Genomic DNA, 288,358 nt, shown 5'->3' with positions numbered 1-288,358 from the left:
AAAATGCCCCCTTAGACGTTGGAGCCTTCCCGGCTCTTAAACAAAATGCGCCCCCTTGGAGCGGTCCGCTCTGCTACCGCCTCTCCCCACCCGGACTCCCTTTAACTCTTACCGGCTGGGGGAGAGGTGGCGAAGGCAGGACTCCGGTCTGCGGGGCTTTCACTCGCTGCACTCGGGGAGGCGGGGTAGGCTCCCGTGCTCTCCCGTCTTCTCTTCTCGGTCCCGGCGCGGACTCTCCTCTCGCGGGGCTTCCCTTTTTGGAAGTCCCGCCCACGGAGTCCCCACCTTCCGGGTCGCGCTAGGCAGCGGCCCGGGGGAATCCAATGCGCGGCTCGGGCCGCGGCGGTGATTTTAACTTCACAAGAGGGGTGGGCTCCCTCGCAATAAGCAATATACGGCGGGGTAGGCACCCGCCATAGGGAAATAATTAAATAAGCGGGGTAGGCACCCGCAAGCGCACCCCAATGCCGGGTGGGCACCGGCCTCCAGAATAAAGCGCTCCTAGCGCTACGGCCAAAGTGAAAGCGCTCTAGAAGCGCTGGGGGCACCAAATAAAGCGCTCCTAGCGCTAAGGCAAATAAGAAGCGCTTCCTAGCGCTTTGGGGACACAAATAAAGCGCTCCCAGCGCTTTAGGATAAAAAGAACCACAAAGTCCAGCAAAGTTCTTCCCTGCATGCAGCAGGGCAGGGGTGGGGGGCAAGGCTGGACCCAGAGCCAGCTCACTGGGCCTCCAGGCAGGGAGGTAGTCCAAGTGGCGGTCCTCTGGTCCAGCAGCAGCATCAGCCCCCCTCAGGTAAGATCCTGGCAGAGAACAGTTTCTGTGGGGACACAGCCCCATTTTTATACACTAAAACCCTTTGTTCTTGGTTCAGGGTGAGGGGGAAAACCAGTCGCAGCTGGTTGGGGAGCACCCTTGATGTGCTCAGCCCCTCACTCTATTCACTGGCAGGGCTAGGGCCGTCAGTCGCACCACAGGGGGCGGAGCCAGCATTGTGTAGGGAAAACCCTGCCCTATTCAGGACCCAGGTGTACTCCTCCCACCCATCTAGCTGCTGATCTCCCCATTCACCACTGGGTGACTCATCCTGACTCTGGGGAATCCCTAGCCCGTCACATGACCTCAACCAGCCAATCACGCGACAAGGCACACATTTTACACTGCACACCGAAGTGCCCACTTCTAGAAGTGGCACTTCCACACTAGGTACATGCACGCCGCACACATCATCGCGCAGCATTCAATCACACGAGTCCGCACATACCAAACTCGGGCCTGCACACCCCACGCATCAGGAACTACTAGGGACACATACATTCCCCATGCATTCCTATGGGAGGGCAGGCCTATCTCACCACATGCACTCAGAGTGCGCACGCACTTTACCCTGGGACACAGGGAAAGTGCGCAGAAACGAAAAATCACCACACCAAGTCACCAATAAAAAGCAAAAAAGTTCAGGGGTGAACCTGCCAGAAGGGCCAAGTCCAACAGTGCCCATCGCGCCTTGCTGCTGCGCGCACGCCACATGCTCCCCACAGCCCCCAGAGCTGAGGTATAAGCATACTCCGCGCTCCTGTAGGGGCACTGAACTTGGACCAGAGCACGTCGCGGAACAAGCCGCTGACCCATAGACGGCGTGTCCGGCGCTTATGTTCCTTAAAACAAACCAACATTCATTACCAGTCTAAGAAAAAGATTGTGATGCGGAAGCAAATACCACTCGTCAATGTTACTGCTTATGTAAAGCTGTAGTGGGGCTAATGGAGCTGCTTTGTAACTTAAAAGCTATACATTTCTGCCCATACTTAGACAAGTCGTGCAACTTCACAGTAACGTTCTGCATGTGCTGCTGCTGAGATTTGTTTGGGTCAATCTGTCTGATAAAAGGCCGTCCATCGCTGGGCAAGGAAAGGTAACTTGACCCTTAACCCAAACTTTCTCTCGCTGTCTCGTCCCCAGTTGCCTATAATTGTACCTTACAGTAGGGAACAGTTTTTCGCCCGATTATGCAGCTCAAAGCCCAGATCAGATTGGCGAGCCCCGGACTCACTGCCTAAAATCCACGTCTGCCTACACGAAGGGGTGCGACGCAGTGCCGCTAGGATAGAGTGTTCGCAAAGCCATGCGGACCATTACAACCCATTGCCTGCATCCCACCTGCCCCCCCCCCCCCCCAGGAAAGTAACCACGGCATCCCACGCACCAGCTTACCCTCGGCAGGCTGCCCACAAACCCGTCATGCCAGACCCGGCCACGGGCCCTCAACTTGCATCTCCCTTGCCCCCTCGCAAGGCGGGAGAACAGGCGGCACTCCGATCGTCCCGGCCCCCACGTCCGCACGCAAACGGGCAGGAACCCAGGCAGCTTTAACTCTCGGACCACCGTCGACAACAAGGAGGCTGGACGGACCAGTAGAGGCCCCTCGTGGCCCCTCACTCACTCACCCTCTACTTCGACGCCCGCAGTGACGACGACCAGAAGAGCCAAGGACAGACGGCGTGTCCAGCGCAAGCACTGCCTCCCGTACCAGAGACACGTCGCGGAACAAGGCGCTGACCCGTAGACGGCGAGTCCGGCGCAAAGAGGACGCCAAGATGGCCGGGGGAGGCATAAATACCTCCCCCTCCTCTTTGTGCCGGAAGTGACGTATCTGGCCAGGGGACTCCTCCTATAGTCCCCCCGTATTAGTGGGGGTGGGGGAGTGCCAAATGCGTCTAAGGGTGGGCGCCCGCTTAGGGTGGCCCCCTGCGGGGGCCGCTGGCAGCCGCATTTCAGCCGCCGCCGCCATCCTATGTAAAGCATTCCACCCACCACATTCCTATGTACAGCATTTCAGCCTCCTCGCAGTGACATCTTAAAGGGTTTGGGGGCCCAGGCCAAACGTATTTTGGGGGCCTCTGTTCGATCAGCTTTGAATTTATGATCCAGTTTCAGCTGTTTCATGCCCTCTTTGACCAGGTCACTGAGAGTGCACAGTGAACGGGCACACTGGTACACATTGTAAATGTGCTTACGTCTAATATTCAGGCAAAGTGACGTGCGTTTTCACTATTATAACACAGCAGCAGCTCACTAATATAACTGCAAATAATCTCTGACACCCTCCCATTTTTCATATGTGAGGTCCTGTTTTGATTTAAAAGATTTTTTTGTATGGATGTTGCATGAAACATGAACACACTTTCTCTGCAAAATGTCTGTAATAAACTCTCGCACGTCACCCACATTCAAAATACATTAAAGGAAAATGGTATTTAGAAGACTCTATTTGAAAATGATTAAAGGCCGTCAGGGCGAGACTCAGCAGAACAGAGCTGCCTCTACCAGGGACCCCCTGAAAGGCTGGAGGCTTGGGCCAAAGTCCCTGTGCCCATACGGCCTCCTGGCTTGAAGTGGAGACGGCGTTTTATGTGCACACATTGCTATGTTAGCATATGCACTTTAGAAGTTAAACGCCATCTTACCACTTTGCTGCTTTTTGCACACAACACTACAGGTAGCTGTTATTACAAGTAAAACTGCTTGCTTGCTTTTTCCTCACATGAGAACGGTTATTTGTTCACATCCCTAGACGTGCACCGCGACCTTAGTCTGAACACTGTGTGCAGAAGCTGTCAAGGTCAAATAACAATGTATGCTGTTGAATTCAGGTTGATCGGCCCACGCTCTAGAGACAACAAGCACACAGCTGCAAATATCTGAAACTCGGGTGCCTTTAATATTGCATTTGTATGCATGATTCAGGCACTTGGAGAAAACCTTTCCATACACAGAGAGCAGAGCTGATCCTGTGATGTGATTCACCTAAGCTGATTTTTGAGGTATGGGGTTCCCCATTCAAACCTAGAGACCTTCTATTAGTTTATAAAACTAGCTTACTAGCGACGGGAGGTTGGTTCACAGGGTATTATAGGACCTGTTTTCCACTATCATTTTTAATAAGATTTCTCCCTTCATTTTCTATGGAATTGTAACAATGCTGATGGTTTTATTTCTAATCATTTGGCTGCTTATGTTAGCCAAAGTGCTGCACCTTAGAGCACGTAGTTAAAAATAAACATTTTAAACTTTTCCGTGTCTCTGATTACTCTTGTTGTGGATTGATATGAGAATAATAACGTAAAGGTGTTTCTGATTCCCATCATTCCTGAGAGTACTCTAAGTCGCTTGTTCTTAGTTGTCTAATCATTGGTAGCTTCAAAATGATATGGCGAACGAATGAGACACTGATGCTAGTCGGTTAGGGGTTCTGGGTACTGAGGTGAGTTTATTGGTACACCACAATTCACTGAGGTCCTGGTTTCCTGCGGAGCAAACAAATCAGCAGCAGCACACCGCAGTCAAGGCGAGAATTAATTGAAGCCCGCCGAAGACGCTAGAAAAAATAGAATGAAAAAATGCCGGTATCACACCAAATATAGTTTGGAACGAGGTCACAAGGCCAAAGCCCACAACTTTGAAAAAATGCACCAAGCCAGTTGTTGACGAGGCATTAAATATAGTGTGAATCAGAGCACCGAAATGAAGTGGGAAAACCGTATTTAAAAGCGCATGCACCTCGGTGCGGATGTTTGCTACGTGAAGGACAAATGTTTTCGCGTCAGTGCGACTTCTTTTTGAGACAATAGAGTCCTTATTCTGCTCATCTTGTTGAACTCTGCTTTCAGGGTTGGTATGGAAGGCCAGATGGATACATCCAGTCTCCCATGCGGGGGTAGGAAAAGCACATTCTTACAGCAGACTACTCGTTGTGAGACAGTTACAATGTAGGGAATCCCTACTAGCGTCCTGCAGCATGCCTCATTATAATGCAAATAGCTACCGTTAGTTAATAACGTGAAAGTGGGTGTAATTTCTGGCACAGGATTTCCCTTCAAAATGCAAGCTAAATTTGGTGCGTGAACGTGGAATGCGCCATGCAATTGGATGTTCCTACAAACTACAGAGTGATCAGGTGTGGAAGTGCAATCCTCTCCTTTTAAGTATACCTCTTTACCCTCTCTCATGCACCTGTATGTAAATGGGAGTGACCAAACCTCCTGTAGGAAAGCGGTTTTGTTTATCAGTCAGATTGAACGGCAAGAATAAAGATGTAGTATTCATGTAGTCCCAGGGAACTTTACCAGCCTTCGATGTTTGTTAAGTCCATGCAAACTGCATTATTGAGCGCAATTGATTTTGACCATGGTGTAAAACAGACATGTCATCTTGTACAATATCCACAACAGATGAAACAATATTATCTAATGTGTAAATTCTGGAAGAAAGGATGTTAATGCCATTATCAATGACGGCAAGCACTTTTTTCAAATTTGCTTGATCAATCGCTCTTAATCGTGAAGCAGCTTCAATTTGAGATAATTTCCAAACTTCGTTGTAAACAGCATACATCAATCGTTTGGACCTGCCACCCACAGGGCCCTTAACAAAATCATTCAAATCTACCTTGTCATTTAATTTGGACACATGATGTTAAACTGATGTTAAGGTGGAATGTGTAAGCCAGTTTTGACATAATTTACCTACAGAATAGGTAGTGATGGAATGGGAATATTGAAATCTGGGGTCTACTCTAACCTGTGTATTGCCAGGGAGCAGACCCAGAAAATTATGTTGACAGGAATCTGAACTTTTCTGCCATAACAACCATCCTTCGGGATCCAGGGTGGAAATATTAAAGGATGTATTAGTAATTAGGGACTGCAATTCATCAAGGGACAGATCGGTGTGACTATCCCATGTAGGATAAGCGCCCAGATCAGGAATAGAAGGGGAATTCATCTTTTTAGAAGTAGCCAATCCAAAGCAGGTTGTCTGAAAAATGGTAGAATTCAAAAATAACATATGGTTCGGGATAAGGCACGCATGATGTAAAGCCTCTGTGCCTTGCACCTGCCAGGTTTTAGAACCCCAAACAGATTTAAGATCAATGGTATCTTTCCACAGCTCATAGCCCCCTACAGCTAATTCATCCATAAAGGACTTTGAATACAGCAATTTAGTGTGGGTCAGTCTAACTTTGGAAGTTGACTCAGCAGCCATTTTAAAATAAAAGGCTTCAGGTTAAGAAACACTGAAATTAGAAAAATAAGTGAATTTTTTCACTAGAGTTTTGGAGCTGGCTTCAATTGGTGCTGGACAATGTTCCCATTGTGTATACTTAACGACATTTCTAAATGTATTCGCCTTATGCAGGAAATGATTGCCATAGTGTTGGTAACAAAACAGTTCTCCATAATTTGCTGTGTCTAAATACAAATCCTCAGCATCAAAAGCAGCATAATATTTCAAATCTAAAAAAAGAGCCTTGACTACTTGGACATCCCAATCATCAGAGCGTATGTTTTGATTCACAACATCCCCCATAGAAACACGAAGTACATTGGGGACGTTAATCACCTCTGTGGGGCCATGAATTTGAAATTTTACAGCATCCTATACAATCCCATCTGACACAGGCCAGGCAGTAATGTTAACAAAAGTCTGGTCTCTCTTCATGATGTGTGATGAGGAGTGGGGGGCCAAAGTTCCATCAATTAGTCTAATTGCAGATCTTTCACATAGAACGAAAAAATACAACCACAAAGCCAATCGACATAAACAAAAAAATAGATATGAGCACCAGCTAAATGTAAGTCCAAGGGGGAATTAAAAAATGTCTTTTAAACCAAACAGCAAAAATAGAAATTTTCGATGGGGCATTCGATGTTGTAGCGTTAGTGTCAAATGAAAAAAGTGACTGGTCAAACGCACTTGATTGCAAACTACCAGAATCTGAAGAGCAGCATCAGTTGTGGAGGACAAGTGTTCCTTTGCAAGACTGTCTCGAGTCTCTTGTAGATTCTGTGATACAGCAGAATGATCATCTATGTCAAAGGGTGCCTGAGAACGGTACAATGCCGGAGCAAGCACCTGTGCCCACACTTCTGCAAAGTTCTGAGCTTGCTCCTTCGGCACAGTGTGTGCGAAAGATGGGAGGATTACCTCCTCCCCTCTGGGAGCGGCCAAAACAAAAGCTGGAGGCCAGTTCGCCTTTGCTAGCAAAATGTCATATGTAGAGGTCAGATTTTCCCAAAAAATCCCTTTTATGGTACGTTGTATGTCACCTTCAATTAAAAGGACTATGTCATACAGTCTGTCAGGGGGGGCCACTCTAGTGTCAGCAGTTTCTACAGTAAAAAAGTTGTCAGTTGCTGTCGCCTTCAGATATGGATGCAGTGCTTGCCGCACTATTGTAACCTCCGCTGCGCTGTCTAGCAGCATTAGTGCCCATGTCCGGTTCCGAAGCTGTGTTCTCACTATCTGTGGCATACCTCGCTGTTAGTGCAGCAACCTTCTTTTTCTGAAACGGGGGTCGTTGACGTGCAAATTTGTACTGCTTGCCTTTACCATAAGCCGGGCAGGGCTGCTCACGTCCTTGTGGGGCACCCCGACCTCTGCCACGTTCTCCTCCACCGGATTGTGAGACCGATGTATCCTGTGAAGAACGAGGAGAAAGATTTCAGGTTCCTGAACAACAATCATGAGACCTAATTTTAGTGTGATCGCGCAATTCATTTGTGCGTTCAGTAGCCACTTGTACCGGTGATGCTGGACGAGACCCCTGTTTCTGTTGCTGCTTCCCCAGTTTCGTAGTTTTCCAATTCTGTTTAGGAAAAGCTGGCCAGTCATCTTTAGTAGACTTAACCGTCTGAGTTTGCGGTTGCGCAGCTGTTTTAGCAAAAGGCTTAACCCCCAATCTGTTGCAGCCAATCGTCTTATATGCCTCCACAATAATCCGTGGTAACTGTCGGGGTTTATCTACGTCGGCGACGAGACGCAGTTCATTCAACACCTGAAAGTTAACCGCATCTCCCTTGACGTTAGCAAGGATGAGATCAGCAACTACATCGAACATGCCGACAAGCCTCATTCCCAGCTCGACCGCCGCCTCCGGACCGTGCTCATCCTGAACACGCTTGATCACGGAGGGCAGCACAGTCATAGACGGTGTGCCGAAGCACTTCGAGTAGACTGCTGCAAACACTTTACCCCAGTTCTCACAATCCGTTACCTCTGGGACCAAGTCTTTCTGCAAACTAATGGTAAGGATCCTGTGTTTTTCCACAGGAGTAGAATTCGGAAATACTGCTTCCAGCTGTTCAAATTTCTCAGCAAGCCAATAAGGCATATCGTCCTTATTCTGGGGGCGCTTGCCCATTACCGAATTAACCATGACGGGACTAATAGTAATCCTGGCCGGTCCAGCTGGAAGCGTCGCAACCCCAGGTGCCCCCACCTGGACATTGCGAGAGACATATTGCACTAAAGCCCTATGCACCGTAATCAAGGTGGTGTGGAGTTGATGTAAGTCATCCAGGGGGGCTTGCAAATATCATGGATGTGGTGTGAACCCGGCCAAAATTGGCCAAGTGGCCCCCGGAATAGACAAGGGACCTAACCGAACCGGTGTAACAGTGCGGGGGAGGGCGCCATTGAACCAAATACGATGCTGCCAAGCAGAAATAGGAATCTCCTGCGTCCTATACGGCGTGTAATTAGCTGGAACTGCCGTAGGAGTGTATGCGTGAAACGTTTTACCATCGGCATTCACCTCCGGAAAAGTAACCCAATAGTAAAACAGCTCATAGGGGAACGATGCATCGGCACTCACTACAAAGATAATAGACATTCCATCGCCTGGCACCCAGAACTGCGTCAAATGACGTCGGAGAGGTGCGAGACAATGCGCTGCAATAGCGACTTCATCCATTAGGACGCAGAGAAGAAAAAACTATCTATATTACCTCGTAGCACAAAAAGGGTAGTAATTGAAAAAGAAAACATTTTTAATTGTCAAGCTTGAACGAACCTATAAATCAACTATATAGGCAGGTTTAAACCGTCACTCCCATCAACCGGAAACAAGAGTAAGGGTGTTGTGGATAAATATAAGCACTACTCACAATCTGGTGGACGAGAACGTGGCAAAGGTTGGGGTGCCCCACAAGGACGTGAGCAGCCCCGCCCGGCTGATGGTAAAGGCAAGCAGGACGAATTTGCACGTCAACGACCCCCGTTTCAGAAAAAGAAGGTTGCTGCACTAACAGCGAGGTATGCCACAGATAGTGAGAACACAGCTTTGCAACCTTACATGAGCACTAATGCTGCTAAACAGTGCAGCGGAGGTTACAATTGTGCGGCAAGCACTGCGTCCATATCTGAAGGCGACAGCAACTGACAAATTTATTACTGTAGAAACTGCTGACACTAGAGTGGCTCCCCCTGACAGACTATATGGCATAGTCCTTTTAATTGAAGGTGACATACAATGTACCATTAAAAGGGATTTTTTGGGAAAATCTGACCTCTACATATGACATTTTGCTAGCAGAGGCGAACTGGCCTCCAGCTTTTGTTTTGGCCGCTCCCAGAGGGGAGGAGGTAATCCTCCCATCTTTCGTGCACACTGTGCCGAAGGAGCAAGCTCAGAACTTTGCAGAAGAGTGGGCACAGGTGCTTGCTCCGGCGTTGTACCGTACACAGGTTGGGTGGGATAAATTATCACCAAACCATGAGATTCCGTTATGGTCTATGCCACAGCCACAACCCCAATATCCCATGCACCGAGAAGCTATATCTCACGTCGCAGAAATCCTTGAACAATTGGAATATCAAGGTGTAATTGAAACATGTGTGTCACCCATGAATAATCCTCTTTTCACTGTAACCAAACCTGATGGGTCGTACCGCCTAGTTTTGGAATACCGGCATTTGAACTCTCATTGTTGGACTTGCGCGGTACAAAATACCCACAGTTCTGCCCTGGTTGATAGTCTCGTGAGAAAAAGGTTTAAAACCACACTTGACATCTCCAATGGCTTTTATAGCCATAACCTGTCCTCTATTTGTAGTCAAGGGACAGCCTTTATTTCTGGCGGCAAACAGAAACAGTTTAAAAGATTAGCCATGGGCTTCAAAAACAGTCCAGGTGTCTTTGCCGCACGAGTATCTCTCTGTTGGAGAGCATTGACCCTGATAGTGTACTCGTATGTTGACGATACTTATCTCACAGACGACTAATTATGGCTCATCTGTGTCGTGTTGACCGCATCATTGTTATGTTTGCGGACTTCGGTTACAAATTTAACTTTGCAAAATCACACGTTGCAGAGTATACAGTGTTGTTTTTGGGATATGAACTTAGCAACGAAGGTCTAAGTTTAGCACCTCACTTCCTGGAGAAATGTGCATACTTGTGTGCTCCAACAACTCGGAAAAAACTACAATCTTTGCTGGGTCTTTTGAACTTCAGGCGTACTTACATTCCCGATTATGCCCAGCGTATCAAGCCGCTACATGCCTTGGTACAACCAACTTTTTCCAAATTGAGCTGGCTGCCAGAACATTCAGCTATCCTGCAATCTTTGCAGGCTGATCTTCTTGCTTCTAAATACTTATTGACACGTGATAACCACACTAACCTCGTAGTAAGAATTGTGCCTGGCACAGTGGGTTTCACGTTCTTGACGTTTAATGAGGGGGACACAGTACCTATTGCTTACAAATCACACTTGTACACTTCGGCTGAATTGCGCTTTTTGACAGTCGAAAAAGTTTTGACTGCAGTGCAGGTGGCGATTCTGAAAGAGAGAGCGCTGTTGCAAAGGAAACGCATGTTGGTTGTCACACCGTATCCTGCCCTTGAGGCAGTGACGAAAGCCAGTGTACCAAATTCTAAAGCTTTGCATCCGCATTGGATTCAATGGGCCACTTTTTTGACGTCTCCGGATGTCACTTACATCTTTGATGCCTCATTGCAGACTCAGGAGTATTTGCAGTATGAATTTGTTCATCCAGCTCCTCTGTCTTTGCGCCCGCTTGAGGATTACCATTGTATCATCTATACTGACAGTTCGGCGCAACCAGCCACGGAATCTAAGCATGCTTATTCAGCGGCCTGCGCAATAGTGGCTGGTACTTTCGTGAATGGTGAATTCAAGTCGGATGTAATGCACACGCAGACATTGGGTGATTGTACCGCCCAGTTGGCAGAGCTTCGTGCTCTGGTGCTTGCACTGGAGTTTGCTGATCCTCGAGTGACTACTCTTATAGTGAGTAACTCTTTTTACTGTGTTCAGTCTTACAATGACAATTTATTCTTTTGGTCTCAGAATGAGTATCGTGATTCCAAAGGCAACACAATCCAACATAAAATGCTTTTGGGTTTGAGTCGCAGAACTTAAACAACGTCTTACCCTCATGAATGCAATTCATACTCTAGGTCACCAGCGGGTGGGTGTCCACGCTGTTGACAACAGTTTAGCTGACAAAGCAGCAAAAACAGCAGAGGCAACATATCTAGTAGCAGCAGTTACAAGATCCAAAAGTAGGATTGATGATGACATTGTGGCAGCAATTGCTGCAACAGAGAAGGGTATAATTACCCTTGTGGTTTCCCTTCGAAATACTCTTATCATTTAACTCCTGATAAATTTCCCTATATAAGAATTAACAACGTGGATTCCCAACATGGACTGCAGACTTTACTTGATAACGGCAGCTCATGAAGGTATGGCTTCTGCCCCTGCCGGCGTTTCAGCGACTGTTCCTATCTTACAACAACGTTCTTGGTGGCGCAGATTGTATAAACAGACTCGGGCGTATGGCCTTAATTGTGACATTTGCCAGCAGATTAAACCTTCGACTGCTGCACGTCACCTCAAATACAGTTGTACATATCTAATAAACCACCTGGGTGTGTTTATTTAGATCACTGTTGTCCTTTTTCCTCAGATACTGCGTATAAGTACATCTTCGTTGCAGTGGATTCGTGCACACGTTTTCTATGGGTCTGGCCACAACGGAGGGCTGATGCTCGAACTTTCATTAGGGATTTGCATGTCTTTGTGGGAATTTTTGCGTGTGGTACACTCCATTCAGACCAGGCTCCAGCGTTCGCCTCTAAGGCGTACAAGGATGCCATGAGATCTTTGGGGTTACAAGTCAAATTTTCGTCTCCATACCGGCCTGAGGGCAATAGTGTTGTGGAGCGAATTAACCGTGACTTAAAGCAATCCTTGACAGCTAGGGTTTTAGGTACTGGCAGGAACTGGTTGGTCCATTTGTATAGCATTCAACATGCACTTAATAATCTCACTAGAAGGTCTCTGGTTGGGCGGACCCCATACAAAATGCTCTTTGGCATAAAGATGTTTGTCCCGGACCTTGATGGTCTAGACATGGCGGCATCGGCCGCACCCTTTGATGTAGATCAGTGTTTCCCAAACTGGGGTCCGTGGACCCCCAGGGGTCCGTGAGACATTCCCAGGGGGTCCGCAGGCAGCAGTTTTAAAAGCACTGCAAAGCTCCTTGTAGAATTAGCAGTTTTTGAGCAACAATAAAAGTGTCAAGATAACACCAGTGATTAATGTACCTGCTGGAGAGAGATGTGTTTTGTCCAGTGGCAGGTTTGACTTATCTAATTTAGCACAGAGGGTTAATATGCCTGCTGCAAGGAACGTGTACCATGCATTTTAAAAAACAGTATTTTATGTGCATAGGTCAGTGGGATACTGCTTTTGTCACAGATTATTTTGTTACTCTGCAGCTCATAAGAGACAATCATAATCTAGCATAGTGACCTATAAACTGTCATCAAGGAACTGCTTACACACTGCATGGGACAAGTTAGTAACTTATGTTTTCCCCAGTCTTTCATTATGCTGATGCTGTGAAAGGGGTTTATTTGGGTGGAAATACATTTTTGTTAGCCAATGCTAACCACTGTGTTATGTTCTGAATCCTGAGTTTGTGCTTTTACAGACCAAGCACTCATTAAAAATGCCTACCAGTACGAAAGACATGTGAATCCTACACCTTATAGTCCCCTTTGCCTTATGTAACATTTTCTCTACACTGATTTGCACGTATGATTCATTGTCTCTCTATGTGTGTGATGTAAAGTGCTCTGACATCCTACAATGGTATGAGAGATGCTATAAAACAAATGAAATACATGTGACAGATGTGCTATGGAGAAATGAGAGGCACTGTTGAAGGGTGATAATAAGGGAATCATTGAAGAACCCCAACAAAGATTGTCGCATCCTGGTGCATAGTAAGGTCATCATTTACTATTCTTTATAAGCTAATACAATTCAATATATAATGATAAATGTGTTGTAGACTGCACCATTGTATCCTCATTTTTCTCGAAGGGGGAGCATCCCAAAGCCCCTTTGTAGTGGCCAGGCTCACTTACTTCACTTGGTGTGCACTGTATGGGGACTGGTCTTAAAACATTTGCCAGGGCTGCTTTGGGTTTCCACCCTGGCCCTGGCAGGAGCAGGAGCCTTGTACTGCGAAATAAAATAACCATTTAAAAGTTAATCACGGACATGCAGCACCAACCTTCCCATTAAAATTTTCAGTTTTTTGCAAACTCTTTCAATATAAAATACTAAAATCCTTAGTAATTTGAGCATTTCTATTGTGTGCACATGTGTGGTTTTTTTTAATTACTCTTTTAATGTTTGAAATTTAAATCATACAAATTGGTGGGGGTCCCCGGCTTCTAGTGGTGAGTCAATGGGGGTCCTCAGGAGTCACAAGTTTGGGAACCACTGATGTAGATGATCATTCTGCTGTATTACAGAATCTACAAGAGACTCGAGACAGTCTTGCAAAGGAACACTTGCCCTCCACAACTGATGCTGCACTTCAGATTCCGATGGCTACCTCGAGTTGGTGCCCTGGTCCGTGAGAAGGTGGAGATTAAGAAGGAGATCGGCCCCTCTTACCGTGCTCCAGTTCCAGTGCTTGGCGTGCAGGGTACAAGAACAGTTATTTTACTTCCACTTCCTGGTCTGAAAAAGTGCTTGCTGTCATTGATAATAGCAGTAACACCCTTTATTCCAGAATTTACACATTGGATAATATTGTTTCATCTGTTGTGGATATTGTACAAGATGACATGTCTCTTTTATAGCATGGTCAAAATCAATTGTGCTCAATAATGTAGTTTGCATGGACTTTACAAACATTGAAGCCAGGGAAAGTTCCCTGGGACTACATGGATACTACATCTTTATTCTTGCCGTTCAATCTGACTGATAAACAACAGTTCATGTCCATGAAGGATGCAACATATTTACTTTTGCATATTGAAAAGTTGAAACCTTTACCTTTCTCTGTGGCCGAATCAACTTAGCTGTGTGGCTTATTCATGCATTAATCACTCTACATTTTCCATTGTTTAAGTTCAGTTCATGTATGAAAACATTATGCCTTAGGCAGATATGAACCATTGGGTACCGCTTTCCTACATGAGGTTTGGTCACTCCCATTACATACAGGTGCATGAGAGAGGGTAAAGAGGTATACTTAAAAGGAGAGGATTGCACTTCCACACCTGTAGTTTGTAGGAACATCCAATTGCATGGCACATTCACGTTCCGAATTTAGCTTGCATTTTGAAAGGAAATCCTGTGCCAGCAATTACACCCACTTTCACGTTATTAGCTAACGATAACTATTTGCTTTTAAATATGAGGCATGCTGCGGGATGCTAGTAGGAATTCTGTACATTGTAACTGTCTCACAACGAGTAGTCTGCTGTAAGAATGTGCTTTTCCCGCCCCCACATGGGAGACTGGATGTATCCATCTGGCCTTCCATACCAACCTTGAAAGCAGAGTTCAACAAGATAAGCAGAATAAGGGCTCTATTGTCTTAAAAAGAAGTCGCACTGACTTCCTCCCGCGAAACATTTGTCCTTCACGTAGAAAACACCGAGGTGCATGCGCTTTTAAATACTGATCTCCCACTTCATTTCGGTGCTCCGATTCACACTATATTCAATGCTTCGTCAACAACTGGCTTGGTGCATTTTTTCAAAGTACGGGGCTCGTTCCAAACAATATTTGGTGTGATACCGGCACTTTTTCATTCTATTTTTTCTAGCGTCTTTGGCGGGCTTCCGTTAATTCTCGCCTTGACTGCTGGTGTGCTGCTGTTGATTTGTTTGCTCCGCAATGGCTGCATGATCTGTGCCACACGACAGCCAGCCCCGGCTGCTTCAACTGCGTAACCGGATGCTTGAATACTATGCAACCCTACCAGTGGCCACTTTGAGCGTAGCCTATGGATTGTCCTTCCCGTTCTCATACTTTACTTGCGTGCAACCTGTTTTCCATTGCCTAGATTGTCCATTCGAATGGGCTCTAGATTTGTGCCTGTCGAACACGGTGTCTCCTGCCCTGGATTATGATTGACTAATGAGTCCCTTAGTGGCTCATGAGTTGGACTGTTCTGGTATCGGGATTATGGCCTGTGGAGCGGCGCACGGAATCCTAGGGAATTGGGATATTATATATGCTGCAGCCCATGACTTCCTGACGCGAAGTTATCTTGAAGGACACGCAAGTTGTCCTCGGATGGTGCTAGAAGCTCCGGTTGTTGAAGAACATGTATGTTCGTTTACTTTACTTGACTGGATGGCTGACTCATTTACTGAACATTACAATGACTTCCTCTTGGAGGCAGTTGCAACATATTGTGCCGACACGTTGATGGATTAAATTGGCAGTTGTCCATCTTCCGCACGTCCTAATCCAAATGTTTTAATTTTTCTTTTTACTCGACAATGGGCTGTAGACCGCCCCTGAGAGATGTTTTATATTTTTTACTTTTTCCCAACAAATTTTTCGAACTTTCACTACCAATTATATGGATTGGCAATATATGGACTTGGTTCTGTCTCACTCAAACTTCAACTCTGCGTTCCTACATTGCTTCCCTATTCTGTTCGTGGTCCGATCAAGAGAGGGTGTAGTGGAGACAGGGTTTTATGTGCACACATTGCTATGTTAGCATAAGCGCTTTAGAAGTTAAACGCCATCTTGCCACTGTGCTGCTTTTTGCACCCGACACTACAGGCAGCTGTTATTACAAGTAAAACTGCTTGCTTGCTTTTTTAGATCTCGCCTGACCCAGCGCATGCGCTGGTCTGGGGAGACTTTTTGAGAGGGCTCCAAAAAGTGCTACTAGGCCAGCCTAGAGCTCCAGTGCATGTGTGCGGGCGCGCGCCGTGCTTGACCGCAATTACTTTCACTTTCGTGACCGCTTTGATGTTTGATCACGATCGCGATCACTTTCAAGGCCGCACGGCCGCTTGGCATAGCCAATAGGGCTCGCTTTTGGGACCTTATAAGTATTTAGTTATGTAACTGTTGCATGGCTAAACACTTATAAGGTCCCAAAGGCGAGACCTATTTGCTATGCCAATGCTTGTCTTCACATGAGAACGGTCTGTTGTTCACATCCCTAGACGTGCCCCACGACCTTAGTCTGAACACTGTGTGCAGAAGCCGTCCAGGTCAAATAACAATGTATGCTGTTGAATTCAGGTTGATCGGCCCACGCTAGACACAACAAGCACACAGCTGCAAATATCTGAAACTCGGGTGCCTTTAATATTGCATTTGCATGCATGATTCAGGTATTCGGAGAAAACCTTTCAAGACACAGAGAGAAGAGCTTATCCTGTGATGTGATTCACCTAAGCTGATTTTTGAGATATGGGGTTCCCCATTCAAACCTAGAGACCTTCTATTAGTTTATAAAACTAGCTTACTAGCGAAGGAAGGGTGATTCACAGGGTATTATAGGACCTGTTTTCCACTATCATTTTTAATATGATTTCTCCCTTCATTTTCTATGGAATTATAACAATGCTGATGGTTTTGTTTCTAATCATTTGTCTGCTTATGTTAGCCAAAGTACTGCACCTTAGAGCACGTAATTAAAAATAAACATTTTGAACTTTTCCGTGTCTCTGATTACTCTTGTTGTGGACTGATATGAGAATAATAACGAAAAGGTGTTTCTGATTCCCACCATTCCTGAGAGTACTCTAAGTCGCTTGTTCTTAGTTGTCTAATCATTGGTAGCTTCAAAATGATATGGAGAACGAATGAGACACTGATGCTAGTCGGTTAGGGGTTCTTGTTACTGAGGTGAGTTTTTTGGTACACCACAATTCACTGAGGTCCTGGTTTCCTGCGCATAGTTCTGTGCATGAGCAGAATCCCCACAACAGGCTGCCCCTCCCTCCCTCAGCCTGACACAGCGCATGCCCCATGAATACTGTCACATCCCCACACCCCAGCACAGGGCTCTGCTCGCCTCTCAGCAGCTCTGATCCCCAACAGCTGCTGCTGTTGCAAACATTCGGTGATTAGAAGTTACTCTATTTAGCGTGTTGTATCCTTCGTCTGTGGCGTTTTGGTTACAGGTTCAACCATTAGGTTTGCAAGAACAGTAGTGAGCTAAATTTCCCAGGGAGAGGTCTTCACACCAGGGAAGTGTTACTTCTCTCCAGCAACCCTGCCTCGTTACTCATTAGGAACCTGCAGGTTGTCAGCGGCTTCTCTGAGCACAGGCGCACTGGGTGGAGTTATCGAGGGTGCGACAGGTGCAGTGGCACCGGGGCCAAGGGAGGGAGACGGGCCCTCGGCACCTCAGCGTTGGTTGATTTTTACTACGTTGAAACAAATTCAGAACCTCATTTTTTAGGTCTTGTCTAGACAATGTCTTTTTGGTTCTATATAAAATGAAAATTCTCATAACACTTTGAAGAACCAGGCTGAATTATGCCTGGCGGCGCAGGGTACGTCTGAAATCTTCTGAGTTCGCCTTCTAAATGTACAGAGACACGGAACACTCTGTTGGCATAGGAACTTCAATTTATTAGCTGCAGCTAGGTACAGTTGTCCGAGAAGTACATCAGTGGTAGGTTCTCAGGAGACTGCCACTTCAATCCGTGGCTCACAGTCTTTTATAGCGCTTGAATCCCCTAAAGCAACAACCCCCTCAATGTGCAATAAAAACAAACAAATCATCCACTAGCAAACATTCTTTGTACAAGATACAGGATAATAGGCAATAGAAATTCCTTCCCTAGGGTCGTGTTCTCTACCTGACCCTATAGGCAAGGTGGCATGAGCATTCCTAAGTTAAATTAATTTACAACAGGACGTGTTTGCGTGTTGCAGGTGGTGATTCGTAAAACAATTGGAGAGGCAGAGAAGGATCACCAAGGGTCAATAGATGGTTATCACGGGAATTAATTGCTTCGTGCCGGGTCTCAGAATGTACTTTGCTCAGAGAGACAGGAAAAAGGTCGTTTAACATGTTACAGTACAGAGTATGAAAGAAACGCTACGAAGGTCGTCGGTGCCTGAGTGAGGGAAACATCACAATGGTGTCAATACGCAAGATGGATCCGTAATCAAATTTCCTCAGACCCTCCTTTTGCCATTACTCAGGCAAAAACACAGAGGCGGTTGTCAATCAGAATCGACTTCAATAGCCATGAAATCTACAAGCTGCTGTTGCAGCATTATCTTAGTGTTCTCTGCTTTCTGGGATACAGGATTTGGAACACACAGGGTGGCGCAGAGCCCGCATATGGCGGGACCACATTGTAGGCAAAGGCAACATGAGAAGAGAATAGCCAAAGTCGCTCCGACAAAGGTAAGAATCTTCCATCCCCATGTAGACAGTAGTCCCCCAAACCATCCCATCAGAGACCAATTCCCTTCATCCTGGTGAACGGACTCAGTGATCTTATGTAGTTTAGAGGTGGCTTGGTATACTGTAGGGGCGTTGTCTGGAATATAAATGCAACAGCTAGATCCGATCAATTTGCATACGCCCCCACGGTCAGCAAGAATAATATCTAATACCATCCTGTTCTGAAGCGTGACAAGGCGGTCAGCAACGAGTTCTGCAGTGAGATTACTCAAAGCTCCAGCTGTTTCATTGACAGTGGCTTCTACAACTCAAATTAGTTGTCTTATGTCTCTACTGTTGGCTATTGGACCCCAGAATGGAAGAAGTCCTTTCAAGACATCCCGACTTCTTGTCCTGACGTATCCTGGTCAGACGCCATCCCTCTTTTCTGTAAATGATGCTTGGCATCTGCTATATATGTAGGGGGCAACAACCAAGCGATATAACAAGTGCCTCTCCAATTACCAGGTAGAGAAGTGTAAGCCTTATTTCCACACACGAAGTATGTATTACGTGAGGGAACCATGCGAGGCCAATCTGTCCCATTCAAGGTCACAATATGTTGGCATTTGCTTGTACCTTTATATTCTAACCCTCCTTTCCTAATACAGAATGGTGCTTGTCCAGGAACCACTAGAAAAGTTTGTCCTTTCCGAGAGGTTTTATTAGAGGGCAGGAAATACAAATCCGTAGATCTGGTTTGGCGATCAGCATATTCTGACTTCTCACTATTCGTCCCATATATCCTTTTTCTGTCCCGCCAACATAAATGGTATAGATGTACTCCCAAGCTCCTTACTTCTCGGGTATCACCATCTCCAGAAAATACCCAACTGGCACTCAATTCCCACCATGCATTACACGAACCATTAAATGAAAAAGGAAGGGTAATGTATGGTATTCCAGTATTCACTGAACTTGGCAGAAGACCACAAACCCAACAGTTCGTCGCATTAGTAGCCAATTGATGTTGGTGTAGCATAGAAACAAATGTGTTGTTACGGAATTCACTCCTTCTCGACTCAACATGAGGGGGTAGAGCGACATGTGTATGCATTTCAACGGTAACTTTGGGAATAGGCTGCGTAAAAATTACATGTAGTCCCCATCCTATGCAAGACAATATAATGCACATTAAAATCAATATTATTAAAGCCACTACAAAACGATTATGCAATAATTTACAATGCTTCGTGCTCATTGTTTGTATTTTGTCCATTCCCTTTTAAACAGTCATTTCCATCTCTAAATGTTGCCCGTGACGGGAGGTTGCTTCACTCAGCTGTGATTGTCTGTAGTTCTTTTTATTTTCCTACAAGTCCCACAGGCCTAGAGCCACACCTTGGGTTACAATTCTGAGACTACGATCACGGCCCTGCAACATGTGGAAATCGGGATAAAGACAAAGTCAATGAGGCACTATTGAGGTATTTTGTTCAGTCTGGGCCTCAAATCGTACCTCTGGGAACCAGGTACAGTTTGTTCTTGAAAAAGGAGATGTGGTTCAGTAGTGTCCAATTTCAATGCCGGTGGTATAGCTGCTTGGAGGATCTCGTCGTCGTCTTTCTCTGATCTGGCAAAGTCTAGGTGTGCATCGCTAAACAGTCCAAATCTTGGTATTCTTTCGCTTTCAGAATCGCTAATTGGGTTACGAACCCACTGATCATAAGGCAAAGGTAGGGGCACTTTCTTGCAATGTACTCCATGTACCCAGTTCTTTTTGCCGACCACCTTCACTGCAGTGCGCGTCGTTAGAAGTACTTGACGAGGTTCTCTCCAGCAAGGTTCCAAGTTCTTCCACCTCTGGAAGTTTTTAATGCAGACCCAATCTCCGGGCCGTATGGTATGACCAGGATCCGTTGACGCCTGAGGCAAAGTATCTTGTACCTGTTGGTGAAGGACACGTAACTTAGTGGTGAGATCATGCAAATAGTCAATTAACAATGGAAGCTCTATCTCGGAGTATTTCTTTGGCCTTGGGACTCCCCAAACATTTGCAGGGCGTCCAAACACAACCTCATAAGGATTAAGCCCCATACGGGAATGGGTGGCTGTTCTAGTGGATAAAAGAGCCAAGGGCAGAGCATCAGGCCAAGCAAGACCCGTGCTGGCTTGTATCTTCGCGAGTTTAAGCTTAAGAGTGCCATTATAGCATTCTACTAAACCCCCTGACTGAGGATGGTTTGCTGCGTGGAACTTCTACCTGATGCCAAGGCCTGCACATACTTTCTGCATGATCTGACCCACAAATTCACTTCCGTTGTCACTCCAAATAATTCTGGGTAACCCAAATCTCGGCAGAAACTCCTTCAAAAGGACTTTTGCCGTGGATAGAGCAGTATTATCTTTCAGGGGATAGGCCTCTATCCATCGGGAGAAGGCACATACCACAACAAGAACATACTTCAGATTGTTACATCGTTCCATGTGAATGTAATCTATTTGCAAAACCTCAAAAGGGTACGTTGGGGGAGCAAAGTGGCCTGCTGGTGTTGGTGTTCCCTTCCCCGGGTTATGCATCAAGCATATAATACAATGCTTAACCAGATTGTCTGCGCATTTAGGGATCCCCACATTCTGCCATACCGGAGCCAGAAGTTTGCATATACCTTTAGCGCTAATGTGGGCTGGACCATGTGCCATGGTAACTACTGGGAGTACATAAGCATCTGGTAACAACCAGCGTTGATGTTCCGACAAGTCTGTCCAGCACCCTGTCACATCCAACCTTCCTATACTCTCTTTCCACGTACTCAATTCTTTCTCTGTGGCTTCTGCCTGGATCATTTTCACACTGTCCACAGTATTCTCACACATCCCACCTTGTGCAACCCATCTAGCAGAGCCCACAACATAAATGCGGCTTGTAGTGTCTTTAGCTGTCTCTTTTGCTATCTGGTCTGCGAAAGCATTTCCTTGACCTACATCATCAGTAATATTCTTATGTGCACTACACTTCACAATTGCTATCTGAGTGGGCAAGGTAAGCGATTCAAGAAGGTCATTTACCAATTGGCTATGCTGTATCTTAGTGCCATGGGATCTGAGAAACCCTCTTTCCTTCCACAGGCGGCCAAAACTATGAGCCACTCCAAACGCATACTGACTATCAGTATACACATTCACCCTTTTTCCTTCAGCCAACACACAAGCTCTAGTCAGTGCTATCAATTCAGCTGCCTGGGCTGAATTATGTGTAATACGCGCTGTTTCCACAACAGTGTACAAGGTAGTGACTGCATAGGCTGAGGTCGTTTCACCTTTGGGAAGCTTAAAACAAGAACCGTCCACCCATAGGATCCCATCCGGGTCCGGGAGTGGAGTATCCTTTAAATCAACTCTGCCTCTTGTCTCTTCCTCCGTGCGGAGGAAGCAATTATGCTGCTCCGGAGTACCATTTTCTACTGAAATTGGCAGCAATGTTCAGGGCATTACATCGCTTAATGTGTATGTGGCTAGCCAAGAGCGTCAATTCGTACCCCGACAGGCAGGCACTCGTGAGGTGTTGAGTCTTCGTTCTATTTAGGAGGGTGTCTACTGCATACGGCACCATGACAATGAGGGTATTATCTAATACCAATCCAGCAGTCTGGCGAATGGAAACTGCCGCTGCTGCTGTAGCCCTCAAACAGCTAGGTAACGCCTTGGCCACTGAATCTAACGTGGCCGAAAAATAGGCACAGGGACGTTGCTTGTCCCCAAATCGTTGCGTTAAAACTGATAATGCGCAACCTTCTTTCTCATGAACATAGAGTGTGAAAGGCTTACTGTAATCAGGAGTTCCTAACACAGGAGCAGAGCACAAGGCAGTACGTAAATCAGTGAAACTTTTCTGACATTCCGCAGTCCATGGGAGAGGGTGCGGTGTATCTTTAAGAGTAAGTGCCAACAAGGGTTTCGCCAGGAGGAAAAAATTGGGGATCCATTGTCTACAATAAGAGGTAATACCTAAAAAGGCACGCACCTCTTTTTGCGTACATGGAATAGGCATCTGGGCAATTGCTTGGATACGTTCTGGGGTCAATCGCCGTCCCTCCTTTGACAAGAGATGACCTAGATAGGTAACCTCTTGGCAGCAATATTGCAATTTAGATGGTGAAACCTTGTGGTGGTGGTCAGATAAGTGGCGTAACAGTGAAATGGTAGCCTTTTTACAAGTGTCCTCAGAATCTGCTGCAACCAACAGGTCATCCACATATTCAATGAGAGTGGCCCCTGGTGGTAAAGACATAGTATCGAGCTGTGATTTTAATGCTTGACTATAAATGGAGGGGCTCTCGCAATAACCTTGAGGAGCCCGCTTGAACCGGAAGCTTCGGCCTGCTAAGGAGAAGCCAAAAATATCCCTACTTTCCTCAACAATGGGAATGCTGAAGAAAGCATTTTTGAGGTCAATGACAGAAAACCAGGAAGCTGAGGCTGGTATCATTGTCAATAGGGCATTAATATCCGGGACAACAGGGAATTGAGGTACTACAATCTATAGATAGACAGGTGGCTGAGAGGGGTCGGTTCGTTTAAAAACAGGCAGAACAGGGCTATTGCATACATTTCCCCTAGTCTCTTCAACCACAACATTTTGTACCAAATCATGAACTATAGTCAAAGGAGCTTTTTCGCCGTCACTGGAAATTTTATACTGTGGAATGCGAGGAAATTTAATATTAGGCTTGAGTGTTACAATGTAGGGCGGGATCCGCAGGAGGCCCACATCATTGGGGCCGGTGGCCCAGAGGGTGGCGGGAAGAGATTGTAATTCAGGGGGGAGCTGGTCTTTAGACAAGTACATCGGTGAGGTCAATTTCTTACCTAAGGTAAGACGTACACCAGAAGGGGACAGTGTAATGTCGCATACAATCTCTTCAATACATCCAAGCCCAACAAATTTTCACCACACCCAGTTGTTAAAAGGAGCGGGGCCTCCAATTTGTAAGGACCTATTGAAATGGGCAAAGGGCGTGAAACTGGGTTTTGAACTCGGGCGCCAGAAAAACCTACAGAAACATTCGTACAGCCAGACAAAGGTGCCCCAGGGAGTTTAGAGTGAATCATAGAGCTCTTCGTCGCACCAGTGTCTAATAGGAATGGCTCTGTGACACCTAGTGCTACCACATCAACATAAGGCCCGCTTTGGTCCACTGGAACTGATACTACTCCCTTACTTCGTCCATGGCTGTCCTAGCTAGATTGGCAATTCTGGCTCTCATCCTCGGTATAATAATCATCATTGTAATAGTTGGTAGACTGAACATTTTGCTGATCAAAATAATTCGTGGAGTTTCCAGGGGGCATGGAACGTTAGTTATTAGGCGGCGTACCCCGTCCTCTACCTCTGGGTGCTGACTGATAACCACCCCGGCCTCGTGACCCGGGAATGCCGCCCGTACGCTGTACCAAAACCGGGCAATTGTACTATAAATGGCCTTCTTCTTTACATCAGGCGCATTGATTCTGGCCCAGTGGGGGTCGGGGAACAAAAGGCCCAGGCCTCTGCAACTGTCTCTGAAATTGTGGAGGCGGCTGATATTCACGTTGGGCAGGGCGAGGAGGATAAGCTTGTTGCAGAAGAACTTTTGTTTTCAGCTCTTTAGTCTTTTTATCAAGTTTCTCTCTTTCCTCTTTATCCCTATTTTCATAGTACTGAGCAGTAGCCAATATCTGGGCCGAAGAGGAGACCGCCCACGCACTTTCAGAATTCTTCAATTTATTAGATATATCCGGAACCAAATTTGACACAAATTTATCTACAAACAGTCGTTGGCCACCTTCCGTGCTCATATCCTGACCACTATGATGATAAACGTCTCCTCAAAACGAGTGAAGAAATCAGAGACGTTTTCATCCGCTTTCTGCTTACAAGCTGCTAACTTATCCCAATTAACTCGCAGAGTGGGCATCATAGTTTTCAGTAAGGCAATGATCCTCGCTGGGAGTTCTGTAATTAAAGCCTCAGGTTTGGCACCACCCACTTGGAGTCTGTCCGCGGCAAGTATGGCAGCCCAATCACCCCCCAATTCCCCGGGATGGTCCTCCTTTCGAATCCTAGCCCTTAATGGTTGTGGGACCACATTACCCATTAACATGTCTATATCGGCCAAATTCATAATACATGCATCGACAGTTTGGGACAACTCTTTGTAGTACCCAGCAGGATTTTTACGGGGATCCGGTAAGGACTGTTTAAGGGCCAATACCTCAGATCGTTTCCAAGGGACGTGCACCCACACACGTTGAAAGTGAGCAGGTATAAGAGGATTCCACCCTGAGCTGCAACCTCCTCTCTCCACACTGGGGGAACCTCTCTCATAGGATAGTGTTTTAATTTTCGTCTAACAGAGGAATCGCGTTTTGGCAAAGACCGGCAAGCAAACATCATTCTAAATGTGACAAGCGTCCCTACCGCATCCTCAACCTCTGCGCCCACAATCAGCCCTTTATCAAACTCGGCCTGAGCATCTAGCAGGCCCTGAGGGGCTGGTCCCAATCCCATATCCTCCCACTCTTGACCTAAAATGTTACACATAGTATCAAAAACATATCTCTGCGTTGGTGCCTCCCATTGCTGAAAGGTGACCATAATGTCTTGCACACTATACTGGGGGCCATTCGTGATCCACCTTCGGGCAAGGAGATCTAACACTTCCCGTTCATCTGGACCTGGGAGCTGACTACGAGTTTGTCTACGAGGAGGAACAGGGGTCATTTGAAGTGTCCCAAAGAGAGGGGACAAGAGGCCAGAAACGGTATCAACTATTCGCCTCCGGAGCGAGGGAGAATTCGTCATTAGGACAGGAGACAGAATATTAGGCGGGGCAGAAGAGGGAGTAATGGGTACAAAGGGAGACGAAGGTAGGGGAGAGCTCGGTAATACCGGAAGAGGCTGTGATGGGGGTGCAGGAACCGATTGAGGAGCGACGGGTGGAACGACAGGTGGAACAGGTGGGGCAGGTGCTAATAATAAAGGTGCATTCGCTCCCGGGGCAGGCGGTAGTGCAAAAGGTACATTAGCCCCCTGCGCATAGGGCGGAGGTAATCTCAACAGATGGGACATTAAAGGATCCTAATCAGGGTCCACATTTTTCTCTGTAGGGGAAATTGGCAACACTGGATAACATTTATCTACCGCCATACGATGTTGCCTATCTGAAACCTCAATCGCATGATCGGTCTCATTATTTTTTGAACTGTTGGGCAGCTTGTATAATAGACATATACCTCCTATCTCTTTTAGCTTGTTTTATTTCTTTCTGTTTGGCCTCCTTACGCCATAAGCGAAAAGAGTCAAACATAGCCGGCCGGGCTTTTCGTTTAAACAAGGTGTCCTCCAAATTATCTAAGATATTGAGCTCAAAACTGCCATTCTGCGGCCACCGTAAAACACCATCTTTCCTAGTATAGCGAACCCACGCCTCATTAAAGGCTATGGGGCCAATACCATGTTTAGAATATACTTCATAAGTGGGAGTCCCGGCCGGAGGAATTGGACAAGAGTCCTCCAGTCGGGAATCCCTATCGCAACAACAACAAAACCATCTTCCAAACTTACTGAAACCAGGCATCGCTATCACACTAGTTTCTTTACAAACTTCAAGGGGTTAATTAGTCCCTTTATAGCACAAAAACTGCACTCACCCCTCGGTTTCGGCTTTTGCAAAAGTCGAACAAAGACAAAACAAAGACAAAGGAGTGGCCACTATACTTAACTTAACCAGATGTTTTCTTACGCCAACAGAGGTCCGTCTAATGTCTCGCAATACCAATCACCAAGGGAGCCAAAGCGTGGCGGCAGTCAGGGCAGCAGATCTTCACAGCCGTTGGAAAGGAGAAGCCACACTGTAAAAACCTTCGGTCCACTTACGACATGCAGGGGTCGATCACGTGGTGCGCGTCCTCCGGAATTTCCTTGCGGGGCTCCTCATGATCCTCGGGCTGGACCCACGACCTCTGAAGCTGCCTCACAGAGGGCACCATTTGAAGAACCAGGCTGAATTATGCCTGGCGGCGCAGGGTACGCCTGAAATCTTCTGAGTTCGCCTTCTAAATGTACAGAGACACGGAACACTCTGTTGGCATAGGAACTTCAATTTATTAGCTGCAGCTAGGTACAGTTGTCCTAGAAGTACATCAGTGGTAGGTTCTCAGGAGACTGCCACTTCAATCCGTGGCTCACAGTCTTTTATAGCGCTTGAATCCCCTAAAGCAACAACCCCCTCAATGTGCAATAAAAACAAACAAATCATCCACTAGCAAACATTCTTTGTACAAGATACAGGATAATAGGTAATAGAAATTCCTTCCCTAGGGTCGTGTTCTCTACCTGACCCTATAGGCCAGGTGGCATGAGCATTCCTAAGTTAAATTAATTTACAACAGGACGTGTTTGCGTGTTGCAGGTGGTGATTCGTAAAATAATTGGAGAGGCAGAGAAGGATCACCAAGGGTCAATAGATGGTTATCACGGGAATTAGTTGCTTCGAAACGGGTCTCAGAATGTACTTTGCTCAGAGAGACAGGAAAAAGGTCGTTTAACATGTTACAGTACAGAGTATGGAAGAAACGCTACGAAGGTCGTCGGTGCCTGAGTGAGGGCAACATCACAATGGTGTCAATACGCAAGATGGAGCCGTAATCAAATTTCCTCAACTTTTCCATTATAACTTTTCAACATGCTGAACAGCACTCACCCTACGCTACAACATAGCTTAAAGAAATTGGCAAAGCCAATACTATGGCTAAACACTTACAAGGTCACAAAAGCGAGACCTATTGGCTATGCCAATGCTTGTTTATCTTTGGGGACAAATGTTTAATGACCGACCCTCAAGCGCCTTAACGGAGGACCCGCCCCTGATAATGAATTGTATTATACGTATAAGTGACACCATCAATAGAAAATTAGTACTCTAAATTACAAGAACTAGCTTGAAAGTTTTTTAAAATCATGAGCAGGGGTTGGGAAGCACGCAAATGCAGTGGCGGCTGGTGCATAGGGGCGAATGGGGCGTTGCCCCACCAGCCTCTGGACAAGGATCGGGGAGGAAGGCCCCATGTGTCTATCACAACAATAGACAATAGTCACAAACTAATACAAATTAAATTGTCTGATTGACTTTTTTTTTTTTCCATGGCACGGACGACGACGAGGTCACAGCAGGTCAGACCTGCTGGCTGCTGCTTGCATGTGCGGGTCGGGGCGAGGAATATTGCTCGCCCTGGAAGCACATGTGGAAAGAGTGATGTCAACATGAAGGGAGTGGCCAAAGAAAGCGGAAAATGCCTGGTTTCAAATGGGCGCCTGTGCTGCGCCCCAGGCGTCTTCAGCATAGCGCCACTAAAATCAATGGCAAGGAGCAGGGCAGTGGGTGGCCTCACCGGAGCACGCCCCTTTCCTTCGCGCCAGTCCCAGGCCTCCTGATTGGACAATGGATGGGAGGCGGGAGCTTGTGCATTGCTCAGGACGGACACCGGCACCGGCGGCCACAGTCACAGCCCCGCACTGCACCACACTCTCCCTCCAGCCTCTCACACGCCACAGACTCGGATCATTCGGATGTGTTTCTTGAGCAGAGATCGATCGATCGATGTCAGTTGGTAAGTGGAATCGGATGATCTTGCAAAATAAACAGTGCAGTGGGTGGCGCTCAGGAACATTCACGAACGTGCGGATGCAGGTTGTGTTGAAAAATTATTAATCGACAGTTGTCACACTTGGCAAAAAGCGCGCTCGTTCCAGGCTTCCCTCCCTGGATTGGCTTCACATAAAGGGATTGACAGAGACTCTCCTCCAAAATCAATGGCTGTCTGGCTACTCCATGACTACCATAAAGACAATCAGAGCGTTCTTAAATCTCACTGCGTGTGCTCATTAATTAAAGTCCATTACCGGTACTGTAAATTACCCTTGCGGCCGCAATCTGAAAACTGTGGCTGCACCTTCTTGCCGATTATTTGAAATTGTCATCGGGTGGGATTTGCCCCTGCCATTGACCCTGGCACTCCCGTTGCATGCTTATAGTAGCACCCCTGTTGAATTTGAACTCAGCAACACCCATATTAAAACACGCACTAAAATAGCACCCTGCTACGCACACGGTGTAGCTTTCAACGAGTAACTAGAATAGATATCCCTGTTGTGTCCTTGCAAAGTATCCGAGCTGCACCTTCATGCAACAGTGAACACTGCTGTTCAACTACAGGCAAACCACAGCAATTGAAATGTAGTCATCTTTCATGCCCAATTTAAACGATTTGCTGCATGCAGTAAATCAATTTGCAATTAGGACAATTACAAGGCCAATCAGAATTTTACTGAAAGTCAGTGTTTGAGCTGTAATCGAATGCAATGTCAGATATATGTTGATGCATTGCGATCATTTATAGCGGTTGGCACGTAATCCATTTTAAATTAAGAACGCATGCGCACAAGGATGTAGGCTGCTTAGAAACAAATGACATGCATATTTAAGGGGGAGGGATTCAACGATTCTTTTTACGGGTTTGTCTGAAGGAACATATTTGCGTTAGTTCAGACCCTGTTGTCAATGACAGAGTGTATATTAGTTTGTAAAGCTCGCCATGGCTCACGCTGATGAATAACACATTTGTTCATATCCAACTCAATGGTACTCTCTTTATTGAACTCAACAGGATGAAAGGTCAGGATTTGAACCGTGAAACCGCCTAATTACAGGCCTTGCGAAAAGGGCGGCTCTTTAGTTTCACATTCATAAGGTCTTGGTGTAGCCATCGAAAGCTGTGTGTTTTTATGAGGTTTGCATGTGATGTGTTTTGCAGGTAAAGCGCTGTGATGCTGCTGTTGCTCATACATGGCGCAATTAATATACAGCTGAACAAATCAAAAGGAATGGTTGAGTGGTAGGTCATTCGTTCAATGTGTGGAATAGTTTTACCAAATGAGTTCACTTAGCACCCCAAACTTTGTATACATTCATTATTAAAATTATTTATTTACGCACTGATTTCTATTCGTATTATGGAAATCTCGCTCTGGTTGTCTCAGAGGTGATTTTTATTGTTATAGGGCTAACTTCTCCACATTGATAGAGTAGTTCAAGAGGTTATCGTGCTATATTTCACGAGGTCTGGCTTCGCACAAGTCCATGCCTTATGTCTGCTGTACACGCACTGGCCCGAACTCGGCAAACTAGGTTTATAGCACACCTGTTGTGATTGTATACTCCAAAATACGCTTTTGTACACAAATATGTAATTAGGTCATAATATGCAGATGATCGCATTCAGAAAGAGGGGGGCAGTGTGAGGCTCTTTCACACACTGGGTTGTATTAGGCTTCTGTGGGGCCGTCAGAAACATATTTGGTGGAGTCCCACATTTTATCCTTTATCCTTAACTTGTACTTTCCCCAACCATACTCTCTCTCGCTGTCCACGATAAGACATACCAGTATTCATTGTCAGCAAATTGAAGGGACACCTTAGGCTCCAGCCCAAATAGTTTCTGAATTCCAAGCAACATGTTTGTTTTACCGTTTTACTCCCTTTTTTCTAGCAAAAAGACCGTTTAGGCCATTTATTGCAATGTGGTGCCCCCCTGTGTCCTACAATGAATTTAATGCGGAGCATTTCTGGCAGGCCTTTGTCACTGAGCACTTGAAATGTTGTTCTTATGGGGGCAGTAAAACCACGGAAGACAGGATGCCTGGTCTTACGGTGTCATTGTGCAGGTCAGGCGCAGTACTTTGTTCTCAAATTTGCTTGAAAATTTGTCCACTCTTTTGTCAAATTTTTGACGGGAGGTTGTTCGAGCTCGCTTGCCACAGTGCAGTACGAAAATTATTATCCGCCTCGCCACTTTCAAATGTCACCAGCCGCCACTGCGCAAATGCAAAACCCTTAAACTGGTACTACCCCGCTTCTTGACAGTGCTAGCCGGTAGTAGCAGATGTGTGTCTCTATCTTAGATACTTCAATTCTCTGCCTGGCCGCTAGAGGTCACAGCTGTACTAGTTAATGTAATCTTTACAAAGCAGTGTGATATTACTACAGCATTGACCTGTTAGTTCACCTGGAATTTAGGTACAGTGAGGTGCTAACAGCCTTCCCGCAGTCGAAGTGTTTAATAGAATTTCTTCTTTGTCACCATGAAGATTGAAATGACTCCATTAATTGAGCCCTATGTTGGCGTGCCTCTTATCTGTGAAACATGAATCAGGGGCCCAGATAAGCAGCGTGGATCAAACTAAAAAACGACTTGCCTTTGTTTTTCTGTGCATCATATTCCAGAGAGGGCTTCACATTACAATGGCGCAGAAAAAGGGTGCTCCTGCACGCAGACATAATCTAGAGGAAGTTCAGGAGGAGAGTGATCGATAAAAGGAATATTAAATGGAAAACTCGTTTCAGTTTGTCTCACCGCTGCTGTTCTCACCACGCTACAGGAGTAGCACAACTAATCCACCCTGTGCCTGAGGAGCCGCTGGGACGCCGGCACTAACTGCATAGCAGCAGAGGAGGGTGAGGCGCAGGCCCCGGGACTGCGAGGACCAGCATTCCACAGCTCCAGCTGGTCCTCTTCCCGCGTGAGCCGCGCCCCCTCACAGCGCCACGCCCCTACAATCTACAACCCTTTAAAGAGCGCGCTCTGGACCGCGTAACGCGGGACGCAGCCCGGGGCGAAGACCGGGCAAAGACCGGGCAAAGACCGGGCAAAGACCGGGCAAAGAGCGGGCCATTTAAGGCCGTTCAAGGACGGCTGAGGACGGCCCTGGCCCTGAACCCCTGCCTTTTCGCCCTTAAACATCACTAAACGTCTAAGGTAGGCGGAACTGTGTCCTGTATTTTCGTATAACAACATCAACGGCCGCCCTCCAGCTATTACACCATTCTCTATTGACTCTGTGTTCAGATGTCGGCCATGCGCAATAGAACTAGAAGCTGTGCGAAAAAAGCTACGGTGGTAGCACAGGTGACAGGACCTATAGATCTCTTCATTTCCCGTGTAAATGAGACTATTGATCAAAGCATTGTTTTACTGGAAAAAAGAGTCTCCACGGATCTTGCAAATGCTAAGCGCTCATCCTTGGGTTCTCTTGCTAATGCCAAATCACCCGCTTTGCAGTCTTCGAATATTTGCTCCCTACCCTTAACCATGCCCACTAATAGTGCTCCGATTGTACCAAATACTGTTGATTTATCGGTTGCCCTATAAGACTCGGACCCGTCTTTTGTGGATCTGGAGGTAACACCAGATCTAGAGGCCTGTCAGTCTTCTGGCAAAGCGGCTCCACGTCTGAGCGGGTCTAATGATGTGGTAACAGCTCCTGTACCTATAGCTTCTCGGGGAAGGGTTACCAATCTCCCAAAGGCTATATCTAAGAGTAAAAACAAAGCTAAAGTTACAGTTAGGAATCATAATTTGATTTCCCCCAACCCACAAATGACATCAGGTATTCCTTGTTGGGTGCAAAACATGGTAACAGATTTAAAACTGGACCTTGAAGCCACAATAGCTGCACAAATCAAGCCTCTAATTTCCAAACTGGATAGGCTTACGTCTTTAATACATTCAAAATGGCCACATAAAACGAATGGGCAAGGGCCTGATCAGCCACAAGGGATTACAGAAGCAGCCCCTAAATGTTCATCATGTATCCAGCCCCCTAAAGATGTATTAAATAACGTTCAAGTAACCGTAGCCCCCGGGAACCCAGTTATACCTCATTTGTTGCAAACTGGGAGTAATTCTGTTCAATCCACATCTATACCCACTCCGAAGGTGGTGGGTTCTATTTTGACTCCCCAACACTCTGTTGTTGGTAATAATACCACCACTATTCAAGTAAAAGATGTTGTAGGGAAATCTAATACCCCTTTAGCACCTCTTTCTACGAACAAACCTGAAGGTCTTAAGCCAAAGCAGGCACGTTTTAGGTCAATTAATTTACCACCAGAGGTTTCCCCTTTTGTGGTCGTGTTGACAGCAGTCCCCCCGTTGAAGGAGGGAGTAAAAGAAACTCACGTTGAGCTAAGAAATAAATGTGCTCAATGGTTCCACTTACATAAACCTCTGCCCAACAGTATGAACGGTGAAATTCTTACTGTACGTAGAGGGGACTGGGTGGGTAGAAGTAAGAAAACAATAGTAGGGGATGTAATTACAGTTAATTTTAGAGATACAGGGGTAGTTAGTTATATATGTAATGTACCCAATAGTGGTCCTGCGACTCAAATTAACCCACTCCCCTTGTCTTATTTCTTACCGATGCCTTCAAGACCAAACCCTCCTTGTTCCACTTTTCAAAGTAATAGAGGATCTGTGTATTCCCCGCAACATGCTACTAAACCCTGGCAGCAACCACCACACCCTTCTTCTTTTTTTCCACATTATGTTAATTTTCACCAGCAGCCATTACATGCTCCATCTTTTCCCCTGCACCATGTTAATCCTCATTGGTCACATCCTCCCCATTTTACTCCGCCCTTATTTCAGTCTGCCCATCAGTGGCAGCAACCCTTTCAGCCACTACAACCAGTTAAACCCCAGTGGCAACAAACATGGCAGGACTTGCCCCCTTCCCAAGACTCCCTGTACTCACAACTTGCTCATCCTAACAGATATGCTGTGTTGGACGAGGTAGATTGACTGAGCTCTACTGAAGCTTTGGATTTAAACATCTCTTTGTCCTATTTAGATATGGCGAGTGCTCCTCCTGTTACACCTTTAGCCGCACTCCCCGAACCCCCAATGGTGTCATCGTTAATACCCCTCTCGCGTTTAGAAAACAGGGATAGCTTTGATGCATGTACAGCTACTGTTACTCCCAGATTAAGCCCAGATTTCATCTCTCGGGAAGATGGTCCTACTTTATTACGAGCAACTCAGCCAGAGTCATCTGTAGTTGGTGATTCTGGCAAACCAGCAGGACTCTCTCTTGTTTCCTGGAACATTGCTGGCCTTGCCAGCAAATTAGGTACACCCTTCTGGACCAGTTTTTTGGGGGAGGGATTGGACCTAATTTTGTTACAGGAAACTTGGTGTCTGGACCCCATTAACATCGAGGGGTACGCATCCTACTGTCTCAGAGCCACCAAATCTAGCTCGGGTAGGGCTAAGGGGGGCCTTTTGTTGCTTTTATCTACCAAGCTGTGCGATTGTATGGTTAAATACAGCACGACAGTTGGGACCCATAGCCAAGTTATAAGGGTGGAGTGTAGGAAGAATATTGATTTAGTTGTGATAAATTTTTACAACAATCTTTTTGATGCTACTAGAGGGGATATCCTACCGCCTCTAGAAAGGGAAATAACTAAAGCCCTTGGTATTTCGAAAAGAAAGGCCGAGGTTGTCTGGGCAGGGGATTTTAACCTGCAGCCCTGCCATTTGTCCAACGGGAACATCTGCGGTTTTGGTGCAGCAATGAGTAGTCATTGGGGGGGTTTGGGTGTGAGGGAGGATTCTCCTCACTTCCAACATTGCAGTTATGGTTCCACATTAAATAATATGCTAGTCACACTAGACATGACCCTGTTAAACTGTAACACAAACAACCAGGCAATAATATGCCCTACATTTACAGGCAGAGATGCAGGATCATTTATAGATCATATTCTGTTGTCTAGCAGTGGAGACTTTACCGATCTGTATGTAAATGAAGAAAGTCTCAGCGACCATAACAGCCTTCGTGTTACCCTTCTGGGGCATGGTACTTCGACGGTTTCAGGTGGGAAATGTTCTACCGACTTAGTACCTATTAGACCGAAGGGTCTAAGGATTAAATGGACTGGACTAAATTCTAAGGTTAAGCAGAAGGAGGTTCTTACTAGATGTAAGAACCAAATTAGTTTCTGTTTGGATGATGACTGTGACTTAGGCTGCCTATTAGCTCACTTTGTCTCCATGAATAGTATTATTGATGGTATTTTTACTAAGGCCTCGCTATCCAATAGCGGTCCGAAGCAGGGGTGGTTTGATAAGACCTGTATAGTCGCCCTCCGTGATTTAAAGAATGCTTTGGGCACTAATCCACGCGTTAAGACGGATATACAATTTTTTAGGGCAAGATATAAAATAGCAATCAATACTAGGAAAAGGGTATTACAGATCGAGGCGTGGGATAAGTTGAAGGAAGCAGCCGAGACCAAAAACTGCAAACTGTATTGGGAAACAATTAACAGCCCGTTTCTCAATAAAGAAGATGTTCCAGAATTAACATCTTATGTGGCATGTAGCGATTGGGTGAGTCACTTTTCCAAAATTTTCAATCCAGAAGGGTTATCTCTTGAGTCAATGTTATCTGAGTCTATCTCATGGCTACCCCTCCCGTTGGGAATTACATTAGAAGAAAGCCATGAAGCAATTTCTTTAAGCAAAGGAGGTAAGGCCCCTGGCCCCGATGGGGTCCCGCTGGATTTATACAAAGATGAACCAGCTTTATGGGCTCCCATCCTGGCGAGGATTTTTAATTGTGCGGCAGAAACTAATTTCCCGTCTACTTGGGGTCAATCGGTCATTATCCCTCTACATAAGAAAGGTGATAAATCAGAGGCTTCTAACTACCGTCCAATTTCATTATTGGACGCCTCTGTGAAGGTGATGAGTAGGATTTTGCTCAGGAGGCTGGAAGATTGGGCAGCTGATTTTAACATTTTAACTAGAGTCCAATATGGCTTTCGGAAAGGCCTGGGCACATTGGATCAATGTGTAAATTTGGACCTTTTAATTAACAAATATACTGTGGCTAAAAATGGCAACCTTTTTTTATGTTTTGCTGATTTGAGCAGTGCTTTTGATTTGGTTAACCACACTATTCTTTGGGAGGTTTTGCTAGATGCAGGGGCTCCGAGGGAAATAGTCCATTTTTTAGCTAGACTTTACGAAAAACTTTCTTGTAAGGTCCGCTATGGCACCCTTGGCGAATGTACCCCGTTTTTCAAAGTGTCTCGGGGCATACGCCAGGGATGCGTTTTGGCCCCGTTGTTATTTTCCCTCTTTATTAATGACGTCGACCGTTCCTTGGTTGACATCCCAGCAGATGCCCCCTTGATTGGTGGTAAACCTGTTCCGCTGTTACTTTACGCGGACGACGCTGTTCTCATATCCCGAACACAGATGGGCCTTCAGCGCCTAATCGATAATTTTATGCAGTTTATTCAAGTTAGGCGGCTCTGCGTGAACAAAACTAAGACGTATGTTATGTCATGCGGTCGGGCAGCTAAGCAGGTAAAGCATACCTTTTTTCTGGATAAGGAAAAGTTGACTCCTGTCAAGTCCTTTTGTTATCTAGGAATTACATTTAACAATAGCGGGTCTTGGACCTCGGAATTTGATTCTATCAGACTAAAAATGCTGCGGTCTACTGGCAGTATTTTTCGTTTTGCCTCTAAACTCGGCTCACGAAGCATTTTAGACATGATGAACATATACAATGTTTGTTGTGTCTCCTCTGCACTGTATGGGGCAGGTGTATGGGGCCATAGTGTGGGTACATCCCTGCAGAAGGAGGAAAATAAGTTTTTAAGGAGGTTGTTATGTGTTCCCCCTTCTGCCTCCATTCTGCTGATCCATGAAGAAGTTGGGATCGAGTTTATTTCTGATTTAGCAGCAGTCCGGCCACTTTTATTGTGGCGTTCTATTTGGGCTAAACCAGAGACTCGATTTACTCAGGATATCATTCTTGATTGTATAGGCTTGGACCACTCCTCACGCATACAGTGGTTGAGATACATCCACCGCTGGTATCTCCTTCTTTTTAATATTGATGTATTCCGCGAGCCAGAAGAGGTTGTTTCTATTTCAAAAAAAGAAATTAAGACAACGTTTTTAAACTTCCGAAAGGCAGAGCGAGATAAAATTTCTGGCAATCTTATTACCGTGAAATTTTATAAAGATTTAAATTTAACTTCGGGGTTCCAATCCTATCTTGTGTATGTGACCCGTCCTTCCCATCAGTATGTTTTAACACGTGTCAGATTGGGTATTGTTCACCATCTGGTTGCATTTCCAAACACAAGAACCAGTTCAGATATACCCTGTCCGTGTGACAGTATTTCCCGGCAGAATAGTTGCCACTTTTTACTTCTCTGTAAATTTTATCATTCTCTCAGGTTAAAATACCTTAAGCCAATTTTTATCAAATATAATATTCGTACTACAGAAACAGCACTGATACTTTTATCCTCATTAGAGAACGAGGAGATCTGTTTTTTCCTGGCTACTTTTATTCTGAAGTGTACAGTTGTCAGGAAAAGTATTGTACTATAATATTTTTATACTTACCTGTCTGTACCTATGTTATACAGCTGCCAGGTATTGTATTACGCTGCTACTACTGTTTACATTTTTGTCTGTATATATACGTCTTCAAGTTTTATACCATTTTTGTAACTAAGGTATTATTCTTATTTTGTTGATGTCCACAGTATATTATGATTATTTATAAATTTTGATGTACAGCTGCCAGGAAAGGCCCATTGAGTAATTCCTACTGATCTCCTGTCTGTTCATTCATGTACGTTTTGCTTTTATAATAGTACGTTGACCCAAACTGGCAAGATTACTCCTTAATTGTTGCACTTCAGCCTTTTGCACAACGTCTTATCATCGTTTCCTATAAGTGGTCATATGGTGATTTTAAACATTTTAACTATGTATTTTTGCTTGTATGATTTGTATGTACAAATCGAATAAAAGCTTTAAATTGAATTAAATTGAAATGGAAAACTTGTTTCTTTTGATTAATTATTTTTTAAAGACCGCAGGAGTCAATTGAAATTAAGAAGAATGGACGAGCTCTGGACAGACCACTTCTTGGTTTCAAGCCTTTCAATCCTTTGGAAGTAACATAAGAACCATTTTATAACTTTTGTTTCGGTGACATTTATGCTGGGGCCTTGGAGAAGTGAAAGGAGGATGCATGTTGCATGTGCCCTGACTCACAATTTAGCAAAACAAAAATCTACAGCTTCAGTTTACGCATTTTCAAAAATAAGGCCCATTACGCCTCTTAATGTGCACTTCACAGAAGACTTAATCCATTGTGGTGAATTATTACCCCTTAAGAGCCTCCTCTTCTCAGGCAAAGATGCTGCAACTGCATATTTACCATCGATGTATTTTGTGATATGGAGCGCAAATCCTAATGGCAAAAGGTACAGTACCGCTCGTCATATAAACTATCATTGTCCGCATATGATTTGAATGATATTCGCTTGTAAATTGTGTTTTTCTTAGATACTTTGTAATCCTGTAATTTAGACATTCTTTTCAGGTCCCTTTTTACAGGACCCACTGTAATCCGAGGAGGTGGTAATACACAGGGAAATGCATGCCACATTATAGACCTATTATGCATCAGTGGTCCCTACTTTTTACATAAATGGTATTCGAGGAACTGCATAAACTTGTTTCCGAGACCTGTTAAAGTACACACTCTCCTGTTAAAGAGTTTTGCTAACTTACTAGATTTCTTTTGTAAAGCTAGGATTCCTCCAACATTCTGTACAGTTTTAAAGCTGACACCACTGGTCAGCACCCCAATTTTCAAAATTGCTCCAACATCATTGTTAGATTATGGCCGGTTGTCCTAATTGGGGTAGTTATAACCACGCAGAAATGGAGTGCACTACAGAGCACTGATGGAGAAAGGTTGCACCTGCCAATGTATAATTAATAACAATTAACCAGAAAGACATGGGAAAGTTAACACTAAAATGTAGCAAGGAACCGATGTCACAGCAGCATGCACCCCTCCTCAATGTAACAGCATGTCCGTTTACCCTGCTCCACGTTAAGCATGGTAAAATATTAGGTATGTATGAGGGAAAACATGCTTGATGAAACCCCATGCGGTCTCTTGCAATAGAAAGTTTAATCTTCTGCAGATATACGGAGCATTCTCTGCCATACTCTGTAGGGCTACATTACTAAAGCATGGGGGAGGGGGGTTATCTGTGAAATAGCCTGTTCACTCGCCAGTGTGATGACCCCCTGGAGGGTGCATGTGCTTGGTAATCCAGTGCTCACATAGCATCATTACCATTGTGCGATCACTGCGTACAGTAAGGCCTTTTATATCCCTCGTGGCACCTTATGATCCTGGTCGGATTGAAAAGTGGTTTTCACTAACCAAAACGTTTCATTGTATGCATCCCATACCAGAAGAAACACAAACCGTGATGGGAGGAATGCTTGTGATAAGTCTAACCACTGGCAATAGCTTGGGGTAGCATTCCAACCCATCGTTCTTTTGCCCACCATGCCACCTGAGTTTGGATCCAGCCATATGCAAATCAGTCTTGATCCTGCTTCAGTAGGAACAGTCCAGCCCCATCAGCCAGGCCAGGTCCTCTCTGAACCGGAACACAAGCAACCCAAGACTAGTTATTCCCTTATTAGAGCTCTTCAGTTGGGTTTAGCTGTATCCCAGGGGCACCATGTGCATGGGACCCCATCTGGGCATACCAGTCCAGACCCACTTCGGGTATCGCACTGAAGTATATGAAAAAAGTGATGAATGGAATGCTTCAATTAATCTCAGTCATTAGTAATTACTCATGGCAGCATCCTAGTCCATTGTTATATTGCACAAAATGCCACCTGAGTTTGGATCCAGCCATATGCAAATCAGTCTTGATCCTGCTCCAATAGGAACAGTCCAGCCCAAACTGCTGTGTCCTCCCTGAACCAGAATACAAGCAACTCAGGCCCGGTTGCCCCCGATTGGGGCTCATCAGTCCGGTGTAGATTGGTACCAGTATGGAAGATTGAATGGCTGTGTGCAATTGGTAGTTTTTCACATGAAACCTTCAGCATGCCTGTGACCCGAGCAACTCGGCGTAACATCTGCTCATGAGATTATGACTTAAAAACTCTGTTGCTCTTTGGCTTATATTATGGAAGAGATTCATTGATGCGTCACCTGAAGGCCTAGAGCTTTGGCTCTAGTGCCACTTAATCCAATTTATGGATGTGCTAGCCTTTCCTGAAGCACTTTGGGCCACTCATCGGGTTGCTCTATGTATAATCAGTGATAGTGTGCAACTTGTCTGCCACCTGCTGCAGCTTCAAATAAGACCTGGTGGTTCCAACACCTGACTCCACTCTGACTCTTTTTATTGGTTAGTTCTATTGACACTCCGTTTGCCGGAGGGCTTTCTTCCAATTCATCTAAAAACAAGCAGTTATTAGATTAGTATATTTGTGTTGTTTATTGGTGTTGTTTTGAGTTAGTTGGTATATAGTACATGAACTTATGCAGGTCAATTGTCGTTGTTTAATATTGTTTATTAGACCTTTTGTCATAGCATATAAACATTTACAGTGAATAGTTTAAACAATTGTAGAGATAGGGCATGAGTTTGCTATATATCAACCACAGGCAGAGCGCGTGCATATGGGAAAGGGAACAGAATACGGTACTGTTGTGTGTCGAGACAAGAAAAGTGAAGAAAAGAAAAGTAAATACCATGTGGCACAAAATAAACACGAAGGACTTAGTAAAGAAAAAAGGGAGTGAGGAACCAGGTGCAGGCAAAGGTAGAGCGCGTGTATATGTTTAGGCGGCAGGATAGAGTGTAGGGCAGAGGGAGAAGCAGAAAGGCAGGGCAAAGCAAGAACATGAGTATAGGTAGGAGAACAGAGTGCAGGGCAAAGTAAAAGGCAAGGCGAGGCAATAATATAAGGGTAGGTGGCAAGACAGAGTGCAAGGCAGAGGGACAAGCACTGAGTTAAAAACATGAGGATAGGTAGCAGGACAGAGTGTGGATCAGAGGGACAGGCACATGGAGGCAAAACATGAGGATAGGTGGCAGGAGAGAGTGCAGGGCAGAGGGACTCGGCATGGCAACAGAATTAAATGAGGATAGGTGGCAGGAGAGAGTGCAAGGCAGAGGGAGAGGCGCAGCAAGATAATAGCATGAGGATAAGTGGCAGGAGAGCGTGCAGGTGAAAGGGAACAGAATACGGTACTGTTGTGTGTCGAGACAAGAAAAGCGAAGAAAAGTAAATACTATATGGCAAACATTTACAACACAAAGGACTTAATAACGCAAAAAAGGGAGTGAGCAACCAGTTGCAGGCAAAGGTAGAGCGCGTGCATATGTTTTAGTGGCAGGATAGAGTGTAGGGCAGAGGGAGAAGCAGAAAGGCAGGGCAAAGCAAGAACATGAGTATAGGTAGGAGAACAGAGTGCAGGGCAAAGTAAAAGGCAAGGCGAGGCAATAATATAAGGGTAGGTGGCAAGACAGAGTGCAAGGCAGAGGGACAAGCACTGAGTTAAAAACATGAGGATAGGTAGCAGGACAGAGTGTGGATCAGAGGGACAGGCACATGGAGGCAAAACATGAGGATAGGTGGCAGGAGAGAGTGCAGGGCAGAGGGACTCGGCATGGCAACAGAATTAAATGAGGATAGGTGGCAGGAGAGAGTGCAAGGCAGAGGGAGAGGCGCAGCAAGATAATAGCATGAGGATAAGTGGCAGGAGAGCGTGCAGGTGAAAGGGAACAGAATACGGTACTGTTGTGTGTCGAGACAAGAAAAGCGAAGAAAAGTAAATACTATATGGCAAACATTTACAACACGAAGGACTTAATAACGCAAAAAAGGGAGTGAGCAACCAGTTGCAGGCAAAGGTAGAGCGCGTGCATATGTTTTAGTGGCAGGATAGAGTGCAGGGCAGAGAGAGAAGCAGAAAGGCACGGCAAAGCAAGAACACGAGGATAGGTAGGAGAACAGGGCAAAGTAAAAGGCAGGGCGAGGCAATAATATAAGGGTAGGTGGCAAGACAGAGTGCAAGGCAGAGGGACAAGCACTGAGTTAAAACATGAGGATAGGTAGCAGGACAGAGTGTGGGGCAGAGGGACAGGCACGTGGAGGCAAAACATGAGGATAGGTAGGTGGCAGTACAAAGTGCGGGATAGAATGAAAGGCACGGGGAGGCAAGAACATGAGGATAGGTGCCGGGATAGAATGAAAGGCAGAGTGAAGGGCACGGTGAGGCCAGAATATAAGGATAGGTGGCAGGAGAGAGTGCAGGGCAAAGGGACAGGTAGGGCGAGTGAAAAAACATGAGGAATAGGTGGCAGGACAGAGAGCAGGGCAGAGGGTAAGCACGGCAAGTTGTTAACATGAAGATAAGTGCTAGAACATAGTGCAGGGCAGAGGGCCAGGCACGGGGAGGCAAAAATATGAAAATAACTGTTAAGACTGAGTGCGGGGCAGATTAAAGGCACGGCGGGGCAAGAACATGATATCCATGTGACTTTTGCAGGCTTTGACATTTTTCCAGTATGGAATTGTATATCCACTACAATCCTTCAGTGGGAAATGCAAGTGCAGATGTACAATTCCTTATTTTATTTTTCTCTGTGAAGGAAAATCTGTGGAGAAACGTCTTTCCCTGGACCTCCAACAAGTTTGGGGGGGCTCCTTCCCTTTCTTACCCTGGTAGGGGATTTACTATAGACATTTGCAGCTGAAAACATTTGACAATTTCAAGGGTGAGAGAAGATCCCTTAAGAGTTTGCGAATCCCCACAGACCGTTATGTTTGTGTTTCACAAACTCACAAAACAAATCACGTCTTGTTGGAACCACTTCCCAACTCGTGCGTGGGATTTACACATGCCTTATTGTACACAGTCGTGGTGTAGGATTCCAAAGGTGTAAAAGGATTTACACCATCTAGATATTCTATTTGATGTAAATCCAGCCATTATCAACAGCCAACAAACGTTTATGCTGAAAGTACTTTTGTGAATTGGGCATTGTTATTTAATCTTTAATGATATGTCATGTTCTCCTTTTTTACAAGCTTTTGGGCTTTCAGTTCCCTCAACGTGGATGACCATACTGAACCAAAATGATTTACATACAAACATAAATGTACATTTTGCTTTTAAAAGTTCAGTACTACATTCATTTGTTAATTTTCCTGAAAGAGGCCATAAAGAAAATATATTTCCAGAAGAAAAAAGAATGGATAGACAAATTGAAAAAAACATACACAAGAGGACAAGCTAAAATGCAGAAAACCATGAATGAAATATTACAAAAAAGAGGGCGAGTTGACATAAAAACAGTTGTGTTTCAAATCACGATTGTTTTAAAGCAGGATGCACCTCTTGTCACCCTGAGCGATTTCTGAACCTTGATACTTTAATTCAAATCCTGCCCTGGGGTTGGAGACCTGACCTGAAAGGATGGATGTTAGATCTGGGGGTCTCTAGTTGGCAGGGTAGGTACCACTGTCCAAGTAGGGACCCTTGCTTCTAGTCAGGGAAAGGGGGATACACTGTTGAGATAACCCCTGCACACCCTCTAGGTAGCTTGGCCTGAGCAGTCTAGGCTATCAAAGGCAATGTGTAAAGTATTTGTACCAACACTCACAGTAACACAGTGAAAACACCACAGATTTACTCCACACCAGTTTTAGAAAAATAATGTATCTTTACTAAAAACTTCACAAGACCAAATACTACAGACAAACCAACAGATAATTCAAAAGGTTACTTTAAAGATAGTTCAAGAGCTTGCAGAAAGTACTCCAGGATGTAAAAGTCAGTGTCTTGCACAATGCGACTCTCAATGCACAAAATGCGACACTTTCGTGCCCAACAGTACCTGTAGTTGCGATAAGGTTCCCAAAAGCTATAACAAGGAAGCCTGCAAAGGCGATGCGATACTCCTGAGATCCTGGGGAGGCTTTGCAGCAGCCCTGCTTCACGCAGCAGAGGTGGATGCGCCGGCTCCGATCTGTAAGGGGAGAATGCGATGACTTTGGCCTTCGTTGCGTAGGTTTCTTAGGGGGAAGCTTCACGCACAGGTTCGATGCGACACTCTTCGATGTGGTGCGATGCGTGGCGCAGCATTGCCTTCCGGTGCCGCAACTCTCGATGCACCACGGAATGGGACTCTGCGTCGACGCACCCGATGACTGGAGACTTTCACGCACCGGCAGTGGTGCGGCTCGCAAGCTGGTTCTGCGACGACCCTCGCAATGTCAGGAATCTTCACGCTTCGGGACGATGCTCGACGCACTCGGCGATGCGGGGGCCCTGCGTGTTGCGATGGTGCCGCAATGAAATTTTCCACGCACTCTCGTTCTTGCGACACGCAATCGGATGATGCGTTGGGTACCAGTTGCTCTTTTTCGCGCTTCTGCTTCCCAGCTCCCAAAACACAGCAAAACGACCTCCTGAGGCCCCAAGACTGGGCAAGCACTCCAAGGCAGGTCAGAACTCCTTCAGCAGAGTTCCAGGGGAGCTGGTGGTGAAGTCCTTTTGTTCCTGGGACTTCTTAACAGGGAGCCAGCTCTTCTCAGGCCCTTGGAGATCAGAATCAAAAGAAGGGGACACAGCAAAGTCCTTCCACTCTCCTTGGCAGCAAAGCAAAACAGCAAGCAGGCAGTCTTCTCCTCTTCAGTCCTTTTCAGCTTTCTCCTTGGCAGAGGTTTCTCCTTAGTTCCAAAGTGATCTAAAGTTTAGGTGTCTGGGGTCCTCTTCTTATACCCCTCCAAGTCTTTGTCTCTCTTTTTTCCAGTGGGGGGATTCCCCCTGCTCAAACCGGTTCCTGGGTGTGCTCTCCTCTGGAGCACCTGGTTCCTTTCAGAGTGAGGGGCAGGGTCGTTAGACGCTCAGCAGAAGGTGGAGCCTTCTTTGTGCCAGCAGAGGCAGAGTCCTCAGCCTGGCCAGCAGGGGGTGGAGCCAGCTTTGTGCTGGCAGGGGCAGCCCTATTCAAACCCAGGGACTACTCCTCCCACCCATCTAAAGCAGATCTCCCTATTCACCCTGCTGCCACCTGGCCCATCACATGACACCAGTCGGCCAACCAGCACACAGGCACACAGGAAGGTTAAACAGGAGAATAGCTACTTTCTAAAACGTGCTATTCTCACACGGTGAATTTAAAAACCATCTTGCTACAAAGATGTATAATTAAATTCTGAACACAGAGATACCAAACTTGGATTTTCTATCTTGCACTTATGGGAAGATGGGCATGTAAACAGCCTTCCCCATTCTATCCTATGGGCAAGATAGCCTCTCAGCAGTGAAAAACGAAAATGGCTGTAATTCACTACCAGGGCATGTTACACACCTCAGTACATGCCCTACCTTTCAGATACACTGCACCCAGCCCAGGGGGGTACCTAGGGCCACCATAGGGATGCCTGACATGTATAGAAAGGGAAGGATAAGGCCTGGTCAGTGGGTGCACTGGCCAGGTCGACATGGCAGTCCTGGACTGCACATAGGCACTGCAAGCAGGCCTAAGACATCATTTTAGCGCTACTCCTGTGGGTGGCACAATCAGTGCTGCAGCCCACTAGTATCATTTGAATCACCAGCCCTGGCACACTCAGTGCACTTTACTAGGGGCTAAAAGGTGAAACAAATATACCAATCATGGATAACCAATGAATATAACAATTTACCAAGGGAGCACTTGCACTTTGACACTGATCAGCAGTGGCAAAGTGCCCAAAGCATCTAAACCAGCAAAAACGAAATCCAGCCTAGCATCAAAAAACACAGGAGGTAGAGGCAAAAAGTCAGGGGTAACCACGCCAAAGATGCCAGGTCTAACAATGGAAAATTGCCAAAACCTCAAATTAGAAGCCTGACTCCTTGGCTAACCTCAAACCGCAGTGCTCACCTTCAGAGTCCTGAGAAGAATTAAAGGATTTTGCAAAACAGTAGGCGCGAGCGCAGAGGAATGTGATTCTGTGTAGCTGTCACTGACGAGACTCATTACTAAACGCAAAGAAGCATCTGTCATGTGTGACATCAAGAGCACAGGCAGTTTGCTTTGGGTTTAAGCTTGACATGTGGGGAAGCAATTTTGACTTCCATCAACTGAACCCAGCCTCGCTTGTAAATTCCGCACAGATGGAAAATGTGCCCTGAGATCTGTGAACAAAAAAAAGGCTGCCCACCTGGAAAATGTCTGGCGAGAGTATTTTTGCACAGAGTTGTTAGGCGCACATTTTAAACAGAACGAAGGGGTTTTTGCCCTACGGATCAAAGGACCAATTACATAGCGTGGAAAATCCTGCTCCGGCGGTGAAAATGGAACATCTGCTTGCAAGAGATAATAAATCAAGCGCGCGGTGGGAGCGTGTGAGCGTGCGGTGGGAGCGTGTGAGGCAGAGAGGAGATGCCATGCGCGTGCACATCGCCTGTCCGTGCACGCACATGGTTTGTCTCCCTTTGCGCACCAAACCGACAACAATAGAGTCTTGCCAAGGCGAAGCAGCGCTTGCGCTGCGTTCGCTAGGCAAGACCTAAAAAAGGGGGTGAGCTTTTTGGACTCACAAGTACGACTAGAGGTGGGTGAGCCAAGGGTTGCCTCTGGCTCTGAGAGCCCATGCTCAAACATTAGAATGTAAATCACGGAACAGCCACAAAGGAAAATATGGTAGCCTTTTCAAATTTCACTGTTTATTTATTTAACAAGCAGAAGTGTTTCACCTTAGTACATTCGATTGTCTCTGTGCTGAGAGGCATGTATTATAAGGGAATGTTTTCAAACATGCTCTGAGAAAGTTTTGCCCACCCCCTGATGAGTGCAATCAGTGAACTAAAAGGCGTCAGTTTTTAAGAACACCCTATGTAGACTAGATTCTTATTATAGATGGAGCAATGTTACAGGCTATTAAATCAAACAAGAGGTTTTTGTACAGCACACGTTCTATACTTGTGCATTTGAAGGTGTTCTCATATGTGATACTGAACAAAAAGGAGGCTTGCTGAAATAAAGTATTTATCTAGGTTCACACATTTGGGTCAAGCAGGGATTGGTGCCAGATTTTTCTGTTTCACACTTTGCAATTTAGCCACCAGATGAGTATCTCTTTCTGACCTCAAAGGTTAGTGCTTTGGCCTTAATGCTTGGAGCATGAGATTAGATTATGGGTAATAGAGCTGTAAAAAACTTCCCAAATAAAATGTGGATTCTTCCTTTGCCAAAGGACATAAGAAAGCTACTCACCATCCTTGGACTACATTGCACATTTTAGGGTCGAGCGGGAGTGAGCAATTTGCTATCACATGCGATACACTATTGTTTACAAATAGGGCTTGGAGCCTGCCCCTTGCTTACCATTTGTTGGCTTCAGTGTCCCTCTTCTTTGCAGCCTCCTTGATTGGTCAGTGCAGGTCAAATTTCACTTCTGTTCCTTTCCTTCTGGGGAGCAGGGACCAAGCACACATTGATTCAAATTAATTGGTGCCTGTCCGCTGCTCCCAACGTGATTGAGGTACTATTTCTTCCCCACCTCCGACTCATCCTACTTGCTGCTCCCTTCTTGTCCTTGCTGCTTTCTTCTCGTTTACCTTATCATTGCTTCCTCCTTGTCATTGCTTGAATTCGCCCTTCACTTGTCATAGTTGCTTGATTTCCGGTCCCTCTGTGTTGGAGTTTTTTAATTGGATACTCTTACTCAGTGGCAAAACTCTCCCCCCAACCTCTGTTGCTTGACTCACCATTCCCCCTGAAAACAAGCATTATGATGTGCGTCTCCCGTCATAGTGTTCTTTGAAAAATTAAATTACATTTTGCTTGTCCAGTCATTGCTTGTTTATGGTTTTGCTCTCTGATTAGCTTAGGCTGTCATGGGAGCAACGCTTATATAAGAGAAAGTATTGTGTTCTGTAACAAATGGTAAATACTGCATCTCTCCATGCAGAGCATAAGGTGTTTATTAGGCCTGGGCGGTAAATTCCGTTCCGCTCGTGGAATTTGCGGAATTTGGGTAATTTTGCGTTCCGCAGAGAAGGCGGAATTTCCCAAAATTCTGCGTTCCACTGTTCATTGATTTTTTTGCATGTTCGCGTTCTCAAAATGCATCGCGAACAAGCAATTGCGCGTTTGCAAAATTTCTGTGTGCTCGCAGAGATTTTTTACTGTTTCACGGAGCTTTGCGTAGCACGACTACGCAATTTCCGCCCACCTCTAGTGTTTGACGTTTTCATTAGGATGAAGTGCATTACAAAAAAGATGAAAACTCCTTTAAAAATCAGGTGCGGACAGTGCAGGTAAGAGCGGTGGGGCCAGTGTCATTTTAAGACACCAGACACCTTCAACAGAGCATGCATGTTGTCTGCTTTCAATCCAATCTGTAACGTGCGGGCAGGGAGGGGGCTTATCAGATTTCAGCTTGGCCCATGACAAAGGCCGAAGTTAAGGGGCCACCAGGCCTCCTTCTGTTCCAGCATCTTGGCTAGAAGCTATCTGAAGCTTCACACCAAAATGTAAACACAACGGAGGGGAAGTAAAGGCACACAGCTTGCTAATAATTCAAAAAGTACATAAGGGAGGCATGCTTTTGACTTTATTCAATCCCTGTATATACGAGATATGCTTGCACTATAAGAATGTGAGATGTGCTGAATTGTGCCAATATTTACACAAATAACAATTTAAATGCCACTATTTTGTTTTATTTCTTTTATAGTACTACTCCTCCAGATGTAGAGTGTCTGAGAGCTTTACCTCACATGTACACATTGTTTATTGACAATAAATCATGTCTGTTTGTAAAACAATGTACAGGATGTGTTACATCAGACCGTGAGGGTTATGTGGTGTAAGAATAATGTCCTTCACAGCTCGCTGTGCTGTATTAAAAGGATTACAATTTATGGACCGCGAGTAACAATAGAATATCTATGTTTAAAGCAGTAACCCACTCACCTAGCAAATTAAATAAAAATCTGTCATCTGCATATTACATGATGTGCTTTGTAGGAGACATATTAACCCTCTATGCTACTTTGATTCAAAACTCAGACTAGATAAAACAGATCTCTCCAGCAAATGTGTTAACCTCCAGTGTTATCTCTATTATTTTTATTCCCTGAGATTTTATGGGCACACAGAGATCTCTACAGTAGGTGCCTTTACCCCATAAGCCATTTTAAATGCAGACTTTGCAAGCAATTAAGCAGAAAAGATTTAATGCCGCGATTGTCCTTGTTGCGAATTTGTTTGAGCCAGAGTTTAAAAAAATTAAATGTATAAGTTGAGTCCAGATTTTGCGTCGGATGCATTACTCTTGCGGCACAACCCTGACGCAAAATCTCATTTGTTAAATCTCCTAAAGCGCTCAAATGTACTCATGATAGACCTGCTAAACAAATATATGAGGTCTTAAGATATGATCACTGTGGAAAGGTACGCGCAACAACCTTGGTTGAAGGAAAGTAATTGACAATAATCAATATTTCGTGTGCTCCTAGGGTAACGTCTTCCATTCAAAACGTCGTGTAATTAAATCCGGTGTCAGCACATCCTGTGTGCCGGAGCAGTTTGGATCGATTGTTCCCTGGCGAAGGGTAATACCCAAAATGCATTGGATATACATAATGATTCAGTCATTATAAAGTTCTGCAATTACAATGGAGTATGTGAAGAATAAAAAAGAGTTACAAGGATCTCAATATAGAATGAATTGAACCTTTTTGCATTCAATATTGTTGATCCATAACCAGAGGAGCCTGTTTTCAGGCCTCAAGTAGTGCCCAGGGGGACACATTCCTTCACAGGATGTGCTGACACCGGTCTTAAGATATGATGCCACTTCTTTTGATGTCACTTCCAATAAGGTCATGGGTTGTGATGCCACTTCCTGTGAAGCCATGTACAGTGTCACATGGCTTAATGTCACAGACTGATGTCACTTGCATACTTCCTAATTTGGTTAGTCCCCCCCACTTTTATGTTTTAGGACTTGTGCCCTGGCAATACCTTTTTTTGTTTCTGCACAGGGCAATTTACAGTATGCTGAGTCGGGGATTCGAACCTGGCTCTCCATTGTGCATGGTCAGCAGCTGTAGCAACTAGGCCACATTGTCTCCCATAAAAGCGTGGCTTGTTTTGGGCTCGAGGTTCCAAGAGGAACTCAAGCCGAGCCACAATCAATCCGGCTTATGGCCGACCTTTCAGAGGTTTGCTCACCTGTAAACAAAAGTCAGTTTATAGAAGGCTGTTTCCCAATCCCACGCTGCATTGTCGCTTTGGTTGGACCCGTTTGCAAGAGGAGAATGATGCTAACTCGCTATAGTAAAACACAGAAAAATTAAGTTTGATGCTGCAAAGCCTTCAGCCGAAGCCGTATAACCCACAGAGCCATGATTTGAACACCCACAGTCCCCCATAAGCTGCAGAGACATGACAGTGTCTCACCTGGAGAAATGTACTGCCCCCTCTGATCTTCGCAAGATCACAGGATTGGCTCAGGCATGGTTGTGCCCCTTCTTCCAGACTGTGGCCATCTTTCTTCCTTTAACATGGCTGCTTCCTACAGATCCTGACGCATCTCGAAACGCAGATAGCATATGACAAGATAGATAAGTCATACCTGCCTATGCTTTGAAGTTGTTCTGTAACCACACCATTTGAGTGTTTTTTTAAAATTTCCTGGCAAGTACGGATCACTCAAAATTGTTAGGTCCAGCTGTAAAATGTCCCCTATCGACAATAGTCATGACCTGAACTTGTAATAGAATTTGCCTAGTTGCACCGTTAGTAGCCTGGTTCTCAATCACAGTGTAGTGTTCCTTCTTAGAATGTATCCCTGTTGCTTTGTCACTTTGTCTAGAATGTGGAATTGACCTCTGGAAAGAATGTAAGCAACTTGTCAGTTGACAGTTGCAGGTCTTGAATGCTGGATGGGGTTATTTATCCTCTAACTACTTGTACCAATAAAGTTATACTATACTTTACGCTATGCTGCTATGATTCATCTCTTACACACAGCTTAATACCCAAATACATTTAAATGCAACACTGTATGGCTTACATTTTTTCCGTGTTCCCCGAGATTGTGGAATACTGTGTGATGTTCTTGGCATTGGAATCATCATAATATATCAGGCGTTTTTACTGCTGTGCTTCAGGCGGTTCAGATTTGCTCAGTGATGTCCTCCCCGAGGTTTCTTTTCCTGACTCGCCTCGGGGTACTCATGTGCCCAGCCGCCATACTCAGGATAGAAGGGCACCACCAACAATCTGTACAGTGCCTGGGCTTCGAGGGGACAAACATGGGTACCCTAGCTGCAGCTCAGCCTTTTAAATCCCCTATCCCATTTTAAGGACCACTTTCTGTTGTTTGCCAACCACACTAGTAAGTCTCTCTGGGAAGCAAAAGATGCTGGGAAACCCACCATTGGTGGGCGAAAGTAGCCTAGGCCATGCCAAATGGGTTGGCCCTCTTCCCTGCATGGCGGATCAACTAATCCTGTCCCTCCACTACCGGCGGGATGATTGACCCATTACACACACTTAGATTTCTTTCAGAGAAGGCTCAGCATTTTGCCCACTTTGCCTTACGCTTGTAACACGGAATTCCTGCAAAACTCCGCCAACCACCGTGTGGCGGAGTTTCTTCTCGCACATGATTGCCAATGTTAAGTTGGCGTGAGCGAGAATTTGCACTAGAATGCCACCCGACAAGACTTTCTCAATGTAGAGGTCGCGGCAGGTTGCGACCGTTCGTGTTTAGAAAGCTGCTGCTCAAGTAGAAAATCTACTCAAGCGGCAGAAAGAAGCAGCATCCCCTGGCGTGTCGTGTGGTGGCATTTGTGCTGATTTTTACAGTTTGGAACAAGCTCCTGGTGCTAAATATCAGCACGAGCAGCAGGATGTGCCAAATTGCTCCCGCTCGCGGAACTCCATGGAGTCTCACTGTTTTTATAAAACTACTCTGAGCTAAACTCAGTGAGTTCCACCCACCTCTACTTTTTAGGTTGAAGACCACGAGACAGCAGAGCTGTGTGGTTGCGAAAGGCTTCTTGTGGACATTCTAAAAGCATTTCCTGGGAATGCAATCTGTCCATTGCTTCTCATTGACTTTGTATTTTGTAACTCAATAGTTGTTTTGTTCTGTTTGCTAGCTTTATCTGTTTTAGGCTGTCCTGTATTCCTTTGTCCCTCCAGTGGAGCATAGCCTGTTTACCCGTCTCCTTGCAACCTTCCACGTGTGCTCGCTTTCTGTAAACAGGTCTTTAAATTTTGTTCCTATCTTGTCACATTTGCTTCGCATTCAAAAACAGAGGTCAAATGTCAATCTCTGTTTTCTGAGGAAGCTTGGTGTTGACTTTTCTTTCTGTGACTTCAAAGTGAGAGGATTTATGTGACTATCTTGCTGATTTCTGAGGGTGAGAAGGCAAGGCTTTTTTTCTACCACACAGCAACATTTAAATGCCTGCATGCAAATATTTCAGAATATATCAGAATGAGGAAAGCACAAATGAAGCAGATTTTTTGTGAAGTGTGCTGGAAACAAATATTTTAATACGATCAAAACAAATCAGTACATTAGGTTAATGCAGTTTCCACACATTTTAATTTCTGTGTGGTATAGTTTTATCAGTAAAACTGTATGCAGCTGTGCAAATGGATTGGTAATTTCAATTGAAAATGTGTTGTCTGTAATGGATGTGTGCTACCACACTATGCATACTCCGCTCTACAACACTCCACAACACTTCACTCCACTTGTACCACTCTGCTCCCTACGCCACTCCACTCTGCTCCACTCCACTCCACTCTGCGCAACTCCCCTCTAAGTCACTCCACTCTGACACCCCACACCATAACAACCCACTCCATTGCACTCTAAGACTCTCTACAGCACTTAACTCTAGGCTGCTGCACTCCATTCTGTGCCACTCTACTACATCCTACACTACGACCCTCCACGACACTGCACTCATCTTTACACCACTGCACTCTACTCCACTCTATGCCACTCCACTCTACTCCACCCTAAGCCATTCCACGCCACTCAATGACACTCTAGAGGCACTCTACTCCACCAAATGACACTCAACTCTATGCCACTCCACGCCACTCTTCTCCACTCTAAGACACTTCTCTATGACATTCTTCTCCACTGTACGACACTCTTCTCTGGGGCACTCTGCTTTATGGCACTTTACTCCGATCTACAGCACTTTTCTCTGCTTTGCAGCAGTTTTATCCACTCTACAGCACTCTGCTGCTCTACGACACTTCTCCTCCAATATGACACTTCTCCATTCTGACACAACGCTTGTCCCTTCTACGACACTTCCACTTCTAATATACAACACTCCTCGCCACTTCACTCTACAACACTGTACTCCACTCTACAAAACTTCTCCATTCTACAACACTCTACTTCACTCTATACCACCCCACAACACTCTATACCCCTCCACAATACTCTATGCGCCTCCACTCTACTCTACACCACTCTACACCACTCTACGCCATTCTACAACACTCTACGCCACTCCACTCCACTCCACTCTACTCCACTCTACTCCACGCCACTCTATGCTGTCACACTCTATGCAACTCCCTCTATGCCACTCCATTTTACCCTACTACACTCTTCTCCACTCTACACCACTCCACTGTATGCAACTCTACCACACTCCCCTCTATGCCACTCTACAACACTCCCCTGTACGCCACATCCCTCTATGCTGCTCCACCTAACGCCACTAACTTTTAGCCATGGTAAACATCAGCTACACTGGTGTACAACATGGCTAAAACATTGGCAATGCTAATTGGTATTAGGCAAGACCAATTGGCTCTGTCAGTGGTTGTATTTTTTTGGCTTCACAGTGAAAGTGACCTACCTCTTCTTCCCTTTCAGCCTCTGGCAATTCAAGGTTGGCATTAACGATTCAGGAGTAGATATTGTTTCGTAACAAAAGCATGGGAACTGTTTCTACAAAATTGAAAAAGCCTGGGAATGTGAGGCTTCATTCACGCCTGAGCTGCGCCGCACTCTCTCTAACCTGATATATGTATGATTCATCTGAAGTGCCCAGGCCATTCTCTTGACTCTCCTGTTATCTGCAAGCTACCTCCGCCCCTGAACACTACATAACTCTGACCTAGCATTACTACTATTTGGTAGGTCAGTTAAAATAAAAACCTCACAGGTGTTGCTATTATCCAACCAAGTGATATTTAATTTATGGAACTGGGATGAATGAAAAGCTTAGTTCACCCTGATGCAATTCGATCCTGAAATCTAGAGCTTGCAAATCAGTCTCATTATTGATCACTTAACTCATTGGTCTGTGGTGTATGCCACACAACACTGATGTCACCACGTCAATGTAGCACCTAAGTAGTCTACACAGGTAAGTAACAGGATTGAATTAAGGGTGATGTTCAATAGAAAGATACATCTTGAAAACTTTAAGTAGGAAGAATGTAATGTGGGGGGAGGGGGTATTATTTTCAAAGTTCAGTGTAGACTTAAGTTTAGTAAGGGGCAATAAAAAAAATAATAAATACATTAAAAAAAGGCAAATCTATTCATTTTAATTTTTTTTTTAAAGTGTATTCGGAGAGGGGTGCCCCTCCCTGAGATTTATTATTTCTATTTTTGAGTTGTAGCAAAATTGAAATTAAGGATTAGAGCTATAAGGTAAAAATATTTCATTGACTAAAATTAAATACAAATATATTAACGGATAGGCTTAGTATTAGGTCTAGAACGATAAAAAAAATTATAGTAACCTAAATGAAATAAATAATGAGTTCAGGTTAGTGATATTGTTTGATTTGAGGTCAAGGATGATAACATTAGTCAATGATTGTGGTTCGCATTTGTGTTAGGTAAGGGAAAAAATCATTAAAATAAGTAAATCACAGATAAGTATTAGGTTAGGAATACAAACATGGCAAGGATATTTAAGCAAATGTAACTCTTCAAGATATTTGGGTAAGTTTTGAAGTCTAGTTAAGGCTAAAAATTAAATAATAATTGAGTACAGGAAAAATGTGTTCTCATTGTAGAACTGATGCTCTGACGTTTTTATTTTTAGATGAGCTAAATGCATCTGGTTGGTCATGTGAAGTTGCACATTCAGTGAAAGCATCACATGGGGTCACCCACAATGCAATATACTCTGAATTAGCACTTTGGGGATCAGGACTACCCTTCCAACTGCACAATAAAATATTTACAATGTGCTCAACTAAACAACTTTTAATGATTGTGTGATTTGAGCTTAGGGTAAGGCACTGAATGAGAAGGCATTCTAATGGAGGGGATGCGGGGGGGATTTACAGGAGTATTTGAAAATGCAACACGCATGACCAGGAGGAGCCTATCAAAATATGACCCCCCTGTGGGAGCACCAGGTGCAAGGAAATAAATAGGGAATTTAATGGGTCCACAGTATGATCGGGACATGCTTTATAAGATTATGGTGCTTGCGTCTTATCTTTTGTGGTAATTACACCCCCTCGAGCATCTGGTTTTGGTTTTTGGCACTAACCTGTACAGGGGTGGGTCCACATTCTCTTTCGGGTGTGCTATGCATATTCCAGGAGAAATAAAACCTCATCCTGTATACTGGGTGACTACATTGGATTATCCGGGTACAGTAAGTCCTACATGTAAGAGTCACACTGGTCCAATACAACATGTACCTGGTAGTCTGGGTGGCCTTCTCTGATAGGTGTATTTACATACATCTACCATTCCTGCTTCTGGAAACAGGTAGCCTAATTTATGGATAGATCAATGATTTGGGGAACAGTGGGTAAACTCACTAATGTGGGGAAACATGTAGTTGTGGTTCACATTCACTCAACTGAGGTAGAGCTCCTGACTTCTGTTTTTGCCTTGGGCAGGGGCACATCTGCGCTCAATGGGAGGTGTGGGAGGGCCTATGACCAAGAAGAATCATACATTTACTCTTGGTGGTAGCGCAATAAAGGTTAAGGTCTCAACATGTATGGGTGAGCAAAGATCAGGTCAGTTGTGCCTTAACCCCTTCAGCTCACCCTTAGTGGCAGACTATGCGTACACCAAGGCCTCAGAAGGCAGTACTACACACCCCTCCCCATGTTCACCTGCTCATCTAATGCTTTGGAAAGTTCCAGACCTTACACACCAATCACTCTGCTGCTGGAACACACCATTCCCAATGCTGCAGCCAGTGTCACTCACACTGGATTCGAATCCAGTCACGATGACCAGGTAAATGTTCCTGACAATTCTTTTTCTCTGTTTGTGGCAGCTGAATTTTGGTGTGCGCACTTAATCATGATGGAGTGAGATATCCTGAGGAGGGCAGCGTAGAGACCAGTAGTTAGTTTGCGCCAGTGTTTGCCACCCACACCAATTTCTGGAAACCTCCACTTATGACAGTCTACAACACTGTGGCGCCGTCTATTATTGAGCAGACCAAATCAACAAAGCATTCAATATGCTTTAAAAAATATTAAGACCAGCGGGTCTGGCCCTTTCTTGTAGATTGAGGTGACTCGGGATAATGCAAAATATGACACTAGTATTGTGGGATGGTTAATGTTGAGTCTTCCACGCATAGTGGCCTCTAGAGAAATATATAAATTAAGCACCGATAGAGACTTCCCCATCTTGGAAGAGCTTGGGGGTCCTCCTTTATATTTGTATGCAGCTTAAGCCACCACATGTTTAGCTAATAGCACTATATGTTCATCCATTTTGTATGGTTAACATCACTGTGCTAGTCCTTCCCTTTTAAGGTATCGCCTGAGACAGCTCACATGTGCTGTCGCCTGCAGACATCTTTTGTTAACAAAATAACAAACATTGACAACTCCAGTAGGTCTGGTGTTGGTCGCCAATCTTTTGGCAATTCTGTTTGTTTTGTCATGGCTTTTGAAACCTTTATTGTTTGGGAACCTGCCAAGTACTCAACAGTCCCAAAAAATTGGGTAAAGGGGAAAATGTTGTATTGGTCAAAAAAACAAAAGAATTTAACACACATTGCTATAATACTCCTTGGTGCTGAAGGGAACAACTTTACGTGTGAATGTGCTCCTTGTGAAAGGGCAGCAAGCCATAACTCATAGTGAAGTCAGCTAATGGCTGAAATTGGTTTGGACATTGCCTCTTAATGCATGCAGGAGTGGGTGATAGAAAACTGTGAATGACACAACCACAGACTAATGAATGAAGTCTGTGAGAAAACTCCTACGAGTAACTGTTATACACAAAATTTTAATAAAATCAAAACGATGTGTATCTTAGCCAAAACAGTCTTTAAAAAAGCCAATAATTCTGGCATTGGCTGCCAGCTTTTTGCCTGAAAGGAAGAAAGAGGAAGGCAAGAAAGAAAGAAAAAATGTGAAGAAGGAAAGAAAAAGAGAAACAAGAAATTAGGAGGAAAGCAAGAAAGAATGGATGGCAAGAAATAAAAAGGAAAGAAAAAAGAGCACAGAAAGAAGTGAGGAAAGAAGGACGAAAGATGAAAGAAAGATAGAAGGAACAAAAGAAAAGAAATGAAAGAGAAGCACAGGAAGATAGAAGGAAAGATAGAAGGAATGACCAACAGGGCAGCAAAGATTGAATGTCCCCTGAAAATAAGGAAAGTGGTGCTTTAACCAACATCCATAAGGACGAGCTGCCCAAGTGTTTCTGGCACTGACTTTGAAACCTCTGGGGTCAGGGGTTGCAAACGCAATGCCAGGGGTCGCAATGGGAAAGGCAGAGGTCGCAGCTGCAACTCCAAGCGACCCCTAAATGACATCCATGCCACCAAGTCTAGTGGGAGTAGAAACCCTTGCAAGGTTTTGGCTCCCCCTGTAGTCTTTGCCCCTATTCTGAACAATTGCATTCCAAGCTGCAACCCCACCCTTACAATTGCCCTGCGCATAATTGTAGGGAATTGATATTTGCTCAGAAATGTTCCATCTTCATGTATGGATGGACATGGGCCACCTGGCGGCCTCATGCCCAGCAATTCACTCAGCTCCATCTTTGTATTCCAGGAGGAAGCACATGCTCTTCTCCTCCTGATCCGTCTTGGACCTCCTTAGCCTGATTACCATATGTAACACCCAGTCCTTGCAGGTAGTGTCTCCCGTACCTGACTTAAACACAGATACTACCTCACTAATTGTCATAGAGCTGAAGAATGCATGTCCGAAGAGGGGTCTGTAGCTGTCTTGAGCTTTGCAAAATAGTCCACCGCCGTCAAATTACCCTGTGCCCATGGCTTGTGCTTACCGCTGTTAAATTCCCGCTGTTCTCCACTGCCAGCAATGCCTGGGCTGCTACCTCTGCATGTCACAGAACCAGAAACCTGCTTGAATGTCACCAAGTATTTACAGTATTTTTAGGCTATCTTTGGAGTTAACATGTTGGCGATTAACCATCGAAAGACTGGTCTATCAGCTCCCACCACTCTGGTGGAAACCACATTATCTGCCAATGGGCCTCCAGGGCCAGCTCTCTGAACGTCTGGATCTGGAGGCGAGACAGAGCATCCGCCACTAAGTTTACACATTCTGACACGTGTCTTGCCTCGATTTCCATGTTTGCCTTGAGCTGCCTCGTGACCAGCTGATGGCGCAGTGTCAACATGTGCAGGCAATCTGCCAAGCCAGTGTTGATGAGTTGCACTACTGCATGGTTGTCAGACCACATTGTGATGTTCTTTTCTACTGCCCCCCCCCCCCGGCATAGGTCATGGGCAACAACAATAGGTAATAGCTGCAGCATTGTGATTCTTGGTGACCCTCCATGCTTTCCAGCTGTCTGGGTATGCCACTGCACACCATGCATTTCCCAGTATTGTTTCAAAACCTACACTAACTGCTGCATCCATAAACATCTGCGTCTGCTTGGACGAAACCCATGGCACACTCCAGATTAATGTGCCTTTGAAAACCTGTCCCGTATCGCTTGGTCGTGTTGCACCCCTGCTGTGTTACCTTGGTTATTAGCTTAGCCAAGCATTTGGAAAATGCTCTGCCAGATGGGATGAATCTACTTGCACAGTTGAGCTTACCCAACAACTCTTGCACCTCCTGCAGTGTAATCTTTGCCTTGCTTACTGCCCTATGAATTGAGTCACACACGTTGCTTAGTTGGTCCCCGGGGAGTCTTCTTATCCCTAGCTCTGTGTCCAATTCAATCCCCAAAAATGTCATCCTGGTTGTTGGTCCTATGGTTGTGTCCTCAATCAATGGTACCCTCAAGTATACTGCCAGCTCCAAGAATGCACTCAGCAAGGACCCGCATTGCTTGGTGCCAGGGGCCCCTACAAAGAAGTAATCCATATAGTGCAGGGTTGTTCCTAAGGGAACTCACCAATCTGGTGAAAGAAATAGTGCAATCAGAGTACACAAATTTTAGATATGTGACAGACAAGAGCCAATTCCAAGCTCCAGAAGAGTAAATCAAAGGCAACAGGGGAGACTGTGTCAATGGATACACTAAGAAATTATTGGAAAAGCACACTGACTTCAAAAGTCCAAATAGCTGAGAAGACTGGAAACTTACATTACAGCGAGGGGGAGACTGAGGATAGATCATAAGCGAGATCAGAAGTCAGGAACCGAACTAGGAGCGAGAGGGAGTTAGCGGGAGCCTGTGAGACCTCAGTGATTCCTTTGAAAGACATTTGGCCCTCCCTAGTGAAAGGGGAGAAGAAGCCAATAGCTCAAGCAGAGGGCAAGCCAGAAAGTAACTCTGAAGAGATGGGCTATGATGCTGATAAATACAAACACAAATTTATGAAACGGGAATATGTGAATCCCCCTGTCGATATGGATAACTCTCCAGGGAAACAGGAGCAGAATATAAGCACCGCGCAGTATACATTCTTAGCGATTGCACAGCAAAGTACACAGGAAATGGGGGATGAAGAAATGGAAAGCCCCAGCAAACAGATAGAGTATGACTCTTTACAACGAATGCATTGTTCACGCATTCCATTACAATGAGGTTGTTACAATGACCCCATTGTTTCAACAAGAACAATTACATCGCAAGTCGTTTCAACGACTTGCTGTAGGAGGCACCCTGAACTTAGGAATAGTATTATTTACTATTCCTACTCCAGTTTTGCAACAGCAGGGAAGGTGTTGGATTGTCAATCCAAAACCAGTGGGCCTCCTACAGCAAGTCATTGAAATGACTTGCGATGTAATGGTACACGTGGTAACAACACGGTCGTTGTAACAACCGCGCTGTGGAGACAGCGTTGTAAACGCTGTTTCCCAAACAGATACTGACTCAGCTACTAGTTGATATGGCCAACAATACCACTCAAAACTTATCAGGCCTTAATCAACAGATTAATCCACAATTTAAATTATTACTGAACGATCCCAAGGTTCCAGATTATTTATCATCCAATCACTCACTTTCGCCATATGAACCTGATGATAAACATACCACTCAATTAATAATAAATATCGTACCATTGGATAAAACACTTACAGCACTTAGTTTAGGTTCTGGCTTCTCAACAATATTGGACAAATCAAGCACAAATGCACTGGAAAATAAAATAGGTGCCCAACGACAAAAGTCTCCTATAGATATGATAGGAAGATCAACTTATTGGAAGGCCTGAAAAACAGCAACAACTCCCGTACTGATTACCAATCATGTTAGAACCAATGATCATAACTTCATCGAAAAAATACAACTGGAAAAGCCGACCTTAACCCGGGAGACGCATACCAGGATTTAGTGGCAATAGGAAATACAACTGAGCATAATACGGGCAGGTGGGATCTCCAAGGTCAACTATAACGCAGAGTTTGTGGGAAAGCACACTGATCATTGAGACTAGAGTGGACCCCCTGTCAGTGACTTTAAACTCTATGGTAGCTCTATTAACGATAACAGTTGACGCACTGAATATGTAATCACAAAAAATGGACACACAAATTGATATTTTGTTGACGATTGCCTTGCACCTACATGACGTGATTTCCCTCTGATATCCACCAACAATAACGCACTCACTGAGCATTCAGGGGAGCTTAAACATTGCTTTGATGAGAGATCGTTGACAAACTGGGGGCACTCCCCAGTGTCCTCAGCTTCATGATCAACGCATGGCAGAAAATTGAAAGGGATATTATGGAGCACGCTATCCAGTGAAAGAGCGCGGTAGCGATTAATTCTCTTCAATTCTCAAGTAATGCTAGCATCTTTAGAGCACTGTCAAAAAAAGATGAACAGAGCATTCTAAATACTCACAAGCAAGAAGAAAGTAAATTTACACTAAGACCTTCAATGACAGACCAGTACACAGGATGTCAAATTTACTTTGAGCTTGTAGGACTCCAAGAATTACTCGAGCTTTACTAAGCTAAGAAGACTCCAACAACTCAAATGATAGCCATCACTAAGACAATGAAAATGCTCCTAGTCCGCTGCCTTCAGGCCTGATTCTAGTAAGGCCTAATCAGTTGAGAGAATCGAGACTCTGTCCTAGACCTGGACCATCCCAAAGTCTAAGGAGAAGGCACTAATGGACTACACCCTGAATTTAAATGCAACTGATGTTAAAGGACTGTATACAACTAGGATGTAAATAAAAACCATGAAAAAGCTAAAAAAGCTATTAAGAACAAACGGATGTAAAATAATTAGTCTAACTCACTTCTTTAATTCAATATCAAAGGATAACAGTACTTGCACAAGTGCCAAAGTGCAGAACCTATCGTCAGTCGAAGGTCTGAGGGTCGAAATGTCTGAAAGAGGTACAGGAATCAGCTCAAACATTAATTACTGACCAGCTTGAGGAGGGGAAATACGAGTTTTCAATTTGATGGCGAAAGTGGGAGGCACCACACAGAGGATTGGTAAACAGGGCAGAAAAAAAGCACTATATCTAACAGTTCTCCCAAATGTGACTTAAAATAGGGACATACGGCAATAATCGGAAATGAATCAAGAAACACGACGTGAGCTTCTCACAGCAGGAAAATCATCCAATGGCAACACTCAAAAAGAAGCATTATTGTACATTTCTTTAAAAAGCAATCACAGAAATGGTGGTCTGCTGATCTCAGCAGGCCACCATCCCTGTGATGTTTGTCATTCCTAATGAGTCCCAAATTACAACCTCCCTCAGTAATATTTTTTTTTAAAAAACATCTTTTATCCAATTTATTGATAAACTTGCTGATACAGATCTTATTGTGTACATTTACATGGCAGCGTGTTAAAAGATACATAGTACAGATGTGGGTCAACTTCCCACCACTCATACATCGGTAAGTTCAGTTTCCGTCCCTAGGATGCCCCTGTGGTCTCGTGCTGACTGGTGTGGATTAGTCACTTAGATCTGGGTCGGAATCTTCCGGTGCGGGGGGGGAGCAAATATTGCCTCGAAAAGCGTTCCATCTGCCCCACACCTGTGTCCACTTTCGGGGGCAACCTCTGTGGATGAATTCTGCCCTCTCTGCCACCATTGCCTTATCTAAATCATACAAGATGATGGACGGAATGTTGCACATTGGCAAAACATTCACCCCCAGTCACAGATCTGGGTTTAATCCATCGTTATTTTGCTCACCATGCCACCCCAGTTCAGACATGGCCATATGCAGATCAGTCTTGACCCTGTGCCTCATGGGAACAGTCCAGCCCGAACTGCCAAGCCACGTCTTCCCTGGACCGGAATCAGGCATCCTAGGACCGGTTTCGGGGTTTCACCCCTCTTCAGCCAGGATAGCTTGACTCCAGTGGCGTAGTGAGCACAGGACCCACGTCTGGGCATACCCTTCCCACATAGGGCGAACAGCAAAACACACAAGATGATGGACAGAATGTTGCACATTGGCAAAACATTCACCCCCAGTCACAGATCTTGGTTTAATCCATTGTTATTTTGCTCACCACGCCACCCCAGTTCAGACATGGCCATATGCAAATCAGTCTTGACCCTGTGCCTCATGGGAACAGTCCAGCCCGAACTGCCAAGCCACGTCTTCCCTGGACCAGAATCAAGCATCCTAGGACCGGTTTCGGGGTTTCACCCATCTTCATTAATTAACGTTCCAGGATAACAGGGTAAGGGGGGATGTGGCTTGTGCATATCCCCGGAGTGCAAGCGTGTGGGGTCAGAAACTACTTCCTCCGGGACATCCAGGCAATTGTTAGACATTTAAACGGTGTGAGTGGGATGCGGAGCTTTGAGTGCGCTAGCCCTGAAATGCACAGCATCAGCATTAAATGGAAAAACAGCAACAAAGGAAAAAGTTCAAGTCTGGACACTAACGGATATCCATGACTAATTGTCAATAAACTTAACCAAACAAAACATTTAATCAAAAAACATCCTTCTTTCCCCTCCCCCTCCCTGCCTCCCTGCCCGGCGGACCCACAACTACCCGCCTCCCCAAAAGAGCAGAGTGTTTGTGTCCCAGAACTAGTACTTGCATGGGGGTGAGAGATTGTCCGTGACCTAGGATGCCCCCTCTTGATCGTGTCACCAGCAACGGCTAGCGTCAAGCGTGGAGTTGAAGAGGGCGCCACCATACATACAGCTCGTTGAGTGCCGGAACTCGAGAGGCAAGACAGCCATCGAGTATCACAGTTCTGGCTTAAAGAGAAAAGAGTCTGTAGAGAGGCGCAGTGTCTGTGGTGGTCCTGAATACAGGTTTATGTCCCCTTACTCCCCTTTGTCGCTGTGATTCGTTGAGCCGGTGGCGCTGTTGGGATCTTGGTTCGTCGGATCATGATGCTGGGCGCCATCCGTCCAGCCAGTCCCTAGCTTCCTCAGGCGTGAGGAAAAACCAGGTTTTTCCCACGCTTCGACTCTGAGCTTCGCTGGGAAGAGTATTGAGTACTTGAGTTCCCTGGCTCGCAGTTCCTTCTTTATGTCTAGGAAACAGCGCCGTGGTTTAGTGACAGCTGCGGTGTAATCCGGGTAGAGCGTGATGGTGGAGTTCTCTATACGAATTGGTGGAGCTATCCTGGCTGCCTGTAGAATTACATCGCGATCACGAAAATTGAAGATGCGTACCAGAATCGGTCTGGGGGGAGCACCGGGTCGCGGCCTTTCTCCCGGCCCTCGGTGAGCACGTTCCACAGAGAAGATACTAGACAATCCTTGCGGTTGGAGCTGGTTCTGTACAAGGTCTTCCACATAGAGATCCAAAGCAGGTCCGCCTGACGTCTCTGGCACGCCAATAAGTCATAAGTTATTTCAGCGCGAGCGACATTCTTGGTCGTCCAGTTTGGCTAAGATAAGTTTATTGTCGGCTTTCAAGTTGTGTACCTGACGCTGCAGTGTAGCCGTGTCCGTGGAGAGGGTCGTTGTGGTGGATTCCACCTCCGTGAGTCTGTGTGACAGTTTTGAAAAATCTGCCCGAATCAGGAAAAATGTCAGTTGAGATTGTGCCAATTGATGATTGTACCTGCTGAAGGGGGCCATTATATCCACCAGCGTGACAGCGTCAGGTTCTTTGGAGGCTGGGGTGTCTGCCTGAGTTGAGAGAGTTTTGCGACTTGTCTGTCTGGTCTTTGACATACGCAAACTTCTCCAGCTTGCCAGCAGGAGCGCCTCTGGGTCCACAGCCTCCCATCGCGGTCTGAGTGGCTGGAATTTTCCCAGGCGTACAGAGGGAGGACAGTAATCACCGCCGCCTGCCGCGCAACACAGAACTGCGCTCGGCCTGTTGGGTTTCCTGCCCTGTACTCCGAAGCCTCGTCCGGGCAGTGTGGCATGAGTCTGCCCTGAAACCTGATATAAGGCAGCGTGTAGCACAGGAAGGAGTTACGCCGTGAATATCGTAGTTCTGAGCAATGCCGATCCTGCGTTCATGTATGCGGCCTGTACCTATGCAGTTCACCCTAGTGGTGCAGCCCTCGTCGTATCTCCACACTGCTGTCAGGCTGAAAGGGAGGGCTTCCCTCCAAAACTCTGAAAATCTTGGCGCCGAAAAAGGTGACTGCCCGCGCACAGCTGGTGGTTAGCACTGTTGGTAGACGTGTAGGCGTTAGCTACTCTTGGTCCGCGTAGGGTCTTGGTTTGGGCTGTCCGCCCTTCGTCTCATCCATGTGTGTTTCTGTGGCCGGTGCTGTTGGGGGCAGGCCCAATCTCTAAACACAGGGCTCACTACCTTTCGGACTGGAAGCGCTGTATTCCGGGAGGAAACACGGGGGGCTTCTGATGATGTGGGCCGTTGCCGCCGCGGTGTGCTGCTGAGCCCTGTTACGCTGAGTGCCGGGGTCTGTTCCGGGACCAGGAGCGTGGTCGCAGGTGGGGGGTCCACTCGCAGCCCATGTTTCCAATCAGCCCACGTGCTAAGGTCACCAGTGTTCACAGTCGGTCTTCAGGTCTTGGGGCCCCACAGGGATGTAGTCCGCGGCCTCCGGGCCCGCGCACCACACAAGCCGACCCTGCAGTGTCGCACGTGGCCTCTCTCAGCGCCAACAGAGCCCCCCCAGGGCACCTCTTCGATGTCGCTCGACTCACCCGGATCAGCAGCAACGTGAGTCGTACGTTTTTTTTTTTCCCCCTCGGACCTGTCGCTGGAAAAGTCCTTTCGTCTGTACCCAGACGCCAACGACGCGATGTCGTGCCCAACACCACAGGTCCCCCTGGTACCGCTGGTCGCCGGCTCACTCGAGGTCCCGGCTTCAACGCCGTCAGCAGGCCTCAGCCGATCACCGCTCGTCGTTCGGTGCCGGAGCGTGCTCTGGGGCTCTGGATCGTCGCTATGGGATCTGCGGAGTTCCGGGGAGTAGCGACATGTCAGCTGCGCCGTGCAGCTGTCGGATTAATATGCGGATTAGTAAGAAAGGGGCCCCCTGATCACGGAGCTCTACAAGGCTGCAGTCATCTTGCTTGGCAGCTAGCCATGCCCCCTACCTCATTAATATTAATGAGGTAGGTCGATTTGAGACCCACTAGGAATCGCTAAATTGGAAGTAAAGCTTTCATACATTTAGAATAGCGATTACCAAATAGTGATTCAGAAAAAAATGCTATTTGGAAATAGCTATCCTAGAGGTATGTACATTTGGCTCTAAGTTTATCCAAGATGGGTGAGCAGGAGCATTCAGAGGGTGCTGCTCAAATTTGGTCTTCAGATTGGAAGCTCTCAAAAGGCAGTACTTTCAAGTTGGGATCCAATTCAACTATTGCAGTTTCCTTTGTTTGGGGAAGATAGACTTGCATTCACATTTTGTGTAGTTGTTCTGATAAAGCTGCTACAATGATTTCTATTGACCAATGCATAACCCGCCAATATGTGATTTGGTCACTAGATGTTAATGAGCTTAATTTCTGCTCTGTTATTGGGTTGTGTTCATCTACAGAGTGCACCTCAGGATGTCGATTTGGATTATGGACTAAATCTTCCCAAACTGCTAATAGTTCCGAGTCATCTACCTCTAGTGACTCTTGGGAGTTTTACCAAGCCTTTGATTGGAAGTGTTATAACGGTGTGAAATAGATTGATAGTGAGGATATTGAGTATGTGTACCTAGAGTCCTATTTCCCCGGTCTGAGGTACATAAACTCGTGGCAGACGGGCACTCGAACTTGGCTAACCTACGGATAGACCAGAAGTGATTGTCCAGGTCCATACTTCTATTGAATCAAGTTGGTTGTTGATATCCTTCTTGCTTCTGTTTGTACCGGAGATTGAGGCAGCGTGCAATTTATTCCACCGTGGTACTTGATTCAGGCCAGAATTCAGTAAATGCATTCTACAATAGATTGCGAAATTAGTGATCTATGTTTAACGTTAACGAATGTAATGTTCCCCACTTTATATTTTGTACAGACGGACCAAGGAGATTTGAAGAAGTTCCCCTGCTTTACCACCTTCTCTTGACTGCTTAGTTGTTAAAATTCCCTGTTACCTTAGTTGAAATCATCACGATTTTAATTCTAGCTGATTTGAAGTCCAATCCCATTTTTTTGCTATGAGTATTTTTAATTTATGCATTTGATTAAAAAGGTAGAATTTTGGAGATTAAGGGGCATATTTACAAATATTTCACACAATGGAAAACAGCAAGGCAACTTGCTGTGTTGCGTGACCTGTGCCATATCTCCTAAGATATGGCGCACTTCGGCTTCCTCTTCGCGCTGGTGCACTATGTACCATCTTGCACCAACTTAGGCACCCTTGCGGCCTGCTTCAAGAGAGCCTGCATTACAGGCAAAATTGCTTTTGTGCAGGAAGCGACACCTGCCTGCACAAAAATAATTCGAAGAGCCAATTTCCACTGTCTATGTATGATGGAGCTCACCCTGGTGTGCTCCACTCCTGAATTTTTCTGGATTCTTTCACCGGGCCTTGTTGTTATAGTTACTCTTTGTCCCTGCCATTCTTTGTCCATAATCAGAAATCCAAGGGCAGAAATCCAATTCCAGCTGAAATCCCACATGGCTAGATCTGGGGCACATCAGTGGTCCACTTATCTGTACTGCCAGCAGACGCAAAGTGCACCCATGACACCACTAGGTAAGCACCAATTTAAACAAGCATTGGCGTTGCCTATAGGTCATGCCTATGGGGCTTTATAGGTGTTCAGCAATGCAGCACATTATCCTGGGTGCTGGGCCACCAGGGATTGAAAAGCTATACAATTGCTACACACTGGGTCATGCAGTCTGATTTAGGAATACATGATTAGATCAAGAAAGAATTAAAGACACATTCCAGCGCAACCCTCAACTGAAACTTAAGTAAGTGTTGAAAAACAGTTTGTACTGGGGTTTGCAGTTCCTTAATTATACATAGTCACATGACACGGCTGTCGGCATATGCAATGGATCAATGCAATTCAAAAAGCGTGATAAATTTGTTTGAAGCAGCAAACGGATTCTCTTGCAAATGTCACCCACTGTGAAGGGAAAATCAGGCTATCGTAACTATTATACAGTGCAAAAATCTCAACCTGCAGCATAAAAGTATGCGATAGAGATTAATGAGGCAAAAGTTCACATGTACGTTACTTTTGTTACCTAAGAAAAACCAAACAAGCATTTGAAATGCAATAGGTCTAGCATTTGCGAGAGTTAGAGCTATTGGTGTTGTAAATGACAACACCAATAGCCAAATGTGCCTGTAAAAGAGAGGGACACCTTTTGGTCTACAGACATAACACAGCGAGGAAACAACAAATGTACACAGCATAAACATTACAGTAGACATTACATAATAAGATCATGTTTCTGTTGTAACAACCCACAATGTGGTGTGTCAGTGAAAACATTTTTTTTCCAAGTGTAAGCAGTTCTTTTGCCATATTTTATAGTATATATTTGCTTAGTGTAGTATCCACGGTTGCTGGCTATCGCACTTATTGTGTCTCATCATTCCAACCCGTAACTGTTTGAATGAAAGAATCTGCAAGTGAGTAAAAATGTGGAGCACCGGCAAAGCGCTTCAGCATCACATCAAGATCAGAAAGCGCTACATAAATTTTACTTTAATACAACTTACCAGTGGTAAGCAAGGTGACGGTTGTGAAAGGAGCTATGCGCCTGACTTGTTCACAATCTAACAGGCACCGTGTCCAACAAGCCATGTTATTTCGCAACAAAGGGGTATGCAGTGTTTGAGTGTGAATGAGCAGGGCTGCAAATACTTACAGATGGGCTGAGGAGAATGCCGCTGCCCGCGTCCCACGCAGTGGGACATCAGCAGGGCAGCATTCTAGTGGCCGCCCGTCGGAGCCTTCCCCCCTTGCTGCCTCGCGCACGAGGCCTACGCCCACTTGGGAAAAACCCCTATCGCGTGGAGCTGGGGGCGGGCTGGGGGGGCGGGGGGCGCGGCTTACTCCCTACTTAGTGGGCTCTCTCGCCCAGTTCCTCCTCTGTCTCCTGCGCGCCGCACCCAGCCTGGACACGCGTTCGAGCCTCACCAACCTGGACACGCTTTCTCGTCGGTATTCGGATCGGCTTCCCCCCTCGGCGTCGTCGGGCCTTCCGGGAGATCTTCTACGCCGGTGAGTCTTGCTAACCCTCCCCCACCCCGGCCCTGTCCCTGGGCATGACCAGGTTGACGGGGCCCTGTGGCCCGGATGGCCATGGGTGTGGGGGGCGCAAGCAGTGGCCCGTGTCCCTGCGGGCAATACGGGGATGGGTTGGGTGTCGCGGCGCGAGTGCGGGGCGGCAGAGCGAGTGAGGGTCAGTCTGGGACCGGCTGGGTGCAGGATATTTCGAGTGGTAGCGGCTGGGCCCTGACACGTGGCCCCGGTGGCAGTACATTATCCCTTTAGCATGCGCGGGGCAATATGGCGGGAAAGCATGAGTGGATCGTGACGAGCTTTCGAACCCTCCCGGGACGCGGGCTGGCCAAGCTGGATGTACGGGCTGGCATGAACGGTTGTGGAATCACGGCTTAGAGAGACCCGACCGGCCCTAGATTAGCGCGGGGTGTGAGCGGCAGGGGCCGTACGCTGCAATTTGCCAAGCTCAACACCCGCAGGGGCTGGAGCTCTTTGGTAGAGCGCTGGTCTCAGGCCCCGGGATCGTCCCCTGGCACCCCTGCCCTTACATAGTGCGTCTGTTCCGAGTGGGGGACCGGGGAGTGGGAGTAGGCATCGTTGAGCAGAGCTGAGCGCCCGGGTGCGCGTGTTGTGCGGGGTACTTTGAGACCTCCTCCCCAATTCAAGAATTGTGCGTAACGGGAATAAACATTGTGAAGCTGATCGAATGTGGGGAGCGGGCGGGGCTCTGGCGAAGTCGAAGCGTAGCAGGGCCCCGGTTTTATGCACGGAGCAAGTAGCGCGTTCAGCCACCAGCAGCACCGCATGACGGCAGTAAATTATTTCGCACAATCGGGTGGCCCCGGGTTCGTCTCTCGTATCCCCGGGCGTATGCTTAAGCTTCCGGCCTGCAGGTTGAGATGTGGGCCGGTACGCTGACGCGTGTGGTGTTGAACCCAGTCGGCTACTGGGGGCCCTTAGCGGGACGGGGTACAGGGTTCGCAGGGTGCGTGTGCGTAGCACGAGAAAATATTTTACCCGTTTGGTAGGAGTGGGAAGGGTAAGTAAACTGCCCAGATTTAAACACCCCACCCGCGGAGCTGGGGAAGCGGGACTTTAGGACAGCAGCCACCAAAGGGCAGGCCTTCAGCAGGCGCGGGAACCCGTGCAGGGTGGCTGGAGCGGCCTAACGGTCAGGGCGCTAGATCGCGGACATGGGGGGAACTGGTTTTGAGTTTCGGTAACGACGCCAAACCCCATGTGGTTATGGGCAAATCACTTAATCCCCCCGCACCCAACGAAAATACAGGAAGGTGTGTTCTCACGCAATGTAACTGGTGCTATGTATTCGTTCTGATACCCGATTGGATTCGGGGCTAGTCCACGCTATTTTAACCCTGCTATAAAGTGAATATTGTTTTGGATAGAGCCCGGATGCTGTGGCGGGCCGCCGGCGCCCTGGGACACGGCAGGTGCGCGACATAAGTTCTCGCCACCGAGCACGCTTCGCTCCCTAGAATCCTGTACGGCAGGGCGGGCATAGCCTGAGCAGGTAGGACACATTGCGAGGGGGGGGGGGGGCTGCGGGGACGGGTCTCGGTAATACGATCTGGCCTGCCCCCCCCACCCCACCTCGGCCGCCCGGTCCCGCGGCCTCGGCCTCCCCGCACGGCAGCGCCCAGACTGATGGGGGGGGCGGGATGCGCGCGAGGTAATGGATTGCTTCATCGCGCTGGCGTGGATGTGGTGCACGGGGGTTTCGCTCCCCTCTGAGTGCAGCATGGGGGCCCGTCACTGCAGTGGGGGATTCGGCTATGCCAGATTGGTCTAAAGAAGGTCCCAGTAACATGCACAGAACATGCAGCACTGATGCACAAGTGAAATGTCTCATGTAAGTTGCAGTGTACGTTCCCAGCGCCTACAGCTGTGACGGGAAGAGCATAGCTTCCGGTATACAAGTCTTTCCGGATGTTTGCAGCGTAAAACAAAGGTGCACCGCACGTCATTAGAAATGTTTTAGACATGTAGAAAGGTCTACTCAAACATTTGGTAAGTTACCCCTATATGTGACTTATGGCCCTGATGGCAGAATGCCTAGTGGCTTGAAAGTGCCATTATCACTGTGCAGGCCTCTGTGGTTCTTCCCTATTCTATAGGTTGTGCTAGGAAACTCTTCACAGATCATCTAAACACTATTTTAAATATTTATAAACATTGATAAAATTACACAAATCTGAAAGCTTGAGAAGCGCTCAAGACTTCGGCTGGGAATTTCCCTCCAGCCAGTACAAACTCAGCAGGCACGCTTCCTAGATTTGTCTCACTCTGGGATTGTTTTGTAATGAAGACATTGTTGCAATGGGCCCCTGCAGAGAAGGAATCCAGATTTGTGGAGCCCAACGGCCGCAGGGCAAGCCGGCGCATTGGGTGCTTGCGAAGGGGGCTGAGATTTAACTACGTCACCTTTTTTCCGCGTTGGAGGCCTATCCTAGTAGCTGCTATGATGCTGTGTGTACGCCAGATGCTTGCCATTGTACTAATCTCCGTTCCTTTGTTCAAATTACAGATCGGTGAGGGAGCGCCCGCGAGTATAGGGCTAGGACCGGAGGCGAAGGCGCTAAGGGACGCACATAGCTGTACTGTCGGAGCATCGCCATGGAGAACATCGGGACACCGGGTCCACTGTTCTCACAAGAAACGTCGGTCGAGGAGACGCAGTCGAGCGCATCACAGGAAGGGGTTTGGGCGGACTTTATGGCGTTCGCCCGAGAGAAGGGCACGGCGTGGGCCCAAGGTTTTCTGGAGGGCCGCAGGGTGGAGGATTCGGGCGTTGTCGTCACTCCCCCCCCCTCCGAGGGCGCCCCAAGCCTATCCGGGTCTGAGCCCTGGAGGTCCACCCTGGTGCGCAAGCCCACATCAAAAGACATGCCGGAGGCCCAGCCGGCCAGGAAACGGCAGGCGACCGCACCACGCTCCGGCCTCCCGGTGGTCGCAACAACACCGCTACACGATTCTGCCACAGGACTAACTGACTTGGCCCAGATGGGTAAAGCCATGGACCAGATGCTTGGCACCATGTCTGTTTTTCAGAGCCGCCTCGATGCGCTGGCCGCACCGCCAGCTCCGGCCCTCCCACCGGCTCAGGCGCCCGTCCTACAAGTTTGGGCTGGGCAGAACACAAACACTGAACGACGCAATGGTGAGCAGGGGGGAGCGTTGGGGTTGTCAACACCAGGGGAGGCCGCCCCTTCCACAAGCCTGGCGGCAGGCACCCCCCCGGTCTGCGCGGCGGCACCCCCCCCGCCCGCACAGGCGGTGACCATACCACCCACCCCCGCTGCCACGGAGCCTGCGCCCGTTGCATCAACAGTTGTGGCGGCGTCCGGCGGGGAGGGTGTAACCCAGGTCCTGAAGCCCCTCGTTACCCAAGCACCGCTGGCATCGGGCCGTTGCTCCCTGGCGTGGTTGGTGCCGCAGGCTGCAAAAGAAGGGATCTGGAGGAGGGAATATATAGACATCCTGACATTACTTATGCATGGGTCAGCTGGGGTGGACACGAGGAAGATGGGCCGCAAGGAGGAGGAGAGGGTCAGGTACCAGCGGTGGCCGGACAAGACCATCGAAAACTGGACATCTGCATTCAATATATTGGCAGCGGTTATAGTGCAGAAATTCCCCGATCAGAGTGAGGCCCTAATGCAGTACGCCAGCACCATACAAGAGGAGGCGAGGCTCTCGGTGGGGTTAGGGTGGTTCTACTATGACCAGGATTTCAGGAAAAGAATGGCCATATGCCCAGACCTGGGGTGGGACCAGAAAGAAATTCAGCTTTGGGTAGAACACATGTGCCGCCCCACCAGGGAGAAGAAGGACCAGGGATATAAAGGGCAGGGTGAGGCAGCGGACAAAAGGAAAGACTACTTCCCCAAGCGCTCCTTTAGGCAGCCTTTTCGGGGTGGCAGGGGGCGGGGCCAGCGGCAGGGCAAGAGATTCAATTCTGGGACGTGCCGCCTTTACAATGGGGGCAATTGCACCTGGGGCAGGTCATGTAAGTTCACACACAACTGCAGCAAGTGCGGCGCGCAGCACCCCGCTTCTTCCTGCTCATCCAGCCAGAGTGCCCCGCAGCCCACAGCAGCGATCAGGACTGACGCCCGTATCTGAGATCACACCCGGGCCCCCTCCCCCCCTGTCAGCACCCCTCCCTCCCACACCAGTCATGCACACCGCTTTCCAATGTCCACCACAGAGCACCATGGCCCCTGTCAAAGGTCCTTCACCCATCATCCTGGGGAATATCCTTCCACTCATTGGGAGGTATCCACTGCTCAGGGACAGACCGCTCCTGGCGGGGGGGTTTATCGATGGGTTCAGGATTCCCTACAATGGGCCGATGGAGTCTAGAGATGCTAGGAACCTTAAATCAGCTAGGGATTTGCCCGGAGTGGTGGACCAAAAGGTGGGGAAAGAGTTGTTAGCGGGTAGGATAGCGGGTCCTTTTAGCGGCCCACCCCTGGACAACTTTTTAGTGTCTCCCCTGGGGGTGGTGCCGAAAAAACAGCCGGGCACCTACCGTTTGATCCACCACTTGTCCTACCCTGAAGGTAATTCGGTGAACCACTGGCTGGACGAGGGTCTTTGTTCTGTAGTGTACTGCTCCCTGGACATGGCCATTGACAAGGTCAGGAGAGTGGGGCAGGGGGCGTGGCTTGCGAAGGCGGACATTGAATCCGCATTCCGCCTGCTGCCGGTTCATCCAGCTAGTCAACATCTGCTAGGCTTCAAGTGGGCAGGGCAGTTCTTTTATGATCGCTGCATGCCGATGGGCTGTGCCGTGTCCTGCGCCTACTTCGAAGCCTTCAGTTCGTTCCTTCAGTGGGCCTTGGGGGAACTACACGGGATCACGCAGGTGACCCACTATCTGGATGACTTCCTATTTTTTGGTGCGAGTGGGTCGGATGAGTGTGCAGTGGGTCTGAGTCGGTTTGAAGAGCTGGCAGAGTTCCTGGGTGTTCCCCTTGCCCCAGGTAAGACCGAGGGCCCTGCGCAGGTACTGACCTTCCTCGGAGTGGAGCTGGACACGGTAAAGGGCGAATCGAGGCTCCCCGCCGAGAAGGTACTGGGCTTGTTACAGGACATCCAGGCGCTGCTGGGCAAGGACAAAGCGACCCTCGGGGCTGTCCAGAGCTTGATTGGCAAGTTGAATTTTGCAGCGAGAGTGATTCCAGCCGGCAGAGTGTTTTCAAGGAGACTGGCAGGGGCCACGGCAAAGGTGACCCTGAAGCACCACTTTGTAAGATTGACCGCAGGTTTGAAGGCTGATCTCGCCATGTGGGCGGAATTTCTTAGGGACTTTAACGGGACGGTGATCTGGAGGGCCCCTTGGATAGCCAGTCAGGAGCTCTGCTTGTTTTCGGATGCGTCTGGAAGGGAAGGCTTTGGTGTGATTCTGGGGGATGAATGGTGCGCGATGCGATGGCCCAATGCTTGGCGGAAGAAGAAGGTGACGCAGAATGTGGCAGTGTTGGAGCTTTTCCCAATTGTGGTAGCACTGCACCTCTGGCGGGCGGCTCTGAGCAATAGGAAGGTTGTCTTCTGGTCGGACAACATGGCGGTTGTCCACGCCATCAACGGCCTGACTGCCTCCTGCCCGCTGGTCCTGAGCCTACTGAGGGAATTAGTCAGGGAGGGCCTGCGCAGCAATGTCGAGTGTAGGGCACGGCACATCGCGGGGGTGCGGAATGTGGCAGCTGATGCTCTTTCTCGCTTTCAGTGGCTCCGGTTCCGGGAGGCCTGGCCGCGGGCGAGGGCAGAGATGACACCATTCCCGGCCCACCTCTGGCGCTTGCTTCAGTGGGAGAAAGACTGAGGAAGATGGGGGAGAGGTCCCTGGCGCCGGCGACACGGCGGAAATACGACTCGCAGCTAGCGACTTTCAGAGCTGTGAGAGAGGCGCTAGGTGCCTCAGCCTTAGGGGCGGAAGATCAAGTGGAGGCCTTTGTGGTATGGGCCAAGGAGACCGGCAGATCGCACTCTTGGGTCAGCGGTCACTTGGCAGCGGTGCGCCACGATGCTAAGCTTGATGGGAGGGGCGACCCCGCGGGATCACCCAAGATCAGGGCAGCCCTGAAGGGCTGGGCCAGGGAGGAGGTCAGACAACCGGACACTAGGGCACCCATTGAATACAGAGACCTCCAACTCCTCTTAGATGTGTTGCCCCTGGTGACTTTCTCACCGTTTGAGGCCAGCTTGTTTTCCACAGCCTTCTGCTTGGCATTCTTTGGCGCCTTCAGGGTCAGCGAGCTGGTGGCCAAATCTAAGGAAGACCGGTCTGATTGCGCACTGGGGATTGCGGATGTGACCCTCAACACAGCACTGGAGCTACGTATCCGCAGATCCAAAACAGACCAGTTGGGGAAGGGGAAGACAGTGGTGTTACAGACCCTAGGGGATAACAGGTACTGCCCGGTTCACTGGGTCAGGGAATACCTTGCTTTACGTCCAGAATCCCCTGGTCCCTTTCTGATTCACGCGGACGGGTCCCCCCTCACTAAATTTCAGTTTGAGCGTCTACTAGGAGCTTCACTGGCAAGAGCCGGTCTAGCGGGGTGCGGGCGCAGGTTTTCCTCGCACTCCTTTAGGATTGGTGCTGCTACTTCCGCGGCCAAGGCCGGATTGGGCCCTGAGGGAGTAAAAGGGGTAGGCCGCTGGGAATCGGACTGTTTCAAGAAGTATGTCCGTCCGTAATGCTGTGGCACAACCCGGAGCGTTGTTCCCGCTCCAAGTTTTGTTTTGTCCATTGTCATGAACGCATCGTTTTGTGTGTGCAATAAAGATACGCTTACCTAAAAGCCGTTTCATCGCTTTATTGGCAGGTTCCCGGGTATGGTTGGTAGGCCATTCCTACATCTCGAGGATGGAACGCTGGGCAGCCCACAGGAACTGGTCGCAGAACTTTGCCACTACACAGCTTGTGTGGTTGGGTTCCCCGGGCATGAAATGGAGTGAAGCCCGCGGCATGATTGAGCAGCGCTTGGCAGTTGCAGGGGTCCAGCCCACTGTTATCATCTTGCACTTGGGGGGTAATGACCTGGTTGCCAGGGGGAGGAGGGCTCTACTACTGTCTATGCAATCTGACTTACAGGCCATCAGCCAAGCCGTGGGGTCATGCGAGGTTTGGTGGTCTGAAATCGTCCCCCGCAGGGCTTGGAGAGGGGCTAGGTCCCCGGCGGCGGTAGAGCGGTCCCGTAGGAGGCTTAATAGGTCCATGCAGAAATTCTTGGAGCGCAGGGGCATGGGCTTCATCAGACATGCTTTGATCCAAGAGAAGGTTCAAGGGTATTATGAGGCAGACGGGGTGCACCTGTCCAGGGTAGGCATGGACATGTTCCTGCTGGATGTGCAAGAGGCATTGGCTGGCAAGGGACATCAGTAGCACTTGTTAGGAGAGGGGGGCTCTGGCAGCGTCGGTAGCCTCCCCAGAGCTGTGGCGGAGTTACAGGGCGATCTGGATGCAGACTGGTACAGTAAGGGTACCTCTGCGACAGGCGGTACAGTAAGGGTACCCCTGTCCGGCACAGTAAGGGTGCCCGAGCCAAGGTCCAGGAGCCGAAGGGGGTTCTGGGAAGACCGCGACGGCGCCCCGTTAGTCCTTCGGGCGGTTGGGGGGCCTGACCAACCGGGGGTGGCCACAACACGCTCCGCCCCTGTCGGAAGGGGCGGGAGTAGGAGGCAGATCACGTGACCCAGTGGATGATCTGCAGATATTTATGTGCCACACTGCCGGGCATCGACCCACCGTGTGTGCTGGCTCACCAGGCGGGCGGGCAGCAAGGGGCTGCCTGCCCTGGATCGCCCGTAAGATAACCCAATTTTATTATCATACTGTGTTGTATGAAATAAACCTGCAGCAGTTCTTCCCCCACAAATAAAGTGTCAGTGTAATCTTTGGGTGATGTCTGTGTATGCGTGTTGACTGAAGCGGATGACGGTGTGGTCACTATGCCGCTGCCCGCGTCCCACGCAGTGGGACATCAGCAGGGCAGCATTCTAGTGGCCGCCCGTCGGAGCCTTCCCCCCTTGCTGCCTCGCGCACGAGGCCTACGCCCACTTGGGAAAAACCCCTATCGCGTGGAGCTGGGGGCGGGCTGGGGGGGCGGGGGGCGCGGCTTACTCCCTACTTAGTGGGCTCTCTCGCCCAGTTCCTCCTCTGTCTCCTGCGCGCCGCACCCAGCCTGGACACGCGTTCTCCCACCCTTTCCTCTTACCCCGCGTGTCAGGCTCAGCGCGTTATTGGAATGTTTAATTTTTCTTTTTTGCGTTGCAGGCGGAGTTACAGGGCGATCTGGATGCAGACTGGTACAGTAAGGGTACCTCTGCGACAGGCGGTACAGTAAGGGTACCCCTGTCCGGCACAGTAAGGGTGCCCGAGCCAAGGTCCAGGAGCCGAAGGGGGTTCTGGGAAGACCGCGACGGCGCCCCGTTAGTCCTTCGGGCGGTTGGGGGGCCTGACCAACCGGGGGTGGCCACAACACGCTCCGCCCCTGTCGGAAGGGGCGGGAGTAGGAGGCAGATCACGTGACCCAGTGGATGATCTGCAGATATTTATGTGCCACACTGCCGGGCATCGACCCACCGTGTGTGCTGGCTCACCAGGCGGGCGGGCAGCAAGGGGCTGCCTGCCCTGGATCGCCCGTAAGATAACCCAATTTTATTATCATACTGTGTTGTATGAAATAAACCTGCAGCAGTTCTTCACCCACAAATAAAGTGTCAGTGTAATCTTTGGGTGATGTCTGTGTATGCGTGTTGACTGAAGCGGATGACGGTGTGGTCACTAGGCGTAGTGGGGCTTATTTGGCAGCGTTAGTGAGGCAGAAACAAAAAGTGAGCTTCAGTGGCTAAATAAAGTCTGCCAACAAGCTAGTCTTGCCAATAATGGAAAGTTGGGACTCAGCAACACTATTACTGGTTAAAGGGACTGCAAGGAGGGGCGCACAATAAAAACAAAGTACGACAGTGGACGGAAGGCCACAAGTTGAAAAACATGTAATCTGCCCCTTAGTAGCACATAAACTGTTATATACCAACCACTTAGGTATTATGGAGTAGAGAAGAGGGCAATTATTAGACATTTACCAAAAAAGAATCGTTTAAGGGATGGTGCTGGCTCTTAACAGAGACCGTTAGCATTCCGCAACTTTGCAACGCATAGGATTTCATTACAGCTCTGAATTATTGTCAGTGTTTGAAAACATTTGTGCTTAATCCCTGTTTTATGATGTTTTTTTCTGTTTTCTCTTCTTTGTTTTCCATCTTTAGAAGGCTGATGATACTTTGAAGCTGCCATGTGACACATTGACACTCCACATAAGCCCCCATCACCCACGTTGGCATGTTGAAATAACTTCCAGAGAGCTGCAAATGACCGTCTCTTAATATCATCCAAACATTCCTCCTCAAACAAGAAGACATCAGAATGTTTTATTGACTTTTTGTGGCTGCTTAGGGAGGCTGTGAAATATTCCGCTGAGTGAATAGCGCCTACCAAATGTTGATCTCTGTAAGGACATAGTTTAATTGTTCACATGTCTTCTGATTCACTTTAGTTAATGTTGCACAAACAGACATGGAGACGTTCAGCAGACTATTACAACATTGTTAAACTACATGCTTGGGCGCTGAGCACTTAAATCTTTGTAAATCCTGTGAAAAGCAGAATTGTTTTTACTGGGAAGAGCTTCGGTTTCTAAACCGTGGGAGTTAGAAATAGGGCAGGTTATTTGCAGGACAGCTAGGGGTATGACAGCGGACAGAAGGCAACGAGATAAAAAATAAAAAAAAAAATTGAAATGAAAAGCAGCGGTCGGATAGTGTAAATTGAAACAAACTGCACCTGGTTAAATGATAAACTGTGAGGGGCGGAGGTTGAAAGCACCCTGAGCAATAACAACTGCACTCGCCCAATGTGGGGAAACCGAGGACACATCAGCCCAAGTGCCAGGTTGTTGTTGCCGCCCGTAGGGTGCAGGAATAAATAAAATGAAAGAAAAGGGAAACAAAGGGGCACCGGAGAAACGGACCAGATATGAAATAGAAAGCTCAACACTCACTTGCATGTGACGGCTGTTCCATAGGAGTCTGGATCTCGTAGTGAGAGGCGGAGGCCTCTTCACCCGGCTCACTGATGATGCACACCAACAGAGGCGTGGGCAGTGGTAAAGATAGAATACGTACACTCTGTCTTTTGTGTATTTGTTCTTTTTATTGTTCTGCTGTGTTTAATCGGGGAGCTGGAAATTAAAGGAACACCTCATCTATCCCAGCAGGCAGCTCACAAAGTTAAACAAGCATTTACAATGCAATAGGTCTCGCATTCACGCGAGTTTAAGCTATTGGCATTGTAAATGACAATGCCTATTATTTTTGTTTTGTTTTTTAAAACATAAATAAAAGGCATTGTCATTTACAATGCCAATAGCTTAAACCCATGTAAATGCGAGACCTATTGCATTGCAAATGCTTGTTTGAGTTTCAAACTGAGCACGGAAACGCTTCAAGGACTTTTTATTGAGGATTAAGGATATATGATGGGTCATAGCAGCCACTCCTTCCCAACCCAGTCCTGATACTTCTGAAGACCAGGTAAGGCAGGCTTACTAAAGTTCACATGGGGTTTGAGAAAGGTTCCCAAAGAGGCCGTGTGCACGCCTTACCTGTACATCACACACCTGAACAGGTGGCCAAGAGGTGAGCTCAGACTCAATTGTCACTCAATATAGCAGCACTATTAAGAGGTTTTGGTATACTCCTTTTAAAAGTCAGTACCAAAGAGAAGTTCTTGCCTTGATAAGTATAAAAAGCATTGGGAGTGTAATGCAATTTACAGCACAACCGCCCTTCTGGGAAATGCAAGCATGTACTAATAATATTACAACAGCTCCAGTGAGAAGTGCTGATTCTCTCATGCAGTACAGCTGATCTCCTGACAAGTGCTGACACCGTCTCAATGCATGCACTGCAGACTTTCCAAGAAGTGCACTCTTTATCGGTGCACTTTAGTTAGAACAACACACATTCCCTGGCCTTCGAACTGTCTGTCCCTTTCACTTGTTAATTCCGAGAATTCGCGTGCATCTGTCCCATAGCATGGCTGTGATGCATCTCTCGGCTTGGCTGTATAATAACATGCGGTGATTGGCTGCAATGCAGCCCGCCCAGGCGAGCCCTACCCTCCCATTGGCTCAGGCGTCTTGCACAGGGGTTTCCATTCACGAGGTCTGGGGGGCAAGAGAAACAAACAGACCAATCCTGGCCGGCTCAGCTCTCCCGGGCCAAGAAGTGGCTGAAGGAGCGAGGAAAAACAACAACGGCTGCGGAGAGCTCTTCCATCCTGCAAAGGGATCCAGGTGAGGTGGGTGCCAGAGCGGGAGCTTCTAGTGCGCTGCAGACGTTGGGGAGCAAGAGAGGACCCCGCATGGTTAATATTGCTTAGGTGGCCAGCCCCATCCGACCCGCGTCTGGTCCCACCTTCCTTAGCTGCACAGCAAGTTGGTGCGACTGTGCTGAGCTCACAGAGGCCCACGGCAGCGCAGGCTGCAGCCGTCGGGAGAGAGTTCGAGGGGCGTGCGCATGGCTCCAAAATCGGGAAAGGAGCACAGTGTATTGCAAATTACGCACAGCTGCGACGTTCCCAGGAGATGGTGCATTTGAAATTGGAGGCGTGGAGGGGGTGCCAAAAACCTCGGAGGTCATGCAAAATGTGGTATCTAAGAATCGGGGGTACTTTAGCATGACTGGAGCATGTAATTCGTAATGTAAAGAAAGCAGTCGAGAAACTTGAAAAGTAGCCGAGAATACATATAGGTTGGTGGTGCTTACAATCTTTAGAGGGACGCTTTACGAAGGAAATGGAAATGAGTAATCCATGTGTTGTGCACGTTGGGGCCAAGTGAACATCAGAGGGGGCCCAATGCAGTTTGAGGACGTAGTGGGGCTTGGCTCAGTGCAATTCTATAAAATAAGGGCACTCAGTAGACAAAATCAGAGGTGATGTTGCGTTTGGCGCACGCCAGGAGCATGAGGAACATGCATTAAATGTGCCCCAACCCACCTAACAAGCTGTCTCCGTGGAGCCGAGGGGGGGGATGGAAAGTGTATGAGGCTGCTGAGGACGGAATGGGGACAGGAGATGTGCACGCCACGTGCGCGTTCACAGGCTCCAATCGCCCTGCGCGTGCCCCAGTCTGTCTCCCTTGAGAGGCATCTCGGCGACAATAGGTCTCGAGAGCGAGACCTAAAAATGCACAAGCAAAGCCAGCGTATCTGGGTTTAATGTGCTAATGGAAGGAAACAGCTTTTATATGTTTTAGTGTCATTCTGCATCAACACATTTAAGGCAGGACGTGAGCACAGAAATGCACACCCACAGGGACCCATCGGCAAATGGGCACACGTACACACATGCCTTTTTCCATACCATGATCCCGACCCTCACGAGACCGGTCCAACAGAGGGGATCGAAAAATAATGCTTTGTTACAGTGCATTCTAACAACACAGTCATTGGCCTGAAGAAAAGAGAGGTCACAAGCTAGCAGAAAGAATAAAAGGCAATGCAGCAGAAGAAAAAGAGTTCCCCGAACAACAGATGAACACTGAAGGAGTAAAGAACTGGTACTTTACCGGTGCTCCTTAGCCTTCAAAGGAAGTGACGTATCGGCCATTGGAACCACTTAGGAAGCACCAAAGAAGAGTGTTACGAGGGTCAACCAATCGTAGGCCGCCGGCAGGAAAAATGTTGGATTATCGATTACAACAGGTCTTGCAATCAGCGCATGCGCGCTGTAGCTGGTTCTACAAAACCTCTGCAGACTCTACATTTTGAACCATCTGTTGAGCCAAATAAATGTTTACTTATTTCATGGAAGGACTACTGCCACTTACCTTTGTACATTCTATACTGTAGGTTTTAAATCTATTTTTGCAACAGATACCTTAGTCCGCTCAGCTAATTACAGACATAAGAATTTAAGCGAGCAGGCCAGTTCCAGTGTGTGCAAAGGAGGCCTCCCTCAGAGCAACTAATCACTGTTGCTTTACCGTAAGTTGCAGGGAGAGAAAGCTGACATTTGAGGTCTAAGGCTGCGACTGCAGGTACTAGCACCAGCACGCTTCCAGCGGACAGAAGAAGAAATGCCCTGGTTACTTACCGGTAATCTTCATTACTCCGAGTCCTTGTCTTCCTCGCCACAGTAATCACTAATGAGCCTTCGGCTCCCACAGAAACTCCAAGTATAAATTCTACATTCTAGTCTCTCTCTCCCTCCAATATGGCCCCCAACCACACAGCCAATCCCATAAAGGGACACATAATGCACCATAACGACCTGAGAAACCAAGCCGCAGACATGAAGCCAAAAAGAGGGCCTGGAGGGAAAGGGAAACTATACTGTGGCGAGGAAGACAAGGACTCGGAGTAATGAAGATTACCGGTAAGTAACCGGGGCATTACCTCCTCGCCCGTCTTCCTCGCCACAGTAATCACTAATGAGCCGATACCAAAGCATATCAGCTTCATGCAAGAACAGAGTCCACCAGCAAAAGTCAGCATCAAGCAAAACTTTATTACAAAAACAGGAAAGAGACATAGAGAACCTCCAACCTATGGGACCCCGGAACCCAGCACAGAAGAGGCAAAGGCAACCGAAGCACCACCACCAACCTGAAGACGGTAGTGTGACATGAAGGTATGAGGGGAAGACCAAGTGGCAGCACGGCAAATATCCTCCATGGACACCCCCTTGAAAGCGGCCCAGGAGACAGCAACCGAAGGAGTGGAATGTCCCTGAACAGGAAGGGAAGGAACCAAGGAAGAAGAACCGTAAGCCAATTGAATAACGTCCTTAATCCAATGACTGAGAGTGGAGAGGGAAGGACGCAAACCCCTACGGGACAAACCAAAATTGACAAACAAATTGTCCACTTTACAAAAAGAAGAGGTCCGATCCAGGTAAATCAACAATGCGCGCTGCACATCCAAAAGATGCAGCAACGACTCATCCTCAGAAGAGGGATCAGGACAAAGAACCGGAAGAATCAACTCAGCAGAACGGTGAAAAAACGAATTCACTTTAGGAACAAAAGTGGGGTGAGGACGCAATACAACACGATCCTCCAGTACACACAAAAAGGGAGCAGATCTCAGGAAGGCACCCAGCTCCCCAATCCTCCTGGCAGAAGCAACAGCCACCAGAAAGACTACCTTAAGAGTCAAGAATTTCAGGTCAACCGACTCCAAAGGCTCAAAAGGAACCGATTGCAGTGCATGCAGAACCAGGGGAAGATCCCAAGGAGGAGAAGACAGAACAGGACGGGGACGCTGAAAGGCCAGAGACTTCAACAGCCGCGACACCAACGGCGACACAGAAACCAAAGGAAGAGCATGAAACGCCCAAATGGCAGCCCACTGTGCACGAAGAGTAGAGATGGCCAACCCCAAATCAAAACCCTCATGCAGAAAATCAAGAACGCGGGCAGGATCCAAATTGGATAGAGAAAGATCGCGCCTAACGCACCAGGCAGCAAAGTTGTCCCAGTGTTTGGCATAGGAACGTAAAGTAGACGGACGCCGGGATCGCTGAATAACACCAGCACCAACCGCCGAACACCCACCCCGAATCAGGGAGTCCCTCTCAAGAGCCAGGCCCGCAGACCCAAGGACCGGAACACCGGAAGAGGAAGTGGAGGCCCCAGCAGAGGATAGGGAATGAATGGCAACAGCCACCCCGAGCCCACCGCCAACTCCAACAAGAGGGAAAACCATGGGCGGCGACGCCAACCCGGCACAATCAGAAGAACAAGGGCCCCCTCCCTCTTGATCTTCTGTAACACAATGGGGATCAGGGGAACAGGAGGGAACGCATACAACAGGCCCTTCGGCCACAGGAAGGACAGAGCATCGATCCTCCATGCCTCCGGACACGGCATAATTGTGCAAAAGCGACGGATCTTCGCATTGAATCAAGAAGCAAACAGGTCCACAATCGGAGACCCAAACCTCTGACGCAAAACCCTGAACATCCAGCGCGTCAGGGACAAGGAACCCATGGACGGAAAGACTCTGCTCAGGCAGTCCGCAACCACGTTCTCCAGACCAGGAAGGTAAACAGCCGACAGCGACTGCAGGTGCAACTCCCCCCAAGAACCAATCTGGTAACTGAGGGAACTGAGCGACGGAACCCGGCAGCCCCCCTGATGATTGAGGTACGCCATGACCACCTGATTGTCCGTCCGGACCTGAACATGATTACCCATGAGAAGGTCCGAAATGGCCAACAGACCCAACTGGACAGCTTTCAGCTCCCTGTAATTCGATGAACAACACCGCACAATCGGATCCCAAAGACCCTGAGCCGAAGAATCCCCTAGAGTAGCACCCCAGCCCAAAAGGCTGGCATCGGTAGTGAGGACCAGAGAATGAACCACCAGAAAAGAGCAACCCCTGGAGAGATGAACCACGTCCAACCACCACTCCAGGGCCACCCGAACCCCCACTGACACAGGAATCAGGAGATCGAGATCCTGAGAACAGGGGTCCCAATGCAGCAAAATGTGGGACACCACGGGATACATGTGAAGGCAAGCCCAAAGAACCACAGATAGGGAAGCGGACATGAGACCCTGAACCCTCAACCAAAGTCTCGCAGGCTGGGAAGGACGGGACAGCAGGGAGCGAACAGCACATAGAAGGGAATCCATCCGAGCAGGTGGCAGGAACACTGATCCCAACAGAGCCTGAAAACGAGCGCCTGTGAAAGTCAGATCCTGCGTAGGAACCAGGGAGGACTTTCCCACATTCACCAGGAAGCCGTGCTGTTCCAGAACCTGGCAAACCCTCCGGACATGGATCACCGCCTTAGAAAGAGAAGAAGCAGAAATCAATAAATCGTCCAGGTAGGGAAACACCTGAATGCCCTCCCCATGTAAATGACCAATGACAGGAGCCAGAACTTTCGTAAATACCCTGGGAGCAGAGCAGAGACCAAAAGGCCGACCCAGGACACAGAACCGCAGAAAACGCTGACTGGCGGGGTGAACAGGCACATGGAGATAGGCATCTTGGAGATCTATGGACGCTAGAAAGTCTCCCCGAGAAATCAGAGGTAGGATCAACTTCAGAGACACCATCTTAAAAGTCTGAGGAGGAATGAACCCATTCAGCCATTTCAGGTCCAGGACAAGCCGCAGATCCCCCGTGCGCTTGGATACCAGGAACAGGATGGAGTACACCCCCAGCCCCCGCTGGGTCTCCGGAACCGGAACCACAGCACCCTTGGCCAGAAGAGAGTCTATACCGGCCAAAAGCGCCTCCTTCTTGAGAGTCAACCTGGGGCAAGGAGTGGATCTGAAATAGTCTGGAAGATCCTGGCTGAACCCAGGCGAAAACCCTCGGAAACCACCCGAAGGACCCACAGATCTGACACAGTCAACCTCCAGGACGCCAGGAAGAGTCGCAGCCGACCCCCAACCGGACCCTTCCCCAGGGAAACAGAGTCATGACTTGGAGGGAGCAGAAGCGGAGGATTGAATATTGTAGAACCGGGACTTATCAGTGGAAGGGGCCCCCGGCCATGCCCCCTACCACGAAAGGGCTGGTGAACACGGCCCCTACGAGGAGGCCCAAATGCACGGGTAGCACCAAAAGAACGGAAACGACCAGTCCGATCCAGAGCCAGCAGTTTCCTATCCTCCGCAGTTTTCTTCACCATATCCTCCAAAGGAGGACCAAAAAGCTTGACACCAGTAAAAGGAATCTTCATAAGCAAAGACTTCTGGGCAGCATCAGCCTCCCAGGAGCGCAGCCACAACTGGCGCCTAGCCGCCACTGAAGAACCAGCTGCAGAAGCCGCCGCACCCAAGGCATCAAAAGAAATGTCCGAAAGCAGACGAACTTGTTGCTCCATCATAGCCAACGTAGAGGAGACATCCTCTCCCTGGTCCAACAGTTCACCCAAGGACTGAAAATCCTTCAGCAAGGACTGAATGGCATAAGAGGAATAAGTGGCAGCCCTGATGGAAAAATTGGCAGCAGAAAAAGTGCGTTTCACCGCCCCATCCACCTTCCGATCCACAGGATCTGCCGGGGAGGAATCCTCAGAGACCACAGACCCCTGAGAGGACATCACCGCCATCAACGAATCAACCTTTACAGAGGAAGGATACTTGGAGGAAAAATCCTGCAAAGGATAAAGTTTCGCCAAGTAGCGCGGGAAAGCCCCTTTATCAACATCCTTCCACTCAGTCTCCAACACCTTCACCACAGAAGAATGCAGCGGAAGGTTATCAGTATCCGAACGTTGATACTGCGCAAAAAAAACATCCTCCATCGGAGCAACCGAATCAGGAAACAGCAAGTTGGCGCGAATGTGCCCCAGTACGTCCTTAAGAGCAGTACCCTGCACAAAGCGACCTCGAACCTCCACATCCTCCTCAGCGTCAGAACCAACTTGGGAGGCAGGATCCGACCTGAGTTTCTTAGAAGGAGGTGCAGCCAACTTGCCACACAAGGCAGAAGACACAGCGGAATCAATCATCTGTTGGAGTACAGATAAAGAAGGCAAAACATCCTGAGACCCAGAGGCGACAACCCCAAGGTCAGGAGCAACAGAATCACCAGCAACTTCCATCACGCACCAAACGAAAAAGCAGCAAAGGAAGAATCACCCAACAGCAACAACAACAAGAAACAGCCCCTTAAATGGTCAACAGGTGCATTAATCATCAGGACACGCCCCCAGCATGCAAAGAAAAAGAGCCGGAAGCCCGCGCCCCGTAACACAACAATATCGCCACCGAAGACTGATCAGGACGTCAACCCAGCTCCCAGAGAACAGCCGATGAAATGCCATAATTCACAGGACCAAAGTAAGCAAATAGCATATGCAGGAAGCACGCAGAAAAGAGCACCGACCGCAGAAGTCCGTTGAGGCAGGACGCGTGGTCAGCAGAAATGCAAAACGCGCCTCGCAAGTCCGCTAAAGCAGGACATAGAGGCGCAGCCAAAGAAACGAGGCGGGACACCAAACGACCCGACCTCGGCCACGCCGGTGCCGCTGAAAGCTGAAACTGGAGAGGCACGTTGGAGAGGGGGACACAAAGCAGTGAATAACCAAACATAACATGCCCCCCCTCATCCAAACTATTACGGAGCCCCAGAGTCCGCTAAAGCAGGACCGCTGCCCCACACTCACCTGACTAGCAGAAACACAGCACTCGGAGTAGTGCAGAAACAAAAAAACAGGTCGTTATGGTGCATTATGTGTCCCTTTATGGGATTGGCTGTGTGGTTGGGGGCCATATTGGAGGGAGAGGGAGACTAGAATGTAGAATTTATACTTGGAGTTTCTGTGGGAGCCGAAGGCTCATTAGTGATTACTGTGGCGAGGAAGACGGACGAGGAGGTAATGCATCCAAGATTGTGCATGTCGGGTATTCCTACCAGACACAAAATGTTTGGTCCTGAGAGCAAGCCTGTGTTCCCTGCAAACAAGTAATGTTCAATGGCATATACGACAGTGTGAATAATGTGTTGCCCATCCTAACTGCCCATAAAGCCAACAGCTTTTAGGCAACAAATGTATTATAGAAAGGTGCTTTAAAAACGCACCATTTACTTTAAAGTTTGACTGCTGCCATTGAATCGCTCTTTCACGTTAATCACGTGCCCGAATTACTCCCGAGTTAAATACATTTTGGAATATTTAATGTTGAAGCAGTTATACCATGTTAGAGGGCTAACATGATGCAGCCTAACACTGCTCGCTCTTTACACGCATCCTTATACTCATATGTATTAATTGAATAGAACAGAGTGCACTCATATGAAGCACTTGGTGTCGGCGTGAAAGCCAAACATTAGTTCATTAAACAAAAAAAGGCTGCCAGTTTCAACAATACGTTTACTATTGACATCGTCGTAAAAATACTTTCTGTTGACTGCAAACTTAATAATACAATGTTATGTTGTAAGCCAAAACAAACAACTACACCTGGTAAATGTCCAATACAAACAATATAAAATCTACCACATCAGGCAATGATTTGAGACACTGAGAAACAAAGTGCTTTTAAGGTAGTTCACTAGGTGCTGTATTAACTGCCAAGGGAGAAACTCCTTTAGCTTCTGGTATGGCATCAAAACAAATGCCCACCCCAGAGAATACTTTTCAACGTAATCGATTTGGTATGCAGGCAGTTGAGAATCCAGTCTACCTTTAATGACGGCACTACAAAATAGCAAACTGACAGAAATGTAGAACAAACTTATCAAAGCTCTATATAAAAACCACGTTAACTATGCATGAAGCAGACTGCAGAAAAGGCGGGACTGTATATTCACAATGTGCATGGTAAAGGGATTTAACTAGACCTCCAGGGGCCGCAGCACATTACCAGACATACACAAGCAATGTGGAAACAGGAAATTCTTCAACTCAACTCCTTAAGTGTGTATAGTGGTATGGTCTAAACACCCAAACAATAAAGCATGGAGGCTGCACTGGAGCCTGTGACTTTAAATATGTTACACAGGTCCACTCAATATTCATGTTTGTGGTCATTACAGGGCATAAAGTGGCCTCTCACACTAGTTTTAATTACAATGAGCATGGGGAAGGGGGAAAACAATGGACATCCGGCACAGAAGGGCATGGCTAACTGGCCGTCTGCTGTGAGGGCAGCAAAGCAAAAGCTTCAGAGAGACCAAGCTTTCTTAACCAACAATTCCATGTGGGTTTAGTTGCACTGCCAGTGAACACAATACCAGCATCGCCTCCCCTGCTAAAAGCCACCTGAGCGAATTGGAAAAATAAAATGACAATAAAATCAAATTATTATCATTTTATATTTCTTTCCCTGCTAGAGCCAGTCAAGTCTGGGCAGGGAAGGCCATAATGACAGCAGGGTGAGAGTAGTGCACAATGTAAGTGAGCATGACTGTTTCGCCGGCCGTCTCAGGCCGGCCAAACCGCTATCCGCACTTAGGTTTCTCCAACCCAGCGGTGTTGCACAGCCACGTTGGAGAAACAGATCTGAATCCCAGGCGCTGTCTGAGCGGGAAACTAAGCCGCTCAGACCAATCCTGGCACTGCTCTCATGCTATTAAGAGAAGCTAGGATTGGGTGGGGAGCCTGTGATGGTGTGCCAGGGACTGCTGGAACACTGTCAGGGGAGAAGAGGAGCATCGAGGTGGCCGGCATCATGGGCAGCAGAACAGGTACATTTTTTTAAAATTATTACTATTTCCCTAATCCCCCATTCCTTCCCTCCTCCCCTGACTCCTCCCACTTGAGTTTTGCAGCGGCCGCCACTGCACAATACACTCCCACAAGGACGAATTTAAACACGTGGGTCAAAAGAAATCCTTGGCAACAAAGCGCTGCCTTGCCACAGTTTAGCAAAGAGGGAATTTGACAAGAGCAGAGTAAACCAGCAAGCGCGGCGAGAAGCGCACAATCATGAAAAAGTATTGGAGAAAAGGGGAGCTATATGCTGGCCAATTAACATTAGGTGGAAAAAATCACTTGTGATGTTCTGCACTGTGAAGTGAACGGTTCAACTGTGCTGGTTAGAATAGTACCCACATCCTCTGTATGTTTTGATGGCTGTAGCAAACTACAAATTGTGCATTTATTTATGTTAAACAATTTAGTACTGTTAACCCCAGCAGCAATGATCTGATCACCCTTTTCAACGCAGGGATCAGATACTGATTGAGAGCAACAGCTCCAGGTAGGTTGGAATGGTGTGATGCAGGAGAAACAAAGGGCATCATTACGATGCTGGTGGGACTGCCACCGACAGGTCGTCGGTGTTGGTCCCACTGACAGAAAGACCTGCGGGCCGACCGCCACATTACCATGCAGGTGGTGTGACCCTTCACTGTCGGGTGACTGACCACCGCCTCCAACAGGATCTACTGATCCCGACTGGCGGAGGTCGGAATCCTTATCCTGTATGGAGGCGGTGCCTGCTCAGGCACTGCTGCCCGGAATATAATGTCCCTTTCTGACTGCCTGTCACACCTCCTGTCACACAGCCATGAAAAGGTAGCCAGAAAGGGACTTTGGAGGCCCCAAGCAGGGCTCCCGTCCCCCGTGGGCCACTGTAATGTGGCTTGGGGGCACATGTAGTGCTCCCAAGCACATTCATGTACCGTGCACCAAAGGTGCCTGGCATACGGTGCACAAATGTGCACAAAGTACTCAGTAACACTGTGGCCTATGCTGGTGCCATTTTCCAGGGACACAACACAAACCTAAGTCTTATTGAACACCTTTCCACCCACCAGCCCGGCGGGCACATTGTAATTGGGTGGTGGGACCGCCAACGACTTGTCAGGCGGTCTCCTGCCCGCGGCGATGGCAGTCGAACGCTCGTCCCAAAGTCTGAGAAACACTTTCTCCAGTGCTGTTCTGCCTACAAGAACATTTAAGGCACATCATACCTAGTAAAACAAAAAAAAGGAAAACCAGGCCTCAACCTAGGAAAACTGCCACAAACATCAAAGGAGTAAACAGAATATATTAGCTAGGCGTGACCAAAAGTGATATGGAGCAGAAAACTTGGACTGCAGAACTGCCTAGCAGATAAAAACCTTCATTGTTGGGGAGCAAAAAACCTTAATTGTTGGGGAGACTGCAATATTTAATGTGTTGTACTTGATGATATTGTCAATGTTTATCTGACTTGTCATGCCAATAAAATCACTTGTTTTGCAAAAGTGACCAGGGAGAAAATTCAGAGGGTGGGGGTGGAGAGAGAGGGAATTATCTAGAGGGCAGAGACCAGAGAGGTGCAGACTGATTGAATTAACCTCTCAGCATTGTACTGCCTGGCTTGGCAAATTTTGTAGTCAAAACAAAATGTGCATCCCAAAACCGCAAAACTTGCAGTGGGCAGAAAATATGCCTGTCACATGAATACGTTTTGCCTGTTGGCTGTCACTGCTGGAGACTTCCAGGTCACAATCTGCCCCGTAGCGGAGTCTCAAGCAGCATTTTTCCTCCGCACAGGAGGATGTCTGGTGCCTGGGAGAAGATTTCAAGTTGAAAGCAGTGCTCTCTCTGGCACTAAACAATCTACTTACCCACATTCACAGGCAGCTTAGGGTTAGGGGAGTGGGTCACGGGACACAAGGGTGACGGCGGGGTGGGGGGGGGGGGGCGGCAGAAAGGCCAAAGGAAGGCCAGATGAGTGGCAAGACGAAGACGGAAGGGGCAAAGGAAACAAGGAGAGAGGGCTGACAAGAGACGAAAGGCAAGTGGGGAGAGGGGAAGGAGACACATGATATGGAAGAAGGGGATTCGGGTAAAACGGTGCAGCAAATGGGGGCAGGGGAGAAGTTTAAGAGTGCTGCAGTGTCCACAGGATGTAGGCTGTTGTGAGAAAGGAGGGCACAATAGCATGGTTGCAAAGAAATAGGAGCATGCACGTTCCGGGGAGAGGATATGTAATGCTTAATAATTCAATGTTGTATATTTTCCCTTTCTAGTTGTGTTTATTTTTTGGATTACACGCACATATAGCAGTAGTATAAGTTCATAGGTCCTGACGAAAGCCAGATTATCATACAATCACATAGCTGAAACATGTAGACCCTTTTTGAGCTGGACTTGAGCGGTTATTCTTTCAAAACTGCTCCTGCACTGGTTTTAGTTTCGTCACCTGAACAGAGTTAATAAAGCTTCTTTTCTGTTCTGGTAGATGATTTTAAGATTCACATTTTTGTTTGTTGCACTGCTTCCCTCGCTACTACCCACATTATTAAGAACCTTGGTTGATACAACATCTTAAAGTGAAGATAAGGTTCACGTTGGTCCTTTCTTCTTGTGGCCCTGTTCTAGTAGAGGGCACTTGAAAGGCTCTTAAATCCCAGATGATGTGGGTGGCTACCTAAGTGGCTGATGGGATTTATTTTCACTTGTTGTAGTATCTACCTACTTCATCTTGATTTTGTTGGTCTGACCCTAAGTTTCCCGTTTTGAGGATATGTAATGACCAGAGCTGCCGACTTTGGAGCTGGGGAACCAGGGGGCAGATTTACAAGACAGTGACGCATCTGTGAAGATGCTACACTTTCTCTGCGCCACCCTGAGAAACCCTTGCGCCCTATTTACAATACGGCGCACCATGGCGCTAGGATTGACAGATGCGTCAGAAATCCTGACGCATCTGTTGACGCAAAAGTGACGCATTGCTGGAGTCGTGTCTCAAGCACTACGTAACTCCAGCAATGCAGGGGGAGGCCTATCCTCATTGTGCTGCTTCATTCCTTACGCCTGCTTCAAGCAGGCATAAGAATTTGACGTAGTGGCCTCCTATAAGTGGCGCAGTGAAATCTTGTTGATTTCACTGCTTCACTTCTATGATGCTTTTTTGCGTTGGAACGCCCACCCTGCATACATTATACCTGACACAGGTATAATGTGATGCAGGGCTTTACAATGTGACGCATCTCCCTAGATGCGTCACATTGTAAATGGGCCGCATTTTTAAGCTGCTGCTGCGTCACAAAATGTGACGCAACGGCGGCGCAAAAATGCCGCAAGGGGCATGTAAATCTGCCCCCAGGTTCGGTTCTGTGATTCTGGGCAAAACCGTTACTCTCACTGTGCCTGCCAAAAACAAACATTTGCAATGGAACAGGTCTTTCATTTGCGAGAGTTTGAGCTATTCACATTGTAAATGATAATGCCTTTTATTTATGCATTCACAAAACCTGCAAGTGGTGTGTAAACAGGTTTTGTAAATACATAAATAAAATGCATTGTCATTTACAATTCCAATAGCTTAAACTCATGTAAATGCACGACCTTGAGCAATCGCGGCACCCGGGCTTGGGATGTTGAAAGCTAATGCGTAGGTTCGGCGATTGCTTTAAAATAAAAAAAATGATTTTTTTAAAGCAATCGCGGCACCCGCGTTTTAGCTTTCAACATCCTAAGCTAAAGCGCAGGTGCCACAATTGATTAAAAGTAAGGAAATAGAATTGTTTTTTTATTTCTTTACTTTTAAAGCAGTTACAGCACCCACTCTTTAGTTTTCAACATCCTAAACTAAAGGGCGGGTGCCGCAATTGCTTAAGGTCTCGCATTTGCGAGAGTTTGAGCTATTGGCATGGTACCATATACTAGGGATTTATAGATACGTTAATTGTATCAATCAGAGATTAGCCAATTCTACATATTTTTAGGAGCCAGAGCACACACAATGGGTGCTGGACGGCAACACCCAGTTTTCAGAGTCCATACACTAGCAATAAAATTCAGGCAAGTGGAAGGGGGGATGAGAGGATAACAAGCAAACAGGAGATTTATTTACAGAATAGATATTTGGAAGAGATGCCCTTAATATGCCCCTTTCAAATAGCGATTCTTAATGGCTTCCTAAACCCATTTAACCGTTCAGTAAAATGTTTCCAAATCTTTAAATGGGTTTAAAATATTTTTAAAAGTTATTTAGTGTTCGCAAACCCTCTGATTTAAAGAATCAGATGGTTTGCAAACACCAAGACCCTTTGCACATTAGGCCCATAGATATTTCCCTGTGCAGACTTTTCCAGTGCTGGGACTCTGCAGGAGCATAGCATATAGGTGAGATGATGATAGCAGAATCTGGTCCATTTCTGGAGTAGCCAGGTATATGCTCCATTGCCGCAGACAAAATAATTACCAGGTGGTCTCAGAGGGAGGCAACAGAAATAAAGAACGTCCGGAAGTAACGCAAAATAAGGATGAAGTTCAGAATCAGATGGGGCAGTTGCTACGGCCAATTTAGGTGCAATTGTTTTGAGTTTTTCCAACCATTTCACCAGCAGTATCAGGGAAGGGACTAGCAGGGTGTATAATGTCTTGGTTAGGGAAACAGCACTTATTATGGGGATAGGATGTGTAGCAGTTTTCCACTCATCAGGGATATGACCATATACACAGTGGCAAAGCTAGCCCATTGCCCGTCCGTGGCGGTCCCTGCGGTGGCCGCACTGAAGAGCGGAGGGTGCTGGCGATTGCCGCCGGAGACGGCAGGTAAGAGCAGGAGGAGGCTGTTGCCCCCAAAACACGTGCTGCGCAAGTGACCATAACAAGTCTTGTTACACACAAAACAATGACAAACTTATGAAACGAATAAACCCTCAGCATCTCAGGCAGAAAGTATGCAAGAACCTGTGAGATGACAGCTGAGTTCGCCAAGAACAACTTATCACTGCAAAGCATTTCACTTTAATTCAAAATGGAGTTGAAACCTAGTCTAGCCGAGGGTGGCTAGTTAAGAGAACGTCCTTCTATAGTGCCCAGAGTCACCCAGAACTATAAACAAAGGTTTATTTAATCAGAAAATATCTCCCTGCACTCTAGGGCCCTCATCTACAAGAAAATGGCGCTGTGCTGCGCTCCAAGCCATTTAGCTGCACCGTGCTGTGTCGTTTTCTAAGCACAGGGATGCGTCGTATTAACAACAATACAACGCATCCCTGTGCACCTTCCTGCACAAAAACAATCATCAATGGCATTTTCCTCTTTCTATACGTGCTGCGGTGCAGCACACATAGAAAGAGGAAAACCAAGGGTAAATAAAAGCAAGTCTCGTTGCGCCATTTCTACACCTCCCCTCAGTAGGCGTAGGAGTTTGGCACATTCTCAGTTTTACAAAATTTTGTAAATCTAGGAATGCGTGGGAACACCCACTGCAGCACCCATGGAACGCCGCTTTTACACAGAGTATTGCCTGAAATGGCCCATAGTTACAAGCCCATGAAAAGTCACGCAGGACGGCTTTACTTGGCCTTGTAAAGCTGGGCAATCCCATTGTGACATTGGTGTGTCAAAAAAAGGGACGTACCGGTGGAGCAATGGGCTTGTAAATAAGCTCCTAAATTGTGTAAAAAGGAATGATGATCTTGAGGGCTGGAGGGAGACATGGTATTGTTGTTTTCCGCATGTCCGACACATGGTCCCTCTAAATAGAGCCACACTGTAAGCCAAATAACATGGCTTGCATCATAGAAGGCCACCTACCCAACTGCGGCTGAAATAGCTAGGAGACTTTCTCCTAGCTCAGCCGGAGGCAGCTGTAGTGGACAGGAGGAGCTCCATCCTGGAAAAGTCAAGGACGAGTAAAGTGGACAGCCAGAGTTCCTGCCTGCATTGATGAGGCGTAGCAGAAGGAGGATTCAAAGGAGAAGCTTGGTTCCAGATTGTGGAAGCAGCTGTGGATCTAGAATTAGGGCCGGACTGGGAACGCAAACGGGTCCTGGCAATTGAGTCTGACTGGCCGAGGGGCGCGTGGAAAACACTGCAGCTGCTTTTGTTGCAGGGCGCCGATATTGCCCAAATTCCAATAGGCTGCACCCTCGGGAGGCACAGGTCGACCCTCTTCCGCCCTCCCCTGTGCCCTCCTCTCCCATTCTTTCCCCCTCACAGTATGCCCCCCTTCAGCACTTCAGCCTTACCTCTAGCTAATACGCTCCTCGTCCAATCTGCACCGTCCCAGTACTCCAATCTTATCTCCTCCCCCATCCCTATCTGCCACCACCCTATTTAGTCCACCTCTCCTCCAACCTTTGACCCTACTTAACTTTCCTTACGTTCCCCCTATTCCCTCCTCGTCTCCTCTTTTCTACCCCCTCCTCCCCTCGCTATGTACCCCGATTTCTTCACAAACCCATTGCATCTCTCTTCTTCCCCCACTCCTCCAGTAATGCTGTGCTACCCCCTTTCCCCCCTTGGTAACCCTTTCCCTCCCTCAGGCCTAGCAGAACCACTTTCTCTCTTCAACTTCCCTATCTCCCACCCCCTCACTCTGCCAGGTACCCGTTCCCGCACATCCACCTCACCTAGCTGACATGACCTCTCCAACCCCCTCCCCTCTCTCCCTCCCAAACCTCCTTCCTTCCTATGACTCCACACATTCCCCCCTCTCTTTCCGCCCACCACCTCGCTCCTCACCTATCTCTCCCTAATTTTGTCCTTAATTCCTATCCTTCTTGTAACGTCAACAAAGGCAACTCTCCTTTCACCTCTGATGCACCAATGCCCGCTCTCTACCACCACCTTTCCCCACCTCTGAACCCTGTACCCCAACTCCCCTCCCCTCCCATACCCCCACCTCTCCCTGCCTTCCACCGCCAATTGCACCCCCTCCTGTTTCCATCGAGTCACCCAACATGCCGTGCTCTACCCTACTCTCTCGGGAAAATAAGCTAGGTTCTCTCATCACCTCCATCTCTCAACTTAAAGCTACCGTTTCACTTTTAAGCTCCAAGATTGCCACCTTTCCATATACTGCAATTCCTTTGGAAAACACTCACCTTCCCACAAGATGCACCTCGCCCCCACACCCCAAAATAGCCAAACATAACTTGTCGGCTGCAAACATCGCGAACTCTAAGTGCTTGAACGCCACAATTCCTCCACTTTCCTCTCCAAGTAACCCTACTATTTACACTTTTCCGACCATCTCCTCTGACAGAACCACTCGTCCACCTAAACCCTCCAGAGCATCCTCGTATAAGTACAATATCCCTATCAACCCTCGTAGCCCAAGTGCCCCGCCACCAAAGCAGTCTCGACAGAGCTGCGCTGTCTGCTCCACAACTGCAGATCTGCAATAAAACACAAACTTGAAATCTCCAACAGCATCATCCTTCACAATATTGACATGCTCTTCCTCAGAGACCTGGTTCAATGATACCTCTCACTCTATGTTTGATCTCCTATTACCCACAGGCTATTCTATATTTAGAAATGACAGAATAGAAAAAGTTGGGGGAGGTGTTGCTGTCATCTTTAGAAACTCCCTTCAACTTAAGGCTTTTCCTACCAGCTCCTTCCGCACTTTTGAATGCCTATCTCTTGAGCTTCAATTGCACCACCGCTCATTCCTCAGATTCCATGCTATTTACCGCCCACTTGGTAGTGGCCCTTCATTTATGGAGGAACTCACTGACTTCATCAGCGACCAATACTCGCAAAGTGACAACCAGATCTTCGTGGGTGACTTCAATGTCCACTGGGGCTCGCTTCAAGACTCTTCTGTGAATTGGCTGGCCACCTTCCTCTCTGCAAACGATCTTATCCAACACTGCACAGTAACAACACACTCTAAGGGCTCAATCCTGGACCTTGTTATTTCTAAAGCAGGCATGCTTACTATCGCTATCCCTATTCATGTAGACTGGTCTGACTACCTCCTCATCCCATTCTCTCTTCACCTATCACACTCTATAACTCTCGGCCAACCTAAGAGGCCTACTTCCTGGTTCCGTGACACCAAAAATATTGACCTCGGTACCCTCTGTGATACAGCTTTGCTTTCACTTCCAAGGCTAGACCCGAACCTGGATGTTAGCAAACTCCCCTCCCAATGCCTCACAGTTCTTGCAGTCGAAATCAATAACGTCGCTCCTCTTCAAAGCAAACAAAAAAGGCCTACTCCCTCAGCACCTTGGTTCAACAAATCCCTTTATGAAGAAAGGAAGTACCTAAGAATCCTGGAGAAACAATGGGGACAAGCGCCCTTCACCGATAATTTGGCCACGCTTCGTTCAGCAAGATCAAAGTACCACAAACACATCTACGTTGGAAAAGCATCGCACTTCAAAACCCTCCTCGACTCAGCCAAAAATAGACCCAAAAAACTATTCGATCTCATCAAGAATCCAAACTGCTCTCCCCAACCTCCAAGTTGGAGGATTCTACAAAGAAAGCAGCAGAATTCGCTATATTCTTTGACGAAAAAGTGAAATCACTTGTGGATCAGGTCATTCATCTTACCCCTCCAGAGGAGCGCAAATCCTCAGCCATTTGGCAGAACTTTGACCCTATCTCTGAAGATGCCCTCCTCAAATGCATCCTCGAAACAAATCCCTCCAACCACTCTCTTGACCCCATCCCTAGCGCCATTGCCTTCGACTTCTATACATATTCTTTTTCCTATTGGACCACTCTGGTTAACCTCTCCCTCTGTCAAGGCTCCTTTCCTGTTTCCTTCAAAACTGGGCAGGTTACCCCTCTGCTTAGAAAACCCACCGCTGATTCGAACGACCTCAACAACTTCCATTCCATCACTAACCTACCTTTTCTTGTGAAAATCACAGAAAGATGTGTAGCGAAACAACTCTCCCGTCATATCAAGGACAATAATCTTCTTGACAATTTCCAGTCTGGCTTCATTCAAAACTGCAGCACTGAAACAGCCCTGCTACAAGTGATTGATGACGCGTTGAGGATACTCGATTCGGGGGAGTCTTGTCTTCTAATTCTCCTTGACCTTTCTGCAGCCTTTGACACTGTCAATCACAACACTCTCCTTAACACTCTTCAATAGAGAATGGGCATGGAGGGCACTGTGCTTAAATGGTTTGCTTCCTTCCTCTCTGATAGATCCCAAATGATCAAAATAGCGAACAGTCTTTCATCTCCTGTGGCGGTAGGTCAAGGTGTTCCTCAAGGCTCTATACTTGCACCCACCCTGTTCAACCTCTATTTGGAACCATTGGGAAATCTCCTAAGTAAATCCGGGATTCTCTATCATCTCTATGTGGACGACACTCAAATCTACCTCAAGGTGGCCTCCACTCACGATCTCTCCATCCTAAACTCCACTCTCGACTCCATTCAAAAATAGATGTTAACTCATCAGCTGATTCTGAATCCCTCCAAAACTGAATTCCTCCTCCTCTCCTCTTCACTTTCTCCTCCTCCGGTTCAATCATGGATGGATCAGATGAATCTACTTAACAATAAACCCATAATTGTCGACAGCGCAAAATCCCTTGGTGTCATTCTCGACAAAAAACTCAATCTACTCTCCCACATCAATTCCATTGCAAAGTCTGCTCGATACCAACTGTGCCTTCTTTGGGGGATTTGTCGCTTCTTCCCGGAGCAAGACCTTAAAACCCTGGTCCAATCGCTGGTTCTCTCTAGATTGGACTACTGCAATTCTCTTCTTACTGGCCTCCCCAAATCCCACCTGTCCCCCCCTTAAATCTGTTCTCCATTCTGCAGCTCGTTTCATTTATGGGGCCAAAAGAAGCGACCACATCACACCCATTTTATCCACCTTTCGTTGGCTTCCCATCGAGGCAAGATCTATCTACAAGACTGCCTGTATCGCCCACAAAGCCTTACACTCCTCCTCTCCTCGCTACCTGGCAAATAAGCTGAAACTTTCTGGAGGCTCTAGACCATCACGTAATGCGGAAAACGTATTGCTTGAACTTCCTACTTTCAAAAAGGAAAGATCGATGGCCCAATCTTTTTCAGGCAACGTGGTGAGAATCTGGAACTCTCTTCCTCCTCAGCTCCGGACCACCACCTCTTCCCGGTCCTTCAAAAGTTCTCCTCATTCAAAGACACTTTCAAATCTAATTCATGCCCTCTCTAGTCCCTGAAGGAAGTTCTTCCACTATAGGAAAGTCTGTACTCCATGCCTATAGAAGTGCCTTCCCAGTGTGTTCTTGTGTTTTGAGTGTCTGTCATTTATTGCAGTTTTCTACCTCTACTTGTATCTTGTACGCTTATGTAACTTGCACTTGTCACTTTTTCCTCTTGTAACGTAAGGTTTGCTACCTCTTCTTGTATTTTGTTTGCTTTTGATACATGCATATTTGTCACTTTTGCCTCATGTAATGTAACGTTTGCTTTTGTAACATGCCCACTTGTAATTTTCTCCTCGTGTAACGCTGCTGTTCCTATTGTGAAGCGCTCTGACACCGTCGGGTACAGTCCGCGCTATATAAAAACGCATAAAATAAATAAACACATTAAAAAACAAAATATACTACAAAACCGCCCCCAGTAACAACAACGGCCCCCAGGTGTCCAAAACCACCCTCCACCCTGGCGGTCCACTGGGGAAATACCTTAGCCCGCTACGGCCAGCCCGCCCCTGGCTCGAACCTCAGCTCAGCAACCCCCTTGCAGTAGCTAGTGAGAACCCAATGCTATTCTGTAACACTTTGCAGCAGTGTTTGTGGTGACCGGAGCTGGCAAGGGACGAATCAGAGGGGCAAGGGCATACTTCCATTGGTGGCACATGGAAGTACCACAGTTGTAGGTAGTGGCAGGATTTCAATCAATTAATAATTCTTTATTTGGTGGTTAAAAACCATCACAAAAGAGTACATATATATACAAGTAAAAATAGTATTAAATCATTATGCAAGAACATTGACTGAGTCTATATACATAAAATAATTCATTATTCACAATACGGGCACCATAAAAACGTAATCACAGTAGACGGGTGGGGAATCCTACAGGGTTCTCAGGTAATGCTATCCTCTGGTTACCCTTAGTCTTAGTGCAAATTTCAGGAAACTGATAACAGAACACAAGGTTAACGGGTCACTGGCCCTTTGTAGGAAGATCAGTGCTTCTTTGGCTCGAGTGAACCTGGCCTTTTTTTAAATTTCCTTTAAAAATCTACGTCTTGGAATTGCATACAAGGGACATAGAAGTAGTGGCAGGATTTAATAGGGCAGATAGGAAGGCATCTTCAACCTGAGTATGAACAGTGTAAAGACTGTGAATATGTTGTTTGCAGTACTGCTGGGTAACATCATTTAAGTGCCAATTAAGAGACTCAAGGTATATAGGGCAAATAGAGGGGAGCAGCAAAGGTCCACCCATGGCAATCTTCTCAGTATATTGGCTTCTGATGACTCTAATTGATCAGAGTGCCAAGGCCAAATGTCCGATCACTTGAGACCTGTCTCAGCACAAATTTTAGCTATTTTGTTTTTCAAAGTGGAGTTGAAATGCTCTTAGGGTGGTAATGAAAGTGAAAGATTTATTTTCTTTCTAACGTTTTCAATACCTGTACTACAGAAGGCACGAAGCAAGTGCCACTCCTTTTGCAGAGGGGGATCCCAAACCTAGACTCTAGCAGTGGAATCCCTAGTCAGCCTTCTCATGGCTGTAATAGCATCAAAGCAAGAATAAGGCTCAATCCATCTTGAAAACATACAGGCTGGGGCTTAAAAGTGATGATAGGAACATTTAGGCATCTGGATGAAGTCCATCTGAAGTCCATCTGAATGTGGCCGAAGGGGCCCCACTGAGGTGAATGGGGAGCAGGGAAAGGGTTTCGATTTCCCTCCCTAGAGTGGGCTTCAGAGGTGGCATAGAAATGGCAATGCTGTTGGGCAGAACCTTTGATTATTGCACATTAGTGAGCACCAACTTCTCTATTGCCGAATAAGATATTGGGACCAGCTTATATTATCATGCACAGGAAGCGGCCACCGCAGGCATCCACCATGCAGGTATCCTAGTGACAGCATGGTGGACCGCACTGCACATTTCTCATTTACTATTTTATTGATTAACCGCAGATGTCACTACATCACTAACGTCCTTCTGAGACCCCTGAAACTCGGTCAGGACTTTATTGACAACATAGGATAACAAACAAACTACATGACTGATCTTATCACGAAAATGTGTTTGTTATGACCACACAAAGATTCTCATTACATTTACTTTCTTTTTAGTGTCTTTTGGTTGTGGTTTTTCCTTTCTTACTTGACCTGGGACACATTGCACATGCGTGTTTTCTCAATGTTCTGGTATTGCTTATTGGCCAATGATTTTGTCTAAAGATTATCTGTAAAGAATCAAGAGTGTGTTGGCCATATGTTGCATTGTGTCAAGGCATCAACAGCATACAGTGATTTAGCTGACTATTCAAAGATTGTTTGAATGATATCGATGTGAACCACTGTTCGTGAGAACCTATAAGGGTGGAGTCAAACACAATGTGTCCATAGGCTGCCACATGATGGGCGGCAGGCACCACCACAACTTGCAGACAGGGCAGAAGTCCTGCCGCCATTTTGTTAAGGCTAGTTCTAGGCAACAAGTTGTTTTGATCTCTGTGATTTTGCACCTACACACTGATGCAAACCCTTCATTTTCATGACTTTACAAAGGGGACTGCTTTGTTCTTATCAAGTAGCCACAATGTAGATGCAGGTAATAGCGCTTGGTGTAAAGACACAAATGCTAGGTTTGCCTCCTTGGCCCAATCCAAAGGATCTGGCGTACCTGTCTTTATGTAATTTTGAAGAGCTTTAACAATAATTACATATCCCATAGCCAAGCCCAACAAAGTGAGTACCTGAGAAACGGTGGCTTGGCCTGGGTAACTTACGGATGGCTTTGATTCAGTCAGCAGACAGGTGCCTCTACCAAGCTGAGATGCCATGACCAACATAGTGAAAATGGAGAAGCTATCATTGTAAGTTCTTTCTAGAAGCTTTGCTCCCTTTTGTAGCTAATTCAGTGAGTAGTTACGGGTAGTAGTCTTGCATTGGTCCAAGGAGAGAGACGCCACCAACAAATTATCTGCATGTTGCACTAAGGCGGATCCTCTAGGGAAAATGAGTGTCTATATCCTTCTTGAGGGCTTCAGTGAAGATAGATTGTGATTCATTAAACTGCTGAGTGAGTAGTCTCCACATTAATTAGAGCGTTAGAATGAGAACGTGGAAAATAATTGACTATCTGGATGTATAAGGGGATGAAAGAAGGCTGAACAGAGGTTTACAAGTGTGAACCATTTGTAGTCTCTGGAATACAAGACAGTGTGGTTGTAGGGTTAGGAACAACAGGAAAACTAGGTATCACATATGAGGTAGTAGCTTGCAGGTCTTGCACAAATCTGTACACAGCTTTACCAAGCTTTTTGATTGGTAGAATAGGTGTGTTACACACACAGTAAGCTTTAGGACCCATGGCTTGAGTAAAGCTCTACCAACAGGTCTGATCTCTGCTTCTGCTTTGGGGTGTGATGGGTATTAGGGAATGCAGGGCAACTTCTTCATTGGATTTACCTTAACCGTTACTGGTTCTGCTGAGAGTACATATCCGTCATAATGTGTATGTTTAGATCGTAAAGTAGAAGGCACTTGATTAAGTAAATCAGAGAAGGATTGTGGCACATTCAAACTATCAATGGTAAAATCAGTGGTTTCACGTAAGACAGACATAACTTTATTGTCATTGTTTTCAAAACAGATCAGCTAGCACCAATTTCAATAAGGCATGGCCTTGTTTCTTGTTAATAACACATTTCACATTCTGTCCGGAGTGGTCTACTGGGATCAAGGTATTTACAAAGCAGTAGGAACCCTTTGAGCTGTTCCAAAAGGTAAGACCTCGGCTCTAAGGAAGTTAGGTAATCTCTGGTTGTCTGAATGAGGTGGGTGCATTAGAGGTTAAACGGGGGAAGTCCTGTTCTAAGTGTCCCAGCTGCCCACAACTTAAGTATGAAGACCCACCTCAAGGGGTTGAATCTTACCGGCTGTGTGCCTGCCTTTCCCTGTTCTTCCTCCCCCTTGCCAATCCTTCTCGCTTGATCTGCCCATTCCATCCTGTCCCCTGCCTTTCAGAGTCTGTTGAAATGACTGCATTTGTAAAGATGTCAATCTAGATTTCTTTGAGAAGGAGTTGACATATTACTCACCCATGGAGGGATCATGTAGCAGTTTGGATAAAATGCTGGAATTGCAACCCCTTGGAGTGAACATGCAATTTGCAGATCATTACGGGCAGGTGTCTTTCGTATCATGCACCAATTTTTGGTCTAATATACATGGAGCCACTGCTCTCCGACTATCCCCACCTAGCATCTTAATTGGGAGGCTCTCCCAGATACACCATTTTAAGTGAATATTATGGATGCAATTGAAGGGTATCTTAAAAAGATAATTAGGGGACAACCAGCACTAGGGAAAAGAAATGGGAAGCACTTAAGGTGGTCCTCGGGGGTGAATGCCTTAGTAAGGTATACGGTTTAAGACATCAACTGCAAGGTCACCTAAAACATCCCGCTGCTGTTCGCCATAGCGATCGAGCCTCTGGCATGTCGTATCCGACAACTCCACAAGCAGAGTGCCTTCCGATGTTTTCAACGGCAGATAGATGTGTCCTTATATGCGGATGACATAACGCTCTATGTGGTGGATCCGCAGAACAGCTTGAACTCGCTGCTCCGCGAATTTGTGGCGTTTGGGGGATTGTCTGGGATCCACATCAACTGGAGGAAATCGCAATTTTTCCCCCTGACGACAGCGGTCGGGCGATATGCACTAGATTACCCGTTGGAGTGGTGTGACTCTGATCTCCGATACCTGGGGGTTCGTGTTTCGACGAACCGGGAAGAGACTTTACGTCTGAATTATGGTACGGCCATAGATAAGCTGACGGATGATGTGTCGCGCTGGATCTCGCTGCCGTTGACAATGGCCGGCAGGGCCTCATTGATAAAAATGGTAGTGTTGCCTCGCTTTCTCTATTTCTTCCAAAATATTCCTTATTACCCGGGCGCCTTCTTCTTCCGAACACTGCGCTCTGAATTGCTGCGATTGTTCTGGGCTGGGAAGCAGCCCAGGCTGGCCTGGTCGACTATTACCTTGCCATACAGCAAGGGGGGATTCGACGTTCCCGATTTTCAGGTGTACTATCTGAGCGCGCAGGCGCACTTTGCATATCCTTGGTTTGTTCCTACACCCTACATGCCGCAACTAGCGGTTGAGGACTGGCTGGCGCGCCCATTGCCGCTACAGGGCCTCATCCATGGCCCAGTCACTGCGCTCGACACACCGCTTACCACCGTGACCAGCACGATTGATGCTTGGCAGCGCTTAATGCGCAGGTTGTCGACCAGTCTACTTTATGCCCCACGGCTCCCGTTGGTTTATCATCCAGGCCTCTCACTTTTGCGGGAAGGCGGGTTCCGGATGTTCTGTGCTAAGATAAAGGTCAGCTGTTGGGGGGATCTCTTTGAGAATGGTCAGTTCAAGACAAAGGAACAATTCTTTGCGGGATATCAGCCGAATCCACTGGAAGTCTTTTATTATCTCCGGCTGCGGCAGGGGATGCGGCTAGTGCTACCGCACTATCCGGAGGAGCCCGATGTGGTGCATCCGTTGCAGATCCTGCTTGCCTCTACGGATGGTCAGCACCTGGTCTCACAGTTATATGGCAGTATTCGCAGGTGTGGTGGAGACATCGGTGGGAAGGCGCTTCATGGCTGGACGGTCGAGTTGGGTAGGGACATTACAGAGGCGCAGTGGGTGTATTGCTGTGAGCTCACCTCCCAAATCTCCTCCAGCTGCAGATTGCGTATTATCCATTATAAGTTTCTACAGCGCTGGTATTACACTCCTGTGCGGAAGTATAGATTCCGTTTGTCAGACTCTGATCGATGTGAGAGGTGCCGTTCGGAGGGAGCTGATTTCCTACATCTAGCTTGGCTTTGCGCGGGGGTAGCTGATTATTGGGTACAGGTCCATGCTGCTATTACGGCTATGGTGGGAGAAGTGGTTAAGCTTGACCCACTTGTGATGTTGCTGGGGTATACAGCGTCTGTGCCTAAAGCATACCGTAAATTTGTCAATGTTGTGTTGTTACTCGCGAAACGGCGAGTTGCGTGTCGATGGGGCAGGGGTCGTGCACCTAAGTTCAAGGAGTGGTTGGAGGATGTTCTGTACTGTCAGGATCAGAATGTGATATATGCCGAAACGCAACCTTTGAAGAGCAGAGCCACAGATATCTGGGATCCGTTTAAAGCGTATCTAGCAGCCCAGACTAGCTCCGCTGAGGAGGACGGTTAGGTACCGGGCTGTGTTGCGTGTATGGTTGGTGTATCGGGCATGGGGGGGTTTGTGGTGGTGTGGCTGAGGGGGAGACGGGGTGAATGGGGGCATCTGCGGCAGGGAAACATGCCGGCTTGCGCAGAGTGATTGGTGCTGGATGACCCCAGACGGGCCCTGTGGTCGTGCTCTGCCCCCCTGCGAGGGCGGTGTGGATGGTATTTGACCCGGGTGGGTTTTAGAATTGTTTCCTCCCTCTATCCCTCACAGCCGAACTTTTTTTTATTTCCGACCCATTTATGCTCAGAGGATTATTTCTACCAGTGCCGCCGGACCCCCGGGTTGTCAGCTAAATGGCTGTGTACATGCTGCTTGAACTTATACTACATGGTCTCTTTGAGCCGGCCGGAAAGGTTGTAGGCGAATGATTGTATGGTTGCTGGAAGTTGCAATAAAGGTTTTTGAAATTTAAAAAAAAAAAAAAAAAAGGTCACCTAAAACATTTGAAAGACTGTCGACCACACTTGCACCGATGAGAGGATGCCACATGGACATTGTCGGAGATACACTTGAGATCATCAGCAAGAATTACATAAGAAGGGGGGCTGGCCGGGAAAACATTTGGCCGGGCTACTGAAATGCCTACCCCTTTGATTCGGGCACTGAAAGGGCAAGATGGCTCAGTAGTAACGGAGTAAACACAACAATATCTCAGCAGGATATATTGAAATTACTTAAACTTGTATGTCTAAGACATTACAAACAACAAACAAAAGAGAGGAGGCTTCAAATAGTTCATTCCAAGCGCCAATAGGCGTCATGTATTTAGAAAATTAGTAGATATACACAACAGTAGTTACAGCACTACGAGGTATGAATACCTAGGCAACCCTAGTGGAATGTGTAAAAAGTGCTCGTGATAGTGAAGTAACGGCGCAAGTGACAACGTGAAAAATACCACAGCAAGCGGCGCAGAACAGTTCACAATATATACAGATTAAAAGGTTCATACATCAATTTATTCGATGATATAATTGATAATTCTCATTATTTTAATGAACCAAGGGTGAGCATGCGCCTAAGGCGTTTAAGCTGGTGGACAATGGTCGACGGCGTTTCGATCCTGTTCAAAATAGGATCATCTTCAGGACCTGGGTCGCCTATTTATCGAGTGCTCTGGCGCGCTTAAATTAAACGTAGGGGTGAAGGCGGGGTGGTGCTGGAGGTAAATGGCGTAGCGACGAGGGATCAAATGAATGGAAAGGTTCCACCGTGAGATCACAGTTAAGATGAAATCGGGGTCGTGGCAAGGGATTGCAACTTGTTCTTGAATCAAGGAAAACAGGATTGCAACTTGTTCTTGTATTCACTGATCGACCAAGGCTAGCAGACGTTCGTGGCTCCTCCGTACTCCCGTTACCGTTGGATTTATTCCTGGCTCGTGATTCATTCCTGATTCCCGTGGCTCATTTATTGGGCGGCTTTCCTGTTCCCTTAATACAAGAACAAGTTGCAATCCTGTTTTCCTTGATTCAAGAACAAGTTGCAATCCCTTGCCACGACCCCGATTTCATCTTAACTGTGATCTCACGATGGAACCTTTCCATTCATTTGATCCCTCGTCGCTACGCCATTTACCTCCAGCACCACCCCGCCTTCACCCCTACGCTTGATGTATGCGCGCCAGAGCACTCGATAAATAGGCGACCCAGGTCCTGAAGATGATCCTATTTTGAACAGGATCGAAACGCCGTCGACCATTGTCCACCAGCTTAAACGCCTTAGGCGCATGCTCACCCTTGGTTCATTAAAATAATGAGAATTATCAATTATATCATCGAATAAATTGAAGTATGAACCTTTTAATCTGTATATATTGTGAACTGTTCTGCGCCGCTTGCTGTGGTATTTTTCACGTTGTCACTTGCACCGTTACTTCACTATCACAAGCACTTTGTACACATTCCACTAGGGTTGCCTAGGTATTCATACCTCGTAGTGCTGTAACTACTGTTGTGTATATCTACTAATTTTCTAAATACATGACACCTATTGGCGCTTGGAATGAACTATTTGAAGCCTCCTCTCTTTTGTTTGTTGTTTGTAATGTCTTAGACATACAAGTTTAAGTAATTTCAATATATCCTGCTGAGATATTGTTGTGTTTACACTGTACCTACCCAGATCTCAGTTGGGTTTACGGGTAAAACTCCTGTGGTTTTTCTATTCAGTAGTAACGGAGGCAGTGATGAAAAGCTCTTTAAGTCTTTTTTCAGCAGAATTATATCAGGACCAGCCATGAATCGTGATGAGCTGACAGAAATGTTTCTAGGTAAAATAGATGTTTCAAGGCTTAGTGCAAACCACTCTGCAAATCTGGATAACGATTTTCTAAAGAACAAGTTAATTGGGGCAATACGAGGGATGCCACAAAACAAAGCACTGGGGTGAAATTGGCTCCCACTGGAGTTTTACAAAACTTATATGGAGTTACTCCCTGAGCGCATGTTTGAGGTTGATGAAGAGGCTACACATTTGGGTAGGCTTCAGTAAACTATGTGGAAGGCTATAAAAGCGATGATACCAGAATCAGACAGGGATCACGCATTGCCTGGGTCCAACAGACAATTGTCCATGATTAACTTGGAAACAAATGTGTTATCTAAAGCTTATACCAACAGGTTTCTAAAAGGTGTGCAGTTCTTTGGTCCTTGAGGACCAATATGGTTTCAGTGAGCAGTACCCTCATGCATATATCTGGTATTTCACGCATGTTATGCATGCCCTGCAGAACTCAGACACAGAGGAAGTCGTGGTGGCATTACACATTAAAAATGCATTTGACACCATAGAGTGGGGCTATATTGTAGTGAGGATATGGACACACCTGAAGACGTTGCTAAGTTAGCATAAGTTAGTATATGCTTGGCCGCCATTTCCCGCTTTTGCTCACGTTACTACATGGCACATTTCTCATAAACACTTTCCTTGCTCGCTTTGACATTAGAACTGTCTATATTTCATATATTTAGTTGAACACTCTGCTCCTCGTCTGCACAGCCTGTTCAAGGTAAAAAAACAATGAGCTCAGTTGAATTGCTTTGGTCAGTCTCACGTCCCTAGCCATAACATAGAACACAGCTGCAACCCTGGAAATCTGGTGCTTTTAATATTGCTGTGCATGCATGTTAACACACTTGGAGAAAACGCTTTCCAGGATAGAAGAGCTGGGCTTGTCCGGAGATGTAAACTTGGAGGTATGGGGTCCCCCTGACAAAGCCTGGAGGTCTTCTATAATTATAATAAACTAGCTTCTAGCACGGGGAGGGTGGAAAGACGCTATTGTCCTGACACATTTAATCTGTCTAGTCTTGACCCCCTAGGTTGGTTAGTTTGGCAGACTAGTTCAGATGCTTGCCAACTTCGTTTCTACGCCAAGGCTCCTGGTTACACACAGAATAGGCCTGATCCCTGTTTTTCTAACACCCATTCAGTTACTACATATTCCGTTGGAAATCTTTGTCAAAATTGGTTACAACACTTGACACTAGCTTCAGGTAAATAACATTTGTCGTTATTATCAGGTGACATTGATTTGACAAATTTTATAAAGGAACCTGTTGGTCCTAGATCAAAAAGATTTATTTATGCAGCTTACAATGAAATATGGAAACTATCCCAAATTGAAGCAGCTTCACGTTTAAGGGCAATAGATCAGGCTAATCTTGAAAAAGTGCTTGCTGTTGTTGATAATAGTATTAACACACTTTCATCCCGCATTTACCCATTTGACAATATTGTTTCATCTGTTGTTGACATCGTGCAAGAGGATGTTTCTGTTTTGTATCATGGATGGTCAGAATCAATTGCGTTCAGTTATGCAATTTGCATGGACTTTACAGACTCTGAAGATGGGGAAAGTTCCATGGGATCACTTGAACGCGTCATCTTTATTTTTGCCATGTAACTTGACAACAAAACAACAATTTATGTCCATGAAAGATGCTACGTATTCGCTTTTGCATATTGAGAGGTTAGACCCGTTACCATTCTCTGTGGCGGAAACAGACTCAGCTGTCTGGCTAATCCATGGGGTGATAACTCTCCTGTTTTCCTTGTTTAAATTTACCTCATGTATGAAACACTATCTGCTAGGCCGCATTGAACCATTAGACAGTGCATTTCTACACGAAGCTTGGTCATTACCTTTCACATACAGATGCCTTAGGGATGAAAAAGAAGTATACCTTACTGGGGAATCATGTGACACCACAATAGGTCATTCCCTTGTTTGTAAAAACATCCAATTGCATGGCGCGTTTAACCTAACGGCCCCAAATATTGCATGTGTTCTTAAAGGTATACCCGTGCCCTCTATAACACCAACTTTCACTCTGCTTGCAAACGGCAGTTATTTGCTTTTAAATAATGAAGAATGAGAGTAACCACATACCTTGCGCCACATTGCAGATATCTATGCATACTAATTTTAGATTTGGTTTTCCACAGAAAACTCTGACAGAGCCATAAAGTACTCAACCTCCAATGCTGTACCTGAGATGCCTGTGTGGCACCAGGATTAGGTCAGTACTATATCGTCACTTAATTCTTTCTTGAGTCCGTTAGTAGGCGCCAATTAACGCACAGTTGATCATTCACCTCTATTTTGTCCCCGCCCCCCCTTCATCCTGAAGCAGACTCGCAGCAGAGGTTTAAGTCACCCTCTATGCACAAGCCAAGTCGAAACGTCGATGCACCCCACCCACTAACGGCCTGTATCACATCCCAACCCCTTCGCTTGATGTTGCATTTATGCATTTACAAAAAGTATATAAAACATTTTATAAATGATTTGTTTGGGACAGGCCTTTCTGTACTGGTCTCTTTACCAGTCCATTGCCAAAGCCGTAAAAATGTATAAACTCTGAATATTTGTGACTATTCACTTTTCCCTACCCATCACAAGCACACCCATTCTTCCCCCCCCTCCTTTGAGCAACCTTTGTACCTTCCTTTGTCAAATTAATTTTGATTTGTTTCAAGTATATGAAATTAACTACACTGAACCTAAACAATTCTTTGGCGCATTTGTGTTTTACATTGACTGTACGTTTGGAACAATGCTATCTTAGACAGCAGGGTATGTTGTTGCATTTATTTTTGGTATTTTTTACCAGTGTTTGACTTATTTAAGCTACACACACATGATAAATTATAATTTATTCTTCTCTAAAGCAGTCACGGACCACTTGTTTCATTACTGCATTGTACCCAGGTCTTGTGACGTTTATTGGGTTACCCCATTAATTTGTAATGAGGTATGTTAGCCGGCATCCCTTACATAGTAACGGTTTCTCAGCATGTGGTTTGCTGTAAAAATGTCCTTTTTCCACCCCCACACAGGAGACTCGATACCTCGATTTGGCCTTCCATTCCGACCTTGAAGGCAGACTTCAACAAGTTGAGCAGAATAAGAGCATTGTTATCCCTAAAAGAAGTTTCTCTCACATCTGCCCGTGAGACATTCGTCCTTCATGTGGCTAACACCCGTACAGAAGTGCAAACCCTTCTTAATACTGACCTCCCACTACATTTCAGTGCGTTAATTCACACTATCTTCAATGCTTCTACCACTACTGGCATTGCCAATTTTTTTTAAGCTGTGGGCTCTGGCCTTGTGACCTCTTTCCAAACTATATTTGGTGTGATACCAGCTTTTATTCATTCTATTTTTTCCAGCGTCTTTGGTGGCTTGCCTTTAATACTTGCCTTAGCCGCTGGGGTCTTGCTGTTGATTTGCTTGCTACGAAGTGGATATGCTTCCTGTGGCTCTGCATGGCGAACTCCGGCTGCAGATACTCCGTAGCCGTATGCTTGAATGCTATGCTGCTCTGCCCCTAGCCACACTAAGCGTGGCTTATGGATTGTCTTTTCGTGCTGCCTACTTCACTTGCGTGCAACCTGTCTTCAACTGCTTGGATTGTCCCTTTTCAATGGGCATTGGATCTTTGCCTCTCCAATACGGCATTGCCTCCACCTGATTTTGAACTGCTAATGAGTCCCTTAGTAGCCCATGAGCAGGAATGTTCCGGTGTTGGGATTATGGCCTGCGTGGTGGTGCTGGGAGCTCTGGCAGAATGGGAAATCTTCGCAGCAGCACAGGATTTCCTACAACGTAGTTACATTGAGTATCACGCAAGTTGTCCGTTAATGGTGCTGGAAGCGCCCGTGATTGAAGAACATATATGTTCATTCACTCTACTCAATTGGATGGCAACGCTTTTTTCTGCCAAGAACAATGATTTCCTCTTGGAGGCTATTGCAACATACTGTTTGTACACCCTGCTGGATTGGCCATTGTATCCTTGTTGGATTTTTTTTTTGTGTGCCTTTTTTTGGACACAAACTATTTTTTTTTCTTTTCTCTATTCACTATCTTTCTCTTTCTAAATATTCCTTGCAAATCACTGAAACAAATTCTCTTGATTCGTGCTCAGACTTTTGAAAGCTGTGTTCTCTCTAAGACCACTGTCCCATGGACTGACTAAGGGGAGGGTGTAGTGAGGATATGGACACACCTGAGGATGTTGCTATGTTAGTATATGCTTGGCCGCCATTTTGCCGCTTTTGCTCACGTTACTACATGGCACATTTCGCGTAAACACTTTCCTTGCTCGCTTTCACATGAGAACTGTCTGCATTTCATATATTTAGTTGAACACTCTGCTCCTCGTCTGCACAGCGTGTTCAAGGTCAAAAAACAATGAGCTCTATTGAATTGCTTTGGTCAGTCTCACGTCCTTAGCCATAACATAGAACACAGCTGCAACCCTGGAAATCTGGTGCTTTTAATATTGCTGTGCATGCATGTTAACACACTTGGAGAAAACGCTTTGCAGGATAGAAGAGCTGGGCTTGTCCGGAGATGTAAATTCCTGCATCTGAACTCCGGAGGTATGGGGTCCCCCTGACAAAGCCTGGAGGTCTTCTATAATTATAATAAACTAGCTTCTAGCACGGGGAGGGTGTCAAGATGCTATAGTCCTTTTTCCACTATCATTATAACATGATTTCCCCTTTTGTTCTATATGTAATTGTAACTATGTTGATTTGTTTGATCTTATGCATTTTGCTGCTAGTATTGGCTCGTGTACTGCATTATAGAGCACGTTAGTTAAAATAAACATTTTAAACTATACTTCGATTCTATTTATTCATGTTGTGGACAAGTACAAGAGTGTTCTTATTCCCATGTATCCTGAGAGGAACGGAGTAGCATGTTCTAGGATGTCTAATCATTGGTAGCTTGGCTGTAGCACAGAGAACGAATGAGACACTATAGCTAGTGGGATAGGGGATCTGTGTACCGAGGTGGCTATTTTGGTACACCACTACACACTGAGGTCTTGGTTTCCTGCGCATAGTTCTGTATATGTGCAGAATCTCTGCAACAATATGCGAGCGGTCCAATGGGAAATCTGACATGAAGCCAACCTATTAAGTTGGATTTCCTTGTTGTACTCTGGCCCCACAGCATGGGTTAGGTCTAGGGGTCATATTTCCGATGGATGGGGGACAGAGAGGAGAACCAGGCAAGGTGGCCCTCTCTCAACTCTGCTATTCGCGCCAGCGATTGAGCCATTGGCTATTCATCTGTCAGTAACATTGTAAGTGGGGTATTCAGATAGGCGACACTGTACATACTGTATCACTAAATGGCGATGACGCTCTTGTGTACCTCCAGCTGTAGTCAATCTCAATCCCACTGTTTGCTGAGCTGCATGTGTTATGGGAGGCATTAGGGCTCTGCATTAATAAGGAAAAATCTGTGGTGTTCCAGTGGCTGGGTTAGTGTGGTGACTCCTAAAGTCACTAACCTGAATAGGAATGAGATGGAAACTTGACAATTTCCATTACTTAGGGATCCAGGTGGCACATACAGCTGATAAAATGTATGCCTGTAACATGGGTAGGGTGTTGACAGGCCTGAAAGCCTCTAAACAATTTTGGAATTTGCTTTCAATGTCGGTCACAGGGAGGTTTTGCCATAGCAAAAATTGTGTTGCTTCCCCAATGTGTGTGTGTGTGTTATATATATATATATATATATATATATATATATATACATACATATATACACACACTGCAAAACTGCATGTGCCCAATACAAAGAGTTACCTTCAAAGAGATTGACAGCCTCTTGGTCTCCTTGATATGAGCAGGTAAGAGAAACCGAGGAGGATTAGGGATCCTGATTATCGATACAGCGGGGGGGGCTTGGGCTTCTTGATCTAGAACTCTATGATATAGCTGCCTAATAGCAGCCTGTCTTCCAATGGGGCGTGGAGGGGGACAACAGAGAAATGGACTCCTGGCGGCACTTTAGAAAGTGGCAAGCCTACAGGTCTGCCTGATGGCTGGTGATTGACTGGAAAAGCAATATCCATGTTAAATTATGTTATGTTATGTTAAGTTACTAGGTATTTGTTGAGCGCACGGCTACTCCCAGGAGTGTCCCGGCGCTAGACATAGGACCCGTAACACAAAGCCAATTCAGCTGAAGAGATAGCCATAGAGAATATTAAAACAGCATTGTTTTTAGTTTGCGGCGGAAACACAAAAGATCCTTTTCCTGGCGCAGATCAATAGGGAGTTTATTCCATAATGACGATACCAGAACCTGAAAGGAGCAGCTGCCCTGTCGTGAAAGATAAAACCTGGGCGTATGAAGCAGGTGAGCAGAAGAGGACCGTAACAGACGTGTAGGCACGTAGTGTAAACAGCGAGCTCTTAAATAGGGTGTGCCGATATTATGAGAAACCTTAAAGGCAAGGACCAGAGCCTTGAAGAAAATTCTTTTACGAATTGGCAACCAATGTAGTGTTCTCAGAAGAGGGGAAGTATGTGTGCGTCGGTCAGCAAGAAAAATCGCTCGCGCAGCAGCATTCTGAGCCACCTGGAGACGGTTAAGAAGAAATTCCGGTATACCCAGATATAGGACATTGTCATAGTCGAGACGAGACAGGATCAGAGCCTGCACGATTATCCTTCTGTGAGATTGAGAAAGCAGAGGAAGAAAGTTCCGTAACATCCTGAGTAAACCGAAGCATGTGCCTACCACTGATTGGACCTGGGCACTCATGGAGAGTTTACTGTCCAGTTTAACCCCCAGATTCTTTACCGTGGTAGCCAGATTGGTAGGCGGGGGCATGTTAGGTGGCCACCAGTCACGCAAATTTTCATCAGGCGCTCCGCTGAAAAAAATCATTTCAGATTTATCTGAATTGCATTTCAGGTGATTGCTATTAAACCAACTGAAGAATGCTGAAAGGCAGAGCTTGATATTATTTCCATCCAGGACTTCATCTCTGGCACATGTAAATAGCAGTTGTGTATCGTCTGCATAAGAGACGATACTGGCGCCGAATGATTCAACCAACGTTGCCAGAGGAGCCACAAACACATTAAAAAGTGTAGGGCTCAGAATGGAGCCCTGAGGGACTCCAACATTCATAGCTTGAATGCGGGCCTCAAAAGGGGGGGACCAAACAGTTTGCTGTCTATCTGTGAGATAGGACCGAAAACACTGCAAGGCAAGGTGCCCGATACCGCACCTCCAGAGACGATCTAAGAGAAGGTCATGGGGTACGGTATCGAACGCTGCCGATAAGTTGAGTAGAACCAGCACTGCTCGACCGCCCTTATCTAGAGTGACTTTGATTAATTCAGAGACCTCAAGGAGAGCAGTTTCAGTGCTAAAATTAGCACGGAAGCCAGACTGGCTAGAGTGTAAGATGTTGTTGGATTCTAAGAAATCTCCGAGGATGTGATTGACATACTTCTCTAAAGTTTTGGATAAGGCAGGGAGCAGTGAAATGGGTCTATAATTACTCACTATCAAGGGGTCAGCGGAGGGTTTTTTCAACAGAGGGAGAATTTTACCCAGCTTCCATTGCTCCGGGACAGTCCCCATAGACAGTGAGAGATTCAATATCTTGTTGACAGCAGGGTTGATTATCTCAGCAATCGATGCCAAGATTTTTGCAGGACAGGGATCGGTCGGGGAGCCAGATTTCAGGGCGCGGAGAAGATGTAGAGATTTCTCCAAAGGAATGGCAGGGAAATGTGTAAGGTGGTTTATAGTGGGGGGAGGTTGTTGGAGCAGCCAATCCAGCTTTGTGACATAATTAGAGCTTGTTGCATCAAAAGAAGCTTGTATAGCAAACATTTTATTGAAGAAAAATAAAGCAATGGCATCAGTCCAATCTTTGGTAGGGGAAAAAGGGTTTTTTATGACATTAGGAGAAGTAAAATCTTTCACTACTTTGAAAAGTTCAGTACATTTGTTACCAGCTTGCTCAATTTTTTGATTAAGGAAAGACATTTTAGCTGAGCGAATTTTGCAGTAATATGCTTTTAATGCATTTTTATAAGTTTGCTTTGCACAGGAGTCATAGCCCTGTCGCCATGACCTTTCTAGATGTTTACAATGGCTTTTAATTTTCCTAAGGTCAGCCGTAAACCATGGTGCAGTAGATCTTCCTCTGTTAGCGACACGACTTTGGGAAGGGGCCAAATTATTAACACAAGATTCCAGCCAGTTGTCGAAAGAAGATACGTCAGCAGCCAGATTGTCAATAAACGAGGGGGGATGTAATTTCAGAAATGTTCCTACGGCCGCAAGGGTCATTGATTTAAAAGATCTGAAACTACTGGTGCGTGGTGCATAAGACTTGGCTGTTGTAATAGAAGAATCTTTAATGCTAAATGTCAGTAGATAATGATCGGACCAAGCTACGGGGGAGGGAGAGTCCATTTCAATCGGTTTATTCGAAAAGACTTGATCTAATATGTGACCCTTTTCATGTGTAGAATGTGTCACATAAGGAGAGAGATGCAGCATATTTAAGGAATCGAACAGTTTAATTGACTCCGGGTTAAGAGGCGCATCCATATGGATATTAAAGTCCCCTAAAATTAAACAGTGTTCATATTTAGTGACCAGGGGAGAGATGGCAGACTGCAAACCTTCTAAAAAACCATTAGCCGGCCCCGGTGGCCGATAGATTAGAACCCCAGCGATAGATGACTGTGGGGAGGTTTTAAGAAGAAAACTCATACTCTCCAAGTTCTCCAAGGCCAAATTAGGGAATAAGGAGCAGGAGAGTGAGTTTTTATAGATGATTGCCACTCCTCCACCACGTCCTTCTGTGCGATCACTCCTTACGATGAGGTAATCAGATGGAATGGCATTGGCAATGGTGGGGTTCGAGCCTTCATGAAGCCACGTTTCTGTAAGGAATAACACGTCTGGATTGGAATCTAAGAGGAGATCCAAAATTTGATATTCGTGTTGTTTTACAGAACGTGTATTTAAGAGCATCATTTGTACATCAGTGATAGTATGCAAACTCGGGGGGCAGAAGGAAAAGAAGAGCATTCGTCTGGAACAGGGTGATGTGAAATGAGCAGGGGAGGGGGAAAGGATAAGTGACACAGGTCGCACTACCATGCATCCATGGAGCCAAGAGAAAAAGAGCAGGGGCGACAATTTACATCAGTATCAAGAATTTTAAGGGCGTCCCTGTTATACTTGCGCCGGGGGATATGAGGGGAGGTATCAGAGGGTAACTTACACATATTAAGAATGCAGGCGCGCTCGAGCGCGTCCGAGGCGCAGACGGGCGCAGACGGGCTTGCCTTAGGCGCGCCCACTGCGCGCGTCCGCTACGCGCTAGCGCCGCGTGACGTTTTATCCCCTCGGTCATGGAAAGAGACTAGACTAGACTATGTGATTTTGTAGAGCGCGGCTAATCACCCACACGGGTATGCGGCACTGAGTAGGGCAGTCCTGTTGTACGGTTCCTATACATTAAGTAGAACTGTGTATCCGGACAACATAAAAGTCCGAATATGGTGACAGAGTTCATCTATACCATTAGAGTATGTTGCACCTATTCCTAGCTAGCTCATAGTGCTCATCTAAACCTCTAACCTTACAGGGTACCGGATGGTATCTGCAGGCTCAGAGCAGGACCACTCTAATTCCCCCAAGGAAATCATGGAAACAGATCTATCCTTTTATTGTTATTTTAGGAATGCTCAAAGGGAGACACAAGAAAGATACATAGTAGTGTTTCAAACATTTATTGAAGCGGTTGTATTTGTGTGTAAAAAAACCTGAGCTGCAATTATTAGCAGAAGAAAACAAAGCATTGTTGGCAGCATTACAAGAATGGTGAAAAAGATAAACAGTTAAACCATTATGACAGTATTGTGTGATTATATGATAATGCATATCTGAATACTCCTACCCGAAACCTACCTACACTACAGAGAGCATTATGAGAGTATCATCTGCCAGATCTCTTGGGACAACCCAACTCCCCATACCTGTATATGATGTATCAGGAAGCCAGTCTAGTTTAGAAGAGACTGCCATCCTTTGCAAAATAGAGATTGGAATCAGCAGGGCTGCATCTCTGTCACAGCATCAGGATAATCCATAGAAGTGCTCCTCTGAGGAACTTCGCTCAGAGGCAGTTTATATAGTCAAAGACCGGTACCATTTACACTGTGTCAGAGGTGCATTGCTGATGTTATTTTTTGTCTTTACGATTCAGAGCTGTCTCCAACTGGACAACAAAGAGCAAGGGCAACGTACTCAGTGTTCCTTAGACTTGGACAGAGTGTTTAAATGTCATGATAAAATGCTTACGAAGAAATGTGCTGCAAGCAGGACGTTCTTAGTAAGTTATCATGTGCGCACAAAGCATGTAAAAAGTCACTGTCTAAAAAGGTCCAAGTTGAAAATTGCATTACAAAATGGAGGCTTTTGTTCATGGGCCCTGCTGAACACCACAGCAGGCCTGAGGGGGAGGAGGAGATCATACATGTTTCGTCTGGAGGAGCCATGTGTTGAGGTTCCTCCGGAAGTCTATGAGGAAGGAGGAGGTTCAGAGGTGTTTCGGGAGGTCTTTCCAGGTCTTGGCTGTGAGGTATGAGAAGGAGCGTCCTCCGCTTCTGGTCTACTTGATGCAAGGGAGGAGTGCTCTTGCCTGGGATGCAAATCAAAGGTGTCTGGTGGGCTGGTAGAAGTTGAGGCAGTGGTTGAGGTAAGCTTGATGGGTGTTGTGGAGAGCTTTGTAGGCGTGGGTGAGTAGCTTTAATTTACATCTTTCCTGGACTGGGAGCCAGTGGAAATTGTTGAGGTGTGAAGAGATGTTCAGAATCAATCTGGTGGCAGTGTTCTGAGTGGTTTGGAGTCAACGTACGACATGGGCTGGCATTCTGTTGTAGAGGGCATTTCCCCAATCAAATCAACTTATGATAAGAGCCAAGGTGATTGTGGGATCCACTTGTAAATCTTGCATAGAATTTGCAGGATGTGGAAGCATAATAAAGAGACAGTGTTAGTCTGTCTGCTCATGGAGAGGTTGGTGTCCAGGACGATCCCGAGGTTCTTTGCATGGTCTGTAGGGGTGGGTGGGGGGGGACAAGTTTGGAGGGCTGCCAAGAGGTGTCCCTGGGGGAGTGGTTGTTGCCAAAGATTACGACTTTGGTTTTGTCTTTGTTGAGATGGAGGCAGTTGATTTTCATCCAATCAACGATGTTGCTCATGCAGTTGTTGATGTTTGCTTTGGCGGTCCTGATTGAGTCGGTAAAGGAAAGGATGGGCTGTGTTTCATCGGCATAGGAAACTATGTTGATGCCGTGGGCTCTGACGATGTTCGTGAGGGGCGTTATATAGACTTTGAAGAGTGTTGGGCTGAGCGACAATCCTTTAAGATGAGTCTCTTGGGTTCTGAGGTATGGGGGAAATCTAACTCGCAGAGTTCTGTCTGTGAGGAAGGAGGATATCCAGTTGAGGGCCGGTCGGCAGATATCCAAGTACTGAAGCCTTCTGACGGCTGCGTTGTGGGAGACTGTATCGAAACCTGCTGAGAGGACGAGAGAGGCTGTTTCACCTCGGCACATACATAGTGCAACAGGTGACTAGTGTATGGAAAACAACAGTCAGGGTAATTATGCGCCCACCTTTCTTCTTTAAAATCCTGCAGGTTTGGTGGTTGCGGCCATTTTGGAAGATTAACAAAGATATCCCCATGGTAAGATGGAGAGAGGAAGGATGCAATACCTTGGAAGATTTAATCCAAGGAGACAGTTTCATCACATTAGCAGAGGTGATTTTTTTTAAAAAACAGTTAAAAACATATAGTCACCCCCAGATGAGACACAGACTTTGGGGATCCTGTTGCAAATGAGATTGGCTGGACATCTGGTCTTTCGTCTGTATGTGGCCTTAAAGAGCGATAGGACAAGAATTGTGATGAAGGCAAGAGCTAAGTAGGAAGAAGGCTTACAGCAACGTCTGGTGGACAACGACTGAATTAGGGTATTTGTGCAGGTGTGAGAGGTTATTGGCAATGCTCAATTTAAACTTTCACACTTTTATATATTGCACTGCACCAATCTCATACCCACAAGACTACACAAAATGTATCCAATAAGGCCAAATACATGTCCCCAATGCTGGGGAGAGGGGGCTAGGGTTTCTACAATGGACTAGGAGCCTTATCACATCGAACCCTGTTGGAGGGAAATGGTTCAACGACTGAGGGGGGTGGCAGCCAATCGAGTAGAGGCCTCAGTCATACACTGCCTCTTGGGCATCCTCCCCTCCTCCAGGAAAAAGAACATAAATAACCAATTTGTGACACTGGGGTTGCTCCTGGCAAAATGGATAGCCATATTGTGGATGTCCACTAATGGCCCATGCTATAGGCATAGGTAACGGATATGTCAGAATGGGCATTAGCGGAGGAGAGACGCTTGCGAGAAGTGATGGCAGATGAAAGAGCAGATGACGATCGGATGATATGGGCTGAGATGGTACAGGAGTGATTAACCCCAATTTAGTAGAATTTCCACCAGAAAGCCTGAACACGAACAGATAGGTCTAGGGGGTGGATGCAGCTCAGAGGCAGCAAAGATAGAACTGCTTCTGGACTAGCAGCGGAGTCATGATAGAATCATTATGTGGTATGGGCTGGAGGATTTTATGTGTCGATTGTGGATGCACCGTGATCTATAGTGTTAAGCTATTAATGTAAATAGATAGTACAATTGCACCGTGACCTCATTGGGTGTATAGTAGCCATAAGTAGATTAGAAATTAAGATGTGTACACCTTTCTGTTGTTTCTAAGCTTTATGGGTATTCAGTTGTGCCCAGCTTGTACTTGTTATTAAAAAGAAATTAAAAACAAGGAATTAAAAAAAATCTAGATGTGTTTGTGTCCTTTTTAATTCCTTGAACAGACAAGCAGTGATCTGTGATAAGCGCACGCTCACCTATACCCTTTGTCTGCCATCCAATACAAAGAGGATGAAGTTGTTCTTGCAACGTGTGCAGCAGACCTTGAACAAAAGCAGCACCAACAGCTTCCTGAGAGCTTTGGCAGGTTTAGCCATACCAGAATACCATTGACATACATCCTTTAAAGGACCTATTGTGTAGGAAGCTGGCTCCCTATATATTGTACTAAAACAAAGTACACTGTGCAGAGAGTCCAGTGAGTCTCTTATTGGTTCACAGAGGCAAAATTAGATAATACTAACGCTCTATTTGTGGTAGTGTGGGCGAGCAGTTAGGCTTTTCAGATGGTAGTTCTAAGCACTTGTACTCTCAGAGGCAATAAATGAGACAAGCACTCAAGAATAAATCTGAGACCAATTTATAAAAATAGTATTGATTTTTATGTGAATTTTGAGACCAAGAACTTAACATTAATGATTTACAGTAAGTATTTTCAAAGCTTTGTTTTTTAAGAGTTCGTAAAATGTATCACTTTTGTGCTCAATTATGCACCGTAGAAGTCAATGGGGAAGAGCAGAAAAATGCATATATAATCAGGCAATGCTTTCACATAGTTCACCTTCTTGTTGTAGGTCACTAGCAGGACCAGGTCCAAAGTTCCAGCAGAAGAAGATTGGAAGCGTCCTGGATTCAGCTGGGAGCAGGGTGCTGAGGGTGATGGTAGCTAGCTGGTGCGTGGCGATGAAGGGGGCCACCTGGAAAGACACTGCACGGGAGGACTTAAAGGTAAGTCCAGTGGGTCCCACTCATGGGAGGAGGCTGCAAGGGTGTCAGGACCATGGAAGCACAGCTGGGTCATCGTTACTGTGGCTGGTCGGTCTGGGTGCTGTGTAGTTGGGTCAGCCGGGCACCGTGCGTTGAGAGGTCCTCGCGGTCAGGAGCAGGCAAATTGGAGAGGCGATGTTGGGACAGTTGGGACACTCATAACATGGGTCTCATGGGTCTCGATGTCCCTCAATGGGTGCTTGCTTCTGAACTAGTTGGAGTCTGGCAAGGACTCTTTGTGTCGCTGTTTGGTGAAGGGGGTCCGGTACCCTGGGTATTGGTACAGTGGAGCTCTGGTAGGTCCTGGTGTCTCCAAACCTGATGGGGAGAGAAATCTGACTCTCTGGGGCCGATGTACCTCTTTTGGTGCAGGTGCTGTGTTGGAGTCATCAGGGAGCAGCACGTTGACAAACCGGACTTAGCAAGAAAGGTGCCTGTGGTTTGCAGGGGGAGTCACACCTTCATTACAAGGGAGGTTCTTTGTGATTTCGTGGAGGCTAGAGGAGTTCGGGGATTATTTGAGTCTTCACAGGTTTAGGACAAGACTACACAACCACAATTGTCGAGTCCTTAAAGTAGAAGGCAGGGTTTGGCATCAATTTTCTCTGCAGCTGGGCTTCAGTTCTCGGGCAGCAGCTCTTCTTTGTCGGTGTCTTCTTCTTGTCCATCAAATCTAATGTTCAAGGCCAAAGGATGCTACCTAAATACTACATTTAGGGACATTAAAGGGGGAAACAGGTAGTAGCCAATGGGCTACCCATCTTTAGCGTGTCTACACCCTCTAAGTGACCACTTCCCATGGGAAGGGTCACTACCCTAGCTCTGAGAGGTTGTTTTTCCACCACCCCAAGATGGTGGATTTTCAGGAGAGGGGCTCACATCGCCTGCCACACCTTAAGGGTGGTGCTAGCTGAATGTGGACACTCCTCATCAAACTAATTTCCCCTCTGTCCTCCCACCAAATGTGGAGAGCCTGGGCTGCACTTCAAAGGTGGCATCACCTTTGAAGCTTCCTGGTCTGTAAGACCTTTCCGGCCTGGAGGAGGTGTGAAGTACCTCTGCCTGGAGCAGGCTTGGTTTCTGGCCCCTGAGAGCGCAGGCTCTCACCCCATGAAGTCAGAAACATGTCTGGTGGTGGCAGGCTGGCTATGACTAGTCAGAGACCACACCAGTGCTTGGTAGGTTTTCAGGGGACCCACTAAATTGTCTCCTGTGTGCCTTTATTACTAAATCCAACACTGGTAACAGTGAGGATTTATCAAGATGAGATGTTTGGTACCAAACATCTTAGGGTACAGTGAAGCCATCACGGAGATAGGAAACTTGTATTGACAAGTATCCAGCCCATGTACTCTCTATGGCTTACCTGTGAACATATAATATCCACGAATGACTCTGATATTGCAGGGTCATATCTACTCATGCAGATATGTCCACACTTGGGATATTGTGCACTCTGCCTTCGGGCTCTAAGGCCTGCAGTAGGGGTGACTTACTTATATATCATGCAGTGTATGAGGGCATGGCACACAGGGCTGTGTGCCCTGTGGACTCCTAGGTTTTGTCTGCTCCAAAACATGCAGCCTGCAATGGCAGATTGCATGGTCTTGGTGCGGGGTCTCTGGGATGGCAACATTTGTGCTGCAGCCCCAGTGGACCCTCTTCAGTACCCATGCCCTAGATACCAGGGGTACCATTTACTAAGGACTTACAGGGGTGGCTGAAGTTTTGGGAAAGAGATCTGGCACTGGGAACCTGGTTAGCAGCGATCCAGTGCACTTACAGTTCAAAATCACATCAGGCATCAAGCAAAAAGTGGGTCTAACTATGTTAAAAGAGGCCTTTTCTTACATGGCCACCCTCCCCCCACAAACGAAGAGGATGAAACTAAACGTTCCCTTAGGAGTCTTCATCGTCTAAGTGGAAGAACCTGGAAAGGCCATCCGCATTGGCATGGTCAGTCCCAGGACTGTGTTCCACTGAAAAGTCCATTCCCTGTAGGGATATGGACCACCTTAACAATTTGGGATTTTCTCCTTTTATCTGTGTGAGCCATCTGAGAGGTCTATGGTTGATTTGGACAAGTAAGTGAGTGCCAAACAAGTACGGTCTCAACTTCTTCAGGAACCAAACCACAGCAAAGGCTTCCCTTTCAATGGCACTTCAACTCTGCTCTCTGGGGAGTAACCTCTTGCTAATGAAAGCAGCAGGTTGGTCATGTCCATCATCATTGGTTTGGGAGAGGACTGCTCTTATCCCACTTTCTGAGGCATATGCCTGCACTATGAACTGTTTAGTATAATCTGGAGCTTTAAGAATGAGTGATGAGCACATTTCTTCCTTCAGAGTGCCATAAGCCTGTTGACAGCTCTCTGTCCAGTTCACTTTCTTTAGCATCTTCTTAGAGGTCAATTCTATGAGGGATGCCACTAAAGTACCATACCTCTTTACAAACCTCCTTTTGTACCCATTCTAGCCAAGGATTGCCCTGACTTGAATCTGGGTGGTTGGAGCTACCAAGTCCACAATTGTCTGGATCTTGGATTGTAAGGGTTGAACTTGGCCTCCACCTACATGTTTACCCAAATATACAACAGAGCTCTGCACTATCTGGCACTTGCTTGCCTTGATAGTGAGGTCTGCACTTCGCAGAGTCACAAGAACCGTGCCAAGGTGGATCAGGTGATCCTGCCAGGTAGAACTATAGACAGCAATATAATTCCAGATTCTAAACCAGCAAGGACTTTTTTCACCAACCTTTGGAAGGTGGCAGGGGAACTGATAATGCCCATCTGGGGTTGAGAATGCAGATTTTTCTTTTGCTCCTGGGGTCAGACCAATATGGCAGTACCCTGATGTCAAATCAACAGGACTGAGGAATGTGGCTGCCCGTAGCCTGTCAATTAGTTCATCTGCCCTTGGGATAGGGTGTGCCTTTGTCATTGTGACAGTGCTGAGACCCCTATAGCCACACAAAACCTCAGCTCTATCTTTATAGCCTGGGGGTGAGGTTTGGGGGCTAAGACCACAGGGCTGGCCCAGGGACTATCAGAGGGCTAAATTACCCCTAACTCCAGCATCTTGCTGACTTCAGTTCTGAAAATGGGGGCTAACCCCACTGGGCTGGCCCAGGGACATTCAGAGGGCTCAATTACTCCTAACTCCAGCATCTTGATGACTTCAGCTCCAGTGCTTTTCCTCACTTGGTCATACTGTCAATTCAGTTCACTTTTGACAGTCATACTGACACAGTCTCTGCATCATGGACACACCAGTTAGTCTGACCAGGGGTACGGGAAAAGAGCTCAGCATACTGCTCTAGGACTTGCCTGCAGTCAGCTTGCTATTTGGCAGAGAGGTTGTCTGGCAAGATCACTCCATCCACTGACTCATCTTTAGGACTGGTAAAGAGGAGGTCAGGGAGAGGATTGCTCTCATCTTCCTTATCCTCATCCGCGACCATCAGCATGGACACATCAGCCCTGTCGTGATAGGGTTTAAGGTAATTTTAAATGGATGACCCTCTTTGGGTTCCTGAAAGTGCCAAGGTCCACTAGATTGGTGACCCCCTTTCCACTCTAGGATAGAATATGGTCCTCTCCATTTGTCCTGGTGGACCCTAGGAGGCACAGGCTCCGAGCCCCACTCCTTCTGCCCTGGTTGGAACTCAACCAGAACAGATTTTTAGTCATACCAGAGTTTCTGGGGCTCTTGGCTGGCATCAAGGTTTTTACATATTTTGTCCATATACTTAGCCATCCTGGAACATAGGCCAAGCACATAGTATACTATGTCCTGCTTTGGCTCTTTGAGAGGTCTCTCCCAGCCTTCCTTCACTAGACACAATGGTCCTCTCATCGGATGACCAAACAGAAGTTCAAAGGCGGAAAACCCTACTCCCTTCTGAGGCGCTTCCCTGTAAGTGAAAAGCAGGCATGGTACTAATACATCCCATCTCCTTCTGAGCTTTTCAGGGAGTCTACCAATCATACTTTTTTATCATCTTTGTTCAATCTTTCAACAAGACCATTTGTTTGTCAGTGGTATAGGGTAGTAAACGTACACGTCACTCCACATTCTGCCCACATGTGTTTTTCGGGTAGCTAGACATGAAGTTTGTATCTCTGTCTGACACTACCTCCCTAGGAAAGCCCACTCTGGTGAAGATACCAATGAGGGCCCTAGCCACTGCATGATCAGAGGTAGTCCTGAGGGGTATTGCTTCAGGGTACCTGGTAGCATGATCCACTATTACCAGTATGAATCTGTTCCTTGATGCAGTTGGAGAGTCTAGGGAACTGACAATGTCAATCCCTACCCTGGAAGTGGAATTAAGGGCCCTTTGGGTAGCCACCTATCTTACACTGGCTTGACAGGTAGCACATAAGTTACAGAACTCCTTAATCTTCTGGAACATTCCTGGCCAATAGAATAGTGTAACTAAACTGCTACAAGTGTTGGCCTGGCCAAGATGCTCAGCTAGGGGGATTTCATGAACCAATGTGATCAGGAACTCTCTAAACTTCTAAGGCACTGCCACTCTCCAGTGAAATCAGGTTTCGGGTCTCTGGCCTCAGTGTAAAGGAGTCCCTCCTCCCAATAGGTTCTGAGGGAGCCAGTGACATCTCCCTTTCCTGATCAGTAGCCTGCTGGCTCAGGCTCACGAAACGTGATGGCACAGATCCTCTGTCCCTAGCACAGATCTTCCCTAGAGGGTCCCCCTGGGCCCAGAAGCTCTTCCGTGTAAGGCCCAAGTTCCTGGGGCTCAATTTCCTCTGGGGCTAATAGGTCTTCTCCCTGAGGAGAGGGGACCTGAGCTGGTGTCTGTTCAGAAGTTGGTCCCCCAGACTTCGTGCCTTTTCTCTTGGTGGGTTGGCCCATTATTCCAGGCTTCAACTACTTTTTTTCACCCCAGGTTTTGCATTGTTATGCTCTTGTTTTTACACACAACCATTCAGTTATACCTAGCATAGCTGCATGGGTCTTCCTTTCGACTTCAGTCCAAGCTGAGGACTCTAGATCATTGCCTAGCAGGCATTCTACAGGAATTTCAGAGGATACCACCACCTTCATTTGACCCGTAACCCCTCCCTAGTCTAAGGGCACCAATTCCATGTACCGTAGCCTGATTATCAGCATTGAGGGCTATGAATGTCTTACCAGTCAGGTATTGTCCCGAGGATATCAGTTTTTCAGTCACCATAGTGGCACTTGAACCTGTATCCCTCAGTGCTTCAACTCTAACCTCATTGATATGTGGCTGTTGTTTGTATTCCTCCACATTACTGGGCCAAACAGCAAGAGCAGCTACATCCACCCCATCCTCTGAGACTAAAGGTGCTTCAGTGAGCTCTCTGACATGGCCAGGGCTCACCTGGGAATTATTTTTGTTGAGACAGCTAGGGTCTCCAGTTCGTTGCCCATTGGTCTTACAATCAAAGCACCAAGCCTTTTTAGGATCCCAGTTCTTACCCTGGTATCTGCCCTTAGGCTGTGTATTGTTTTGGGGCCCACCCTCCTGAAAAGGATTTGGAGGCCATTCGAAGACTCTTTGACTGTATTCTTTGACCGATTACCATCTTTCCCTGGGGGGGATTAGCAACCCCTTTTGTTTGGCCACCTCCACCATTAGTTTTCTTAGTTACTCTTGTCTTGACCCAGTGGTCTGCCTTTTTCCCCAACTCTTGAAGAGGACGTGGACCTAGGTCAACCTGGTACTGATGTAACATCTCAGGAACACAATTACTCAATAGATGCTCTTTCATAATAAAATTATAAATCCCATCATAATCTTACACATTGTTTCCTTTCAACTATTATTTTCACTGAAAAGTCTACAAAATGTACCCAGGTCTGACTCTGGGTTTTTCTAGTCTCCCTGAACCTGATCCTGTATTCCTCAGTGGTGAGTCCAAGGCCCTCAATCAGGTTGTCCTTCATGAGGTCACAGGACTCAGCATCTGCCTCATTCCGTGTCTGGAGCCTATTCCTACACTTTCCTGAGAAAAGCTCCCAGAGAAGAGAGCCCCAATACTTCTTGTTGTGTTGCCTCATTTTACAAGCCCTCTCAAAGGCTGTAAAACCATTTGGTGATGTCATCACCCACAGTATATTTGGCGACAAACCCTTTGGAGATTTTAAGGTCGAAAGCTTCATCCTTCTCCCAATTTATGATGTTACTGCCACCAGAGATGGATTCTAGGCCCAACTCCGCTCTTTCCTTTTCTATAGCCAAGAGGTGAGCCTCTAATGCTATTCTCTCGGCTAGTTTCTGAAGATATGCCTCTTCGGTATACATTTCTTTTGGGGTGCTACCACTAGTACTTGCAGTGGTGTTGCTTTCTGTCGGATTGCTGCTGGAATCCTTATAGACTTCATCCACCCTGGCTTCCTCTACCTCTTCTCCAAGAGGGGTTTCTCCCTTAGCCATGGTCCTAGAATTTTCTGCAAGCAACGTTTGCAGATGTGCCTTCGTGGGTCTAGGTCCTGTGGTGAGGTTCCATGCTCAGCAGAGGGTCTTAAGTCTGTCCAACTTAAGGTTCTTGTAGGGTCCCAGGTTGAGCTCCTGGGAAGGACCTGCCTCAGACATGTTTTTAAAGTAGTTGGGACCTATGTAGAAACTGCAAAAAATTTACTTTCTAAAGGCCAAACTAACTTAAATGCTTTTTACATTCTAAACAGTTTTATCGTGGGACTTAACACAAGGCCCTAACAGCTAGGTTTTAAACAATTTAGAAAAAAATCTAAATTGGTAAAGATCAATGCTATAAAATAATGACAGTTTTGCATTCCTTAATGGAATCACTTATTAACCAAGTGGGACAGCAGATGTCAAGCCTTGTATCCCACTGTTGCACAACCAATGCAGGAAACTGGCTCTTTATATGATATATCAAAATGAGATATATTGTGCAAAGAGGCTAGGGGTTCCCCGATGAGTGGGCAGGGGCTTGGTCAAGCAATCCAAATGTGCTCTTCCATGGCGTAGTATGGTCTAGCAGCCTTAGGCATATGAGAGAGGAGTGTGAGGCATCTACAAATACACAAACAGCTATTAAATGATGGACATGACTCAATAAGCAGATCCACACAAATTTATAAAAGTAACACTTATCTTTAAACATATTTAGGAACAAGAATAAATAAGATCGGGTAAGTAGGTTTTTCAATAGCGATACTTCTACTATAAAAAATTCGACACAGTGCATTTTTCAGTAGCTGCAATGTTTTTTTTATTATCTTTATTTTTCATTATAGAACAAACATCTCTATACATACCAGTAGGCAGTGGGCACTTTTCTACTATACATTGCACAGCATACGTAGAAATTACCGACAGGCAGGCGTACAGAACCAACACATTACAGTTTTTGAATAATGCGACACATCGTGGCAAGACACATTGCAAGTGTACAAAACGTAGAAACCACTTGTCTTTATCCGCCCCACACTCGTATTTTATCCCACTGTCAGACAAGCCATCTCTGGACCCTCCAAGTCATGCCGACACTCCCTAGGCAACTTTAACCCATCAAGGTATCGCCCGAGGGCCTCTGTTCTGCTCCCTCGTCCCCAACAGTATAATTGGAGCCTTCCTTAGTGGTTCTATATGCAGAGTACAGAGCCCAAATTTTTTTGGCCTATTGGGGGGGGGGGGAGAAGTTCGCAGAAGAGCTCCGTCTGGGTACTACAATATAACATATCAGAGGCCCATTGAGCCTTCGTAGGCAACGGTCCCTTCGACCAGCAAATCGCAACCCTGCGCTTGGCCATCAGTAGCCCCATATCTACCAACTGGCATATCCCTAATGGTAATGACCTATAGTAGCCCAGTAACGCCAGGCCAGGCCCTGGCACAAGCGCCTGCCCTACTATCGCAGCCAGTTCAGAAAATACACTTTCCCAAAATTTCGCAACCCCCGGGCAGAGCCAAGCCAGATGAAGAAAGTCGGCCACTTGTGCTGTACATCGCTCACACTGCGAATCTTCTCTCAGACCATACCGTCTGAGTCTCTCCGGGGTGTAGTAAACTCTATCAAGGATTTAAAGTGTATCAGTCTGTGTCTACCGTTAAGGGTCACTTGTTTCGTGTTAGAGCAACAGTACCTCCACATTACATCATTAATCTCAGGTCTTTTTGCCATGCCAAACGGGCCTTAGTAAAATGATGTTTCCCATAGGCCATACTGTGTTGATAGATTTTAGAAGCTAGTCTCGTCGGGGCTTCCGTTTTGATAACCAAGGAAAGGGCTGCAGGCTCAGGTGGTTCTTCCAGGTAAGTGCCAAGTAGCTACAATGTTATCCTATGGGAGTAAGATCAAGGTCAGCAGTCAGGTACAGTACAGCGACTTACAGGACCATTATCCTGGACTTAATGTGAGTGGTGGGCAAGGTCCAAGGCAGCACCAGCACTATACCACCAGCGGCACTAGGGCGGCCGGTTCAGGGGTGCAAAACAGCGTCGGGTGCCAATGTTAGTCTGTGGGGATCGATCTTCACGTAAAGAGGCTGCAGACGGATGTAGGCAAATTATGTTGTACTTTAAAAATCAATAAAAATGAACTCATTTTCACCAGTGTCTAGCATACGTACACAAAATGGCTTCTCTGTTCACTTGTACTGGCAGCAATAGGGCTGACCAGCACAAGGGCATATCTGCTCATATAGATATGTCCACACATGCAGTATAGTGCACCCTGCATTGAGCCGTAAGGCCTGCAATAGGGGTGACTTACCTATATTCCATGCAGTGTCTGTAGGCATAGCACACAGGGATGTGTGCATGTTGTGTTTTCACCTTTTCTGCACCAAGATACACAGACTGGAGTGACAGTCTGTCATTGTTTGGTGAGGGGTCCTTTAGGGTGGCACAATTCTTGGTGCAACCCTTAAGGACCCTCTTTGGCCTCCTTATCCTAGGTACCAGGGATACCACCTACTAGGGACTTACAGGGGTACCAAAGGTTTTGCCAATTGGGGTACAATTGCATAGTTTTGGGAAAGAGATCTGGAATTAGGGGCCTGGTTAGCAGGGACCCAGTGCACTTCCAGGCGATATCACATCATTTACGAGGCAAAAAGTAGAGATGACCATGTCATAAAGGGTCACTTTCCTACATATAAACCCTGGCTGAAAAATTTACCTTGACTTACTTCTGTTTGATTCCTCTAATTGTTGGCTTTAGAGTGACCCTTTTCCTAACTTCTATCCACTGCATGCCACTGCATGCCTTCTATTTTTTAATATAGCCTCCTCTAACTCTCATGCCGGTGTGCCTTGATCTCTCTTATTGTAATTCTGCAAACGACTGACACCTCATTTCATAGATCACTAACTCTCCTGCTTTAAAGCCCTACCCCTGCAACCTAACATTACATAATCTTCATTAGAATCTCTATCTCACCAACCATTCACCTGAAACTACATGGCCCCCATTAATTATCACAGTTAAGTGGCATTAATGCAATCTATCACCAAGATAACTGGAATAAATGCATGCATATATTACATATTACATTCCTCATCCCATGTTCAATGATATAATTTATGACATCACCGATGACATCTCAAATTACATCATTGATGACATCCCTGAAAGATATCACTAATAATATAATCCAATGACTATAAGAGTTTGGTATATGCTTCTGACACTGAAAGAGTTTTTTTATGAGTGACATCTAGAGAAAATCTTGTATAGCTTCTGTGATGCAAATTAATGCTAGCTTTTACAGCATGCCTGGTCTCCTAATGGAGCTTGTGTGTGTGGATGGCTTTGACTCTCTGCGAAGTGTTGTGTAGTTTTTATAAACTCATATAAGATCTGCGCATTTAGACAACATACACTGCAGGCTTGGTGTCAAGACTGATTCCAGACACCCCCACCGGGTATGTTGGCCTGTATACCAGCTAGATCACAGTGCCACTAGATACTCCTCTTACCAAGGAGAGAATAGTTCTTGGCAACCATCGAACATGACAACCCTGATCCCTCAGAACCGTGGAAACAGTGCAATACTTTTTGCTCAGTCACTTGTGCTCACTTTGTCTCAGAGAGATACACAGAATAAACGATATGGACGTTTTTTCAATAAGCATTTATTGAACATTCGTCATTCTAGTGTAAAATAGGTGCGCTGAAACAACCACTAGACAGAAACAGATATAAATGACTAGAAGCACTAAGAAGGTAAAAGGGTGGTAGGTTTCTACCATCTTGCTATAATCATTAATACAGGCAAGTATATAAAATACATGACAATAAAATGCATACTCCTACGATGCTACCCTAACTAGATTACCTAAGTGTACTTAGCATGTGTGTAGGTGTTAAGCCAAGAATCCCTCTAGGATAAAGTCCACCCCATTACCTGAAGCGAGAGACTGTGGGACCCCATCTTGGTCTCGAATTGGGCACCCCGCAAGGGATGTTAGACCGCTGAGAGCTGGAGTATCTGCATGCAGGAACCGCGTCTTGCGTCAGTGTGTCGGCATGGAAGTCGTGATCTCCTCTGCCTATCTCAGCAAGTTGTGATGTTTATATACCCGAATGTATCTCCAGGGGTTCTACCTTGCTGTGCCACTGTCGGACTTAGGATGACGTTGGGAATGAACCATGTACATAGGTATTATACAGGAGATGGTAGTCCTGCTGAGTTTCCAAGAATCCAAGGATCCTCATGCATAATGTATGAGGCTATTGTTCAGGGAAAACCCCACGTTCTGTTGGCATTACTGTAACTAGGTAAAGGGTCAGTCCTAGCAGCTCGTTATGTATGTAGTGTAAGGACGAATATAGGTGAAAGGTTGGGATGTTACCCGGACCTTTATTGGGGTACCTCTATGGAATATAACAGAAGAGTTGTCCACAGGAAAAAGGCTGTGCGTATTAGGGCCTTCATCACCTACCATTATTTGAGAGTTTGTATGTAGTGGACTCTTTGTGAAAAGTTGTGCATAGGGTAATGACTGTGTGTAGTAGAATGGGGTGAGGGACTGGCATATCTTTCAAAAGGCTGTGTGTAGTAGGGGCTTCACCACCTAGGTGCGATGTACAGTAGGGTGTGATAAGATACTGGCCTCTCCACAAAGGCCTTTTCACATTGCGATCCTGAAGGTGTTTCGCGAGAGTCAGATTACTAATGGAGTGCCCCCGTGGGACGTCCATGCGGGCTTTACTTCCTGGATGAGCTCTCACAGGACACTCGCAAGAATGCTAGAAACTTATAAATTACAATTTATTATGACACAGTCACTTTTAATTACCACTAACCCTATAGCATTGCTAAAAAAGACAAATCATGAATATCCATGGAGTGGCTTGACCACAAAAATACCTATTTTTTAGGTTTTGCGGTCCCTAAACCTCTTGCGAACTGCTCATGAGTGTCCAGCGAGAGCTGTGACAAACTCATGAAAGGCATCTGATTGGTTAAAATGAATATATCAGATTTATAGTTTTTAAGGGGAGAACTAAAGATGGCCTCATCTACAGATTCAGAGGAGGAGGAGGTTCCTGGTTTTAGACCTGAGTCTCGAATCACTTGTTTGGCAATGTTCTTAAATAGCACCTGGTGCTAATAAAAAGTTTCAGCAAAGCTTGTAAAGTGCAAATTGTGCAACAAGGACTTCTCCAGAGGCACCAGGAAGCAATATGTGGTACCATATGAGAGCAATGTACCTTGAACTCTTGTCTCATGCAGAAATACAGAGGGACACAGAAGAGGTGTCTATATCAGCATCTGCCGCCTCTGCTGAACCAGGCCTACCTGTACCAACTGAGGTTAGGCATGCAGATAGCAACCCTGTGCATCTCAATAAGGTGCTGTACTGCCAGCTATGCAGCAACATCATTTTTTCTAGTTAGCTCAGCCAAGCAGCTCGGAACAAGTTGGTAGCAGAGCATAGATTTCCTCCCAACAAGTGTTTTTTCCTGCATTATTGTTCCTCCAAATTCTAACTCCCTGTTTTACTTCAAGTTTAGTGTTTGAATTCAATCACCAAAAGCCACAAAGGGCTTAAATTATATCTTGGCGGTATGTATACTCCATTACAATGGTGAAGGAGTATACATACTGCCAAGATATCAGTCCACCCACCAAATTTAAAAGTGGTCAGACCTTAGGTTTAATCACCTGTCCATTTTGATTAAACCCCTCTGACAACCTTGTGGAGTAGGGGCCATCTGAGGCAGACCTGTTATTCCGTTTACCTAATTTACATTTTGGAATTAGAGGTCAGTTTTCACTGCCCATCACAGCAGGAAAACGCTGGCAGTAAGCGGCAGTGGAAAATGTAAAATGCTCCCCTCAGCATGGACAAGGACTCCCATGGTGAGGGGAGCATTTTACTTTTTATTTTCAAAAAGAAAATCCTGCTTCGAGCTATTACATCATCAAATGACTATACATCGGTTTTAGATAACCTTAAAAGTGCAATATAATGCAAACATGATAAACATTTGGCAACATCATATAAGTAACAGTTTAAAAAGGAGGACTAGATGCTCATCGATCCCCCTAGGAATAGGTCCACCAGGCACCAATGATTTTCTTTTTGAAAAAAATAAAAGAAAACATTTTGGTGCTGGGCTCTGACATGTTGTGTTGTGGCCCTGTGCCAAACTGCAAACAGCATTGACAGGCACTGCTGTGGCGGCAGTTCCTGCCAATGCTTTAGAAATGACCGCCAGCTTGGCGGTCATTTGTAAATTAGGCGGGCAGCATCTCCATCAGAGCAATAAAGGAAAACAACAACAACAGATTTAAAATAAGTTCCATAAAATTATCAAACAAATGGTTCTTTTCAGAGCTGCGTATTCTGGTCACAAAATAGAAATAAAATGATGTTGTTTGTCTTGTAGAAGTCTCTATGTTAATATATCATAGTAGTCTGCTACTGTAGTCTAATAATATCACCAAAAGATACATTGAAAATTACGAGTGGTACCATTATTCAATTACTTGTAATATTACATATCTATTCAATTACTTGTAATATTACATGTCTATCTATCTATCTATCTATCTATCTATCTATATATATATTCACTACATATATATTCACTGATCACTGATTCAGTGATGTCATCAGTGATGTCATTTGAGATGTCATCAGTGATGTCACTGACCATGTCATGAATGATGTAATATGTGACATCATCAGCAGTGGATTGCGGGCGCGCGAGATGTAGTTAGTACAACTAAATATAACGGAGGAATTTCAATGGTTTTGTTCGAGTGAAATGTCCAGCTAACTATAACACCCCTAAAACCTATTGTTTTTTCAGTGAATTTCTAAGGTTTTTTAAATGCTAATTCCTAACTATATCAGGCTTGAAACCTATGGTTTTTTCAGTGAATTTCGCAGGTTTTTTAAATGTTAATTCCTAACTATATCAGGCCTGAAACCTATGGTTTTGCAGTGAATTTCCAAGGTTTTTTAAATGCTAATTCCTAACTATATCAGGCCTGAAACCTATGGTTTTATCAGTGAATTTCAAAGGTTTTGTAAATGACAATTTTTAATGTATTAATTGTTATACTGATTTTTTTTTATACTGATTTACTACATTGTTTAAACTGTTTACTTTTAGATATTTTTTTTTTAAATTACATTATAATACAAAATATACTTTCTCAGAATGAATTACTTTAGTTTAAATACTTTGCAAATAGGCAATAGACTTTTAAGTACAGTAGTTACAGTTGTTGCAATGGGCAACACAATTTCAAACACAAAGCAACATTGAGCTCAATGTGAATTTCTAGTCAAATGCAATTAGTTACTTTATGGATTACTTTTCTAACCACAGGACTGGATGCTAGACACTTGAGTAAAAGCGTTTTGGTTACAGTAGTGATTTTTAAGGATTATTATTGTATTTTAAAAGATGACAGAAATTTTTTCACATAGAATCACCAATGTTATCCTATGGCAGAAAATTCACTTAGCAGGTAAGTACTGTTATCGTTACTTTTTCTTACTCAGTGGTGGATCCTGGATCCAGCACAGGTGAAACTCCTTTACACAGTTGAAAGAATGTGTTTAAGTCATACAGACGATTTTTTAGGAATATTTTTAGTTTGTAAAAATAGACACTTAGAAACTTTTCTACTTAAAAGCACACAATGGATTCCTATGGAAGGAAATACAAGTTACTGGTAAGTACGCATAGAATAATTTTTCAGGGTCAGTGCTGGGCTAAAACATGCAGCCCTGGGTTCTCTCCTGATAACAGGTGAGTAAATCAGAATTCGTAGTTCAGCTGATTTTAGTGGAATATTAGTACGTTTCAAAAATGGACACTTAGAAACTTTTCAGCTGTAAACCACACAATGGATTCCTATGGAAGGAAATACAAGTAACTGGTAAGTATGCTTAGAATTACTTTTCAGGATCAGTGCTGGTCTAAAAGATGCAGCCCTGGGTTCTCTCCTGATAACAGGTGAGTAAATCGAAATTCGTAGTTCGGCTGATTTTAGAGGAATATTTGTACAATGGTAAAGGAAGGGGGCGGGGCCTGAGGTGATGTGTGCAAACACGCCCTGTGGTGCATTTTAAGTTGGGGAATTAATTCCTCTTCAATCCTGCGGTCCCCTGGGGGCCAACTAGCCCACCAGGTACCTCCAGTATGCGTCAGGGAGCTGCGTTGCAGAGAGGTGTTCCGAGGCCACGCCCCTTTTTACACCTCTCTGCAATGCAGCTCCGTGGCGCTTACTGGAGGTACCTGGTGGGCTAGTTGGCCCCTAGGGGACCTCTGGATTGAAGAGGAATTAATTCCCCAACTTAAAACACGCCACAGGGCGTGATTGCACACATCACCTCAGGCCCCACCCCCTACCTTCACCACTGTGCAAACGCACCCTGTGGCGTGTTTTAAGTTGAGGGATTACGTTCCCTTGAATCCTGAGGTCCCCTAGCGCCAACTAGGCCACCAGGTACCTCCAGTAAGCGCCACGGAGCTGCATTGCAGAGAGGTGTAAAAAGGGGCGTGGCCTCGTTACACCTCTCTGCAACGCAGCCCCCTGGCGCATACTGGAGGTTCCTGGTGGGCTAGTTGGCCCCCAGGGACTCCCAGTATTCAAGTGGAATTAGTTCCCCCTCTGCAAACGCGTTTGCAGACTGGTGTAAGGAGGGGGCGTGGCCTCCGGCCCATCCCGTTTTTTTTTTCCTTCTTTTGTTTACAAGGGGGGCTGTGCAGCCCCCCCTTCTTTTTCAATTTTTTTGGCCCTGGGGACCCCATCCCCCAGGGCCTGACCCCAATTTTTATATTTGAAAAAAAAAAATCGGGAAGGGGGCCGCGTGGCCCCCTCCCGAGGCCATAATTTGCCCCGGGACCCCATCCCCCTGCCATTGCAAACAGCAGTGTCCCGGGGGTGGGCACCCTGGGACACTGCAGGAGCCGGCCCTGGGGGGTGGCGGTCCCCAGGGCCAATACAAGGCTCCAGGAGGGGGGCCGCATGGCCCCCCTCCAACATGTACAAGTTGCCCCGGGGGTGGAGATCCCCGGGGCTGGGGGTGCCTGAGAGCCCCCCCACATCAAATCGTTTTAAGCCCCGGGGGTCGCGGTCCCCGGGGCTGGGGGGCCATGAGCCCCCCGCATATACAATCTTGGAGCCCCAGGGGGTGGCAGTCCCCGGGGCAGTGTGGGGGGGATTGGGACCCCCCCACACACTTTTTTTTTTTAATTATGCCCCCGGGATTTGGCCCCCGGGGACAAATTAGAATATTCAGCACAGGAGCCCGCACTGAATTTTTTTTTTGTTTTTCGTCCGAAATTCGCGCTGGGTGCGCAAATCTTTTTTTATTATTTTTTTGGCCCTGGGGGCAGGCCTAGGGGGTCAGGGTGTTTCTACCCTGGCCCTTGTCGCGTTTTTCGCGTTTGTTTTTTATGTTTCTTGTGCCTCGGTTCTACCGAGGCACAAGATGGCTGCCAACACTTCCTGATCTGGAGTGTTGACAGCCAATTAGAATACAGCTCGTGCACGGCAGGGTGCGCGCTGGGTGCGGGGAGGGTGCGCGGATCCTCCGAGGCCATAGATATATCTATCTTTTTAACTCTAATTTTCTCAGGAACTACTGAACGGATTTACACCATTTAAGCAAAAGGCACGAGTCTGAACTGGTGTAATTCCGTTCAGCAGTTCGGGCTGTAGCTGCGTCAACAGGTCCTATGGGAAAATGCATGGGGAAAATGCGTTTTGGGACCCCCCTTTTTTCTCGGCCCCCGCTTGACGAATCACCGTGAAATTTTCAGGATAGGAACGGACCGGAGCTGGCCAAAAGTTTGGAAAATTTCGCGAAGATTCGTCAATCGGCGCCAACGTTATTCCAAATAGAATGCTGCGGATTTCCTATGGAAAATAGGTCCTAACTATATCTACCTACTGGCGACTGCCAGTAGGTAATAAAATAAATATATATATATATATATATATATATCCACAAGAAAAGGTTGCCCCACTGGAAGAAGCCACAAGGTAAGTATCAATGTTCCGACATTTATTTCAGGGCAGTTGCATGCAGTGAAAAGCGGAGGGAGCAATCATGAAAATGAATCAGCCAGACCGGTTTCGGGAATCCTTCCCTTCCTCAATGGCGTTCTGTGGATGCAAACGTATTTTCACGTGCACTGTCATTTTTGTAGAGCCTGCCCCAGTGGGCGTGGCTGTATTCACAGCCTTATGGTTCCTGTAGTGCTCCGTTATCATTCTCAAGTGAGTCCGTCTGAAATCCCAGAAAATAAAAAATATAAAAGCCCTCGTGGGTTTGATGTTCACTCCTGTCTAAACACCAATGTCTTTGTCAGCTGCCTTTCGAAAATTACCTTCTGTGATTGATGACACCTTCGTGGCGTCATCAGGGTCTGCACTGCAGCGGGCTTCTTCCGCGGCTGGGCATAGCCGCTCAATATCCACAAGAAAAGGTTGCCCCACTGGAAGAAGCCACAAGGTAAGTATCAATGTTCCGACATTTATTTCAGGGCAGTTGCATGCAGTGAAAAGCGGAGGGAGCAATCATGAAAATGAATCAGCCAGACCGGTTTCGGGAATCCTTCCCTTCCTCAATGGCGTTCTGTGGATGCAAACGTATTTTCACGTGCACTATCATTTTTGTAGAGCCTGCCCCAGTGGGCGTGGCTGTATTCACAGCCTTATGGTTCCTGTAGTGCTCCGTTATCATTCTCAAGTGAGTCCGTCTGAAATCCCAGAAAATAAAAAATATAAAAGCCCTCGTGGGTTTGATGTTCACTCCTGTCTAAACACCAATGTCTTTGTCAGCTGCCTTTCGGAAATTACCTTCCGTGATTGATGACACCTTCGTGGCGTCATCAGGGTCTGCACTGCAGCGGGCTTCTTCCGCGGCTGGGCATAGCCGCTCAATATCCACAAGAAAAGGTTGCCCCACTGGAAGAAGCCACAAGGTAAGTATCAATGTTCCGACATTTATTTCAGGGCAGTTGCATGCAGTGAAAAGCGGAGTGAGCAATCATGAAAATGAATCAGCCAGACCGGTTTCGGGAATCCTTCCCTTCCTCAATGGCGTTCTGTGGATGCAAACGTATTATATATATATAGACCGGCAGTAGATAGTTATAGTTAGGACCGTGTTTCCATAGGAAATCTGAAAATTGTATTTTGAATAACGTTGGCACCGGTTGACGAATCCTCGCGAATTTTTCAAAATAGGTGGAGCGCTCAGCTCCGCTCCTACACTGAAAGTCTCGGGGTGATTAGTCAAGCGGGGGCCGAGAAAAAAGGGGGGTCCCAAAACGCGTTTTCCCCATGCATTTTTCCATTGGGACCTTTAGTCCAAGGTACAGCCCGAACGGCTGAACAGAATTATTTGAAATTTGGCAAAGAGAAAGTCCTCAGGTCAGGGATGTGCCTTTTGAATATCTGGAGTCAATCTGTTCAGTAGTTCCTGAGAAAATTTCAGTTAAAAGTACGTATATATCTATAGGCGCGCACCGTGCGCGTACGGTAAGCATACCATACGCGCACGCTGACGTGCGCGAGTGTAATTCTGATTGGTGGTTACATGACAGTAAACATTCCAGTCGGTCGAAATCAGGAAGTGTCGGCCGCCATTTTGCCTCTCGCAGTCTGAGGCAGTGAAAAACAAAGGTGGGGAATGTGAAAATGGGGCAGGGTGGACAGTTCCTGACCCCCTAGCCTTTGTCAGGGGGTCACTGAAGGAACCCCAAGGATGAAATAACTTTTTTTTTTTTTCTTTCGAAAAAACGCGGGGTGCGCGCACTGTGCGTGCACGGCACGCACAATGCATCATGGGTGCTCGGTGCGCGAAGCGCACCGAGCGCCCACAGCGCGCGCACGGTGCGCGCATGGTGAAGAACCTGAAAAAAATAAATAATAATAAATACATAACTTAGCATTTAAAAAAACGTGCAAAATTCACTTAAAAAACCATAGGTTTCACACACGTTATAGTTAGGAATTAGCATTTAAAAAACCTTGCAAATTCACTTAAAAAACCATAGGTTTCACACATGTTATAGTTAGCTGGACATTTCCCTTGTAAAAAACCAATGAAATTCCCCCGTTATAGTTAGTGCAGGCAACTATAACTCACGCGACCGCAATCCTCTGCTGATGACGTCAGATATTACATCACTGTATTTAGACACCTATTTACCCATATCTTCTTCCATTAATCTTTAGCTATACATATATTCCAAATATTTATTTTTCAGAAAGACACATATGTAATCAGTGATGTAATATCTGACGTCATCAGCAGAGGATTGCGGTCGCGTGAGTTATAGTTGCCTGCACTAACTATAACGGGGGAACTTCATTGGTTTTTTACGAGGGAAATGTCCAGCTAACTATAACATGTGTGAAACCCATGGTTTTTTAAGTGAATATATATATATATATATATATATATATATATATATATATATATATATATATATATATATATATATCCCAAAAACAAAGTTACCATGCTTGGAAACGCCAACACAGGTGAGGGTAATCCTTTCTTTATTGTGGGTAGCCAAACAGCGCATTGTTACCCCATATCCATAGCGCCATACGCGTTTCGGGCGGACTGCCCTTGTTCACTGGCAATGCATGCGGGCCACCACAAGTGCGAACTAAATAGTCTTTGTACCCGCCATCATATGCAAGTGCATTTTGGGTAAAGTAGTTCCTGCATTTTCCATATGGTAGTAGTCGGCACTGTATGCATTAAAATAATTCCCAAGTGGGTTTGGATGGAGTACAGCAGCACTGTCCAGCAAATACTCTCCCACAATAATGGACCATCATCTCCACATGGCCCCCCGGTTTAGGAGCCGTGGTCCGCAGGTTCTGCGGCGGGGCATTTCCGCGACGAGGCACGCCGCATTTTGAATTCCCAAAAACAAAGTTACCATGCTTGGAAACGCCAACACAGGTGAGGGTAATCCTTTCTTTATTGTGGGTAGCCAAACAGCGCATTGTTACCCCATATCCATAGCGCCATACGCGTTTCGGGCGGACTGCCCTTGTTCACTGGCAATGCATGCGGGCCACCACAAGTGCGAACTAAATAGTCTTTGTACCCGCCATCATATGCAAGTGCATTTTGGGTAAAGTAGTTCCTGCATTTTCCATATGGTAGTAGTCGGCACTGTATGCATTAAAATAATTCCCAAGTGGGTTTGGATGGAGTACAGCAGCACTGTCCAGCAAATACTCTCCCACAATAATGGACCATCATCTCCACATGGCCCCCCGGTTTAGGAGCCGTGGTCCGCAGGTTCTGCGGCGGGGCATTTCCGCGACGAGGCACGCCGCATTTTGAATTCCCAAAAACAAAGTTACCATGCTTGGAAACGCCAACACAGGTGAGGGTAATCCTTTCTTTATTGTGGGTAGCCAAACAGCGCATTGTTACCCCATATCCATAGCGCCATACGCGTTTCGGGCGGACTGCCCTTGTTCACTGGCAATGCATGCGGGCCACCACAAGTGCGAACTAAATAGTCTTTGTACCCGCCATCATATGCAAGTGCATTTTGGGTAAAGTAGTTCCTGCATTTTCCATATGGTAGTAGTCGGCACTGTATGCATTAAAATAATTCCCAAGTGGGTTTGGATGGAGTACAGCAGCACTGTCCAGCAAATACTCTCCCACAATAATGGACCATCATCTCCACATGGCCCCCCGGTTTAGGAGCCGTGGTCCGCAGGTTCTGCGGCGGGGCATTTCCGCGACGAGGCACGCCGCATTTTGAATTCCCAAAAACAAAGTTACCATGCTTGGAAACGCCAACACAGGTGAGGGTAATCCTTTCTTTATTGTGGGTAGCCAAACAGCGCATTGTTACCCCATATCCATAGCGCCATACGCGTTTCGGGCGGACTGCCCTTGTTCACTGGCAATGCATGCGGGCCACCACAAGTGCGAACTAAATAGTCTTTGTACCCGCCATCATATGCAAGTGCATTTTGGGTAAAGTAGTTCCTGCATTTTCCATATGGTAGTAGTCGGCACTGTATGCATTAAAATAATTCCCAAGTGGGTTTGGATGGAGTACAGCAGCACTGTCCAGCAAATACTCTCCCACAATAATGGACCATCATCTCCACATGGCCCCCCGGTTTAGGAGCCGTGGTCCGCAGGTTCTGCGGCGGGGCATTTCCGCGACGAGGCACGCCGCATTTTGAATTCCCAAAAACAAAGTTACCATGCTTGGAAACGCCAACACAGGTGAGGGTAATCCTTTCTTTATTGTGGGTAGCCAAACAGCGCATTGTTACCCCATATCCATAGCGCCATACGCGTTTCGGGCGGACTGCCCTTGTTCACTGGCAATGCATGCGGGCCACCACAAGTGCGAACTAAATAGTCTTTGTACCCGCCATCATATGCAAGTGCATTTTGGGTAAAGTAGTTCCTGCATTTTCCATATGGTAGTAGTCGGCACTGTATGCATTAAAATAATTCCCAAGTGGGTTTGGATGGAGTACAGCAGCACTGTCCAGCAAATACTCTCCCACAATAATGGACCATCATCTCCACATGGCCCCCCGGTTTAGGAGCCGTGGTCCGCAGGTTCTGCGGCGGGGCATTTCCGCGACGAGGCACGCCGCATTTTGAATTCCCAAAAACAAAGTTACCATGCTTGGAAACGCCAACACAGGTGAGGGTAATCCTTTCTTTATTGTGGGTAGCCAAACAGCGCATTGTTACCCCATATCCATAGCGCCATACGCGTTTCGGGCGGACTGCCCTTGTTCACTGGCAATGCATGCGGGCCACCACAAGTGCGAACTAAATAGTCTTTGTACCCGCCATCATATGCAAGTGCATTTTGGGTAAAGTAGTTCCTGCATTTTCCATATGGTAGTAGTCGGCACTGTATGCATTAAAATAATTCCCAAGTGGGTTTGGATGGAGTACAGCAGCACTGTCCAGCAAATACTCATGTCCTTCGTAAACAAGTTTATGGGCCTTTACGCGAGCAATGTAACATACGCAGGTCACATGTATATCATTGTCATTTATGTTATATTATTTGCTTGTTAAGTGGCTGTATCACCAACTAGGACCTTACAATATGTCTACAGGAGGTATACACATTAGCATGTTTACACTAATTCCCCTTTCCAAGATGGATGCCATGTTCAACAGCTAAACTGCAAACGTAGTCCTTTGTTTGTGTCCATGTTTGGTTCTGAAACAACTTTATTAGTACCTGTTTTCATTCTGTACTCCTACACGTGAACAAGGCTGTCGCCAAAACGCGTTGTGTAGTATTAAATTTGGATCACCATACTGGATTGTTGCCTGGTTCTTCCTGAGAGCGTACCAATACAAACTTTTTTGCTTTGGTTGGATATTAATTACCGGCACGCTCCGCCGGAGTGTACGCCACCTTCCCTGAGGGTCCCAGTATTCCGGAAGGAGCTTCGTGGAAAATGTATATATATATATATATATATATATATATATATATATGTATATATATAATTCACTGAAAAAACCATAGGTTTCAGACATGTTATAGTTAGCGCAGGCAACTATAACTCACGCGACCGCAATCCTCTGCTGATGCTAATACTGTATTTAGACACTTATTTGCCCATGTCTTCTTCCATAAATTTTTAGCTATACATATATTACAAATATTTTTTTTTCATAAAGACACATATGTCATCAGCAGAAGATTGCGGTCGCGTGAGTTATAGTTGCCTGCACTAACTATAACGGGGGAATTTCATTGGTTTTTTATCAGTAAAATTTCCGCTAACTATAACATGTCTGAAACCTATGGTTTTTTCAGTGAATTTGCAAGGTTTTTTAAATGCTAATTCCTAACTATAACGTGTGTGAAACCTATGGTTTTTTCAGTGAATTTGTACGGTTTTTTAAATGCTAAGTTACTTTACGCCATTCGTGGCGTGCACGCCCACTTAACACAGTTCGTTCCGCGTGCCCACGTTACGCACCGTGCGCACATAGAGGACATATTATGCGCTTCCTTGTGATAGGTAATCTGTTAAATTTAATTTGTAAGTGATGACAATAATATGCCATGCACAGAGAGTGTTTTTTTTTTTTTTTAAACTTTTAGCGTAAGCGCACCGTACGCGTACGGTAAGCGTAATCGGCGAAATTTTCAAAAAATAAAAATTTACCATTTTTGGCCTTGGGGGATCTTTGAGGACTCAACTAACATGGCTATGTGCTTGGGCGCTGTCTAAACAGCCCCTTTATATGTTTTTTGCCTTTGTTTACAGCCCCCCCCTCAGAGTGCGAGAGAGAAAATGGCGGCCGCCGCTTCCTGGTTTCGACCGATTCGAATGTTTACTTAGATGTAACAGCCAATCAGAATCGCGCTCGCGCACGCCACCGTACGCGTACGGTAAGCTTACGGTAAGCGTACCGTAAGCTGGCTCAGATATATATATTGATTTAAAGGCTATTGTCTCAGAATCTACTGAACAGATTTACACCAAGCCTACAAAAGGCACTTCCTTGACCTGAGGACTACCTCTCTGCCAAATTTCTAGTAATTCTGTTCAGCCGTTCGGGCTGTAGCCCTGTCTAAAGGTCCTATGGAAAAATGCATGGGAAAAACGTGTTTTGGGACCCCCTTTTATCTCAGCCCCCGCTTGACGAATCCCCCCGAGACTTTCAGGGTAGGAGCGGAGCGTAGCGCCCCACCTATTTTGAGAAATTCGCGAGGATTCGTCGACCGGCGCCAAAGTTATTCAAAATAGAATGTTGCGGATTTCCTATGGAAACAGGGTCCTAACTATAACTACCTACTGGCGACCGCCAGTAGGTAATATATATATATATATATATATATATATATATATATATATATATAGTATTATGATTGCATTATTACACAAGCATAATATAAAATGCAAATTATTGCTTTATATCCCGCTTTAGTAGACAATACTGGATATTGAAGGCCTGCTACAATATTATAGGTCTGGCCTCATAGCTCATAGCCTATAACAAACTAACAGAACTTTAAATGTATTGTTATAGCTATATGGCTACAGTGAACATTAAAGGCCTGCTCCAGTATTATAGACCTGAGCCAAGGGTGTGAGCTTTTAATGACCAATATAGCTCGCTACACTGGCTTATAAGGCGATTAGAACATTACAGTCCATGAGGGCAGATTTTTCTAATTGCATAAAAACTGTGTTCCGGGAGATGCAGGGAGTTTTGGGAACCCTTGCACCTCCAAAGCTTGAGTGCCTTTTATAGGCTGTAAATGCCTAGCAGTTAGTAACAAAGGTGCACAGAGCAATAGAGAAGGATTGTTTTGTTACAGATAAAGTGAAATATGGTTTCAAATCTGTGTTTAAAGTTCCCACAAACATTTGCAGTATCTATTGAACACAATTCACTAGGTGTTTTAAAATTAATGCCAAAAATGTTTGCATTAGTGTGCCTGAGAAACCCACTGCGATCGTCCCAAGCATAGTCAGCACAGCTCAGAGTTAGGAACTACTTGGGTGCGCCGAAGTTATGCAACATGCACTTTAACTCTCCATGGCGACTGAACCAGTACTTATCCATTCTACAATGACAGTCAACAAAATCTCTAGCAGTCAAGCAGTCTTACCTCCTATGCGGACGACACACAAATCGTCGTTTCCCTTGGTAAGGAAGGGCCCAACAAAGGTGCCTGATTTTCTCGATACATGAAGGCTGTTAGTAACTGGATGTTTGACAACTGTCTTCAGTTAAATTCAGGTAAAACTGAGGTCTTGCTCTTCGGTGCAAACTCCTCATTCTGGACTCAGGACTGGTGGCTCAAAGAGCTTGGTCTTCTGCCCACGCCAGTAAATAAAGCCCGCAATTTGGGAGTCGTGATAAACGATAAACACTCCCTAAATGATCACATTTTGTTACACTTTGATGATAAAAAAGCTTCTCCCTTTCATTCTGTCAAACTTACAAAAATCTTTAGTAACCTCTTTGGCAATTTCCAGATTGGACTATTGCAACGCATTGTATCTTAATACTCATCATTAAGTGATTAATAAGCTGCAAATGTTACAGAACACTGCAGCCATCTTTTCCTTAACATTCTAAAACACCATTCTGTTTCAAAACATTTGAGAATACTTCACTGGTTACTGATGAAGTCCAGAATTAGTTTCAAGGCTCTATGTATCACCTACAAACCCCTACATAATCAAGGACCTGCATTTTTGAAGAATTGCTTCAATTGGTACGTCCCTAACAGGCCTTTGAGATCTTGCACAACAAATTCAGTAATTGTGCCTAAATATGAACGTGCATCATGCGAAGGCCGCAGCTTCATGCTGGGTGCCTCCATCAACTGGTCCCTCTCCACATTAAATTATCCCCGACTCTTCTATCTTTTAGAAAGGCTCAGAAAACATGGCTATTCAACACTGTATAGTTATTCAATTCATGACTGGTCTCATTAAGCGCTGGTCCCTTACCAAACGCTGCAAGAGCGCTTCGACCTCCCGCGGGGAGACTACCTGATGCATGCGGCGGTGACAAGTGCGATGCAGGCGCATTGGGGAGCGGGGCTCATGGAACCCGCCACATCCGCAGCCTGCCAATACACCATGATGTCTGCTGGCACTTATAAGGCGGTGACTTGTCTGTACTCCAGAATGTTGCGTGAGACTCTGCGGCCGCTGACGGCACTAAAGGCGAAGTGGGAGCTGGAAGTGCAGACTGAGATCCCTGACGCTACGTGGGCGGGGCTGGTTGCGGCGAGCTCGGAAAAGTACCAGGAACGCGCGCTTCCAGCTGATAGATTTCTATATTCTCCACAGGGCCTACCTTACACCAAGTAACCTTGGGAAGTATTTTGGGGTGGCAGATGCGGCGTGCCCTAGATGTGGAACGGTGGGAGCGGAGCTGGGGCATATGCTGTGGGACTGCCCTCACCTGCAAGACTACTGGAGGGCGGTTGGTGAAACGGTGACCGAGGTGACGGACAGGGACTTACAGTACACCAAGGCGGTTTGTGTCCTACACTGGTTTCCTCACACACCCAAGAACAAAAATACAAGTAGATTTATTGACATGGGCCTCCTATTAGCTAAAAGGGAGGTGACGAGACTCTGGAAGTCAAAAGTGGGCCCCACGCACGGGAGATGGGCCAAGGAGCTGCAGAAATGGGCGGCAAGTGAAAGCACGCTTCGATACCAACTAGCGACCCGCAAGGCTGATGACAGGGCGCTGGAGGCGGCCGCGGCATGGGAGGGATTGGTGCAAGCCCTGCGTAATAGTATGCTGGAGGAGGACGGGACGCCGTCCGAGCCCGAAGGGGTCCCCCGGAGCATTCCATCCACACAAACACAGTGAATAGTTATGTACTTCTGAATTGTACTCAGACTAAAAGTGAGGGCCGGGAACAGTCGCAGTTGCGGGCGTGAGCACGGGAGGTGGGGAGGGAGGGAGGGGGACGGGGAATGGGATGGGGAGGGGCAGTGTTGGGGGCGGGGGAGGGGGAAAACTCTAAAGCGGAACGTAGCCACCCTACTGTGTTAGCGGCAAAAGTAAAGCTCAAACTACAGTTCAGTATGATGATACCCTGAACATCGCTGCCCGGCCTCCGGGATGTGGGCTCATGAGCTGTGTACGGCTGTCTAAATGGCCACAGGACATATGGCATTGTTATCAGCGATGCAGGCAAAGTAAGAATGTATGCTGCTGCTATTATTGTTCTGCAATAAAAACGGTTTAAAAAAAAGAAAAAAATGACTGGTCTCATTAAAATTCACAGTAGCCAGCGCCAAGACATCCACAGGTATTCGTGAGCTCAACAATTTAATTTAACGTAACATAAGATGAGTCATGCTCCTTTTTTTCAGAACATGCGCTACAGCATACAACAGCACAGAGAGTTTACTTTCAAACAAAAGATGAAAAGCATATGGAATGTTTTGCCTGAACTTTGCATCTTCAGAATACAATCTGGTTGATCTATGCTCTGAAGCAGGAATCTGTATTGGATGATCATCATACCGGCCACCTTCTCCTGTTGGAAACAAAAGTGATAAACACCCAGCTTCTAAACCCTTCCCACTCATTTATGAGTTTGCCTTTCACTTGTTTCATTTGGTATAATTCTAAACCATCACCCATCAAATCTCTTGAGTGTTGTGGATGAATGCTGTATTGTTCACATCTTTCTTCTGCCTTTGCAAAGTCAACTCTTTCAAACTATCCACAATCAGTTGACTTTGAAGGGTTTGTTGTTGCAGAAGTTGCATGTTCCTCTACATCTTTGCAAAACCTACTTTCTACTTTAAGATGCTGTAAGGCTTTCCTAACTCTATCATCGCTTACTTGTTCCTGCCAATTTTTTAGTCCTTTGTTGGCACTCTGTTGACTAGAACCACTAGCTATTCTTCTTATTCACGTTCTACACCTATCGTTTAAATATTCTCATTCAAATTCAGTGACAAATATACAACTTAACCTTTGAGACCTATGAGAAGCTCTGTTGGAGGAAATTATTTTTATTTTGTGTCTGCATTCTTACAATTGCTTAGAATGGATTACATTCTGGATGAGGTTACTGTCAATATACAATATTTACAAGAACCTGGCTGATACATAAATCAAACTGGTCCTCAACTCTGTCTTCTGTTTTCTCATATATATCTATTTTTATTGTTTGTGCTTTGTAATGCATTCGATGACAGCAAACACATACTTTGTCTGGAATTTCAGCTGATTTTGTAGCAAATGCAAGAATTTCCATTCTGAAACTTTCTAACACATTCTCAGTACTTACATCATAATTGGTAATCTACATTACATCTTCATTTTCTTCAGTCTGTTTTTCACTACCAAAGTATGTCATCTGACTATCATCTATGACAGTAATCATTTCAGATTGATGCTATCTAGGGGTTGTAAATCAAGTGCTGGACTTTTCACAATGTACAACTTTCTAACTGGTTGACGCTTTATAGGATGGTGCACAGGCAGCATCCCTAAATTATGGGAAGTACCGCCACAAACCTGCTTTGATGAGCAGGCCAATTAATTTCCTTGTAGGTTTGACAGATTCCTAACTCGGCAAGGATCTAGACTTTGGAAATGTTTCATTATTAGCTTCTCAGTTCCTCTGCTATACTTATTTTAGAAAAACCTAAGTTGTTCAACAGACCCGTGTCCTGTTTTGCAATTTTTCTACATCTCTTCACAGACAGGCCCTTGTGGACATTGTTGTAACACTTGATCCTTTATGTCATCTTCTCTGGCACTCATTTCTTTTTCTTAACTGGAGTACATTCATTTGTTTCATATGCACTTGCATTTGTATCAACAGCACACACTAAACTATTCTACTGTGAATAAATCTCCTCATTTAAAAATGCCTCAGTACTGGAAGTGTGTTTCCACTGCCCTTCAAACATAGTGCAAGAGTTAGATGTGTTCATTTGCACCTTTTGTCGATTTTTTTAAAAGTGAAAGTACTAGTTTATCTGAATGCTTCATTCTAACAAAAATGAGAATTACTAAGTTTCTCTTCAAATGAAATGCTTTCTTTACTATACTCTCTACAAACTATTTCTGTCTGTCTTCATCTCTTTCAAGGATGTCATAATATTCATCACTAGCTCCCTACAAAAAAAACTTCTGATGAAGTTCTTTCAATTTCTTGTTTCTTATACAACCTTCCTGATGTCTCTTCTTCATATTATTTTGTTGTCTCACAAATGCACCCGATCTCACCTTGCATATTGATGCTCCTTTGTTTTTAGTAACACCTGTATGAGAAATTTTGTCTTTACTAAAACAAAATTATGAAAGATCGACTACTCTTACCAGATTTTGGTCTCTCATTTCTTCCTGTAATTTTCTCTGTTATAGCTTCACTCCCTTGCACAAAATATGTCTGTAAAATCTTTTTCTTTTGTCTTGTTGGCATTGTTACTGATCTGTAAGTCCTCTTGAAAAAGGAGAAGGAATGTTAAGTTAATTATTTTTAAATAGGTATATACTGTAAATTCTGTACATTTTAATCTCTCTAAAATATAATACTATTCACAACATGTTCACGATAGACTGAAAACAATATATAGCATGCTTTGGTCAAAATCTGGACACTGGTACGACCTCTGCACAGGGTGAAAAGAACAGTTTCCTAGAGTACCGTCCCTCTGCAAAGACCTTTGGAAAGGGTGAAAACAGCGAATAGAAGATTGAATAAGGGATTTAATTGTCTGACAAGATCACTGTACTTAGAGAGTGCTACTTCTGCAAAGACCATTGAAAATGATGAAGGCTGTATATAGTAGCATATGATGAGACTTATTTATCTTGCAAGATCCCTGTTTATAGTGAGAAGTGAATGTAGAAGGGTATGGTGATGGACCTGCCCCTCTGCAAATATATTTTAATAGAATGTAGGCTGTGCATAGCTTGATTCGATAACAGCTCTTTATAGGATATAGAGTGCATGTGGAAATATTTTGGTGCCTATTATGACGTTGGGCAGACGTTCCGGAAATGGGACCGACCGACCTCCAGTCGGCGGTGCCGACCGCCTGGTTAGGATGAAACCGAACACTGTTCAGTCACATTCTGACTCTTCCCTATGTTTTACGGCCATAAACCGGCCATAGTTCATGCTCCCAAAGGGAAATGGGAGGCCGCTAAGGAAAGAGGGTACTGCTAGGGGCCCTAATATTCTTTCTCCAACAGGCTTTCTATGTCAGAAAGCCCAACATCGTAATCCCAAGGGCAGAAAGGCCACCAATTGGGATCACTGGCTGGCCCCCTACTAGCCGACGGGCTCCTTGAGCCCATTGGAAGTCAGCCATAATGACCGGCTGGTGTTGTTTCCAACCGCCAGCATTGTAAAGCGGTGGTTGGAAATTAAACCGAGATGAGGCCCAGAAGGGCTTCGACCGATGGTCGGTACCTTTCCGGGCTGCATCGTAATCAGCCCCTATATGTTAAATGATTAGCCGATGACTGGCCAATCTGAAAACACCTTTCAACATGGTAAAGGTTGTACATAGTCTGATTTGATGAGGTAATGGCCTCACTAGCAAGACCTCTGTCCAGAGTGAGCAGGATTTCATGTGGAACTCACCTCTCTAATAAGACCTCTTTATAGGTTGAGGAGTGTATGCTAAAAAGATGAACTGTGGTACTGCCCACTGTGCAAACACCGTTCAACAGGGCAAAGCCTGGACAAAGGAGAATCTGATGAGGTGGTGGTCTCTCTACCAAGACCTGTGTACAGAGTGAAGACCGCATATTAGGTTTGCATAGGGATAGGCCTCACTGCCAAGAACTCTGTACAGGGTGAATGCTATGCAAATAAAACAAATTAGTAAAGAACTTGTGCATCCGAAAACATTTTTGAACAGGTTCAAGACTGCATAGTAGGATTACATGAGGATCTGAGACCTCTCTGCAGGAGCGGCTCCTCCTCTAAGGAGGAGGAGCGTCGACCCACTGCCTTTCAGCACCATAAAAAGGGGAAATAAAATGATAATAACACAAGGTTATTATCATTTTATTTTTCCGTGCAGATGCAGTTTCGCGGGGCTGGGCAGGGCAGCGCAGTTGGGAGGAGTGGTCTCACTCTCTAAGTGCCCATGACAGGTGGCTGGCCGTCTTGGGCCAGGCAAACAGTCATGTGCACTTTGCATGTTCTCCAGCCAGGGTGCATTAAAGTCTGGGTGCAGAACATGCCCAGGTTCCTGCTCCCTGTCTGAGCGCCGAACAATGGCGTTCAGGCCAATCACAACGCTGCATTGCAGCGTTGTGATTAGCTCGGGGAGCCTAGGGGCTTCCTGCTTGCACAGAACAGGAAGTGGACAAGAGGATGGAGGCGAGGAGGTAGCCGGCCAGCCAGCCGGCTGGCAGGTAAGTGTTCTTTATTTTTGTCTTTTAAACTACCCCCTCTTCCCCCTTTCTCCCCTACCCGCGTACTGCTGCTTCATGGAAGCAGCCACTACTGCATCTCTGTAGTCTGAAGGCTGTGTGTAGAAGGGGTTAGTAAGGGACAGGCCCCTCTGCATACACATTTTAACACGGTGAAGGCTGTGTCTACTAGGATTTGATGGGGACTAGACTTTCTGTCAAGACCTCTGCACAGGCTGATGGCTGCCTGTACAGAGGTTTTGTGTGGGAAAGCCCCCCCTGCAAACACCTATTAACAGAGTATAGACTGCGCATCGATTGATTTGATAAGAGACTAGCCTCTTTCCAAACAATTCTATATAGGATGAAGAGTGCATGTGCAAATGTTTAGTGTGGCACTGGCCAGTCTGCAAACACCTTTCAGCTGCGGATTATATATGCAAATGTTAACTGTGAGTCTGGCTACTATGCAAACACCTTTCAACTGGGCAAACACTGCAGAGAGTAGGATTTGTTAAGGTAGTGGCCTCTCTGCCACGACCTGTTTACAGAGTGAAGACTGTGCATAATAGACTTTGATAAGAGAAAGGCCACACTTCCAATACCTCTGCACAGGGTGAAGTCTCAGAGTAGAAAGACTTAGTAAACAACTTGTACCGCTGACAAAATGTTCGAACAAGGTGAAGTCTGTGCCTAGCAGGATTACATGAGGGACTGGCCTGTCTGCTGATTCCTCTACTTAGGGTGACGGTTGTGTGTAGAAGGGTGTAGTAAGGGACAAGTCCCTCTGCATACACATTTCATCAGGGTGACGGTCGTGCCCAGTAGGATTTGATGAGGGACTAGCTTCTCTGTCAAGCCGTCCACAAAATCTGAAGGCTGCATGTACAAAGGTATTATTAGGACCGGTCCATCTGCAAACACATTTGAATAGGGTGAAGGCTGTTTGTGAGGATTTGGGTGTATTATATGGTATGGATGGAGAGGCTTACTGTGTAATACACTCCCAAAAACTGTCTTGGGTCCAGTTAGGTGCATTTGAAAAACATCAAGGGCAACCCTCAGTAGCTATGGCTATGAGCAGCAAGGCTTAAACAAAGGAACTAGTGTAAAAAATGTAAACAGTAACCAAACAACAAAATAAGAAAACCACACAACATGAAAGAAATCTGAAAACAATTTATAAAAATAGATTATATTTTTCTGAATTTTTAGAGACCAGGATGAGCAAAAGCCATCAAAGTGTTTTATAGATACATATTTGTGAAGACACTCCCGGGTTCGGTTGAACCTTTTGGCCCTCAAGGATCGGTCTCTCGGGGCACCCAGCGGCAGTCAGCTATGATTCTTCTGAAGTGGCTACTGACTTGCCAAGTTGGGCTACTTCAGCTTTGATGGTCCTGGTGCTGGTTCCAGGAGTCATTCCACTGGCCCTTGGAGTCACTTTTTTGGGCTGGGTCTTAGGAGCAACTGGGCCACAGGCACAGGCCTCTCTTCATATTACTGAAACCTGGCAGGCATTCAATCATGAGTGCATATTTATCAGGTAAATAAATGTGGAAATATACCAGTTTCAGCTTCATTTTTTTCACAAGACCCAAAATAAATATGAATAAATATAGATGGAAATGTAAAAGAAATGGCCATGTCCTGGAATTAACCATTTTTAGGTCTTGGTATTTAAAGAACTAAGCAATATTATAGGTACGCCAATATTACCAGATCCCACACTGGCTTTGTTGGGGTATTCTAAACTACTTCCCAAAGTAATTCGCAGGTTAGTAGTCATAGCCTTGTTAATTGCCAGACGCAGTGTGGCACAGCGTTGGTCAAAAGGCCCGAATCCCTCCATCGCAGACTGGAGTAGAGATATGTTGTATTGCAGCACGCAAACAGAGGTTTATAGTGAGCTTCTACCCCCGCGTAGTCGACCTAAAAACGTCTGGGCGCTATACCAGACATATTTTCTGACTAAAGGTGAGACGCCTGGCGGAGAAGTGTCGGAGCCATGAGAGGGGGAGGAGGTGGCAGAGCACTGAGTACAAGGCGGCAATAATATGGTGGTTGGGGACTGGGCTGGAAACCGCAAATCTACGTTGAGACGAAACTGATCAGGGACCAGGGGGCCAGGTATTGATATGAGTGCTGCTTATGTCGTAATTTATGTTATACGAATTACCACTGACCCAGAGGGTATGGACTGAGAAAGTGCACTATATGATAATTACTGATACAACTGTATGTAAATTGCTATGTCACGTTGCATTCCTTTTGTACAAACCTGTATTTATGCTGCAGGAAGTCATGTCTCTTTGCTTTGTTGAAAATGACAATAAAGTGTTGATAAAAAAACAAATGTCAAAAAAATGAATACCATAAAACTGTGAGCCCTACTTATAATTAAGTCAGTCTCTGCTAATTGGGGGTAGCTAATTTGACAGACACTTTTTAAGGGGTTAGAACACTGGGAATGTGGTCTGGTTAGCAGGGCTCAGTGCACTTTCAGAGTCGATAAGCCAGCAGCATCAGTCTTAAAAAAATGTGGGGGTGAACATGCAAAAAGAGGCATTTCCTTACATGGCCCCCTCCAGGTGAAAGGTGATGAGTAACTAACCCATGTCCTGGTAATTCTCATCATCTAAGTGGAAGAACCTGGAATCTGCATTGGCATGGTCAGTCCCAGGTTGGTGTTCAACTGTCAAGTCCATACTCTGTAGGAAGATGGACCATCTCATCAGTTTGGGATTTTTTCTTCTTCTTCATCAGCCATTTAAGAAGTCTGTGGTCAGTTTGAACTGCTCTTAAGTGAGTCTCAAACAGGTAGGATCTCAGCTTCTTCAGGGACCGAACCCCAGCAAAGGCTTCCCTCTCAACGGCACTCCAATGCTGCTGTTTTCGGCGGAGGAGTCGCCAGCTCTTAAAGGCAACTGGTTGATCCTGACACTGGTCATTCAGCTGTGACAGTGCTGCCCCAATCCCATGTTCTGAAGCACCAGTTTGGACAACTAACTCCTTGCTAATGTCAGGTGACTTCAGGACAGGTGCTGGGCACAAAGCTTCCTTAAAGGTATCAAAGGCCTTTTGACATTGGTCAGTCCATATGACTTCCTTGGCTGCTTTTTGAAAGTTAATTCCGTCGAAGGTGTCACTATAGTACCATAGCCTTTGACAACTCTTCTGTAGTACCCAGTCAGGCCAGGAATGTCTCTGACATGGGTCTGTGTCTCAAGAGCTTTCCAGCAAGGCCAGAATTGTCTGGATTTTGGTTCGGAGAGGTTGTACAATGCATTCACTGAGTTGTTGGTCCACGTACACTACAGACCCTGGCCCGACCTTTACTTACTTATCCTCCATTGAAAGTGAGCCCTGCCTTTTGGAAGGCTTCACGCACTTCCCTGAGGTGGACCAGGTGATCCTCCCAGGTAGAACTAAAGACAGCAATATCATCCAGCTATGCTGCACTAAAGTCTTCCAAACCTAAAATTACTCTGTTCACTAACCTTTGAAAGGTGGCAAGTTAATTTTTCAAATTAAAGGGCATTATCTTAATCGGAAAGTGTCCTTCAGGAGCTGAAAAAGCAGACCTCTCATTGGCTCCTGGTGTGAGGGCTATCTTGCCAATATCTTGAAATCAGGTCAAAGGGACTTGGATATTTTGAAGCCTCCAGCTTATCTACAAGCTCATCGGCTCTTGGAATGGAGAGAGCGTCAGTCTTGGTGACTGCAGTCAAGCCTCTATAGTCCACACAAAATCTGATTTCTGGTTTCCCTCCCTTAGAACTTGGCTCAGGCACCAGGACTACTGGGCTAGCACATGGACCACTAGAGGGCTCAATCATCCCCAATATTAGCATGTTTGCAACTTCAACTTTGATTCTAGCTTCGACCTGGTCTGACAATCTGTATTTCTTGCTCTTGAAAGGTGAACTGTCACCAGTATCCACATCATGGGTACACCATGTTGTCAAACCTGGGGTCAAGGAGAAGATATCAGCAAACCGATTGAGCAGGTTGTAACTGTCCTTTTGTTGCGGTTCCATCAAAGTGGAAGAGAGAACTACTCCTTCCACTGATCCATTCTTGACATTGGTAGACAGTAGAGCAGGGAGACGTTCATTCTCCTCTTCTTACCCTTCATCTGTTGCCATGAGAATAGTGATATCTGTTCTATCATGATGGAGCCTGAGCTTATTCACATGTATCACCCGATGGGCATGTCTGGGGGTTCCCAAATCAACCAGATATGTGACTTTATGTTTCTCCTCTAATATAGGGTAAGGCCCAGTCCACTTATCTTGGAGGGACCTGGGGCCACAGGCTCGAGTATCTACACCAGTTGTCCAGTTTGGTACTCAACCATGGAAGACTTCTGGTCATACAAGGGTTTGGCAAGTTCCTGGCAGGCCTCCAAGTTTTTGTTTGTGTTGTTTGTGTATTCATCCATTCTGGAGGGAAGGCCAAGTACATAGTCCAAAATGTCTTATTTGGGCTACTTGAGAGGTCTCTCACAATCTTCTCTCACCAAACTCAAAGGACCTCTTACAGGGTATCCAAAGAGTAGTTGAAATGGACTGAAATCTACTCCTTTCCAACGGACCTCCCTCTATGCAAACAGCAGGCATGATAGGAGAACAGCCCACCTCTGTCGGAGTTTCTCAGGTTAACCCATAATCATGCCTTTTATGGTCTTGTTAAACCTTTCAACAGACCATTTCCTTGGGAATAGTGGAGTGTAGTGATCTTATAAGTCACTCCACACTCATCCCACATTGCTTTTGGATAGGCACACATAAAATGTGTGCCATTATCTGAGATGACCTCCTTAGGGACTTGTCGTGATTCTTCAGCGTAGGTCAGGAAAGATGGGTTTCCCTGCACCTACAGTTAAGGCTCTTTTCCCCTATATGCATGTTACCAGGTCTATTGGCAAATGGCGCACAGCGGACTACATGTCCCAGAATCCCTTGGGACGGAATGCTGGTAGATGGATAAGGAGACGCCTGGATTTCTGCACCTATAAAGCCCCTCCCCTTCCTGGGGTCGGGGCTTGACAATCTCACCTGTTTTTGAGTTCGAGTAAGGGGATGGTATTCCCCACTGGATTTCTGGTTTGGATTTGTTGTTTCCTGATGAAGCTCTTTCGACAAGCAAGGCAATTGCTTTCCGAGGCCCGGCCTTTCTATGAGGAGTTTTCCAGTTGGTTCACATGAAACTCTTTCGTCAAGCAAGGCAATTGCTTTCGAGGCCCGGGCTTTCCCTGAGGAGTGTTCCAGCTGGTTCACATTAATCACCGTTGCTGATATTTCTTCATTCCAAAGTGTTTGAATGGTTGCTTTCAAGGTCAGAGGATTCTGTTTTTTACCAATGCTGGAAACACAAGGTATTTAGCCTCACTCGGAAAGGAAGTGCTGGAGTGCTCCTTCTGCTTTTTGAAACAGTTTAATTTTGTAATTATTTCCACGCTGGTCTTCTCTTGTGGAGCCTGTGCTTACAATCTACACTGTGGTTTGGTGCGTAATTGCTCGGTGGTATTGAACTCGAGCTTGTGACTACTGCGTGCACAACTTTATACCTTCTTTCTTATGCTGTGCTATTAACAGCGTTCTTATGCTTGTTTATGGTGCTATTCATAGTCCTCTTAAGGCACCATTTACAGTGACTTTGTTTGTTGATTGAAATCATCCTTGGGTTCAGTGAGCTCATAAACTCCCTGGCATTCCAGTTCATCGTCTCTCAGTGTATGGTCTCACTGGGATTGGATAGTCTCAGAACCTTCTCTAAGAGTATTGTTGCTTGTTATATTGTGAGTATCTGACTATAGGAGCATCCTGTTGTGTGATATGAATGAATCCCTGAGTTCTTTCTCATATCCCTCTCTGTTCTTTCATCTGAAGCTTATGTTTGTGGGGTGACTTCTGAAGTTATACCGAGCCATAGACCAGTCTTAAGGTGTAAGAAGACTCCAGCACAGCAGCAGAGTTTATTATTTTATCCCTATTCCCCGGGGTGCTTCCTTACATAGTAGTGTATATCTACTCTGTGTGTGGTTGTGCTCAGGGAAGTAGGGGGACTTCTCTACACTCCGTGGTCCCCGCTTGTGGTACTAAAGGTTAGTGGCATTACTTGTTTTGGCGCTGCTGACACATCCTGACAGATTGTCAAGCCCAAGACTATAGCCTAGCCTGGACGATGGATACTAACGCTGTTTTGACTTCCCTCCTGGAAAGCCTATCATCTCTTCAGCAGGAGGTGCAAACTTCCCGATCAGAAAACCAGGAATTGAGGAAGGAGTTGGGTACGTTACGCAGGGAAGTAGCAGGCCTAACCAGGAAGGGTAAACCCGATAGTACAGGGGGAGGTGCCTACATAAAAGATTGGACTCTTCCTCCTCCAATACAGGCCAACCAACCACACCCTCTAGGAAAGACGCAGGGAACAGGGTTCTTTTCTGTGCCACAAGTATCCACTCATTCTTCTGAGTCTATTCCCACGGTCCACGTAATACAAAATACAGGGATTCCCTTGGCTCCTCCTGAACGCTTTTTTGGGGACCCGAAAAAGTTTGAAACATTCCTGAACCAATGTAGGTTACACTTCCTATGTAAGCCTGCGGTTTTTCAAGATGAACCGGCCAAAACAGCTTTCATGATGTCTTACATGGGGGGCAATGCTGCTAGTTGGACTATACAGCTGATGGAGCGAAATGACCCCATTCTGCATAACTTCATACATTTTTGTTTGGAGATGAGAAAGTTGTTTGATCGTAAATCCCACATAATGACTCTAGATTGGGAGCTTATAACCCTTAAACAAGGATCTCAAGACTAATTGACATATATAACCACATTTAACCGTCTTGTTGTGGAAACTGACTGGCCCCAGGAAAAACGCACCACTCTGTTTTACCAGGGACTGCGCGGAGAACTAAAAGACGTCCTGTCTCAAGTGGTGCAACTAGCCCAGACTTGTGAAGAGATGATAGATCTCACGGTGCAACTGGACCACCGATTACAAGAAAGAAAAGGGGACAGAACCCGAGGAGAGAACCGTTTCTTTGTTCCCAGGTCAAAACCCGTAACTGAAGAACATACTAAAGGAATAGAAGGAACCAAACCCATGCAGATTGGTGGCATTCGAGGACCCCTCACAACTGAGGAAAGAGAAAAAAGACGGAAGCTGAAATTGTGTCATTATTGTGGGAAGAGTGGACACTTCATCAAGGAGTGCCGCGCCAGAACTAAAATTCCAGAAAGACCAAACACTCAACGGACACAAGCGGCATTACTTCAGCAATCTGAAAGGATTGAGGTGGCGGAAAACTGAAGAGCCTGAGCCAGGAAGAGATCTCTGGATCGAGTGGTGAACATGAAAACATCTCATCAGTAATAGCCAACACCATACAACCATCAGTGGCGCATTTGAATGTGTGCATAACTCTATGGAGTACCGAAGAAACACCAGTAAAGATGTCTGCCTTACTGGACTCAGGAGCAACTGGGAACTTTAATAGATCAGAAGTGCTCTCAAAACATTGGGGTACTGTGTGAGAAAAAGACGTCCCCTGAACCTGTGAAAGCCGTAGTTGGGATGGCACTGACGTCAGGACCAGTAAGGTACCATACTATTCCCATAACAATGCAATTCGGGACTGACCACTTCGAGACCATCCAGTTTGACCTCATAGATGCCCCACAATTCCGTCTTATTCTAGGGATGCCATGGTTGACGCTACATAATCCTGTCATTCGATGGGCGGCACGCACCGTTACCTTGAATTCCGAATATTGCAGAGAGCATTGCACCAAGCAATACGTTCACCAGAATATGGATTGCGATACTCAGGCAGGTCTTTTGGCCACTGGGTGCGAAGACACCCAGTATTGCTGTTCCACTACCTTGCCTAACGTCTATGAGGAATATCAACCTGTGTTCGATAAACAGAAGGCTCCCCAATTACCTCCTCACCGGACCTATGACTGTCGCATAGATTTGATGCCTGGATCAGCTATTCCTTGTAGGAGAGTGTATGCCCTTACCGAGCCAGAAACACAGTACTTAAAAAACTATCTGGAAGAGAACCTTGCCTCTGGTTTCATCCAGCACTCCTCATCTCCAGCCTCGGCCCCTCTCTTCTTCATTTCGAAAAAAGATTGTGACGATCTTAGGACCTGTATCGATTACAGAGCGCTCAACAGGATCACCATAAAAAATCGGTACCCCCCACCACTCATACCTGTGCTTCTGGACCAGCTCAAGGGTGCTCGAATCTTCACGAAATTGGATTTACGGGGTGCCTACCATTTGGTGAGAGTTAAACCCGGCAACGAATGGAAGACAGCATTCCAAACCAAATTCGGACTATACGAGTATCAAGTGATGCCCTTTGGGCTATGTAACGCCCCAGCTGCCTTCCAGTATTTTATGGATGACGTACTTCGGGGGTATTTAGAAACATTCTGTATTGTCTACATTGATGATATTCTTATCTATTCATCAACACCCCAAGAACATGTTGCCCATGTGAAGGCGGTCCTGGATAGACTTCATCACCATTCGTTATTTGCAAAACTAGAGAAGTGCCTTTTCCATGTAGAAGAAGTTGCATTCTTGGGTTACATTATCAACACTCAAGGGTTCCAGATGGATGCGGGCAAAGTAGAAGCAATTACCCAGTGGAAGGCTCCTCATAATGTTAAATCCGTACAGAGCTTCTTGGGTTTTGCTAACTTTTACCAGCGTTTCATCAAGGATTTCTCAAAGATCATACAACCTATATCCAGTTTGTTGAGAAAAAACACACCCTTTATATGGAGCAAAGAAGCAGACCATTTGTTTCAAACATTAAAAGAACGATTCACTCAGGCTCCTATCTTGCAGCATCCTGACTCTCAATTACCCTTTGTCGTGGAAACAGATGCCTCTCAGTACGCCCTAGGGGGAGTGTTATCTCAAAGACATCCGGATACAGGACAGCTGCATCCAGTGTCATGATCGCACTCAGTACAGGCGCTGAGTGCCTCGCGCTCCTCACCCTGGGACGAAACGTTACGAAACGACCCGTGCGTCCACGGACTACATATCCCAGAAACCCTCCAGACATTCCCGAGTTTATGTAATCAGGTCACATGGCCAATACGCATAAAAGCTCGACCCGCTAACAGGCTGGCGCCGAATATTCCCGGATGTATCCAGTGACCTTCGGTACGCGTAGACGTACACTCGGCGACGAAACCTCTACGACCCTTGACGACCTGAAACTCTCCGCCTCGGCTCTCCCGGAAACATCACCCGCCCGGGGAACCGTGGACACCCACGGCTATCCCTGCCTTGCAAGTGTGCTCCTCCCATCCCGACTCCTCCGAGAGTGAAGAGGGGGCACTGCAAGATCCTACTCCTCCCCAGCGGCTAGCCGTTGGGCTCCTCCAGAGACCGCGCTCCCCGGCTCCCGGCTCCTCCGAGAGTTGCGAGTAGCAGCGCCGTGTCTCCACCCCAGCCCACGGATCACCAGGCTGCACCTAGGCGGGTTACGCTCCTCTGCTTCGGGCTTCATCGGGAAGCATCGAGTGGTAGCGTTCCCGCTCTGCCCTCGGATTTCCGGGCCACAGCGAATACAGGGTGTCGCGCTCCTCGGCTCGCAAAACTTAAAGGAGCCTTGCAGTAGCAGCGCCGTCTAAGACACCCCCACCAGACCGCCTCAGAATAGAGGCGCGAACACCCAGCTGGGGGTCGGAACCTGAGGCCGTGCAGGCAGCACTGCCTGATTCCCACCTCACTCCTTTGCCACAGAGAGGGAGCTACTTCCCTTCGCATACCCCAACAACAAGGCGGGAGGAGACGTCAGGTAAGCGAGTCACCCACAAAAGAAGATCAGGGGAGACAACTAGCGTAGGCATTCACTCATTGTACGCTTATCTCATTTCAGATCTCCCTCCCAGCCGTCCCTATCCTTCCTTCCCTCGCTCACCTGCCTCCTCCGTCCGAGTGTGTTATACATCCTCCGGACTAGGGGCAGATGGGAGGTGGACCCCTATTAGCATCAGCGTCATCATGAGGAGAAGAAACCAGCGGGTACACGACAGAATATTCGGCCCACGACTCATTATCCTCCTGATCACGCTGATCTAGCTATGGCCTCCTTAGACGACGTGTTGGTCGCTCTAGCCAACATGCAGGCGGAGTTAGCCGCTTCCCGGTCTGAGACGGCCGCCTTACACGCACGCATGGATCGTATGCAGAAGAACCCTTTCGATGCAGGAACCCCGTTTTCCCCGCAGACCCCGCAGGTAGTGGTAGAAGTACCAGCCCATGTTCCATTGGCTCCACCCGAACGATTTCATGGGGACATACACAAGGTCCAAGTCTTCATGACGCAAGTCATGCTTCACTTCCACTGCAAACCGAAACTCTTCATAACCAACCAGGCCCGGGTTGCCTTTCTGATATCCTACCTGGCAGGAGACGCGGCACAATGGGCCGTTCCGATAGTGCGTAGGGACGAAGCCTTACTATACGATTGGGACACCTTCCGCTGTGCGTTTGAAGGGACCTTCGATCGCCGAGCAGACACCTTTTCAGCTGACCGCGACCTCCTAACCCTCCGGCAAAAACCCAATGACTTCATAGGTTACCTCAACAGTTTTCGTCGGTTGGTGGCAGAAACCGACTGGCCTGAAACCAAGCAGTCGGCCATCTTCTACCAAGGGCTCACGGACGAGTTGAAGGACGTCATCGCCCAAATCGACCCGCAACCTCAGACCTGCTCTGCCATGGTCGAATTGGCTTCCCAGTTGGAGCATCGTCTCCGGGAAAGAAAAGGAGACCCGAAACGGAGGGACAAAATGCCGTCCGCCTTCGACAATCCCCGAGCTCCCGACCCAGCAGGTCCCCGATCGGATCCTATGGAGATCGGGACGGTTAGGGCCTCGCTGACCTTGAGCGAACGCGACCATCGCCGCAAACAGGGCCTCTGTTTATACTGTGGCAAAAAAGGCCACTTCCTGAGGGAATGCCCAGTCAGACCCAAGACGAGCAAATCACGTCCCAGTCAAGCCGCTCTCGCTACAGAAGAAGAAGGGGCCAAGGGAAACTACAAAGCTTGAAGGACCAGGGAGGGAAGCCTTCAAGCCCACACTTCATCCCTTCGATGGAATCCGCCCAAGCGCAAGAACCAGACCATTTCTTTATCTCGCTGAAAGCGGTAATTAACCAATGAACACGAACCATCAGAGCCATGATAGACTCCGGAGCTACCGGATGCTTTCTGGATAAGCTCGAAGCAGAACGACTAGGGATTCATTTAACGCCTAAGGAACCGCCCGAACTTGTTTTTGCGGTCGATGGGAAGGAACTGGAGTCGGGGCCCATACGGTACGTTACCCCGTTTCTCTGGATAACCATCGGAACAGACCACGGCGAGTGGCTGCAGTTTAACATCATTCAAGCCCCGCGATGCAAGCTCATACTTGGATTACCCTGGTTAAGACGACACGAACCCACAATCGAATGGTCCACCAACACCGTCTCGTTCCGGTCCACGTTCTGTCGCCTTCATTGCATTCGCGAGGCCGACAACCTAGTCACCGGTCTGCCAACCGCTCAACATGTATCTACAGCCGCCGAGAAGGAGGTCCAGCTCCCGTCTTGGTATTCGTCATATCAAGAAGTGTTCAACGTGCAAAAGGCCGAAGAACTTCCCCCGCACCGAGAATTCGACTGCCGCATCGATTTAGTACCGGGTGCCATAGTCCCGTGTGGCAGAATTTACGCTCTCACCGGGCCAGAAACAAGCCACCTCAGAGAGTATTTGGACACCTACTTGAAGCTGGGGTTCATACGTCCCTCGCAGTCGCCCGCCGCCTCGCCACTTTTCTTTATCCCGAAGGCCAATGGCGAGCTGCGCTGTTGTATTGACTACCGCGCTCTCAACGCCTTAACGATCAAGAACAGATACCCCTTACCACTGATACCAGTTCTGTTGGAGCAGGTGCGCGAGGCGCACATTTACACCAAGATGGACCTCAGAGGGGCGTATCATTTGGTGAGAATGAGAGAAGGCGACGAGTGGAAGACCGCATTCAAAACACGATTTGGACTCTTCGAGTACTTAGTGATGCCCTTTGGGCTTTGCAACGCCCCGGCAGCCTTCCAGTTCTTCCTCAACGAGGTGCTGCGGGAATTCCTGGATAGGTTTGTCGTGCTATACATTGACGACATCCTGATCTTTTCCACCTCTCAGGAAGAGCACGTCGTTCATGTGGGGCTCGTGTTGCAAGCCTTGAGAGACCACCACCTATTTTGTAAGCTCACGAAGTGCGAATTCCATGTTACCACCATGGAATTCCTCGGAGTCCACCTAACCCCCACCGGACAGGTGATGTCCACCCGAAAGGTACAAGCAGTGAAGCAATGGCCCCAACCAAGGTCGGTCAAAGACATCCAGAGCTTCCTGGGCTTTTCGAACTTTTACCCCCGGTTCATTCATCACTTCTCTCATCTGGTTTCCCCTCTCACCAAACTGACGCGAAAGAACGTACCATTCCACTGGTCTTCCGATGCCCAAAACTCCTTTGATCAACTTAAGGAAGCCTTCACATCCGCACCTATCCTACGACATGCCAAACCCGACCTCCCCTTCATAGTGGAGACGGATGCGTCAGACATAGCTGTGGGAGCGATTCTCTCCCAACGACATCCGGATACCGGGCACCTTCACCCGGTTGCATACATGTCTCGAAAGCTGAACACCGCCGAACAAAACTACTCTGTTTCCGAAAAGGAACTCCTCGCCATTCGGGAGGCCTTCCGGGAGTGGCGACACTGACTGATGGGGGCCCAACATCAAGTCACTGTCTTCACAGACCACAGAAACCTCCAGTTCCTGCGGGAGGCTCGCCATCTCTCTCTCCGGCAGAAAAGATGGATGCTTTTCTTCGCCGAATACCACTTCGTCGTCACCTACCTACCTGGCACGCTGAACAAGAAGGCCGATGCCTTGTCCCGACAAGACACGAACCGCACCCCCGCGGTTGAGCCACAGCAGGCTATCCTGTCCCCTGGACAAGTGATCGGAAGAACGGAATCAGAAACCTTCCTCATCGAGGTAAAGCGAGGGGTCGCCTCGTTTTCATGGATCTCGTGGCTGAAAAGTGTAACGCCCTGAACGTCTCAGGATCGTTTAACAGACACGATAATGAGAACGCAACCACTTGTGAAGGTTTAGTTATTTTAATGAAGGCAAAAATAATACAAGGAATAAACAAAGGTTATAGTCACTGGAATCCTCCAGGCTAAGTACGTTACCAGCCCACAGCACGGATGGTCCTAACCGTCCTCTGCATATACGCCGATCCCGGCGTATGCCAACAGAGGGCAGAAATGAAATGGCCGACAATGCCAATCGGTAGGCTGTGAGGGGCACGAAGAGTGTTGGGGAGAATCGAGGAGTCAGGGAAACACTCAGCCGGGGTCTCTACCTGAAGGGAGCAGCCGCTCAACCTCTTCCTCAGACTGCACCGGGACGCGGAGTCACCTCCTGGTGATGCGTCACCGATACCCCAATCACAAGTAAAGAAGACTGAACCGAGAGCAGCCGCTCGATCGATCCTGTGGACTTCCGAGTCTGTAACGCGGCAAACACCTCCTGGTGTGCGTTACAGCTGGCAGTCCCTGTATCTCTGGTCGGGCTGGGAGTTACGACTCCAACCAGCAAAAGCGCCACTGCGCTTTGACTCAGCCGAGTCAAAAAGCGAAGCTCAATGGTTATCCGGTAGAGCTTCCGGGTCCTTCACAGGTGACGATGGGGCAAGACACGGCCCAGGGAGTAACGACTCGACCTACCTCCGTTCTTGCCTTACTGGAGCACCACTCCGGAACACTGCTCTTCACTAAGCAGGTACGTCGGTTGTAAACACAATATCCGACAGCGTTGTACCTCCCGGTTCCTCCCTTTATAGGGCGTGTTTTCCTTGAGTTATGTAACAGCTCTCCTGTTTACATAAGGGCGTGTATTCCTTGAGTTATGTAACAGCTCTCCTGTTTACATAAGGGCGTGTATTCCTTGAGTTATGTAACAGCTCTCCTGTTTACATAAGGGCGTGTTTTCCTTGAGTTATGTAACAGCTCTCCTGTTTACATAACCTCTCAACCGCTAAGCATCCTGGGAGATGTAGTCCGTTTTCGCTGGTTACCGTTTTCCTCCCCTCGCATGACAGGAATACTTGACAGTACATCCTCCCTCTCAGCGGCTCCCCACGGGTCCAGCGCTGGCAGGAAAACGCCGATGGAACAAGGAGACCAAGCGCGGAGCATGAACCCCTTCAGCCGGTTCCCATGATTGCTCCTCCGGGCCATAGCCTTTCCACGCAACCAGGTACCACAGCTTCCCCCTGTGCCATTTGGACGCCCGTATGCCCGACACTTCATACTCCACCTCCGACTCCACGCATACCGGCCTAGGTGTCCCAGACGGCTTGGAGGGTGCTGGTTTGAGCAATGATACATGAAAGACAGGGTGTATCCGCAACGACTGGGGCAAGCACACCTTCACGTTCACGGGAACCATACATTTGGTAATTCGATAGGGGCCCATGTACTTGGGATGGAACACACTGTTCTTTCGAAACCTCATGTTTCTTGTGGATATCCAGACGTAGTCTCCAGTGCGGTACAGTGGCCCGGGCCTTCTCTTCCTGTCTGCCGCAGCCTTGTATCTTCTCTTGGCCTCTATTAGGACAGCCCTTGAGCGCATCAACGTGTCTTTTATGTGTGCCACCCTGTCCGCTGTGGCGGGAATCCTGTCCTCTCTGAACGGATGTAGAAATGGCAAGAACCTGGGATGTTGGCCATAGTTGCTATAGAACGGAGATGACTGTGTGGAGCTGTGAGTGGCGTTGTTATAGGCTATCTCTGCAACCCATAGCAAGTCGACCCATTCTTCCCTGCCCTGGTCCACAAAACATCGCAGATACTGTTTGAGCGTTTGGTTCAGGCGCTCGGTTTGGCCGTCTGTTTGAGGGTGGTAGCTGGTGGACAGGGCGGTCTTAACATGCAGCGCAGTGCACCAAGTCTTCCAGAATTGCGCAGTAAACTGCGACCCCCGGTCCGACACGATCACCCCAGGTAATCCATGCAGTCGTACCACATTCTTTAGGAGTAGTGACGCCAATTCCCCGGCCGTAGGGACTCTCTTGCAGGGGATGAAGTGCCCCATTTTCGTCAAGTAATCCACCACCACCAGTATTGCCGTCATCCCCTGGTCTTCCGGTAGGCCCACCACAAAGTCCAGTGATATGCTATCCCATGGTCTATCCGGGGTCGGAAGTGGATGTAAGAGCCCTTGGGTTCGGCCATGGTCGGCCTTCATGGTAGCACACGTAGGACACTCCTGTCCCCACCTCCTGACATCCACTCTCATGGTTGGCCACCAGAAATGCCGTCCCATGCTAGCCACCGTTTTTTCAAAGCCCAAATGACCTGCGCATGGAGAGTCATGGCACCAGATGAATGCTTGTTTCCTTAGCCTAGGCGTGGGTATCAATAGGCACCTGCCCTTCAGGGGTATCCCGTCCTTCAGCTGCCATTCTCTGTGACTGAGGAGCCACCTCCGCCATGTGAATGACATGATCCCTCTCTTTATTCCCCTCAGGAAAGTATCCGGTTGGATAACCCCCAATACCATCCTCGGGGAAATGATGGAACGCTCGGTCGCAGGCAATGGTTCCTTAACTGCAGATTGACGGGACAGGGCGTCCGCCTTCCGGTTTTCCGTCCCCGGCCGATATGTGATGCGGAAGTTGAACCCCGCAAAGAAGATCATCCACCGCAGCTGTCTGGGAGAAAGGTGTCTTGTGGCCGTCATGAACTGTAGGTTCCGATGGTCCGTGTACACCGATACCACATGTCTTGCCCCCATCAACCAATGCCTCCATTCGGTGAAGGCGTCCTTGATTGCGAGAAGCTCCTTCTCCGCAATATGGTAGTTGCGTTCGGCGTCGTTGAGTTTGCGGGACATGTACGCAACGGGATGAAGCACCCCTGTGTCGTGGTTGCGTTGGGACAAGATAGCCCCCAGCGCCACATCCGATGCGTCCGCTTCCACTACGTAGGGGAGATCCGGATCGGGGTGAGCCAACACCGGTGCCTTACCAAAGGCGCTTTTCAGGGCCTCAAAGGCTTTGTTCGCTTCAGGGGACCAGACAAACTCCTTGGACTTCCTCAGTAGCTGTGTGATTGGGGCCACTAATCCTGAAAATCCATCTATAAACCGCCTGTAAAAGTTGGCGAAGCCAATGAAACTTTGGACGTCCTTCACGCTTTGGGGCACCGGCCATTCTTTCACCGCCTTGATCTTTCGTTCTGCCATCTCCTGTCCCTCTGGACTCAGCATCACTCCGAGGAATTCCACGGATGTGACGTGGAAGTCACACTTGCTGAGTTTACAAAACAGCATGTTTTCCCTCAGCTTTTGGAGCACGGCTTTGACGTGGTGTACGTGCTCCTCCACACTGGACGAATAGATGAGGATGTCGTCGATATATACGACCACGTAGATATCCAACTCCTCTCTGAATACCTCATTCAAAAAGTACTGAAAGGCTGCCGGGGCATTGCACAGACCGAACGGCATGACGAGGTACTCAAAAAGGCCGAACCTGGTCTTAAAGGCGGTCTTCCACTCGTCTCCGTCCCTCATGCGCACCAGATGGTATGCCCCTTTCAAATCCAACTTGGTGTAGATACGAGCTTTCTTGACCTGTTCCAGGAGTACACTGATGAGAGGCAAGGGGTACCGATTCTTTACGGTTATCGCATTCAATGCCCTAAAGTCCACACAGGCTCTCAGCTCCCCATTAGCCTTCGGGATGAAGAAGAGTGGCGAGGCGGCCGGAGACTTGGACGGGCGGATGAATCCTAGCTTGAGGAGTTTATCCAGGTACCCCCGGAGATGCACGTTTTCAGGCTCAGTCAGGGCATACAGCCTGCCGCTGGGAACGCTGGCCCCTGGCACCAGGTCGATCTGGCAGTCAAACTGTCTATGTGGTGGTAGCACTTCCGCCTTCACCTCATCAAATACATCCTCAAAACTGTGATAAGCCTGGGGGAGAGCCACATCTTTTTCTGCCGCTGTAGCCACCGTCTGACTCCCGCTCTCATCTGCGTCAAGGGATTCCGTTCCTACTCCAGAATGCAGGATGCAATATGATGACGTCAGTTCGATGCAATGTGTTGGCCAATCCACAGAGGGGTTGTGTTTCTGTAGCCACGGCAATCCCAATATGACGCCATATTGGGGCGCTCGGATGATGTTAAAATCGATTTGTTCCAAATGGTTCCTCCCACATCTCATCGGTAGGACCCCCGTGTGCTGCCCGATGGGCCCCGTCACCAATCGCCTTCCGGGTACAGCTTTGGGAAGAAGCACTAGCCCTAGCCTGCATGCCTCGTTGTGGTCCATAAACATGCCAGTGGCCCCTGAATCCACCATGGCCACAACGGGTATCCACTGGTCATGCACTCCCACGTGCACCGTGAGAAACAAGTGTCGTTGTCCCTTAGTGACCGAGTTGGAAAGTGAAGGGATGGATGAGTGACTCCGAGATGCCCCTTCTTTGGTCTGGGAGTCCTCTAGTTTTCCGCCGGTACGTCCACCACGGCTGTTACCGACCGGTTGGCCCGATAACGTGACGTCTTCGGTTTGGCAGGGCATTCACGTACGTAGTGGCCTTTTTTGCCACAATATAGGCACAATCCTTGTTTACGGCGTGACTCTTTCTCCGTGGCTGTGAGGCTCGCTCGTATTGCGCCGATGTCCATGGGTTCTCCCTTGGATGCGGTGGAAGTTTCAGGACTTCCCACTGTCACATAGGATGGAAGGGATTTTCCTTTTCTCCCATGATCCCCCTTTCTTTCACTTAGCCTATGTTCCAGCCGTAATACCAGGTTGATAAGGCCCTCACATGTCTTGGGTTGTGGGTCAATATGAGCCACGGCGTCCTTGAGCTCATCGCACAGCCCGTGATGGAAGAGCGCCGTCTGTTTAGCAACAGGCCACTTGGTTTCCGCAACCAGCCTTCGGAACGCGTTGAGATACTGCACCAGGTTGTTGGATCCCTGTCTCAACTCAAGCATTTCACGGTCCGCCGTGTACGAGTCAGCCCTTCTGTCGAAGACCTTCAGGAATTCCTCGCGAAAAGCACCCCAATCACATAAGATGGGGTCGTCCCTGCTCACCAGAGGTACGGCCCATTGTGCCGCGTTTCCAGCCAAATAGGATATAAGGAAAGCCACACAAGCCTGACTCGTGGGGAACGCCCTTGGTTTGCACGATAGATGTAGCGCCACTTGTGTGAGGAATACCTGCACTGTGTTAGGATCCCCACTGTACCTCTCTGGTGTTGCCAAGGGGACGGCTACCGGCATTTCCACTACTACCGCAGGGGTCTGGTTCGTGAGGGAGGTGCTGGGCGTGAGCGGGTCCAATTGGATAGCATCCAGTCTGGCTTTTACATCGGCTGTTTCTTGCCTGGAGGCAGCCAATTCAATTTGCACGGTCGCTAAAGCAGCCAGCACATCATCAAGTGTTGCCATGTCTGTTATCGACCGGGAGACAGTTAGTGTTATTAAGGTCGGATATTTTGTAACACCCTGAACGTCTCAGGATCGTTTAACAGACACGATAATGAGAACGCAACCACTTGTGAAGGTTTAGTTATTTTAATGAAGGCAAAAATAATACAAGGAATAAACAAAGGTTATAGTCACTGGAATCCTCCAGGCTAAGTACGTTACCAGCCCACAGCACGGATGGTCCTAACCGTCCTCTGCATATACGCCGATCCCGGCGTATGCCAACAGAGGGCAGAAATGAAATGGCCGACAATGCCAATCGGTAGGCTGTGAGGGGCACGAAGAGTGTTGGGGAGAATCGAGGAGTCAGGGAAACACCCAGCCGGGGTCTCTACCTGAAGGGAGCAGCCGCTCAACCTCTTCCTCAGACTGCACCGGGACGCGGAGTCACCTCCTGGTGATGCGTCACCGATACCCCAATCACAAGTAAAGAAGACTGAACCGAGAGCAGCCGCTCGATCGATCCTGTGGACTTCCGAGTCTGTAACGCGGCAAACACCTCCTGGTGTGCGTTACAGCTGGCAGTCCCTGTATCTCTGGTCGGGCTGGGAGTTACGACTCCAACCAGCAAAAGCGCCACTGCGCTTTGACTCAGCCGAGTCAAAAAGCGAAGCTCAATGGTTATCCGGTAGAGCTTCCGGGTCCTTCACAGGTGACGATGGGGCAAGACACGGCCCAGGGAGTAACGACTCGACCTACCTCCGTTCTTGCCTTACTGGAGCACCACTCCGGAACACTGCTCTTCACTAAGCAGGTACGTCGGTTGTAAACACAATATCCGACAGTGTTGTACCTCCCGGTTCCTCCCTTTATAGGGCGTGTTTTCCTTGAGTTATGTAACAGCTCTCCTGTTTACATAAGGGCGTGTATTCCTTGAGTTATGTAACAGCTCTCCTGTTTACATAAGGGCGTGTATTCCTTGAGTTATGTAACAGCTCTCCTGTTTACATAAGGGCGTGTTTTCCTTGAGTTATGTAACAGCTCTCCTGTTTACATAACCTCTCAACCGCTAAGCATCCTGGGAGATGTAGTCCGTTTTCACTGGTTACCGTTTTCCTCCCCTCGCATGACAGGAATACTTGACAAAAAGACACAAGGACTGGCGCCTTCGGAACGGCATCCCCATGAGAGGCTCGCAAGTGCTGGTCCCCACGCTCAAGCTCCGGAAGCTTGTCTTCCATTGGTGTCATGAACTGCCCTGTGCCGGGCATCTGGGAGGTGCAAAAACCCTCGAAAAAATCCTTCGACACTTCTGGTGGCCCTCGGTCAGACCGGACGTTCTGACATGGGTCGCTCACTGTACCATCTGCTCCCAAATGAAAGCCGACCATCGCAAACCGCAAGGCCTCTTGCGTCCACTGCCAACCCCCCGTACGCCCTGGGAGAGAATCTCGGTGGACTTCATCGTTGGATTGCCTAAAGACCAGAACTGTACAGCCATCGTGGTGGTGGTCGACTACCTTACGAAAATGGGACACTTCCTGGCATGTAAACAACTACCCACGGCCAGTGCCCTCGCAAGACTTCTGTTGGTCAACGTCGTCCGTCTCCACGGCCTTCCTCTTGGCATCGTCTCGGACCGGGGTTCTCAATTCACGGCAAGGTTCTGGAATGTATGGTGTGCCGAACTAGGGATTCAATCCTCCTTATCCACCAGCTTCCACCCGCAGACCGATGGACAGACCGAGAGACTCAATCAAACCCTGAAACAGTATCTCCGGTGCTACGTGGACCAGGCCTCCAACGCTTGGGTAGACTGGTTGTGGGTCGCTGAAGTGGCCTATAACGATTCCATACACGCTTCCACACAACACACCCCGTTTTTTCTCTCATCAGGGTTCCATCCACGATTCACACCTTTTTTGCTCCCTCACACTGATCTCACCGTACCGGACGTCCAAGACAGGCTAACCTCCATACGATCAACCCTCACGAAGGCGCGCGCGAACCTTAGGTCCGCAAAGGCACGATACAAACACCAGGCCGACAAGCGGCGCAGGCCCGATCCGGTGTACCATAAGGGGGATAAGGTATGGCTGTCCACAAAGCACATCAAGTTTAAACATCCCAGCCTATTCAACCCTAAGTACATAGGCCCCTATCCAGTCGTGAAACACGTAAATCCTGTGGCTGTGCAAGTGAAACTTCCAGCGCGGTTACGTATCCACCCTGTGTTCCACGTCTCCTTGCTTAAACCCTCGCTCGGCCCAGTCCGAAGGCTCCCTGCTCCCGTATGGGTCCACCATGAACGAGAATACGTGGTACAACGGGTGTTGGACTCCAAGACGGTGCGTGGAAGGATCTGGTATCTCCTGGCATGGAAAGGGTATGGACCGGAGGAGAACTCATGGGAACCGGCGTCGTCGCTCCACGCAGACCGTCTGGTGGCTGCTTTCCATCGCCGATGTCCGGACAAACCCGGTCCGGAGCCTCGCACCCGCTGAGGGGTGAGAGGGGATATACTGTCATGATCGCACTCAGTACAGGCGCTGAGTGCCTCGCGCTCCTCACCCTGGGACGAAACGTTACGAAACGACCCGTGCGTCCACGGACTACATATCCCAGAAACCCTCCAGACATTCCCGAGTTTATGTAATCAGGTCACATGGCCAATACGCATAAAAGCTCGACCCGCTAACAGGCTGGCGCCGAATATTCCCGGATGTATCCAGTGACCTTCGGTACGCGTAGACGTACACTCGGCGACGAAACCTCTACGACCCTTGACGACCTGAAACTCTCCGCCTCGGCTCTCCCGGAAACATCACCCGCCCGGGGAACCGTGGACACCCACGGCTGTTCCTGCCTTGCAAGTGTGCTCCTCCCATCCTGACTCCTCCGAGAGTGAAGAGGGGGCACTGCAAGATCCTACTCCTCCCCAGCGGCTAGCCGTTGGGCTCCTCCAGAGACCGCGCTCCCCGGCTCCCGGCTCCTCCGAGAGTTGCGAGTAGCAGCGCCGTGTCTCCACCCCAGCCCACGGATCACCAGGCTGCACCTAGGCGGGTTACGCTCCTCTGCTTCGGGCTTCATCGGGAAGCATCGAGTGGTAGCGTTCCCGCTCTGCCCTCGGATTTCCGGGCCACAGCGAATACAGGGTGTCGCGCTCCTCGGCTCGCAAAACTTAAAGGAGCCTTGCAGTAGCAGCGCCGTCTAAGACACCCCCACCAGACCGCCTCAGAATAGAGGCGCGAACACCCAGCTGGGGGTCGGAACCTGAGGCCGTGCAGGCAGCACTGCCTGATTCCCACCTCACTCCTTTGCCACAGAGAGGGAGCTACTTCCCTTCGCATACCCCAACAACAAGGCGGGAGGAGACGTCAGGTAAGCGAGTCACCCACAAAAGAAGATCAGGGGAGACAACTAGCGTAGGCATTCACTCATTGTACGCTTATCTCATTTCAGATCTCCCTCCCAGCCGTCCCTATCCTTCCTTCCCTCGCTCACCTGCCTCCTCCGTCCGAGTGTGTTATACATCCTCCGGACTAGGGGCAGATGGGAGGTGGACCCCTATTAGCATCAGCGTCATCCTGAGGAGAAGAAACCAGCGGGTACACGACATCCAGTGGCTTACTTTTCAAAGAAACTCACCCCCTGTGAAGTGAACTATTCCATCACCAACAAAGAACTGCTAGCCATAAAGAGAACCTGTGAGGAATGGAGGCATTACTTGTTAGAAGCACATCACACTGTCGAAATGTATACAGACCATCTCAATTTGCTGTTTTTGAAGACCGCCAGAGCCCTGACACCTCGACAACTCCGGTGGTCCCTCTTCTTCTCTGATTTTGATATCATTATCAAGTATCGACCAGGTCCCCAAAACGGTAAAGCAGATGCCCTTTCACGTATTGAAGAACCTGAAAGGAGTACACAGGAAGATATTCCCGAACCGCCCACAATCCTCCCTGAAACAGCATTTCAAGGTAAAACACTTGCATTGATTACATCGCAAAACTTCTTGGAGGACTTAAAGGTGTCCTTAGCAGATTTGGATGTTCAGGCCTGGAAACAAGGAGATCCAGAACACCGAACAGAAACCGGAAATCTGCTATATCATTATCACGCTTTGTATATTCCTGATGCCGTCTTGCAACTGCGAGTACTGGCTTGGGCACATGATTCAATGTTAGGAGGACATTTGGGGGAATACAAAACAATTTCCTGCATAGAACGATCCTTTTGGTGGCCCACGCTATGAAAAGATACACGAGAATACCTAAAGAATTGCGCCATTTGTGCACAAGGGAAATCCGGTCATTCGAAACCTGCAGGATTACTACGTGCATTACCCATTCCTCCTCGGCATTGGCACACCGTGTCTATGGATTTCATTGTGGAAATGCCTCCCTCTGATGGATACACCACCATCCTGGTTGTCATGGATCACTTGACTAAAATGGGACACTTTATCCCCTTGAAGCATCTGCCCACCTCTTCTGAATTGGCCACCATCTTCCTCCAGCATGTAGTCAGAGCTCACGGAATTCCGAACGTTCTTATCACAGACCGTGGAACTCAGTTCACTTCCTGCTTTTGGAAATCCCTATGCAAAACCATGAGAGTTGAAGCCAAGCTGTCTACCAGTTACCATCGCCAGACAGATGGAAAGACAGAACGTCTTAACCAGACATTGGAACAATACCTCCGCTGCTTCACTTTACAGAACACCACGGATTGGTATACATTACTTTGGATGGCAGAATTTGCCTACAACAATGCAGAACATTCGATGCTAGGTTGCTCCCCTTTCTTTTGCTTAACTGGACATCACCCTAACATGCTTCCTTTTGAATGGCCAATAGTCTCCAAACATCCTTCCATACATGAACACCATGCCCATCTCAGAGCTGTGTTAATTGATGCCAAGCAGCATTTGGCCGCAGCGCAAGCAACCCAGAAACTTTTCAATGACAGAAAGAGGGCTCCAGAACCCGTATACAAAGTGGGACATAAGGTGTGGCTGGCAACTAGGAATCTCCATCTCAAGGGGGTAGACAAATTGAAACCCAAGTACATAGGCCCCTATAGTATTGAGTAAGTGATTAATCCAGTGGCCATGAAATTATCCTTACCCCGCTCTTGGCATATACACCCTGTCTTTCACGTCTCACTACTCCATCCCTGTCCTATGAGCACAAGGTCACAGGAGAGACCTTTACCCTTGGAGATAGATGGTCAGGAAGAATACGAGGTACAGGAAATCCTAGATTCCTGATTGGTGAGGGGACGAGTGCAGTATCTGGTAGATTGGAAAGGTTATGGGGTTGAGGATAGAACCTGGGAACCTTTACACAACCTCCATTGCCCTTTTCTATTGGAACGCTTTCACACCCAGCATCCGGGCAAACCAGGCCGACCGCCGAGACAACGGTCCTTGGGAGGGGGTTCTGTCGCGATTCTTAAGCGTAGGTCAGGAAAGATGTGTTTCACTGCACCTACAGTTAAGGATCTTTTCCCCTGTATGCATGTTACCAGGTCTATTGGCAAATGGCGCACAGCAGACTACATGTCCCAGAATCCCTTGGGACGGAATGCTGGTAGATGGATAAGGAGATGCCTGGATTTCTGCTCCTATAAAGCCCCTCCCCTTCCTGGGGTCGGGGCTTGACAATCTCACCTGTTTTTGAGTTCGAGTAAGTGGATGGTATTCCCCACTGGATTTCTGGTTTGGATTTGTTGTTTCCTGCTGAAGCTCTTTCGACAAGCAAGGCAATTACTTTCCGAGGCCCGCTTTCTATGAGGAGTTTTCCGAGGCCCGGGCTTTCTCTGAGGAGTGTTCCAGCTGGTTCACATTAATCACCGTTGCTGACATTTCTTCATTCTGAAGTGTTTGAAGGGTTGCTTTCAAGGTCAGAGGATTCTGTTTTTTACCAATGCTGGAAACACAAGGTATTTAGCCTCACTCGGAAAGGAAGTGCTGGAGTGCTCCTTCTGCTTTTTGAAACAGTTTAATTTTGTAATTATTTCCACGCTGGTCTTCTCTTTTGGTGCTTACCAATCTACACTGTGCCTGCAAACAGGGGTTTGGCGCGTAATTGCTCAGTGGTATTGAACTTGAGCTTGTGACTACTGCGTGCACAACTTTATTCCTTCGCTCTTATGCTGTGCTATTAACAGCGTTCTTATGCTTGTTTATGGTGCTATTCATAGTCCCCTTAAGGCACCATTTACAGTGACTTTGTTTGTTGATTGAAATCATCCTTGGGTTCAGTGAGCTCATAAACTCCCTGGCATTCCAGTTCATCGTCTCTCAGTGTATGGTCTCACTGGGAATGGATAGTCTCAGAAACTTCTCTAAGAGTATTGCTGCTTGTTATATTGTGAGTATCTGACTATAGGAGCATCCTGTTGTGTGATATGAATGAATCCCTGAGTTATTTCTCATATCCCTCTCTGTTCTTTCATCTGCAGCTTATGTTTGTGGGGTGACTTCTGAAGTTATACCGAGCCATAGACCAGACTTAAGGTGTAAGAAGACTCCAGCACAGCAGCAGAGTTTATTATTTTATCCCTTTTCCCTATTCCCCGGGGTGCTTCCTTACATAGTAGTGTATATCTACTCTGTGTGTGGTTGTGCTCCGGGAAGTAGGGGTACTTCTCTACACTCCGACGTGCCCGCTGGTGGTACTAAAGGTTAGTGGCATTACTTGTTTTGGCGCTACTGACACATCCTGACAGGACTCCAAACCTGGTGAAGATGTCAAGTTGGGCTCTAGCAACTGCAGGAGCAGTAATTGTCCTAAGTGTCCCTAAGCAAGTCCCTGGCCTAGCTCCCCCTTGCTACCTGTGCTGCAGGCCTTCCCACTCCTGCTGTTGCCTTTTGCCTGCTAACTGCCTTATTCCCTGTATAGCTGCTTTATTTTTCTGGTAACTTATTATATTGTTTTTCTGTTTTCTCACTGTCGGCCTGTTCATAGTGCTTTTGACAGTTTTGCCTGATTGACTGCTTTATTCCCTGTATTGTTGTTTTCTTTTTCTGATCACTTATATTGTTTTCCTGTTTCCTCACTGTTTCTGGGTTCATGGTGCTTATACCTGATTGACTGTCTTATTCCCTGTATTGCCGTTTTCTTTTTTTGGTCACTTATTACATTGTTTTCCAGTTTCCTCACTGTTTGCATGTTCGTAGTATTTTTTCCCATTTTCCACCTTCCTGCCTGATTGACACCACTCTCTTCCCTGCTTCCTGCCTCCCACCGGCCCCGCCTACCGCCACCCATGCCCTTTCCTCCTCCCAGGACCTATTTAATCGAGGCCACAGTGCAGTCCCATTGAGCAGATCCCTGACCTAGTTCCCCCTTGCTGACTGTGCTGCATGCCTATCCACTTCTGCTGTTGACTTTTGCCTTTTACCTGATGACTGCCTTATTCACCGTGTTGCTGTTTTCTTTTTCTGGTCACTTATTATATTTTTTTCCTGTTTCCTCACAGTTTGCATGTTCGCAGTGCTTTTGCCTCATTGACTGCCTTATTCCCTGTATTGCAGTTTTCTTTTTCTGGTCACTTATATTGTTTTCCTGTTTCCTCACTGCTTGCGTGTTCATAGTGTTTGTCACCCGTTTGCCGCCTTCCCGCTTTCCCGTCCATTTAACACCATTCTCAACCCAGCTTCCTGCTTTCTGCTGGTCCCGCCCGCACCACTTAGCGCCCCTCCCTCCTCTCAGGACCTACTTAATGGAGGCCACAGTATGGCCTGGACCCCAGACTACACAACAACAACTACCACACCTCTCTACGTTCAACAGTGGGACCTTTCACTTGTCAGCACTGTCTCTTCTTCTGCAACACCCAAGCACCCGCACACATGACAACCATCACCACACTGGCAACAACTGAGTCTGAGCTACTCGACTGGATCCTGCTCAACACATCATCACTCTGTAAGCACGTCACTTAAATCTGGGACATCATCACCACCTTCACCCTGACATCGTCCTCTTCACCGAGACCTGGTAACCGTCCCATCCGCTCCCAACATCGCCTCAGTAACACCTGACAAATACAAGATAGCACATTGTGACTGCATCAACACACACGGAGGCGGGAAACACCATCATCCACAAATAAAGCAACCACTGCATCACCACCGCAGATGACAACACCCCATCATATAACACCTCAATTTCAAACTCCAAACAGATGGCAAATGCACCATTATTGACACCCTCGCTTACAGACCTCGAAGACCAATCCCCAGCTTCTGCAACGCCATTCTCGACTTCATCGTCCCGCTCGCCATAGACGCCTAAAAGTGCATCTTCCTAGGCGACCTCAATTTCCACCTCAGCGATACCAACACCACCAACCCCCTCGTAAGCATGAACATCGGCCTCACCCAATTAGTCACCAGCTCCACACACAACGTAGGACGCACGCTTGACCCCATATTCACGTCAAACGACAGAGTCAAGTACAATCATGTCACCGAACTCACCTAGACAGAAGACGCCATCGTCCACGTTGTCATCACCAGAGCCCCCGGCGCTGCTCCTGAGCCACCCAGCGCCCCCCACGGCAGCTGGAGCAAAGTGTCAGAGTCAGTGGACCGACACCCTCAACACTTCCCACCCTGATAACGCCCCCAACCTAGAACAAGATGTCAAGATCTTCACTGCCTGGATCAGCGACTGCACCAACAGAATCACTCCCATCAAACCCAGCATACACAAGAGATCCACCAAACAGGCCAGATAGTACCCCACGGAGCTGTGAATCATGAAGCATGACTGTAAGCAACTAGAAAGGAAATGGTGCACAAGCAAGGAATTTGCAAACAAAGCCACCTTCAAGACGGACCTCAAGCACTACCACCATCTCCAGAAGGAAATGAAAAAGAACACCCTGTCAGACCACATCGAAGCCAGCTCCAACAGCAACAAAGAACTCTTCAACATCCTCAGAGAGTTAATCAACCCCTCAGCCATGGAAAACATCACCCCTTCCCAGAAACTTTGTGACACCATAGAGGACATCTTCCATGACAAGATCTCCACCATCTACAAGAATTTTGAAACCCAGCACATCCCCTCTGACCTCTTCGACCATTTTGCTCCCACTGAACTAAGACCTGAACACAAACTCACCAACTCGGACCAGCTTACCACACAGAACACCACAGTAATCATGAACTCCGTCCACTCAGGAGCCCAATGGACCCCTGTCCTCACCACATGTTCAACCACGGGACCAAGAAGATCAGCAGTGAGCTCACCACCCACTTCAAGGCCTCTATCACCATGGCCAACTTTCCCAAAGAATGGAAACACACAGAAGTCGATCACCTTCCCAAAAAACGTCCGTTGACCCCAGCGAACTCAAAAACTAAGATCCCATCTCTCTGCTCCTCTTGCCTGCCAAAGTACTAAAACATCCATCAATTGCCAACTCACTGAACACCTGGTGAACAAACACCTTTTGGACACCTCCCAATCCAGATCCCACACCAACCACAGCACTGAGACCGCCATAATCGCGGCCACAGGTGACATTAGAACTGTCCTCGTTCGACACCTTGTCCCACCACACCCTCATCGAAAGACTTCACCACATCGGAGTCCAAGGAGATGCTCTCAAGTGGATCGGAAGAACCCAGAGAGCCTGGCTAGAACAGTTCACCTTGGAACCCAAGAACGTCATCAGCGGCGTTCCTCAAGGCTCGTCCCTCAGCCCCACTCTGCTCAACACCTACATGACCCTCTTAGCTAACATCGTCAGAGCCCATGGATTAAACATCATATCCTATGCAAACAACACCCAGCTCATCCTCTCGCTCTCAGATGATCCCACTACCACATGAGCAAATTTCCGCAGTTGTATGACTAGCATCGCCGATTGGATGAGATACAACTGCCTGAAACTCAAAACGGACAAAATAATAGTGCTGATTTTCAGCAACAACACCTCCCCATGGAACGACTCCTGGTAGCCCCCAGAATTAGGACCTTCACCCACTCTGACGGACCATGCTCATAACCTTGTCATCATCCTGGACAGCAGACTCACCATGAAAATCCAGATCAACACAGTCTCATCTGCCTGCTTCCTCACTCTACACATGCTCCATAAAATCTCCAAATGGCTCCCCATCAACACCAGATGCGCCGTCACCCAAGCCCTAGTTACCAGCTACCTGGACTACAGCAATGTACTCTATGCAAGAATCCCTATCAACCTCCTGAAGAGACTGAAAATCATATAGAACTCCACAGCAAGACTCATTCTCAACCTCCCCAAACGTACCCACATCACCCTTCACCTCAAGAAACTCAACTGGCTCCCTGGCCAGAAGAGATGTCAATTCAAGGGGGCCGATTCACAGAACTAATCTGAGATAAAATCCTAAACTTACTACTTTTGGTATTCACAGAAGGCATTTAGTAGTAGTAAAGTTAGGACTCCTAACTTTACTACTACTAAACTGGGATAAAATCCTAAACGTACTACTTTTGGTATTCACAGAAGGCATTTAGTAGTAGTAAAGTTAGGAGTCCTAACTTTACTACTACTAAATGCCTTCTGTGAGTACCAAAAGTAGTAAGTTTAGGATTTTATCTCAGATTAGTTCTTTGAATCGGCCCCAAGATGTTTATCTACACCTATAAGGCCCTGCACAACCAACGACCAGTCTACATCAATCATCGCCTGAATTTCCGCCAACCCGCCAAACACCTGTCCTCTGCCTCCCTCTCCCTATCGCACACACCCCACATCCACCAAAGCAACAGTGGAGGACACTCCTTCTCCTACCTCACCGTAAAATTCTGGAAGGACTTCCCCCTGCACCTCCGGAACTCGCCTCTCCCCTGGAATTCCGGAAGGCGCTCAAGACCTGGCTGTTAAGCTGAACCCACCTAAGCAAAAAGAACATCAGCGCCTTGATACCCTCATGGGGGATTAGCCGCACTTTATAAATCTTGCTTGATTATTGTTTGATTGAAGCAGAAAGGTTTTACCACCAAGATGGACTTATTGCCAGAGCCAGTATGGGCTCTAGGGGACCAAAAATGTCTATCCCTACCTTCTTAATGGGAGTCCTCACCACAGGTAGTGGTATGAGGGGAGCCTTTGGCTTTCCACCTGCCTTGCCATGGGCTTGACAGGTGACACAGGAGCGACAAACCTCTTTAACCTTTTCTGACATCTGGGACTAGTAGAAATGCTTTCCCAGGTCTTGGTGGGCCCCAAGTGTTCAGCTAAGTGGATGTCATAGACCAGGTTAATGAGGAATTCTCCATACTGTTGGGGGACCACCACTATCATGTTTGCCCCTGGTGTGGAGTTCCTTGCCTCACTGTACAGGATTCACTCCTCCCAGTACACCTTTTAGGTTCCAGTGACATCACCCTCCTCCTGTTTAACAGCCAGCTGTATAAGGCCTTCAAGAGTGGGGCAAGTCTTTTGCCCCAGGCTGAAGTCCTCTCTAGGGGTCAAGCTGCTCCTTGGAGCTCTTCCAGGTCAGGCAATTCTCCAGAGGAAGCATCCTCCTGTTCAATGACCAGGCCATCCCTCTGAGGGTTAGGTTCCTTCTGGGTCTGTGGACTTTAGGAAGTGGCCTTGCCACATTTCCAACCCCTCATTTTGGAACTAGGGCCTTGGGCCATATTTTCAGAGCTCAAAAGTCCCTTGACTTTCCCTGAAGGTCTTCTGTGTTCTAGTGGAAACACATGCCCAATCAGGGAGACTCATCATTGCTGCATGAGTCCTTCTCCCCACCTCTGCCCAGGTGGAAGTTTCAAGGTGGTTGCCCAGCATACACTCCACTGGGATGGTAGGGGTTACAGCTACTTTCTTAGGGTCAGTAATCCCTCCCCACTCAAAGTCTACATCTATGGAATGCAACTTTGTAAAATTGTCAGAATTTATTATCTGACGCACCTCATCAGTAATGATCTGATCTGGGGAAATCAGCTCAGCCAGATCCATGGTAATGCTGGCACCTGTATCCCTCAAGGCCTGAACATCAGTCCCAATGATTCTTGGCCACTGCCTGTACTTCACCATGCAGGCAAGCTAGTGGGTCAAGGGTTCAACTTTCCCACCAACCCACGGAGCCGAAAGTGATTTTGTTGTAACCCCTGCAATCCATAGGGACAACTTCCACCCCATCACTACACTGGCAATGCCCTTGGGATGGTCACCAATGGGGGACTTATTGGTGCACGTAGGATCTCCTCTCTTGTGCCTTGGCTGTCTATAGTCATAGCACACCCCAGCATTTGCAGGGTCAAAGTTCTTTCCCAGGTACCCCCTCCCCTTTGACTAGGATGTGGCTTTAGGCCCCCCCCCCCCGGCATCTTTTGGGACTCTTTGGGATTCTCTGATTTTTTATGTGTGGCCCCATCTTTCTCCTGAAGTTGGGCCTGTCCTCCATTCATATGTTCACCATCTTTGGACTTTTTGGGCACCCTAGTGCGTACCCATTCGGCAGCTATCCTCCCAAGTTCTCTAGAGCCAGATAGCTTACAATTTACCAGATGCTGGTGTACCTTCTCTGAGGTACAATCTGTAAGTATGCATTCATTTATCACCCAATTGTAGAGCCCCTTTTAATGTATGTACTTTGTTACCCTTTATCAAGCTTTCCAATGATTCCCAAGGCATCTACAAAGTCTACTAATGTCTGAGTTGACCCCTAAAGTGTGTTCCTGAATTTTTGTCTATAGTCCTCTGGGATTAGACCGAATAGATCAACGAGTGACTCCTTCATGCGAGTATATGACTCTGCCACCACATCCTCCAGTGTCAACAGGCTATTACTCCCTACTGTTGGAATCAGTTCCCACAATAAGGACCCTCAATTTTGGGTACCCACCCTTCTCATCCTGAGAGCTCTCTCAAAGGATGCCAGCCATTTATCTATGTCATCTTCTTCTACTTACTTAGGAATAATACCTTTGGATAACCTGGGATCATAGGCACCCCCCGCATTCACATCTGGTTCCTTGTTGTTGCCACCATGTCCTTGGAGTTTCAACCCCAGCTTGATCCTCTTCTCCTCTAGGGCCAATTTTCTCTTTTCCAGAGCCAGCTTCCTCTTCTGCATCTCTAAGAGGATGAGGTGGGCTTCTAGGTCTTTGTGTCTCCTTACGGAAGTGGAACTCTTTTCAACTCCAGATGTGGAGTCATGTCTTGATAGGACTGTGGGGGTCACACTTTCATTGCTCCCTTCTGTGTCAAAGAGATCTTTGCCATCTTCTTCATTCCCACTGTCAGGGGTGATCTCCCCAGCTCGTTGGGCCTGGGCTCTCCTTGCTTCCTCCCGGGCTCTGAGGTCCTTCTCAAGGTTCTCGTTCTTGGCAGTGATCCATGGACTGATTTGCTATCCCTTCACAGCACCTTTAAATCGTTATCCTCAGTGTGGGCAGGGTGGTCAAGTCGATTTCTGTGTATTCTATCTTTGAAGAATTTGCTAAACGCTTTGCCACCTTGTGTAGACTTGTTGTTGACTTTTGGCTTCTGGAAAACTGTGCCTTGGATATACAGAACTTGGCCACAACATTTTCTCAATGTTGACTTGGCAGATCTTTTTGGTGGTTGCTGATGTATTAATTGTTTGGTACAGCCAAACACAACTTCTGGATCCCACTGCTAGGCAGCAATGTGAGGATTTGTGTGTATTATATGGTATGGCTGGGTGGCCTTACCCTGTAATACACTTACAAAACTGTCTTGGGTCCAGTCAGGCTTGTTTGTAAAACCTTAAATTCAACCCTGGGCAGCTATGGCCTCGAGCAGCAAGGCTTAAACAAAGGAACTAGTGTAAAGCATTTAAGAGTACCAAACAACCAAATAAAAAAGCCGAACAACACAAAGGGAATCCAACACCAATTTATAAAAACAGATTATATTTTTATGAATTTTTAAAGACCTAGATGAGCAAATTCACTAGAGGGTTCCGGAGATCAGATGTTTAAAGAAAACTTAGATCACAGTTTAACCACAAACACGCATTGGTAACTGTAAAGTTTGTAACAATTGTGCTTGACTACTCCGGCCCGACTTGGGAGACCAAATCTGACAGGATGGATGTCCGAGGGGCCAGTAAGGAGTGTTGTGTGTTTCTTACATGGCCCATTGTCAGTTTCCCTATGTTAGCCTAGTCATGCACGTTGTAAGCTGCTCTGATTTTGCAGACGTTACTGAATAATCACGCGTGTCTTTTTTTCTCACGGAACCAGCACATGTTTTAGTATTTTATTCTATTCCTGGGATTTATTGGTCATGCGGATTAATACTTAATAATATAGTATGTAATCTAAAATAATGATCAAAGAAAAGAAAAAGAGGGGATTATGAAAGATGTCAGAAGAAAAGGCAAAGCCATACACGTTGGATCTTTTTATGAAGAATGTTCTTCGTTTATATTTCTGAAATATTTACACAAAAAGTGAACATAAATTTACGATACAAATTGACATTAAACAAACAAATTACAAATTAGTGTCCCAATGAAAAAAACCTTACACAGAAAATTGACATAACATAACATACAGACAAGGTTTCCATTTCTCTTTACAAAGGCAATCACAAATAATTAATAATTCAAATTAGCAACACTTAATTAATGTAGGTGTTGATTTAGTGATTTGCCTATCGCGTCAACGGCGTTTCGACCCTATTCCAAGTTTAAAGGGTCTCGTCAGGACTGTCTAATATAGGGACACCTGAAAAGGAAATGACGAAAATGTGTCAGAAAAAGGGCCAAAGAGTCTAAAGAAAAGAAAATAAATTAATATGGGTGATGCGCCTCTCTACCTTAACGTCCAGGACTGGTCTAGCGTGTAAGTGTACAGTGACACCGTGTTGCAAGTGAAAGGATAAAATACTCACAGGTACCCGGCCGGGTGCTGTGTGAAGATAGAGAAAAACCATTACTATCAGCGCCATATTCCAATCATTTATTTGTCCAATAAATACCTGAATATCTACTTACCCCTGTGAGAGAAGACTCACACGGAGGCAGTTGCCCACTGTAATACGATATGGTTTTTATTTCCACGTAATGTAAGGGTCCTTCAATCTACAGAACCTCCAAACTGCTGTATTAACGAGTCCGGTCAACTATACCAAAAATACAAAAGCGAAAGACGCTGGTGTCAAAAAGCCTCCAGAGGAAATAAACCTCTACAGTCTGTGAATGACCTGTAATGAAAACCAATGGAGTGGAGACGCAGCTCCTACCTCATTTCTTCCTTCCGGGTTTCCGAATAACCCACGAAGCGCTGCAGCAGGCGAGCAAGGTCCTGGCTGCTTGGTACAATCACAGCGGTTGGTTGGAGTGTGGAATACTTAAGCCTGATACGTTAAGCAAAAGCCAATCAGGAGTATCTAACAATACTGTGGCGCGAGCGTGACGTTGCCTAGTAACCAGAAGCTACAGTCTAGCGTGATTACAAGGCTTGTGAATAAGGTTAATTGTTTTAAAAAAACGTTGGGAGGAGTGAACGCTGAGCTCCGATTTGTACCGCTGTGATATTAATAGTGTTGGAACCCAAAAATTAAACGGGACCATCGGATTAAATATCCTAATTACCAAGGCGATAGTAAATTTATAAATGTGCACAGATACCGAACATGCTGGTAACGCTCCTGCATTCTGTATCGGTAAATGACCAGTTAGTTTGTTTGAGAGGTGGGTGGAGTACAGAAAATGATTAACATCATGGGGTTCACAGAGGTTGCTAATATCAGGCTATTTGATTGTATATTGGTTATGGCATGTAACAGTGGCAATTACTTCAATTATTTGGACAATAAACAGTGAATATTACGATTCAACACCAACACAATTGTGAAAATAATCACCGATTGGAAACAGTAAATAGTAATGCAGATGCATGACATGCTATACAAAAAGGCTTAAAATAATTATCTTATCCAAGACAATATGCCTCAATCAATAGTTAGCTATTCCATCAAAGACATTATAGTACTGTACATTCGCATTTACATAGTACATGTGACAGTAGATCCCTAACCATATAGATTATCTATCACTTATTGTCACACAAGTACGATTCAGGCTAATTATGGAAAAGTATGACGGAACATCTTTAAAATTACAGCAAGGGCTGTTTTGAAATACATGCTTAGTCATCAAGCAACACTGATTAGGAAAGGGTAGTAATAAACCCACGCCATTCCTCAGCTGTGTTCAGCCCCTGTAGTATGGAGTTAGTACGCTCAATCCAACGACATTCCAGTCGTTGCAGTATCTGCGATAAATCTCCGCCTCTTTTCGGAGCAATCACTTTATCTATCACCTGCCAGCGAATGTCATTTGCCGTGTGCCCTTTCTCTTCAAAGTGATTGACCAATGGGGCATTGGGAACAGAATTCCTAATCCTACTCCGATGCTGTCCTATGCGTGCTTTAACAATTTGTTGGGTTTGTCCAATATATGGTAGCCCACAAGGACACAGTATGCAATATACTACATTTTTGGTATTGCAGTTGGCAAAGAAATTTAGTAGTTGATCAACTTTTCCATGAGTGAATTTTTTGGTATTTACTGTAAATTCACAGGCGACACAGTTGCCACATTTATAGTGACCTTTAACATCTGGTAAGCCCCAGGTTGATTCCAATGATCTCAAATTTTGGCATGGACTCTCCATTGATGATCTTACAAGATGATCTTTAATATTTTTGCCTCTTTTAAAGGCAAACATTCGTATGTCAATACTGGAGTCTATATTTTGAATAAGGTGCCAATGTTTAGTGACCAATTTTCGAATGGCATTCGTGTGTATACCAAACGTGGTGACACAGATTAATTTGTCAACCTTGGTTTTTTCTTTTGGAATGAGCAATGTCTCTCTGGGGCAGAACCAGGCTCTTTTCAAAGAGTTCTTCACTAATTTTTTTGGGTATCCCCTAGACAACAATTTGTCTTGCAGAATATACGCCTCTCTCATGTAGTCCTCTTTTTTGGTACAGTTGCGACGTATTCGCAAAAATTGTCCATGAGGCAATCCATCTCTCAGGGCACGCGAATGATGACTGTTGTAAGCGAGTAGTGTATTACGCTCAGTCGGTTTCCTGTGCAATGAAGTATAGAGTTTCCCCTCATCATGTGAGATGTTAAGGTCTAAAAAGGCGATGCAAGAGTCATGTATGGTGGATGTAAACTTGAGGTGTGGTTGAACTGAATTTAAATAAAACACAAAATTATTAAACTCAGAAACTGTGTCAGACCAAATCAAAAAAATGTCATCAATATATCTTTTCCAACAATTGATTTTTGAGTGGTATATGTTTACATCATTGAGGACAAATTTGTGCTCTAGGTTATCCATAAAGATATTGGCCAGATTTGGCGCAAAAATTGCGCCCATACTGGTCCCGGAGCATTGTTGGTAGTACTTGCCTTCTGAAACAAAGTAATTGTGTGTCAATGCAATCTTTAAAAGTGTGACAATAAAAGAAGTGGGGACCTGGTGGGGTTTTGGTCTAGTTTCAAGTAAGTCCTGGATCACCTGTATACATTCCTGCTGAGGTATATTAGTATATAATGAGGTGATATCTAGTGTCGCTAATCGGTCTTTAGTGATGTCATACGGTCGATCTTCCAATAAATTGATCATATGCATCGAATCTCTTACATAGGTCTCTTGAAGAGGAACATAGTCTTTTATAAAAAAGTCTATAAATTGACCAATAGGTTCAAGAACTGAACCACATCCTGATAGTATAGGACGTCCCGGTGGATGGGTGATGCTCTTGTGTATTTTCGGGAGGGTGTACAGAACCGGAGTTCTAGGACAATCGATATTCAAGAATTCAAACTCTTTCTTACTTAGAAATCCTTCTTCTAGGCCTTCCGTCGTTATTTTTAGTATCTCTTTCTTTATATCCACCAAGGGATTCATATCCAATTTTTTGTAGTGTTTTTCTTCTCCTATTTGTTTTCTGATCTCGATGTCATAGTCGTCCTTGTTCTGTACAACAATCCCGCCGCCTTTATCAGCAGGTTTCAGAACGATTGATTTGTCATTTTTTAATGCCAATAAGGCTTTACGCTCATCTAGACTGATGTTATATGGAATGAATTTTGTACTCTCTTTCAGTTTATCGATCCCTGTTAGGATTACTTTTTCGAAAGTCAATAACTCAGGTGGCATCATCCCATTACTGGGATAGAAAGTTGATGGTGGCTTGAGGTTCGTATTGGAATACTTCATGGGGATATCCTTATCCGCAAAAAATAATTTCAAACGAATCTTCCTAAAGAACTGATAAAGCTCTGTTTTTAAATTGAAAAAATTTGTGCGTTCTGTGATTACAAAGGATAATCCCTTGCTCAATAATGAAATTTCTGAGGAGGATAGCAGGTGGTGGGACAAGTTAAAGATGGGAATACTCTCTGTCTCTGTATCTACTAATAGGGTTGGGGTCCCCACTGGTAATGTTTGTTGCGGGTCTGACGTTCTCCTGCATATTGATGCCATGTTCTCCCTCTTCCCCTCCTCTTGTTGCCTCGATCTAAAAAAGGCTGACCAGGGTGACTATCAATACGGCTGGGACCAGGTTGTACGTCGGAATCACTGGATCCTCCTGATGATTCCGAGAAGTTGATAGGTTGATTTCTTCTAAACCTACCCCAAGTGTTCTGTCTATTTAGGGTGCCAGTCGTGCTATAGTAGTCTTCTTTTAAATAAGGGTAAATCCTTTCTTTTGAGAAGCTTTTTATGTCTTTGGACACTTTATCAGCTTTTTTCTTTAGTTCAAATGTATTGAATTTGTCTATTGATTTATTGATCTTATCTAAAATATTTTTAGTTTCTTCCAGATTGTCGCCCAATAGCTCTCTCTCCAATTCCTCAATTTCGTTTAATTCAGTCTTAGCGTGGTCAAGTGCTGTTTCCACCCCCAGCACCATCCAATGGCGGGAGCAGGTTGTGGAAATTCCACTAAAACCCCCTTTAAATTTGGGGTCGTCACGAAAAATGCCAGGAATGTTTCTAACTACCAATCCTTGGGGGATTATCCCTGCCTTTAAGTATTCAGTCAGCATACGTGCGTGTAATTCTGTTCTTACATGCTTTTTCTTAGTTTTCTCTATCTTTTCACATAAAACTTGGCGTGGACTCAAGGTAGAAGAGACTTGGCTGGAGAATAAAGAAGGCCCACTTGTTAATTTAGCAATATATTCTTCCGTGTAGAGGGGTGCTTCTCCCTCTGACATCTTACCCCAACACAAAAAATATATAACCCTATATATCATAGGGTGAAGGAAAAAATCCTGCGTAAGGATAGTATCCTTGCGGTGCCGCCACCGCTCTAACTACTTGATTGGGAAACAAGGAAACCCTACCCACAAGGAGCCTGGGTATTATGTGCTGTAAGGAAACAATAGCTCATGCGGATTAATACTTAATAATATAGTATGTAATCTAAAATAATGATCAAAGAAAAGAAAAAGAGGGGATTATGAAAGATGTCAGAAGAAAAGGCAAAGCCATACACGTTGGATCTTTTTATGAAGAATGTTCTTCGTTTATATTTCTGAAATATTTACACAAAAAGTGAACATAAATTTACGATACAAATTGACATTAAACAAACAAATTACAAATTAGTGTCCCAATGAAAAAAACCTTACACAGAAAATTGACATAACATATAACATACAGACAAGGTTTCCATTTCTCTTTACAAAGGCAATCACAAATAATTAATAATTCAAATTAGCAACACTTAATTAATGTAGGTGTTGATTTAGTGATTTGCCTATCGCGTCAACGGCGTTTCGACCCTATTCCAAGTTTAAAGGGTCTCGTCAGGACTGTCTAATATAGGGACACCTGAAAAGGAAATGACGAAAATGTGTCAGAAAAAGGGCCAAAGAGTCTAAAGAAAAGAAAATAAATTAATATGGGTGATGCGCCTCTCTACCTTAACGTCCAGGACTGGTCTAGCGTGTAAGTGTACAGTGACACCGTGTTGCAAGTGAAAGGATAAAATACTCACAGGTACCCGGCCGGGTGCTGTGTGAAGATAGAGAAAAACCATTACTATCAGCGCCATATTCCAATCATTTATTTGTCCAATAAATACCTGAATATCTACTTACCCCTGTGAGAGAAGACTCACACGGAGGCAGTTGCCCACTGTAATACGATATGGTTTTTATTTCCACGTAATGTAAGGGTCCTTCAATCTACAGAACCTCCAAACTGCTGTATTAACGAGTCCGGTCAACTATACCAAAAATACAAAAGCGAAAGACGCTGGTGTCAAAAAGCCTCCAGAGGAAATAAACCTCTACAGTCTGTGAATGACCTGTAATGAAAACCAATGGAGTGGAGACGCAGCTCCTACCTCATTTCTTCCTTCCGGGTTTCCGAATAACCCACGAAGCGCTGCAGCAGGCGAGCAAGGTCCTGGCTGCTTGGTACAATCACAGCGGTTGGTTGGAGTGTGGAATACTTAAGCCTGATACGTTAAGCAAAAGCCAATCAGGAGTATCTAACAATACTGTGGCGCGAGCGTGACGTTGCCTAGTAACCAGAAGCTACAGTCTAGCGTGATTACAAGGCTTGTGAATAAGGTTAATTGTTTTAAAAAAACGTTGGGAGGAGTGAACGCTGAGCTCCGATTTGTACCGCTGTGATATTAATAGTGTTGGAACCCAAAAATTAAACGGGACCATCGGATTAAATATCCTAATTACCAAGGCGATAGTAAATTTATAAATGTGCACAGATACCGAACATGCTGGTAACGCTCCTGCATTCTGTATCGGTAAATGACCAGTTAGTTTGTTTGAGAGGTGGGTGGAGTACAGAAAATGATTAACATCATGGGGTTCACAGAGGTTGCTAATATCAGGCTATTTGATTGTATATTGGTTATGGCATGTAACAGTGGCAATTACTTCAATTATTTGGACAATAAACAGTGAATATTACGATTCAACACCAACACAATTGTGAAAATAATCACCGATTGGAAACAGTAAATAGTAATGCAGATGCATGACATGCTATACAAAAAGGCTTAAAATAATTATCTTATCCAAGACAATATGCCTCAATCAATAGTTAGCTATTCCATCAAAGACATTATAGTACTGTACATTCGCATTTACATAGTACATGTGACAGTAGATCCCTAACCATATAGATTATCTATCACTTATTGTCACACAAGTACGATTCAGGCTAATTATGGAAAAGTATGACGGAACATCTTTAAAATTACAGCAAGGGCTGTTTTGAAATACATGCTTAGTCATCAAGCAACACTGATTAGGAAAGGGTAGTAATAAACCCACGCCATTCCTCAGCTGTGTTCAGCCCCTGTAGTATGGAGTTAGTACGCTCAATCCAACGACATTCCAGTCGTTGCAGTATCTGCGATAAATCTCCGCCTCTTTTCGGAGCAATCACTTTATCTATCACCTGCCAGCGAATGTCATTTGCCGTGTGCCCTTTCTCTTCAAAGTGATTGACCAATGGGGCATTGGGAACAGAATTCCTAATCCTACTCCGATGCTGTCCTATGCGTGCTTTAACAATTTGTTGGGTTTGTCCAATATATGGTAGCCCACAAGGACACAGTATGCAATATACTACATTTTTGGTATTGCAGTTGGCAAAGAAATTTAGTAGTTGATCAACTTTTCCATGAGTGAATTTTTTGGTATTTACTGTAAATTCACAGGCGACACAGTTGCCACATTTATAGTGACCTTTAACATCTGGTAAGCCCCAGGTTGATTCCAATGATCTCAAATTTTGGCATGGACTCTCCATTGATGATCTTACAAGATGATCTTTAATATTTTTGCCTCTTTTAAAGGCAAACATTGGTATGTCAATACTGGAGTCTATATTTTGAATAAGGTGCCAATGTTTAGTGACCAATTTTCGAATGGCATTCGTGTGTATACCAAACGTGGTGACACAGATTAATTTGTCAACCTTGGTTTTTTCTTTTGGAATGAGCAATGTCTCTCTGGGGCAGAACCAGGCTCTTTTCAAAGAGTTCTTCACTAATTTTTTTGGGTATCCCCTAGACAACAATTTGTCTTGCAGAATATACGCCTCTCTGCAAGACAAATTGTTGTCTAGGGGATACCCAAAAAAATTAGTGAAGAACTCTTTGAAAAGAGCCTGGTTCTGCCCCAGAGAGACATTGCTCATTCCAAAAGAAAAAACCAAGGTTGACAAATTAATCTGTGTCACCACGTTTGGTATACACACGAATGCCATTCGAAAATTGGTCACTAAACATTGGCACCTTATTCAAAATATAGACTCCAGTATTGACATACCAATGTTTGCCTTTAAAAGAGGCAAAAATATTAAAGATCATCTTGTAAGATCATCAATGGAGAGTCCATGCCAAAATTTGAGATCATTGGAATCAACCTGGGGCTTACCAGATGTTAAAGGTCACTATAAATGTGGCAACTGTGTCGCCTGTGAATTTACAGTAAATACCAAAAAATTCACTCATGGAAAAGTTGATCAACTACTAAATTTCTTTGCCAACTGCAATACCAAAAATGTAGTATATTGCATACTGTGTCCTTGTGGGCTACCATATATTGGACAAACCCAACAAATTGTTAAAGCACGCATAGGACAGCATCGGAGTAGGATTAGGAATTCTGTTCCCAATGCCCCATTGGTCAATCACTTTGAAGAGAAAGGGCACACGGCAAATGACATTCGCTGGCAGGTGATAGATAAAGTGATTGCTCCGAAAAGAGGCGGAGATTTATCGCAGATACTGCAACGACTGGAATGTCGTTGGATTGAGCGTACTAACTCCATACTACAGGGGCTGAACACAGCTGAGGAATGGCGTGGGTTTATTACTACCCTTTCCTAATCAGTGTTGCTTGATGACTAAGCATGTATTTCAAAACAGCCCTTGCTGTAATTTTAAAGATGTTCCGTCATACTTTTCCATAATTAGCCTGAATCGTACTTGTGTGACAATAAGTGATAGATAATCTATATGGTTAGGGATCTACTGTCACATGTACTATGTAAATGCGAATGTACAGTACTATAATGTCTTTGATGGAATAGCTAACTATTGATTGAGGCATATTGTCTTGGATAAGATAATTATTTTAAGCCTTTTTGTATAGCATGTCATGCATCTGCATTACTATTTACTGTTTCCAATCGGTGATTATTTTCACAATTGTGTTGGTGTTGAATCGTAATATTCACTGTTTATGGTCCAAATAATTGAATTAATTGCCACTGTTACATGCCATAACCAATATACAATCAAATAGCCTGATATTAGCAACCTCTGTGAACCCCATGATGTTAATCATTTTCTGTACTCCACCCACCTCTCAAACAAACTAACTGGTCATTTACCGATACAGAATGCAGGAGCGTTACCAGCATGTTCGGTATCTGTGCACATTTATAAATTTACTATCGCCTTGGTAATTAGGATATTTAATCCGATGGTCCCGTTTAATTTTTGGGTTCCAACACTATTAATATCACAGCGGTACAAATCGGAGCTTAGCGTTCACTCCTCCCAACGTTTTTTTAAAACAATTAACCTTATTCACAAGCCTTGTAATCACGCTAGACTGTAGCTTCTGGTTACTAGGCAACGTCACGCTCGCGCCACAGTATTGTTAGATACTCCTGATTGGCTTTTGCTTAACGTATCAGGCTTAAGTATTCCACAATCCAACCAACCGCTGTGATTGTACCAAGCAGCCAGGACCTTGCTCGCCTGCTGCAGCGCTTCGTGGGTTATTCGGAAACCCGGAAGGAAGAAATGAGGTAGGAGCTGCGTCTCCACTCCATTGGTTTTCATTACAGGTCATTCACAGACTGTAGAGGTTTATTTCCTCTGGAGGCTTTTTGACACCAGCGTCTTTCGCTTTTGTATTTTTGGTATAGTTGACCGGACTCGTTAATACAGCAGTTTGGAGGTTCTGTAGATTGAAGGACCCTTACATTACGTGGAAATAAAAACCATATCGTATTACAGTGGGCAACTGCCTCCGTGTGAGTCTTCTCTCACAGGGGTAAGTAGATATTCAGGTATTTATTGGACAAATAAATGATTGGAATATGGCGCTGATAGTAATGGTTTTTCTCTATCTTCACACAGCACCCGGCCGGGTACCTGTGAGTATTTTATCCTTTCACTTGCAACACGGTGTCACTGTACACTTACACGCTAGACCAGTCCTGGACGTTAAGGTAGAGAGGCGCATCACCCATATTAATTTATTTTATTTTCTTTAGACTCTTTGGCCCTTTTTCTGACACATTTTCGTCATTTCCTTTTCAGGTGTCCCTATATTAGACAGTCCTGACGAGACCCTTTAAACTTGGAATAGGGTCGAAACGCCGTTGACGCGATAGGCAAATCACTAAATCAACACCTACATTAATTAAGTGTTGCTAATTTGAATTATTAATTATTTGTGATTGCCTTTGTAAAGAGAAATGGAAACCTTGTCTGTATGTTATATGTTATGTCAATTTTCTGTGTAAGGTTTTTTTCATTGGGACACTAATTTGTAATTTGTTTGTTTAATGTCAATTTGTATCGTAAATTTATGTTCACTTTTTGTGTAAATATTTCAGAAATATAAACGAAGAACATTCTTCATAAAAAGATCCAACGTGTATGGCTTTGCCTTTTCTTCTGACATCTTTCATAATCCCCTCTTTTTCTTTTCTTTGATCATTATTTTAGATTACATACTATATTATTAAGTATTAATCCGCATGAGCTATTGTTTCCTTACAGCACATAATACCCAGGCTCCTTGTGGGTAGGGTTTCCTTGTTTCCCAATCAAGTAGTTAGAGCGGTGGCGGCACCGCAAGGATACTATCCTTACGCAGGATTTTTTCCTTCACCCTATGATATATAGGGTTATATATTTTTTGTGTTGGGGTAAGATGTCAGAGGGAGAAGCACCCCTCTACACGGAAGAATATATTGCTAAATTAACAAGTGGGCCTTCTTTATTCTCCAGCCAAGTCTCTTCTACCTTGAGTCCACGCCAAGTTTTATGTGAAAAGATAGAGAAAACTAAGAAAAAGCATGTAAGAACAGAATTACACGCACGTATGCTGACTGAATACTTAAAGGCAGGGATAATCCCCCAAGGATTGGTAGTTAGAAACATTCCTGGCATTTTTCGTGACGACCCCAAATTTAAAGGGGGTTTTAGTGGAATTTCCACAACCTGCTCCCGCCATTGGATGGTGCTGGGGGAGGAAACAGCACTTGACCACGCTAAGACTGAATTAAAAGAAATTGAGGAATTGGAGAGAGAGCTATTGGGCGACAATCTGGAAGAAACTAAAAATATTTTAGATAAGATCAATAAATCAATAGACGAATTCAATACATTTGAACTAAAGAAAAAAGCTGATAAAGTGTCCAAAGACATAAAAAGCTTCTCAAAAGAAAGGATTTACCCTTATTTAAAAGAAGACTACTATAGCACGACTGGCACCCTAAATAGACAGAACACTTGGGGTAGGTTTAGAAGAAATCAACCTATCAACTTCTCGGAATCATCAGGAGGATCCAGTGATTCCGACGTACAACCTGGTCCCAGCCGTATTGATAGTCACCCTGGTCAGCCTTTTTTAGATCGAGGCAACAAGAGGAGGGGAAGAGGGAGAACATGGCATCAATATGCAGGAGAACGTCAGACCCGCAACAAACATTACCAGTGGGGACCCCAACCCTATTAGTAGATACAGAGACAGAGAGTATTCCCATCTTTAACTTGTCCCACCACCTGCTATCCTCCTCAGAAATTTCATTATTGAGCAAGGGATTATCCTTTGTAATCACAGAACGCACAAATTTTTTCAATTTAAAAACAGAGCTTTATCAGTTCTTTAGGAAGATTCGTTTGAAATTATTTTTTGCGGATAAGGATATCCCCATGAAGTATTCCAATACGAACCTCAAGCCACCATCAACTTTCTATCCCAGTAATGGGATGATGCCACCTGAGTTATTGACTTTCGAAAAAGTAATCCTAACAGGGATCGATAAACTGAAAGAGAGTACAAAATTCATTCCATATAACATCAGTCTAGATGAGCGTAAAGCCTTATTGGCATAAAAAAATGACAAATCAATCGTTCTGAAACCTGCTGATAAAGGCGGCGGGATTGTTGTACAGAACAAGGACGACTATGACATCGAGATCAGAAAACAAATAGGAGAAGAAAAACACTACAAAAAATTGGATATGAATCCCTTGGTGGATATAAAGAAAGAGATACTAAAAATAACGACGGAAGGCCTAGAAGAAGGATTTCTAAGTAAGAAAGAGTTTGAATTCTTGAATATCGATTGTCCTAGAACTCCGGTTCTGTACACCCTCCCGAAAATACACAAGAGCATCACCCATCCACCGGGACGTCCTATACTATCAGGATGTGGTTCAGTTCTTGAACCTATTGGTCAATTTATAGACTTTTTTATAAAAGACTATGTTCCTCTTCAAGAGACCTATGTAAGAGATTCGATGCTTATGATCAATTTATTGGAAGATCGACCGTATGACATCACTAAAGACCGATTAGCGACACTAGATATCACCTCATTATATACTAATATACCTCAGCAGGAATGTATACAGGTGATCCAGGACTTACTTGAAACTAGACCAAAACCCCACCAGGTCCCCACTTCTTTTATTGTCACACTTTTAAAGATTGCATTGACACACAATTACTTTGTTTCAGAAGGCAAGTACTACCAACAATGCTCCGGGACCAGTATGGGCGCAATTTTTGCGCCAAATCTGGCCAATATCTTTATGGATAACCTAGAGCACAAATTTGTCCTCAATGATGTAAACATATACCACTCAAAAATCAATTGTTGGAAAAGATATATTGATGACATTTTTTTGATTTGGTCTGACACAGTTTCTGAGTTTAATAATTTTGTGTTTTATTTAAATTCAGTTCAACCACACCTCAAGTTTACATCCACCATACATGACTCTTGCATCGCCTTTTTAGACCTTAACATCTCACATGATGAGGGGAAACTCTATACTTCATTGCACAGGAAACCGACTGAGCGTAATACACTACTCGCTTACAACAGTCATCATTCGCGTGCCCTGAGAGATGGATTGCCTCATGGACAATTTTTGCGAATACGTCGCAACTGTACCAAAAAAGAGGACTACATGAGAGAGGCGTATATTCTGCAAGACAAATTGTTGTCTAGGGGATACCCAAAAAAATTAGTGAAGAACTCTTTGAAAAGAGCCTGGTTCTGCCCCAGAGAGACATTGCTCATTCCAAAAGAAAAAACCAAGGTTGGCAAATTAATCTGTGTCACCACGTTTGGTATACACACGAATGCCATTCGAAAATTGGTCACTAAACATTGGCACCTTATTCAAAATATAGACTCCAGTATTGACATACCAATGTTTGCCTTTAAAAGAGGCAAAAATATTAAAGATCATCTTGTAAGATCATCAATGGAGAGTCCATGCCAAAATTTGAGATCATTGGAATCAACCTGGGGCTTACCAGATGTTAAAGGTCACTATAAATGTGGCAACTGTGTCGCCTGTGAATTTACAGTAAATACCAAAAAATTCACTCATGGAAAAGTTGATCAACTACTAAATTTCTTTGCCAACTGCAATACCAAAAATGTAGTATATTGCATACTGTGTCCTTGTGGGCTACCATATATTGGACAAACCCAACAAATTGTTAAAGCACGCATAGGACAGCATCGGAGTAGGATTAGGAATTCTGTTCCCAATGCCCCATTGGTCAATCACTTTGAAGAGAAAGGGCACACGGCAAATGACATTCGCTGGCAGGTGATAGATAAAGTGATTGCTCCGAAAAGAGGCGGAGATTTATCGCAGATACTGCAACGACTGGAATGTCGTTGGATTGAGCGTACTAACTCCATACTACAGGGGCTGAACACAGCTGAGGAATGGCGTGGGTTTATTACTACCCTTTCCTAATCAGTGTTGCTTGATGACTAAGCATGTATTTCAAAACAGCCCTTGCTGTAATTTTAAAGATGTTCCGTCATACTTTTCCATAATTAGCCTGAATCGTACTTGTGTGACAATAAGTGATAGATAATCTATATGGTTAGGGATCTACTGTCACATGTACTATGTAAATGCGAATGTACAGTACTATAATGTCTTTGATGGAATAGCTAACTATTGATTGAGGCATATTGTCTTGGATAAGATAATTATTTTAAGCCTTTTTGTATAGCATGTCATGCATCTGCATTACTATTTACTGTTTCCAATCGGTGATTATTTTCACAATTGTGTTGGTGTTGAATCGTAATATTCACTGTTTATGGTCCAAATAATTGAATTAATTGCCACTGTTACATGCCATAACCAATATACAATCAAATAGCCTGATATTAGCAACCTCTGTGAACCCCATGATGTTAATCATTTTCTGTACTCCACCCACCTCTCAAACAAACTAACTGGTCATTTACCGATACAGAATGCAGGAGCGTTACCAGCATGTTCGGTATCTGTGCACATTTATAAATTTACTATCGCCTTGGTAATTAGGATATTTAATCCGATGGTCCCGTTTAATTTTTGGGTTCCAACACTATTAATATCACAGCGGTACAAATCGGAGCTCAGCGTTTACTCCTCCCAACGTTTTTTTAAAACAATTAACCTTATTCACAAGCCTTGTAATCACGCTAGACTGTAGCTTCTGGTTACTAGGCAACGTCACGCTCGCGCCACAGTATTGTTAGATACTCCTGATTGGCTTTTGCTTAACGTATCAGGCTTAAGTATTCCACACTCCAACCAACCGCTGTGATTGTACCAAGCAGCCAGGACCTTGCTCGCCTGCTGCAGCGCTTCGTGGGTTATTCGGAAACCCGGAAGGAAGAAATGAGGTAGGAGCTGCGTCTCCACTCCATTGGTTTTCATTACAGGTCATTCACAGACTGTAGAGGTTTATTTCCTCTGGAGGCTTTTTGACACCAGCGTCTTTCGCTTTTGTATTTTTGGTATAGTTGACCGGACTCGTTAATACAGCAGTTTGGAGGTTCTGTAGATTGAAGGACCCTTACATTACGTGGAAATAAAAACCATATCGTATTACAGTGGGCAACTGCCTCCGTGTGAGTCTTCTCTCACAGGGGTAAGTAGATATTCAGGTATTTATTGGACAAATAAATGATTGGAATATGGCGCTGATAGTAATGGTTTTTCTCTATCTTCACACAGCACCCGGCCGGGTACCTGTGAGTATTTTATCCTTTCACTTGCAACACGGTGTCACTGTACACTTACACGCTAGACCAGTCCTGGACGTTAAGGTAGAGAGGCGCATCACCCATATTAATTTATTTTCTTTTCTTTAGACTCTTTGGCCCTTTTTCTGACACATTTTCGTCATTTCCTTTTCAGGTGTCCCTATATTAGACAGTCCTGACGAGACCCTTTAAACTTGGAATAGGGTCGAAACGCCGTTGACGCGATAGGCAAATCACTAAATCAACACCTACATTAATTAAGTGTTGCTAATTTGAATTATTAATTATTTGTGATTGCCTTTGTAAAGAGAAATGGAAACCTTGTCTGTATGTTATATGTTATGTCAATTTTCTGTGTAAGGTTTTTTTCATTGGGACACTAATTTGTAATTTGTTTGTTTAATGTCAATTTGTATCGTAAATTTATGTTCACTTTTTGTGTAAATATTTCAGAAATATAAACGAAGAACATTCTTCATAAAAAGATCCAACGTGTATGGCTTTGCCTTTTCTTCTGACATCTTTCATAATCCCCTCTTTTTCTTTTCTTTGATCATTATTTTAGATTACATACTATATTATTAAGTATTAATCCGCATGAGCTATTGTTTCCTTACAGCACATAATACCCAGGCTCCTTGTGGGTAGGGTTTCCTTGTTTCCCAATCAAGTATTCCTGGGATTTAGTCTGACCAGCCTAGGCAAGGTCGAACAACATCGCCCCTTGTTATTCTCTCTGGTCAGACACTAGCGCCAAGACAAAATTAAAGAATGCAGCGAATACACATACCTTGTCAAATAAATGAGGACAGGGGTTCTGAAAAAACACACACCGAGCGAAGGTCCTGAGACGAGAGTGCTGTGTCGGCTGAAATATAGAATATCCACCTATGTATGCTAATGTGGGTCCACCACTAAACCCAGAGATCTATACTATAACCAATCAGCTCCAGTAGTACAGTAGGGGTAAGGTAGACCTGTTAGATAACATGACAGGACTTTTAATAGTATACGGTTTATTAACCATGCTGAAGACATAATTGATATATATTTGTCTTCGAATTGTGGTGCAATTATTGCATCTTAGAGCACGATAGTTTAAATAAACATTGTAAACTTCTTTCATGTCACTTTCTTATCTTATTGTGGATAAGTACTAGTGAGAGAACGAAAGGGTGTGTCCTGTTACCGCAATCCCTGAGAGGGTCGAGAGTGTTGTGTTCTGGTTTGCCAAATCATTTGTCTCTCTGGAAATGTTAGGAGGGCACGTTAGGCACAAATGCTAGTCTGACTCATAGAAACTGAGGAGGTATGGCGACTCAGTCCCTACATACTGATGTTCTATGTTCTATGGTCTCAGAATCCCTGCAACATGGCGCCCCCAATGTTTGGTCAGGCACATATTTGATGGAATCCTGAGTAGTGCTAGTGCTTGTCCACAATACCCTCGCCCCTTTTACCAGAGACACCCGTGGTGGGAATTATTCTCCACAGTGTTTAGGTAGTACCTAATTCTGCTGGTTTTTCAAGCTTGAATATTAGAAAGTTTGAACCCAAATTATGTTACACTTTGAATCAATCACTGTTTTCTCATGAGCAACCAGTAAATTGCGGCCAACTGCCGACCGGCAGTCCATGCACATTTAACACAACATAGAATCTCTAATGCGGGTGCTCTTGTCATCTTTGTAGTAGAAGCGGATGCTGCATACCGCTTTGAATTTTTTTTATTCTTGGGTCACATTTTCAGCTGTGGATGCCACTAGAAATACTCTTCACAAATACATAGTCCCACAGGCATCTGTTGCGTATAGACCTTATGCACTTGTTGACATTTCTCTTACGTTCTGGGAACACCAGACTTGTTTTAATGGCATCCTTCCCCATGTGCCAAGGCCAGTCGAATGGGCCCTCTCAGTAATGAGGGGGCTACTTGGCCAGCATTAGCTGGATATACACCATACCCTGATTTCGGCAATTTAAAACTCGTGCAAACCTGCGGTTTGTATAGTGTTCTTTGCTTCTTAATCAATTTATTTGACATACATTATTAACTTGTCCAGCTAGACAGCTAGACTTCGCCTGCAAGTGCAAGCCCAGTTGCCTGCAGCGCGTATTAGTCTTGTATTTGTTCATTCAGTTATGGGCAAAGGACCCACTAATCGTGAGGAAATTCTATTTTGGATTGCCCAAAAAATCATTCAACTTGAAGCTGTGTTTCCCTTTACAGGACCACAAGACAAGCACATAATTTTAGGTATGTGCTTACCCACTAGGATGGTTCCCACTCTTGGAGAGTGTAACACCTGGGGAACACATTTTTGCCACTGTCTATACTATCTGTTATGGCACTCCCTCTGTGCCGTTTTACCAAACATCCTTAAACAGATACAGAATGAACATGGTGCAGGTCCTGCCCTAGCTTTGAGGATAAAGCTAATGGGTAATTTTCCCATAGTCCCGAAATTATTCTTTCTAATGTTAAAGGGGAAGCAGCATCTCTGACTATACCCCAGCAACTTCTTGTGGTGGCGGTAGCCGACCTAGAACGTAGGTTGCCTATATTTATTGCTAATGTTAATACATCCTTAGGACGTAATAATTTGGGAACCAGGCCTTCAGCACCACCACTTGAAAAGCCTAATACTGACAAGGATGGCAGACAAGGCCACAGTGGTGGCTGTCTCTGAATGGGTGTGGTGGGGGAAGGGAGAAGAATGAAAAGATGAAAATAAACTAAAATAAACTTACCTACTTTGCTGCAGCCTCTACCGCACACCTCTCCTCCGTCTTCTTGTCTTCTTACCGGCTGCTGGCTGCAGCCTGCACCAGAAGCACCCAGGCTTATTGACTCTGCCAGCCAATCACAGCGCTGCAGGAGCAGCGTCGTGATTGGTCTGAGCTGCCTGTTTGGCCGCTCAGGCAGTGCCTGGGAGGCTGGGCATGTTCTCCATGGGGCTGTGCAACACAGCCCAATGGAGAACATGCCAACTACACATGACTGTTTGGCCGGCCCTGAAGGGCCAGACAAAGCATCATGCACATGTAGGGAGGGAGTGCAAACCACTCTTGCTCCCTCTGCGGCAAGCCTACCCCGCCAAGCCGCCCCACCCCACCTGGAGTCGCAAAATGATAACTTCTTGTTATTATCATTTTTTTAAATTTTCCATGGCACAAACGAGCAGTGAGGCGACGCTCCTCCACCTTAGCAGAGGAGCCACCACTGCCAGTCCGTGGATTTGCTTCAAAACCAAGTGGTAAATCTGAACAACAACAGAAAGGTAAAACTTGGGGAAGTTCTCCACCCTGGAGTCTTCTGAGAGGGGGTACGATTTTCATGATTGCATTAAAATCCAAACTCCAGGCAGGTATCAGGTTCCTGATACACGTTCTCTTCATTTCTTTCAGGACTCATCTGGCCAGAATATTGAGAGTGGAGGGCGATCTGAATGCAGACAGGAAGAGTACATAAAACCGAAAAGGGAGACACAACACTGGTCTAATGTGAAGATAAAGAAGGAGGACAAGACTCCTCAATAGAAAGCCCCATTTCAGAAAAAGAAAGTTGTGGCTTTGACAGCTAAATATGTCACAGACAGTGAGAACCCTCGTCCTGAACAGGAGCTGGCCAGTGACTCTCCTCAACAGCACGGCAGAAGTCACCATAGTACGCCGGAATCTCCAAGAGTTTCTGGTAGCGAAAGCAACTGAAACCTTTGTTACAGTTGAAACTACAGATACACGCATGGCCCCTCCAGACAGATTATATCACTTAGATATTTAAATTAAGGGTGATGTTAAACGCACCATTAAAGCAACACTCTGGGAAAATGTAACTTTGCCCTACGACATCCTCTTGGCACAGGGCAATTGGCACCCACCATTTACACTCACATCCCGGAAGGAGAGAATCTGATTATTCCTTCCTTTTCTGCCCTTGTACCTGACGAGGTTAAACAAGCTTATGCAGCCCAGTGGGCCCTTGCATTATCCGTTGCACTTTACCGCAATCATGTTGTCTAGGATAAGGATTCCCCCTTATCATACTATAGCTATACGGTACACCCCACAAGTGCAGCCGCAACATTCCATTAAACGTGATGCTAAAGCACCTGTTAAAGAAATTCTCTCCCAGTTGGAGTGCAAGAAAAAGACCCAATAACAAATGTAATGCTCACCCTTTTAGTCTTCTACAAACTATATGCTATTCCACATCATTACTCATTCCGCTGCTGACTACTCTTCTAGCTTGCACCAGCAAGCTGCATCATTGTTTGCCCCTGGAATCTGGGCCATACCTTTATGTTTTGGCCTAGATAGTATGCCAAGGGCCATACCTTTATGTTTTGGCCTAGAGAGTATGCCAAAAATTGGGGAATTGACAGGACATTACTTGGGTAGGCCTCAGAGGTATGAAAATGCATCAATTGCTGCCTATGGTTGAAATCATTTCGAATTATGAGCACCCAGACCTCATGATTGTGTACTGTGGTGGCAATAACTTTGGCACGGTCACAGGGGTTGGACTCGAAATTCAAATGAGCCCTTTGCACAGTTGATGCCCCTCTTCCCTCACACTGCCTTTGTGTATGCCGACATATGTCAAAGGCAGAAATGGCAGTGGTCAAAGGAATTTTGTCCAACAAATCCCAGAAACATGTCAACAAAACAATTTCTGCATTTCTCTGTGACCATGGGATGGGCTCTGTATACCATAAAAACATCCGTCTTGACATACCCAGTCTGTACTGTCAAGATGGAGTACATTTCACAGCAGAAAGGAACAGAATCTTCCTTAATAACACCAAGGAATGTATCCAGTTCTACATCTCAGTGTGCTGCTCACACAATTAACACAACAGCTCATGTCAGAGCCACCATACATTACTATCATGCCAATTTTTCAGTTGAAATACTTTAAAAAAAATAGATTTTACTCATGTAGGACTCGTACGGGAGTGGGTGAATAACACATTTTATGGGCATTTATCTAGTAGCCATAGGAGTCTTGTGAGCCCAATTCCACAATTCTACAAAACAATAACACACTCCATTATCCTGATTAACAGAACATTGAAGATGTGTATAGTACGGTGTGGCAAGGGAGGAGTCTTTCCACACAGATATCTTTCCCAGTGGAACAGACATATGCAGTAGAGTGTTTAGATGGACAGGTTTCTCCACACAGACGGCTTCCTGGTTGACAGGCATGCGTAGCAGGCCATGTTGAGGGTCTGTCCTCTCCACTCAGGGTGTAAGAAGGCAGTGGCCTCTCCATTTACACTTCTTTCCAGAGCATCAGCCGTTGCATAGAAGAATGTTGTAAGTGACTGGCCTCTTCACTCACAATACTTTCCAGAGTGACAGTTGTGCAGACTAGAACATGGCAAGGAAGTAGATTCTCCAAAATGACCACTTCCCACCATGATGGAGGGGTGTAATAGGGTGAGGAGAATGCTTCCCAGTGTGACAGAAGTCCATAGTGGGGTGAGGCGAGGGACTGGCCTCTCTGATAAGACCACTTTCCAGGAAAACAGGTGTGCGTATCAGGGTGTAATGAGGAGTGGCCTCTGTGATCAGACCGCTTCTCAGAGTGACTGGAGTGCATAGTAGGGAGTGATGAAGGACTGGCTGCTCTGGTCATACATATTCCCAGGGTGATGGGCGTGCATAGTATGGTGTGGCAAATGACTGGCCTCTCTGGTCAGAAATTTTCCCAGGGTGACAGGGGTGCATAATTGGGTGTGATGATGGGCTGGCCTCTGCTCAGACCACTCCTCTGGGTGACAGGCATGCATAGTAGGCCATGTTGAGGGTCTGTTCACTCCACTTATTGTGTGAGAAGGCCATCGCCGTCGCCTCTCCATTTGCACTTCTTTTCAAAGTTTCAGCTTTGCACTGAAGATTGTGTTGCGTGAATGACCTCTTCACTCGCACTGCTTTCCAGAGCGACAGTTGTGCTTAATAGAATGTGGCGAGGTAGTAATCTCTCCAATAATACCACTTCCCAGTGTGATGGGGGTGTGTAGTAGGGTGTGGCGAAGGACTGGCCTCTCTGGTGAGACATACCACTGCTCAGGAGGACAGGCGTGCATAGTAGGGTGTGACAAACGACTGGTCTCTCTGGTCAGACTACTTCCCAGGGTAACGGAGGGGCATAGGGTGCGATGACGGACTGGCCGCTCTCGTCAAACCACTTCTTAGGGCGAAGAACATGCATTGTAGAGAGGGACTGGCCTCTTTGGACACACCACTTCCCATGGTGACAGGTGTGCGTACAAGGGTTTGATGAGGAACTGGCCTCTCTGGTCATGCCTACCCTTCTCTATCCAAATAATTGAACAACATATCATCCACTCAAATTACTTCATATTTCACTATACTAATTTTGAACACTAATGCTTTATGGGTTCCAGAGTAGCTTGCTACTCGCCAGAAAAGCACTTCAAGACTCATCAGGGGTAACAGGTGCTATGATCATTTCTCCTCCATCTTGTGAGCCACAGCCTACCTGTGCCCCATATTGCAGTGAGCAGAGTCCAGGAAGTGGTAGGAGGCAGACTAGTGCTGTCTCTTTCCTAAAAAACGATTTTCCCTACCTTTGATTGCATCATCTTTTCTTTTTTTAAATTGCTTTAACTGTCTTTGCCTGTGGTTGTTACAGTTAAAAATTTTAGTTTTAACCTGCCGTGATTGCATAATTTCTCATCTGTTTTTTGTTTAAACTTGTGGTTTTTCCGGCCCGTGACTGCTTCCATTTAACCTGTTGAATTGTGGGATTTGCAGTTCAAACTCTGTAGTTTTTCCCTCTCGTTCCCGTGACTACCAGTTTTTCCCTCCAAATTTCTCCGTTGCTCTGTGCTAAGACCTGTATGTTAAGCAGTGCACCCCCAGCCACCATTTTGTGTTAACAAGTCAGTGAAACCAGCTCCCCCTTCCCCTCTCCCCCCCCCCCCCCCCCCGCAACAGGGATATTCTACATCAGAGAGTGCTCTGAGAAGCAGCAATCTGCTATGTGCTGTTCAAACTGTATTTAATAGGGACTGTACACTTCGTTTTTTGGCCAGGAGAAGGAGTAAAGTTTTCTTCATACAGTATTGTTAGAGGATAAGTTTGTTAGGCCCTTACCTGCAGAAGTCCAAAGTGTAGATTGAGCCTGTCTGTCTCCTAGGAGATTTCTGAACAGAGCCGCTCCCCAGTCCCAGCCCCATCCCCAGGCCAGCAGACCTAGGACTGCTGATTGGTTTCCCCAGCTCCAAGCAAATCTGAGCCCTCCTCTCACACCTGCCCAGGCCCCTTAAAGCTTTGCTGAGTGCACCCCAAATCATTCTCCTCCATCTTGTGAGCTGCAGCCTACCTGTGCCCCAGATTGCAGTGAGCAGAGTCCAGGAAGTGGTAAGGAGGCAGACTAGTGTTGTCTCTTTCCTAAAAAACTATTTTCCCTACCTGTGATTGCATCATCTTTTCCTTTTTAAAATGTCTTTAACTGTCTTTGCCTGTGGTTGTTACAGTTTACAATTGTAGTTTTAACCTGCCGGTGATTGCATAATTTATCACCTGTTTTGTGCTTAAACTTGTGTTTTTTCCTGCCTGTGACTACTTCCATTTAACCTGTTGAATTGTGGGATTTGCAGTCCAAACTCTGTAGTTTTTCCCTCTCATTCCCGTGACTACCAGTTTTTCCCTCCAAATTTCTCCTTTGCTCTGTGCTAAGGCCTGTTTGTTAAGCAGTGCACCCCCAGCCACCATTTTGTGTTAACAAGTCAGTGAAACCAGCCCCCTTTCCCCCCATTGCCCCCCAGCACAGGGATATTCTACATCAGAGGGTGCTCTGAGACAGCAGTAATCTGCTGTGTGCTGTTTAAACTGTATTTAATAGGAACTGTGCACTTCATTTTTTGGCCAGGAGAGGGAGTAAAATTTTATTCAAACAGTATTGTTAGAGGACAAGTTTGTTAGGCCCTTACCTGCAGAAGTCCAACGTATGGATTGAGCCAGTCTGTCTCCTAGAGATTTCTGAATAGAGCAGCAGCTTCCAACTCCCTGGCCAGCAAACCTTGTCTGAGGTAGCTGGGACCTTATATAGTCTGCTATTGTTTGGTACATGTGTACACTGATTGGTGGTTGTATCTGGTGTTTCTATTGGATTAGGGTTAGTGTCCTCATTGATTGGGTATTTGAGGGTTCTGATTGGTTTCTGGGTCTCTGATTCAATGAATGTAGGATTGGGACTAGGGCTAGGATTTCTATTGGAAGTAGGGACTAGGGCTTCCTGTGTGATTGGTTGTTGCGACTAGGGTGGGCCTATGGCTAGGGCTAGGCCTTTAATTGGAAGTAGCGATTAGGGCTTCTGGTGTGATTGGTTGCTGGACTAGGTGTGGGACTAAGAGTAGGGTTAGGCTTTCTATTGGAAGTAGGGACTAGGACTTCCTGTGCCATTGGTTGCTTGGACTTGGGTAAGGTCCTGGTCTCCTACTGATTCCAGATTTTAGGGGTAGTGTTGTGATTGGATAGTGATAGGGCTAGGGTTCCCATTGGCTGAAAGGGTCACCTGATTACTAGGGCTATAAAAGGCCAGGGTTAGGGCGTCTCAGCCCGGGCAGAGAGGCCAAGGGCAGTTGCCTGTTTGAGCCTGTTAAGGGCAGAGAGGACATGGGCAGTTGCCTGTTTGAGCCTGTTAAGGGCGGAGAGGACAAGGGCAGTTGGAAGTTTGAGCCTGTTAAGGGCAGAGAGGACAAGGGCAGTTGCCTGTTTGAGGCTGTTCGAGACTGGTCGGGACCAGGGCCAGAAATGCTTCCCATGTTCCCATTTAGTAATACCCAACCACAATTTATTTTCACTATAGATATGTACCTATCTTTGTGTATTGCTTTGTATATAAACATGTAGAATAATTATGTTGTTAAAAAACAGAATCATCTTTGAGCTACATGCACTTGCTTCCATTGTGCATCTGTGTACCTCCATGTACTTGGATCAGTGTGTCTGTTACTTTTCTCCTGAAAAGCATATCCAATGCACTACCATATTTCTCATCCTGTACCTCTATCAATATCTTTAATCTACATATACTTGCCTCCTTTATGCATCTATATACTTTCAATGTACTTATGGATCTATTTATTTATCACTTTCTTCTAATTTGGCATTTCCAATGCACTACCCTATTTCTCAGCCTATACTTCTCTCAATATATCTTCTAGCCCAACTTTCTGACTCATCTCAAACTACTTTCAACTACTCTTTACAGTGCACTACCCTATCTCTCACCCTATACATCTATCAATATATTCCCTACATCCACTCTCTCATTTATCCCAAACCCATACCACTACTATGATCCCAAAATAACCCTTTCTAGACTCTCTCCTACTCTACCTCTTCTTGCATCATCTGACACCTCTTTTACTATACCGATCTGCCAAAACAAACCTCTCTAAACTCTTCCCTCTGACTCTTCCCCTCCAAAAACCCTTTTTACTCATCCAAAAGCCTCCTCCTACTGCTATGACCTAAAAAAAGAAATAGAAATAAAAAAATCCGGGTGCGTGGCTTGCAGCCAAGCAAGATGGCCACAGCCTAAGCGCTACAAATCCGTACACAAATCCTGTAAGCAGACGGCGCAAATGAGGAGCGAGTGGATCTGAGGGTCAGCGGCACGGTTTGCAGCGCTCCGTGACCCTCTGTGACGAGCGGTGCCAAAGATATCAGCGAAGGGGTCTGCGGCCTTCCGGACAAACCGACGCCGGAACCTCGCGTGCACCGGCCCCCGCATACCTGGCGTGTGTGGCAGCACCTGCCGATCCGACGCGCTGCCGGCAGCAGCGACTGTGGCCGGGGAGCCATCAGCTTCCTCTGACCCAGGACTGTGTCAGACTTCACCCAACGCTCCAGAAACCACGGTGAGCTGTGTGGCGCCCGGGGGGCCGCTCTGGTGGGGGCTGACCTGTGAGGGAGATTGCAGCGAGAACCCCGAGCGGGGAGCAAACCACAGCACGGAAGGTCCGCTGAGTAGAGACACATCACCGGGACCCTCGGGGTCTTAAGAAAATACACCTGACCCCCCCAGCCCCACCAGGCCGGCATCAAATGATCTGCAGCATCACCACAAGGGCAATATAGAGGACACCAGCGACGGCCGTTCACAGTCAGTGTCTGGGGCGTAATGGCCTCACGAAGTAGATCCGTGCCCTCTATCGCCCACAAGACTCTGGATACAGCAAACACTACGGGGCCAACTCCTCTGAGCAGGGCATTCTGGCCTGATCGATAGCAGCAACTCCCACCTATCTCCGGCGGAGACACCAGACTGGAGCTCTGTGCCGAATGTAGCAGCTTGCCTGCAAACTGAAGATCACACAGCACCAAGCACCAAGCAGTGCCAAGATAAATAATATACCACCTCCACGGCCCGGCACTCCAGTGGAGCTAAAGGGCGAAAAACCCAAAAAACCGCGCGAAATACAACGTGGCAGGCAGCGGCGCCCTCGCCCCCTCTCCCCCCCCCCCCCCCCGGCCGACGGAGCAACCTAATAGCGGGCCTTAATGGCAGGCTGGGGCCCACGAGGGATGCCGTCTGGAAAGCTGGAGAAATTTGCGTACACCAAAGACCAGGGTGAAAAGCAGCAGGTCGCTCCCGCCCTGATGGAGGCACCCACGCAGCAGGCCACAGACTGAGTCACACTTGTGGACATCATGGCTGCCCTGCAGCAAGTCCAATCCTCTATAGTCACGATCTCCACGGACATATCTCTGATCCGAGCTGACTTCTCCAAGCTGTCAGAGAGACTAACCGAGGTTGAGTCCACGACGAAGGTACTGTCGACTGACACAGCAATGTTACAATACCAGGTGCGCCAGCTGGAGACAGACAACAAGAACATCCTCACCAAACTAGACAACTAGGAAGGTCGCTCAAGACGCAACAACCTACGCATTATTGGCATACCAGAAAATGTGGGGGGGCCGACCCTAGACCTGTTTATTGAAGATCTCGTCAAAAATCAGCTGCAACCCAGTGGATTATCCAGCTTCTTTTCAGTGGAAAGGGCGCATCGTGTGCCTGGCGTGAGGCCCAAGCCGGATGCCTCCCCCAGACCGATTCTAGTGCGGATCTTCAATTTTCGCGATCGGGACGCCATTTTGCAGGCGGCGTGAGTCGCCCCGCCGATACATCTGGACAATCAAGTAATCATGATGTACCCGGACTACACAGCCACTGTCACTAAACTACGAAGAGGCTTTCTGGATGTTAAAAAAGAATTGAGAGCCAGGGAACTGAAGTATTCCATGCTCTTCCCAGCGAAACTGAGAGTGGAGGCGGAAGGGAAAGCATGGTTTTTTGTAACGCCGGAAGAAGCCCGTGACTGGCTGGACGGATGGCGCCCAGCGGCGAGGCCCGTGAAACCCAGGACCCAGCAACAAAACCGACGCCTGGAGTCACAAGGATCCAGATCTGCAGAATCCAGTGACAAGGGGGACTGAGACACCCAACAATGCATTTAAGGACTCTCTGTTGCTGACTACATTCACTGTCCGCCCTCCTAGAGGGGCGCACTAACTCCCCAACCTGCTCATGGCGCACATACGGGGAGCGAATTCCCAAAATTTCAGGCTTCTGTAGGGGAGAACTGTGCCTCAGGAGAAGGACATTAGTTGTTGCTGCACTGTTACATAGAGGGGGCCTCCGACGCTCTTGGACAGACTCCCACCCCCACGCAAGTACTTGTTATGGGATTAAAGCAGTCTGCTCGGTTGGGGAGGCGGGTTGTTTGGCATCCGCCGGGCAGGGAGGCAGGGAGGAGGGACGGAAAAGAGGGACTGTTCTTGGTTTTCACTTTGTTCAACAAATGGCATTCACATCAACAGACGATGGTAGGCACTGCACGCAACTTCGTACCCCTGTATAGTTGTGTTCGAGGCATGTGGGCTGCTGAATTCATATCTGTGCATAGATCGCCGCCTAGTGTTGGGTCCGGATGTTTGCACGTTGTTGTCCTGGAAGAGTCTTCGAAGTATCCTTGGATAGGTGACTCCTCCCATGGACTACAGTGCGCATGGGCATCCTCTCCATCCTCAGATTGTTTTTTTCCGCCATTGGGTTCGGATGTGCTATCTTAGCTCAAGTTAGGAAAAACTTTTGTCGAGGCCACAAGGCCTTTAGTTCGCGTCGGTACTGTTTATCGATCGGGTTTCGATACTTTTTGTTAGTTTACTAACTTTCAGCACCGACTTTGTTCGCATTTGCCTGTCCATCGACTCTACTTCGACGATGGAATCCAGGACGCCATTCAAAAGGTGTCCGGTATGCAATGCGAAGTACCCACACATCGACGTCCATCCGGTGTGCAACAAATGCCTTTCGCCGGACCACGACGAATCGACATGTATGGCCTGTGCCCGGTTCCGTTCAAAGAAGACTCTGCGGAATCGTCGAGCGGCGAGGCTCGAAGCGCAGCACGCGGCACCGGCCCCAGCTGACATCTTCGACGAGGCTGACGACGTCGAAGAAGTAGAAGTCTTACCCTCCAGTCCCGTTTCCGAACACGAACACGAACCCGGATCGGACGAGGCCGACGAGTCACTCTTCCACAGAGGTGAAGACGACACCGAGGTAGGAGACGACGAGGAGGCCTTAGGAGCCGAAGAGAGTAGCTCCGATGATGAACAAGGCCTCCCTGTTCAGACCGAAATTTCACCAGCGCCACAGACTATGGCTCCGGTCGAGGGATCGCCTTCGGGCCTTACCCGAGACCTATCACGCAGTCCTTCGGCCCCGCCCTCGGGCCCGGCCTCGGACGTTCAGCGGCAGCCATTACCGCTTAAGCCAGCTGGTTTCCCTTCCACGAAACCGAAAGCTGCTCAGGTTCCTACGAAACCGAAACTGAAAGTGGCGCTAGTCGGATCGAGGCCTTCAACACCTTCGACGCCAGCGCACCGGGTCGGCACCGACCGCACCAAGAGAGACTTCGGTGCCGAACTCGAGACGGGCGACATGGGAGTCGACAAACGGAAGAAGGTCATCGGCGCCGACAAACCTGCCCGGTTACCGGCGTCGACGCCACCGACACCGAGGGCCGTCCCGCCTGCTACGCCTCGCAGCACTCCCTCGACGACACCAAAACCTCACGTGTCGAAGACGTCGACGGTGATCTCCGCACCTCGACTCGATGCGCCACGGGCGCAGAAGATATCTGCAGCCGCCTCGACGACCCTGGCGGGGGCCACGACCTCTAAGGCGCCCCGAGTACGGCCTGGCGCGATGCCAGGCTGCAGATCCAAGGACGCCCTCCAGGACCCGTCGGGTTCCGGTTCGGCTCCGGCGGTTTCGTCGGTGCCGACCAGCATTACCTTCGGCTTGCCTCCACCCACAATCCCGAAGGCGTTTCAACTCAGGACACAGGTCACCAAAACTGCGGTTACACCTGTCGAGCCGTCTCCGTCACACGTCATCGACGCCGACACTGGCAGGATGATTCTCCACGGCCGAAGGATAACTTCGGAACCGCCATTGGAACCTTTCAGGATCCCGCTAAAGAGGAAGCTGCCTGTGGACTCAGAACCTCTCCTGTATGAACCCTTCTATTCACCCTACCAGGATCCACACCGGGCCTCCCCCACACGCTCCGACACGGATGCATTGGGGGACTACTTGGATGAACAAGTCCCCTACCATGTGGACACGGACCCTGATGACCAGCAGGACCCTGACCAAACTTGGGGCGACCCTGCAGACCCCAGTGCACCTCTTGATGCACAGGACACACAACTATATGGGCCAAAAACATCACCCACAGAGGATACTGCGGCGTTCAACGCTCTGATTGAACGTGCGGCAAACAACCATGATGTACAGCTTCACTCTGATATCATCGAAGATGACTTTCTAATGGACACCTTTGCATCCTCAGAAAGACATGTAAAGACTCTGCCAATGTTGAAGGGGGTCCTCAAGCCAGCCACTGACATTTTCAAGGAACCCACCAGGGCACGAGTGATAAACCCCAGGATCGATAAAAAATACAGATCAGCACCTGGGGATCCTACTTACATCAGAGGCCAATTACCACTCGACTCCATCGTTGTGGCGAATGCCCGCAAGAGGGCACACTCGCAGACAACGGGTGACGCTCCTCCCCCGGACAAAGAGTCCAAGGTGCTAGAGACCTCCGGCAAGCGAGTTGCCGCACAAGCTGCAAACATATGGCGCATAGCTAACACTCAAGCGCTCCTCGCTCGCTACGATAGAGCGCACTATGACACACTGGAGCAACTTCTTCAGCACCTCCCTGACCCCTACAAAGAAGGTGCAGAAATCCTTATCAGAGAGGGACAGCTACTCACAAATGCTGCCATTAAATGTGCACTAGACGCTGCAGACACGGCTGCCAGGGCCATCAACACTAGCGTCATCCTACGACGTCACGCCTGGCTACGTATCTCAGGATTCAAGCCTGAGGTACAAAACAATATACTTAATCAGCCCGTCAACCCCGACTTTTTGTTCGGACCTGAGGTTGACACCACCCTCGAGAAGATAAAAAAGGACACGGACACTGCAAAGTCCATGGGCGCCCTACAAACTCAGTCCTTTCGGAGCGGCTCCTTTCGTCGCCCCGGAAACAAGGGGGCAGGTAGAGGACAGGGGTCACAACAAACATATAACAAGGGTAATACGCAGACCACCTACGATAAGAACACCCGAGGTGGCTATCGTGGCTCCAGTACCAAGGGCAGAGGACGTGGCTACGGCAACACCAGGTCCTCCCCCAAGAACAAGCAGTGACGCCCTCTCCCTTCCTCCCGACCACATAACACCTGTCGGGGGAAGGCTACAACGGTTCCTGTCCACGTGGAACTCCATCACCACGGACAGGTGGGTCAAAGATATTATAAAACACGGTTACTGTCTGGAGTTAACTTCCACTCCACCCACAATACCACCAAGAAACCGTCCTATGTCCTCAGAGCACTTAACGCTCTTACAGCAAGAGGTAGAAAGTATGCTTCTAAAAGGCGCTATCGAGCTCGTACCCATCCACGAGCAGGGCACGGGGGTTTACTCCCTCTACTTCTTAATTCCAAAAAAGGACGGGTCGCTCAGGCCTATATTAGACCTGAGACCCCTGAACCAGTACATTCTTTCAGAGCACTTTCACATGCTCACTCTACAGCAAGTCCTTCCGCTTCTCAAGCAGGGAGACTTCCTAGCATCACTGGACCTCAAGGATGCGTACTTCCACATACCCATCCACCCCTCACACAAAAAATACCTCAGGTTTACTGTTCAGGGGCAGCACTATCAGTTCAAAGTCCTTCCCTTCGGCGTGACAACAGCGCCCAGGGTTTTCACGAAGTGCCTAGCTACGGTGGCAGCACACTTACGGAGGCAGCATATACACGTCTACCCCTACCTAGACGACTGGCTCGTTCAAGCGAAGTCGGCCCAGCAATGTGCAAGCCATATGTCCCGCACCATTCACCTTCTTCACAGTCTGGGATTCTCACTAAATTACCCAAAGTCCCATCTCCAGCCCGCACACGTACAACAGTACCTGGGCGCGACTATAGACACTCTGGCGGCCTCAGCTCAGCCAAGTTTAGTGAGGATCAACAGCATACAACTGCTGATCTCCAAGTTCAAACCCAATCACTCGCTTCCAGCGCGAGTGTTTATGCAGTTGATAGGCATGATGGCCTCCTGCATCTTCATAGTCCCGCACGCGAGATTACATATGCGCCCACTTCAGGAGTGCCTAGCACGTCAGTGGAATCAGGCTCAAGGACAGTTGAAAGACCTAGTGTTGGTGAGCGGTCGGGCATACAACTCTCTGCATTGGTGGAATCCACAAAACCTTTGCAAGGGGCGACCGTTCCAAGAGCCTGTTCCACAAATAGTACTGACAGCGGACGCGTCTCTCCAGGGATGGGGAGCTCATGTACTACACTACACAGTGCAGGGACTATGGACGACACAACAGAAGAAGATGCACATCAACCTTCTGGAACTGATGGCAATCTTCCTGGCCATGAAGGCTTTCAAAGTACATCTGTGCAACAAGGTCGTGTTGATCCGGACGGACAACATGACCGCAATGTACTACATACAGAAACAGGGAGGGACACACTCTCCACAGTTGTCTCATCTGGCTCAGAGCATGTGGAAGTGGGCCATTCAGAGGAACATGTTCCTCATGGCGGAACACCTCCCCGGCAAGGACAACCAGATGGCGGATCTGCTCAGCAGACACAGCCACCAGATGCACGAGTGGGAGTTACACCCATCAGTACTCCAACCGTACTTCCAGCAGTGGGGTCACCCAGAGATAGACCTATTCGCGACAAGCGAAAACGCAAAATGCCAAAGCTTCGCCGCCAGATTCCCACATCCGCAGTCGCAGGGCAATGCGATATGGATGAACTGGTCCGGCAGATTTGCGTACGCTTTTCCCCCAGCACCGTTGATACCGCTGGTGGCTCGCAAACTCCGACAACACTCCCTGACACTCGTCCTAGTTGCTCCCACGTGGGCACGCCAGCCGTGGTACACCACCTTCCTCGAACTTTCCGTGGTACCGCATCAAAGGCTGCGGATCAAACCCGCGCATTTGACGCAGAACCATGGAGAGGTTCAGCACCCAGATCCGCAACAGCTGAACCTGGCGATCTGGCTCCTGAAGTCCTAGAGTTTGGCTATCTCAATCTGCCACCTGACTGCATGGACATCATCAAGGAGGCCAGGAGACCCACTACAAGAGCTTGCTATGCAGCCAAATGGAAAAGGTTCGTCATTTATTGCGGTAATAATGACATTAACCCGCTGGACGCATCCATCCACGACATCATATGTTACCTCTTACACCTATACCGATGCAATCTGGCGTACACCTCTATACGTGTCCATTTGACCGCAATATCAGCCTATCTGCAAACCAGGCAGCACCTCTCTCTATTCAGAGTGCCTGCCATCAAAGCATTCTTGGAAGGACTCAAACGAGTCATTCCACCTAGTCACCCACCGGCTCCAATGTGGAACCTCAACTTGGTCCTCACACGCCTGATGGGTCCACCCTTTGAACCTCTACACTCATGCGAGATTCAATTCCTTACCTGGAAAGTAGCCTTCCTGGTAGCGATCACTTCCCTAAGAAGAGTTAGTGAACTCCAGGCACTAACCGTTCAAGAGCCATTTATTCAGGTTCACGCCAACAGGGTCGTACTACGTACCAACCCCAAATTCATGCCCAAAGTAATATCGCAGTTCCACATGAACCAGACTATTGAACTGCCCGTTTTCTTCCAAAACCCACAAACTGTTGCAGAGCGGGCATTACATACACTAGATGTACGGAGGGCCCTCATGTACTACATCGACAGGACTAAACCCTTCAGGAAGACAAAACAACTATTCGTTGCCTTTGCCCCACACCACAAAGGTAACGCCATCTCCAAAGCAGGGATAGCCAGATGGATAGTTAAGTGTATTCAAATCTGTTATCAAAAGGCAAAACGCACATTAACTATTCCACCACGAGCCCACTCAACACGCAAGTTGGGGGCTTCCATGGCCTTCCTAGGAAATATTCCCCTGCATGATATATGCAGAGCAGCCACATGGTCCACTACACACACATTTACAAAACACTATTGCGTAGATGTGCAGTCAAAACAGCAGGCAGCTGTAGGACAGGCTGTTCTCAAAACACTTTTTCAGACCGCTGCAGCTGGCACGGGTAGCCGCCGCCAATAGAGGGCACTGCTATGTATTCTATGCACAGATATGAATTCAGCAGCCCACATGCCTCGAACTGAATATGCTACTTACCAGTATGCATCTGTTCTTGGCATGTAGGGCTGCTGACATTCATATCGCCCTCCCTCCTCCCCGGCGCCTGTCGCAGCTGCAGCTCTCAGAATTATTGCAAGCATGGTCATCACTTTCTGTATCTACTCCATCACTGCCACAATGGCGAAAAACAATCTGAGGATGGAGAGGATGCCCATGCGCACTGTAGTCCATGGGAGGAGTCACCTATCCAAGGATACTTCGAAGACTCTTCCAGGACAACAACGTGCAAACATCCGGACCCAACACTAGGCGGCGATCTATGCACAGATATGAATGTCAGCAGCCCTACATGCCAAGAACAGATGCATACTGGTAAGTAGCATATTCAATACGCAAATGGCACACATTAACCCACAGACATCCCGAACAACCCTCTCAGAAACCCCGAGGGTGTGGCCCCCCCTTTCAAGGTGCTTTCATGGAACGTGAACGGATTGGGGGATAAGATTAAGAGGGGGTTAGTCCTTCAATATATAAAGCGTAAATCTCCAGCGATAGCTCTACTACAAGAGACGCACCTAACGGGCTCAGCCACCAAAGCCTTAGACCGATGGGGATATACAATGGCAGTCCACTCGGAATTCACCTCAGGCTCCCGTGGGGTAGGGATTCTGCTCAATAAACGCTTCCCACTTATACTCACTGACTCCAAAACAGATGATCAAGGGCGCTTCACAGCACAAACATGCCAATGGGAAGGGTGCTCCTACAACCTCGTTTCGGTCTATCTCCCACTGGCGCTACATCAAACGGCCCTTCCAGCATTGGGCTCATTTTTGCTATCCCTGCCAGCGGGAGACACCATCATGGGGGGGAATTTCAATGCTGTAATGGATGTATCTCTTGATAAGCAACCTCCCAGAGACCCCGGCAGCGCAAACCTTAAATTGACAGATTTCACAGAAGCCTTGAGCTTAATAGATGTTTGGAGAACTGCTCACCCTGAAGATAGACAATACACATACCACTCAGGAGTCCATAATAGCCTCTCTAGAATTGATAACATATTCATGTTTGCGACCGGGTTAGATCGGGTAGCAGAGATCCAACACCTACCCCGGGGAATATCGGACCACTCGCCCCTATACATGACGTTCTCCTCCCCAAATATCATACGACGGAGGGTGTACCCAATATATCCAGGATACCTCCACAACCCTATAATAAGCAAGGGACTTCGCGCGGCCACAAAGCACTATTTCATCGAAAACTCACACTCCGTGCCTTCCCCGGTAACACTCTGCGAAGCCTACAAAACGGTGCTGCGCGGGCACACGATTTCACTGATAGCCGGGCATAAAAAATCACAGAGGCAACAGATGGAAGACCTCAAACACGGGGCCGAGACAAACCATGCACTTGCCACAACTGATGATACAACACATACGCTAAGGCTCGCACAGCAGGAATACAAAACATTTGCATGGGAGGAGGCGAAAGCAAAACTCACAGCTACAAAACATATTATTTACGAAGCGGGTGTTAAGGCGGGCAAGCTCCTTGATTGGCTCGATAAAAAAGGCCGAGCCAGCAGGTGGATAGCTCCACTCCGTCTGGGAAACGGCGAGATAACCGCAGACCCACAGCAAATAGCAGACACACTCGTCTCATACTATGAGGAGGTATATACGCCGACAGCCACCAACACACTGGACGATAACCTGACCTTCCTAAAAGATATCCACATGCCCTCACTACCACAGGACGCAGTCTCGGCACTAGACGCCGACCTAACCGCAGACGAACTCACCTCGGCCATTGGGGCGCTCCAACCTGGGAAAGCGGTAGGACCGAATGGCATACCGGTAGAACTTTATAAAAAAATGTCGACCCGGCTCACCCCTCACCTTCTTAATATGTATAAGACCAATTTAGATGTGGGTGAGCTCCCCAGAGACCAGAGACTAGCGACGATAGTCTCAATTCATAAGGCGGGCAAGCCGCCGCAAGAAAGTACGTCCTACAGACCAATCTCCCTCCTAAATACTGAAGCAAAAATATTGGCGAAAGCACTGGCAATGCGCCTTCAACCATATCTCACTACACTGATCCAATCCGGATCAATCGGACTTCATGCCCCACCGTAACACGGCCCTGAATCTCCACAGGCTCCAGGTGGTGATAGCTCACAGTCCAACTATTGCAGAAGATGCTGTCATCCTCTTGTTGGACGCCCGCATGGCTTTTGACATGGTGGAGTGGCCGTTCCTCTCTGCAGTACTCCGACATATGGGATTTGGGCCCAAATTATGTGCCTGGGTACACCTTCTATACAACAAACCCATGGCGCACGTTGTGGTCAACGGTCACACTTCAAAGGACTTCCCTCTCGGTAAGGGAACAAGACAGGGCTGCCCACTTTCCCCCCTATTATTGGCGATGGTCCTGGAGCCGCTGGCAGCATGGATCCATCAAGATCCAGTCATCAAGGGGCTCAAAAGGACAAGGGGATGGGAGGACCGCATATCGCTATATGCTGACGATATCTTATTATATATGGCGTCTCCAGCCCGGTCGCTCAATTGCGTCCAGGATATCTGACTACACAAATAATTGGTCAAAATCATTGCTATATATCCTTTACGGCCCCCCCCAAAATTACCTTAAAACTGTGAAATTCAGATAGCAGAACTGGGTTTCATGTACCTCGGAATATATATCAGCCCCCCAGCTGAGCAATTCACAGAAGAAAATCTCATGAAGCCCATAGCCCGCTTTCGACGTGATGTGAAACACTGGCGTTCTCTACCACTCACCCTATTAGGCTGAGCGACCCTCTTCAAAATGATGGCACTGCCCAGATTTTTATATGTCCTACAGAATACCCACTTTCGTATCCCCCCTCCTTTTTTGCATTGATAAACGCTGAAGTAACCAAACTCCTTTGGGATGGCGGGACAGCTCGTATCGCCATGTAAAAACTGGTTAAGGGGTGGTACGATGGAGGAATCGCCCTCCCACACATACAGATGTTTTACTGGGCATCACAATTGACTGTAATAAACCAATGGCTTCATGTACCGCAAGATGAACCTGCGTTCCGCATGGACAGCCACCTCTTTGACACTGAGGGGATAATGGGAGCGTTACATAATAGCACTAAGAAACCGCACTACACGGGCCCCACGGCCCATACACTACAAATCTGGCATGAGGCACAAAGGGCGATGGGGTGGGAGGGTACTCATACACAGGCGACGCCATTGTGGGACACCCGGAAACTTGGAAGACTAAGAAACACTAAGGGATTCCGACAATGGGACCTAATAGGGATATCCAGACTGGGGGACCTGTGGAAGAAAGGAGGGGTTGTACCTTTTACTCAACTCCAAGATACATACAAGTTAGCACATACCAAAACTTATAGATATGCCGAGATCAGACACGCTTTGCTAGCAGTGATTCCGACGGGCACGCAGCTGCCCGAATCCTCCCCATTAGAGGATAGATTACTCACAGATCACCTCCAAACAAAAGCCATCCCCCTAACTTATCGGAAAATAATAAACAATCAACAAGATCCCACATTGGCCCTGAAAAGGAAATGGGAGGCAGAGGTTGGAGACCTAGATGAGGACGACTGGCAAACAGCCCTGATGTCCCCAAGGGAAGTGGCAATCCCATCCACCCTTAGGTTGCTTCAATTAAAAACGTATTTATTACACGAGAACCCTGCTATACAAGATAGGAAAGGTGGACAACCCACTCTGCCTCCGACACTGTGGCGCCGAGGGCACTTTCTGGCACACACTCTGGGTCTGTAATCCCTGAAAGGGCACTGCCACTGCCCTACTAAAAATCCTAGCTTTTAGTACAAGATGCTGTGGTATTCTTGTTGGTATTATCCTTGTCGCTTGCTATTCATTTTGGGCATAGTTTTTCCTGCTGCCACAGGCTCTCTGTGTATGGACTGTACTCGCTTATTTATATATTTATTTGTTGGCCATTTGGGGTCTGTGTGATCCGTGTTCCGCAGCGGTGGTCCGCCTTAATCGATCATGCCTGATTCTACAGCAACAAATAAATATATAAATAAGCGAGTACAGTCCATACACAGAGAGCCTGTGGCAGCAGGAAAAACTATGCCCCAAAAGGTATAGCAAGCAACAAGGATAATACCAACAAGAATACCACAGCATCTTGTACTAAAAGCTAGGATTTTTAGTAAGGCAGTGGCAGTGCCCTTTTAGGGATTACAGTGGCAATATAGAGGATCCATACTAAAGATATTTGAAGGATCTTACCTTGAGGAGCCTGGTTCCGCACCGATACAGTTACTTTACTTGAACGCTATGCACGTCCCCAATACCCCGGATGGAGTGTCTCTAGCAAGGTGACATTCACAACAGCTACAGATTTCCCCTTCCTTCACCCATTAAAAATTATATAATAATAGGCCCTGAAGAAGATGGAGAACAATTATTCAGTCCATTGAAATGTACGTCAACCAGAGAGTGTGACACCCCAGTTACCAGCACAGCAATCGAGGGTTGATGTTATCACCCCATTCTTTCCATCTGTGCATGCAGTGTTGTTCTAGGATGTGGAGTGATAGTGTATAGTGTGTGAGGGATACGGTTGAAGATGAGAGAGGTGTGAGTGTGTGGGGGATTGTTTATTGGTTTAATTACACAATCTTAGCTGCTGTCATACAGGTGCTGAGATTAGATGTAAAACATAGATTGTACCAGTTTCTAAACAATGATGGCAATTACAGCAATGTATATGTAGAATGTTGTAAAAATAAAGGAAATGATTATGTGTAAAATGTGAAATATAAGCCAAAAAAAAAAGACAAAAAGAAAATAACTTATGAAATAATAGTAAATAATTTTGTGTGGAGAAGAATATTTTTAATGCCCCGAATTTCAGCTCATGAGAGCCAATAACAAAGAAATATAGGTCTTGAGGGAGGGTGTCTTTGTACTTTTGGTTGTCTTCTTCCCCCTTTCTCACTGATCTTTAAAGTAATCTTTTTCAGAGGGTCACCTTGTCATTCCAATTAGTGGAAAGTGCTGTCATCAAATATTCAAACACATAGTGCATCCAAATGTTCCCATTGAATGCATACTGCAAAAACGAACCACTGTCAGATATTCACATTAAATAAATTGTACTTGAGCTGAGAAAATGAAATGCCTTAATTGTGTTTAGAACAAGGTAATTACAATAGGCCCAATTATAAAAACATCGCGCTAAACCTTACAGGTCACAATATAAAAAATAGAGCGTGCTGCATAAAAATGAAACACACGGGAGACTTGCTGAAATTCATCTAATTCCTTCACTGTGAGAAAGCGCCACAAGATAATGTCCGTGAAGTCTCGTTTTTCTCTTTCATATGAATTGAACGTTTAACGTGATGGTTTGCGATATCGGAATTTGGCACACACAAATGAGCACTCACCACTGGCGTTCCGAATACTTGAAACAATTTAAATGTCAGAGTGCTTAAACACCCCTGATATACATATGGAGCCTAATTGTCAGTCTCGAATATGTCAAATAGCACTGGCAAGGTCTACTACTCCCATAATGCCACAATGTATTGTCGTGCTCTTTGCTGAGAGGCATCGCCAGTTTGTAGACACCGAAAGTTTGTGTACAGACTGACATCACAGGCATTGCTTAGTAGACATCTATACCTCGGCGTTCTGTTTTTTATCCAGTAATTTCAACTCAATACCCAAGATCGATGCACGCCATCACTAATGAGCTCCAAACAGAGACTGCATGTGGGCTCCATATGAACTGATCCCGTAAGTGTGGGGCCAACCATGATGAGCGATAAGATCAGAAAAGTCTCCACTTGTAGCAGCCGCAAAAACTATGTGAATGAACAAATGAGCAGGGTCGGGAGAGACCAATATATAACAAGCATTGGCATAGCCAATAGGTCTCGCCTTTGGGACCTTATAAGCGTTTAGTTATCCAGCACAATATCCTTGGTGCAACAACATCAACTGTTGCATGGCTAAACACTTATAAGGTCCCATAGGCGAGATCTATTGGCTATGCCAATGCTTGTTTTTGTTGTTACTTATGCATGAAGACTTAATTGCCTTGTTGGTGAGTATCACTTTGTTAGTGCTGTGTTGTACATTCGAGTGCTTGGGATGGTCTAACATGTACTGTCAGTTCTGAGAGGGTTGATTGTGTGAAGAGCTGGATAGGATATGCAATTTGTGGGGGTGAGGGGGGTTTGGGGGAGGGGGTGTGGGTGTCTGTGTGTGTGTTTGTGTGTATGTGTGTGTGCGTGTGCACGCGTGTGTTAGCAGATGGGTATTCAAAATGTTCTATTGCATTTCTCGGTGTTGGTATATTTGAGGAGGGTGTTGTATTGAAGGAGCGCTTCAGTTTGCCAATTTACATGAATTGTGCTCCTCTTACTCTGTGATGGGATATCTTGAGGTGGGATCGTTTAGCCAACTACATTCCTAACAAGAAAATTACTTCTCATCTCCTGAAACTTTTCACCAAAACTGTTTAAATCAAATATTTACAGTGCCACTGAAAAGAACAAAACTACTTTAAACATGGCATGAAACTAGTTGAAACCACTGTGGCTTTCCCTTGCCTTCTCCACCTTCCAAAAATACTTGTGTTTGTGGGAAAACTCACTTTTATACATATCTAATATTTACCATAAAGTGCGGAATAAAGTGCACCTTTTGAGATACTTGAGAAAGCTAAGTCAGAAACAGATGGTTTCACAAGTTTTTTTGCAGAATCTAAAGAGAGGGAGAGGGGGGGAGAGAGAGAGCGAGAACGAGAGAGCGGGCGAGACAGAGAGAAAGAGAGAGAGAGAAAGCGAGAGGAGAAGGAGAGAGAGAGAAAGAGCGAGAGCGAGAGCCCGGGAGTGGTGCGTGCATGCATGCACAGTCTGCTCTTTTTGGAAGCACTGCACTCGTGCTTGTGGTGCGCCGCTGCCCGCTCCCACAAGCTGGATGCCGCCACAAGCATGAGTGTGTGCTTCCAAAAATGGCAGAACGACGGCTAAAGGTCCTCCTATGCAGCGCATGCGCGCTGTGTAGGCGAGACCTAAAAATTTGTACGTTTACAACTGGCAATATATTTCTAACTTTTTAACCCGTTCAAGACCACCTGACACATTTTTGTAACTCTAATTACTCGAAAACTATTGATTGCATTTAAGCAAAAGCATCTCCTTGAGTAAAGTTCTAAGTTTGGTGTATTTTTCGTTCTTTAGAGGACGGCAAAGAAAACTACAGGAGTCAAAATGGGAAAGGACACTTTTTTGACTCACACCTCTGTTATTTCCCCTACCTTGCCTTCCCTTTCCTTTGATAGGTCTGTCCGAACCAGCCAGTGAAAACCAGGATTTATTGGGTCCAGAGACAATGGGCTACTTCCAACCGCCTGTCACTGTATACAATAAACAATCTCTTCTCACCCCACTACCAGAATTAACAATCCTGGAGAATACCACCACTTGTAATTATTGCCAAAGTGGTCTTTAGCCCTCAGATATGAAACAATCTTTCTGCCTCTGAAAGAGATTGGAACAATCCCAATGGTATCTTCCAAACATTCACGGGGCTATGTTTGTTTTTTGAATAATCATAGATTTGATGACCAGACATCATGCGTACAAACATCTCCCACATTCCATAGTTCCACTGATTGTAATAACGCTTGGTGCCGCCATTTGCAAAGGCAAAAAACTGTGATATGAAAATATTCAGAAGAAGGTATTATTATTAGAACTCTTAGCTGCTAGTGACCAAGGTGAGGGAGTGACAAGAGAATAATGGGTGGTTAAAGATGAGAGGAGAGGGAGAGTAACTAGTGAAAGGGCAGTGGTCTACAATCGGGGTAATTAGAGAGATAGATATGGAGAGTGGTTTGATAGCTGCTCACTAGCTGAAGAGAGAAGAGAGAGGATCAATGGAAGGGAGAGGATAAATAAAAAAAGAGGAGGAGTGACAATAAACTAGAGAGGAGGAGTGGCTAGAGAAGAGGCGGCAACTAGCAACGGGAACAGTGGAGCGAATGAAGAAGAAGGTAGAGTGAATAACTACAGGAGACTATATGTGACTAGAAAAGGTGATGGCTTGAGAGAAGTGGATTGATTAGAAAGGAGTGGAGAGAAAAGGCAAAAGCGGAGGGAGCGACATATGGGTGGAAGAAATGAGAGTGGTGGGTGAGTAAAGCAGAAATCTCAATTTTCCTGGTCCATGCGTGAATAGCTTGTCCAGGTCAGGGTGTTTCTATGCATCCTGGGGTTTGTTGACCTAATTTTATAATAGGATCCACAGGACTTCTAATCCCAGAAAGCAAAGGGAGCACACCTGGACTAGCTCAGCTACTCACTCATGGAACTAGAAACTTTTAGAACTCCGGTGTGGTGGAAGATACTGGAAAGGAACAGGCGACTATTGGGGGCTGACAGGAGTAAAGGAGTATGAGTAGAGAGGGGCTGATGACTTGATATCAATGAAGTCAACTTCTAGGTCTCTAAAGATCACCTTCCTCTTGTCTCTGCTCATCACGCTCCTTCCCATCCAATTCGAGACAAAATATTGGAATAGCGCGTCACATGGCAAATCCTTTTTTACCCATTTGCTCCCACCTCTTAAATCAAACTCTCCCTTTTTTTCTGGTTAACTCCAAACTCTACTTTGGTTCCTCTTTCTCTTTTTCACCTCTCTAGTCACTCTCCGTCCAGCCAATCTTTTAAAAAAAAACAATTTTTTTTTTGAGTTTTTCATCATTGTTTACCAATGAATATACTATGACATTGCAATTCTGACTTGTATATAAAAGACAATCAGTTGCCAGTATTCACATGTCACATGCAGGAGTAAAGACTCATAAAGATTCCACAGGTAAAGAGATAACCAGAGAAAAAGAAAATGGAACAACAATAACTTTGAGCCTGGTCCCATGGTGCAGGTTTGAGGTTAATGCCATGTGTCGTGTCCCTCAGTGGCCCGATTAGGGGCGCTGTGTCAAGCTTTTGATCACTAAATTGGAGTGGGTGACAGATTTAGCTCGGCAGCATGGTCGGTCATCTGATATTCTGGTGATCTTGTGTGTAATAATGGTGGATAACTGTCATTGTCAGGGTCGCTTTGGAGTGTGTGTAGAAGATCGTCCCAGGCGGTGAGGATAGGATGCCTCCACAGGCCGCGCAGCTACTCCCAGTGCAGCGCCATGGATTCCACCTCAGCCCAGTGTATCACTGTGGTCTGCCACTGCAGGAACCCTGGGAGCGACATGGTCTTCATTCTCATCGTGACTGTGCTTCTGGCTAGTAAAAGTGACAAGTCACTGAATCGAGTAGTCGCTCCCCCGCTTTCCGGAGTCTGTAGAGGCCTAATATGCAGCTACTCGGTTTAGCTCCTAACGACCTGTGATGTGCATGAGTCATGCAAACAGCATCCAAAAAAGTATGCATGAGTGGGAAGTCCCAGAGGGTTTTGACAAGGGGGGCAGGCAGGTGATACCGTGGAATATATTTTGTGTAGCCTAGCCAGTATTACATAGGCTCTGAGTAGGATGTTATGTTGTATGTATTGAAAGGGGCATTTTATGAGAACTTACCTAGGTATATGGGGGCTCTTTTCTACGCTTTGTGGGTCAGAAGGCACCCTAGGTCATGCTCTCACCTCTGTCGCAGTTTAGCAATAGTTTTGTCTTGTATGGCTTTCGTGACCCAGGAGATAAGCCCTCATCCGGTTCCAAGAGTAAAGAGTACCTGGGTTAGTGGGTTCATTGTAGGTTCAAAGGCAGTGGTGCCCCAGAGGTGCTCCATCTCAGCAACCAGCCCCTGTGCATCAAAAACTGCCTCACCAGTAGGGTGGTCTGTTTCGACAATAGTTCAAAATGGATCAGACTGTGCTCTTGAAATAGGTTGGCCAGCATGGCCACCCCTAAGTACTCCCAAGTCTCCATTTCCTCTCCGCTCAATGCAGCACGAAACACGGCCAAAGAACTTGGTGAGATTTCTGGTGCATATGTCAGCGTGCCTGGAGAGATTTGCAGAGCCCTACTATAACTGTTGTAAGGTATGTGGAATAGGGTGCTGGGGTCACAGGCAGTGGTGACTTTGGGAGAAACAGCTCCTGTGTTCTATTCAGTGTATCGCCACCGAGTGCCACTGACACCTCAGCTAGGTTAAGTCCTGCAAGCCATCGGGCTGGACATTAAAGATGAGGTGCCAGATAGTCAGGACCACTGGAATTATGCGGCAATGCAAGACCAAACTATGCAGCCGGGTTGGCTAAATTATGCGTCAAGAAACTTTAAATTATGCAGCAGTTTATGTGGCAAAAAGCAATTTCTGCAGCAGAATATGCATCTAAGGATTTACTATTTGACCCATTTTGTAGTATCATTCTTTACCTATTATTGCATCTTACCACAAAAAGTGACAGAAAAATAATGCAATAATTTAGACAAATGCTTCAGACTTAAATTTTAATATATATAATAGATACAGTACATAACATTATTCATCTGTACTTAATGAATATGTTTGTCTTCTGGCATTGAAACAAGGGAACACTAAGGGGCCCATTACGATGGCGGGCGGATACCGTAACGGTACACGGGACCGACGGCCAGAGGTGTGGCGGTCCCACCATAGCAATTAGGATGCCACCGCCATGGTGGCATCCCGCATATATTGCATTGCGGCGGGCAGTGCTGTAAGCAGCACCCGCCACAATGCAAGATATGCATGTTGTGCATTGGCATGCACAACGTGACAGGCACCGCGTGGTGCCTGCCACCTTGTGTGCGCCAATGTTGGAGGGTAAGTGCAGCGCCCCACCACCCTGGGGGCCCGCAACGGGCCCCCAAAGTAAACTCTGCATGCCTTTCCATAGCGGAGTCTCCGCCATGGTAAGGTCCTGAAAATGGCACATCCTAATATGGATAGCGGTGCCTGCAAGGCACCCCACCATATTGAAGGCCTTTTCCGCCCGGCCGGGAATCCGCCCGGCGGAAAAGCGGCGGACGGTCTTTCCGTCCGCCGCGGTACCCCTCACCATGCTAATATGGAGGGGGGTGAAGATGGGTCATTTGGCGGTGGCGATCCGCCCCCTATGCTAATATGCCCCTAATTGTTTAATTCCGTCTTCAGAATGTCCTTCCCGTCTCTCAGAGTAAATTGGTTTGTGTACACTAAAGCTGGGCTCCGCATCAGTTGAGGTTGTTACACTGTTTACACAGATGAGGGCATGAGTTGCCAACGTAGGTATAAGTATATAGAGAACAGTGAAAGACTTTAGCAGAAAGGAGCAAAATAAAAAGGAATGACATTTTCAGCTACACTCAATGGTTTTTATGCACAAAGGAAATAACCAAAGTCAAAGTTTCATTGTTTTTATGTACAAATTACCTTTTAACAGGATCTGCACGTCTCTAGGTGTTTTGTTTTCAGAGTAACATTGCACTAACACCCAACAGAACAAGCCTCTTACTTTATTGTCATTTGCACAAAGTTAGAGTGTACATTATTGCCATCTTTGCAGACAATATGTGTTTTCTGTTTTTTATAGTGAATAAAAAACATAGGGACATGTATCTGCAATCCATAAGAGACACTGGATGGGGTTTTTATGTCAACTGCGCTTTTAGAGCCGAAGGCTTATTTTCATAAAGGTATACAGACAAAAGAAGTTTCCATTGTCTGCTTTTTCTGGCCTGGTCTGAACTGCAGACCTCTCTTTGCTGTATCCCTAGCTAAGAGCTACCCCATTGTATTCAGTTGTATTCTGTTGGTGAACACATGCTGACATTTTACACCTGAAAATGCAAATAGAAAAAAGAGCATATGACATTTAGAAACATTTTTATACAAAGTTTCACCTTCTGTAACTTAGTACAAATAATATAGTTGTGTGCTTCCATTGTACCTACACTGTGGCATTTGCCAGCATGTTTCTGTAAGGAGAGAGCAGAGAAGCTGTGGGTGGGGTGATCAGCCACAGCTCGTCTGGTTTTTACAGCAGGCCAAGGGGCAGTGGCGTAACAAAACTTGAGGGGGCCCCCCTGCGAAGTACATAGAGCCCCCCCCCCCCCCCCCTGGCAGCCCGGCCCACCACTTAACACTTAGCACCACAGCCCAAAAATCTGATCTATTTTGATTTGAAACCTCCAACATTTAATGAGATGCTTCTATATTGTCTTGTTCAAAGTTCTAATGAGAAAGTGGCAAACACTCTTAACATATAAAATACCCAATTTGTAACATTGCCAAGAGTAGATTATTTAACTGAGACAGCAATCTGAGTAATGCCAAGGAGCGATCCTATTGTCTCAGGAACTGCCTATTGCTATAGAACAAAGAACAACCAAGAAGGGTCTGAGTTAGAATTTACATTGATGGACAAAACTTGAAACTTTGAAAGTCTAACCTTAACCTTCAATTTTACAGACTCCACTGAAAATATACATGAGTACACAAGCTATAAAACAGTATCCTGCCAACTCCGTTGTGCATGATAATAATGTCAACTGAAGGTCAACTGAGGAAGCAATTTCAATTTCTACCATCATGTCTTTATGAGTAAGAAGGACAACAACAGGCAAGCAAGAGGCATAGGATACAAACTGCTTGGATGTTTCAGAACATTGATGCAGGTGTTTTTCAGTTTGAAGTTATTATTTCTAGTGTAAGCAATGCTAATTACAAGATTTAAGGACTACGTATTACAAGCAAGCGCAATCAACACCATAAATAGCACAGAATATAGAATAAAAACAAACCTAATCAGCAGGTACCTAATTACAGAATCTATACAAACTGTAGTTGGTAAAGCAAAGGAAAAAGTGCAAATACTTTCAAAGTGCATAATAAAGCAATCACAGTCCAGCAATATACAAAAAAAAGCAAGCATTTTTTGTAAAACAATCCCCCTTTCTTCTTGCATCAAGATGACCCAGGGTCTTCCCTTGTCTGTGTCTCCCAGTGTTTTCCCAGGTTTGTGTCAATCCATGAATCCTAGGGCAGGTGTCTCCTAGTGTCTGTTTATGTCTCCCAGTGTCTGTGTCTTCCAGTGTTTGTGTCTGCCAATGTCTGTGTCTTCCAGTGTTTGTGTCTCCTAGGGTTTTCCCGTCTCTGTGTCTCCCAGTGTTTTCCAGTGTTTGTGTCTCCCAGTGTCTGCCCTTATCTGTGTCTCTCAGTGTTAATGTCTCCCAGTGACTTTCCTTATCTGTGTCTCTCAGTGTTCGTGCCTTTCAGGGTCTTCCCTTGTCTGTGTCTCCCAGTGTTTTGCCATATTTGTGTCTATTCATGAATCCTAGTATAGGTGTCTCCCAGTATCTTCCCCAAACAGAATTCACAAATATTTGCTGGAGTGGAGCTTTCATTGGGCGCAGCAGGTGCAGTGACACCGGGCCCAAAGGTCTGAAGGGCCCACTGAACCCAGATTATTGCTATATTTCACAATTAAACAGTGGCCAGGGGACCCATTTTTTCATTGTACTGGGCCCTTGACACACTGAGTATGGCAGTACTTGAGTGCATGGTGAAGCTGTTCCGCAGTCTTCAGATGTGCATAAATGCACATCTCTGTGACTGTGCTGTGTGATGTGTTATGTATCTTTGAGATGCTCACAGGCATTGCCTGATTGTCTACAACGAAGGGTGGGGGTCATGACCTCTAGGGGATATGGGCACTTCTCTTGATAGTTACAGGAAGGTATTTTTTTGAGTATTTGCATCCGAAGTCTCCTCTCCTCTCTCACTTTTGCCTGATTTTCGACAGGGGTATTCGGAAAAGACATGTGACGCTGCAGCTAATTCAATCCAATTAGCAAACAGCGCGGGTAGTTTTGTGTTTCCTGTCACACACCCGGGCATACCTCTCCCTACATGCAAAGTGTTGTCTTGCACTGATTGACGGTGTCTCTGATTGAGCGGGCCACTTGGCAGTCATGACATTATATTTTTAAGAGGTGTCTGTCCCTGGGTGAACTCGCCCTCCAGGTGATTGAAATCATTAAATCTACAAGCCTTAGTACTAGAAACAGAATTAAGCAAAAGCCTTAATCTGTGAGATCCAATGCACACGCTGAGCACTTACTGTCCAGAGGTTTCGAGCACTTTCTTCCCACTCATCATTTACATCCCTAGATCTGACTTCACACTGTGTGTATCGGGGCACAAAGATCTGGAGAACAATGGGAAATTGTCTCATTCTGAGACCTAGTGGCCCAATGCTGTACAAGCTAATAGCCTACATTGGAAACATCTCTCTTTCTAGTCCTACCTCGGAACAGGTGGACACAATACATAGAGAAGGAATTTTGGGAGGCAGAAGTACATGTTCACAAGGTCACCCAAGGGGCAACTTGGCACCAAATAAAATGTGTTTGTTGGTACCTGACTCAGTGGTGCTCGTTTTAGTGACACTGGAAGGATGAAAGGATGAGTAGACCCATCGGGATTCAAACCTGCGTCCGTGAGGTCAAATACAGATTCCTGGCATGAATTCACTGAGCTCCAGACCCGGTTTAGGCCATGTCTAACAGACACACACACCGATAGGCCACATGGCTGGTGCTGGCCTGATGGAAAGAACACAGTCAAGACATTCCATTCTGGCTGCCTCACTTCCAGCCCTTACTTCATTCTGGGGGTCTATGGCACAAACCGACCCCGCATCCCTTTGTTTGCTGAATCTTGCTATCGAGGACGACCCCTGTAGAAATCACTGCATTTTATCCTGAAATTGTGCTATATCTTTGCTGAAAAAAAAATGCGCTGGCAGAAGTAAAGCAGTTTGCTGACACTGACGTAATTTTGCAAGTCAGAGGTCCCTGGAGTGAAAGAAATATTTTGCACAAACCAAAACGCGCTCCTGGCAGTAAGTCTGAGCCTGCAGGAGGGCAAGATACATTCAAATTACATTGGAGGCTTCATAAAATGAGAGCGAGAAAGATGTAACGTACGCTGGTAGAAGTAAAGTAGTTTGCTGACGTTTACCTGATTTTGCATCTTGGCCCCTTAATGCATTGAAACATTGCAAAACTGCCATCACGCTCTACACTATAGCGGTTCTTCTGCGCCAGAGCAGGTCGCATTGAAAAGACACCCGGGCACTTCTAGAGATGACAAGGAGACGGAGAGAAAGAGGGGGTCACGCGAGAGGGATCTAATTCCACGTGCAGCTGGTGTGGGAGGGCGCGCAGGACAGGCTATACTGATGGATTATGTAAGTTACCAAGACACGAGCACAACAAGCATTGGCATAGCCAATAGGTCTTGCCTTTGGGACCTTATAAGTGTTTAGCCATGCAACAGTTGCATAACTAAATACTTATAACGTCCCAAAAGCGAGACCTATTGGCTATGCCAATGCTTGTTTAAAAGGCAATCACAGACATGGTGGTTGCCTACCCCAGCAGACTGGCATCACTGTGATGGGAGCGAATCGTAGTGGATCACAAATTGTGACTTACTTCATTAATATTCATGAGGTTGGTCTAATTGTGACCCACTACGAATTACTATTTAAGGAATGGGGGCTAAATAATCCCTTTGTACACTAGTGGTAGTGATTACCAAATAGATATTTGCAAAAACTCACTATTTGGTAATCGATATTAGTATTGTTCGCACGTCTAGCCCTGAGTCCCCAAAAGCGTTATTGGCTGGACTGACAGACTTAAAGCGAGTGTGGAAATTCACTGGACGTTGCTCATCAGCTGAAAGTGATACTCTTGTCCCAGCATTTGATTTGGCTGTCCCTGCCCACACAGACACTTTTTCAGTAACATCCTATTCATTTGGCACACATATGTTGCTACCGAAGCATAGATCATTGTCTAAATATTTTTAGCTCACTGACCAAAGAAAGTGCAGCCCACACAATGTACTTTGAAAAAACAGAACTTGTCCAGAGCAACGAACTCCAGTTATGTGTTAAGGATTTGGTCCCAAAGTAGTCCTAGGTGCACAACTTCGAACAGCAGCAGCCCAACTCCCTATAGTCAGAGTTTGATTTCTATGTAACTGCCCTCACACCCTACACCCTTCATTTCTGTTTTTTTGGGATTACAGTTCACCCCCTTCTGCCCCATCAAGTAACATCCTTCGTCAAACAGGCTGTAAGGGATGAAGGTCCCACACCCTGTAAGTTATTACCATACCAGTGATGCTAGAAAAACACCATCAACCAGTGTGGCATAACAGTAGTGGTGGAGGGAAGTGAGCCCTGGGATACTCATAGGAACCCAAGACACCCTCAACTCCTCTTCTGAACAAGTAGGATCACTGCAAAGTGGTCATCCGATTCCTGCCAGGTCATATGCTTCCTGAGGCAGCCACTGGTGATTGATTGTGTTAAAGGTCTTAGAGGTCTAGGCTGGATGTACAACGATCTGTGCCATGGACCTTTGGAAACCATTCAGCGTGTGCTTGTGGGATGTCTTAGTCCCTGGTCCATCGTAAACTTCAAGCTGCATGGCATCAGAGGTGGCTGAAGCAAGGAGGTCGGATGAGAGGCAAATGATTATCATCAAATCATACCTTCTAAAGAAGTTGTCATGCAGTAGCTATTTACAGGGACAATCCATACCCCATACATTGGAAGGGCGGAGCTGACCAGTGGGACTGGAAATGCAAGAGTCCATCTTTTTCCCAAGGATAGTCAATCAATCAATCAAAAGACCTTTATTCGAATTACTTGAATTCATAAAAGTACAGACATAAAAACAATACATTATTACAATATACAAAATACAGTGTCTTTAAAATTAAAAAGGAACTAAAACAGCAATCTTTCAGGGATTTTCCATCATATTGCGTACACGAACTATTAGTCTTAAAAAGGTACTAGTGCGAAAAGTCAGTTCCTCTGAATCCAGGGAGAGTAACATCAAACGGGACTCCTCCAGGGAGAGGGGTCTGTGCTTTCTAAAATAGGGTGTTAAAAACCAGTTAATATATTTTAAAAAGAATTAACAGAAAAATAAAAAATGTAAATCATTCTGTTTGCTGGTGCCATCACACGGGCAGGGGTTACATTCTGTAATAGAGTTATAACCCAACGGGAAACCCAACATGAATTTTATGGAACCTGCCCTTAATCGAAATAACAGAGACCTCTCCCAACTGGACATAGGAAGGATAGTCTTGAAACTTTATGCCATCAGGTAACGGTCTCCGTCTTAAATGGAGGGGAATTGATTGCGAAGCCCTACTTGACCGCGTAAAAAATTATCATCTAGCATTAATAAACTCTTGTTTATCACTTGACGGGGATTGCCACAGAATAGTTACCAACTTTGGTAAACTATGTGTGGCAATTAAAAATTATTTGTTAGTCCCACTACCCACAAAGGTGAAAGACCCTAGATGGTTCGACTCGGCTTGCTCTATGGCAAATAGGGAACTACGCAGGGTACTAACCATTAAGCCAAGGAATACAGTGGAGGTACAAACAGCTAGGAAATTTTATAAACAAAAAATAGCTGAAAGAAAGGCGGCACTGTTTTTATGTCTGTACTTTTATGAATTCAAGTAATTCGAATAAAGGTCTTTTGATTGATTGATTGACACAAATATGGCAAAACACTGGGAGACACAGACAAGGGAAGACCCTGAAAGGCACGAACACTGAGAGACACAGATAAGGAAAGACACTGGGAGACATTAACGCTGAGAGACACAGATAAGGGCAGACACTGGGAGACACAAACACTGGAAAACACTGGGAGACACTGAGAAGGGAAAACCCTAGGAGACACAAACACTGGCAGACACAGACATTGGCAGACACAAACACTGGAAGACACAGACACTGGGAGACATAAACAGACACTAGGAGACACCTGCCCTAGGATTCATGGATTGACACTAACCTGGGAAAACACTGGGAGACACAGACAAGGGAAGACCCTGGGTCATCTTGATGCAAGAAGAAAGGGGGATTGTTTTACAAAAAATGCTTGATTTCTTTTGTATATTGCTGGACTGTGATTGCTTTATTATGCACTTTGAAAGTATTTGCATTTTTTCCTTTGCTTTACCAACTACAGTTTGTATAGATTCTGTAATTAGGTACCTGCTGATTAGGTTTGTTTTTATTCTATATTCTATGCTATTTATGGTGTTGATTGCGCTTGCTTGTAATACGTAGTCCTTAAATCTTGTAATTAGCATTGCTTACATTAGAAATAATAACTTCAAACTGAAAAACACCTGCATCAATGTTCTGAAACATCCAAGCAGTTTGTATCCTATGCCTCTTACTTGCCTGTTGTTGTCCTTCTTACTCATAAAGACATGATGGTAGAAATTGAAATTGCTTCCTCAGTTGACCTTCAGTTGACATTATTATCATGCACAACGCTTGACAGTCACAAGTGTGTGGCATGCAGATAATTTGTGTTTATTCTCTTGGAGTTGGCAGGATACTGTTTTATAGCTTGTGTACTCATGTATATTTTCAGTGGAGTCTGTAAAATTGTAGGTTACGGTTAGACTTTCAAAGTTTCAAGTTTTGTCCATCAATATAAATTCTAACTCTTCTTGGTTGTTATTTGTTCTATAGCAATAGGCAGTTCCTGAGACAATAGGATCACTCCTTGGCATTGCTCTGATTGCTGTCTCAGTTAAATAATCTACTCTTGGCAATGTTACAAATTGGGTATTCTATATGTTAAGAGTGTTTTCCACTTTCTTATTAGAACTTTGAACAAGTCAATATAGAAGCATTTCATTAAATGTTGGAGGTTTCAAATCAAAATAGATCAGATTCTTGGGCTGTGGTGCTAAGTGTTAAGTGGTGGGCCGGGCTGCCAGGGGGGGGCCCTCTATGTACTTCGCAGGGGGGCCCCCTCAAGTTGTGTTATGCCACTGGTGCAACGCGGGGGCTGCGGGGGCCTTTGTTACGCCCCTGCCAAGGGGTGAAACAGAAGGCTCTCAGGGCAGATTTACGAGGATGGACTGTACAAATGCCTTGCTGGGGATGAGGAGGGCCGCGCACTTGAATGCTCAATGGCCCATTATGCAGCCCGAAAAACTGATAATGCGATCCCTGTGGCAAAATCCGAATAATGTGAAGATACCCATGGCCCCAGAGTGGCATAATTCCAGTGGCCCTGCTGATAGTAGTTTTAAAATATTGGGATTTCGAGTCCTCCGCTATCAGTGGGAAGTTGTAGCTCCGTTAGTGTGACTCTATGCCTCTCTTTGTTTCAACTCCCTCCAGTGAATCTTAAAGTTACTTTGTCAATATGTTTCACCAGATTTCAAAGTGGGTGGGATTTATAGGAAACAAAGTATCCATACTTTTTTAATTTTGCAAAAATACTTCCTGAACTTTTTGTTTAAAAAATGAACATCACTGAACGATTAATGCCAACTATGAGGTTCCTTCAGCTGAAAGAGAAAGGTGAAAGTCTCCTATCCCGGGAAGCCGAGGGAGGGGCAGAGAGCTAAAGACAAAATAAACCATCTTGCCAGGGTGCCTGCTGCCTGAAAGAAATGTAAATGTGTGCAATCTGTTAGTCAGGGGCTTGGAAACCAGTATATGGGCTTATTTATTGGAGGCATTTGAGAATTCATGGTAACAGATTTAGGGGCATACATCCAGGCGGAGCTATGAAATTATCGCTGCTTTTGCGTCCGTTTTCGGGCGAAAAGCAGCAATAGCTTAATCGCCTTATCAGCAAAGACACGCTATCGCTTGTTTTGCTGACTTAGCGCCCGTTACAACAACGCCCAGCTTTGCATTGCTAATGAGATGCAAAGTGGACGTAACACAGAGATATTTCTAGGAAAATGTCGCTAAGCGACATTACTCCTATTATCAACCTGCACGCTAACCTGCGATGATAAATGGTGCGCTAATCGCGCTCATCGCAGGTTTCTTTACACCTGCTTTTCCTGTGTCTAAACAATGTTAGCCAATGGGTGGTGGATTATAGGGCTGAGACCACCCAGCCCTAGCAACAAGGTAACCCCTGTTTCTGTGTGTTTATCAGCGATAATCGCACCTTTTTTCAACTATCGCTGGTTTATTCATCGCAATCGAGATAAGCGTTGCTAATAGCACGCTATCTTGGTGATATCAACCAGCGATAGCCGGCGATAATTATCCTAGCGCTAAGTGCGCTTAGCGAAAATTATCGCCAGTTGTTGCTGAGATGCCCCTCATTCTTTTTGAGACATAATGCACATTTAGCCTGCCTGAGTAAGGGCAGCTTTGTTTTGAGGGTGCCACAGACATGCGACAAATACAATTTAGTGAAGGCAACTTTCTACTGTATCCCATTGTATCAAAAACTCTAAGGTCGTCTCACATTCTTCCCAGGAGCTAGGCACTTGCTCGTTAGCTGGTATATAGAGTTTCTTATAGCATTCTGTGTTCTATTCTCTGCTTGCAGCAGTTTGGAAAATATATAAAAAGAAATGTGAAATCTAAGAGACTTTAGCATTGCATGTTTCAACAGCTCAGACAGCAAAGTGCTGGTCTGTTGTTTTGAAAATTAGCACTTAAAATATTTTTGCAGCTTGCTTGATTTTGCCATTAGACCTGTATTAGACTTCTGTATGACTGTGCTTTTCTTCCACAAAAGGTTTGCTCTAGGTACAGTCTCCAATTGCATATTACTAAAATATTTGTTGTAATGCATTTGTTTTATCTTAATCATTAAGGGCCTAATTTAATTGTTGGAGGACAGCCCATTTCTCTGCCATGGTGAAGGAGTAAATTGCTTTGTGGCCATGACGGAGATGTCCCCGCCAAATCTAGACATGCCCGCCAAGCAGGCAGTCATTTCTGAATCAATGGCAGAAACCATTGTCACAGCGGTTCCTATCAATGCTTTTTGCAGTTTGGTGCAGGGCACTAATATCATGGCAGACCCTTGCACCAAAGAGTTTTCTTTCTTCTTTAAAAAAAGAAAATCCTGATGTGGAATTTTTTCTTTTTTTAAAAAAAAGCCTCGTAATAAGAGTCATCCCACATAGTTAGGGGGCATTTAGTGTTTTTACTGTCCCTAACCGCAAGGTTTTGCCTGGTGGGGATAAACAGTAAAAAACTGCTGTATGTTCGTCCATCCTAATCGACCGGAAGGACATATAGATAGGTTTGGCTAAGATAGTGACGGAGTACTCACCTCCATGGCCAAACTATTCACCGCTCGCATTTTAATCGGACAGGTGGAACACTGTGTTGGCCGGAAGTAAACACTCTCGAATGGAGTTCCCTCACCCCCAACATATAAATTAGGTGCTAAATCTATTTGTGCACTTTGTGAAAGACATATTGGGTGTAATACATTTTTAAACTAATGACTTACATATGCACAGCACTTTCTGTCCCAGGCTGGAACCTCCTAGCACTAGAAATACAGAAATCAGTATTTCCCAATGCATGAACCAGGATTCGATTCTGTGACTGGTAACACAGACAGACGTGCAGTGATCGCATTAACTAATTGAGGTTTCATGGCGCAAAAGGATGCATTTCCCACCGATTAGTTTAAGTCACATTTATTTTTCATTTTACGTGCAGTTACCTGAAGGTGAAAGACCAACATAATAGTTGTAGAATATTTGGTTTGTTTTTAAATATTTTTGATTCCGCCCATACTAACTGATCACACCCCAGTTAGAGGTGACCTGCCAACAAAATTAACAGGGAGAGCCGAGGCAAAAGTCTGGCTCGGATCTTAGATCCTGTGCACGGCCAAGTCCTGAAAATATGTGTTATAAGAATCAAACAATAAACCATGTAAAATATGATGAGGTTTCTTCAAAGTTCAAAAAGGTGTACTTCTTTAACACATGGAAGCTTTGACATTATTAGGGCACATTATAGCACTGCACTGAGAAGTACTTATTAAAGGTGATAATTTTGTACAACTGATAGTCTGAACTCCCATATTCGAAAGTGCTTTGATACGCGAAAATGAAGAAAAATGAGTTTTGGTGAAATACATTTTTTGCCTGAGAACAAACAATTTAAGCAGGGAATCCACACTTTATCCTGTTTTTCTGGTTTCGCCCTGTACAAATCAGCCACCAGAAAATAGGTATCTACTTGTCTTTCCTTATGTTAAGTCTTTGTTTTTACCTCTCAGCATTGGCAGCCGCTTGTATTTGAAAGGGGTGGGGTGGGGTGGGGCAATCGGGCAAATATATCGACCCACTTTCAGGCACTCTTGGAAGCCAGGAATGCCCTTAGGTGCAACCCCAAAGATCTGAATCGTGGTCTCTTATAAACAGTGTTTATAACTGGCCACTATTAAGAGCTCTAAGTTGAAGCTGTGTGCAATGCGAGGTTCTCACACTGCCTGACAGTGTGTACAAATAAATAAAACAATTTAAAACATTTTAAAACATGCTTATCTACTCCTCTCCAGTCCTGCATTCCATGGTAAAAAGGCAACAAGGGGTATTAGAGCTAAATGACCCAACCAATCAATACGCTGCTTCCCTCATCCTGTTAACCAGCATGAGGGAAGCTCCAGGATTGGTTGGAGAGGGCTGGCTCAGCGCTCCTACAGGCACTGGAGGCCTGTGCCTGCTCCACACCCAGCTGTGTAAGAAAGCTTGGGTTGGAGAGGTTTAAAGTGCTCATGCCAGGCGGGTCGGCACAAGACAGCTGCTCAAAGTGACATGCGCACTTTAAACTTGTGCACCACTGCTCCTTCCCTGCTGCCAGTTAGCAGCAATGGCTCCACCCCAACAAGCGGCTCGGGCTGGCCAGCTGCACTGAAACATAAAATGGTAATAAAATCATTTTATTACCATTTTATTTTTCATGTTTGTTGCGCAGGCAGCAGGATGGGCGACGCTCCTCCGCCCTAATGGAGTACCCGCCACTGCTTCTTAGTGCATTCTTCTGCAGTTGTTAAAATACAGCACCAACTCGACCCAACGGTATCGGAGTGCTTTACATGAGCACCAGTTACATTGCACTAGGTCACATTTCATTGAAGGTATTGGAGCACTTTACATGAGCACCAGTTACATTACACAAGGTAACATTCACTGTTTATAGACATGGGGAGAATATGTGATTTGCGCAGAATTACATAATGTTGAGCTGACGCCAAGACTTGAAGCTGGTTCTCGCGTGCCAGAATCGCATAAATGCCAGCATTGGGACAGCAGAAAGAGGGAGATTCAACAAAATTATCGTTGGAAGGCATTTTCTCCAGTGGCTTGCAGTGAAGTAGGGCATATTTCAGGTAGAAGGAAGCTAAATTAAAGACATTTTTTGCTTTAAAAATCGGGAGTCTCCTCCCTAAATCAGATCTGTGGGCATGTATGGAATCGGCAGCGTTGACCATAACACCAAATACAAGGTAGAGTGAGGGAGGCAGAAGCCACTTTTGAAAGCTCGGCTTGTTATGGGCTTGAGGTTTCAACAGGTCTTCAAGCTAAGCTAGAGCAAGGCTTCAGGCTCGAGCATTCAGTGGCTCATCCACCTCTAGCCCCATAGCACCAGTGGTAAAAGTGGGGGTATCTATTGTCCATACTTTTTTAATTTTAGAAAATCAGTTCCCCTACTTTTTGTGAAAAGACAACTGTCCCGGGACGGTTAATTCCAAGAGCTGACCTGCTTCAGCTGAAGTGTAAGGCAGGGAGTCTACTGTGCTAAACCGAGGTAGGGGCAGACAGCTAAACAAGTATTATTGCCAGGGTGCCTGTTCGCCTGAAGGAACTGCAACTGTGAGCAACTGGTCAATCTGCAAATGTAAAGGGAGCTTGTAAGCCGCTATTGGCATTAATTGATGGAATCACTTGAAGCTTCCTGTTCACGCACACTATTCTTTTTTTGAGAGGCATTGTAATTCTAAAAATAATTGCTTCCTGATTACACACTTTTATTCTTTTTGAGGAGTATTGTAAGGGGGCTACCAGCTATGCTCTGAAGTGTGTGCTTTCAAAATACAGTTATAAACAAAACTTTACTGCATGTAGTCTGCAAAAAATCTATATTACTGAAACACTTTTTATCGCAAGCCTATTTATACTGTGTGTAAACCAAGTTTGAAATAATTACTTATATGTACACAGTGCTTTCTGTCACAGACTGGGACCTTGTAGCACTATAATACACAAGTCACTATTCTTCACTGCACCAGCCAGCATTCAATATTGTATCTCTCTGGTGCAGTGCATTAACTAATAGAGGTTTCATAATGTACGATAGTGCATTTTCCACTTATTAACATAATTTGTATCTAATATTCATTTAAGCTGTGTGTTATTTTCTAAGTAGTAACCAGAAGGTGAAAGACTTAAAAAAGTTATACAATTCTTTTTTTAGCCACGCTAACTAACCCCGCCCTCTTGCGAGCAGCATCACAGTTCTCATACTTTAGGTCTCAGTTCTAGACCGCGCGCATGCGCTGTCTCAAAGAGAGACATGCTGTACCTACTCTTGTGGGCTTCAGCCCGCCCATTGGCTTGTCATTTGCTGGCTCCCACGTCGCTCAGTTATTCCTTCTCCTCATTGGTCCATGGCATGCATACGTAAGGCCTCTTCCTGACTTTACCTTCCCGAGCAGAGAGACCAAGTTACTGCTAAACATACACAGTGGCCATTATAGCGCATTGTTTAGGGACTCCTTTTTTATTTCTGTAAGAGCGCTTTTCACGTGCGCAACTGTTTTAACTCGCACCATTCTATGTTTCCTGCTAGCGCCGCCATATGCCATCTCGCCTCAGCTTGCATTGTGGGTTCAAGTCCTAGTTTTTATTTTCTGAGCTTAACAGGAGTACTTATGTTTTCCGCTGCTCTGTGATCTGATGCGTATTTATGCACATATACAATCTGTAAAAGAATAAAGCGGCGCTCTCATGGCGATCGCTAGCTTTAGCGTATTGTTTTCTACAGAGTGTATGCTTGGGAGTGTGTGAATGCTCGTATTCCTCTCACCCTTGCTGTTGCTCTTACCTTCTGTCTTGGCTCATTATGCTATAAACTCTGCTGCTCTTCATGGTATCATTCCTCTTTAGCTAATCTCCCCTCACTGGCTTCCATTTCCTGCTCCACTTTTGTGTTGGTTCATCAGTATGGTCTTCCAGTCTCTTTCTGGTATCGCCCCCTTTTTCTTGCATAAATTGGACACACCACGACCCTCCCCCATCAGCAGTGGTTTTTTCTTTCTGTTTTCCGCTTCCTTCCTCCTCAATCACTTCTCTCTGCTACCTCCATAGCTTGTGGCGCCCTCCTTTCTCTCCACTCACTGCCTACTTTCTGCACTATTTTAAAGGGGCCCCTCCTAGTTTCTCCTGCTTGAATTTGTTGGACATCTTGAGGTCCATAGCAAATAGTAACATCTCTTATTTAGAGTGCTCAGAAAGGGTAAACGTGCCGTATTCAGCGCAATAACAATACACACTACCATCACACTATTCATGCACTTAATCTGTGCTTCGAAAATGAGACACATCCCTTTCTCTAAACATTGGAACTTCTGTGGCCTGGAGCCTTTAAGTACAGATGGCAGTGACCTGTATGTGGCCTTTTCCCTATTAAATGTCTGTTTTCCATAAAGCGATGACTAATCAAATCAGCATGAAACGCAGTGCTCACAGTTGTGTTTTCTGTAGAATTTGCTAAATACGTGATTCTGCTTAGCAGACACCATGTCAGGTCTTACACCAGCACTCAGTCCTTGACTTTAAGCCAACAGCACTTCAGGTGCTGGGCCTTTGGAACCCATGCTTTTAATAGGAACACTCTAAACTACAAGTTCCAGAATGCCAAGCTCTGCTGGCTAAAAAGCCCCAAAAGGCTGAAGGTAGAACAAGTGACCATAGTCAGATTGACAGCTGTTCAGCCACGCATTAGGATCATGTCTGGATAAGGAAATAGTTTGCCGCGTGCCGTTTTTGAGGTATTTACATTCTTTTATCAATGATTTAGTAAATCCTAGTTAACCAAGCATTATATCCTTTATATTATGGCTCTTTTCTTGCTGCTTCTAAGGATAACATTTAAATAAGTTGCCAGTTCACATTTTGTGCGCAATTAGCCATTGCATGCAATTTTCGTGTTGGTTGTTAGGCACACCTAACTTGTGCTGAAATCGCAGCATCGCTAAGGACATGGCAGTATAAAATCAGTGTAAATATGCCTTTTCTTTTTAGACTTGTAGTAACAGCAACTGGAAGAGAATTTAAAGCCTCTGATCCAATGTTTATGTTCTCAACATTCTTGAAAAATAAGGTACACTGATTGATGTGCATTTTCTATGAATATAATAATTGTTTGCAACATTGTAGAGTCTCTTTAGAGAACCAGCCACCTCCTTTGGTGCCACAACTCACGTTACTGGTTTTTCTCAGGATTTAATGGGAGTGGGTCTATTTTCTCTGGTTGGATTTCGTATACTGTTTGCTTATTTTTAGGGCTCGGTACAGGTGCATTCAGATATGGGCTTCTCAGGTGAACACTTTAGAGCCATGAGGTCCAGACAGCTTCAGCTATGCATTCCACATTGACAACACCAAAAGCTCAGGCATTGCTGAGACCGATTGGCCTTGCCAATGCTTGTTTTTAATGCACTTCTACCACTGCATAGTTGTAATTGTATTTATATAGCACTTACTAACCCTGATGAAGCGTCAAAGCGCTTTTTCAGCGAGTAGCACGCTGTTCCGGAACCCAAAAAGGATTAGTGGTGAATTAGTGTAGATAGATATGAAATTCCTTGGAGTGGTGGACATGTGAGTTTATTATTTGGATTGAAAAAGAATAGTGGAGGGATAGAAGAGGGAACGGTTTGCATTTATATAGCGCTTGCTACCCCTGATGAGTTGTTGAAGCGCTTTTCGGTGGGTAGCACGCTACTCCGGAACCCAAACAGGATTAGTGTGGAATTAGTATAGGAAAATATTAAATAAATTTGAGCGGTGGACATATTAGTCTGTTAGTCGGATTTCAAAGGTTACTGGAGGATTAGAAGAGGGAAGGGTCTAGAAAGTGTTGTTTGTTTTTTTTGGCGCTCATAGCCGTAGAAGGAGGTTTGGGATCAGCAATGGGTGGTGGAGGGAGGAAGAGGCAGGGGGAAGGGATTAGAAAGGCTTGTTTGGGAGATATGAATAGTAAAAAAGGTATGAGATGATGCAAGGAGGGATAGAGGGGGGAAGAGTCTGGAAAGGGTGAATTGGGGGATCATAGTAGTAGGGTGGGGTTTGAGAAGAGTCAGAGTTGAGGTAGAGGATATATTGAGAGAGGTTTAGGGTAAGGAATAGGGTAGTGCATTGGAGAGAGTAGTAGAATGAGGCTTGAGATGAGTCAAAGAGTGAAGGTAGAGGATATATTGAGAGAGGTATAGGGTGAGATAAGGGTAGTGCATTGGAGATGCGGAATTAGAAGTAAAGTAATAAATGTAAAGATACATAAGTACATGGACGGTATATATGTATAAGGAAGTAATATATGTAGATTTAAGTTGTATTTAATAAACTCAGACTTCCAAGTGTTGCTGTGCTTTAAGTTAATTTATTTGTTTTTATATATTTTTTTATTAAATAGTGAAACAGTTGTAGATAAATAGTTATTATAAAATATTAACTTATTTATGCAGTCACCTATATGCATGTTAAACATAGAATGATATAACCATAAGTAATATATATATTTGTTAAGAAGAACTAACGAATATCTATATATTTATAAACATAATTACCATACATGTTTATACAAAGCAATATGCATATGTAGGTAGACATCTATAGTCCAAATAAATGCTTATATCCAGAGGGATATGCTGTATATTTATGTTTGAGTATGGTGGTTATGTGGGAAAGAGCGAACTCTTGATTAGTCGTTAGAAGATAAGGTAGCTATTTGTGGTTCTAATGTTTGGGGGTAAAGAGTTCTATAGATTGGCTGCTTGAACAGATGTGCCATATATAGATTTTTTCTTGTATGATGGGCTTTTGAGGCGAGGTGCCAATCTAGAGCGGAGTTTCCTTTGTTGAATGTATTTGGTGATTTTGTTCATGCTGAAGAGTGGTCCAGTTCCATGTTTCGCTTTGTGGGTGATGCAAAGCAGCTTGAATGTGGATCTTCTGTTTAGGGCTTTCAAGGCAGGGTAGATGTAGGTTTGTGGCTTTATATGTAAGAGTAGATCGGCAGTAGAGTTCTGAATCCGTTGTAGTCTTTTCATAATTATTAAAGATGATCCGTGGTAGAGGCTATTGGCATAATCGAGTTCAGACAGAACAAGAGAAAAAGTAGCCTGCAACATGTGTGGAAATCCCAGGTGCGGGAAGATACTTTGCATCGTTTTTATAGTAATGAAACTTGATCTTGTTAGTTTGTCTACTTGGGCATTCATTGATAGCTTGGAGTCCATGGTAATTCCGAGGTTTCTTACTTCCTTAGATAATTTAGGTGGTGTTCCCAGGCAGCAAGTGGGTCATAATTTTCCAATCGGCAAGTGAGTAATTCCGCTTTGGAAGCATTCAATTTGAGATGGCTCCATGTCATCCACTGATCCACGGCTCTGAGACAACTGAAAATGTGTGAGTTGCCAATGTCTTTGGGGCTTTCCAGTTTAAGGAGTGTTTGTGTGTTTTCTGCATAGTTCTGCCATGTGAGGTGAAATTGATCAGTGGCGGTAATGACTTGAAAAGCATGGGTGAGATGATAGAGCCTTGAGGGACCCCTGCTTCTGTGAAGTATGGTTTAGACGAGAAAGGGACGGTATGGATGACATTAGTTCTGTTTTGAAGGTAGTCTGTGATCCAGTTGAGAGCAGTCCTCTCTATGCCGACTTCGTAGAGTCTTTGTTTTAGATAACACTCCTGGTCACAGTTCACACAGCAGCCCTTGATCGGATTGGGCCCTAGTCTGAAAGAAATGTCCCACTCTCCCTGCTGCTGGTGAATAAAATGAGGCATCAGGGGTCCTTTTCAGAGACCGGTCCCTGCCTGGCTACATTGAAGCAGAGACTTGCCCCTGATTACAAACGTCTTGCACCTCCCCCAATTCACCTAAAACTCCAAAAACGTAACTCCGTCGGGCTGGTGCCAAGTTATTTGATGGGGTGGGGAGGGTGTGATGGTGTATGGGCCGCAAGGGGTGAAAGGTAGATAGGAGGGCACAGAAGGGGTGATGATAGGGTGTTAACCCCTTCACTGCCTGGCCTTATCCCAGCAATAATCTTTTTTGGCTATTTGTGGTAGTTCGTGCTTAGGCCCCCATAACTTTTTGCCCACATAAGGTATCCACACCAAATTTGCAACCGTTTCTTTCAACATGCTGAGAATTCTAAAGGTACCAAGCATTTGCGAATTCCCCTGGAGTGGGCCAAGAAATTAGGCAAATAACAGCAAAATTGTGGGTTTTTGGGGAAAAATGGGAAAAAAGTGCTGCAGAAGAAGACGTCTGGTTTTTCCCCTGCAGATGGTATCAACAAATGTTTATGGTGCTGAAATCACCCTCTTACCAGCTTTCAGACACAGGAAAACATTTGTCAGAAAACAAAACTTTTGTACACAGTTTTGGCATTTTACTAGGACATAGCCTATTTTCCAATTTTGTGTGCTTTCAACCTCCTTCCAGTTAGTGGTTGAAATGGGTATGAAAACAATAATGGATCTCTGAAAACTATACATTTCTGAAAAGTAGACAAATTTCTAAATTTCGCAAGGGGTCATTTGTGTAGCTCCTTCACTTTTATCTTCTAACTATGGTAGATTTTTTAAAGCTATATACCATTACATCCGCTCGACCCTTTTCGTTGCAGTGATAAATGAGGCTTGCAGGTTCACCAAGAACCCGAGGTACCAAAAGTCAATAACTAAGTTGCACCTTGCAATGGTTTTTCATTCTGTACCCGGTATACAGTAATTAATTTGGTAAAATATAAAGAGTGGAAATTAGGTATCAAGGAAATCTATATATGGAAGGGAGGCTAGCGCCCGAGGGTAATGGCGGCCAATCCTTGACTCTCCGCGGCAGCGGCGACGACGACGTGCCTAACGCGGCACTCACCGCTTGCAGGGGCCTCAGATGATGGCCTGACTTCCTCTGACGAGCCGGCGCGCGAAGAGCTGCTTTTTGAAACGTTTGTGGGCATGTAAGCAGCATTTTGATTTATCTTTCCTACGGAGCGGTTCTGCGACCAGAACGTCCGCCATCTTAGATACGCGCTTCACGGAGTATTTCACCTCCGCGCGCTGCCAGCTGTTTTCACCTTCTACATTTGGCTATGGCTTCCATTTAAACGTCAAAATTGTTTGAGCCTAATTGTTTTATGCGCAGCAACAATTTTATGGATACCTATGCTGTTTTTGAGGGGCGCTTCGGATATTTACTCACCAGAGAAGGTTTACCTGACACCTTGAGGAAACTTTATCACAATGGGGACAACCTCTAATCTATAAAGCAAGTGATTAATGACAATGGTTTTCTGTTTGAAACATTTTCTGGAGCACAGGCTTTGAAAGTTGAAAGTATACATTTCTTCCACTCTGCACTTTCCTCCCATGAAATGTTAATGGTTATGCGGCTGGGCTGTCATATGACACTGTTTCTTGGATGAGATCTTGGGGGTCTATCCTCATTTTACCAAATTCAGCTATTTTTGAGATGTTAATATAGGAATTACTCTGCTGTCAAATAAAAACAAGCATTTGCAATGCAATAGGTCTCGCATTTATAAGAGTTTGAGCTATTGGCATTGTAAAATTACAATGCCTTTTATTTATGTTTTGGTTTTAAAACAAATAAAAGGCATTGTCATTGACAATGTCAGTAGCATAAACTCGCATAAAAGCAGTGTGTGGAGTGCAGCAGTGTGCAGCGTGCAGCAGTGTGCGGTGTGCAGCAGTGTGCGGCGTGCAGCAGTGTGCGGCGTGCAGCAGTGTGAGGCATGCAGCAGTGTGAGGCATGCAGCAGTGTGCGGCGTGCAGCAGTGTGCGGTGTGCAGCAGTGAGTGACGTGCAGCAGTGTGTGGCGTGCAGCAGTGTGCGGCGTGCAGCAGCGTTTGGCGTGCAGCAGTGTTTCGTGTAGCAGTGTGAGGCATGCAGCACTGTGTGGCGTGCAGCGGCGTGCAGCAGTGTGCGGCGTGCAGCAGTGTGCTGCGTGCAGCAGTGTTGTGCAGCATGCAGCAGTGAGTAATGCAGCAGTGTGCAGCAGATCGGTAAATATTAACTTGTGCTCTCATTTCGACCCTGTGACCTAAATTTTTACGAGTGCCTAAAATTTTCCTTCAGACCCACCAAGCAGCCACCCCTAGCAGACAGGGCTCATTGCCTAAAACTATCCTGGGATTTGAACCCGCGCCGCGGTCAGTAGTCACACACAATGGAAAAGTTAATACATCAAGCCGTTTTGTTTGAGCGAGTCGCGCGCGCCCTCCACGGGTGATCATGGGTAAAGTGCGCGCGATTACACAGACGCACGCACCTGCTGTCCCTTCTCGCAGACGCTTTTATAAACAGATAAGCTGAGGGGTGTTGTGGGGGAGTGACAGCTGACAGTCTCGATGGGATATAATGCCGGAGAGACAGGGTGACGAGGGGCATGCTCTCCTCATACGTAATCTAGTCCATTGCCTTATTCTACCAGACACTTTCAATTTCTTTCCCTTTTGACAGTCAGTGAAAAAGTTCCGGGGAGCGAGACGTTTTAGAAAAGGAGAGCGGCGGTGATGTGTAGAAGTGGTTAGCACGTGAGGGAAACAGTCTCAGGCACGGATGGGAAAAAAACAGTGTGCATAGGACCAGGTAGGGACAGACGAGAACAGATTAAGCCACAAAAAAAAATAGGTTGTGATATACATAAGAGGAAAGAAGCGATGATTAAGGGACAGAAATTGGGTTAAATCGCCGGGGACAGACGAAGAGATGGCGTAATGAATGGCCAGAACTGCCTGCTTTGGAACTGCGTGTGGGGGGAGGGGGCGGCTAGATTCGAGTCTCGGCGTCGGCTCAACATCCTGTGATCCTGGGCAAATCACTTAATCTCCCCGTGCCTGCAAAAAATGAATGTGTCCTTGTGTACTGTAACTGGTGCTCACGTCAAAGCGCTTTTTATCTTCGACCTTCGTTCGGGTCGAGTTCGCGCTATAAACAAGCCGAGGTGACAAGAAGGGCTGGGCGAGAAGGGAGGGGGGAATGTCAGCAACAGAGGAGCCCGCGAAAGTGAAAGTGATCGTGATTACGATCGATACGGAGGAAAGACACATGGCGCTGCGCGCGTGCACGTTCACGTGCACTGTAGCTTAAGGCCACGGCAGCACTTTGAGAAGCCCACATATAAAATGTCTCTTCGAGCCTTTGGCTCGCGAGACCTAATGATATGAGGGAGTGGAGGGGAAGGAAGGAGGGAAAGGTTGGTGCGCACTTATAGATGTTCCACATATTGCGGTTGTGCTCCCATGCTATATAATTGTAGGTTCATCACCACACCTATTCATTTTGTCTGGCTTTAGGTTCTTGGGATGTCGTCTTTATAAAAGAGATATTTGTATCTTTGAATTAAGAGACATTATACCACTTCTTTCCGACCAAGTGCATGGGCAAGCTAATTAAGGTTCTGTCACATTCATCCACCCGGCCACAAAACTTGTCAACTCGCTACAAGTCTCGCCTATATTGCACCTCAATGGAAGATTCAGTTAATACTTCACCTAAAGGTACCTTGGTTTCCACCATTGCGGCATCCTCAGGCAAGTAAACGCTTGAAAAAGGACCCTCCATCTCCCCCTAAACAACCTTTCTCAGTGTCCATGGATTTGTTGTTGGAGGAAATAAGAGCTCTCCGCCCATTTGTTGAAGAAACTAATTCTAAAATACAAACTTTATCTGACAGATGGTCAAGCTTGAAAGACAGAGTTACGACAGTGGAGCAGAATATTGAATCTTTATCCTCCTCTCACACTAAAATGATGCCCTTCATTCTCAAGTGACTTTACTCCAGAAACAAGTTGAAAATCTTGAAAATTGGAGTAGACGAAACAACCTACGCATTTATGGTTTGCCAGAGGGTTCAGAGGGATCCGACCCCATCACTTTCTTTAAGTCTTTTCTACCAAAGATACTCAAGTTACCACAGGATACTCTTCTAAACATTCAGCGAGCCCACAGAATGGGCCCTGCCCACATAACGTCTTCCTCCACCATGAAGAAACCAAGAGGTTGCATCATCTATTTTCTAGAATACACTGACCTGCTCAAGATTCTATCAGCTGCCAAAGCTATCAATCGTATTACTTGGTCAGGTAATCCTCTGTTTTTCTCTCAGGACTACTCAAAACCCACAGCTGATAGACGCAGAGATTTCCTAGCTATGAGACCACAGCTGCTTTCTATGGGTGCGAGATACGGCCTCTTCCATCCATGTCTCTTCAAAGTGACCATCAATAATAAGAACACTACATATGAAGATCCTATAAAATTAAAGAGTTTTCTTAATTTTTTTTGTACGGAGTCTATGGATACGTCCACATTGCAAAAATGAGTAACTGGCTCTTCTCAGGTCATACCTGTGCTCTTTTTTCCTTTTACTCTCTCTCTTATGAAGTTTGTTCCGCACTGTTGATCATTTTCTTTTGGTTAAAAAGTTAAGGATGTTGTTCTAGTTTTTTTTGGGTTTTTTTTCTCTCATCCTTCAGCAGACTGTTTCGAATGATCATTAATCTTCTTTTTTCATTACAGGATTTTTCTCCTCCTAGTACATCCCTTGTGTTGTGCTGCAGTCGGTTCTGCTGTCCTCCCCGCTTCCCTATGGAATCTAGATTCATCACTGTCCCATGTGGCCTCATCTCCCCCCACCTCATATTTGTCTTGAATTATTTGTAAGTATGTTATTTGTGTCTTTCCCATCTCATCTTTTGCTAATTTTTTCTCATTACTTACTTGCACTACTCTCATTTTCTTTCCTTTCTTATTGTCTTTCTTGATTTTCTCTTTATTGCACTTCACATTTATGCATGTTCATTACTCTTTGCCACTATCAATTTATCTATTTGTATTGTTCTTTCATTATTCAGTTCCTTTTCTTACTATTCCTTAATCTTTCCATCATCACAGTTATACATGCATTTCCACTTTTTCTTCTCATTTCTTCCTTTCAGCTTTATAACCTACATATATAATTGGTTAATTATTAGGTATGCTTTCCATTGTCTAGTAACTGATATTGATTGGTGCTTTATATGTGCTTTTTTGTTAATCTCATGTCATTAAATCTTATTTCTTGGAATGTCAAGGGGTTACACTCACCTATTAAACGACGCAGGGGCATATTCTCAAGGATCTATCGCTGAGATATCGGCATTTTAGAGCAGCCAAAGTCGTGATAAATGTAACGCCCCATTCACAAGCTGGTGCTAACAGCCCATATCACCAGTTTACATGCGATAGCAGTCGCAAAAAACATCGCCACCGATGACCCCGGCAACTAACGTTAATGAGATGCAGAGTAGGCGTTCCAGAGCAAAAAGCCGCGACAACACCACTCCACAACATTCTCAACGACCAGCCAGATCGGCAATAAGATCACAAAACATGCGATAAGGCGCGTTAGCAGCAGGATTTTAACACCTGCTCTGACTTGACGCAAATCGACGACAACCTGCAGCAGCTAAGGGAGCACAGCCCATAGCCAAATATGAAGAACAATAGATGCACCCGAGCAACTGAACATGCAGCCCGGATCCCCAATAGGGCAACAAAACCCACCGCCACCACCCCCAGGACTCCCCCCCACTCTTTGGACAGTGAAGGCACATCAACTCCACGAAACCATGAACCAAACAAATCGCCTGAAGTTGCACAATCACAACACCTAACATACAGGTGTGGCTAGAAAAAGGGAGATCATACATTCATTACAACGTTTCTTACAGATCAAACAAAAAACAACAGTTCTGGTGAGGCACGGTGGGTCTTCTCTGGGCATTCTGTAAGTCACAGCCTGCAGGATAGAAATACAGATAAGAAGGTGTGTTATGCGCCCATCAAAGTACAGAGAGAGAGAGAGCGAGAGGGGGAGAGAGGGAGATAGAAAGAGAGAGAAAGAGAGGGAAAGAGATAGAGAGGGAGAAAGAGGGAGAGAGAAAGAGAGGGAGAGAGAAAGAGAGCAAGAGAGAAAGAAAGGGAGAGAAAGAGAGCGAAAGAGAGAGAGAGAGAGAGAGAGAGAGGGGGGGAGGGAGAGAAAGAGAGGGACAGAGAGGGAGAGAGAAAGAGAGGGAGAGAGAGGGAGAGAGAAAGAGAGAGAAAGAGAGGGAGAGAGAAATAGAAAGAGAGGGAGAGAGAAATAGAAAGAGAGGGAGAGAAAGAGAGCGAAAGAGAGAGGGGGAGAGAAAGAGAGGGAAAGAGAGGGAGAGAGAAAGAGAGGGAGAGAGAGAGAGAAAGAGAGGGAAAGAGAAAGAGAAAGAGAGGGAGCGAAAGAGAGGGAGAGAGAGTGCAGACACTGCAGACCCAGGCCTCACTGCTCACCTGCTGCCACCAGTGTGGCTCCAACCACGTGCCGGTATACACATCAGTCCCCCAGGTCCCTTATCTGAAACAGTTCACAGAGACATGAATGGCAGAGTCCATACAGTTGCACACGCCATCATCGCTTGCCCGCCCCTGCGCAAACAGGCTGCTGCACCCCAGCCCCTCCTGCCGCCCAACGGTGATTGCCCGTCCCTGCTCAACCAGGCCTCAGTGCTCAACTTCCGACACCGTCGTGTCTCCAAGAGGGCCCACCACGTGCCGGTGGGAGCACCAAGCCCAGGGCTTGCGACCATGGCACCCTCCACATCATGCAGCCCCGCACCGCGGACCACCAGGTCACACACCTGATTCTGGGTCTTGATTATGCAATGGCAGAGACCATATCAGTGCACACGGCATAATCGCAGGCAGCACACCCGCTCAGTCCAATCGGTGCCACTAACTCTGTGAACTGTGAGGCAACGCCACGTGGTGGGAGGCCCGCACTGCCTGCTGGCTCAGGCCTACACTGCGGTCAAGCAGGGCGCACAGTAATCCCCACCAGTCCGGACCACCAGGACAGTGCATCATCGCAAGCTGCACACCCACTCAGCAGTTCAGGTGCCCCTATCTCACTGCACCGCAAGATACCATCCTGTGGCGGTGTGCCTGTGCCTGCCGCAGTGTATCCGGTGCCACCAAGTCTGTGCACCGCAAGCCATGGACCCTTTATGATTGCGTCTCGTTGTGCGGATGCCATCATGTCACCCCAGGCACTGTGCAATGTGCTGTGGCAGGGCCCTAGACCCTCCTGCATAAATGCGAACCACACAGAGACACCCAGTTACAGAGTGGAAATGGCGTCCAGCACGTGCGCCAGGCCCTTTATATTGGCAGGATCACATGTCCTGTGACGGCTGTGCTGGATGGGTGTGGTGTGGGTGTAAACCAGCCGTGACGGAGTGGCCGTGGCATTCTGACAACTAGACCTGTGAGCAGCAGATCCCTACAGGGAAGACCTGGGACATGTAGCGTTGTCGTCCCCCCCTGTGAGCGTAAGCCGAGTGGGCTGGTCTGGCGTATGCCAGTCTAGCATAAGGGTGTGAACAATGACCCCGGCGCTGGGTGTGGTTCCGTCCTTGGCTGGACAAGGAAGTAACTAATGCTTGTGTCCCCGTTGTAGTGTCGGCGCCACCCGTGTCACAATCGGCAATGTTTCACCCGTGACCCAAGTCCCACAACATGAGCAACATGGACATAAGGGGGAATCACTGACCCTACATTCATCCATACTTCCACACTTGAAAGATCATAGACATGACACATCGGTGTGACCATGAATGTTTATTGCACAATCAGTGGAGTTTTGAAGCCGGAGCAGTACAGGGCGATGCAAACCCCACTTCACATTGTTGGCCCATGTAGGGCCAGCCAGAGTCCTTCAGGGAATGACAGGTACATCAGAAGAGGAGGAGTTCAGTCCGTAGTTGGATACCTGTGTCATTGGTAACCAAACAGAATATGGCAGTCCATGTCGAGGTCCAAGGTGAGTATCGCAGAGCGCATTGGGGACATTGAAAGGGGATGATGCAGAGGGCCGAACCAAGCAGAAACAGGCCATAGGGCGTAGATGAATGCTACCGCTTCCTTCTCACCACCAAGCCAGATTCATCCGCATCTTCGTCCTCTGCTGTTTCATGTGCCTCACATGTGGGTGGTGGTGTTCTGTCTCCAGCACTGTGTGGCAGTGACACCTCAGGGGCTAGAGGTGGAATGTGTGCCGCACTGTGTGGCACTGTCACATTAGGGGCCGGAGGTGGAATGTGTGCCGCACTGTGTGGCACTGTCACATCAGGGGCTGGAGGTGGAATGTGTGCCGCACTGTGTGGCATTGACACATCATTGGCCGGAGATGTGGATGGAGTGGTAGCAGCAGCATGCATCAGCGCCAGGCCTTGTGGCAGCAATGCCATGAGGAGGGTCTTTATGGCATTGAGGGACCCAGCTACCTCTCCCTGGTGTAGAGCCGTGGCAGCCGCTCTTTCCGCACGCGTCCACTCCATGTTCTCCATGAGCCTCCGCATGAGTCCCAACTACTGGGCGAGCTCGCTGGAGCCACTCTGACTAGACAGTCGTTCTTGTCCCAGAGTCAGGACTCTGGCAATGTCAGCCATGGTTTGTTGGAGGGCATGGAGCGGTCTATGGGTGTCCGTTAGGGACTATGAGTGGTTCCTGATGGGACTTAGACACCCATGTACGGCGTCTAGTTTGTCTGCCATGCAGTCGAGCCCCACCTGCACCTGTTCAGCCAGTGTCTCCTGGCATCCCAACACACGGCGTTGGAAGGCCATGTGTTCGTCATGGGGGTCCTGGGAGTCAGCCATGGTGGTGGGTGCTGCCTGCTGTGTGTCCTGTGCAGGGAGCGGGTTCTCCTCGTAGCATCTGGGCTGCCCTGCTCCTGGAAGTGGGCTGCAGAGGCTGTTCATGAGCTGCTGGAGGGCGTCGGAGTTGAAGGTGTGGTGGTCCTCTTCGTCATCAGAGAAGAGAGCATGGAACTGCTCTGCAGGATGTGTTGAATTTCCCTCTGCAATGTGAAGGGGAGATACAGTTTAACATTGTGTTCACATGTATGTTGACGCAATGTACATGTTTACATTCAGACTGAATGACAGCGTACATTGTGACTGGTTGAGGGGAGCTGCATATATGATGCGGGGCAGTGGACATTTCGACAACATCACGGATGTGTGTTTGTACTTGTACATTGTCAACTCACATTTCCCTGTGATGCCATATGTGATTGGCAAGTTTCTGCACACAAGCGGCACCAGTTGTGTCCTCTGTTCTGTTGTGGACGTGTTGCGGATTGTGCCACATCGTTGTCAATGTTGATGTGCTCTGCATGTGATTTGTGTGTGCCGCATTTTGGGGGAGTCGCCCCTGCAGCTCTGATTTGGCTGCCCCTTGGCCCTTACATGAGGTGTGCCTCTGGCTTCTGTGCTTCTGCAGTGCTGGAATGTTGCATAATTGGGTGCATTGGTCTCTTGGTGGGAGTTGGGGGTCTGGGGTATGGTTTCTCCGCAGATGTGCTATGCTTACTTGTGCATGTGTGCCATTGTGCCCATCTCCCCCAGTCCCCCAGTCCCTGGTCGTTACTCACCCTGTTGCTGTTGTGTACGGTCATGTCGAGCAGTGTCCGGGCCCCCAAATCCTGCCACCGTCTCCCAACTGATGACTGTGGACACCATTTCCTCCATCCGGTCCAGCTCCTCCTGTGGCGCTGGACTCCCACTTCCAGTCTGCATTGCTGCCTTCCGGTTGTTTGCGAGTTTCTGCTTAGTTTTGCGCTTGAAATCATTCCAGCGCCTCTTGACCTCTTCCATTGTCCTCTTCAGCACTCCGACTGCATTCACCTTGTCTACGATGGTCTGCCATATTCCATTTTTAGTTGCCAGTGACACAGTGGAGGTGATGAACAGTAGTTGATGGTGTTCTATCACCTCCGTTATCAGGATCCTGTTTTCCTGCAGACTGAACCTTTTCTTCCTACTCTTCTTGACCTTGCCCTTTCCTGACCCCGAAGTCCCAGACTGGTCCTCCAGGGGGCTTGTGGGGTTCTGGTTCTCCTCTGCACTTGCTCCGGCTACCTCCATTGGGCTTCGCTGTTGTTTGGCTTTTGTCTGTGGTTTTTTATTTACTTTTTTGGTGCATTTTTTTGCATGACACGTGGGAATTGCAGGCCTGTGGCTGGTTTTCGCTGATTTTCGTATCGCAATTGGCCTCATCGCATCTTTTTTTGCGTTCGTGTTTCGCATTTTTGAGGCGTCGCCTTGAATTTATCACGGTCATTTGACGCATTATTGTGGGACTATCGCATTGTACCGCCGGGTTGAGAATACCACGTTGACACAGAGTTATTTTCCCGCGATAGACTGCCATGTGAAGAGTTGCGTTAAGCTAATTTTGCTGTAGTTCTCACATGTTCTTGAGAATATCCCCCAGAGAGTGTTGATGCATTTAGCTAAACTAGGAGCAGATATAGCTTGTATACAAAAATCCCACCTATGGGCAGAGGAATCATTAAAATTAAAGAGAGGCTGGGTGGGGGAGGTTTTTTTTTCACCAGGGGATGGCAAACGTAATGGAGTCTTGACTCTCTGTCGTAAATACCTCCCTGTTAAATTGCTTTCACAATGCTCTGACGAAGGGAGTAGGTGGTAATTTACCAAATTGTTGTTAGGGAATGCTCCGATCTCTTTACTTAACATATATGCGCATACTACTGGGGACTCCTCTTTTTGGACATCCCTGGCCCAACAAATTACACTTTGTATGGATGATAACTTTATCTTTAAGTATTTGACCCCTTCTTAGACCGCAATTCCCAGGTCTCCTTCGTCCCCCACAAGGCGCACAAACTTTTCATTCAAGCTATCAAACAACACAAACTTATGACTATGCAATCCCACTTTAAACGAATATACATATTACTCTCCGCCCATCATACCCAATCTCGTATAGATTACTTTTTTATCTCACATAACATCTCTCAGTCAATAATGGCGGCAGATATTGGATGCATCCTAATTTTCGGCCATGCTCCCATCACTCTCCAACTTGACGTTTTGCAGAATCCTACTACACCCCGGAAATGGCGTTTCAACAATGCCTTACTTCTAGACCCTGTATTTACATCCTCTTTTGTTTCATTTTCTAATGAATATTTTTTATTAAATCAGTCCGACACTTTACCTTTTCATGTGATATAGGATGCTTTTAAAGCAGCAGCTAGAGACTTCATTATTGGCTATGTCTCTAAAAAATGCAAAAAATCCAAAGATTTCACAAACAACCTCCTTGACAAGATAAAGAGATTGGAGCATTCTTAATATTCTTCGAAATCCAAAGCATGTTTATCTGAACACATGAAAGCTAAAATGCTTCAACATATTTATTAAAATCCAGTGCAAAATTTTATGGGGGGTCAGAACAAAGCGAAGAAGGTACTAGCTAACTATTTGAAAGTCAAACACAACAAACTTATTATAGAATCCATTTTGGATGAACAACAAACATTGAAATTCAAAGGTTTGGATATCCTAAATGAATTCTTCCAATTTTTTAAGACCTTATACGCATTAGAAATTCTCTCGCTGGAACACCACATTTCTAATTTTTTTTCAGACATTCAGCAGCCTTTTGATGTTCCACCAAATCTTACATCTTTGGAATCCGACCTGTCACAAAAATAACTCATTATTGCATTACAGACACTTAAGGAGGACAAGGCCCCGGGACCGGATGGTTTCACTGTTGAGTTTTTCTTACATTTTATCCACCTGCTAATTCCCAAATTGCATAATCTTCTAATCTCTTTTTTACATTCAGATAAATCCCTTGGTTCTTTTGCAGATGCCATAATTTGCCTTATTCCTAAAGAAGGCAAAGACCCAAAACATTGTAAAAATTATCGACCTATTTCTCTAGTTAAAATTGACTATAAAGAATGCTCAAAAGCCTTGGCTTTACGCCTAAAGTCTTATCTGCCGGACTTATTAGGAAGAGAACAATCGGGCTTTGTTAAAGGGACGTCTTCTTACAGACAAAACCCGTTTATTTTTCGATGTTTTGTCCAAATCCCCCCACATCCCACATTCCTGAGCAGCAATAGCACTTGATGCTGAAAAAGCGTTTGATAGAGTAGAATGGCTTTACCATTTTTACACACTTAAATGGTTCAGTTTTGGCCCCAAAATTATTTCTATAATATCAATTCTATACTCTAGCCCACATGCAGCTGTTTGTGCAAATGGTAATACATCTTCTTTATTTCAATTTAGGTAGGGGCATCAGACAGTGGTGTCCATTATCTCCTTTACTTTTCAATCTAGCCTTAGAGCCTTTTCTTTCAAAAATTCGTCAAAACAATGATATACATGGTCTTGATTTCAAGGACACTAAAATTAAATTGGCAACCGGTGCTGATGATGTTTTACTATTAATTTCACAACCTCAAACATCGCTCCCCGCTTTCTTGCAAGAGGTTGACTCCTTTGCTGCTGTGTTTGGCTATAAATTAAATAGAGACAAATGTGAAATCTTACCTTTAACAAAATATGCTTTCAAAGAAGAGTTCCTTATCTCAGGTTTTGCTTTGGCCCCCAGCAGATTAAATACCTAGGTTTACATTTTACCCCCTCTATCTGAGGCACAGTCTCTCGTTGCATGGAAAACTGTTTACAGAAATTGTCTTCCTTATCCGCCAGATGGCATCCTCTGTATTTGTCTGGGTGGGGCTGTTTGGATACGATAAAAATGATGTTGTCCCCTATAGTCCTTTTCACAATTTCTAATATTCCAGTTTCCATTCCCCTAAAAACGTTTACAAAAATTAACTCTATAATATCTTTCTTTTTATGGAACAACAAAAAGTCATGTATGTCTCTATCAAAATTAATTTGTCCAAAGACGGAGGGCGGTGTTAATTTCCCTGATTTTCTTGCATATCACAAATCTTTTTTACTCCGCCAGGCATCTAGGTGGCTAGCGGATTCCACCGTACAATTTCCCTTATGGGCTGAACTTGAAAGATCTTTTATTTCCCCCTTTTCATTTCAAGAATACTACTCTTTTATCCGCAAACCACAATCTATATCCACTCCCATACTTCAACATACATCAAATATTTTAAATCCCAAATTTCCTTTGGGACCTATGAATTGAACTTCCTTTTCTAAGTTCACAATTTGGCACAATAACATGATCCTGATTCGTGATAAACCTTTATATTGGAACTCTTGGAGGAAAAAAGTTCTAATACGGATATATCAACTATACATACAAAAGGAGACAATGCCCTTTTCGCAAGCAAGCAGACGTTTTGATCTTCCTACATCTTACCTCCCTAAATATCTCCTTTTAAAACAGGCAATTTTGGACGCTCATGCCAAATATACGTTACCAGATTCTCTTAATACTAGGCCTGGGCTGTAAATTCCGTTCCGCTCACGGGATTTGCGGAATTTGGGTAATTTCGTGTTCCGCGGAGAACGCGGAATTGCCCAAAATTCAGCGTTCTGCAGCTTCGCGGAATTGTTTGCTTGTTCGCGAGATATTTCCCCCTGAGCACGCAAACAGCATTCGCGAACCGGAAAAAAGCATCGTGAACAAGCACTTCCGCGTGTTCGCGGAAATTCTGCATGCTTGCGGAGATTTTTTACCGTTTAGCGGAGCGTCCCGTAGCGCAACTACCCAAATTCTGCCCACCCCTACTTAACACTCATACACCTTCCTCAAATAATACTAACCTACACACTCTCCTATGACTCAGTCACAAAGCTTCTGTTATTTATAAATACTTACATACTCCAGTTTTAGCATGAGATAAAACTAAGATGGAACTATCATGGGAACATGATTTAGGGGTCTGCTGGCCCACAACACTGTGGAATAAGATATGGACTAAAATTTAAAAATTCTCTAGAGCAGCTGACACTAGACAGACATTTTTCTTTGTCTTTAACAGACTTTTACTATCTGCTCTTAGTGCAAGACATGCTGGACTTTCGGATATTTGCTGGAAATGTCTTTGCCCCATGCAGATTTATACCAATTACTCTTTACATGTCCGATTGTCCACAATTTTTGGGGAAAGGTCTGGACTCAAATCAATTTAATATTTGCTTCCAATCATACTTTTTCCATTTCTCACATTTTCCTAGGAAGTTTATCCCCTAATTGGGCGGAATCTAACTCTATTACTAACATTATGGATTTACTAATAGCAGTGGCTTTACAGCAAATACCAAAAATTGGAAAGACTTCTCCAAATTATCAAATCAAGCATGGTGGTATGCTGTGTGTTACAATCAGAGATTAGACACAACTTTTGTTTATCCCGCCCACATGGCAACGAAGTGTTCAAATTTATGGTCACCTATCACAATGCTTATTGACGCTAGTGCTAAACACTTCTTCTCCCCCAATCCAGCGCAACAAGAGGTTTCTAAACCCCCTTGACTTTCCTCAAATTGATGGTATGGCAATTGGTTATTATATAGCTTATATTATTATCTGTATATGAATTATAATCTTCTCTTCTTTGCACCGTTTACCTTGCATACCCTTGTCATTTGTTCTCTATTTTAGCAGATGTTACCACGTTTTATACATTTAATCATTTTGTCTCTGAATGTTATTCTCAGATAGGAAATGCATTGCTGTTCTTCCTTATTTTATGTATTGTCATTTTGAATTCTCTTAATAAACTTACTTTTGAATTGAAAAAAAAGGAAATCTATGTATATCTGAAATGGGAACAAGATATGGAGTTTAGAAACAGTGGTTATTTGTACATCTCTGGATTTGTGGATATCCATATTAGCATGTGAATTAGAGAGTATTGTTCAAAATGACTTCTTTTTTACACACTGTCTTACATGTAGAAGGCAGGAATGCATAGAAAGACAAACAGTAATAACACTTGTTCTATTATTCTGTGTTCCCCTAAGTCTCCCGATAAAAATGATACCTCACGTGTGTGGGTAGGCCCAGTGGTTAATTTGTAAAAAAAAAAAGTGCTGGTGCTCTCGTCAGGAGGAAGCTTGCATCAGCTCAGTTCTCCTGTTGGTGCCGCCTAAAACAGAATCAAGTACTAACCATGAAAGTGGGAAGTGTATGTGGCCTAATAGCCAGAGCTGCTGATTTCGGAGCTGGGAAACCAGGTTCAAGTCTTGGCGTCGGCTCAACATCATGTGATTCTGTGCAAGTCACTTAATCTCCCCATGCCTACCATAAATGAATGTGTCCTTAACTGGTGCTCGTGAAAACTGGTGTTGAATTTTGAGCACCGGAAACCACTGGCTCAAATTAAGCACTGATTGGAATCCTATAATAAAGACAAAGATGTTGCGTCTGGTGCACTTTCATCACTGGTGAATAACGATCAAGCCACTGTGTTTATTCAGCATTCTCTTTTGGTTTTCAGCAACAAACTTTCAAACTGGGGGTTGTTTTTTCCACCAGTCTTTCCTTATCTTTATTTTCCTAAAAGGGGTTCGTTTGGGTAGAAATGCATTCTTATTAGCAAACCAACCCCAACCACTGTGTTACGTTTTAAATCCTAAGTTTGCACTTCACCAGACCTTAAAATATACTGACTACTCATATGGGTGAGATGTGATTTCTACAACTTGTAATCCTCACTGTTTTATATAACATTTCCTGGAACGGATTACCCACAAATGATTTGTGTCTTTATAATGTGTGTGTGATGTAAAGTGCTCTGACACCCTGCACTGGTATGAGCAGTGCTATAAAACAAATTAACTGTTTGTGAGCGAGGGACCCAAAGATATTAGAGTGATTTACAAATGAAATAGATGAAGATATAAGGCATATGAATGCTACCACACAATGGTGTAGGGCCATTTATGATAGACAAAGAGCATTTAAGTAGAAATTACATCAGTCACAAATATTGAGTAAAGCAAAGCCATAGGTCAATTGCAGCAGTTTAAATATCTTCTTAGAGTTTCTCGTTGCTCAAATGAGTGCAATTTCTGATATTTATATGTTCCCCTCATCTTCATGGCCTGATTTTGCTCGCAAGAATGTGTCACTCATAGTCGTTGAAATGCCACCCATAATTGCACTGAAATTATGAAGACCTCACACATAACCATTCTGAAACCTTGGTAGCTAATAGGTCCTTAATGCAGAGAGTTTCGAGAGCCCCTCTAAAGATGTGCCCTGGGTCTCGGCCCAGCTCGCGAACCGCAAAATCAGGTCTTGAGTTCCCATACTTTCCGTTATGCCTTCCAACCGCTGTTTCTATTTTCACGCCAACGAAAATATCTTATAACAGTGAAATGAGCAGGTCAGATTTCACTAGAGACAGGCTGGTCGGATTGGCTATTGGAGAAGAGGCGTGGCTAGAGCAGAAATGGTGCGGCTAGGCGGGGCGTGGTTAAGAGGATTTTCAAACAGCGGAATCCTGAGTTCAGAACCCGGCCAACTCCCATCAGGGACACAGAAGCTGCAGTAAGTGTGGGTCTCACTTAATTTAATGTTTGCGATAATTGGGCATTCAGTGTTACCTCAGTGACCATCCCCTTCCTCTGTTTTCTGTGAGCCGTGCTACAAATGGGTGAACTAGAACCTCTAAAAAGTGCAGCGATAAGCATGCATGCACGTGACATACGAGATTACGTCAAGACTTTGCGCAATAACAACAATTCACTCACCGTTATTGTCTTAGCAGAAAAGGTCACTTTATTAAGACAGGTAAACAACATATTTTTCCTTAAAAACAAACGTTGCCATATCAAGAAACCCCCCATTTTCAATTCAAAATCCCCCAAAACATCTTATCATACTGAAACCAACTATTTCAAACAATACTTGTAGAAATACACCCCATGTAATGTACAAACCCATCATTCCTTCCCCCTCATTTATTTTATTGACCTTTTCCTCCCCCCTCCCCCACCCCAGATGGATGGATAAGCCCGCTCCAGACATCCAAACCCCCCCCAAAAAACGCCTCCCAGGAAAACCAAAGAGTTTTCCTGGCCCCACCCCCAAGGTTTGTTGCAGAAGAAAATCATAATACACTTTTATTTCACCAAAGGTTTCTATTCCAAAAATTTGCCAAAAGACCTCTCATCTCCAATAGATAATACGCTTGAACCATCTGAGATAAATGAACCCCATCCTCCCGGAACAGATGATCTTCCGTACCTGTGATATTATCATGGGACAAAACTTTAATACCCATAGCCTGACAAAAAACTTTCATTGCCCGATTGAGCTTCCTGCGAGCCTTTTCAATTGCAGCGTGATTGAGAGCCCCCCTCCAATGTTGCCTGTAAATAAATTCTGTCCATACCAACGACGTGCCCATCCAATTGTTCTTTATTACTGCCAAGTCCAATTTCATTAGCTTAATAAGAGATATACCCAACAACGGCACTAAGTCATTTTCGCCTAGGTGGATGATTAACATGTCAGGAAATCCTCTTGCAGCCGATAGCTCTGTTAACAAGGGAAACAAACCCTCCCACCTCATACCACCTTTTCCTTTCCAGAAAATTTGTGACCTTTGTTGTGGAGTCCAAGTGCTCTGCCGTAAATCTGCTGTTCTGCAAAGGTGGCTGCCCATTTAATGAAGGAGTGACCTACTATCCATGTACGCATTTTTGTTGACAATGTGCCGTTTACGGAACCTAGATGGAAAAAACACAATTAGCCAACAGCAATAGTGCAATAAAATTATTATATTATTATTTCCTGACATAGCGAGTGCAATAAGCAGATTTCCATCTACCAATCCTCTTGATGTCCTCCCAACCCCAACCCAACCTGGCCGCTTCAGTAGCCACCCCTATACGAAAAGAGTGTGTCCCAAACAGTAATGTTTTTTTTACCAGTTTAATCAAAGTTTTCCGTAAAACAACCAATAAATCAGCACTGGAGATCTTAGACCCATTCCTATGAGAGAATTTTGCCCCAGGCTGAAAACCAGTGAAATTTACAAATGACTCCCACTCCCCCAAAGGGCAGCAGTCCGGCACTCTACTGCTGTTTAATTGGACCCATGTGCCTTTGCCCAATTGATCGGTTTTAGAGCTCTTCAACCAAATCTTCAGTTAATCTCCGGCCATGATAGATGGTGAATTAAACAAAATTCCCCAGCCACTTTCTTAGGTACTAAACCCAATGGGGATACAATCAAATTTTGCATAGGGCACTGCCTAAAAGGACCCGCTATTCTGTCAGCTGTTGAATCCACATCCAGCTTCTTTTGCACAATCTGTGGCACTTCCTTGGCAGATTTCAGGTTATCAGCCCATCGATTATATCTTGCCCCTTGATACCCGATCTTGAAACCATCCTTAAATCCCCAATAAAGTTTAGAAGCAATTTCTGAGTCTGGGTATTCATCCAGCCATGATTCCAGGTTCAAAAGCTTAATTGGAGTATGAGCCCTTTGGCATAGTTTGAAAAACTGATCCTCTTCCCCTTGGGAACCTCTCTTGCTCTCCAAACCGCTGATTACTGAAACATTGTGTAATAGCATGTTTTCCTCCACATTGGGAGCATTCATGCTTGAACCTACAGAACTGTCTGTTGCAGATGCCCCGGTTAAAATTCCAACAGGCTCCAGATATTAGAAACTGTTCTCTACCAAACCATCCCGCCTCGATTTGGGCGAGACTGAAAAGCCGGTAAGTAATAGGCAAACCACTTGCTGTATGTGTCGTTGCAGGCGGTTGGGTAGAGGACATCCACTGAAGCCAAAGTTCCTGATCAACATCGCCCCAAGGTTTATTGTATAACATACTGACTCTAGCCCTGAATTCTTCATTGTAGCAAAATCACCGAAGTGCAGTTGGGCGAATGATGTCCATGTATTTGAACAGAGCAATTTCCCTATCTTGGTGTTTCTCACTATACACACTGGCGTATATCAAAAATGCTGCGGTCCAATTCTCAATGTTTTTAGGTACCCTGGGACGTCTAGAAAGCTCCCATTCCTCTTCCTTGGACCCTTCCTTAGCCTGAATGTCCCTATGGAGCAGTTTAAACACATCAACAAATTTGTGTTGCCAAATCTTATTTTTGGTCTTCTCGGAAAGATGTGTCCCCAATGGCATAGCTAAGCCCATATAAAGGAGCTTCTTATGAATATTAACCTCAACTCCCCCTGCCTGTCCAGAACTAGATTTATCTACAACAGAATCTGTGTAACTTGACTTACATCCTTACTGGCCACTACAACGTTGTTTATTGTTGATGACTGATCTGCCACCTGCCCTACGACCTCCCCCATAAACAACCCAACTGCATCAGTCACAGAGGCATCACTCACCCCCACAGAACGTGTATTGCACTTGCCATTCGAAGGTTGAGACCAAGAAGCCCACCAATGAGGCTTACCTGTTGTTAGATGAGCAGCACATTTCTGAAATTCTTTGAGACCATGACGCTGACGATGACCGTGTTGCTGTTCTTGTTCTGTTGCGCTGTCCGCTCTTGACTTCTGCAACATACTAAAAACATTGGTAGCCCCGCCCCTCCTTTTGAGAAAACATGCTTGTGACTCAATGCACGTACATTAACATCACTTCCTTCCAACAAATCCCCTTCATTTATATTTTCAGAAACATCCCCATATTCAAACTGATCATCAAAGATTTCCAAATCCGCGTTGCTTCTACCTGGCATTTCCCTATCCCCCACCTTGTCATATAACTTCCAATTAGTCACAGGCATCTGCTCCGAATGCCTGGCCGTAACCCACAAATCCGCACTTGATCCGCCCTGTGTACCTGATAATGTACCCAAAGCCGCAAAATCCTCCGCATTCACAAAACTGGAAGCACCAGTCGTTGGCTGAGAAAGTGTTGATGGTGAGACCTTCCAGCCGCTCTTGCTAGAAGACGCTGAAGATTTGTTATCCCCAGCCCCCTGCTCAGATCTGCCAACTGCATACGTTGGGGTGTCAGCATGTTCCACCCACACCCATTGCCCACACTGAGGCCCAAATGAAGAATCAAAACTAAACTGAGGGTGACTAGGGGGGGACGACATGCCGGAAAAAGAGACTCATTTCCAGTTGAAAACCGAAAATGGTCAGGAGTCAAAGCGTCATTTTCACTGTGTGGACAAAATTCAGATGCCTCCAAAACCTCATGGACATCTTCACCAACTAATGACTCTGTTTGGTCAAATTGTCCCTTAGCAATTGATTCCTTAATGTAAAATCGGGATTTATCAACAGGGGGGCCTCTGGGCACAGGGGACTGAACAAAACTCGAAATGGCCCCTTCAAATGCCCCCCCACCCACATGAAAGCTCTGCTTATTATTACTGTTCTTGAAAGCAGGAGACAATGCTGAAACCCCCAAAGTTTCATCTCCACTGTCACTGGAGTAATCCACTAAAGAAGAAGAGCGCCTGTCAACAAAAACAGGGGACGCCATATTTATCTGGACACCTTCTTTGCTAGAAAAAACACTCTTCATAAGCACCTTTGCTCCCAAATTAGCTCTTTTTGCTGGAGAGGGGCTCGTCGGTAAGGGAACGAATTAGCAGCCTTCTCAAGTGAGCCCCGCCCCCTCCCAAAACTTCCCCGAATGCCCCGGATAGAAAGGCTCCCAGAGGCGGCCCCACTCCCATGTGAAGCACGCCTCTTCGCCCGGCCCACACGAGGGGTGGAGACTGCCCCCAACTGACCTGCCTCCCCTTCTTGCGCTGACAAGCAGCGTGACGCATGCAGCCTGCCACCGCCGCTCCGCCGTGAAGAACGGCCGCGGCTCTGTTGTCTTCTCGCCACAGGTTCGGCGTTGCGTGGCACCAAAGGAGCACGGCCGTGTGACGGCAAACATGCTGCCACAGCTTCTGCCACTCCGGGCGCCGCAGTCCGTCTCGGGCGCCTCTCGCCCACTGCCACTGCAGCTGATACGCTGGGCCTGAGGAGGTCCTCCCGGCCTGCCGCACACAGGACTCGAAGCGCTTCGCTGACCGCAGCACCCTCTGCCATTAGGGTAAAGTAATTACCACAAGCTGCGCTATAATTATGACACACTGACAAGGGATATAAAGCTACAACAAAGCTCGCCGCTAGCTTCCCCTCACAGTCAAACCTCCCTCCAAAACCCCGCCTATTTAATACTTACCTGCTAGTTCCGCCCCTCACCCTACCTACACCTATTGCGCCGCGTGGATTGTTCCACTGCGCAAAAAACCCCAGGGGGACACCGGCTCGCGCCAAGTTCCCCCTGGGTCCCCATTCTTATCTCAGTATTAGTAAATAACAGTGTCCAACAAGGCCTCTCGGGCTGGAGGACAAGCTGTTACCTCAGTAACCATCCCCTTCCTCTGTTTTCTCTGAACCGTGCTACAAATGGGCGAACTAGAACCTCTAAAAGTGCAGCCATAAGCATGCATGCACGTGACGTATGAGGTTACGGCAAGACTTTCTTATCTCATTATTAGTAAATAACAGTGTCTGACGAGGCCTCTCGGGCTGGAGGACAAGCTGTCACTATGTATCTGTTGTGCCCGTGCATACTCTTACCTGGCGTGCATGCATACATGGCTTGGTCTACAGTAGCATTAGTTCTTCCCAGTTCTTTTATGTTGTGCTCTGTTTCTACTTTGGAGAGTTGTACTGTAGGGCTGCAGGTCAAAGCTTGTGTTATGGTATGGATCAGGCTGTATGTAATCTTATGGTATTATATCTGTTCTGTATTATGTTATAGCTTGTGCAGTAAGGTTGCGATTGTGTTACTAGATGTAAAGTAAGGTATGGATGGTGTGTTGTGTTATGTTTTGCATTATGGTGTTTGCTGATTTAGTTTGGGGCTCGTTGTAGGTGTTGGAAGCGAGTTATATTTGTTATGGTTAAATAGGGGATTAGATTTGTGTTTAAGGATATTTAGGCCTTAAATAGGTCCATTGGGTGAATAATGTTCCATTACAAAGCAAAACCACAGTAGACATCAAACATAGAAACATTCTATTATGCTACTGGTGATTGTTAGCGGTGAAGGGCTGGGTAAACAGAGCTGTTCTTTGTCTCTTCACTGGACGGTCCTTTAAGGGGTGCTATGTAGGGCTACATTTTAACAGGTGTTTTGTTATGTTTATGTTTTGGTTCAGGTTGCGGACTGAGATTGTGTTATGAATTTGATTGTGTTTGTAATGATTTCGGTTTGGGGTTGTGATTGGTTTATCAGTTGTGTTGACATTTCTGTTGAGGTAAGATTAAGGTTTATAGGTGTGTTGGGTTATACTTTGATTGTGTGAGCTGCGCTTTGTACTAGATTTGTGTTAGTTACCCCTTAAGCTGTTGTGCAGCGTTGATCTGGGTTTAATGTAAAGGGTTACTTACCAGTTGCATTATGTTTATGGTACAATTATATGATAACCACTAATTGTATTATGGTACTTTTATGTTAGGGTTGGAATTACTTGTTACCCTCATTAAGGTTAGGATTGCTTATGATTAGATGTGTATGTTCTGATGATGGGACTAATGGTCAGGGTTAATATGTGTACTGTGTTTGGTTTGTTTTGTCATAGTACGGGTTAAATGTTGTTTGATATGAGTTGTGCCTTGTTAGTGGTTTGAATTGAGTAAAGACCCTTATTTTCACAGGTGTCAAAGAAAGACCAGTTTGGGGTTTTGTGACATCAGTGCGAATGATAATTGAGGACTACGGTATAATGTAAACAGTACCACTGGAATTATGCGGCAGACAATGACCTAATTATGTGGCTGGGTTGACAAAATTATGGATCAAGGAAAGGCAAATGATGTCTTTTAATGTGACACATTTTGTTGCAGTATTAAGTTAGTATTTTGCCATTTTTATACATGTTAACACCGCTCAGGCAAAGCTTTGATCTCATTAGTGTCAGTTTAACACCTAAATGCAGCAAACAGCAACTGAAAGGTGAACAGCCACTGTGCTGCAACATGCATGGTAGCCGTTTTAGTAACTTTTGATTATTTCGAAAAATAAACTGTTTTTTTTGCTTAACATCTGCAGATTATGCAGAAGATGTTTGAATATATGGGAAATCCAGAATTATGCAGTTAACGCTACAGCCTCAGAATTACACAATTCCAGTGGCCCTGAATATAAATGAGGTTTGTGTGGGCCAAGGCCAAGAAAAGTAACATTTTGCATCCACAAATCAATCACAAGGTTCTATCCACAACAACATGTTTTGAATAGGATTTGAATAAGATCAGCTGACTGTACAAAGGAAAACAGCAACCATAAAAAACGAAAGGTTAGGTAGCAAATAAAAGCTCTACCCAATGAGCAACACATCTCAAACAGAAGGAACCAGAAAAGACTGGTTGTGCAGCTGAAGCACCCTGTGGGGCCCGTAGGGCTGTACTTCATGCCACCTATCCACTCACAGTTCAAACTCATTTGTTGACAGTGCAGGCTGCTGCCTTAACGGTTCTCTTTGGAAAGGTGAACCTGGGAGGCCACAACGTATTTCCTTATTGAACATCATCCAATTCTGCACGTTACAATGCTTGTTTTTCAAACATGCAGTGCAGAAGGATGAAGTGACTTCTTTTATTTTGTGCTATCTACAGTGTTTAGGGAGATTCCTCTGGTATTTTGGTCGAGTTGTAATTATTGTGAGCTAGCTGTTTTTAGGGTCGAGCCTGCGAGTGTATGTGCTAGCACATGTGTCTTGCTTGCGAGACTCTCTTGTTTTAAAAAAAGGGCTTTGAACCCGCCCGCTGCTTATCATTTGTAAGCAATTCAATGCCCTTCTTCTTTCGAGCCTTCTAATAGATCAGTGCGCTGCAAACGTCATATCCGTTCCTTTCAGTGGAGCAGGGACCAAGCACAGATTGATTCAACTTAATCTGTGCCCGTCCTCAACTCCCAATGTGATTGGGGTATTATTCCCCACCCCACCCACTCCCCAAGCCTGCTGCTCACTAGGCATGGACGGAATTCGCGGAGTCGCAGTAATTGGAGTGCTGCGAAGTGCTGAGCGGCAGAGTCCGAAACATCATGCTGATTTTTAGCGCCAGGAATTTCTCCCTCGCTGTAAAATTAGCATGGATGGCATCACGCGGAGTGCGAGAGGGCGCTGCTTCTTACTGCTGCTCGAGCGGCAGCTTCCTCAATGCAAGCAGCAGCTTTCTCAATGTGTGCGGTAGCGACCTGCTGTGACAGCCCGCATTCAGAAATCTAGCCAGGAGGTGGCCTAGTACACAATTTCTGGCGCTCGTGCTAGCCAACTTAACGTTGGCAAGCTGTGCGTGAGAAAAAACTCAGCGTCATTTAGCAAAGTTTTTCAGAACTCTGCGCAAAGCGCGCAGTGGGCAAAACTCTGTGAATCGCGCCGGTAAAGCAGAATTCTTCGCCTACCCACACTGCTCAGGCCATAGTGTTTTTTCTGCTTGAATTTCTTGTTGCTTGCCCGTGCTCACTTCCCCGTTCTGCGATCCTCCCATCTCAGGCATGGTGCAAAGTGCAGGCTCCCTTTCGCAAGACTGCTGGCAATTTAATTGTACTTTGGTCTGCTGGCAATGTAATTGTACTTTGCGTCACTCCTCCTTTCCTCCGAAGCAGGCTGCTGTTTGGAGTTCTTTTTTTTTACAACCCCCAGCTGTTTTTTTTTTAACATAACAATTTTATTGACAACCAAATCCACAACATTGCAGCAGTCTTGACAGTTAATTAGCACCTCCACTGGCCGATTATGCATGCATGTTTTGGAGACAACAAGCAATAGAATCATGGCATTCACGATTAAATCCAATCAAGTATTGAAGCAGTACAGACATGATTACACACCCACTCCTGGATCTGGGAGCCCCCCGTAGACAGTACATAGCAGGCAGCCTTATGTCTTCAGGCCACCGTGCCTGCCCCCATTATATCCAGTAAAGCCCGCCTCTCTCTCCTCAGTTCAACAGTAGGGGAAATACAGATGTCCCCCCGGTACTTGTTCCATCTTCCCCACTTATGATCTCACTTCTGCGGGCAACCTCGATTTTTGTAGACCGTTTTCTCCGCCACCATTGCCTGATCCATATCCATGGCCCAAACGCGCAGCAATGGCATAGTGTCAATCCCCCATTTCTGAGCAATATTCCTTTTAGCTATGGCCCACCCCATTGCCGACCACTCTTGCTCCGCCTGGGTGAGGTCTGTCGCTTCTCATACATTAAGCCCAGCTGTTTATGAATGTGTCTGCCTTCCCGCACTATCTGCTGTCCCCTGAGAAAACACAAGCTACGGAGTCCATAGTCTAAACTTAACTCAAGCAAGATTATTGGTGCCTAGTGCTGCCTTTGCTGAGCTGGATAGAATGGCCCACGGGTACCCAGCTAATATCGGTGGGCTGTGCATTGAGATTCTTTGAGTGTACTGGACACGTTGACATAACTGCCCACGTCTGGCACCCACTGCAGTGCTTGTTGTAGGTGAGGCGTAAGGCGTGCAGCATAATTTCTTATTTCTGTCCCAGAATGTCTGTGCAGGTGTGGCTATCTGCGCTGAGGTGCCTTACTCAGACTCAAAGGCACATCCTCGTAAAAAAGGGACAGGTTTATGAGCTCTTTATAAAGTATCTTCATCGATGACCTGTACGCATGTTCAGGGGTTGGGAGGACCACCTAAGCATCATTCAGCACCAGCACAGCACAACTTAAGCACCACCACAGCTTTACTCAGCACCTGTGCAGCACCATCTCAGCATCACTCAGAACCACCTCAGCAAAACTCTGCACCTCCTATCCATCACTCACCACCAGCACAGCACCACCTGAGCACCACCGCACCATTAGTGCAGCACCACCTCGACACCAGCTCAGCCCCAGCGCAGCACCACCTCAGCACCAGCGCAGCATCAAAGCAGCACCATCTGAGCAACACCTCAGCATGAGCACAGCACCACATAAGCACCAGCGCAGTACCACTTCAGCATTATTCAGCACCACCACAGCATCACTCAGTACCACCATAGTATCACCAAGCACCACCTGAGCACCATCTCGGCACCAGCGCACCATCATCTTAGCACCGCCTCAGCATCACCCAGCACCACCTCAGCACCAGCACAGCATACACGTAGCATGACCTACGCATCAGCGCCGTACCACCTCACCACCACTGCCATCTCAGCATCACTCACTTGCACCTCAGCGCCACCTCAGCACCACCTCAGCACCACCTCAGCACCATCTCAGCATCATCTGAGCATCAATCAGCACCACATCTGCACAACCTCAGCACCAGTGCAGCATCACCACTGCACCAGTGCAGCACCAGCACAGCACCACTTCAGCTCCACATCAGCACCAGTTTAGCACCACCACCACCTCAACATCAGTGCAGCACCACTTCAGCACCAACTCTGCAATAGCGCAGCACCACTTCAGTACCACCTTTGTAACAGAGCAGCGCCACCTTAAGACCACATCAGCATCACCACCTCAATACCAGTGCAGCACCACCTCAGCATCAGCGCCAGACCACCTCAGCACCAGAAGAGCACCTCCTCAACATCACTCAGCACCACCTCAGCATCAGCGGAGCATCACCTCAGCACCAGCTCAAGACAACCGCTGCACCAGCGCAGCACTAGTGCACCACCACCTCATCACCAGCACAGCACCAACTCAACTGCACCTCGGCTCCAGCGCATCACCACCTCAGCACCACTTCAGCTGTGAAGTTCACCAGTGTTGGAGCGGGTTACCAGCTTGAGTTACTCACACATACCATATACTCACTTGGGTCCATAACATTCATACAAGTAAGCTAATAAAAACCCACTGTCATCAATTTTTGTGATTTTCATGTAATTTGATATTCACCTTTACCAAATCTCACCAACTCGATTTCCTTGTCAATAAATTTCCTTTGCTCAATGAATCAGGTTTCTGAGTTAGTTTAAAGTAGAAATGACATTAACTTTACCTTTGAAATAACCACAAACTCGAGAAGTTTTAACATCTTTATCTAATCAATAATTTTGTGAGTCAAAGATCAAATACAATGCTAACATCGAGTTTCATTCAGGAAAGAAATCAAGTTTAGATCAATAATAAGTCTCAATAAAATATTGTGATGACAGTACCTGTAAAAGGAGGGAAGAGAGAGCAGGTACAAGGACAGGTATCACATAATTATATTTACCTAAGGTGATAGATGAACCCAACTCCTTGAAGATGGGCCAGATGAAGTCCACCAGGACAGGTGGAAGACAGAGGATCAGGATAGGTTCAGAACTAGGAAGGTGACATCTTCGAAGTGCAGCGCCAGCATCGCACCCCTCTCTGGTACTACTCTCCTCGATCTTTCTTCCGCAATTCCCCTTCTAGATGATTGCTTTATCAATCAGTATTTCGGTCTCTCGAGCAGGGTCTCTGGCATCTGAATGGTCTGAGACAGCGTCTTGGACAGCGTCTGTTGAAGCATACGTGTCGGGTCAGATTCAGACGGGTCAGCGACATCTATCTAACTAACTTACCTCAATTATACTATTCTGTGTTCGTGTACCACCCCCCAATGTTTCAATATTATGTTTTCCCCTATTCTGATTGGACAGGGCAAGGAGGTGAGTTCATCACCCATACTAAAAGTCTATATTTTTCTTAAGACCATTGTTCTATGTATCCGCCCCTTAATTTACTTTCCCAAAGCTTTATTCCCACCCGCATTTCACATTATAATCAATAAATTTTGAAACATTATTTTAAGTTTCTTCCTCTGTCCGGGTCAATAGGTTGAGTTCTCAGGCGTCTCTGTCCAGTGTGGCCTTGGCTGTGTTTCAACTGTGCCGTCATGGTTTCCGGCAGGTTTCTGTGCGCCTGCGTGCAAGTCAGGTGGGGTAGGGATTTCAGTCACCCTCCGAGGCCCAAATACGAACTAATAATAAAGTCAGAGAAAAACATGTTAGAATACGAAAATAAATGAATTCACTGTATACCACTTATCTCTACTCTATCCCCATTTACTTATAGAAATCTTTCGTATTAGCAATTAGTAGAACTTGCAAGGTTTAGTTAAAGCAGTAGCATGTGCATTAACATGTGAGTTTCAAGCGGCCAGTTTAAGAGCTATTGCGCAGCTGCAAAGTTTCCCCCCAAGCATAGAAGACGTCATACTACGTAGATGCAGTAGACACATGCGCAGTGAAGTTCCCGCGTTTTTTGGTGGCCATTTTAAGACACTCGGGTTACTTGTTAGTAATACACATATAAAAGCTTCCCCTAGATACAGTATGTCGTGTGTAATGCAATATTAGTATTTACAAAACAGATTGGTTACGTGATTACATGTTATTTGAGAGGATTGCATAAAAGCAAGTTTCTTTTATACGAAACCTTGCTCCATCAATCACCAGCACCATTTTAGACTCTCAGAGACAGGCAGACTGTAGACGGCAGTCTTCAGTGGTATGTAGCAGACTTGCCCATTTATGGCTATGCATCGAGTTAGTTATTGTGACATGTGCAGTGGGGCAGGAGCTTTGTTAAAACTAGTAAGATTCAAACTAAAAAAAACTTTCAGTTAAGCACACAGTAAATCTACATTGATTAAAGTATCTTAGAGTAAACCTGAAGAATAGTTTGTAGGCAAAGCAACGTGGCAACATTTGTTATTTTTGTTTGTACGCTATTACAACGGCCTGTGCTCAAGAAACACACTACAACTCCACTATTGACAACACATGAGAGGTAATGTCTCTGATATTGTTAATCACATTGCACATACCTCGGTTTTGTTATCTTATTCAAAGTATACATATCTGCAGTCAATGGACCTCAATGTCATGTGTGTTTTTCAGACAGTCCTGATTTTTCAGAAACTCAAACTAAGCCACAGCTACCTGATGGGGCAACTGAAACTACATGTCCCAACATGCTTACTGTTGTTCATGGAAAGCCACCACAGTCAGAAGATCACACTTATGACATGGGGGCATGTCCACAGCTATGTACCTCTTATAATTCAGGTGTTTATTTGTAATCTAGAAAGCCTTCAGCATCTTATGCTCACCACACATTGTGCATTTCAAAATTCCTTCCTGTGGGATGTCATTTAAGGTTTTATGCAGAGTTGGTAATATGGCCAAAGGACGAGTCAAGTGAGAGATGCTCACTAAGCCCCTTTTTTTTTAAACTTAGATGCCTTTCATTTTTAGTCCAGGAATGCACGTTGCATAACGCAAATTGACAAAGATGTGGAAGCAAGGTCTTGATTAAGTTCTAAGCATCTTTTAGTCAGTCCACTCAATTACATAGGAAATATTCATTCTGAACAGTGTGTAGTCTCTTTTGTGAGGGTTATTGAAGACCTGGGCTGGACAAGAGAAACGTTTTGTGCAGTATTTCTGTTATAAGCTTCATTTGTTGTATGTAGGTTTCCTCCTTGTGCATTCTAATAAGAGCCTCTAACACAGCCTCAACTTAGGGTGAGTATGTGGAGCCAGAACTCGAGACCTTGTGGAGTGACTTCTAGGAGCTGGCCTGAACTCCCCTCGTCCCTCCCTCCCTCGTCCCCCTCACCAGACAATCTTGATCCCCTGTGACCCACCAGGGCAACTACTAGCACCTGACGCCCTGGTCCTGCAGGACAGAACCTGAGTGCACTGATGCAAAATAGCACGAACCACCTACTGGTGTACACTAAATGAACGGTCTTATAATAGCTGCTGATGTACTCCGGATCTTACCTTTAATGATATCTTTGCCTATTTTATGCCTATACCGCTATCTTATGCGTATTCTGTGATTTTATGTCTACACTGTTACTTTATGACTATAGTTTGATTTTTGCCTATTTTACGGCTATACTGTTGTTTTACGCATATACTGTGATTTTATGGCTATACTGTTAATTTATTCCAATTCTGTGATGTTTGCCTATTATACCTCATGTGCGCATTAGTGACCCTGCTTTTATTGATGTCTACTAGTCCATGTTTACATGGATATCTTACTTACGCTGTGTGTGTAACCATTGGATGCCCTGATCCTCTTTATATACATGCCCCACTACCCAAAAAGATGTGTGACATCTTCTATCTTTAGCCAGCATCCCTTCATTGTTCGCTATATGCAAAACAAACCTAAATTCCATGACGTTGCAAAGCCTGCTGCGAAAACCTCTCTCAGCTACCAACTAGAACCTTCAGTGCACCAGACCCCTGCCTGCCCTCGAGTACGAAAGACTCTCCACAATGTGACCTATGAACTCCGTCACAACCACCGCTCCTAGATACCGTGAGCCCCAAGCACCAGGAAAGATAAGAATACCCATCAGTGCTTTTCGGCATTCAAGTCCCCTTTGAACTCACAGGGATCCTACTAGATCATCTTGTCGACCTCCCCTTATCACGTGTCTGACACTGACATGCCACTCTTCCAAAGTAGTGGCCACTACTACTCCCCACCACTTTCCCCCATCATTATGTACATCACCATTATCTAACTGATTTACACACACTCTCATAATCCCTAATGCCTAGTCCCCAACCTCTACTCAGCCCCTACACCCCCTAACCCAACTCCCTTCCGGAGACCCTTAACTCTCCCTACACCCTACCATGGCCTCACACACCCACCCCTTGGAAAGCTGTGGTCCTAACTTCTTCCGCATTAAGTTCCTGCCAAATCTCTGCAAACATGCCGCTAAAAACTACAAACACAAGCTCCTCGAAGAACACCCAGAAACACAAATAAGGGACACCTATCACAGCGTAAACCATGGAGGCCGCATAGTATACCTCATTTTCAACTTCTCCCCACTAAGCCTCACAACTTCTACACTAACAACTCAATCACCATCCACACAGGTTCCTTTATCCCATAACATCAGACAAGCCTCAGTACCTACCCCCCACCCCAGCCTACGACTGCCACCAGTCCTCCCTGCCATCTCACCCTGTACTAACCACTGCCCAAATGATCACCGCAATCACCCGCTTGGAACTTAAAATGAATGCCCTGCTAAACGAAATTACTGCATTACGAAGGACCTAAAGTCCAACCCCAGTTGACCTCTCGATTTGTTTACCATAAACCCACCCTCAGCTACCACTCACTCTACTCCCTGGTGGACTAACCCTCTCAAACAATATAATCTCAAACCTAGATGTGCTACACCTGAAATGTCTCATTTTAAATGTTGAAGCCCTGATGAACTCGTATTCCACTGCCACCAACAAATCTTCCTATATCAATTCCCCGGTCATCCTCAGCACGAAAAGGCTCCCTATCACTAATCTCCTGCCCAAACCACCAGCCGAGCTCACCTCCTTCCAACTCACGCTAACTGAAATGAAAGCAGCAACCATATTAAACTGCATACCTCCTAAACTGTCGGTCAGCATCGAAGCACATCCCTGAAATAGCAGAAACCATCCTACTTCAAAAAATAGACCTATACTTTCTGATGGAAACTTGGCTAAATGACCACTCATCAGCCATCTTGGATCTCCTCACCCCACCAGGTTTCTTAATCATCCATCGAAACTGCAAAGATTGCTCCAGTGACAGTCACGCAAACCTATACAAAAACGACCTCCAACTTACACCCTTCCACACAACTGAATACTCAACCTTTGAATATATAGGAGTTACCCTTCCTTCTAAAGGATCAAACCCTGTGAAACTCCACATCATCTATCACCCTCCAGGTGATAAGCCTCAATTCCTAGAAGATTTAATGGACCTCATAACTCTAAACTCCTTGAAATATTTCACAGCCATCATCTTAGGAGACCTAAAATTGCACCTGAATGATACCAATGACACTACTGTGCAAACACTAGACTCCCTCCTTGAATTGAAAGGTCTCACCCAACACTGTAAAAAGCAAACCCACAACAAAGGTGTGACCCTTGACACTATCATCTCTAATCACAATGACATATCCCTACACTCCATCCTTACCATGGACTGGTCCAACCACCATCTAATTCTTTTTGGCCTGATCATCAATCAAACTATGCCTCATGTCCAAAACCACCTGCGGAAACACTGTACAAGAAACATGCACCAAATCCAACATGTAGAGCTAGAATTCCTGATGGGCTCCCAAATCATTCCCCCATCTGAGCTGTCAACCATCAACGAAATGACTTCTCACTACAACACTTTACTGACTGAACTCCTTGACAACATTGACCCCTAAAACAAAAAGAATCAAGAAGTACCCCCTCCAAATCATGATTCAACACAGACCTTAACAATGAGAGGCAACAACTTCGATTGATGGAAAGAAAATGGAGAAACCAACCTCTCATCTCTCACTCCTCCGAAAAGAACAACTAAAATATAGAAAGCACATCTACAGAGAAAAATCTGCCTTCTTCAGAGTTCAACTAGACCATTCGAGAAACCAACCCAAAACCCTTTTCAAGATCATCAAAAACCAATACTCTTCCATTCCTCAACATCCTTCCGATGCCTCTACTGCCTCTACTGAACAACGTGAGGAGTTTGCTAAATTCTTCGCAGACAAGATAACAAACATTTAACTCATGTTAGACTCCATTCTTCTGCCGCCAATGATCGTGCCTTCAATGCTGGCCCCCCACATACCCCCTCACCAACTGAGGTCGATCTCTACAATCCCAACGCCGCAACATACCAGAGCTACAGCGTCAACCAACTCCATCCAAAAAACAATGGAAAGTGGTCCGAATTTGCTACAATATCTGAAAAGGTAGTCAGAGAAATACTATTATCCTTAAACCCGACCACGCACCTCTCTGACCCTCTCTCCTCCTCCCTTGTAAACAAACTCAGTCAAATCATCGCTCTAATCTGGACAAATATCATCAACTCCTCCTTTTCGAGCATCTCCATGCTGGCCTCCCTTAAGATTTGCCAAATCACCCCCTCATCAAAAAATCTGACGCCTAACCTGACGACCGCAATAACTACAGACCCATCACCAACCCTCCTCCACTTGCTAAAACCATCGAAAAATGTGTCCTCTCTCAATTAAACAATCACATTGACAAATTCAACTTGCATGACACTTTTCAATCTGGATTTAGGAACGGTTGCAGTACAGAGACCACAATCCTGAACATCACTGATGACCTACACAAATTCCTCGATGAGGAGATGCCTGACTTCTCATCCTCCTGGACCTCTCAGCGGCCTTTGATACCTTCAACCACAAAACTCTTCTCAACTCTCTCGCACAATGGTTAGGCATCAGCGGCACCGTCCTCCAATGGTTTCCATCATACCTGAATCAAAATAAACAAATCGACAACAAGAGTAACATTGCCACCAAAGGAGTCCCCCAAGTATCAATCCTATCCCCTATACTTTTCAACCTCTACATGGAACCTCTTGCACAGATCCTGAAACAAGCCAGAATTGCCTACCATCTCTAATGAGATGACACCCAAATCTATTTCAAAATCACTTCACATAAAGACATCCAACATCTCAACAACACTCTCTCCCTGATACACACCAGGCTCAACAACAACCATCTAAAATTAAACCCCAACTAAACCGAACTCCTCCTCATCCAGCCTAAAAACAATCCCCATCCCATCCACCACTGGCTCGAAAACCTAACTGCACTAAATTGCAAACTTTTCACATCCAACTCCGTCAAATCTCTTGGGATTACTCTAGACAAAAGCCTGAATAGAAAAGAGCGTATCAATGCCTCTGCAAAAAGAGCTGTCTACACCTTAAAATAGATAAAAATCAAACCTTTTATTACCTCTGAGGACTTGAAGACTGTAATCCACTCCCTTGTCCTATCTAAGCTGGACTATGGCAACGCAACGGTCACTGGCACTCTAAAAAACAACCTTCTTCCAATAAAGATCCCACTCAATGGGTAGACTAATCTCTGGAGAGAGTCAATTCAACCACATCACTCCACCCCTCAACAAACTCAACTCGTTACCAATTGAAGTGAGGAATATATTCAAAACAGCCTGTATAACACTCAATGGGTAGACTAATCTCTGGAGAGAGTCAATTTAACCACATCACTCCCACCCTCAACAAACTCAACTCGTTACCAATTGAAGCGAGGAATATATTCAAAACAGCCTGTATAACACACAAAGCTCTCTACTCTGGAAATCCTACCTATCTCGCTAACAAACTCGCTAAAGCAGGCCAAAAAAGACCTCTACGAAGCTTCAACACACTTCTCCACTTCCCTCTAAATTCAAGAAAACCGAATTCATCACTCGATCCTTCTCTGGTAACGCCCCAAGATTGGACTGCCCTTTTTAGGTCTCGCCTGGCGTTAGCAGCGCACATGCGCTGACCTCGCCATGCGAGGGCCTTTTGCGACCGATTCAACGAAAGCTGAATGTACGAGTACAGATGGACAAAGATGGCTGCTCTCGCCATTCACAAAGCTAAACATACACGCGTAGGGACAAAAAATGCACGTGCATGTGGACAGCCCAACACCATCTTTGTTTACTTTAATTAGCGTAGGGATGTGCACACGTGCACGCATGGTGGCGTGCTTTCGCCTTCCCGTCGGGCCCCTCCTTCTTAAGTTGTGCATGTTCTAGACCTGCTGCATTCACTAAAATAGGGTGGGTGCACCATAGAGCTGCATCCATAATGTAGGAGAGTTAGGCTTCCTTTATACAGACAGGACTGGATGCACTCTTGACCGTCTTCCTTCACCTGGGAGAGTTGTGCACGCTCTAGGCAGGATTTCTTCACAGAGAGAGATGCTTGTGTATGCGCTGTATCTGATTCATGGACATATGCACACTCTAGAGCGGCTCGTCTCACAGAAAGAGGAATGGGCACAATCTATACCTCCTTTTTGTATGTGTGAGGAATGAACACGCCCTGGGCAGGTTTCCTTGACAGACAGGTGTCTATGCACGCTCTAGACCAGCTTCTGCCCTCGAGCACAGAGCGGTACATGTGCTAGAGAACTGGACGGACAATTGCGTCCCTCATGGCAAGCGAACTGCGCATGCTCTAAACATGTTTCCTCACGACGAGGTGATTGTACCCACTCTAGGCCATACGTTGAGAGGGTTGCGCACTCCACATGCATGTTTCCCTCACCGCTAGATGTTATTGCACTCTTGAGGCATACTTTCCTCCTCCTGGCTAGGAGATTGAGCACACACTAGAAAGGTTTTCTTCACGGCCAGATGACCGTGCATAGCCTAGACCCGTGTCCCTCATGACAGATTATTGTACACGCTCTGGGCAGGCTGCCACCCAGTGAGAGAGGTGTGCACCCTTTAGACTTGTTTTCCTGGCACACATTGTCGGTACCCACTCTATGCTGTCTGACGGCTCCTCCTTTGAAGCCAAATGCAAATGGGTGTCCTCGCGCCCTGCCTGCTGACTCATCCTCCCCCAGTTATCTCTGTTTACCTCTCTCTTGCCAATTGCATCTGTAGCCTCAAGGATGGCTTAAATTTTGTTTATTCTCCTTGCCATTGCACCGTCACACGCACCCTGGTTTGTAAAAACCAAAGACCCAGAGCTTTCTCTCCAACCCGGCCTTGAGCTGTGTAACCTGGGTCTATTTGTGTTTATGTCTCCTTACGTCTGCTGCCCCCCATCCAAAGGAGGGTGGAGCGGATGATGTATAATGACAGATCTCCCACCCTATGACATCAAACTGATGCATGCCAAGATAGGGAACGGTCTGAGCTGCTCATTAACTATTTACTGCATTAGCAGAATACCAGTCTGACGTAGTTATTGCTTCTTCGCGAGTATCACAAACTAATTCCTGGATGACGTTACTAGCCATTTTCAGCACACATTATTCTGCTAAGGAGCAGACCAGGAATAACAGCTCAAGAGCCGCTCGCGCCTCTGCCAGATGTGAGTGCATTCTGAAATAGGTTCACCAGATTTTAAACAAGCATGAAAAATGCAATGGGTCTCGCCTTTCATTAACTTAAAGCCATTTGCTTTGCTATACAATACCATTAGCAAAGCAAATGGCTTTAACTTAATAAAAGGCGAGAACTATTGCATTTTCAATGCTTTTTTAAGAACTGTGTCACAACCAATCCTATTTAAACTTAAAACTGTCTCACCTTAATAAATTCCTTAACTAATCTGCCTAAAATACCCTGCTTAACCTACCTAGTACCCCGTCCAACATACTCACTGATCACTCTGAACTCGATGCCAGCCCCTCCTCTGCATACCCTACCACCGCCATATAATGTACTAATATTTGCTCCCCACCTGTATCCTTATCCAGTAAATGAGCCCTGTTTACCTTCTTCCTGCCCAATATTGTATTACTTTTCTCACCCTATATTGTACAAGTTTTTGCTATGCCTACTGTAAACGATGTTAAACGATGCACATGTAACTCTTGTAAAGCTGTATCCTATGATTATAGCTCCTGTAATCAATCTATAAGTAATTCTTGTAAAGCGCTCTGATGCCCTTGGGTCTAGTTTGCGTTATATAAAACTCCAAAATAAATAAATAAACATTTATATTTTTATTTATTTTAAAAATAGTTAATCTCAGTGAATAAAGTGCAATTTATTGAGGAAATGTGATTTTTACAGATCAATTAAATCGTGTCGAACAATGTTTGATCACACATTAGTCAATGACAGAATACTGACACTTAGCTCGATTCACACAAATACTTTCTAGAGTGGCATTGTGTTACTGTAGTGTTAATGATTGCAACTAAGGTCAGTAATTGGATCGTCTTGTAAACATATCGGTTGCTAGTGCATATTAAATAAGCATACAGTGCAGTTATACTACTGACAGAAGCACTTCTTTGTTTCTTTACTCTGAGTGAAGTCATATGTCAGGTCTCAAACTTTACAGGTTTTGCCTGAAATAGCGCATGCACTGCCACTTGCAAGAAATGCTGCCAGCTTACAGTGGGTTTAGAGACCACCCATTGCTTCCCACTGATTGATCTTATTTGTTTGAGCCTCTTTGGTCAGTGCGTGCCAGCTTCACTTCCTCTTCTCGTGTTTGGCCCTCCTCTGGAGCATGCCCAAGTACTTGTATCCTTCCACTGTGTGCGCTTTCTGTGCTACTTTGTTTTCTTTTTGTCGAAGACTGCATGGGCTTGCAGGCTCTTTCCCTAATATGCTTCTCTACCCTTTCAGTGTCACTCTCTCTTCATCGTGTCCCCGCCCACAACTCTCACTTATGAACTTTAGTGCCCCCTGCGGCACTCTCTCACCAGTGTCCTTGTGGCGCCCACCTGTGCAAATTTTTGCCTTTCGCGGATGTACCTCTGTGCTTTTTCCGCTTCCCATGTTGCTCTCCTCCGTGTTGCTGCCCTTGCCCTCTACACCCCGACCATGTTGGTGCCCTCCCAGACCTGCTACTGCACCCTATTAACAAATTTTAAAAAGCTGCAATTATGTTGCCGCAGGGCTGCATCATTTTTGTAGGCGTGCATGCATATGTAAATCATTCACATCTCTACAGAATGATAAGGCCCTGCAACTGTGTTGTAAGACTTAAAAAAAAAATCTTTCCTTTATTCTATACAGCACCAAGAAAAAACATTGGCAGCACCAATATGTCTCTAAGGCAAGACATATTGGCTTTGCCAATGCTTGTTTTATTTTGGTATACCTGATTTGTTTTTGGGTAGCTGTTTTTATTAAGAAGCATTTGTTTTTATTTATAAGTAGTTGATTTTAACGTGGTCCAGCATTTATTTAAGCATTACTGTTATTTTTTTAGGCTAGCTGTTTCTATATGATATTTACTAAAAAAAAAAAGCGCCTTAGTGTTAAATTAAGGTTGTAGTGGAAGCAATCGGACAATGTAAACAGACTACAACCTAGTTTTTGAAACCCAGTTCAATAAGTTAGTGTCCAACTTAGTGCTTATCTCTACCAGAAACAAAGCTCTTTATTACACAATACTGCACACTAACAGCAACAGAAAACAATGAAGTGTCTCAGGGCGCTCTCAGGTTGATACTGTGCCTCATCCTGCTTACTCCCCGCACCCCTCCCTCCCCTGCGTTCAGCCTCTCTCCCTGTTCTGTGCGGTCGCCTCACCCTATCTGGGGATGCAGTAGTAGTGTAAATCAAGTTCAGGTGCAGATTCACCCCCATCCCCCAATATAAACCTCCGAATATGTATGTGCACGGTCTCAGTTCAGTGTCTTACCATTCTCAATGGAATATGTCATCACATGTCATGCTTACCTGCATGGGCATTCAAGCAGACCCACACACTTTGCAGGAGTGGTGGTGTGTTGGCAGTGTCTGGTTTTCTCTCCTTCCTCCACTCCCGTGGCTGCATTTGGAGTCTTTCCTTCTCCGGGCATTTCTGTGGCAGGAGATAGCAGTCCTGGTTTGGCGTGGTCCCAGCCAGACTGGCGATATGCGTTTCTGGCTCTGGGAGCTTGGCGCAGAACCAACGCCAGGGCTGGCAGGTCTTTGCTGTTGCCCTGATTAGGCCAGGTGATATCTGGGCAGATGTAGCCCCCCCCCCCCCCAATTTCCGGCAAAAGGTCCAGGCCTCTGGTGATCTCCTCTGCCCTCTGGGAGACTGGTTATGTGGCAGACACCAGGCCTGATTGCACAGCAGTTATCTGAATATTTTGTGGAGTACTCTCTTCTTTGGCCATAGCGACCTTCGAACTTGAACAACAAGTAGAGTTGTGAGATCCCAGTTTTATTCACAGCTGGCAGACAGGAGATGCGGACACACATGCTAAACCATAGAACCATTTTAAGGTGGTTCTCCTGTAAAGTGCCCTTTTCATGCTGTTCCAGACACATCTTTTGTGTAGAATTATGCTTGTCACAGCACAGTAGTCGGCAACTTGAAGCACCCACAAGAGAAGTGATGGAGCAATGTTTCGTAAAGAAGAAACTTGCTCGGATGCAATCCTCTCAAATAATGTATAACACCATAATCAATCTGTTTGTGAATACTAATAATTGCATTACATACGTTATACAGTATCTAGAAGACGCTTGCCTATGTGTATTACTAACCAGTAACCCGAGTGTCATTAAAATGGCCGACAAAATGCGGGAATTTCACTGCGCATTCATCTACTGCATCTACGTAGTATGACGTTTTCTATGTTTGGAGGGAAACTTTTGCAGCTGCGCAATAGCTTTTAAAATGGCCGCTTGAAACTCACATGTTAATGCGCAGGTTTCTGCTTAAACTAAACTTACAAGTTTTACTAATTGCTAATGCAAAAGATATAAATAAGTAAATGGGATTAGAGTAGAGATAAGTGGTATACAGTGAATTCATTTATTTTCGTATTCTAACATGTTTTTCTCTGACTTTATTATTAGTTTGTATTTGGGCCTCAGAGGGTGAATGAAATCCCTACCCCACGTGGTCTCCGCGCACGCGCACTAAATCCTGCCCGGAACCATGATGACACCGTTGAAACCCAGCCAAGGTCAAGCTGGGGAGAATCTCATGAGAACTTGACACGTCGAGCCGAACAAGAGCAACAAATATTACAAATTGTATAAATTGTATTGATCATAATATGAAATGCGGGTGGGACTAAAGCTTTGGGAAAGTAAATTAAGGGGCGGGAACATAGAACAATGGGCCTAAAGAAAAATATTACATTTAATATGGTGTGATGAACTCACCTCCTTGCCCTGTCCAATCAGAAATAGGGGATTTACGATATTGAAACATTTGGGGGTGGTACACAAACACAGAATAGTATAATTGAGGTTAGGTAGTTAGAGATCTGCCAGACCCGTCATTCCGACTCGTCACAGACCCGACATGTATGCTGCCACAGACCCTTCCGAGACGCTGTCTCAGACCCTGCAGATGCCAGAGACCCTGCTCGAGAGACCGAAATACTGATCCATAATCCATTCATCTAGAAGTGGAATCGCAGAAGAAAAGATCAAGGAGAGTAGTGCCAGAGAGGGGTGCAACGCTGGCGTTGCACTTAGAAGAGGTCACCTTCCCGGTTCTGAACCTGTCCTGATCCTCTGTCTTCCACCTGTCGCGGTGGACTCCATCTGGCCCATCTTTAAGGAGTTGGGTTCATCTATCACCCTAGGTAAATATAATTCTCTGAAATCTGTCCTTGTACCTGCTCTCTCTTCTCTCACTTTACAGGTACTGTCATCACAATATTTTATTGAGACTTATTATTGAACTAAAACTTGAATTTCTTTCTTGAAAGAACCCGATGTTTGCATGTATTTGATCTCTGACTCACAAAATTTTGATTAGATAAAACTTTTAAAACTCTTTGAGTCTGTGATCATTGGAGAAAACCTTAAATGTTATATTTCTGCCTATACTACTAGCTACTAGATTCATTGATCAGAGGAAATTTATTGTCAAGAAGATTGGATTGGTAAGATTTGGGTAAAGATGACAAAATCTTGCAGGTAAAGCAAAATTGACTCCGGCGGTACTACTAGCTTATTGTATGAATGTTATGGGGCCAGGTGAGTATATGGTGTGTGAGTAGCACAAGCTGGTAATCCGCTGGATCAGTTTTTCTTGGTAGCAGAGCTATGGTTAGGGTTCTAGTTAGTTAGGTAGAGAATATTGTGGATTGAATTATTGATTTATGCATTAACACCCGCTTATTCGTTTTTCGTTATTTTTGTTTCATGTTGTCTGGAAATTCCTGGGAATATTAAATAGCGGGTGGCGAATGGAAGCCACACTGCAGTGAGGTTACTTGTCTGGATCAAGAAGGTGCTGAAAAGTTATGCAGGACTAGAAGCACTGATTAAGGAGTAGTAGGTTCTCTGATGCTTGAGTGAAGAGTAAGCGGAAAAGTTTTACTCGTAGTGTGTGAAGAGTAAGCGGAAACGTTTTACTCGCAGTAAAAGAATTGACTATTCTTTGAATTTAGAGGATCAGACAAAGTAGTAAATGTTTCTATGTGGTCGATCAATGAAAATCGTACGTACAATTGTGAGAAAATACGTTTTTTGCATTACTTTGCAAAGGAGGAGTCAGTTGCGAGTGCTGCACTGACGTCACAGAGAGCCGCGCTGGGATTGGTTGGAACAGCGGGCGTGTGACTGACGCGAAAAATTGTAAAGGAGGGGTCAGTAGAAAGGAGCGATACTGACGTCACTGAGTCACGCTAGTATTGGCTAAACGCATAGCAAAACAGAAGCTGATTGGTTAAGAGAATAAGAAGCCGCATTGTATTGGAGAATCATTAAAGTAAGAGCAGCTATTTGATTGGTCATAACCATAGAGTTCCCAAGAATAATAATAGACACTGGAACTTGTATGTACGATCCGACTTTAATAGGGACTCGTCCAGATAGAAGGTTTATTGGTTTTGCTTATGAACAGTATCTTAACCAGAATTCACACACAATGTATGGAGAAAAGAGAAAAATTTCATTTATGCAGAAAATTAAAAATTATTTTAAAAAGGATAAACCCGTTAAAACTAGATGAGGAGTTCTTATCCCTCCCCCGAAAATGCCGGCATCATACATGATGGTGGAAAGAGGCTATCATACCTGTGTATGGTTAGAAAATAGGATAGAGTACACAAAAGACAATGGAATATTAGCTTTCCACGAATTTGGAACATTTAATGGGAGTCTTACATAACTCACGCACTAGAATGAATGAATTAGAACCTAGACCTAGAGTGACCCAGTACGAAGCATTGGAAGAATGGGAAACAGAAGCATTTGAGCGTGATAGATCACGAAGTAACAGAAACCTAAGTAGATACTATCCAAAATGTCCCAGTTAAACCCGAGATATTCAGATGAAATAGTGGAGACAAGCAATGGTGGCTGAAGGATTATATCCTGTACTTACCCCGATAAACTGCAACATCACAGGTGACCTATGGGTCACTCACTTTTCAAAGCTTTATGCTGCAGTCGGAGACCCAATTGAGGATATTTTTCCCGATGGTACTATAGCGATAACACTAGAGGAGGTGGAGGAGGCCATTGCCAATAGTGCTGGTAATAAGGCCCCTGGGCCGGACGGTCTGTCCATCGACCAGATTAAATCGAATACTTGCTTTTGGGCCCCCTTACTCTGCAATCTTTTTAATAACTTGAGTAAGAAGTCCATCCCCTCGACATGGTCTAGTAGTACCATTGTACCTATTTTTAAAAAAGGAAATAGGATGGATCCGGGGTGTTATCGACCAATATCACTGATCGATAACACCCTGAAGGTCCTCGGAAGGGTTTTATTTAATAAAATCAGCTCCTGGGCCGACGAGAACTCCATTATCCACCGTTGTCAGTTGGGTTTTAGGAGCAAACTAGGCACGGTGGAACAATGTCTGAACCTTAATCTCCTTATGGCCA

The 288,358-nt window shown here is 46.0% G+C and overlaps 1 protein-coding gene across 1 annotated transcript; it reads left to right on the top strand.

Moving 5' to 3' along the window:
* Window positions 1-79,445: 79,445 nt before the first annotated feature.
* On the top strand, window positions 79,446-286,295 carry LOC146833636 (uncharacterized). The gene is made up of 4 exons (XM_085599909.1): window positions 79,446-79,648; window positions 120,851-121,004; window positions 250,784-250,923; window positions 285,362-286,295. Exons 1-4 carry the CDS (start codon window positions 79,446-79,448, stop codon window positions 285,384-285,386), a joined length of 522 nt encoding a protein of 173 aa, XP_085456035.1. The 3' UTR covers window positions 285,387-286,295.
* The last annotated feature ends 2,063 nt before the right edge of the window (window positions 286,296-288,358 follow it).

This window comes from Triturus cristatus, chromosome 4_2 (genome assembly GCF_964204655.1).
Source record: "Triturus cristatus chromosome 4_2, aTriCri1.1, whole genome shotgun sequence".
NCBI lineage: Eukaryota > Metazoa > Chordata > Amphibia > Caudata > Salamandridae > Triturus > Triturus cristatus.
Note: the sequence above shows the minus strand (reverse complement) of the source record. Positions and strands in the feature narration are given on the sequence as shown.

Excerpts from the sequence above, each read along its gene's own strand:
- LOC146833636 (XM_085599909.1), top strand. The coding sequence starts at position 79,446 with ATGCAGCCCGCCCAGGCGAGCCCTACCCTCCCATTGGCTCAGGCGTCT. Across the intron at positions 79,649-120,850 it reads CATCCTGCAAAGGGATCCAG|GTCACTAGCAGGACCAGGTC; the intron begins GTGAGGTGGGTG and ends TTCTTGTTGTAG. Across the intron at positions 250,924-285,361 it reads ATATTTGTCTTGAATTATTT|TTTGTATTTGGGCCTCAGAG; the intron begins GTAAGTATGTTA and ends CTTTATTATTAG.